The 239,671-nt window shown below is 35.8% G+C and overlaps 1 protein-coding gene and 1 long non-coding RNA gene across 10 annotated transcripts; one reads left to right on the top strand and one right to left on the bottom strand.

The window, feature by feature from the left end:
- Nucleotides 1–311: 311 nt before the first annotated feature.
- LOC143254330 (histone-lysine N-methyltransferase MECOM-like) lies at nucleotides 312–207,862 on the top strand. 9 transcript variants are annotated; one of them, XR_013030142.1, is made up of 3 exons: nucleotides 312–641; nucleotides 24,225–24,394; nucleotides 196,601–196,782. XR_013030142.1 is itself a non-coding variant. In XM_076509323.1 (2 exons), exon 2 carries the CDS (start codon nucleotides 9,919–9,921, stop codon nucleotides 11,407–11,409), a length of 1,491 nt encoding a protein of 496 aa, XP_076365438.1. In that variant the 5' UTR covers nucleotides 397–636; nucleotides 9,901–9,918; the 3' UTR covers nucleotides 11,410–16,800. The 9 variants fall into 9 exon arrangements, 2 of the variants coding, with proteins under 2 accessions (XP_076365438.1, XP_076365437.1); XR_013030140.1 differs by lacking the exon at nucleotides 196,601–196,782 and adding an exon at nucleotides 34,864–35,150 and having other exon boundaries at nucleotides 319–641; XR_013030144.1 differs by lacking the exon at nucleotides 196,601–196,782 and adding an exon at nucleotides 206,957–207,862 and having other exon boundaries at nucleotides 320–636.
- Nucleotides 139,332–142,257, bottom strand: LOC143251525 (uncharacterized). The gene is made up of 2 exons (XR_013028621.1): nucleotides 142,053–142,257; nucleotides 139,332–139,884 (listed from the first exon to the last, which is right to left on the bottom strand). It is a non-coding gene; the product is annotated as an uncharacterized LOC143251525 (long non-coding RNA).
- Nucleotides 207,863–239,671: the final 31,809 nt, after the last annotated feature.

Genomic DNA, 239,671 nt, shown 5'->3' with positions numbered 1-239,671 from the left:
CAAAGTGAAATAAGTAAAGACGAATGAGGCGAGGGTATGGAAGTGAACTCGTAAAATAATTCAGCAAATTTCTGATGACAAAAGTGTGCTTCAAATTGTAATTGCATGCTCTCTCTTAAAGAGTCTCACGGAAACAGGGGATTCAACATCATATAAACGATCGTGACAACGGGAAACCTCGGTATTCCAAGAGAGAAATGTGAGTAGGTTGCGAGTGATGCCGAAAACTGGGGCACAGCGACTTCACGCACCATCTGGAGCAATTACTGGAGCAAATACAGATACTGAAAGAGACACGCCTGCGCAGTTAGCGTTCACACGTCATTGAGCGACACTCGTAATTCGTCTTCTCCGGATAGGTTGACCCACCGACGCCCTAGGCTAAATAGAGGCCGCTGCTATCAACGCATTCGAGTTTTTAAGCAGGTTCCATGGCTAAGACGATCTACTGTTCTAGCTTTGCTTCGTCGTAAGCGAACTATCCAAGCTGTGTATGGGCGTGTGTTTCTTAAAACGCTTCTCGTAAGAATCAAAGTTTAGACGCACTATAACACTTCTGTCCCTTAATGTGCAATATGTTCAAGCCCGAGAACTAGAAAAAAAAAAGCCAACAACTCACCTTCAAGGCAATAAAAAGTAGGGTAAGTGAATTATTTACAGAATTTTATTATTATGTATTATAAACTATAACTGTTGCATTTTCGTCTGTAAAGAAAATATATAGCCTCGTGAAACCTTTAACTGCAAAGAACGGTACGCTATAGAATAACGAACTGTTGAAAGACTTAACGCCGGTAGTAGTTTACATAATGCAAAATAATAAGTTCATTTTTTTTATTTTATTTTGTGTGTATGAATGCGTCTTTGGCTGAAAACATAACAGGAAAGTTTTGCGGTTAAAAACGTGAAAGTTAAGGCATATAAACTGTTGTAGTGTAGCCTTAGCTACGGTGTGTTGTTATAAGTAAATATATATTTTATTTCCGTTCCGTGACACAACCTGTAAGGGTCCAACAGATGCACGTTTGTTTGTTTTGTCACTTCCGGAATAATTTCTCCGGTGTTGACACTAGAACAAACTTCCTACTATAGATACCGAGTGAATATAACTGAACATTGTATTTCTACACATTCGCACATGTTATGAAAATAATAGAATAAAAACAACCGTACTATTGTATTTTGTGAGGGTGCTTATCCTAATAGCCAATACGGTAGTATCTAAATACAATATGTGTTTAGATACACAAGTTTTACCAACGGTTTGTTAGAAAGTTCGCCAATCTTGGCTGTAATTTATTATCTACATTACTAACACTGTCGTATTCAATTATTTCACATTTCGTAGTATTTTTCAAATTCTCGCGTTTGAAATGTCGCTTGGCAAGACAAGTAAAGTAATAATAAAAAAGTTCTATCTACTTTGTTATTGTTAATTTTTGTGATGTTACTTTGATTGTAATGTTTCAGATAAAATAAAATAAGGCAATATATACTACTCAATACTAATATTACTTATTAAATCATTAATTTTTAGTAAATATATTTTATTAGAAATTCTGTTTGTTTTTGCTATACAAAAAGAATTGTAATGTTTACTGAAAGCTTGCCAAATTTGGTGAAAATAGGTAAATCGTATCATGACTGTACAATACGTATCGCAACAACTTTCGTATTTACAATACATTACAACATCACCTAACTTCGTACTGTGCGTGAACAACTGTTGTGAGGTTGTCGTAAAGTGTGCCAGATTTCCAAAATAAAATTCATTTTTTGTTTTTAAAAGAAAAATATTTAACACACTGAAATTTTAAGAAAGTCATAAAAAAAATCTTAGATTTGGAGAATGAAAATCGACAATAAATTACAAATTATGGCGTAACAAATGTTTTTGTAACACCATGAGATGTTATTAGCATTAATTATACTTGGGTATATATATAATTCTTATTGCCCATCATACGAAACGAAAGGTGAAAAGTATCGTAGCATTTTACGCCCTAGATATTTTTTAACTCTCCGAGCCTGCCTAACCCTTAATTTTTAGGGTGATCTCTCTTCCCCCAACCCCCTTGGGTGGGGTTAGAAACCTCAAAGTTGTTTTTGTTTGTTCAGAAAACTAATTTCTGTTAAATGGATATATATCGGTATCATTAAAACTAGAATAGTAATTATTTAAGTGGAATCGCTTAAAGTCTCAACAACTACTTTTTAGTAGTTGCAAAGAGTGAAAACGTTTGTTCACCGTTTGACTAGTTTACGTGCTGTCACTTCCGCAATTGTCACGTTATCTCACCTTCCTCACTTGCAGAACGAAGTGCAACAGTTACCATTGGTTCTCGCTTGATTTCGGCCTTGATGGAAGGAATTTCTCTAGGCTTAAATATTGAGATAATAAGCTTATGTTTTTTTTTTTTTTCTGTATTTAGGTTAGGTGGTTCATTAGTCTAAAAATTCACTTAGTTTGCATATGTAGCCTGAAAAGAAAAACGAAACATTCAGTTTTATGTACTTAAAGCAGACTAAAACAAAAGAAGGTTGCTCGGAATGGCCAAGCGCGTTAAGGCGTTCGACTCGTAATCCAAGGGTTGCGGGTTCAAATCCCAGTCGCACCAAACATGCTCGCCCTTTCAGTCGTGGGGACGTTATATTGTTACAGTCAATTCCACTATTCGTTAGTAAAAGAGTAGCCCAAGAGTTGGCGGTGGGTGGTGATGACTAGCTGCCTTCCCTTTAGTCTTATACTGCTAAATTAGGGTTATTTTACATGTCAATAACTGCATAAATAAATAACCTAAAAATTCCTTCAAGTTAGGCTTACGAATAACAATCTGTTAGCTTTATTTGTTTTTAAAATGTGGTTTGACTGCCATCTACACACGGATCCCGCATACAGTTTTACTTATTTATTAATACGTCTGTTATCAGTTAACCAAGTGTGTACATTTAAACTATACAGAATGACTATTAGCAAACTGAATAAAATATTACCTACCCCCAGTAACACAGTGGAATACCTGCGGATTTGCAAAATTTAAAAATCAGGATTCGATACTCGTGATGTTTTAGTGCACATGAAGCCCACTGTGTAAGTTTGTGCTTAATTTTAAACAAAGAAAAATAAAACAACGATATCAGTATTTGCTGTTTGTGAACACTTAATATACGACAAAATTTCTTGAAACCACAATGAAAACAAAGTATCCAGTTAACACTTATTACACTGTTTAGTGAGGTACTGCCCATATAACTCGTGTGATACTTAAACCTAAAATTTCTTATGAGATCAGTGTGGGCATACCGGTCTTCTTAAAGACTCTTTTCTATACTATTTGTGCACCAAATTGCTTGTAGGCTTTTTTACAGGTTTACTAACCATATGAATAGTATTAAAATATGGCTTAGGGGGCTAGCGTGCCGTGATGTAAAACTGAGGGTCCATGGTTCCAGTCCCATGATCGAAAAAAAAAAATCGTACTTCTTCATGTGGATCCTTTATAAAATCGACCGTGAAATCTTTACCCGATTACAGCAGTGTAAGAGTTAGCAGTGGGTGTTGTTGACCAGCTGCTTTAAGTCCAGACCATCAGTTCCAAAATAAAGAAATGCTATCACAAGTATCCGCAGCAAACACATATAAAAAAAACAAACAAACAACCCTCAAGTTTCTTGATTGAGTAATAAAGGAAGAAAACCTTGTTTCCTTGAAACGCTGTACAGTTTTGAGTGTTACAGTTGTAATAATGTTTTCATCTTCACCTATTCAAGCCGTCTAAGAAACTTTAATGTTTCATAATTTATTCCTCGTCAGTACTGTAAAACACAAATATGTAAACAAAGTTTTGTCTTGAATTTTGCGTAAAAGCTACTTGTAGGCTATTTGCGCTAACCTTAGCTAGTTATCACCACCCACCGCCAACTCTTGGGCTACTCTTTTACCAACGAATAGTGGGATTGACAGTCACATTATAACGCCCCCACGGCTGAAAGGGCGAGCATGTTGATGTGACGGGGATTCGAACCCGTAACCCACAGATTACGAATCGAGTGCCTTAACCACCTGGCCCTGTCCGGGCCGTAAACAAAGCTGCCACTGATATTCTAATTCATTATTCCTATTGGTTGCTACTGGTATCTGCGGATTTACAACACTAGAAACCGAGTTTCGATACCCGTGGTGATCGGAGCACAGATACCACATTGTGTTTTATGTTCAATTACAAACTAATTTATGCATTTTACATATAAGTAATTACCTTTGTTTTTTCTTTCGACTACGGTTGTAACGTAAAAAATCGCGAAATCAGTTACCAGAATGCAATATGCGGACATGACTTTTCGTAAGTTTTAGATTAAAACTCTATTGAAAAGAGGTTAGGAAGAAATGAACAAAATGAAAATAACTTCTTAAATATGGCTGTTTTTTTTTATCTTATTTTGAGTCGCGTTACTGTTACTAAACCCAAAGAGCAAAATAGCGAGATAATCATTGCTAATGTGTAAAGCAGACAGACTCAGGATAGGACGATACATAAAATATTTTTGGTCGGTATACCTTATCTTGCCCGGTACGACCAGGCGGTTAAGGCACTCGACTGATAATCTGAGGGTCGCGGGTTCGAATCTCCGTCACACCAAACATGCTCGCCATTCCAGCCGTGAGGGGCGTTATAACGTTACGATCAATCCCACTAGTCGTTGGCAAAAGAGTAGCCCAAGAGTTGGCGGTGGGTGGTGATGACTAGCTGCCTTCCCTCTAATCTTACACTGCAAAATTAGGGACCGCTACCGCAGAAAGCGCTCGAGTAGCTTCGCGTGAAATTCAAACCAATCCTTATCTACCTTTTTGCTATACAAGATATGCTGTTGAATCTTCAGAAGTTACTGCAGGGTGTTACAGTGTACTTAAATGTTGAACTCCATGATTTTAATGGTAAATAAGTAGTTCTTGGAATTACAAAATAAATTCTATGATATAGATCCCAGGGTTTTCGTAAACCGATAAACTAATGTACCATATTTGCTTGCGGTACAACCACTATAATGACGTCATTTATATTTGTTTTCCCGTAAAATAAAGACTAAAGTACTTTACTCTAGTACATAAGGACTGAATCGAGCAGCCAATCACAAAACTGATACACTAGGATTGTTTCACTTCCCACGGCAAGATGTCGGTAATTTTCCGTTTCACTTTTATTTCGGAAAACCACAAGTTGTATTGGTAAGCCAAAACAGTTCTGGTGTTTGTTGTTAAACACAAAGCTACACAACGAACGGGCTGTGCTCACCGAAGGTATCGAAATCAGAATTTTAATGTCTTAAATCCAGAAACTTGCCGCTGAGCCACTGAGAGGCATAAATATAACCGAAAAGAATTTGGGATAGACAACTTGGAAGTCCTAAAGTTGCCTTTAAAAAACCTAAGATATTTATATTCTTTCTGTAAGACAATATTTTCCATGTCTTGTACAGCTTTTAATATATTGTTTACCGATATGTTTATCATTACTTCGAAATAGGGAACTGTATATTCTTTCCAGACGTTTTTTTTAAAACGTATTGTTTACAAGCAAGTCATCTGGTGGAATGGATAAATTACCTTTCATAACTAAACAGAGCAGCAAAATGATAATTAGTCTACTAGACCGCGCATAATAAATTCGTAGATTTTACTTTCATTGAAAAGACATTTCAGGTCATCAAATCAAAACTGAGTGAGCCTCTTGAAGCTTTGTTGACGTCTAACCATTAAGCTTTGAAACAAAGCCTGGATTCCCATGATTCCAAAAAAAAATAAAAAAAATAATAATATGGCAGGTTTGCCAAGTCTTGTTTAGTATTACCAATTATATACCAGGTTGCCATTCCAGCCTTAACGTCCCGGTTTCAATAAAAGCGTCATACATAAATCATTACAATACACCCGTTTCGTCACACTTTGTTAAATTATGCCATACTAAATCTTTTTTTTTTTCCCTCTAAGCACTGACAATTAGGCTTAACTCTCCAAGGAACAAACAATGTTCTGATTTTGTTTAAAAATGGATTTATCGCACTCCCTCACACTTAGTTTTGAGATATTTTTTTCTTTCATTAATATTCCTACTTTACTAATATTCTTAAAGTCTGCTTTTCAACACTCAACCAGAGAGACCTTTTCATTTTTGAGAGTTCATTCCCAAACAACGTCTTCTTAATAAAGATTCGAATTCCTTGTGATACGTGAAATATTAATTGCCCAACAGCGTGACCGAATACGCAATAGTTCCTAAACTATGAGGTATTAAAAGTCGTACCTCCTCCATTCACATTTCTATACAAAACATAGTAGTGGCTACACATGTTGCGCAATACAATATCTGGTTTCTCAGACCTATAAAAACGTTTTCTACGCATGTTCACGAGTTCTATCATCGACAGAGAAAAGTTAATTTAAGCCTACTTACTACAGTAAGGAAGCAAGTTATGGTATCTGTCTGAAAATGAACAATAAACTATCTTGTGCAAGAGGGACAATATATTTCCTCCACCTCACTTATTAACACCCCATGTAGCTCATAATATTTTTTTTTTTCAAATACCAACAGCGTCGCATTAGTTTATCTATACCTAATCCACAGAAGCAACTAACAATGATTATTTATTGAAACCAAACAACCCTCAACACCAAATGATCTCTTGAATATTATCCATTATTTGTTATTTAATGCGTTTGTTTGCTAAGAGTTCGCATGCACATTAGTTTTCTGACCACTGAAGTTTCTTATCAAATAAATTACAGGTGGTTTGATGTGAGTAAATAAATATTTTAGCGCGCGCACACAAACAACACAATTTTTTTTCCATGTAGAAAAAGAATAAAGTTGTTATACCATGTGTTTGGAACAGAAAAGAACAAAAAAAACACGTAACAATCAGGTAAATTCTGTTAGTGTATGGAGTTCTTTGATTTCTTCGATGCACTAGAACAACAATCACCTAGAAAAGGATCCGAGGGAAGTTGAACGTCTTTAAGTAAATAAAATCAACTAGTTATTTCAAAATTGTCCCCCGCTGGTACAGCGGTAAGTCTTCGGATTTACAAAGCTAAAATCAGGGGTTCGATTCCCCTCGGTGGGCTCAGCAGATAGCCCAATGTGGCTTTGCTATAAGAAAAACACACACAAAACGCACATTTCCAAATCCTCTTGTTTGTGAAGAAATATCAAAATTCCTCTAAGGCAAGTTTACAAAAACACTTTAACCCAACTGTCAACGCCACGGAACGCTGAATGCTTTTAAATCTACGTTCTGAAAGTCGTGCAATAGAAAACTAATTCTTCCTTGAGTAGGTTTGCAACACTGTCAGAGACGCAATGTTCCTTAATTATACCGTACAATCCACGCTTTTTTCATGGTCTTTGTGACAAGTTGGTCATCAGTATTTATAGCATTCAATAAAGGTTTCTAGAAAAAGCTCTCTACATTGTTAAGCCTAATGCATGGTTCACTATACATTGTTAAAACGATGAATGTTTACGTAGAATAGGTATCGCAATTCTCATGAAAACGACAGTGCAAACTTCCTGGAATAAAAGTATCTCTTCTGACGTCATAGCACTACGTGTCAGACGTCTTCGTCTCAGACGAAGACGAATGAGAACCTACACGAGGTGTAAAAATACGAGCTGTTTAAATATCCGCTTTTAGGCATTGTATACCGAAATAAACATGTTTTTTTTTTATTGTTATTATTACACATCAGTATTAAATTGAAAAAGTAACCAAAAAATATCGAGAGACTTGACTAGGACACGTATGAAAACGTAAGGAACCTATTTTATGCCCCGCACCCCTAAAAATGTTTAATATGTTCTCGCACCCCTCACAGTAATTATTTATAATAATTTTTGAATATACAGGGCAGTACCCTTAATATAAACAAAAACAAACTGAAATGTTATCTTGCACCCCTGGTTGGGAACCACTGCACTGGTGCATAGAGTATGTGCAGTCTCGAGATCTCTCTGTACACGCACGCACACAGTTATGATAAAGACGTCCAAGTCGGCTATATGTGACCTTTGACTACAAAGTTTTTACAAAGCGAGAAGCAATAGATAAATCGCAAACAAAGTAAAATATTTTGTTTTGTTTTTTTAACAAAACTTGTATAAATGTGTTTAACTTGTATAACATTTGAAAAATTGTACTTTGTTAAAAATAAAATATGCGTGCAAGAGGTCGAATCTGGCTCGCTATTATGGTAACCTCCAATAAATCAATCAGGCTAATAATTATGTATTCGTTCTAACCATGTTCGTCGTGACTTCTAGTAAGAAAACTGCTGTTTAAAACACACGTGTGTATATTAGTTATGTAACTCTTAAGAATAACTGATTCACTGGCTTCCCCCCCCCATTTTTCCCCTTTTACGCTGCCAGTCCAATGAAATTCGTTTGGTGTTGTATATTTATTTCAAAATATTATACGATAGTGTGGAAATCAACCTCGTTTTTGTCACATAAATGAAATAATTACGTCCTTTCAACCTAGTTACCTCGAGCTGGACATCTGCTGTAATATTACGTGTGCTAAACGCAGATAGATAACTATCTCCGTAGAAAGGTGTATCGTTCCAGTTCATGTAATAATACTCCAGTGAGCAGGCGGCACGCCTTTATTAATGTAACGGCGCATGTCGCAGAGTGACACAAAGCCATTAAAGGTATCACAGCCTCCTTAAAACAAGAACCTGTCTTATATCACGGCTTTGTTTTTTAGAATATATCTATTTAAGCAAGTTATCCCTGAGAATTCAAACATTGAGCACGTGTAAAAGTTATTTAAAATAATCTAAACAGAACTGGTGTCAGAAGTTACGTATATAACTTAACAAGGAGGTTTGATTTGTAGCGTAAACGGGGAATTTGTGTTCGAGTTAAGTATGTAACTTAAATGAGATGATGTGCGAGTTTTATATGGGACACGCACGCAGGAATCTGCGTGTGAGAGAACCATGAACAGCACCTGATGAACGAATTCTGTAGGGAACGAGCCCGGCACGGCCAGGTGGTTAAGGCACTCGACTCGTAATCTGAGGATCGCGGGTTCGAATCCCCGTCGCACCAAACATGCTCGATGTTTCAGCCGTAGGGGCGTTATAATGTGACGGTCAATCCCACTATTCGTTGGTAAAAGAGTAGCCCAAGAGTTGGCGGTGGGTGGTGATGACTAGTTGCTTTCCATCTAGTCTTACACCCCTAAATTATGGACGGCTAGCGCAGATATCCATCGTGTAGCTTTGTACGAAATTCAAGCCAAACCTAACAAACCTGTATGAAACGGAGGGAGCTCATACGTAGAGAACATTCGTGTCAACTGATGTGTATAAAGATATTTTAGAAACTGATGATTATATGGGGGTTTCACACCATCGTTTCAAGTAGTTCAACTGAAACGTTATCATAATATACATAATTAATTATTAACAACCTACTAATTATTCTGTGAAGCATTTGTTAATCGGCTCGCGCCAAGAAAGACGATCAAAGCCTTTGATGGCATAATTAATCAAATAAATTTCATTTCGAAACGTTTGCAAATGCAATTCGTTATTCATTTAAAAAGATTCTGGGCGGTTTTAAGCTCAATACATTAATGTCCCAAGTGGTACATATGTACGACTTTAGGCTTATAACGCTTCTAAAAAAAAAACTTGCTTTCGATACCCACAGAGGGCACACCATAGACAGTCCATTTTGAAGCATTCTGCTTGACAAAAACAAAATATGGTAAAGAAAACCATTGTGTATGTTTATAATATACAGCTATAAGTATTTATAGGATATCATACTGTAAGAACAAGTTGGATAAATAACCTGATGTGTAATCAAATACCTTCTTGTATTCCAGGAAAAAAAAAAACATCTTATGGTAATCGATCTCCAGCCAGTGTCTTCTTTTGCTTCCTTTTACCATGGTTACGGACCCACCTCCTCGTTCAGTGACTGTTACCAGAATCCTCTGAAAATGTACAACCGTCATCACTTAGGGTCTCCAAAGCAGGCTACAGTGTATCCTGATCCGTTATCCGTCCTTTCTCTACCACGTTCCGTCCATTCCATTGCAATGAACCTGTCTCCCGTATTCGACCTGGGTATGCCATTTGACCTCTCCTTGCATAAGAACAAAGTTCCCATTGACGACCGATCGCAGTTTCAGTCTATTGTTCAGGAAGATAACCAAGATGAGGAACCATTAGACCTTCGAGTATCGAACAAAAAGCGGTCTTTCGTGGCACACCATGCTCCACATAAGTCGCACGTTCATGATCTCAAAAGTACGGCCTTTCTTTCTGAAACCAGAATTAGTAACTTCGGAGATGAAGCCTCGTCCTCAGGGTTACAGATGATGTATCCTCGTCCTCTCCACCCACTATTTCTAGAATCAATGTACAAAATCGAACACGACAAACCAGCTTTCCCGGTTTTCGGCCAACCCGAATATGGCTCAACGACCCTTCCCTCTCGATACCCTTTATATGACGCTCTTCTCAATAACCGAGCTTCATCTTTCGACTTCGTACGAGCACAAATCGAAAAACTCGGCAAGCCTATGCACGACGTACTGTATCCACACTCAAATAAATCAAAAGAACGTTATTCGTGCAATTTCTGTGGTAAAGTGTTCCCTCGCTCGGCCAATCTCACTCGCCATCTTCGGACCCACACGGGGGAGCAGCCGTACAAATGTAAATACTGTGAAAGATCGTTCAGTATTTCTTCGAACCTTCAACGTCACGTGCGTAACATCCACAACAAGGAAAAGCCCTTTAAGTGTTCGCTGTGCGATCGAAGTTTTGGACAGCAGACGAACCTGGATCGACACTTGAAGAAACACGAATCGGATGGACCAACTATTCTGGACGATTCTCCGAAGCAAGTCAAAATTATAGATAGAACAGACACGTATTTTGATGAAATTCGGAAATTTATCGGCAAGGTTACTGATTCTCTGCCCACCGATGTCCATAAAGCTCTGAACTCTGCCCTGGACTCCAATTTTTCTATCACTGACCAACTGGAGAGAAAACAATTCCTACTGTTGAAAAAGAAAAATGCATTGATCATTCCAAGCCCAGTTGAGGATCATGATGATGATGACAAAGTTAGCTTAGAGCACGAGGTTCCCGCCAAGATACAGAGGAAAGAAAATGATTGCGTGGAAGAGTATAACTTCACCTCTGACAGGAACAGTGACATGTCCCCAAGAGACGCAACGAACTCCGAAGGGGAAAGTCAATCCACTGATGAACAAGAATTGCCCATTTCTTATGATACTAAAACTAACGACTCTCGGAGTTCCGACGAAACTGAGGAGGAAGTAACCACTGAACACATGAATGATAATAATAAAGGTTGACAGTGCTCAACGCTTAGGACCTTCCCTGCTCACGTGTCTGGCAGCCATAGAGACTAGTCAGAATCAATTTAAACGAGAAGAGGGAAATATCTCAGTCACCGTTTTCTGTTCAAATGTGACTTTTTGTCAAGTTTCTCCGTTAGTAAATATATCTTAGAGTTCTAGTCATAGATCATTCATATCTTTATTGAAAAGCTTCAGTGTAATATTTTATAACTAATATGACACAATATAATATTTTTATCTTGTTCAAATAACTGTATATATATATATATATATATATATAGACGAAATAGAACAGGAAACTAGTATATTCTTGTTTTTAATGGTTCTACCCTATTATATAAACACCAGATTCAATTCGATGATTGTGAACCTTACATTTTTAAGTTTAATAATTTAAATTTTCCTTTCTAAAATGGCTCTAGCGTTCGATCATCGAAAAGAAACTCGTTAAATTTGTTATCTATGTTTAACTTGTGTGAGCCATACACATACAAGCAGACAAACGCAGCTAACTGCCCTGTGCGGAGAGAAACTACTGGAAGACCAAACACTCTCACCTCTATCCTTTTAAAAGTTTTTATATTTTTGAACGAACAGAAAATGGTTGTTATAAATATTTTCTTACCTCGGATCTCCAGACAGTAGTTTTAAGATGCTACCAGCCACGTAGTTCCATTCGTCAAGGAAATCAATGTTCACAAACCTTGATCAATATTTATTGTCCATATTTTGAGAGCAGGCCATGACCTAACTTTGACATTATTACCAATGTCTATGTTTTCCTGTACAGTTACCAGAAGGTGTCTTTTGAGTGGTCATTTATCTGGTTGAGGTTTACAGCTGTAACGACGTTTATGCAATGATAATCCTAAAGTGAAACTGTGTCTTCAGACTAGGATTACAAGAAGTTCTCTTTATGTATGCTTTTGTATGAAAAGGCATATGCTTAAACCATAAGACTCTGAAACAACGATTATCGTAATCGAAGTGAATCAAAAACATAAAACGACTAAAATTTCAACAATTTCATAATTGATCTGAAGAGGATAATTAAATCGCAAGGATCTTTTATAAAATATATATAAACCTAAGAAAAAATGATTTAAGTGTTTTATTCTTAAGAAAAGGAAAACCGGCAACAGTAAAAGTAAGTTTTCTTGGCCATCCTAACTTCTCCCATGAGTCTTAACAAAAACAAAACTTTACCAACAATTTGACGTCATCAAAAGCACTTCAATCATCTGCTTTACCGGCTGCTTTAATATCCCATAGAGAGAAAAAAAAACACCAAAAAACTTCAACTTTTACGTTTTCCATAGCAATTTGATCTAATATAAACTTTCCAAAATAGGGTCATTCCGCCAAGAAATAGCTTGAAACGCAAAAACATCTTCCAGTCAATAGAGACTCGTTTGTAATTGCAACGTGAGCAAAATTTGAAATTACTTCCATCCACGCCTGCGAGACCTCTTTTAGATACGTCATTTAAGTGAGAATACTTGTATCATTTATCAAATGGCTAAACTGTTATGCCGAGTGTCTTCTATACAAAGCGTTATAATAATTTTGTTATCTCTGACTGTATTAAGTTAATTATTAGGAAATGCGGAAAACTAAATCCGTCCAAGTACGAAATATATATTTTAAACAACATTTAAAGCAAGCTATTATTGATATATACTGTTCTATAAGAGTCGGTCTCCTGTACACTTGTATTGATGTATAATTGTAGATGTTTTCATAATCGGATATTTCTAGATTTTTTTTCTCTTTTTTTTTCTGCGATTATTTAGATTTAAACTTTATGGCAAGTGTGATTAAATGTCGATTGTCAGAAAAGTGTAAACATTCCACTGATCAAAAGCACACCATACTATATACAGGGGCGTAGATCCTGGGGGGGGGGATCGGTGGGATACATTCACCTTCATTTTAGGTGGGGGGTATGGTGCATACAATCATCCCCCCCTACAGTTTGGTCTGTTGAATTGTTTTATTGCATCACAGGCCTACAAATTGTGTGTTTGTTCTTGTGATTCTCGTGTTCTTACCAATCGAATTACATAATTAGGCCTAGATGTAGGCTTTTTCAGTAGCCGAAATGTACATCTTTAATATAGGCGTACTTCTAAGCTCTTCAATCTAAGCGATAGTTCGTAATTATCAGTCAGTAGGCCTAAGTATTCATGCATGTATCGTGGCAACAAGATTACTCTGTGACTGCATGTTTACAGCTTTCAGGTTCACGTAATCAGAGATTACCAATTTGTAAATTGAACAGTCCACATAAGTGGTTGCAAAAATCATCCCCACCATCGGGTGTAAAAAATCCACGCCTCTGACTATATAGGTGGGTGATTTCCCCCCTTCCCCGTTAAAGGGGTCACTACTGTTTAGTCCCACGCAGAACATGTATAGTTGAAATATTTATTTATAAATGAAACCAGAAAATTATTTATTTTCGTAAGCGGAAAACTTAGAGAATTTATGATAAACATAGAGCTAGGAAAGTGCTCAGTTCTTTATCAGTAAAATCCAAATGTTGCAAGAACACGTTGATATGCAGGGTGTCCAAAGAGTCTGTAACCATAAATATTTCAATGAACGTTAAAGAACGTGTTCCATGTAGTGTCCAACACTCGCCACTAATTCGTTGTTTCAGATGTTCGGTGCCTTGACCAGCAACCAGAAAAAGAAATTCGTAGAAGTCTCGGAGATCCATTCCTAGCAGACCACTGGTCTGTCAATCCAATGTCCTGAGAAGATGACACTGAGGTATTTGAAATTTAAGGAAAGCTATACATCACCTATGGTTCCAGACTTTTCTGACACCCTGTATTATTATTAAGCAGCGTTCGCGTGAAGTTTTATATTTTGTCATAAACGTGAATAGCATTCCTTGTTACTTTGTTTCTATAAACGTTTTGTTTTTTTTACGTGGATACTTATTCTAACCACAGAATGTTAAATATACATTTCTAAGTTCAGACACGTCTATTTTCTCGTCGAAAATTGTTTACAGCAAACGTAAAAAAAGGAAGGAAAAATGTGCTGGTTTACTACAAAATGTAGGTAATTTATTTAAACATTTCAAATATTTTTGTTTAAACAAAAATATCCTGTGGAAACTATTTTTATAAAATTAAATTATATAAAAGATTATACGAATATTATTGAATTAAATAAATATGTAACTTGTTGATAAATGCACCGCGTTACGACGGAAATTGTTATTAATTCTACAGTTTGTATTGTACAGAGAAATACTTTCAATCCATACTTTGTAAATTACAAATATGATGCAACGATGATTATCTGTAATTACAAGATAAATTTGTGATGACTATCTGTAATTCTGCAGAATATACTGTGACGAGAATTATCCATAATTTCTTAAAATACACGTGATTTGGAATAATTATTCTACAAAATATATGTAATGGCAATTATCTATAATTATGTAGAATTAGGGTTACTGACTATTAATGTGATTAGGCTTACTTAACATTCCACAGAATATGTGATGACCATCCAAATTCTTCAGAATATAGGCAATGATAATTGTCTGTAATTCTGTAGAATATAAGTGATTAGGACTATAACATTATGCAGAATGTTAAGAGAATGATTTAATTTTACAGTATATGTAATTAGGGTTTTACTTGTGCACCAACTGCTCGCACTCGGAAATTGTAAACATTATTTTTGTTATTGTTGAAAAACCCGTCAATTGTGTGTGTGTATATAAAACGTAAAGGCGATCCAGAGATAACAATAAACAATGAGTAGGACCACTGATTTTGTTTCACGTTTCTTTACGGATGAAGATTTGAGGAAAAATTTTCATCTTAATTTACAACTTGTCATCACGTGTGGCGTTCTAACGTCGTTAGCATAAATTGGGTAAAAGACATCCTGTATCAAAAATTATCTTAGAATTAGCAAGAACCTGTAACTTGGTCAAGTTGTTGATGAATAACATTTAAGTTTATTCGGGTGTAAGGAGTTAGTAACTAATTAAAGGGATAAAACATTGTTTTCATCTGTTATTGTTACTGTAGTTCATCTGGCTTGGTGAAAAACATTTTCTAATGTGAAAGAATAAAAATAATTAATGTTAACCATTCATTCCCTCATAATTATAGATTTTGACACAATTTAAAAGCAAAACAATCTGGTATTCAAGCGTCATACGTGTTGGAAGACTAACAGAAAATATAATAAAAAGTAATTAAAGGGTTTCGAACACGTTAACTACCCCTCACCCCACCTAGTGACACAGTGGTGTGGTATGGTTGCGGATCGAACGTCCATTGTATTGCTTTGTGCTTAACTTCAAACAAGCCAGATCATCTTAACCATAGAAGTTGATGTAATCTAAAAGCCAGACAATCTGGTATTCAGGCCCCAGCAAGACGAACAGAATATTTTATGTTCCTGTTAGAATTTCAATAATTAACTATTCATACTCGACTAGTTCATTAACTTAATAAATAATAAAAATTAAATAATAGTCCAATCGTTCAAAATCTCAGAGCGGTTATCTAAGAAACACTTCCATGAAACTTTCTGACAGTTAATGTATTTTATTCAGAGTAATGTTAAACATTCGATATTTGATTTTACGAAAGTCATAATATAAAATCACAACAGCATAGTGATCACTACAGTTCCCTAAAACTACTGGTGAAACAGTTTCTACAACAGAAATAACTTCCTTGAGAATTTTCAATATGGAAATCAACTGGTGGTTAAGACCTTCGACTCGCAATTTGAGGGTCGCGAGTTCGAATCCCATTCACAAACACCTCTTTTCTGTCTCGGGAGAGTTACGGTCCATCCTACTATTCGTTGGTTAAGAATGAGCCAAGAGTTGGCGATAGGTGTTGTTGGCTGGCTGTCTCTTCCTTCTAGTTTATAACCTCAGAATTATGGACGATTAGTGCAGACAACCATCAAGATGCTTTGTATAAAATTCCAAAAACATTTCTCTGATGTACACCTATACCCACTCTTTGTTAAAAAATACGAAACGAGTTACAACTAAGATCAAAGGGAGTTAGTTAACTTGGCTAGTTGAGATCAAAACTTTGTTTGTGCTTGAAGTTTCCACTAAACTACACGCTGACTATCTGCGTTAGCCGTCCCTAATTTAGCAGCGAAAGCCTAGAGAGAAAACAGATAGTCATCACCGCCAACTTTTGGGTTACTCTTTTACTAACGAATAGCGGGACTGACCGTCACATTCTAACTCCCCCACGGAAGAAAAGGTGAGCATGATTGGTGTGACAGGGATTCGATCGCACCACCCTCAGACTGCGAGTCGAGTGCCCGAGCCATGCCGGGCCGACTTTGTTAGGCAAAGTACTGGCTCACTTTGAGACAACGAATAGAGTCGGATCCTTTGCAAGCCTAACTTAGTACTCAAATATTTTAATTTTTGGAAAACCACGCACATAGGTAAATGATAAAACACTAACACAATGATAAAGCTTCTAAAAAGGCTGGATAATAAAAACATAACTGTTCGTTAAATTTGTAATAGAGCTGGGGTTGCTACGAATTTCCAGGTAACACGTCACTGAGACTCCATTGTCAACAAGACATATAAACTGTATCCTTGCACGATATAGAGCAGAAACAATTCGTGATAAAACAATTCCTGCAATACTGCAAAGGATAAGTGACAAGGTTGGTCACGAGAAGGAAAACCTTTTATTTTATGGTAACCCACTAGTACCGTGACTCGCCCCAAAACAAACAACGATAGTGAGGGATTTCGAGCCCTGCATTCATCTCCCAACGTTTTCACGAACAGGAGCAAAACAGTTTTAAAACCTATTTTTGCACACACATACGAAGGATAGGCAAATCGCGTATTTCGAGTTGCATGCAAATAAATAAAGTGTATGTGTGTTTTCTTATAGCTAAGCCACATTGGGCTATCTGCTGAGTTCACCGACGGGAATCGAGCCCCTGATTTTAGCGTTGTAAATCCGTTACCTTATCGCTGTACCAGAGGGGGACATAAATAAAGCAATAACAGTACCTAATAACTGTGTTGTATTCTAAAGATGGTTGGTGTGGGTATAAAAGCTTAATTGAAATAAAGTACAGAACGTTTTGACCTTCTCAGGTCATCTTAAGGTTAGCCAAGAGAGATTGCAACTGACCGTTGCTGGGTACGTGTCTTAGGAATAAGAGTGTAAACAGGTGCGAGATTGTAGGGGACATTATAGGCAGGTGTTAGATCATTAATTAATATAGGTATAAAGTTGTTCCTTTACATTGGCGAAACTTTGATTTCAGTTCTTATATAAGAAGAGCGTTTGTGATTAGATTTGTTTTCCTACTTAATATGTTGGTGTTTTCTATGGTTATATTGTGCTTATTTGATTTACAGTGTTCAAATAACTGGACTGTATATGCAAGATATACTGTAGATACTCAATACTTGTTGTTTTCAATTAAGCACAAAACTACACAATGGGCTATCTGTGCTCTGCCCAACACGGATACCCAATCCAACCAAAACAAATCCAATGGACATTTCATTTTATTTTTAATTTCGGTAAACATCAACAAACAAATTCACACAAAAGAAGGAAGTATGTGCATCTGAGATAAACGGTCCAAATAATCTGTTGTCCTCCCTGTGACTAGGTAGTAAGCTTTAGAAACCACTACAATGACAGGGTTCAATCCCTGGGGCAGAAACATCACAGACACACCATTATATAGCTTTGCTCTATGACAAACATCACTCTTAAACATAATAAAGTAAAATTAGAACACATACTTGAACAGATCTTGTATAGTAAGTTGGAACCTAGGCGTCATAAATAGGTAAAATAAAATAACTTATGAGATATAAGTTAAACAAATACGGAGACATATACATCTCCAGTTAAACACCTCAGCAGCTTTTCTAAGGATTTGACAAAAACTGATAAAAAATGTGATGAACCTGAATCATACTAACAAGAGGAAAAATCTGATTTAGGAATCTTGACAGGAACTGATGAAAAACGTGATGAAGAGCCTGAATCAAATAAACAAGAGGAAAGGTCTGATTTAGGAATCTTGACAGGAACTGATGAAAAACGTGATGGAGAGACTGAATCAAATAAACAAGTGGAAAGGTCTGATTTAGGAATCTTGACAGGAACTGATGAAAAACGTGATGGAGAGACTGAATCAAATAAACAAGTGGAAAGGTCTGATTTAGGAATCTTGACAGGAACTGATGAAAAACGTGATGGAGAGACTGAATCAAATAAACAAGAAAAAAGGTCTGATTTAGGAATCTTGACAGGAACTGATGAAAAATGTGATGGAGAGACTGAATCAAATAAACAAGAGAAAAGGTCTGAATCTTGACAGGAACTGATGACGTGATCTTGACAGGAAACTGATGAAACAGGAACTGATGAAAAACGTGATGAAGAGCCTGAATCAAATAAACAAGTGGAAAGGTCTGATTTAGGAATCTTGACAGGAACTGATGAAAAACGTGATGGAGAGACTGAATCAAATAAACAAGTGGAAAGGTCTGATTTAGGAATCTTAACAGGAACTGATGAAAAACGTGATAAAAAGCCTGAATCAAATAAACAAGAGGAAAGGTCTGATTTAGGAATCTTGACAGGAACTGATGAAAAACGTGATGAAGAGCCTGAATCAAATAAACAAGAGGAAAGGTCTGATTTAGGAATCTTGACAGGAACTGATGAAAAACGTGATGGAGAGACTGAATCAAATAAACAAGTGGAAAGGTCTGATTTAGGAATAACAGGAACTGATGAAAACAGAATCAAATAAACTGAAAGGTCTGATTTAGGAAACAGGAACTGATGGAGAGACTGAATCAAATATACAAGAGGAAATGTCTGATTTAGGAATCTTGACAGGAACTGATGAAAAACGTGATGGAGAGACTGAATCAAATAAACAAGTGGAAAGTCTGATTTAGGAATCTTGACAGGCACTGATGAAAAAACGTGATGGAGAGACTGAATCAAATATACAAGAGGAAAGGTCTGATTTAGGAATCTTGACAGGAACTGATGAAAAACGTGATGAAGAGCTTGAATCAAATAAACAAGTGGAAAGGTCTGATTTAGGAATCTTGACAGGAACTGATGAAAAACGTGATGAAGAGCCTGAATCAAATAAACAAGAGGAAAGGTCTGATTTAGGAATCTTGACAGGAACTGATGAAAAACGTGATGGAGAGACTGAATCAAATATACAAGAGGAAATGTCTGATTTAGGAATCTTGACAGGAACTGATGAAAAACGTGATGGAGAGACTGAATCAAATAAACAAGTGGAAAGGTCTGATTTAGGAATCTTGACAGGAACTGATGAAAAACGTGATGAAGATCCTGAATCAAATAAACAAGAGGAATGGTCTGATTTAGGAATCTTGACAGGAACTGATGAAAAATGTGATGAAGAGCCTGAATGAAATAAACAAGAGGAAAGTTCTGATTTAGGAATCTTGACAGGAACTGATGAAAAACGTGATGAAGATCCTGAATCAAATAAACAAGAGGAATGGTCTGATTCAGGAATCTTGATAGAAACTGATGAAAAACGTTGAATCAATAAGAGGAAAGGTCCGAATTAGATTCTATTGAATAATTTGATTAATAATTCGCTTAAAATAAATACATAAAGTTATAGGTCTGGTGTCGTGGTACAACGTGATCAAGAACGTGCTATTACTACGTACAGTGCGTCCTCTAAAGAACTGAATTCAAGAGTCTGCTCAGATACTGTAAACAAGACATTGTTATGTTAGCAGGAGGTACGGGTTACTTTCACGGTCTGTTAGTGTTTGTTTTCGTTCCCCTGTTGGAATGAATTTCTACAGCGTAAATTAGTTAAAAGTCGACCTCTTTTATTAGAAATAGCACAAAATTCTTTAAAGAAACTAAAATACTCGATACTACTAGGATTGAGGACAGTATCTCACTTATTTGAGAGGAAGGGGAGATTGTAGTTTCTACTAACACTGTAATCTAAATTAGCTGCCATTACAGTATTTTATTTGGGCGAAAGGTGAGACTGTGGTTTCTGGGAAGCATCTGTATTTAAAACACTTACTATTAGCATCTAGATCTCTACCCCTTGCTGTATTTAAAACACTTACTATTAGCATCTAGATCTCTACCCCTTGAGGCCCAGCATGGCCGGAAGGGTTAAGGCGTTCGATTCGTAATCTGAGAATAACGGGTTCGAATCACGGTAGCACCAAACATGCTCGGCCTTTCAGCAGTGGGGGCGTTATAATGTGACGGTCAATCCCACTATTCGTTGGTAGAAAGAGTAGCCCAAGAGTTGGCGGTGGGTAGTGCTGACAAGCTGCCTTCCCTCTCATCTTACGCTGCTTAATTAGGGACGACTAGCGCAGATAGCTCTCGAGTAGCTTTGCGCGAAATTCAAAACAAACAAACAAACAATTAACCAATCTGTAGACTACAACACGGATTGACATACGAACTTCAAAAGCAAGAACTCAAAATACTTGTTATTCTTATGTTTTGGTTTCAGTTTCTTCTCGAAACAGAAACATTTTGGGGTCCCTACGGAAGTACCTCCAGTTCTATTCTCTTCTTTTTATTCTTTGACAAAACAGTCCCTTCTTCAAAATGTATTCAGAGTATTTGAACTCTAAGCGTATAACAATAATTCCATGACATTCCACCAGTGACGGGTCGTGAGAGGGGGAAAAGCAGGATATGTCTTTAAACACTTTAAACAAATAAATTATTTCTTATATGAGTATCTTTATTTTCTAGTTTTAGTTTTAAAACTATTCCAGTACTTCTTTGCTATTCAATTAGGTGACACAGCAGAGTACTTGTGTTTCTCGTGCCATTTTAATTGTTTGTGTGTTTTCCTGTAGCAAAGCCACATCGGGCTATCTGCTGAGCCCACTGAGGGGAACCGACCCCCTGATTTTAGCGTTGTAAATCCGTAGACTTACCTCTGTACCAGCGGGGAACCGTTTTAATTGTACAATTTCTCTACTCCTACCACGAAAACAACGAAGAAACAAATGTTCATTACTCACTCTTCGACCACAGCTCGTCAGAAAACTAGGTTTAAAAGAACACAAAACCTATAACAAGATTCATTTCATTTTAAAGTTTCTAATCACGAGAAACAAGGTCAAGGTCAAGGACCTGCGATCAAGCAATGCTCTTATTTATACAAACAATTAAAAGCGAGTTTCATTAACTGAAATGGAATGACTTGATTGAATTAAAACGTGCGACAATTTACCTTAATTTGAGGATTATTTGGGACTTTAAGTTCGATTACACTATGTAACACAAGTTTTGTTCCTGGATAGTATGTGTTATTTCTTAATTGCTTATGTTGTAAAAGTACAGAAAATGGCCATTATTCCCTTCAACCTTTGCTTTTGTGACTTGGATAATGAAATTTAGAAACTAACATATTTTCTACGTAAAAACGTGTTTTCGTTATATGCTCCCATGTCACAAAAGTAAAGTTTGAAGAGAAAAATAGGTCTTTTCCATTTACTTTAGGCATAAACAATTGGGAAATAACACTTTTTGTCCAGGAACAAGAAAAAGTAAACATTTTGTTACATGATGTTATTGGTTAGGCTTTTATTGGCACGAGGATATAAACAAACCGAGGTGATTAAAAGTATGTATTTTAATGTTGTATTTTTATGGCGGGTGTTAAACTATAGCTGGTCTCTTACTCAGTATTGTTTGCGACCTATTACTGGGAATTAGTTCACAGAACCTCTTAAAATGATTCCGCAACATGTTTAACAATTTGCGCCGACACGTGGAAAGTTTGTCGTCAGACCAATTATACAAACTTCTCTACGTCTTACTTGATAAACAAGGAAATCTCTAAGGCAACTTTAGTCACAAAAAGTTAGCATTGTTTTACACTAAATGAAGGTCGTGAATGTTTAACTTGATAATATATTTGGGTAATTTGGACAACATGTTTTCCAACGGATGAAGCGAATTATAATTCGGGAAAACTTCAATCCGCAAGTTCAAGGTTTGTCTTCATTCGGACTAGAATCTTTTTGATTTGTTTGTTTATAGAATTTTCACGTAAAGCTACACGAGGGCTATCTGCTCTAGCCGTCACTAATTTAGCAGTGTAAGACAAGAGGGAAGGCAGCTAGTCATCACCACCCACCGCCAACTCTTGGCCTATTCTTTCATCAACGAATAGTGGGATTGATCATAACATTATAACGACCCAAAAGCTGAAAGGGAGAGCATGTTTGGTGTGACGGGGATTCGAACTAACGACCCTTAGATTACTGGTCAAGCGCTCTAACCACCTGGCCATGCTGAACCTTTAGAATCTTCATACCATTATGAACTTTACAAAAAGGACTGTAGTAAAATTGTACACCATTTGCGCTTGTAGGTAAATAGATCATGCTATTTTACAGAATTAACAAAGTTTTCGAAAATAAAAAAACTTATCTACCAGCGCTCGCTCTAGAGAAAGAAACTGCTACAGAAAACAAAGATAAAAATTTAGACAACAATATTATTTAATCGACAATTCAAGTTTGAAGTTACAGTTTCAAGTTTTCGTGTAAATCAACGGAGAAATTATGCTCCCAAAATATCTCTCTGACGCCCATGTGAAGGCCCTCATGTAAAAATTTAGAAAATATAACGGTAGGAGCTTATTTTGAACGATTCTTCGCATTTCGTGCCAATTTTCAGTTAAATCCACGGACTCAGTCATGACATCCTTACAAAAAAACCAACAAACTTCGATCATCAAATAGGCCCTCATATTTCAAAATGTCAAAAATTTGAATGTTTACTATTGACTCTGAACAGCTTCTTACAGTTAAGACAAATTTTTTAAATAAATTATTTCGGTCAAACCTCAGACCCTCTAAGTTTGATATCCCATTTTTGAAGCATCCATAGATCTCTTCATATTTTTTTTATTCGTTTACATTTCGTGAGGAGTCAAGCACGTATACGGGAAGAGTACAGAAATCAGTTAAACATACTTACAAAAGCAAAACAGAGAATTACCACGTACGTGTCTTTTCTAATAAAATTTACCTTTGGTAAAACCGTCAGGAAAAAATAAAAGTTTTGCCATTATTATTACGACATTAAATATACCACGCCTACTCCGTATTGTTAACCAACAGTAGTTAAAATTTCCACAGCGTGATTTTCGTTGGTAAAGACCATCTGATGATATGTCAAAACAAAAGCAAACAACGAATTACAACCAATCACGTGCTTAAGCGTCAAATTCAGTCTTAATTAACCAATACACTGTTTATAACAATTTTTCGGTAGAAAGTTTTGGGAATTAAATAATATAAGGCTATTTTACATGCATATAAAATAATAAAGGTTTTGCAACTTGAAGAAATTGGGGAAAACACAGGCCTACTTTAACAATTCCTACGAATAGTGCACGTGGTACGTTTCATCATTCTTGCGCAATAATACGAACACAGAAGAAATTATTGCCATACTTGTGAAATTTCGTATCAATATTATTCTTCAAAATATTGTTATCGCTATATTAGAAATTTACAGTTTTTATAATGAATAACATTTGTATTTTGAACAAATATGGCATTTGAATGACTGGCGCGAACCTGTAATATAACTAGTAGGTAAATAAATTCAAAATGAAACTATTAAATGATATTGTTATTTAAATGTTATTAAAAATTACAATATATATATATATATATGCCGATGATAATATTCGAAAAAATATGTATTTAGTTTGTTTTGAATTTCGCACAGAGCTTGTTAGCTGCACGAGAGCTATCTGCACAAGCCGTCCATAATTTATCAGTGAAAGACCAGAGAGAAGGCAGCTAGTCATCACCACCCATCGTCAAACTCTTGGGCTATTCTTCTACCGACGAATAGTTGGACTGATCGACAAGTTATAACGTCCCCACAGCTGAAAGGTGAGCATATTTGGTGGGACGGGGATTCGAACCCGCGACCCTCAGATTGCGAAAAAAACACCTCGCCTATGTTATTTAGTAATATGTGAAATTTAATATTAAAGAAAATAGTTCAATAAAAAAATCATTAGTTTGCTGCAGTAATACTGTTGTCAGTACTGTGGTAATACTGTTGTGAGTACTATGATAATACTGTTGTGAGTACAGTGGTAATACTGTTGTCAGTACTGTGATAATACTGTTGTCAGTACAGTGGTAATACTGTTGTAAGTACTATGGTAATACTGTTGTGAGTACTGTGGTAATACTGTTGTGAGTACTGTGGTAATACTGTTGTCAGTACAGTGGTAATACTGTTGTAAGTACTGTGGTAATACTGTTGTAAGTACTGTGGTAATACTGTTGTAAGAACTGTGGTAACACTGTTGTCAGTACTGTGATAATACTGTTGTCAGTACAGTGGTAATACTGTTGTGAGTACTGTGGTAATACTGTTATAAGAACTGTGGTAATACTGTTGTCAGTACAGTGGTAATACTGTTATAAGTACTGTGGTAATACTATTGTCAGTACAGTGGTAATACTGTTGTAAGTACTGTGGTAATACTGTTGTAAGAACTGTGGTAATACTGTTGTCAGTACAGTGGTAATACTGTTGTGAGTACTGTGATAATACTGTTGTCAGTACAGTGGTAATACTGTTGTAAGTACTGTAGTAATACTGTTGTAAGTACTGTGGTAATACTGTTATAAGTACTGTGGTAATACTATTGTCAGTACAGTGGTAATACTGTTGTGAGTACTGTGGTAATACTGTTATAAGTACTGTGGTAATACTATTGTCAGTACAGTGGTAATACTGTTGTAAGTACTGTGGTAATACTGTTGTAAGAACTGTGGTAATACTGTTGTAAGTACAGTGGTAATACTGTTGTGAGTACTGTGGTAATACTGTTGTCAGTACAGTGGTAATACTGTTGTAAGTACTATGGTAATACTGTTGTGAGTACTGTGGTAATACTGTTGTGAGTACTGTGGTAATACTTTTGTGAGTACAGTGGTAATACTGTTGTCAGTACAGTGGTAATACTGTTGTGAGTACTGTGGTAATACTGTTGTCAGCACAGTGGTAATACTGTTGTAAGAACTGTGGTAATACTGTTGTAAGTACAGTGGTAATACTGTTGTGAGTACTGTGGTAATACTGTTGTGAGTACTGTGGTAATACTGTTGTGAGTACTGTGATAATACTGTTGTGAGTACAGTGGTAATACTGTTGTAAGTACAGTGGTAATACTGTTGTGAGTACTGTGGTAATACTGTTGTCAGTACAGTGGTAATACTGTTATAAGTACTGTGGTAATACTATTGTCAGTACAGTGGTAATACTCTTGTAAGTACTGTGGTAATACTGTTGTAAGAACTGTGGTAATACTGTTGCTAAGTACAGTGGTAATACTGTTGTGAGTACTGTGGTAATACTGTTGTCAGTACAGTGGTAATACTGTTGTAAGTACTATGGTAATACTGTTGTGAGTACTGTGGTAATACTGTTGTGAGTACTGTGGTAATACTGTTGTGAGTACAGTGGTAATACTGTTGTCAGTACAGTGGTAATACTGTTGTGAGTACTGTGGTAATACTGTTGTCAGCACAGTGGTAATACTGTTGTAAGAACTGTGGTAATACTGTTGTAAGTACTGTGGTAATACTGTTGTAAGAACTGTGGTAACACTGTTGTCAGTACTGTGATAATACTGTTGTCAGTACAGTGGTAATACTGTTGTGAGTACTGTGGTAATACTGTTGTCAGCACAGTGGTAATACTGTTGTAAGTACTGTGGTAATACTGTTGTAAGTACTGTGGTAATACTGTTGTAAGAACTGTGGTAACACTGTTGTCAGTACTGTGATAATACTGTTGTCAGTACAGTGGTAATACTGTTGTGAGTACTGTGGTAATACTGTTATAAGTACTGTGGTAATAGTGTTGTGAGTACTGTGGTAATACTGTTGTCAGTACAGTGGTAATACTGTTCTAAGTACTGTGGTAATACTGTTGTCAGTACAGTGGTAATACCTTTGTAAGTACTGTGGTAATACTGTTGTGAGTACTGTGGTAATACTGTGTTGATAGTACTTTTGCTCAGAATTTCAGCATCTGACTTATTCACTAGCATTGGATAAACTACGTTGTAACGAAAACCAAAACCCTCATCTACCACACGCACGATCAGGTATCCAGCGAAATGAAACTAAAAGTTTTTACAATCACGATTACAATCGTCAGTTCAATTAAAAGCGAGCCCTAAAATGTTCCGCAGTCACGACTGAACTAAACAGGTTTGATGTGGGTTTCTGATATGCACACAAAGTTAATAAGGGCGATTTGTGCAAGCTGTCCATAATTCTGAACTGACAATACTAGAAGGAAGATATATTAGTTAACAGCATCTACCGCAAGCGTTTGGGCAGCTCCAATCGAATTGTGAGATTCGACTGTCATTCACGTAATATATCCATAGCCCCAAATTGTGGAATGGTTGTTTGGTTTTTAAATAACAATTTTAACCAACGGAGTTAGAACCATAGACTCTTGACCCGACACGTTAACCTGTAGGACTCACCCGGTCTACAGTGAAATTCTATTCAAATTACTAGCAAGTATAGAGTAAAACTGAAACTAACACCTAATACAGTTACGACCATTTAGCCAGAAAATCACAGAATCCAAATCTCTTGCAATCAGAACAACGAAGTTAGATGCTCGCCGATGGAGTAGCTCTAAAGCCTTTTGTTGTTAAAAACCGGGTTTTAATAATCGCGATGGATACAGCACAGATAGTCCACTGTGTAACAATCAAAATCGTTGTAAATAAAGACGAGTTCCGTTGTCCCAACCACCAATACAACACAAGTGACTCTAAAATCTGTCACAATCACGACGACACATCGATAAAACTGAAACCGAAACCAGTTATAATTCTGTCAAGCAGTGCACAATATTCATGAATATTAAGGATCTATAAGCTTTGTGAAATATCCTTAAACACGAGTACGTTAGATATAAATACAATTAAGGCTGTTGGCGAAGCAATAACAGAATGAACGGTCAGTCACTTCACTGTCACAAAGTTTTCGTGTATGTATTACTGCTCGTCACTCACTCGACGAGTTACCTGTTTGTTAAGTTAGGCGCATGTCTTGCAGTTGAATGTCATATTTGAAGTTAGGGCTGCGTAAGTACGTTTAGTTGCGGAGTTTATGGCGAAAATTTGTTTTCGAATTTAGGCCTACAACTTGTGTCATCGCGAATGTAGCCTGTGAAAATGTTATAGAAGAAATAAACCAATTCCTTATAGTTACCTGGACTAGAGACCCTCATTATGTTTTTAAGGGGGCCAGCATGGCCAGGTGGGTTAAGGCGTTAGACTCGTAATCTGAGGGTCGCGGGGGTCGCACCAAACATGCTTGCCCTTTCAGCCGTGGGGCGTTATAATGTGACGGTCAATCCAACTATTCGTTGGTAGAAGAGTAGTCCAAGAGTTGGCGGTGGGTGGTGATGACTAGCTGTTTACCTCCAGTCTTACACCGCTAAATTAGGAACGGCTAGCGAAGATAGCCCTCCAAAAACAAACCATTAACCTTTATTCTAATACTGTTCAGGTTCGGCATGCCCAGGTGGTTAAAGCACTCGACTCGTAATCCGAGGTTGCGAGTTCGAATTCCCGTCGCACCAAATATGTTCACCCTATCAGCCGTGGGGGCGTTATAATGTTACGGTCAATCCCACTATTCGTTGGTAAAAGTGTAGCCCAAGAGTTGGCGGTGAGTGGTGATGACTAATTGCCTTTCCTCTAGAACAACGTAAGGACTAAAATACCACAAAGTAGATACTGGTAGAGCATTGTAAAGATTTAAACACAACACAGCAGATACTGCTAAATTAGAGATGGCTAGCGCAGATAGCTCTCGAGTAGCTTTGCGTGAAATTCAAAACAAACCAAACCAAACAAAAGTAGGCGCGAATATGTTGAATGTGTGGCTTCTATTTTTATAATGTCTGTTTTCATTATTGCGTTTTACTTCACTATGTCCCCCATGCTGGTGTAGTGGTAAACTTAGGGATTTACAACGCTAAAATCAGGGGTTCAATTCTCCTCGGTGGACTCAGCAGATAGCCCGACGTGGCTTTGCTATAAGGAAACACACACACGCATTCTTCACTACACGTGTACAACTGCAATCAGACATGGTAAAACCTGTGAGGAATCTGTCACGTGCTGTTACAGATATTTCTGTAATCCTTCTTACTGACATTCCGAACAGCAACAGAGTCTCCTTTGCATATGATTTACGGGTCCAGATATTATAATACAGAAAGTCTGAAAACCCCTTGTTTATAAGTTTGTTTTTGCTTCCGATACAATTGGAATCAAAATTGATTTTTTTTCTGATTAATTAGGTAAACATATTCATTGAGTATCACAAGCAATGCTCTATTTTAGGTTATCGCTGTACAACTCGGGCCTTTTCTCGCAACAGCTTAAACAGTCTTGGTTGAATGAACGACGCCTTAAACTATATCAGAATTTTTTCGTTGTAGAACGTGCTAGAAAGCACAACAAACAAATACGAGAACTAAACAAACAACAAATAATCTGAAATAACTGGATTTATATCTCTTCAACCAATCAATCTTCGAAGATTATACTTTTAATTGCACTGTAAACCTGATACAACTTATTGTCGACGACAACGAGAAACGATAGTGTTAATTGTGGTACAAAGGCAACAGGAACTGTAAGCTAACAGAACTCTCAAATCACTATGGAAACTGAACATACAAGATTCAGACAACTCATGCTATGCACGAGTCGTAGCTTTATATAAATACGAGCTAACACTAAAAGTGGTCAAGAGAAGACAGATGTCACAAGACGAAATAAAAATTATATAGCCGGAGTACCGAGTACAAAGTTATGTTGAAGCCATAAGGGAAAGGACGAAGATGAACTTTGGTATTAGAAGTTTAAATATATACCACTACTATTCAATTAGATATCCTACACTTGAAAACTAGTACACAAGAGAAGATAACATGGATGAATAGAACAGTGGTTCTTACCTTTTAGTGTTTACCTTTCAAATCAGTAAAGGTACCTGAACTCATGGCATCCTCGCACCCCTTGGGAATCATGGTGAACTATGGTACGAGACGACAACTGTGATTCTTAAGAATTTGGTGATTGCTATACCTAGGTCATGGCCAAACGTGGCACAGAAATACGAGTGCCCCATTACAGCAGAACAAGAGTCCTCAGAGATATTCATACCCTTGTCCAGACTGCTCAAGTCTATATTAAATAACGTCAAATTTCATATTCGAAAACTCAGAAAAAAACCTTCTCAGATCCAGAATGAACAAGGATTCGAACAGTTTTCTGCAGTGCGATAAAGAGTCTCGACCTCAATGTGACCATGAAACATGGTTGAAATTTGATCCTAAAACCGCGAAACTGTCCTATCTGTCTTATTATAAAAAAAAACAACAACAAAACAACAAAAACTTCAAGGTGATCCAAAATCTGGATACAGACTAAATTTGAGGAGGGCTTTCCCATTTTGACTTCCCACTTTCCATAAACTTTTCGCATATATCGGTATGTTAGTTTTCGAGATATGCGCACAGAAACACAGACACAGACCCAACTGCTATATCGTCGCCTCCCCGATGATAGCAAAACAAATCACGCTCTGCAGTTTGGGGCCATGAGTACGTTACAAGGGTAAAGGTCAAATCCTACTATTCGGACATAACAGAGTTGCTGCTAGGTGCTATTGACTAGTTAGTTTCTTCTCTCTGTCCAGTCTATCAGTTCAAATTAAGGCCAGTCTTCAAGAATACTTGTAAACAAATCAATTATCCAAGTTAAAGTTAAAATGGATAACAATATCTCGTCCCTCTGGTGGAGCAGCGGTAAAGTTAGGGACTTACAATCCTAAAACACGGGATTCGATTCCACGTAGCGGAAAAAATGAAGATAGGTCATTTAAACTAAGAAAACAACGCCAACAGTTTATATTAAAGTATCTGTAATACAGAAGGATCTGATAGTAACACAAAACGGTTAAGTCCTGGAGTAAACAGTAGGAGCGCTAATTACCTGGATGGCCACTCTCGTGAAGAAAGCGGCCAAGTTTTATGTAAATACGTAATTGGCTAAGAAACGACAAGCGTTAATAAACTCTCAGGTACTAGCATTTTCAAGTTGGGTGGTAACCATGTGCAACATCTGGGATAAACGGCCGGTTTAAGAGACCTCAATTAGGTTCATTCAGACATGCTGACCAAAAGGAGGGCAGTCAGTCATCTCACCTACGTGGTTACTTTTAAACGAATAGTGGGACTGACTGTCACAACTATAACTGTTTCACAGCCGGAAGTGCTTAGTGCGTTCAGCAGCGACCCAGCGTAACAATTTATAAGCATTGCGCAATTATTATTACAGGTATAATTTGCACTGTCCAGTGCTGATTACTCCTGTAGCATCACTCGCTTACTTTTTATTTCAGATAATTAAAAAAACATAATTAATTAATTTAATAAAGTGGAAGCGGATTACAGTTATTCTTAGTTAAAAACAAATAAATAATCAACTGGTAAAATAAGTAAATAAAGACGTGAATTGTATCATCTTTGTATTCTGTGGCAAGATGCAAGAAGCGCTCTTTGTGGTACTAAGTAAATTTTATTTTCACAGTTATTATTTTAAAGTATACAACACTGGGATACACGAAGGAGCTAAATATACTAATACATCAACCACTACAAAATAAAGTCAAGGCTGGTGATGCTGTTTTAAAATATAAGAATTAACCTTTTAAAAAGAACAAATACATTCTAGCGTAGGGTTAAAGAATATATTACCAGATTTACATTTAAAAAATCTATGTTTATACATTGTTTAATTACACATTCCTGTCTCTCTAAAAAAACTTAATCATTACGTTAGATACCTCTTTAGAAGAGTTAACGTTCAAGGTCCTGGTATAATAAATCTGACTATTTAGCAATAATTTATATAATCCATTATCCAATACGTACGTTAGTCTTATAGGGTAATATCTCTATATCTAAATCTGTCCGATACAAGTGCATAAAAAATTAGGAAAATTACTCTCAGTAAAAGCAAGAGAATACATAAAAATTAAACCATAACCCAAAAGCTTCCATGACCTTAGGTAAACCGTGAACCCCGACCTTTATGGGTTTGTCGATGGTGCTCCTTCTCTTGCTTCGCTCTGTCACCACCACTTCTATCAAGAACTACATCGAATTTGGTTTGGTTTGAATTTCGCGCAAAGCTACATGACGGCTATCTGCGCTAGTCGTCTCTAAGTTAGCCGTGTAAAACTAGAGGGAAGGCAGCTAGTTATCACCACCCACCGCCAACTCTTGGGCTACTCTTTTACCAACAAATAGTTGGATTGACCGTCACATTATAACGCACCTACGGCTGAAAGGGCGAGCATGTTTGGTGTGACGGGGATTCAAACCCGCGACCCTCAGATTATGAGTCGAGTGCCTTAACTAGTTATTTCTCGATTTCCTCTGGTATGCTGCTCCCACAACACTCACAACTTGGCGAGAAGGAATTCTTCAAAAAAGTATAACCATTCTTCTGAAATTCGATGCACATATTTTTACTGATTGTGAGGACCTACTTATACAGTCTCCTACGGTGCATAAACGTGAGAATTACTGCATATTCATCTACTTTATACACCTAAGGTTTCAGGTGGGTTTTCGGAATTGGCCGAGGAATGCCGAGTGAGACACACGAATCTCAATTCCGAAGCTCTTCCATGATTCCATTAAATCATGTGTTTAACAGAATTATGGTTCCTATATTCAGATCCTTTACACAATCCTCACAGTTTATATATAAATACACCTAACAAACAATCCAATTAATCCCTCTACACAATCCTAATAAATAATTCATTTAACAAATACTTCTGGTTCTTTCCATTCAGAAACGTTTCACAGTGCTGTCAAATTATATTTATATCTAACAAACAACTTGGTTCAACGTTCCCTGGCCCGTCATGGCCAAGTGGTTCAGGCACTCGACTCATAATCTAAAGGCCGCGGATTTGAATCCCCGTCGCACCAAACATGCTCGCCCTTTCAATTGTAGGGACATTACAATGTGACGGTCAGTCTCACTATTCGTTGGTAATAAAGCAACCCAAGAGTTGGCGGTGATGACTAGCTGCCTTCCCTCTAGTCTTACACTACTAAATTAGGGACGGCTAGCGCAGATAGCCCTCGTGCAGCTTTGCGCGAAATTAAAAACCAGCCAAACAAAAGACAAGTAACTCCCCCAAAAAAAAAAAATTCCGTCACGATTTCGTCAAGCGGAACAACCCGCACAGAATCTAGTCCTTCCATCCACCTTTTACATACGATTCCACCCAATATTATTATTATTTTTTTACAAAAATCCTTATCTTTCATCCACTACCCACCCTCCTCACGGTCTAATTGCACAAGGAACGTGTAAACTAGTGATTCGTATCCTTCGTTTTATCCAAGGTTGTTCAATTTGGTTTCGTATTTTCTAAAGAAAAACTGTGAGCATTGCTTATACTTAAACGTGCCGACTCTTACTTCGTTCATTTGTTCACTGACCGCGCAAATATTTCCTGTTTATCCATTTGATTTTTCCCTCTTTGCTTGGAATTATTCGTGCTGGTATTTGATGACTGATCCAGTAATCATTGTACCAGATACCAGCTGTCTAGCTTGCCCCTATTTGTTTTGTTTCATCGCACTTGCACCTTTAGACCGCTGGGCCTAGAAAACAGAGTATACCGTTTCGTCATTCTCCTGACTTACGACAGGTGATGACTGCCACCTAGCGATTAAACAAAAGAGACTGAGAGAGTAAACGCTTTAAAAATTATGTTTTTTTTCTCTTTTTGCTGCTGTTGTAGATTGATTTTTTTTTTCAAAAAATTTGGCCCCCCCCAGTGGCACAGCGGAATATCTGCGGACTTACAATAGTAGAATCCGGGTTTAGATACCTGTTGTGGGGCAGAGCACACATAGCTCATTGTGTAGTTTCGTGCTTAAATTCAAAACAGCAATAACATAAAACACATTTAAAGTGGTAGGAATTATAGACACACACATGTACAGGGTGGTCCGTAAGTCCCTACCCATCAATATGTTATTATATTATATTCAATAACACTAATGATGAGTTGAAGGCAGCTGTTACCGAGACATTTGGAACAATAACCCCTGCTATGTTGAGGAAAATGTCTCACAAAACATGGCGTCGCATAATATTATGCAGCGAGAATGAGGGACAGCACACAGATACACTGGATACATAAGATGTATGGATGGGTAGGGACTTACGGGCCACCCTGTATAACAAGTCCATACAATATAAAATCTTTAATATAGGTGTATTTTTATTGTTCCATCTTACTGTTTATTAAACTATTCGTTTCGAAAGACAAACTGTTTCCAGATCATTCGTCAAGACTATTTTATAAATATTGATACCTTCAGTATAATTCACATGATGGTGTGAAAATTTTAGCGTTATCTCGAAGTCTATAAAAAAAACATTAACAAATGACAAGTTGCGTAAGTTACGTACGTTACACAACATAGACTGCCGGAAGTTAAACAAGGCTTAGTGTATTACCGATAATTTAAGAAGTTACCGACTGATTTATTGCTGTCTACCAAAGAGATAAAGACAGAGACATGCTATAGCAACTGCAAACGGTTCTATATTGGCTTGGCACGGGTAGGTCCTGTTCCCATCAAAATCGCAAATAGCTTCGCTTGAATATGTAACAACTCGTAACACAGGACGAAGTAATGTGATATTGCTCAAGGGAATATAAGAATCTGATGAGATTAGGCTAGTTAAGAAAATGAATCAGCGATATTTGCCTCGATATCTCCTTAAAGTCATAAATATTTCAAACATGGCCGTGTTTATTAGTCTAACACAGGCCTGTGCTGACAAACCACAATCTAAAATTTTCTCACGGTTTCTGTTATGACATTTTTACAAGTTAAAATCTGTCAAGAAGTAGCCTTACCTAGAAAGGACAAAGAGTCTTCACGCTTTTCTTACTTTATCGCTATAATTTTTAACAAGAGGAACATTGCAATGTGTTGAATATTAAAAATAAGTTTAATGCGGAAGCTCACAAAGAGGCTGGTTTTAGATGTATCTTTTCGATAAAAGATTTCGTTTGTTAAATGATAAAGTTTCAAATGAAATATAGCATCCCCAAGTCTCCATACCAGCTAGTACTAAGATTTATCCGTTGAGAGTGAATTTTGTATATATCAATACAGTCATGTTCTCAGAATCATTAATTAAGCAGTTGCCAATCTGTCATGCTTCTACAATCATCTTTGTTTTGTTTAGCTTTCAACTGACATACGAACGATTTCACCTGCGATGTGATAGAGAAGGTTAAAGCATCACTATAGACAGCAGTGGGATGAGAAGACAGGAGCACTTTGAAAGCAGTTACAGACATAATATTGTACTCAGCATGCTGCGCAATATCTAAAAGGTGGTTCTAAACGGTTTCTGAGTACCTCTTGTCATTTTGAGAATTCCATGTTTCTTCTGCTTGGCTGACAAGATTGTGATGAGCAGTCCCAACGCTAAAAGAGTGCAGGAAATGCCTTCTTTTTAGTCAATAAACATGTCCAAAAATTTAGTTGAAATAAAAAAAACGAATTGGATAGTTTTTTGTTTTATTTCAAAAAGAATGTTCCCCACTGGCTCGTGAGGGTTTGTTTGTTTTTTGAATTTCTCGCAAAGCTACACGAGGACTATCTGCGCTAGTTGTCTCTAATTTATGCAGTTAGTCATCACCATCCACTGCCAACTATTTTTATCAACGAATAGTGGGATTGACCGTTATAACACCACAACGCCTGCAAGGGTGATCATGTTTGGTGGGACGGGGATTCGAATCCGTGACCTTTAACTTGAAAGTTAAGCACCCTAACCACCTGGTCATGGCTCATCTAGACTCACGACGGACCTGTTAAAACAGCATGTAGATATACATCAAAGAAAATAAGACCATCCTAAATGATTCACTGTAATTTTCTTTTTTGAAATTATAAAATACTTGTTTGAAATTATGCAAAAAAAATTACACAATGGTCTATCTGTATTCTGCCCAACACCGGTAACAAACCCGGTTTCTAGCGTTGTCAGTCCGCAGTTGTGCCACTGGGGGAAGGGATGGTTCATAGAAATAAACAACACAAGTTGCGGATACAGTTGGAATAATATTTCGTTTCCTAAGAATAAAACAACAAACTGAAACCAATCTAAATTGTATTTCATTGGCAAAGCCACTGTGACACAATGATAATAAACCAAATGAAAACCGAACCTATTTATTTTTACTGTTTAGTAGGGATAACATAATAAACTAGTTGTTTCAATATATATATATATATATATATATACTACGAATATTTGGTTGCCTTAAAAAGAGCTAGCTCGAAAATGAATCACATTCCATAACACAATATGATTACAGCCCGCTGTTTAGAAGGGTACAACGTAGGCCTAACGTTCAGTCAGGTGTGTGTGTGTGTGTGTGTGTGTATAATGTTATATTAGGGACAAAAGCCGATAACATTATGAGGTACATTTGTAATCATTCCAGACCTATATTATTGTTAATGAAAGCTTTTTAACATTTTGAAAAATTACGCCAAAATTCTCATAACAATAATAATAACATTATTGTTATTATACACACAGAATATAAAGGTTAAACTATTAATTAGCGGCGGAAATTGTTCGGAATATCTGTCTCACCCGAGAAATAGATTAAAATACTGGTTTTGTTCAGCGTCATTTATTTAAACAAATAATCTATACAATAGGTATAAGTTTTTATTTTTCAGTAAAATTTGTATTTTTTCAACTTCTCAACAACTAAAACAATCTCTTTTGTATTTCTGTCTTTCCACAAAACTGCATAATGGGCTATGCTCCATGCAGGCTCGGAACCTTGAATTTTAGTATTATAAACCCTCAGGTTTACCGATGAGCTAATAGACTATGGTTGATCCGGATTAGCAGGTGTTATAGAATCAGTTCAAAGTGTCTTTCGTTACAGCAGCACGAGGTCTTACGTAGCAAGGTAATCAATTTCACACGTTCGTCAACAGCACACGTGTTAGTTGGAATGGTGGCTCGTTCCCCTTGCGAGAAAATTATGAATGCATGTTAATGTAATTGTTATTTTGAACCGACAAGTATAAGGGCCACAAACGTATCGGGTCCAAGACAATTAATTAAGTACAAGGAAGAAAACTGTTGAACAAAGAAACAGACTACAATATAATTGAAAGCGTCAACGTTCACTGCAGCATTGGTTCATCGGTTATTAAGCACTTTATTAAATTACACGACTACTGATCTACAGCTCTCGAATTATTACAAGAACAAGAATCTGTGAGTAAATGAGCGTGAGTGTTTACTTATAGCGGAGTCACACTGGGCTATCTGCTGTGTGTCCATCCCTGATTTTAGTGTTGCAAACCTAATATGTTTCGCTGTAACACTTGGGGATTCGTATGGAGAAGAACTAAAGAGTCTTGATTAGATTTTAACATAATTGGAGGGGGGGGGCAAGCCCAATTCGTTAAGTCGATTTAGTTGGCTCAAAATGTAAATGAAATGGCTTTAGTTAGTTTGTTTGTTTTGAATTTTGCGCAAAGCTACTCGAGGGCTATCGCGCTAGTCGTCCGTAAGTTAGCCGTGTAAAACTAAAGGGAAGGCAGCTAGTCATCACCACCCACCGCCAACTCTTGGGCTACTCTTTTACCAACGAATAGTGGGATTGACCGTCACATTATAACGCCCCCACGGCTGGAAGGGCGAACATGTTTGGTGCGACGGGGATACGAACTCGCGACCCTCAGATTACGAGTCGCACGCCTTAACACATTTGGCCATGCCGGGCACGGTTTTACTACACACGACATTCCTGAAACAAAATGAATGATATGCGTACAATTATTATTATTATTAAACGCATCATGATGTCTTTTCGAATCGGCCCAGTGTTGTTGTGATGTCTTATTACATCAGGCCATCCATGAGTGTTATCAATGTTGTTGTGATGTCTTATCACATCAGGCCATCCATGAGTGTTATCAATGTTGTTGTGATGTCTTATCACATCAGGCCATCCATGAGTGTTATCAATGTTGTTGTGATGTCTCATCACATCAGGCCATCCATGAAAGAAGAACTAAAGAAGAAGAGTTGTTGTTTTGAATTAAGCACAAAGCTACACAATGGGCTATCTGTGCTTTGCCCACCACGGGTATCAAAACCCGGTTTTTAGCGTTGTAAGTTCACAGATGTACCGCTGAGCCACTGGGGGGAGCAAGAAGAAGAGATGCTGTTAATCTGATTCTAAGTCTACACGTCCTCCGGTGCACCAGAGGTAAGTTTCCAGAGCAGGGGCGTCGAGAGGCAGTTCGGGCTCCAGGGACAGTTATGTCTCCGGGCCCCTTTTTAAAGTCTTTATATATTCATGGGTGTATGAAGAATATTTTTGATGGGCGGAAGTAAAATGTGTTGAGAATTCACATTTTTTAAGGCAAAGCGATTTCCCGAAGTACTGCGAATTTTCCTTACGTCTACTATGAAAATGAGAATACATTATTCTTTATCACATATTTACCCGGGCCCCTAATTAGCCTAAGGACTGTAGCTCCCCATGACCCCCCCCACCGTCTCATCAGGCCTGTTCCGGGGTTCAATTCTCCGCGGTGGAAAGACAGAGTGCAGATAACCTGTTGTGTAGCTATAAACTAAACAATAACAAGGCATATACATAATACAAGGATCTTTCCGACGTTGTGAGTGAGGCTCCAATAAAATATTCCATAAACCATAAAAGGTTCCAGTATTCGAAAAATATGGGTGGGTCTAACGAGCCAATGAAGTGAAACGGTAGAAGAAAGACAGGTCTTCAACCAGATCTGGGCCGTGCTTTACCTGCTGGGTTCCAAGGCCTTGTGTATCTACTGGTTCTAGTAGAGAACGAACGCAGAGCAAACTTTAATAAACAGCTTGCTAAGCGATCATGACTAACTGAAAACTTCGGGTATAAAAACAAGACATAAAAGTAGCAACGAAAACCAAATGTAAAATCATCTGTAACACTGTTTGTTCTTAACTCCTGAAGCTTTGTTAGTACATGTATAGCCAAAACTGCCTAGATTCGACTACTGTCCTCCATTATGTTACAATTCCCACTGGTTTCGTGTGTATTTTACGCACTTTAAAACACCTCGAGGTCATTGAGCAACCGAACGAGTCTTAAAAGAATAGTACTGTATTCAGATGCAACGCAGGTTTTGTTGGAAGGCCCATTAACCAAATTTTAATATAACATGCAGCTTTAGTAGTGTAACGTATACAGCAATATAGCGATATCTTTTCACAATCATACTGGAAAAACTCGCAGAAATCAGGTTGTTTATTTCTTAACACTATTTAAAAAAATATTAATTACTTCCCGAAAAAAAGGATGTATATTTTTTCAGAACTCAATTAAACATAAATCGATGTTTTAACGCTTCAAACATTTGTACCTGTTTAAAAAGCGATCTTATGCAAATAATATATCAAACATTTGTACGCAGGACTTTTGGTTTTTGTCACTGGTTTTGGAGTTTAGTTACGATCACCTCCGCCAGGAGAGTTCTATACTGAAATTTCATAAAATGTCTTAAAAGTGTTTCACAAACTTATGCGCAAAAAAATATATTGAAAATGTCATTAGGTTAAGGTCGAACAAACTCAAGAAGTAATTTATAACGTCTTACTGTTTACTAGGGAAAGTATTACATAAAGTGTCATATTATCCCATTAATCTGTGCGTCTATATGAGTGTTCATAAAATGTACGGTTGTTATAACTTGACAACTTGAGTTATATATGAAAAATATAACACTTACAACTTAGATCTTATACGCACAAGATTGAAAATAACAATGGTTTCGTTTGTTTTGAATTTCGCGCAAAGCTACACGAGAGTTATCTGTTTGTTTGTTTTGAATTTCGCGCAAAGCTACTCGAGGGCTATCTGCGTTAGCCGTCCCTAATTTAGCAGTGTAAGACTAGAGGTAGTGCATCTAGTCACCACCCACCGCCAACTCTTGGGCTACTCTTTTTATCAACGAATAGTGGGATTGACCGTCACATTATAACGCCCCCACGGTTGATACTGCGAGCATGTTTGGTGTGACGGAGATTCGAACCCGCGATATATATACATATGTATGTATTGTAGTCGCGTCAATTTATTATGGAACAATTTATTTGAAGTTTTTTTTTTCCCCATTACCTAAAAGTTCTTTTCCTAGTGGTGTTCTGTTAAATTGTATTGCACTGGAGCCATGCCAAAATGTGTCGGAGAAAAGACGTCACCATTAGGGTAAAGATCTCAAAGTCTAATTTCGAAGTCCATTTTAAACACTCATTACTTAACATACATATGGTTTGTTTTGGAATTTCGCACAAAGCTACTCGAGGGCTATCTGTGCTAGCCGTCCCTAATTTAGCAGTGTTAAGAGGGAAGGACTAGTGTTAAGTTAAGACTAGAGGGAAGGCAGCTAGTCATCACCACCCACCGCCAACTCTTGGGCTACTCTTTTACCAACGAATAGTGGGATTGACCGTCACATTATACACCCCCACGGCTGGGAGGGCGAGCATGTTTAGCGCGACGCGGGCGCGAACCCGCGACCCTCAGATTACGAGTCGCACGCCTTACGCGCTTGGCCATGCCAGGCCTCATACATATGGAAGTGAGAGAAGACAAGTGACTTAACAAACGCACTGACAACCTTTATTTTAAACCGAAATTTCCTTCAGAAATCTGCCTTAACAAGGTTAAATTATCACCAAAAACACGACACGAAACAAATTAAGGTGAAGGGGTAAACCTTTCGAATATGTACCGAACAATAGAATATCTCAATTTATTTTTGGTGTATAATTGTTTGGATGTAATAATGTTTCATTGTGGTTGTTGTAGATCTAACAAATGTTGATGATGTACAGTACTGTACGCAAAATGGACCAACTTAAAATATGTATCCTTGAAGTTACAGGTTTTCGCGAATAAAATAAAAACTAGCAAATAAGAAATGTTGTTCCAATTGTGTATTAACAATACTGTTATAACTTAACGAGTTTTGATCCAAACGTTTCTAGACAGTTGTATTGTTGTTTGGCTGAAGTAAAGTTGATCATGAAGTGGTAGAGATAACCTTAATGTTTGGAACTTTCTCAGAAGTTTAGGAAACACCTTATTAAGACGAGTTAGGGTGCAGCTAGTTACTGAGTCTGTTAAAGTGAGTTACTTGGCTGGGCTTATTCGGAATTTTGCGCAAAGCTACACGAGGGCTATCTGTGCTAGCCGTCCCTAATTTAGCAGTGTAAGAAATAAAGAGAAAGCAGCTAGTCATCACCACCCACCGTTAACTCTAGGGCTACTCTTTTACCAACGAAGAGCGGGATTGACCGTAACATTAAAATGCACCCCACTGCTAAAATGACGAACATGGTTGATGTGACGGGGATTCGATGATGTTTTATATTATTTATAACTGATACAAAATATTTGAGATGTAGAATTTGGGCGTAATTTGTATAACAGTATTTTACAGTTGGTCCTACAATAAATTCACTATTACTGTAGTTTTCTGACTACAATATGTGCTCCAATATTCACAAACAGAGTCAACTTGCCTTGTTTCCATAACTAATACTTATTTCGACTTTTACAGTACTGCGATCAAAGTAACCCTTTTGAGGGCAGAAACGTTAGCGCCTGTACAGTCTGTAATGGCGTATTTGCCATGGACTTAAACGCTAGGAATCAGGTTTCGATACCCATGGTAGACAGAGTACACATTAACCATTCTGTAGCTATGTTCTCAACTTCAAACGAATAAAAATATTTGAAAACATTTAAAGATATCACGTCACACTTCAGTTTCCTGCCATTTGGAGAGGCAGAACATTAAATTATTTACACTTGTCCAGTACACTGGGGCCCGGCATGGCCATATGGTTAAGGTACTCGACTCGTAATCCGAGGGTCACGGATTCGGATCCCCGTCCCACCAAACATGATCGTCCTTTCAGTCGTGGGGGCGTTATAAAGGGTGGTGAAGACTAGCTGCCTTCCCTTTAGTCTTACACTATTACAGGGACGGCTAGTGCAGATAGCCCTCTTGTAGCTTTGCGCGAAATTCAAACCAAACCAGTACATTGGTAATGTTTGTTTGTTTGTTTTTTTCTTTAGCAAAGCCACAAAGGCTATCTGCTCAGCCCACCGAGGGGAATCGAACCCCTGATTTTAGCGTTGTAAATCGGGAGACATACCGCTGTACTAGCGGGGGGCACATTGGTAATGAGATACGCCAAGCTCTTATTGTGTTCCATGTATTTGGCAATACTAGTCTTTTAAAGAAAATTAAAGGGCTATACAGGCATTTATTTTCAAGCATTTACAGATTTTGAAATAGTTTGAATTCCGCGCTAAGCTACAAAAGGGCTATCTGCGTTAGCTGTTCCTAATTTAGCAGTGACAGACTAGAGAAAAGGCAGCTAGTCAACACAATCTACTGTCAACTCCTGGGTTACTCTTTTACCAACGAATAGTTGTATTGACCAACACATTATAACGCATACACAGCTTGAAGGACGAACATGCAACAGAATACTAAAAATTGGGACTTTCGTATAAATGGAGATTCTCACTGAATCGGCAAACTACGTCATATAATTGAAGAGGAAAAAGAATTTTCCGGGGTATTCTTACAATTTAAAGATAAAAATTATATTGAAATATTTTTGTCCAAGAAGATTAAGAACAGTCGCTTAACGTCGCCATATTAAACTTATCTTGTGGAAACAAAAAAAGAAATCAAACCCCAAATCCGGTCACATAAATCGCAATAAAGGTTTGGAAGAAAAGTATAGAGGGAGTTACACGAGCTGCTAGGCTACTGTTGGTTAAATATGACATATATTGGATTATACTATTTTCAACAAAGGGAAGCACAAGGCTTGTGGCATGCGTAAAAACAAGTTTGCATATAGAGGGCAGAATTGAATGAGAATAGCTAATCTTACAAGAGGAGACAAGTACCGTATCAGAACTTTGGGTTTTAGACGTTTTTTTTTAAAGTCTATTAATAAGAGTACTATTTTTAAAAGGGACATAAAGGGAAATTAATTAGAATGTAACAAATGTTTTGTGTACATTGAAATATTTTAACAGGTTTACAAAGTTCTGGTTCATAAAAATTAACATGACCCGAATTACCACGACGTCGTTATCGGTTGAAAAGCTTTGGAAAGTTTGTTTGTTTTTTGAATTTCGCACAAAGCTACTCGAGGGCTATCTGTGCTAGGCGTCCCTAATTTAGCAGTGTAAGACCAGAGGGAAGGCAGGTAGTCATCACCATCCACCGCCAACTCTTGGGCTACTCTTTTACCAACGAATAGTGGGATTGCCGTCACTTTATAACGTCCCCACGGCTGAAAGGGCGAACAAATTTGGCGCTACGGGGGTGCGAACCCACGACCCTCAGATTACGAGTCGCACGCCTTAACACGCTTGGCCATGCCGGGCCGCTTTGGAAAGATTAATTTCTTTTTGTATATGGGCTGTAAATCATCAACGAAATCAGGTGTGTATTATTTCAAACAATAATAATTTATTATCGAAGCGCTTCTTTAATAATTGGTTTATTTATACAGACTAGCGTGCATTCTCAATAGCAGTGCAGTTGGTTTCAGGTATGTTGGTCATTACAATAGACATGTACAGGAGTCGTCAGTGGATTACCGAAAGTTAATTACTATTAGTAAGAATTGTTTTATAAGAATAGAGTAATACTGGTAGTAATCATATTACTACTATCAGACTATTACTTCGCTATTCATTTAGTTCATGACATAAGGATGTGAAATAAACGTCCCAGCTTCTTGAAAACTGTCGTGAAATATTATTAACAAAGTTAAACAAAGAGGTAATTTATAAACTGGTGTCCATTATGTTGTTGTGAGATATTCACGTAATCTTATTGAACTGTCAACGTAAGCAATACATGGATATACAAATTTGTTTATGGAATTTTATATTAAATTATCATGACTTTCGGACAGAATACAAAATAAAAGCGACCTTATCAGCTTAAGAACTGTTGAGCGAGTGATAACGTTGGAATGTTAGTAATAAGGTAGGTAAAAGGCCAGTAACCGGTCAAACATGGTCCACGCCTCCTCACAGCCTTCTTTCTTCTATTTAAATTACTGTGATTTAATAATGCAAACTTAACAATCTTGAAATATTGATTTATTCGAGGAACTATTCATGCATGCTTTTAAGTGGTTTAAACCGCTAGAGGGCTGTATTTTCAATCCATTAATGCGTGTGTTTTTCAACAAAAATTCACGTATGATCTGTTTGATGTCCCATAGCTAGCTAATTTTACTCTATTGATAAAATATCTGATACCTGTTCCATCTGTCGAGTTCTTCATGATGAACAAGTCAAAGAAAAGACTGTAGTCGTTGTTTAGTACAACTGGACAATATTTGCTTCAAGGTTTAATGTACAATTTAGTTTGTGATAAGAGTAATGTGATTGTTTTCTTGGAAAATATTTCTGGCAGTGCAAGCTTGTTCATTGTCTTATCCGAGTAGTTTGAACTCATCTGATCCGTTAAAAATCCAGAAAATAAGACATATCGATCAAATTATCTTGGCGGAAATTAGCATATGTATTAAAGTTTTGCTTCACTTGTTCATTTCTGAGGATTTTTGTAAGTAAGCAGATTTAAATGTGATCGTATGTTGTTGTTGTTGTTTTTTATTTGTACATTATGTGTTCTAAATTAAATATTACAAAGGTGTACTGGTATGTATATCATGTATGTCTGCCTTAAACAGGATCGAGCCAAGCTTGGAACATCATTTTGACCCAAACAAAGTTATTTATTTATTGTTTATTATCGATAAATCATTGTTGCTCATCAAAGTTGTGCCCTATTAGTATTATATGGGAATAAGTCCCCCTTTCTATTAACCCCTAATAGTGGATAAGCTATTTATAAACATAGCTACTACTTTCCCGCAGCTGACTCCCGTTGCCACACACATACGCTTCGAAAGTTGTGAACGTGGGTATGTTAAAGGGTGACGGTAAAATTCCACAATACGATATGAGAAGTTTAAGAATTGGCTGATCGTATAGTTGACTAGGTGCCTGTAAGTTATCAGTTCAAAACTGAGAACGGCTAGCACTGATACAGCGAATTTCCGAAACAAAGAATCACTCAACAAGTCAAGTATTTTTAGCCGCGACACAGCGGCTCATAGAATGACTGAGGGTTTTTTCCCCAAGAACAAACTTTTAGCTCATAGCTCCATCTCTTTACCGACTTGAGATCTAATTACAGCAACGGCTATTGAGAATTCCCTTCTTTTAAATACCCTATAAACTTTTAGCTCATAGCTCCATTTCTTGACCAATTTGAGATCTAATTACAGCAACGGCTACTGAGAACTCCCATCTTTCAAATACTCTATAAACTTGCATATTTCAATATCGAGACAAAGTATATTTTAAAGTGCTATACTTCTTAATTGCAAGATACTAATTAAAATCTACCCTACATTTCTTATAATTCTCAAAAAAATCCTTTGTCAAAACATTATGGATGCCTAAATTTATAACTTACTGCATTATCAAATAAATAACACATATCTTGATTAAAGTAAAGTATGTAATCCGAAGACTTTACAGAAAAGCCCTCAAACGTTTATACTCCATACACTTTTTAAAATATATTATAGAACGCCACACGTATAATTCATACTTATTACTGGAAAACTCCCTGTAGTTGTTTATTATGTTTTGCTTATTGTATGTTTGGTTGCTTTAAAGTAACACTACGCAATAGGTTATCTGCGATCTCATCACAATGGAGAATCAAGCTTAGGATTTAAGCGCTGTAATCACGTCAGCTTAAACTTGACCTGCTGGGAGGGCAGTTTATTAAGTATTCAATAAAACTCATTTCCAAATCGTAGAGGACACTCTGCTACACAGGCAACTAAATGACAGAAGTAAGACGTGGGTGCTTAAACCTACAATATTTGAAGCTTATCATGAAATTTGAAATTTTGCTCACATACTGGTGGACCCTGAGGGTGTGCATCTGGGTACTATTACTTATCCACGTGGTTGTAAATATGATAATTAGTCCAATATACCAACTGCATAGTCATGAAATTCAAACATAAGTTGTTTGTGTTAAATCTTATCCTCTCCTATAATATAATAGTAACTAATACAAACCCGAAAAATGTAATAGCACTTTAAGACCTTCCTATGTAATTCAACGTCAAACAACGTAACTTTACATCCTCCAGCTTAAAAGATAGTACACGGTTACACTACATACTATTACAATACTTTTATTACATTATTTTGTACCCCCTCCACTAGCTCAATGGTAAGTATACAGGTTTACGATGTCAAAGTTTGGGTTTCAATACCAGTGGTGCGCTTAAGCAAAATCAAAAGAAAAACAATACATTCTGTTGTCAGATAGTAGATGGGTGTGTTACGTATATAAAATAAAACAACTTCACACACGAACAGAAAATTAAGTTGTTCATTATATAAAATACTTTGGCTTTTTTAAACCTGAACGGCACTTTGTATGACACGTGAACAAAACGATCAGGTCAGAGGCCCCAACGTTAAGGGCAGTTCGTCTTTAGTACTTTAACCACTGATTGGAAGTAGAGCTATCAATCCCGCAAATATATTAACCGAATAAAGTGATTGTCACTCTTATAATCGCGGGGAACAACAAATGCAGGCTTGAAACTTGGATCTTCTGATCCGTAGCCTAGCAGCTAACTGCCAAGCCAAGCCAAGTCTGGCCGGTATAAAATTAGATTAAAAACTGACAGACAGACACACGAGTAATTAAAACTTCGATGTCCAGTCATGAAATTCAACAGTAAATTCAAGTTACATATTTTGAGAAACACAGTATCGTTCAGCAAATAAACAGAGTCTAACCCTTTACCTACATCTTAGAGTGTGGAGAAATACTCCTTATAAAGTCAGTTGGTATGGATACACGAAACGAAACAGTAATCTACAACAGTTTCGTGTGGAGAAATACTCCTTATAAAGTCAGTTGGAATGGATACACGAAACGAAACAGTAATCTACAACAGTTTCGTGTGGAGAAATACTCCTTATAAAGTCAGTTGGTATGGATACACGAAACGAAACAGTAATCTACAACAGTTTCGTGTGGAGAAATACTCCTTATAAAGTCAGTTGGTATGGATACACGAAACGAAACAGTAATCTACAACAGTTTCATATAGTTCGAAGTATTCCCATTTTGTCAGTGGCGTGTGCATTTTTCACTAAAATATTCAAAAGTCTTGCTCTTCTGGATAAGGTATTGAAAAAGTCACAGGCTGTTGTCTTTAATCTTAGTTATATTATTTGAATTCATTCTAAAATCTATGTTCTCTGAGTCTCAGCAGTAAGATGAGGGCTTATAACGCTAAAATTCGATATTTGACTTCTGAAATGGACACAATTTAGATGGTCAATGTGCTATGCGCTTTGACTAAATAAGCAAATTGTTCCGCCTATGGCAAACCTTGTTTATTGGAGATTGTTTGATGATAGAGGATGTGACGTGAATGGACTATACTATCCCATTAAAGAAGGTAAGAGACTCCAAGAAATTCAGGATATAAACAGTACGATATTCCATACAAGTCATTATCAACGACCTGAATACAGGACCTCAATTTCTAATGTTAAAAATGCCTATAAGTATCTTTGATATATTAGTATTTATTACATACAATACACAGCTGAAAGGACACAAGTAACATCAGATTTCATCAACGTTTTGCCATTTAGACTTCATCACAACTGTCGCACAAAACAACAGATGTGGCTCATTCGTGAATTCAAGCCCGGCATGGCCAGGTGGGTTAAGGCACTCGACGCGCAACTTAAGAGTCGCGGGTTCAAATCCTCGTCCCATCAAATATGTTCGCCCTTTCAACCGTTTGAGCGTTATGATGTTACAGTCAATCCTACCATTTGTTGGTAAAAGACTAGTCCATGAGTTGACGGTGGGTGATGATGACTAGCTTCATTCCCTCCATTCTTTCTCCGCTAAATTAGAAAACAGGTAGTCCCCGTGTAGCTTTGCGCGAAATTCAAAAGAAACACACAAACAATCGATTTCCAAATTACTTTTAAACGATTTAACATGAATCTTAAGTAAAAAGCAACTACGCTGTGCTGTGTGACCACAGTAAAAAAATGATAAAAGTGTGGTTTTCATTCCAAAACAGCTAAAACATAATAAGAAAAAACGCAAAAAATGACAAAAACCCTTTTGAAACAAGTAAAATATTTAATTGGATCAACCAGTGCTTTCGTTTATTGTATTTATGTTCCGTATTAAAAACATCTAACACACTTTAAGTTTGACTTTCCGTGGCCACAGTATTAATATTCACTCATTGTAGATAGAATTTGATGTGATTTAACGTAGATCTGTTCTTCATGTATGTTGCTTTCACTTTTCTGTAACATTTATTTGTCAAAATAGATATGCCATCAAAATCTCTGAATGGTAAAAAAGATGATTTTCCTACTATAAGCACTGTTTGTTTTTTGAATATAGCAGTGTAAGACTAGAGGGAAGGCAGCTAGTCATCACCGCCCGCCGACAACTCTTGGACTATTCTTTTACCAACGAATAATGGGATTGACCGTCACATTGCAACGACCCCACGGTTGAAAGGGCGAGCACGTTTGGTGCAAAGGGGATTCGAACTCGCGACCCTCGGATTACGCGCCGAACGCCTTAACCCACCTGGCCATACCGGGCCTAGTAATAAGTTCTACGTTTATTGCAATGACGTCCTATACTTACCCAGTAACAAATTATAGTTGAACGATAATGGGGTGCTAATCCAGGAGTAACGAGTTTTTACCAAGGGTATAATCATAACAGCTGACTAACGTTAATTAATTACCTACTCAATATTCTTATTTCTGATCATTAACGAATTTCACGCAAGAAACTTTTATTCGTTAGTTTTCCACGCCTGCCCAATAACAGAAGGTGAGGGAGCTTTGACCCCGGATAGACAACTTATAACCTAACCACCCCAAGATATTTTGGTGACGCAGTGATTGCTGTGGTATGGCCACTACAAGGCTACTATAATTGTATTGTTAAGTTTTAGATTGAATAGGTTGATTTATCTGCAGTTAAACACAACGCTACACAATGGGATATCCGTACTCCGTCCACCATGAATATCTAAATCCGGTTTCTAGTGCTACAAGTCCATAGACTTACCTGTTGTAACACTGGGAACAGAGGTGGGAATATTACAATGAAAATAACAAAACGTTCATCAGAATATTTGTTATGACTAGATGACACGTTCTCTGATGACTATTCGTTATTATGACTAGATGACACGTTCTCTGATGAATATTTGTTATTATAACTAGATGACACGTTCTCTGATGAATATTTGTTATTATGACTAGATGACACGTTCTCTGATGACTATTTGTTATTATTACTAGATGACACGTTCTCTGATGAATATTTGTTATTATTACTAGATGACACGTTCTCTGATGAATATTTGTTATTATGACTAGATGACACGTTCTCTGATGACTATTTCCGATGACCATGGATTTATATCCCTTGTACTCTCATTGGTGTTGTGTTGTTTTGTATGAAAAGCCACCTCGGAGTAATCGAAACCCGGATTTTGACGTTGTAAGTCCATACATTTATCATTTATCCATCGGATGACAGGTCTCACTGACACATCCACCAAAATATTATACTCGACGAACAGTAACACGCCAATAAGTGTTACAAGAACCTGTATTTTGTCAAGTATTTGTTGGCAATCTTAAATTACGACAAATATCGGTGCGACGAAGATTACGTTGTGTGTAACAACAATCTTGTGTTACACATATATAAACACTGACCTAGTGGTAGCTTAAGTTCTGATAATAGTTGTTTAAACTGCCTACTTTTTGTGTATGCATTTAGATTCGATGTTTCCTCAAATCGCGAGTTTAATCATTCTACAGTTTTCTTTTAAAATTAATATCCTGTTAATTTCGTTTTTAATGAATTCAAACAGAGTGACGGACGTGACGTTGAAATTCTGATACTTTCTCCCCCCCCCTTCATGACTTACACAGTTCACTCTCCAGTAAACGCGAAACGCGGTTACCAGCTCTTGCATAATTACCGTTTTCTCTAAGTTCGTTGGAACTGTCCAATCTTGTCAGTTTATTAAGAGTACAGCGTTCGCTCGCTGGGTGCATAACAACCATTGAAATCATTTTGTGCTCGGTTGAGGTGGTCCTTTCTCAATATCTAATGAGCTTGTTCAATCAAATACGAGATAAGAGGATAAAGAAACTGACAAAAATTAATAAAAACGCCTTTTCTTTTGCAGTTTCATCTGTCAATAATGTATTGTGCGCAAAACAAATTAATCTTTTATAATTCATCGACTTTTATCTTCATACAATTTCATTCAAATTAATTTCAATATAAATGCGTGGGCACCTGACAGCTTAAAAAGATTTACTCAGTTAACAAGAAATAGATGTTCAAGAGAATCTTTCAGTTGTCTGTGAATTAGGTGTGATTATATGTTGAAAAATTATGCGCTAAACATTATATATTTTTTACTATCCTAATTTCCACAATTATTCGAAAACTAACTTATACTAACGTGCCTTTACGAAGTACATGTATTCAACTATTGCGTTAATTCGTGTGTAACACCACACTTCAATGTTTGTAAACAAAATGAAAACAAATGGTTCAGTTACTATTAAGCAGTTTGTACTTTTCGACACAAGAGGGCACTGTAACTAGAATGTTTTGTGAACAGTTGTGATAGTGAAAGAGTTCGGTTGTTTCCTATACAACGTTGATTCACATGAAGTAATATAATAATCTCTTTCAAATGTATATATATAAATATATAATTTTGTCACTATAAATAATTATGCAAAATTTATGTGAAACAAATCTCGAATAATTTTCGAGGACTAACATCTCTAAACTTGTTTTCTCTGGAAAGAAGAAGGGTCAGAGGGGATTTATTTAAGGTACTTAATATTATTAATGGTATTGATAATATAGATACAAACTTTTTGTACTTAGCAGTGAAGACTATAGAATACGGAGCCATAGACTCAAATTAGGAAGCGTAAGAGTGGTCTGAAGATTAGACAGTATTACTTTTCAAAGAGGGTGGCTGGATTTTGCAATGAGTTCCCTTTAAGCCTCCCGCTAGTACAGCGGTATGTCTACGGATTTACAACTCTAAAATCAGGAGTTCGATTCTCCTCGGTGGGCTCAGCAGATAGCCCGATGAGGCTAAGCTATAAGAAAACGCACAGTTCCCTTTAAAGGTGGTGAATACAGGGAGTGTAACAGAGTTTAAGACTGGATGAATACACGACTATTAAGAGGTGGTTATGGTTGGGAGCTGAAAGGGACATCTTTAAGGGCTAATAGACCCCCCTTTTGCACCTTTAAGAGTGATGAACTTTGTGGATTTATGAATCAAAATACAACGTAATTTATTATAGATATTTAATGTGTGGCCAACTGTTTAGCGTACCGGAATGTGACTTCCAGGTCCCTCGATTAGAGAAGTCCACGAGTTGTCGGTTTGTTCTGTGGACTAGCTGCCGTTTCTTTAGTCTATCAGTTCAAAATTAAGGAAGGATAATAGTAGCCTTTGTAGAACGTTTCGGGAATGTTCCAACAAACTAGGTTTGACATTGAATTTGATAGGCAAAGAATCAGACATGTAAATTTGATTTTGAAATTAAAGTAGGGTTAATTCATTATCACACTATACAGTGTATGTATCAAATGATACGTCAATGATATTCTTCCTCATACTGGAAATAATATACTCTGTTATTATGGTTTGTTTGTTTGTTTTGGAATTTCGCACAAAGCTACTCGAGGGCTATCTGTGCTAGCCGTCCCTAATTTAGCAGTGTAAGACTAGAAGGAAGGCAGCTAGTCATCACCACCCACCGCCAACTCATGGGCTACTCTTTTACCAACGAATAGTGGGATTGACCGTCACATTATAACGCCCCCACGGCTGGGAGGGCGAGCATGTTTGGCGCGACTCGGGCGCGAACCCGCGACCCTCATATTACGAAGCGCACGCCTTAACGCGCTAGGCCATGCCGGACCCCTATTATTATGGAACGACAACATAGCTCCTGCGAAATAATAAACCAGTTGTAATAACCTTGAGACAGAGAACCAAAGAACCAAAAATGCAAGTTTAATTTTTGAAATTAAAGTGGTATGATTTTTTTTCAAGAAGATTACGAAACGAACATCAGAATAATTATAGTATATGTACAGGGTGGCCCGTAAGTCCCTACCAATCCATATGTTGTGTCCAAACAACGTTATAATACTAATGATGAGTTGAAGGCAGCTGTTACCACGGCATTTGGGACAATAACCCATGCTATGTTGAGGAAAAATGTCTCACAGAACATGGCGTCGCGTAATATTATGCAGCGAGGATGAGGGACAGCACACAGATACACTGGATACATAAGATATATGGATGGGTAGGGACGTACAGGCCACCCTGTACGTTATCGTAAACGTTCACTACCCTGATAAAGATAAGTTACTCCACATATAAAAGGGTGATTTTTTTTTCCCTTTTGTGACCTGTACGCAAAAAAGGTGCTCTTAATAAAATACACGATTATACGCTTTCCAATAAATATTCCTTCCATTCAATAATATAAGTTATTTAAATTGCTTCTGTACATTCATCTGGTGCAGATGTCTAGATGTCTTAATCAGATAGAATACAAAATCAGTGGCCAAGAAAAGTGCTAAGGTATATATCATACTTGTGACAAATTAATCCACCAAACAATGACAAATCATGGAAATGAGAAGTTTTTCGTTTTGTTTTTTGAATTTCACGCAAAGTTACACGAGGACTATCTGCGCTAGCCGTCCCTAATTTAGCAGCGTAAGACTAGAGGGAAGGCAGCTAGTCATCACCACCCATCGCCAACTTTTGGGCTATTCTTTTATCACCGAATAGTGGGATTGACCATCACATTATAACGACCCCACGGTTGAAAGGGCGAGCATGTTTGGTGCAACGGGGATTCGAACCCGCGACCCTCAGAATACGAGTCGAACGTCTTAACCCAACAGGCCATGTCGGGCCAAAAAGAGAAGTACCTCTTGAGTACTTTGATACGAGTATGCATCCCCACAGCACGAACACTTATGTTTCCTACTTGTCAAGGAAACCGATTCGTCCATACAGATTAAACGAATTTAAATAAGTGCTAAATACATCCAGATACTAATTAGGAACATAAGAAAACAAAACCAATGTTGTTTTTTTACTTTTCACATGTCAAATGTCTGTCTGTACACATCTAACGAAGAATCTTGAAAGATAGGTCTGAAATACTGATCGATTGTTCGGAATCAAGCACAAAGCCACACAATGGGCTATTTGTGCTCTGCCCACTACTGGTATCGAAACTCGGTTTTTAGCAGTACGAGTCCATAGACATACCGTTGTGCCACTAGGGGACAGATCTGAAATAAACAAACAAACACGTGATTCAAACAAACTGATATTAACAACTTTGCTAAAATATGAGTTGTTGTTTTCTTTTGATTTATTTTGAATTTCGTGCCAAAAAAATATTAATTAGATAAAAATCCAAAAAAAATCAAAATGCAAGTTTAATTTTGAAATTTACGTGGGATGAATTTTATTCAAGGCAATCAAAAAACGTACATCAGAATAATATGTACAATCCTGCATGACTAGAGGGAAAACAGCTAGTGAGACTGAGTGACCCTCAGATTGCGAGTCAAGCGCCCTCCTATTCACCTTGCCCTTATTAGTTCTCACTGGGTGTGAATTTGTTTTTGTGCCCGCCAACTCTTCACACGGAACGAACGTGACAGCAGATAGGTTCCGGGGCACTCACAGAGGTGTATGTACCCTTACATATATGCCATAACCCTTTCATAAAGAGGCCAAAAACTTCCAGGCATGATGGTGGCCAGAGTAGGTTTCAGGTTCTTTGAACTCGAATCTGGCACTAAATTTTGTGTTCCGGAACGCCCTGACAATCTCGGGAATGCCATGTTTGAAACCGAATTTCTACTTTTTGTTCAGCTAGCGAGCTCAAACTTGCACATACGTGCTCAGACATCACGGGCGGGTGTCTAAATGATTTTCTTTTTTGTTCGAGTACAGCCCCCCCTTCTCCAAAACATTAAAACAACTGTGAACTGTGAATAATGGGAGAGTTTAATCTGTATAGTGGGATCTTCATAAAATGAATAGTTCGTATGTGATAGGTATTTTCTGTGCATCATTACAGCTTAAGCAGTATTGTAAAATCAAAGGCACGAGCCTTGTTCGACACGTTCCAAACTTTCACCTGTGGGTGTGTTATCAAAGTGACAGTCAGTCCTATGGGCAGCTGTTGCTTCTGACAGGTTACCTTCCCTTAAGCGCTTCTAAATTAGGGATATATGTGACTGGACATTTAGAGTTTCTAACCTGGTTCGTTCAGCTCATTTGTTACAAAATACGAAGTATACCACAAGGAACATTATACGTTTCGTTGGAATAAAGGGCCAAAGTTGGTTATTTATTTGAATGAAACTGTAAACACCACAAACTTCCCTCTAGTCTTACACCGATAAATTAGGGACGGCTAGCATAGATAGCTCTTGTGTAGCTTTGCGCGAAATTCAAAATCAAACAAATAGATTACTTAAGTGGGGTATAGCTTATTTATAATATTAATAATTTTAATACGATGATTACAGGCTAATATAGAACTCCTTTATAAGTGATAACTTACTTTTCATTTTACAAATATGCCATGCTACGACTACTACTAGTAGCAATATTTTCAGTTGAAAAGAATTCTGGGAAGCTACGCTCTTATTACTACATATATTTGATTATTAATAAATCTCTCTGTATGTGGTTGTCAGAGGTTTTTGTACGTTTATTTGTTTTTGAATTTCGCGCAAAGCTACTCGAGGGCTATCTGCGCTAGTCGTCTCTAATTTAGTAGTGTAAGACTAGAGGGAAGGCTGCTAGTCATCATCAACCACCGCCAACTCTTGGGCTACTCTTTTACCAACGAATAGTGGGATTGACCGTCACATTATAACGTCCCCACGGCTGAAAGGGCAAGCATGTTTGGTGCGAACGGGATTCGAACCCACGACCCTCGGATGACGAGCCTAAACACGCTTGGCCATGCCGGGCCCAGCTTTTTGTAAACCAAAAATATTGTTACTGTGAATGAACGAATAAGCGACTTCAGTCTGCATGTTACAAATACAGATATCACGAATGAATTCACCACGTATTATACAACTGTTTTATTAACTGGTGTTAGATTAAAACTAAACGACTTACAACGAAGCTTTTCGTCAGGTTGTCGAACAGCTAATCGTGGACTGTCTGCGCTTGCCGCCCCTACGGTAGCAGTGTTAGAGGGTAGATAGCTATTGGACAACACCCAACGCCAAATTTTGGTCTACTCTTTTACCAACGAATAAATCCCATTGATCGTCACAATTTAGCGCCCCCACGGCTGAAAGGGCGAGCATGTTCGCGATTCGCGTATTGAGAGTCGAGCGCCCTAAAACCCCAGGCCATGCCGGGTTGTATTTGAATTAACTGTTAATATTATTTTCACTCGTAGTTTTTCTAATAAATGTTTAGCAATTTATTTAGTTTATCTTTGAAAGTAACATTCTTTCTTTTTACGAACACATAGAACACAAGACGACAGTTATCTTTGCGATATACTTACTTATAGAAAGCATTAACATGCAAATAAATACACAAAATACTTGCCAACCAATAGGAAACAATGTTACACTTAGTTAATTATTACTTTCCTAATGTTATACACATCCTTATTGGTTATAAGCGATCACGAGCCCCAAAACTTACAAATAACCACTGTATTCAAAATAAGGAAGATTCAAGGACTAAACACTAGCATTCTCTTTTTAAAAAGTCTTCGTTTTTCACCAGTTCTTCGGCTGCTTCATCGAGTTGGGTAATCGTTAAGTCCTCGTCTTATAGAACAGTTGAATAAATGTCCAACACTTTCAGTGTCTTTCGAAGTAAATGAACAATGACATAACTGGCGGAGTTCCAACAAACAACAGCAAGTTTGTTTTCCTTTCTTCTAAATATTATATTTGTTTTATTGGTAATCGCTACCTAGTGTTTCCTAGACCTCAAGAGAAAGACAGCGTGTAAGGTGATGCGACCTGTACTTAACTGTGCGTAGTTGAATAAGAAACCAGTATCAGTTATACCGACCACAAGGTGATCCATATCGGAAAGTGCGATCGGAACGACTAACTAAGCGAATACGCGATCTTTCAAAAACAAAATTCAAATGCTGATTGGCCAAACGACATTAGTGGTCAATTCGTTTGTTTCCTTTCACCATTATCTTTGCAGTTTGTGTGTCGGTCGTTTCTGTTAACAAAAAAAAAAAAAAAGACAGTGAAGTGCAAGTAGCAGCTGCTGTCAATTCTGGTTTGAACTTAACAGTCCCGTCTGCATTCCACTTCCTTAGCTAATAGCTATAGTTATTTGTTTGTATACACTGTAACTTGTATAATTTACTGCAAATTTTCCTGAAACTTGTTATTCAAAAGCTGTCTGAACACGAAATTGAATTTTACTCGAATATTTTTCGTTTATGTTAAATGTTGTTTCTTGGGGTTAGGCGATGGCCTAATGATCTGCGAGCTGGGATGTTGTTTAGAAGGTCCAAGGTTCGAGTCGCGATATGTAAATTTTGACTGGAAAGGTGTTAATACCTTTTTACATCAGAGGTTGTTGATTGCCGATTTTCCTTCTCAGCCAGAGTTCTACATTAAAAATGGCTAAGCTGAACCTAGAGTTTCTGAACATTCTCGTTCAACCCATGTGTCGCATGCCATTCAGGTTGAAAACACCAAACGATTGTTATTAATTTAATATTGCAATAAGAAGCCGAATAACAGTGGTATACACCACTGGGTGGACTACATTTTGCATGAGAAAAGCCAGATATTGTTGGAACCCCGCAAGTACAATAAATACTCTTGTAGTGACGTTTTAGTTTGAGTTCAATAGAGCACTTCAGTCTGCATCAAGTGTCGGTTGCTAATCAAAGATTCTTTCCCACGCTCGTTAACAACAGTTCCGGTCGTTTGGCCTTACCTGTAGAATGACTCAGGAAAATTTCAGAGTTTATGAATTTCTTAAACGATGTATATTTCAAAACTGACAGGGTAGTTCCTTGAGGATAGATATCACTTAAGCTTGTCACCCAGCACCGGAAATCATTTGTGTTTCATTCTAAAATACCTCATATAACATCTTAATGGTAAAAGACAAGGAGCAATCCTTCTAGAAGTGTTTGCATTCCACGGCAAGCAAACATTCCCATAGACGTGTTGTTATAAATATTACCTGTAATAGCCCATTAGCAAGCTTTTTCAGATTAGATTTATAAACCGGTAACCTCAGATTTCAATAAATGTGCAAGCTATCTTAATAATCTAAGAAACATAATACTATTTGCTCTTCAGTAGATCCCGGTGCCTTCAAGATAACGTATTCTCATATAAAAAGATGATCGTTTTTACACTAGCAGAGATTCCCCGTAACATCTGCAATCAAACTAGGATTTGTATTGCATCAGTAATTTGTTAAATACAGGACTTATAGAATAGCACAAAAGAATTTTAATTACAGACAACTCAATCTATAAGTCTACTTGTCTTAGGCTTAACATTAGCTAAGCCTTTATTAAATACGGCCTATATTCGATAAAGAGATGGATCAACACTGTACGTTTTTTGCTTTAAATTTAGTTAGGGCTCAAGTTTTATTTATTAATAATATTTTATTTTAACAACAGACAAAATTGAGTATTATTATAATGAATTGCTATTTTATTCCTTTAAATACAGTATTTTTACATGAATATGTCTTTGATTATATTAAATACACAACAATGTATTTAATTTTCATAATTTTGTCGCTGTCTTATTACAGTCCTTTCAATAATCAAGCCTTTTGCAGCTGCTTGGTTTGGTACGCTGCAAAACTTATTCACCAAATATCATAAAACACTTTGGAAATTATAAAAGTAGTGCGCTTGTTTATAATCAAGCACTGAACTACACCACGGGCCATCTGTGTTTTGTCCACTGTGGATATCTAAACGCAGTTTTTAACGAATCAAGAGAAAAACAAAAAAAAGCAAAACCCGAACTGCCTAAATTAAGGTGGTCTATAGAACTATAAAAAATGTCTGATAAAACAACATTCTGTTTCGGTGTTAAACCTTTTAGTTTGTTTGTAATTAAGCACAAAGCTACACAACAGGCTATCTGCGCTCTGTCCACCACAGGTATCCAAAACCCGGTTTCTGGCGTTGTAAGTCCGCAGACATTCCGTTATGCCACTGGTGGGCAACTTTTTGGTGGGGCTAAACAGAGGTTCAACTGGTTACGAAACAACAGCATTTTCTAGTTGTTCTAAGATCGAGTAATAAGAGATTAGAATCATTCTGCAACCGATAATTATGCTGCTGACCTTGGTCGAAGCTAGTTTTTTATCCTTACCTTCGAGCAGTGGTACACTGTAAATGAGGATAGCGAACTGACGGAGACGACTTATATAGCGGTATCAAAACGGAATTTGGAACTACAAATCTTTATTTGTTTAAGATGTGCGTGTACTTGAGAGCAAAGCTACACAATGAGCTATCTGTGCTTTGCCCACCACGGATACTAAAACCTGGTTTTTAGAGTTATAATTCCACAGAAACAATGATTTAACTGTAATCTGAACCATTTCAGTTGAAAACAACAGATATACGGAAGTTTAATCTAAGTATTTTATCCTGCTGCTGCACAACTTTCACAGGCGTAAACGAACCGAACCTAAAATACAAACAAATTCCCTTAATGTTCGAATTCAGTTGGTAAACCAGAATAGAAGCAAACCTCGTATTTGATGATGTCTCATTGCTTAATAATTATTCACTGTAATTAACAAACGATTCCAAACAGGAAGTGTAGTGGACAGAGCAACCGGTCAGCATTACCATCTGACTGGGGGACGCTACTGCACTCTTGTTTCAATAGTAGACTGGATCTTCGCAGAACAAACGACCTCACAGCTGAAAGTGTAAATCGGGTTCATCAGTATTTTGCAGTTCAACCTTTGCAATAAACAGTCCGGCTCGCTAACCACCATAAAACACACCCGGTCCACAGACAAGACAGTTTCGAACCAGTACCAGAATGAACATCGCTGTCTCCTACTGATACATGCTCTCTACCAGAAAATCACTTTGAAGCTGATACCTAACCAGTTCTCTAACAGCTTCGTGTCACTAATTTTGATCTTTTGAGAACAAAGATTCTTATTTATTTCGTAATTTTAACTTTCTAAAACGTCAACAGTGTATATTGCAAGATAAGATAATTAGCAGTGTTAAGCCCCGATAGTTCCTAAAAGTACTGATCACCGTCATAACTACTTAAAAACTAATATAAAGATGTTTTACGAAGTCTGTGTTTCCCATTAAAATATTATAGTTATATAACGATTATTTCTCGATTTTATTAGTATTTTGTACAATTCATAGATGGTGCTCTGATCCAAGCAGGCTACAAAATCAGGAATGTAATGACCTGCAACGGCCTGTTAGAAGTTATAATCTAATCAAAAACACCTTAAATGTAAAAAAAGGTGTGGCCAAAAACGAAGTGATCGTGCAACTTAAAGAAATTAAATCAAAATTGGTAGCCAAACAAGTAGCTGCACTCAGAGTATTGACTCGACTTTTACACGAACTATTCACCCATCAGTTAGTTATGCCACGTTTTTTGTTAACCTTGAGTACGATGGTGGGTAAAACAAAATATGCCGCTCAATTAATTAATTAATCATTATTTGCTGCAAAATTATTATCAATGCTCGAAGTTTTATTTATTTATTCATTTCTAAATTTCGCGCAAAGCTTAACGAGGGCTATCTGCGCTAGCCGTCCCTAATTTAGCAGTGTAAGACTAGAGGGAAGGCAGCTAGTCATCACCACTCATCGCTACTCTTTTACCAACGAATGGTGGGATTGAATGTTACATTTAACGTCCCTCTCGGCTGAAAGGGAAAATATGTTTGTTTTGACGGGGATTCGAACTCCCTACCCTTAGATTGCGAGTCAAGCGGCTTCACACCACCTGACCATGTCAGGCTCTTGGGCTACTCTTTTAACTAACGGATAGTGAGATTGACTGTCACGTTATAATGCCCCCATGGCTGAAATGGCGAGCATGTTTGGTGCGAAGGGGATTCAAACACACGACTCTCAGATTACGAATCGAAATGTTAGAAATATGGAAACTGGTTTTAAACCACCAATTTTAATTCCATTACTTTAATTAAGTCGCACGCTCAGTCGGTTTTTGACTGCGCCTTTTTTCACATCTGAGGTGTTTTTTTTTTTTTTTTATATCTTGGTGCTATGCCCAAAACAAACTACACGAAGTAAGAAAATGACACTGACAGTAACCAATATTAGCTTTAGGATTGCAACCGTATCATCTGGAACAGACCTATTCTCTACAGAACAAACAAGATTCTTTAAAATATGTGGTGATAGTTTTTCTTCCCTAAAACAGTGTTAATAATTTCCTTTATAGTAACGCCAAAGAATCTAGATTAACAGCTTCTTGTCATCACTCGCATGCATTCGGTTCAGCCATTTAAAGCACCATTACTTACGCTAATTGTGTAAAGTAATATCATGACGCTAAACGCTGTTTAGTAACGAAAATTTCAGAATATTTAACAAATTTGTGTTTAGCGTTGGTAATGGAAAATGAATAACAACAATCCACAAGAATGATTCTTTTGAAAATTGGGCGAGAAACTGGTATTTTAGTTTGCTCTGCCCAACCCAATACTCATGCATCTACACTTGTTTCCACCCAGTAGTTTTGCTACTCTCATATCAATTGTTATTAATCCGAATGACTAAAACTAAACACCTACTTTTAGGCGAAGTTGTAGTACAAAAATGTCAGACAGAGAGCTTATGTGAACTTAAACATTTTTTTTTTTTTAATTTCGCGCAAAGCAACTCTATTAGTCCTTCCTAAGTTAGCAGTGAAAAATTTGAGGGAAGGCAGCTAATCACCGCCACCCATTGCCACCTCTTGGGTTGTGTGTGTTTTTCTTATAGCAAAGCCATATTGGGCTATTAGCTGATGAACACAGCAAATCAAGATCCAGATAATCAATAAAGTTAAATGCGATTTGGTTGAGAGAAATTGATCAAGGTAAGTTCTAAACGTAATGGGGTCAGTTAGTGTGAAACCATAAGTACAGGGTGGCCCAAAAGTAGATAATTAATAATGTGTTTAAGTTAAAATTAAAGTATACCGCAGATAATTGATGGCCCGGCAAGGCCAGGTGGTTAAGGCACTCGCGATTCGTAATCCGAGGGTCGCGGGTTCGAATCCCCAACACATCAAACATGCTCTCCCTCTTAGCCGTGGGGGCGTTATAATATGTCAGTTCCCACTATTTGTTGGTAAGTAGTAGTCAAAAAGTTGGCGGTGGGTGGTACTTACTAGCTGCCTTCCCTCTAGTCTATAACTAATGTTTTTTTAGAAAACCACACTGTGTGATATACGATGTCCTTAACATACCCCCCAAAGAAATAAGTTTAGTGAAGGGTTGTTTGGTCACGGAATTAGTTCATCCTGCAAGTCAAACGATGGACTGAGGACGTTTTCTTGGACTGATACCATTTAAAGGGGTAATAATCCTCACTGGAGCTAAGAAACAACAACCAAATTGGTAGTGGGTGGTACTTACTAGCTACCTTCTGGTCTATAACCAATGTCTTTTTAAATAAAGTTTTGATTTTTAACGTAGGAAATCTAATCATTCTTCATGAAAGAAATGTGTGTTTATTATTACATTTCTAGAAAGAGAACTTCGAAAATCTAGTAAAAGTTAAGTTTAGTATAGAAACGTACTATAAATACTTGGGAGGCATTTTTGTCCGTCACATTTTTTTTTTTTTTACTTGACAGACAGCAGCTGGATGTATGGTGAAATCTGATATTCTGTATTGCGAATCGTGTTGTAAAATATCATTGTGTTTGTATATCTTTATAGTTAACTATCACGAAAGCGGGTGCTATTTTATGATCTTCTGGTTAGCTCAAAGCAGTCATTATACATCGCTTTACAGTTCTTAAGGACGGGCGTTGCCGGGTATCACAGAGCAAACTGAAGCGACTGACACACCGTTTGAGGCTTTTCTTACGGGAATTTTCAATAGAAACGACTCCCAAGCTAAAAACGGGCACACGCCGAGCCAACGATTCCGTGAGAAACGTTGCCGTAAGCTCTCATACCAAAGTTCATCATGACACTGTTTAGTTTAACTCGGAAATGTCAATACGAATGAAGGAGATTGGCGACCGACAAGAGGGTTGTTTTAAATAAGCACCGAATGTATAAACGTTATTTATTATGCACATCCAGAAGAGGGAAGTATTTTAACTTATCTGCAGGTGAACGGGACTATTTTCTTTGATGCCCCAATTCTGTCTCTTAGAAACACGGTTTTCTCTACATGCTAAGTAATTGTTTCGGAACTCGAGTAAAAAAAATACACTAGGTGAAAAAAATGAAAGATATTGAAACAATTAAGCTATTTTGGCCAGGTTTGTGAATTGCGAGTTCGTTAAAAAAGTAAATAGCTTTGTGTGTCTTTAACTGATCTTTATAATACAGGGTGGTCAAAATTTATCTTTAACTGATCTTTATAATACAGGGTGGTCAAAATTATCTTTAACTGATCTTTATAATACAGGATGGTCAAAAAGTATCTTTAACTGATCTTTATAATACAGGGTGGTCAAAATTTATCTTTAACTGATCTTTATAATACAGGGTGGTCAAAAATTATCTTTAACTGATCTTTATAATACAGGATGGTCAAAAAGTATCTTTAACTGATCTTTATAATACAGGGTGGTCAAAATTTATCTTTAACTGATCTTTATAATACAGGGTGGTCAAACATTATCTTTAACTGATCTTTATAATGCAGGGTGGTCAAACATTATCTTTAACTGATCTTTATAACACAGGATGGTCAAACATTATCTTTAACTGATCTTTATAACACAGGGTGGTCAAACATTATCTTTAACTGATCTTTATAACACAGGGTGGTCAAACATTATCTTTAACTGATCTTTATAACACAGGGTGGTCAAACATTATCTTTAACTGATCTTTATAATACAGGGTGGTCAAAAATTATCTTTCCTCTTTTAATATTTAATAATTAAATAACTAAACAGATATATTACCGTGCAGTTTTCGACATCTTGTAGCCCCACTCAAACAGTTTTTTTATTGAGATGTCAATAGACTTCTACTGTGTGCACTACTAAGGAAGTTTGTTTGTAATTAAACACAAAACCAAACATTAAGTCATCTGTTCTCTGCCCAATAAGAGTATCAAAATTCGGTTTCTGGTATTGCACCCTGCCGCTGAGCAATTAGGAAGCACTGCTGGTGAACTCTCAGCACGTCTAATCGATATTCGATTAGCGTCCACCATGTGTTCGCAGCAACATGTCCACAGTTACAGAGATAACAGCTTCCGTTATTCTAGTATTTAACTCTGTGATGCTTGCTGTATTTGTGTGATATACGATTACGATGTCCTTAACATACCCTCAAAGAAACAAGTCTAGTGAAGGGTTGTTAGGCGAACTCGGGTGTTATGGAACAGGCTCACCCTGCAACTCAAACGATGCATTCAGAACGTTTTCTTGGACTGTTGTCATTTAAAGAGGTAATACCCTTACTGAACTGAAAAAAACAAACAAACAACAAAACCCAACAACAATAAAAGAAATACGTGACAATAAAATATGTTAGGGTTAGCCTACAAAATGTTGAATACTGCACAGTTGTATTTCTTTAGTTATCTAATAATTAAATTTCACGATGCGAAAGATAAATTTGGATCACCCTGTATTCAATATTAGATTTTAGTCCTGAAAACACTTACTATCGATTTTAAAATACTCGTTTTTTAATAGCTAATTAAGACATCGTAAATTTGTAATGGTGATTTTAGGTAGAGCAAACGGTAATTTGATGAATAGCCCAACAGGCTACTTCTGAATACTTGCTCACGTGGTCTACTTAATAAATTTAATTTCTTTTTATTTTGGCCCTCGATGTTGGACAAGTTCGCTGACCCTGTACAACGCCACAACCAGTGTGACCAGATACGCAAACACTGAAAATTTCTGGAAAAAAAGGCTAAAAAAATGCTCTTTCAGAAAAACAGGAGACAATCTGTTCATTAACTATTAATAAGATATACAAAACAACATCACAAGCCACAACATGTATCTTGTCAGACCTGATGAAAATACACGTTTCTGGGTCAAAACGTCGTGTTGTTACCATCTCTGTTATATTTTAACACCTTGTTCCTAAAATATGCCTGTTAAATATCACCTGAAAACAAAGAACATTACACTTTTAAAAGAGCCACCTAAATGTCACGTAGGAAGTCAAATTTATTTACACCTAATGTTTTTTATTGTTAATTCCGTAAACCAAGGATGGTGAAGCAAATAAACAAAAATGCACTGACAGTATTTGGAAACATACTACAAAAATTGTTGTTTCAAACAGTTACCTGAAAATACAGCGTCAAGAAAATAACACAATGAAACGTTAAAAGCACAGTACATGGCCATAGTGAAGACAAGGCAGATAAATGCGTCCTCTCACGGTGTGGAAAATTTATGGATAATAGCTTTCTGAGAAAACGTGTAATTTTAAATATTCGTTGAAGAGAAAATCAGTTTAATGAGAGCAACATATGAATGTATGGCAAGGAATTGCAACTAAATTACGTTTTCAATAAATGCGCTTTTATTTGTTTTTGAATTTTGCGCAAAGCTGCACGATGGCGATCTGCTCCAGCCGTCCCTAAGTTAGCAGTGTAAGACTAGAGGTAAAGGCAGCTGGTAATCACCACCCACCGCCAACTCTTGAGCTACTCTTTTACCAACGGATAGTTGGACTGACCGACAAGTTATAACGTCTCCACAGCTGAAAGGTGAGCATATTTGGTGGGACGGGGATTCGAACCCGCGACCCTCAGATTACGAATAAAATACCTCGCGTATGTTATTTAGTAATACGTGAACTTTAATATTAGAGAAAATAGTTCAATAAAAAATCATTAGTTTGCTGTGGTAATTCTGTTGTCAGTACTATGGTAATACTGTTGTGAAGGTACTCTAGAGCTATCTGCGCTAGCCGTCCCTAATTTAGCAGTGTAAGACTAGAGGTAAAGGCAGCTAGTAATCACCACCCACCGCCAACTCGTGAGCTACTCTTTTACCAACGGATAGTGGGATTAACCGTAACATTATAACGCCCCCACGGCTGAAAGGGCGAGCATGTTTGGTGCGACCGGGATTCGAACCCGCGACCTTCGGATTAGGTCCAATAAATGTGCTACAAAGATTATGATATTTATTACTTTTACTATTCATATAGTTCGTCTAAATTTTGAAGAAGTATATTACACATTCGATCACTGTTACCAATGTTACCCAACAGGAATTCGTTATGAAATACAAGTATTCTAATAAAAAAGGTATGTCTTCATGAGAAACTTTCATGCAATTCTATACAGATTGTGAAAGCAAATGGGAAAAACAAAACAAAAACCAAAGACAAACAGACGCGAGATAAAGATATTATTACAGTAACCACCATAAGCATAAAATTCTTTAATATTGAATCGAACCTATATATTCAACCTTTTAGTGCTATACATTTCAAAACTGTATACATATATACAGATGTATATACACAAATGTGTGTAGTTGTGTAACTTTTAAGGCGGGGCAAATAAAGTAAAAAAAATAAATTGTAATCGATCTAAATTGAAAATGATATAGAGCAACGAGAAATAATGGAGAAACCTATTTCGGATTGATACTAATGTTACTGCATAACGCGCAGTTCAGTCATGTTTCATCTACATCCTCGACGGGGTAAACTAGGTAGGTGTGATTATCTTAGATGGATAATAAGGTGAATAATAGGATTAGACTACACCTTTCACTTTCCCACGTTGGATACAATAGATGTAGTAGGGTTGGGCTGCACGCAAGGTCTTCCAGTTTCCTGAAAAAACTGAGCATGCTCACTAAATTCAACATAATTCATGAAATATGTGAGTAACACCGTGCTAGTTCTTTTGGAAAGTTGCCAAACTTGAAGTATGAGTGGTGACGGTAAGATTTTACCAGTGACATCACAAAGAGACTGTCGCCCTCTTACGGCATCAGACGATGTAGTAAATTGAATGTGTTTAAGGTTATTTTATTTTATTTTTCCAAATAAAGCAAAACAAAAGTGTGTTTTTTTTATCATCCTGTGGAAAAGCATTTGGAAGAATGATAACGCAGAGTTTGTTTGTTTGTTTGCTTTTGAATTTCGCGCAAAGCTACCGAGGGCTATCTGCGCTAGCTGTCCCTAATTTAACAGTGTAAGACTAGAGGGAAGGCAGCTAGTCATCACCAACCACCGCCAACTCTTGGGCTACTCTTTTACCAACGAATAGTGGGATTGACCGTCACATTATAACGCCCCCACGGATGGAAGGGCGAACATGTTTGGTGCGACGGAGATGCGAACCCGCAACCCTCAGCTTACGAGTCGTACGTCTTAACATATTTGGCCATGCCGGGCCAACGCAGAGTTATTTGGAATAAATATTTTCTTTTTTTGTAAAATAACGTAAAAATGTATAATATAAATAATATAATAATAAAATAATATTTTTGCAAAAGTATACAAATATGTATAGTAAATACTTCACTGAAATTTTTAGGCGTATATGCAATAAACATACTGAAAAAGTGCTTGTTTATACAATGGGATACCTGTGCTATGTCCATCACGCGCATCAAAACCCGGTTTCTACCGTTGTCAGTCAGCAGATATACCGCTGTGACACTGGGGGATATACTGCGAGAAAATAAACAGTTGTAACAGTAAGACAATTTCAATGAAAACACTTCGACCCGTTTTGCTCACAACGTTTAAGTTTTGTTTTCTTTTTTCAGTTCTTAAGTGAAGTGTTTATTACACTATGTAACACAAATTTTGTTCCTGGATAGTATGTGTTATTTCTTAATTGCTTATGTTGTAAAAGTACAGAAAATGGCCATTATTCCCCTTAAACTTTGCTTTTGTGACCTGGATAATTAAATTTAGTAATTAACCTTTTTTCTCTGTAAAAAACGGGCAAATTTGCACATTTTCATTTACATAAGGTCCGAATAAAACAACATATGAATCAAGATTTACATGTATTTATACTAAAGTTATACAGAAATAGATAGAAGTGAGTAGTTTTTCCAGATTTGCGACTGTAATGTAAATCACTTTCACGTATCAGCCCCCAGACTTCCATCATGTTTTCGTTATACGCTTCGTGGTAGCGGGCGTTCAAAGTTCAGTATATCTTGGTGGAAGCGCTCGCCTTGCACCAATGAGGATGCTACCATGTTCTCCTTGAATTTATCAATTTGAGCGTCAAGGGATGCGGACTTTCAGGGACGTCTTGCCGTTTTTGTTCTCCAGAGTCTCAACCAACTTCACATAATTTTTGGCCTTGTGATTGCCCAAGAAGCCCCGAACCATTACGACAAAGCTGACCCAAGCCTTTTTTTTTCCTTCCTACTGAGCTTGTTGGGGAATTCTGTGCACTCTAGGATCTTCTTTATTTGTGGTCCAACGAAGACACCAGCTTTGACCTTTGTCTCAGAAAGCTTAGGGAAGAAGTCTCGAAGGAACTTGAAGGCTGCAGACTCCTTATAAAAAGCTGTAACAAATTCTTTCATAAGGTCCAATTTTATGTGTAATAGTGGGAACAACACCTTCTGAAGGTCCACTAGTGGACACTAGTGACATTGTGCCTCCCCACAGAGAACTTGGTCAGTTGTGGCCAGTGCTTCCTGTTGTAGTGCACTGCAGTGTCCCTGCTGTCCCATGGTCAAAGATAACAGGGAAACTTGGTAAAGCCTCCTTGGATAGGTCTGTGTGTTCATTTAGGCAGCTAGTACTAAACTGAAGTAGTGAGCCCCTGTACGTATATTAATATGGAAAATTCTAAGAGGTTCTTGAAAATTCTCGCAAGTTCTACAACATTCTTGAAAATTCTTACAAGTTTGAGAAAATTCTCTCTCAGCTACTCAGCTCTGAATCTACCTGGAATGTTCTGGAAAATAGATACATTTCAAAATTTCATTATCCAGGTCACAAAAGCAAAGTTCGAAGAGAAAAACAGGTCTTTTCCATTTACTTTAGGCATAAGCAATTGGGAAATAACACTTTCTGCCCAGAAACAAGAAAAAATAAAAATTTTGTTACATAGTGTTATATCTGACTAAAAACTGACATGAACATTCCACTAGAAAATACTACGAGCCACGTGGATCATTAAAGGAATTTTAGCGCTCCTCTCGTAAAAAGATGCCTCTAACACCGCGGCTATTGGTCTTTAATCGCTAAAAAAAGTTAACGTTTTCGTCTCACTCGATTATGGTTTCGTAACGCATGTTAGCAGTAACTGTTTCGAAAGTTCTGGTCTTCAATGTTAAAACGTCTCTACAACAAAGCAGCGAGAATTTGACAAAAATAATTTACTAATTTCAGACAAAGTTTGTTTTTCTGAATTTCGCGCAAAGCTACACGAGGGCTATCTGCACTAGTTGTCTCTAATTGAGCAGTGTAAGACTAAAGAAAAAGCAGCTAGTCATCACCACCCACCGCCAACTTTTGGACTACTCTTTTACCAACGAATAGTGGGGATTGACCATCACATTATAACGCCCCCGCGGCTAAAAGGGCGAGCATGTTTGGTGTGAACGGAATTCGAGCCCGCGACTCACCTGGCCATGTCGGGAAAAGAAATCGATTTAATGTTTCAATTTTTAAAGATAGGACAGTTCAAGATGAGATAGACAAAGTCGCTGAAAATAATCTTTGCATATTAACAGTGACATGTATTTATCACATTCTGTCTCAACCACTGGTACTCAGAAAGCCTTTAAAATATTTTATCCGTCTGTAGACGCATTACGGTTTCAAACAAAAATCGAGCTTAAATTTGTGCTACAGGTAAACTTTTAACAAAACAATGGAGAACATCCGAGAAACGAAGATACACCTGACATCTGTGTATCACCTTCTAAACTTGTGAAAACAAATAATTCTGAAATAAAAATCCCCCAGCGGTTCAACGGTGAAGCCGATAGCTTCTAACGTGAAGAACCATGTTTCGATATTTGAGTTGATAACACAGCAAAGATAGCTACGTAGCTTTGTGTTTGACAACACACTGAAACAAAAAGTAATTTGCTTCGACGTATTGCACTAACAATGGTTTAACAGCTATATTAACACACACATACATATATATATATATACATATATGGCAATTTATTTTTTCTTTTTCATCACTGTATTATTGTCACCATTCATATTCGACCTTTGTTTATTCTAAAAACAAACACATGCCCCCCCCCCCCAATCAGTGGCACAGTGGCATGTCTGCGAACCTATACTGCTAAAAACTGGGTTTTGATTCCCGTGTTTAATAATAAAGAAGACAAACACATTCAAGAGGAATGCACTACACAATACACGCCACCTGTTGGAAGTTGGTATAATCCGTCCTTTAGAAAATTGAATTACACAGATTTATATACAAAATGCGAATAAAATGGTTTGGTTTGAATTTCGCGCCATGCTCCTCGAGAGCTATCTGCGATAGCCGTCCCTAATTTAGCAGAGTGAGACTAGAGGGAAGGCAGCTAGTCATCACCACCCCCTGCCAACTCTTGGGCTACTCGTTTACTAAGGAATAGCGGGATTGATCGTCACATTATAACGCCCCCCACGGCTGAAAGGGCGAGCATGTGTGGTGCGACGAGAATTCGAACCCGCGACCCTCAGATTAAGAGTCGAGTACCTTAACCACTTGGCCATGCCGGGCCCAGATAATATGAACCACTCTTATTAGCACTATTTCAAACTTCACAACAAGATTAATTGTACCAGAACTATTCGGCATTTTAAAGTGATACCACTTTTAAAAACACTATCCGATACTGCAAATAAAATTGCTTTTTACCGTAAACATCTGATATCTCATAACAATTTTTTTTATCAGTGTTATATTTTACAAAATCAAAAACTAAACTTTGGGCACGAATGAGACAACTTGAAAAAGGTAGATACTAATAGAAATTCTCTTTTCATATATCAGTTCCATCACGTGGTTCTTAGAACAACATTATTTGACGTCATCATCACGATTTGTTGATTTCAACAACGTGTTTGTTTTTGAATTTCGCGTAAAGCTACCTCGAGGGCTATCTACGCTAGCCGTCCCTAATTTAGCAGTGTAAGACTAGAGGGAAGGCAGCTATTCATCACCACCCACCGCCAACTCTTGGGCTACTCTTTTACCAACGAATAGTGGGATTGACTGTCACATTATAACGCTCCCACGGCTGAAAATGCGAGCACGTTTGGTGCGACGAGAATTCGAACCCGCGACCTTTAGATTACGAATCGCACGCCTTAAACCCACCTGGCCATGTCGGGCCTACAACAATGTGATTGATATCCATTATCTCGTTTTCGTACACCTCGTGTATTCATCTCACGTAACATGAATGAAACAATGGTTAAATATACTCGCAACACAGCGTTTGTTCATTGTTATCAAATGTTGAGTTGTCAGTCTGTTTGTTTACAACTTATACGATAAAGTAGAATTTCTTTATAAGTTAGAGTGGTTTGGTATATCTATGTTTCACATCTTCTGATTATTATTATTATTATCCGCTTTTTGTTTACAGATTCTAGTAACGGGAGTCAAACTGGGGTCGCCATATTTACTTGATCGTAGAAAATGGGGATTTCAGTCCTTGAGAAATGGGTCATGTTTTATAAACATTTATTAATAAATAGATACCATTCAGAGACTCAAATTTATACCAATGTTTTCATATGTTATTCTACCTTTTTATTTAATTTTTATTTTTAAGTACACATAGTAACAGTAGCTGGAAACATGAACGACAGAATCTTCTTAAACATGTACGTGGACCATATCTAAACAGTACCACACTTTGGATCGAGGACTGGTTCTGTGGTAGAATTCTGGATTCGCAGTTAGTGAGCCAAGTTCGAATTCGTATGATACCATAAAATATACTCACACACACACACACCTTCGATTGTTGGAGCGTTATAAAACAGAAAAATCAATTTCTTAGCATGGATGGTGGGTAGTGGTGACTGGCTATCTTCCCTCTTGTCAGTAGGTCAAACTTATCGAGAGATGTAGGCAGTCTCAATAGTTCTGTTATAAAACTCACACATACACACTTTGTGATATTAACGTTTAAATTATGAAAAAAAATAGTAGAAAAAATACAAAGTTATGAAGTACACTAAATTTCCCACTGGTGTCGCTACCAGTTCACATCATCTTGAACAGATAATTTTCGAAAGACGATGCACATTCTTCCCTCAGTTATATTTACCGTTTTTGTTGAATTTCGCGCAAAGCTATCGGGACTATCTGTGCTAGCCATCCTAATTTTGAAATAACAGACTAGAAGGAAGGCAGCTAGTCAAATCACGGGCTACTCTTCAACCAATAAAGTGTAAGATCGCCTGAAACATTATAACACCCCTCCTCCCAGGCTGAAATGGACGAGTTTGTTTGGAGATGGGTTTTTACTCCAGATTCTTTAGTGTATATGCATGTAATAATTATTTATTTCACTGCAATACATAAACACAAAGTTTTAAAACGATTTAATCAAAGGAAATATAATAACGGCTTTATAATCTAATAAGAGAAAGCAATGGTGCAAATAAACATGAAATCTAATAAGAGAAAGCAATGGTGCAAATAAACACGAAATCTAATAAGAGAAAGCAATGGTGCAAATAAACATGAAAACCTATTTGGAGAATCAACACAAGATGAGACTTTTGTATCATTTTCATTAGTTGTATTTAATTCACTAACCAATGAACATCACAAAGAAGGAAGGAAAGGCTGAAAAATAGAACCTCTTTAGAATCAGGTTCCATAATAAATCAGTAGACGAAATAATAAATGTATATCGTAGCAATAAAAAATCTGATAACCTTAAAAATGCCCTATCGATTTTAAATTTGGTTTTCGTGTTTTAAAGCACGCGGAAGAGTTTTGTTGTGAACGATCAGAGAGACATGTTTAACTGATTTGAATATTACTCCGACGGTTATGTGGGGGTGGGGAATACTAACCGATAACACTTTGATTAACATTTGACTACACCATTAAAATATTCCAGGTCGTTTGACTGTTAATGACAAAATGTAATCACATGCAGGTTTAACGTTGTGTTCATAAAATCTTATTTGTTCGTGTGAAGCACCATGGGCTGTTTAAGCTGAACCTACTGAAAGGATCGATCTCAGAATTCTCTGACAGCTCGGCCACTGGGAGGCTCAGATACAAAAAGATTGTTTAACTTAAAAAAAAGCAAAAACAAACAGATAGATAAGCAACACTTGGTATCTGTGGAAACTGTAATAAAAAACGAAACAAACGGATGTGAGTGTTCGCAATGGGCATTCCCACAGGGCTATGAAGGATAAAATCTGTCAATAAATTTATACAGAAAATACGAATTTAAATCACTTGAGTCTAAACATTTTACAAAGTAACCTTTACACTTTATACACAACGATAGTTCTTTAAATAATTTTATGCTCTTAACAGACTAATAAATGTTCAACTGATTGTTATCGCCTTGTTTCCTAAATGGATGTAAATACTAGGGCAAACATGAACAGTTGCGAGAAATATATTCTTGTTTCTCCAAGTACATCTTCTCGACATAGTTAAATTACTAAGAGAAGTAAATAAAAATATTCTTGTTTGTTTTGAATTTCACGCAAAGCTACACGAGGGCTCTCTGCGCTAAGACATCCCTAATTTAGCAGTGTAAGACTAGAGGGAAGGCAGCTAATCATCACCACCCACCGCCAACTCTTGGGCTACTCTATTTACCAACGAATAGTGGGATTAACCGTCACATTATGAAGTCCTCACGGCTGAAAGGGCGAGCATGTTTGGTGTGACGGGGATTCGAACTCGCGATCCTCAGATTACAAGTCGAGTGCCTTAACCACCTGGCTGTGCTGGGCCTAAATAAATAGAGTTAACCGATTGCCATAAAGCAACTCTTCCTTCAGTAACTAATTTTTTAATTAAAAAAATTGTGAATGTGTTAATTTGCATACTTTTCCAGCTTCACATTTTCTTACTTGTTCTTCTGTCGAAGAAATAATAAAAAAAAATGAAGAGAGAAGAATGAAACGTGAAGAGCATTTTGCAACGATAGCAGTTTTATGTGATCAGTGATGTCATCATGTGTACATATTTTCACACTCTCTTAAAATTATTTTAAGTTTGGTTTGTTTTGAATTTCGCGCAAAGCTACACCAAGGCTATCTGCGCTAGCCGTCCATAATTTTGCAGTTTAAGACTAGAGGAAAGGCAGCTAGTCATCACCACCCACCGCCAACTCTTGGGCTACTCTTTTACCAACGAATAGTGGGGATTGACCGGCACATTATAACGACCCCACGGCTGAAAGGGCGAGCATGTTTGGTGTGATGGGGAATTTTATGAAGTTTGTAAATCAAATATATGTATATTTATAAATAAATATATAAACTACAGCGTTATTTAACTACATAGCTTGAGGTGTTTCTCTTAGTAGAAATGTGTTTGTGTTATGTGTGTATATAAAGCTATTATTTTTACTGTATGGCCCAGTGGTTAGCATGTCTGACTGTGGAGCTGACGTTCTGTGGTTCGAATCTTGTAACTGCAAATAACAATAATTTACGATCCGTAAGTTATTTGTTTGATTTGTTTTTGAATTTCACACAAAGCTACGCGTCCCTAACTTAGCAGTGAAAGATTAGAGGAAAGTCACCTAGCTAGTCATCACCATCCACAGGCGACTCTTTGGCTACTATTTTATCACTGAATAGCGGTATTGCACATTATATATAACGCCCCCACGGCTGAAAGGGCAAGCATGTTTGGTGGAACGGGGATTCGAACTCTCGGACCCTTACGTTGCGAGCTGAGCCATGCCGGACCATCTGAGTTATAAGAGTGACAGTGAAACTCTCAATATTCAATTCGAGACAAGTAGCCCAAGAATCGGCGGTGGGTGGTACTTTCTAATTGCCTTCGGTCTACTCTACCACTCTAAAATTAGGGGCGACTGGCGCATATTGTCGTCTTTAGTTTAGGGCGAAATTTAACAGAAAGTAACGCAAGCGGGACAAGAGCCATGGACCCTTTGATCATAGGTCCGGCATGCTAACCACGAGATCTCCATTCCTCATAACACAAAAGGCCCAAGCAATAAGAATAACTTTGTCATTTATAACTATGCACAACATTTAATGATAATCCTTCCCTTTTGAATCGCTGTACTTTGGCTTTCTGACTTTTTCATTCTTTAGTTCTTGACCTCTACGAGGTGTGGTTTCCGTATAAGTCGACTATTAGGCTAATTGATTACCAGTACAAGTACAATAAAACAATTGCATTAACGTCAACGGACCCTAATAGGTCCGACAGACCCTGAAAACAAGTGAAAGAAAAAGCCTGAGTGTAACCATAACACCCTTCTTTATACTAACTACCGCTTGACATGCGCACTCACGTCACTGTTGTATTGTGTGGCTCGTCGCGCATGTTTTGTTATTAACCTAAACGAAGAGATTTTGTTCTAGATACACAGAGGTGGTTTGAACAAGGGAAGTTGCAATATCTCTAATCTGTATTTCCTAATGTTATTATTTGCATTGTTTTACCACATTTCTCACCTGACAAAAGCTTATCTTACTGTTCAATAAGGCCTTAAATTAACGCAACAGTGCACCCAAAACATACAGAAGAAAACAATAAATACGCCTCGCAATTCATACCTTCTTCGGTGAAAACAATGGAAGTAATTCGTAGAGAAATTTCTATAATTATATGTCTAGACAGATAATTGAACAAATAACAGACAACAATCTCGCTCTAAGTCAGTTCCTTGTTTGTTGTTTTCAAGCCCTCTTCGTGTTAAAACTTTTCGACATATATTAAGTTGGGGTATATTATTTAAAACCCGTAAAAACTGTTGTCATCATCCAACCTCTGTTAGGAGATCGAATTAAAACACCCCATAAATTTGTTATTTCTCTCCTTTGAACTTTTTCAGAGTTAAATCACTTTTACACTAAATTCGAGATATCAACTTAGAAAAAAAACAAAATTGAGTCGTGTTTTATTTATAAACGACAACAAGCCTTCTGTAGCTACCACGGTGTAAATCTAAGCCTAGTTTAATTTGTTTAGGAACTTAAGTACTAGTTTCTTTACTAATGACTAATCATACTTTATAAGAATAAAGTTTCAGGTCCTACTATTTCTTCTAACGTCTTATGACCACGATTACTCACTATATTGCCCGACACCGAAATAAATAAGCACTTGTTAAGTTACCAATGCAAATCTACTGGACATTTGTGCTCTCACTTTGTTTTGAAAGCTGTGGAAGGACATCATGACGTATGTTTCAAGGTTGAACTCGCTGTATTTCGAGCGGTTCCAGTTGTTCAACCATCTTTCCCATGACAATAGCAGTTGATTTCGACTTCGTAAACTTGATATCCTTCTTTAATACCTGAAGATATACTCATCTTTATCACACGTTATGGATTCTCTCATAAGCCTATTGGAATCGCTATTTTTTTGTGTGAGGATTTCTTATTCCATGGTCTTTGGTTCTACATCATTTAACGATCCCGCTATATCAAGATCTTTCCTCAGAAACTGTCGTGAAATATTTCTTCAGTATACTTGTGGCATTTTAAAGGTTACCAATTCGTTGTGGACCAAATATATAGATGCTAAATACGTCGCCTGTAGCCCAGTACTCGAATTTTTTTATGTTTTCTTACAGCAAAGCCACATCGTGCTATCTGCCGAATCAACCGAGAGGAATCGAACCCCTGATTTTAGCGGTGTAAATCCGTAGACTTACTGCTGTACTAGCGGGGGACACTTGAACTAGTACCACTGTATAAGTAGAAGTCGTTCTTCTCGTGCATATGACGTAATACTTTTCACACGAGCTGTAAGCTAAGAATAGACGTAATTCTCCGGATATCAAGAGAAACACGAACGTTTATAAATATTGGAAGTAGTAAAAGAACTGTGATAAAGCTGGAAACTTTACAAATGTGCAAAAGCCAAATAGAAACCGTTAGACCTTAAAACAGTAGTCTTTCGTAATTACCCCAAATGGCAAAAAACAAACAAAAATACACGTTAAACAATATATTCTGTAAATCGTTTTCGATGTCTAGATTAAGGGGAAACAGGAACCCACAAACAACCCATCGGTCTTACGTAACCATAACAAAAAAAAATCATCAGAATCTATGACACATGGTGCTGATTTTGGTATAACTTGAATTTTGAACCAGTTCCAGGGCCACCAGTGGTAAAATTCCCGATTATTATTATTTTTTTTTACCCTTCCACACACAACAATGCAGTCACTAACTGTATTTAAACCAAAATCTTGGATATTTTAACTTATTTAACACATACAGCTATTTTTTATCCCATAAAAGTTGTAACTTTTGGGAACCTAGGAGTCATTTCCATAACTTCAGTAAAAGACAATTTAAAGTATATGGCTAATTAATATTACTTTCCGATCAGAACAAGCTACGTACTATTAAGCGAAGCTAAAAATCGACCTGGTAATAAACACAGGTAATTAGATATGATTTTCCTACGTTCCTATATATAAAGATTAGAACGTATTTTTTCCATCAGGTTCCGTCCACTCTCTGGGACAACGCGAAGTCTTAGGACTTGTGGCGCTAAAATCAAGTTGAATTCCAGTTGGTAGACACAGCAGACAGTAGGATGTGGCTTTGTTATAATAGAAGACAAACACACTCATCAGATACGTTTAGTGATTACAATATTTCACGAGGTTCTTACAACAATAAATTACAACATATAGTAACCACAATATCTACACATAATGGAATGTTTTCTGGCAATACCTATAAAAATTCAAGCACGAATGAAACATGTTACAAAAGTTCAAAGTAGTAACGTCGTCACAACAGTCACACGACAGTGTTTGTCACGATAACTGGGACTCGGAAAATATGGTACGGTATTAACGTTATACGATACCCACAAACACTGTACCGTTTATTATTAATAGCATTACAAGAGCTCATCCATGTCTTGCGAATTGAATGTCGTGTTTTGATTCTTCAGTGATGTGGTATTCTTCTATGAACTGATTTCTCGTACGACTCACACGTAAGCTCCGCAAAACAACACGGAATTCGATCAGTAAATGCACCGCGAAGCAATTACACATTCTTTGACTTGAACCGAGTTTGGAGAAATGAAAAAAAAACAAAAAACGATGTATAACATTGTGCAAAAATCTTTATTTAAATAACTAAAACCATTGAAAATAATGTATTCACAAAGGAAAGAACTTTTACTGAAAAATATACATATCAAAAACAAGTAATTGCATCTATTCTGGGCCCGGCATGGCCAAGTGAGTTAAGGCACTTACTTGACTCGTAATCTGAGGGTCGCAGGTTCGCATCCCCGTCGCACCAAACATGCTCGCCCTTTCAGCCGTGGGTACGTTATAATGTTACGGTCAATCCCACTATTCGTTGGTAAAAGAGTAGCCCAAGAGTTGGCGGTGGGTGGTGATGACTAGCTGCCTTCCCTCTAGTCTTGCACTGCTAAATTATGGACGGTTAGCGCAGATAGCACTCGAGTAGCTTTGCGCGAAATTAAAAACAAATAAAACAAGCATCTATTCTGACTGAGTAAGCATGGAATTATTTTCAATAAACATTAATTCTATTCTCCTCAGGGCGCATGTGCTGCCCACGTGGCTACTAATCATTCTCGAGAGAAAAAAAACTGCTGTCTACTTTCATATCGCATACACAATTTTTACAGGACACAAGTAACACCTTAGGTGAGTGATCCAGAACAGTATGTAGGTAGCTAGAGCAAAAGGAACTTGGCTACTTGCTTGACTGATGATCTATATTAAAACTACATAACTGGTATATACTAAACAAGCTGTATACTACAGTACAATTTTGTTTGTTTCAAAACGCTGTGTAAAGCTACACAAAAACCTATCCGAGCACAGATGAACTGTGATTAGACAAAATGCAGATAGTCAACAACATACACAGTCAACTTTTGGCCCCACTTTTCTCTGATCAAACACTGGGATTTGACTAACAGCATATAGCATCCCCATGACCTGAAAATGTTGAGCATATTTTTGCAATTCGAGAAACGTGAGGCCCGGCATGGCCAAGCGTGTTAAGGCGTGCGACTCGTAATCTGAGGGTCGCGAGTTCGCATCCCCGTCGCGTCAAACATGCTTGCCCTTTCAGCCGTGGGGGCGTTATAATGTGTTGGTCAATCCCACTATTCGTTGGTAAAAGAGTAACCCAAGAGTCGGCGGTGTGTGGTGATGACTACATATATTAAAATAATATATTTAAAACAACTCAAACGGTTAAATAATTATTTATGCTATAGAATATCACAACGATATTTCAAACTCTAAAAAATCCCCTTTCCTTGTCAAACGTCCAGTTAGGATGATTTAATTATTTTAGAATCCAACTGACAAGACGAACTATTTTTTATCTATTTCGTTTCTTACTGTGTCTCCTTTTGTCAAAGTACAAACAGATAAATTTAATTACTTTAAGCAAGATAAATTCTTCTTCTTATCTCTATTAAACTGTGAAACAATCTTTAATAAAATATCACTCGTTATGGCTAATCGCTCAACGCTGGCTATCTTCACTTTGTCTAACGTTTTTCTGAATGAACTTTGATTTGCACATTTTAGTTGCCTATATCTATACATTGTTCATTGAGGCGTCGAACTTTCTATAAGTTATGCGAACGATGCTATAAGATAACAATAGTCACTTATAATATGAGACGAAGACTCAATATTCTACTTTTATAGACCTGTCAACACCTCCCAAAGTTCTATTAAACTTAACTTAGATCACTTCAATACCCATACAAGTTTCTTAGATGTAAACATAACATTAAAAAATGGTGTTCCACATACCGATTTGAAACGAAAACCAATGGATAAACCACAATACTTAAATAATCAGTTATTGCCTTCCACGCACCAAATGCAATATCCAAATCAATCAAGCACTTACACTAGAAAAGATTGTTCTGACAGTAAGGACAATGACGTCACACTAATTCTTTGAAACAGACTATTATTGAAAGATATTATTAAAAAAAAACACTATTACCCAACAACTTGATAAAGTTAACAGTACATTACGTGAATCTGCCTTGAAACAGTTGTCTAAAACAAATTATTCGCGTATTCCACAGGTTATTACCTACGATCCAAAACTAAAAAAACCTACTCTGGTGACTAAAAAAAGCACTTTTTACCTCCTTCAATATTATAGATGTTAATTTTTTGATATGATTAAGTACGGTAAAGTTTAACCCTAAATAAACTAAAGCCAAACATGTACACAAGTTACTGTATTGTCTTTTTTGTATTGTCGCGGCAAACCGGCTCACAAAGTGGTTCAGAGTTGTTGTTTTTCTTCAAGTACAAACGTTTAGCTCATAGCTCCGCCATCCCTTGACCGATTTGAGATGTATTTGACCATGCCCAAGGTTTAATAGATTAATTTACTCTAATCCTGCCTAAAAGAATTTCAATTTGAAAGTAGGATGGACAAGATCCAGAGGAATCAGATCTATGCGCGCCCCACACTTGGTATTGCTAGCGCACTAAAGCATAGGCAAAATGGGGAAAATTTTTTCTCAGATTAATTTATTTTAACCCTACCTAAAATAATTTAAAGTGCAACGTTTAACGAGGATTCCCCTCTTCATATCGAGTATAGGCATTATTTAATAAAGGCTTAACTAATGCTAAGGCTTAGATGAGTGCACTTGTATATTTCGGTGTCGGCAACTTTTGAATTATACTAGTAATCGTGTATTTAAAGAAGTAATTTTGCAATAAAGATACTAAGTTGGCCGTAAATATGTTGTATGTTTCTGCTAATATCAAAATAAAATACAGATTCCACTTCACACCGTAAGATAGCGTTGTCTCGTGGATCATTTCTCATATTTGCAATATCCACCAGCTCTTTGGGAAAATTTTCAAATTTTTACTAAATGTCTCTATTTGTGTAAGTTTATAAGTAATTTTGCCTTTATTCAAACAAGCAGGCTAAAAACGTTACGGACAAGAAGACCTGAAGGTAAAATAATATTCATATCTATCCAACTGGTCGACTTGTTTATTGTTTGTTTTGAATTTCGCGCAAATCTACGCGAGGGCTATATGCCCCTAATTAACAGTGTAAGACTAGAAAGGAAGCAGCTAGTCAACACCATCCGCCACCAACTCTTGGGCTACTCTTTTACCAACACATAGTGGGCCCGAACATTATAACGCTCCAACAGTTGAAAAGACAAGCACGTTTGGTGTAAGAGGAATTGAAATTCGTGACTCTCATATTGCGAGTCAAGCGTTCTAACCACATGGCTATGCCGGGCTTCGACCTGTTCAAAAGATGTCCTTAAATAAAACAATCACAACACATTGCTATCGTACAAAGATGATGACCATCACACACACAAATATATATATGTATACAGCATTAGTTCTGATTTTAGACACCAGTAGAACTATACTGGAAGCATTATGCTGATATTCAAAATATTTAAAGACCGGTATTTAAGAAAGTACCAACAAAGACGTCTGACGCTGAACTAGTGATTTGTAAAGACATAGATGCAAGGCTGAAAATCCCTGTCACACCAAACATGCTCGCTCTTTTAGCCTTGGTGACGTTATAATGGACGGTCAATCCCACTTTCCGTTGATAAAAGAGTAGCCCAAAAGCTGGCGGTGGGTGGTGATGAATAGCTGCCTTCCATCTAGTCTTACACTATTAAATTAGGGACGACTAACTCAGATAGCCCTTGTGTAGCTTTGTGCGAAATTCAAACCAAACCAAACAAAACCAAGGCTGAAAAAGACATTGCTCATTTCAGGCATTATAGGATATGTTCCACAATGATCCCTTGTAGTTAGTATCTCTTACACAAGTAGGCGTCATGTACTGTAGAATGTGGTGGGTTGAATACAAGCCTTGAAGAGTTTCAACAAAGCTTTTCTACATGGCTTTCACAAAGAGAACTTCATAGAATACTGACTATAAGTAAGCGGAGGTGGAATACCTTTATAGCAGACGACAAAGCTAAATACTGACATCTCAAACATTAACGTGATAATTGCTATTTTTAAATACAAATAAAACTCATTTTGCCACTGGAAAATGTAAATAAAAGATAGATAAGTACAAATTATGTATACAGCACCGAACAGGGACACATATCAGGTCATCCCATAAGTAATGTCCAAAAATGTAATACAGAAAGTGAATCATTATTTCTGTCTTTGTAGAATACTTTAATGACTGAAATGTATAGTAGGACGTGTATAAAAATGTTCAGACAAATAAAAGAAACTCCAAACAAAAGAAAACCAAACTCCACTTTTTCAGATTATTAATCAAATAATCCATTACGAAGATGGATGCTTTATGAGTTTAAAAAATGCAATAGTGCAATAGAAACTACACGAAACATTCAAGGTGTTTATGGTGCGGAATCTCTCAATGATAGAAACTATCGAAGGTAGTTTAAAAAGTTCAAATCAGGTGACTACAACTTCAGTGATGGCCACGTTCAGACCATCTTGTTGAGTTTAATGATGACTTGCTGCTGGCTACACTTGATGAAGATTGTGCTGTAACAGTTGAAGAACTAGCACACAAGCTTGATTCAGCACTTTGGAAAGTGTCAAAACTTAGAAAATGGATCCCCATGATTTGACAGAAGCCAACCTTAGAGCGAGAGTGGACATTTGCACTTCCCTACACTCCTATGAACGTTACTCACTTTTTTGGACAAGTTAGTAACTGGAAATAAAAAATAGATATTTTATAAAATTGTTAAGCGCTGCAAACAATGGCTCAGTGTAGATAAGCTGGCTAAAGCACAGCCCATAATGGACCTCCACCCTAGGAACGTTTCGTTAAGCGTTTGCTTGGATATTGTTGGTGTGATCCACTTTGAGTTGCTGCCACTCAATGTAACAATCACATCAGACTTCTATTGTCAACAGTTAGAGCACTTGATTGTTGCACTGTAAGAAAAATAAACCTGCTTTGATCAATCATAAAGGTGTTGTGTTACACCATGATTAATGCACAGCCCCATAGAGCAAGGATCACATCTGTAAAGACTGAAGAGCTAGACTGAAAAACAATTCCACATCCTCCTTATTCTCCAGACTTTGCCCCGTCTGATTATCGTCTATTCCGAAGTTTGAAAAACTATCTTGATGGAAAAGAGCTTGGAACACATGAAGATGTCAAAAACTACCCTCTCTATATATTTTTACCTCCAAACCCCGAGAATTTTATAGAAGTGGCATTCAGACGCTTGAGACTCGTTCGCAGGAAGTAATTAATAATAATGGACCATACATTATTGGTTAAATAATATTAAAAGCATTTGAAATCCTTTCTCTTTTTCTGAACCTAAAATCGGACATAACTTATGGAATAACCTCATAGTTTATAACTCGCGACGATTTCTGTAACTGAAAACTTCTAAAGCAGTCAACAAGCATTCATGTCATGTTTATTTCAGAATTTTACGTAGGTAAGAAGGTCACTAACTTTTACATCCGAGGGTTCATTTCACATTCCTTTCCGCTGACTTAAGTAGTTTTAAAACTTTAGTTTTATTGCTTTTTAAAACTGACTTTAAGCAAAACTAAATTGAAGATTTTCTGGCTTAAATATATTTTACATGTCACGATTTCCCTGTGAAAAGACTGTTTTACCGAATACATTTGTATCGGTTTTGTTTTGAATTTCGCGCAAAGCCACACGAGGGCTATATGCACTAGCCGTCCCTAGTTTAGCAGTGTAAGACTAGAGGGAAGGCAACTAGTCATCACCACCCACCGCCAACTCTTGGGCTACTCTTTTACCAACGAATACTGGGATTGATCGTCACATTATAACGTTCCCACGACTGAAAGGGCGAGTAAGTTTGGTATTACAGGGATTCGAACCCGCGACTCTCGGATTACCAGTCGAGTGCCTTAACCACCTGGCCATGCCGGGCCCATTTGTTTCCGATATTCGCGCAGGGCTAAACAAGGGGTATTTACATTAACTGTCACTAATTTTGAGCTGGCAAACTTAAGAGTAGGAAGCTAGTAAACAGCACCCATCGTTAACTCTTTGGCTACACTAATCAAATAGTGATATTTGACTGTCACTTTTATAACGCAACCTTTTCCCACACTATTTTGAGAAGCCGTAAAGATACGATTGTTGTGTTAATACTGTTAATATCCTGGTAATAATAAACCTTACAGTGGCTGATCTTCTGCCTGTTATACAGAAGTAGTTTGAAATTAAGCACAAAGCTTCACAATGGGCTACCTGTGCTCTGCCCATCACGGGTATCGAAAACCAGTTTTTGGCGTTTTTTTGATACACTTACGGTGGTGAACAAGTGAAGTAGCGTACTTAGAGGATATATGTAGAATAGCAGAACCATTGTTAAGTCCACAGATATAGCGCTGTGCTACTTTGGGGCTTTTCAGAGAAACAGCGACTATGATTAATTAAAAATGACTCATGAAAAGACAAATGTTAATGGTTTCCAATAACTACACAGGGAAGTTAAAAATAACCGGTTATTAAACCTTTGTGTTTATTTTTCATCTATAATTATTGAGTAGATGAAAGGCGATGTTGTTTTTTTTTCGTGTGTTGATAAGCATATGGAATAATTGATTTCAAGTGTTCTTTGTTTAATGTTTGTAAGGTTAATAATTTCTTTCTTCATAACGCATGCGCATACGTACACCCATTCGTAATCACGTACGTATTGTTCTAATTTATACGTATACCTCATTAAAACACAATGAAAACAAAGAAACAATTACAAGCAAAATCTTAGAGCGACATATTCTTTATAGTTTTTTTACACCAGTTTGTTTTGTCACTCTCTCTCTAGAGCATTTGGATAAACAGTGGCATATACCACAGGAACGTAGCATCTTCAAATTACACTGAATTATAAGTATCTAAACACATATATATCTTTAACAGCTAAATGTCTGCTTGTTACACTCTGTATCTCATGTACGGTTAATTATAGAAAAAAAAAACCTTCTCAAAAGGAAGAAACGAGAGTGCATTATAAAATGAGTAATCAGTGAAACATTTACTCAATCGGGAAGTTGAAGATTACTCAATGACTGGTTCATACCAGTGTCAGCACTGAGAGTTATTTTTCTAGTAGTACACATTAAGGGAATGAACAAAATAATACTTAAATTCTTGTTTATTTTAAATACACCTATTTTTTAAGTTTGTAGTGAAACTTCTCCACCTGGCAAGGGTATTTCGTTAAATAAATAAATAACTTAGCGTCGTGTTTCAATATGTAATTTAAAAACTGCTTGCATATAATTTACATAAACATTAAATATTAACAAAAAAGTCAGTGTTTTTTTTCAGTGCTACTCTTCTCTGTGGCCTGGCATGGCCTAGGGCGTAAGGCGTGCGACTCGTAATCCGACGGTCGCGGGTTCGCGCCCGCGTCGCGCCAAACATGCTTGCCCTCCCAGCCGTGGGGGCGTTATAATGTCACGGTCAATCCCACTATTCGTTGGTAAAAGAGTAGCCCAAGAGTTGGCGGTGGGTGGTGATGACTAGCTGCCTTCCCTCTAGTCTTACACTGCAAAATTAGGGACGGGTAGCACAGATAGCCTCGTGTAGCTTTGCGCGAAATTCAAAAACAATAAAAAACAAACTCTTCTCTGTAAGAAATATACCCTAGATATCGGCTGTTTCTTTTATTGACGTTTTGGGTTCGCATGTTGCAGAATTCCACACAAAATTACACAATCGCCACTTGTCGTAGCTCCCAGTTTTAAACTTAGAAGACCCCAAAAAAAAGTGATTAGCCAACAGCATCAGAACTACTTAATCGTTAAAAGCTGGTGAAATATTTTGAATTTCACACTAGTCGTCCCTAATTTAGCAGTGATAGACTCTTAGATTACTCTCTTACCAACGAACAGTGGGATTGACCGTACAGTTTTGTGTCCCTCCACAGCTTAAAAGAGCGGACATGTTGGATAACGAGGATTAGAACCTGACTTGTAGAATGAGAGTGAAGAACCATAATCACCAGGCTATACCAGGAACATGCATTCTTTAATCACAAAGTCGATACTGTATGTACATACATATATATTTTGTTATAATCAAAAACAATCCTAAGCAATAATAAAAAACACTGCATTAAATGAACTGGTATATAAGGTCATTAAACAGAAAAAACACTGCACTAATTGAACTGGTATATAAGGTCATTAAACAGAAAAAATCACTGCACTAATTGAACTGGTAAATAAGGTCATTAAACAGAAAAAACAATGCACTAATCGAACTGGTAAATAAGGTCATTAAACAGCTTGGCACTACTTTAAGAAGGTGAACACCTGACCGCATATAAAGGCGCGTGTTTGCGGTTGTTTTTTTTTTATAGCAAATACAGCAGGCTATCTGCTGCATCCACTGAGGGGAATCTACGCTGCTTTTCACGTAGTAAATCCGAAGACTTACCGTGAATATAAAGGCTTGTTCAGAGTATGAAAATTGACAGGTATCGGAGACTTAATGGGTAATGGTTGGGAGTTACACTAGTTAGTTCAGATAACTGGTTTGGATCCTTCATACCAGTATAATTCGTCTTCTAAGCGACTAATTAGTGCTTTACCGCCATAATGGGGGGATGCTAACTTCAGGAGGTAAGTTTATTTAGCTTACTTACTCCTGAATGAGCTTACCTTACTTTTTTTCTTATTTTTCTTTATTTGGGAGAGCTGTCACCTTCCCACAACTGTCTGTTGACAGTGAAGGGTGACACAGACGTGGGACGTTATGGGATTGAACACCCACATATCATTATCCTAATTTCTATTTCTATCATTTTAATTTCCTTTATCTTATTTCTTTAAGCGAGATTGGCGAACGGAGGTTAAAACTGATAGACGGTGTATCCCCACCGCAATGTGGGTCCTACTTCCACACTCACCTCCAAAACCCAGGGTACATTTTATACCTCAAATTATAGCCTGTACTCTAGGGATCCTTTCAACTGATGCAGCATTATTATTTTTGTTTCGGCTTGTTTTTTTGTTATAATAAACTAATATTAGTCAGAGGTTTGGATTTACTGTTTTTAATGAGGTCCTTCATTTGGGTTTTATTTTATTTTATTTTTCAGTATTAATATTCTCTCTATACACACACACACACACACACACACTGTATCATAATATATGTAATTATTGAACAAGAGTAATTAACGTTTGTTATCTTTAAGAAGCTAAATATGAAGATGGCACGTAAACTGGCCCGGCATGGCCAAGCGTGTTAAGGCGTGCGACTCGTAATCTGAGGGTCGCGGGTTCGCATCCCCGTCGCGCCAAACATGCTCGCCCTTTCAGCTGTGGGGACGTTATAATGTAACGGTCAATCCCACTATTCATTAGTAAAAGAGTAGCCCAAGAGTTGGCGGTGGGTGGTGATGACTAGCTGCCTTCCCTCTAGTTTTACTCTGCTAAATTAGGGACGGCTAGCACAGATAGCCCTCGTGTAGCTTTGTGCGAAATTCAAAAAACAAACAAACAAACGACACATGTAAACAAATAGTGATAAAATAATCTAGTTTAAAAACTGCCTTTTGTTACATACACAGTCAAAGAACTGACAAAGAGTCTCGAGTTTTGCAAATGATCAAGTGAAGTTTTAAGATGAGAAGACTTAAGCCCAGTTGAGATACATTCAAAATAACCAGATTTTGTTTTGAAAGTATGAACGGGCTTGGCCTATTGAAGGGGGTCAGCAAACTGATGGCTCTTTAAGGAGATTCGTGGGGTTCTCGAGCTTTACTTTTACTGTTTGGAATATTTCAGGCATAATGGATCTTAAAAATTTAATCTAAACATTTGCTGAATGGAATATCATCCCTCATATGACGTTGCAAATCTGAAGACTCACCGCTGTTCCACCAGGGGACCTTTTTGTGTGCGTGCGTGTATTAGACCGTTAGGGCGTATTGCGGCTCTTGATAAGTAACATAAAAAAAAAGCTTTTCTTCTTTGAAGGGTCGCCGACCCCTGGTTTATTGGATCAACCTCGTACTGGAAAAGGAATGCTGATTTCACTTCCTAATTTATTACGTTTATCTACACAAAACGAGGCAAGCTTTTAGCAAACTATACAAGTCTGTTTGACATAAAAAAATCAGAAGTCTTAGAAAAGTATTTATACTAGAGATAGGTCGGTGAATTACTGACGTCAGTCTGATCAACACTGACAAATCGTAGTGAAGGTGGTATTCATGTGAAACATATAAATACTTTTGTAAATCAAAAATTTTGTGTGATATATTTACACAACTTTTAGAACCTCTAAAATACATGTACACAAGTTACTTTTCACAATCTTTGTACAATATTTCTCATATTTACTATTTTTTATCACGACCTGTCACTAAATCAGATTCCTTATGAGTTGGTTATTCTGGCATCATATGAGTACAGCCCAAAACATGTGTTAGAAAATGACTGATTTGAATATTTTCCAGAGTCTCGACCACGTGCAGAAACAAGGGTAAGTGTGGTTAACCTATCACGTGTTTACCTGTACTGTAAAACGCCCGTGAATTCTGTTCAATTTGAAACTGTTCTCAAATTCTATAGGTAGAGTTGACATTGTTTAGCAACAGCAGTAATGACTGCAAGAACTTGAACTTTGTCGTCAGTACATTAAAATACAGCACAGATTTCAAGATATTTTGACCAGATGTACAGATTACACTTCAACAAACAAATACGAGACGTGGACAAATGTGTGTCGCAATTCGCCCTCGCAACCGGAAACAGTTGATCGAAAACAGATTACGAATGCATGTGTTACAGGAAGTGAGTGTAAAACACGTCAGGAGGTTGGACAATTTAAATGCGACAACCAAATGGAATGAAAAGAAAAAAGCGGTACATCTCTTAAACCTGCGCTATAACGTGGGGTTCAATTCTGAGTCGATCGTCCTGTCTTCATGTTGAAAAATCTATTCAAGGTTGTCACCTCAAGGCCAAGCACCGTGGGCGTTGCCGACGAAAAACCTGATGAACATGGAAGAAGGTGCAGAGAATGAATCCATTTTTTTTTAAAGGGCTGAAGCGAACAATGAAGTGTTTCTTTATCAGGACAGAGATCAACAGTGTTCTCAACGGAGCCACAGGCACAAGGCCAACGTGGACAATCTTCGCTCGATGCTGCTCTGTCGAAAGGCCACACACTTCTACATCAAGTTAGAGGATAGCAGCAAACAATACTTACGCTTGTACAAGAAAACAAAATAAAACCTGAAGGAAGTATATATACATATATATTAAATACAATGCATATTTTAGGCACCTGTCTTTAAAAATCCTGAATATTATCAACAGGTCACGACATAATGAAAATGGCTCATGAGGAAATTTATTATTTTTTTGTTGTAGTTTCCTGGAAAGAAGAGTAACACTTCCTTCACTTTCTCACGGTTTTTTTTTTGTCAAAACAGGAAAATTGTGTCCTTTTTATTATTTTTTTTGTCGAGACAGGAAAATCGTGTCCTTTTTATTATTTTTTTGTCGAGACAGGAAAATCGTGTCCTTTTTATTATTTTTTTTGTCGAGACAGGAAAATCGTGTCCTTTTTATTCTTTTTTTTGTCAAGACAGGAAAATCGTGTCCTTTTTATTCTTTTTTTTGTCGAGACAGGAAAATCGTGTCCTTTTTATTATATTTTTTTGTCGAGACAGGAAAATCGTGTCCTTTTTATTATTTTTTTTTGTCAAGACAGGAAAATCGTGTCCTTTTTATTCTTTTTTTTTGTCGAGACAGGAAAATCGTGTCCTTTTTATTCTTTTTTTGTCGAGACAGGAAAATCGTGTCCTTTTTACTCTTTTTCTGTCAAGACAGGAAAATCGTGTCCTTTTATTATTTTTTTGTCAAGACAGGAAAATCGTGTCCTTTTTATTCTTTTTTTTTGTCAAGACAGGAAAATCGTGTCCTTTTTATTCTTTTTTTTTGTCGAGACAGGAAACTCGTGTCCTAAGATAATAGCCTGGCGCCAGGCATAAGGAAAAAATTCTCCTACCAGATCCGGTTAAAAACAATTAGAATATCAAGAGAAGCAGGAGAGAGATAGAGCAGCATGTCATAGTGTACATCATCAGGTCCAACAGATGAACTGCCAGACCAATGAAGGGCCTTTTTCAGTTCCACCAGTGTAAAGGGACGATTAAAGTCAAAGATACAGTCAGTTCGAAAGGAAAGAGGTGATCGCTCTGCCCGAGTCTTGATGGCCAAGAAGGTGGAGGAACAAGCAGAAGTGCTAGATACCCGGCAAAAGCTTTCACCTAGAGTACTGGCGATGCTCCGGACATCAGCTACATCTTGGCCATCAGAGAGTAAGATCGAGAGGGGGACAGAATTGTAGTGCTCACTGACCTTTCGAACCCTGTCCCATATGACCTTGGAACTGGTGGTAAAAGTTATGCTAGTTTTGAACTTAATCCAAGATTCCTTCTGGCTTTGACGTCTTACCCACCTAGCATGTGCCCATTAGAAAGCGATGCGGTTTGAAAGTGTGGGATATCTACAGAAAGTATCCCAGGCCCGTTTTTGAGCCTTCCGTGCCATGTGGCAGGAAGGATTCCACCATGGAAGAGGATATCGTGGGAAACGTGTCGATGTTTTTGGAATACACTGAGCAGCTGCTTGTATAATAAAAGTCAGTTACCGCTGCCACACAGTCGCCTATTGATGGCTGACTGACGACGGCAGGATCAAGTTCTGCGAGAGCATTGAAAGTGGACCAATCTGCCTGATCCAGCTTTAACCGGGGCACGCGGGTAGGGTGGCATCGACCACAGCCAGTCTCTCAAAATTATAGGAAAATGATCACTGCCTCATGGATTACTGTCAACCCTCCATGAAAAATGGGAGAATAATGAAGGGGAGCAAACTGAGAGATCAATAGCGGTAAAGGACAGACTAGGTGCATGAAACTAAGTGGAAAAACCAGTATTGAAAATAGAAAGATTGTGATTAGAGAGCATACGCTCTACAGAGCAACCCCTCCTGTCAATAACAGCTCTTCCCCAGAGGGGATGATGTCCATTCAAGTCCCCCAGAATTAGAAAGGGAGACGAAAATGTTCAACGAGAGCATCAAGGTCTGATTGATCATATGTCTCTCCAGGTGACAGGTAGAGAGAACAAACAGTGATGGTATGACCCCAGGAAACACGGATGGCTACGGCCTCCAAGGGTGTGTTGAGTGACAAAGACAGGGTGGGCACATGCTGATCAACTAATAGTGCCATCCCTCCATGTACTTTTCCATCACATAGCCTGTCATTTCGGTACAGTTTGTTTGTGTTAGAATTTTCGCACAAAGCTACTCGAGGGCTATCTGTGCTAGCCGTCCCTAATTTAGCAGTGTAAGACTAGAGGGAAGGCAGCTAGTCATCACCACCAACCGCCAACTCTTGGGCTACTCTTTTACCAACGAATAGTGGGATTGACCGTCACATTTTAACGCCCCCACGGCTGGGTAGGCAAGCATGTTTGGCGCGACGCGGATGCGAACCCGCGACCCTCAGATTACGAGTCGCACGCCTTAACGCGCTTGGCCATGCCGGGCCTATTTTTGTACAGAGAAAACTGCCGAAAGGTGACTGTATCGGTAGGTTTCAGAAATGTTTCTTGTAAGGAAAGACATACAAGATGGTAGGAAGCAATCAGTGTTTTGATGTCATCCAGGTTAGAACGTAAACCTCAACAGTTCCATTGTATCAAGGTGGCCATTTTTAATGACGGGTTGGCGAAGTGGCTGGAGAACCCTTCTGTTTACGACCACGTCTTTTTTCCTTACTGTCCTTATTCAGAGGCGGTCTATCGACCTCCATAGATCCCGACCTTGGTCGATTGGGCAGATCTTTGTTGTTGGAAGGGGATTCCAGTGACTGAGGACACGAAAGAATGATTGTTTTGCATCTTGGAGTGGGAGAAAAAGATGTATCAGAAGAAATGCCTGTATTTGAAACCAAAGGATGTGGATCTTTGGGTGTGTTGGATTTTATGGGAGGAACAGAGATGGGTGTAGAAGTTGATTCATTTGTTTTGAAAACGATTCTTTTGGAGGCACAGAGAGATCTCTCTGCACTCCCACTGTAGTCCGAGATGAAGTGGCAGACAGCAATTTCCGAGCCTCAGGATAACTAATGTTATGAGTCGTCTTCAAACGCTGCACCTCTTTTTCCTCCAACCATTTAGAGCAAGAACGAAAGTAGGAAGGGTGAGAACCATTAGAGTTGACACAATGTGGGTCCGTGTCACACTCATAGGCATCGTGGTCCTTGCCACCACAACGAGCACGTCATGGAACCACGATATGACATCTTTGAGTGGCCGAACCTCTGACATCGGAAACATCGGAGAGGGTTTGGAATGTACGGCCGTACCCTGCAATTTAGATAACCTGCCTTTATGGTGGCAGGTGCTCGAGGTGACGTAAATGTCAAAACGAGGATATATGTTGGCAGTGTAACTCCATCTTTGCGAGTGGAGATGTGCCTCACTATAGAAACTCCTTATGTGGAGAAACCAGCGAGAATCTCCGACTCTGGAATGTTCTTCAAATCCCTCTCAACGGATGAATTCAAGGTAGCATGAGGGGTAACCTCAATAGGTATATCCCTAATTGCCGTTGAATTCAAGAGAAATTCGCTGTGTTGGGTTGTGGATATTTCAACTAATATGTCTCCAGATCGAAGCTTCTTTACTGACTTTGGAGAGCCAGCAAGTCCCTCTGAATTAAAAAGGGGGACATTTGCCCTAAAGATTTTTCTGAAAGAGAATGTAATATAAGAAAATGAGGTACAACAGGTGGCACAGATATTGAAGATTGCTGCTCAGAGTCTTCAAGACGTGGTCGTTTATCTATCGAGTGTTTTTTCACTATTTTATTTAAATTTTTCGTAGGAGGATCCATAGGAAAAAAGTAAAATTTCGGTACCCATTGACCCCATCCACCATAAAGCCCTACGAGGGACGCACTACAATGTCATGCAAGGACATTATAGCAACGCCAGGATTTCGTGAGCACTATACCCAACCACCAGCATCAGACACAATGTCCACAACACCCGTTGAGAACTCCCAACACTGGTACTTGGTTGACTCTAGCCCAAGTGGACCAGCCGATTGACCCAAGGAAGGCTACCCAAAGGCCGCCCATCTGCAGAATTCAAGACCATAGTGGTGTTTTAAGATTGGACCCCTCAACCACCAGGATCCTCTCCTGCCCTTCACGGGTCGTCACGCACGGCAAACACATGGGTGGATGTTTAGATCCCAGAGGAGGTAACCAGAAAGAACAGAACCTTCCCTGGGAAGTCCCCTCATCACGTACAGGAATCCACATCAAGGGGTGTGGAGACAGGAAACTCCTAACATTTTTGTCCACACTCTATCTTTTATTTTTACTCGAAAAAGGAGAAACGTATTCTTGTCTCATTTATTCTTTTTCACGACAAGAAAACTATTTTTCTTTTGTTGTTTTTTATGGGGTGGATAGTCGTATGTTCTTCATCCGACTGCCCCCTCTCGTTTATTTTTCTTCTTGGTTTATCTTCAGAGAAAGAAGGCCATATTTTTTTCTATCTTCTTTTCTTCGAAAGAATATTCATATCCTTTTCTTTCGGAATTGGAAATCGAACGTTGTATAACACCACTCTCTCTCTCTCTTCTAATTTCGTTTAAAAAAATGAGAACCTTTTTTCCTGTGGGAAATCAGAACCATAGAGCTTTTTTTTTTTTTCTACGTTTGTTAACCCTTCGGGAAGGGAGGATCAAACCTTATTTCTTTGTTTTAAGTCTATGAAGGGGCTATCATACCATTTTTTTTCTTCTTTGTTGGAAAAATGTTCTACTTTCTGAGAAAGAGCAGGGAAATAGTAGATCATAATAACACGTAAACCGAAGCATTAACTTATTTCATGATAAGATACTAAATGTTTCCATTGAACATCTCTCGAAACCCAGTTAAAAAACAAAAGAAAAACAAAACACCCTCCAAGTTCTGTTTTTGAGTATTCTCTAGAATGTACATAGGTTGAGTAAAGTATATTGAAGTGATTCTTGAGCATTTCAACGTCTGATAGTGTTTTATTTGACAACCGAACTTCTGGACAATAACTTTGCAGCGTAGTTTCCACTGCAAAAGTCTGTCTTAAAATGTCACGTCCTAAGCGCACCATTGCTCCCCTAATACTTTTCATAAGTCAGCTAGTGGGAGTTGAAAGATCATACAGAAATGCCGACAATAAAAGAGTTGTGAGAATAACTGAAAAACGTGTCGTGCAGGAATCAGAACAGAATGTAGCTTGAAGTCTGAAGAAGCTGAAAATACAATGTCTTCTTCCAAACAAACAAGATGGACGATTCAAACAAGATGGACGATTCGACGCGATGGCTAATCCACAAGAAAGAAAAACCTTCCGAATAACAACAACATATTTGTTTACACACATCGCAGACATTTAACATGTAAAAGTAAAAATACAGTTACTACCATACAGTGCAAAATTCGTTCACTTTCAAATACTTCTCTGCGGTTTGCTTTGTATACAATACATGTACGCGAAGTTGACACCATGGGGAGTTCTTGCTAACAATAGGTTCATCTTATCGGTGATGATTTATTGAAAACAATTTAGGAAAGTTTTGCGTCTCTGACAAAGACAGATTCATTCTACAAGACATCAGGTCTCCGAAGCCATCTGTATATCTGAATGGGTAGGTGGGGTATATTTTAAAATTCAATATTCTTGGTTTAAAAATTGGTATTCTAACTGTTCAAGTGTAGTGCATTTTAAATTTTCGTAAGCACTAAACACTTTACCGAATAAAAACCACAATCTCGAATTGTTATTTGAACTTTTTTTTATATTTAAAAATATTTTTTTATGAATTGTTAGGTTTGTTACAGAGATCGCAAGATAAAGTCAGTTTCTAATTTTGAGTTAAATGAAAAAAAAAAAAAAAACAGCAACCAGAAACAACACGTGAGTTCAATAAATTTTCACCGAACAGGGTAACGTTTTTCTCCCATGAAAATAACTTCTCTCCCTCGCACGTGACGCCACGCGGTTTGCACGAGGAGATAACCCTTGAAAGGTTGTATTTTCTAGTTGTTAACGCGGAAGGCCTGATTTATATACAAAAACCAGCTAAGAAAGGTCCGGGTAACATAGTTAGTCACGATTTTAGGATAAACTGCGCATACACGTATCTTTGATTACAACCCGCCTTTCTCTTTATGCGTCTTATAAATAAGAGTGTATATAAATGTACGTATACATTTACTGTAGAACCAAAGACTGTCAACTTTCATCAAATTACAACTACAGATAAATAAACACCTCACTTGTAAAAACAATATACATTTTTAAATTGTTAACGAGTTTCGAAGAAAAATAATCACATTTCATCTGATGTCTCTGGTACTGGTGAAATGCAGCATAGCAAACTTCTAAGGTCCCACGGGTCGTTGGGTGATTATTAAGTTTGAAGTGCATTACATTTAGCGCACGTGAAGACGAAGATCTCGATTTGGTTTGATTTTGAATTTCGCACAAAGCTACAAGAAGACCATCTGCACTAGCCTTCCCTAATTTAGCAGTGTAAGACTACAGGAAAGGCAACTAGTCATCAACAACCACCGCCAACTCTTGGGTTACTCTTTTGCCAACGAATGCTGGGATTGATCGTAACATTATAACGCCCCCACGCCTGAAAGGGCGAGCATGTTTGGTGTGACGGGGATTCGAACCCGAGACCCTCAGATTATCGAAGATTTTGAGTTATTAGTTAAAATATAACATTATTAACGCTCTTACTAGAAGATAAACGTGAATAACGTTCTTAGTATTTCCTGTTAATTCGTAATATAATATACATAATTCAGGCAAAATATAATTAATATTAGCAATATTTATATTTTGTATTTTCGTATTTCCTGTGAGTGGATTCGAACCCAAGACCTCTTGTACGCTAGATAGTATTTTGCTGTATGAATTATATATATATATATATTAATCTCAAGCCTTCCCATATGCGAAATTTTTGAAGCAATAATCGAGCTGTGAGATGGGAATTGAAAGCCCTCTCTTTATGAATGTTTGTTACAAAAAATTCTTGAATTAGTTAAAAATAAATTTTCTTTTTCTATTTACTATTAAGTACAAGGCTAAACATTGGATTATATGTGCTGTGCCTACCGAGAGCTTGAGCCCTCGAATTTTATATGCCCTGAAGTTCACCGTCGAGTCACAGGAGTCTTTGGAAATACAGTGACACTTATTCAGTCAAATCCATCAAAATTATGCTCTTGTCATAACCAAAAGTCATGAGCATTATAGTTGTGTGTCAATAGCGAAGGGACTAACCAGTTCTTCTCGGTATACTCTTAGTATCTGGTAGATTGCGCTGGAGTTGGCCTGAGGAAATAGACCACAAGGCTGCTACGCCACCTGGGTGGTGTAAGTCTTAGTGCTAATTAAGTACAGAAAAAAAATACAACGGTATCTTGATACTTGCCAGACCTAAAGTAATGCAACATAAAATGTGAAACGGAAATATTGAAAATAATGAAACGTTTCGGTAATTAGATAACCATGTATTGTATTTTTGTAGTCAAGACATTCAATCTCCACTCTCAAAAACAGAGTTTATTTATTTTGAATTCTGCTCAAAGATACACAGGGATATATGCGTTAGTAGTCTCTAATTTAGCAGTAATAGACTAGCGGGAAGGCTCGACGCCAGCCACCACAAATTCGCTGACTACACTTTTACCAGTGGATTAACAGGTCATATTATAACGCCCCAAGGCTGAAAGGGCAAACATACTCGATGACGGGAATTCGAATTCGCGACCCTCAGACTGCTTGTCGAATGCCCTAATTACCTAACTGTGCCAGGCCCAAACTGTAAAGGGAACATCCATATGTTTCTCTATTACGCGTAAATTGAGTAAAATATATGTTTTGCTTTCTGTAGAAGTGACAACAATTTGCATCATTTGTGGAACACTATCTATTTAAAGTTATGTGAGAAGTTAGTTCATCAGAAGATGGTCAATAAATGGTACAGGAATTTTTTCTGAAATACTGAACTAAACTTTTTTTTTAAATTTAAAGCAAAAAGTAAAGAAGAGGCAAGTAGATAGTCAATACCACTCACCGCCAACTCATAAGCTACTCTTTTTAGACCCAGTGGTGAAATTTGACTGCTACTCTTATAATGCATCCATGATCCCAAAGTGCTTGAGCAATTTTTTCCCCTGGTAGCAACTCGCGAACTACAGAATCTCAGGTCTCCAGGGGTCACGCAATAAATTTACAGACTCACAATGATAAAATGATTTATTGATTTAGTGTTTTATGGCACAAAGCAGCTAGGATATCTGCGCCAAACGTGCGGTAAAAAGGTAAAGACAAATTAAATGTAGTAAAATACAGAAAGGAAATGAATGTAAAACAAACCAGTATTGAAAAACAGACAATGTTAAGAGAGAAAGCAGAGTAAAAGAAGTTGTAAAGTACTTATTCTATCAAAATGGTAATGATCATAACCCACCAGGAAGACTAACAGATAAGTACAAGAACCACCATCAGTCACCTGCAGTTGGTCTTTCCAGTCCTGGTTCCGGGTTATGTGTCATAGCAGCTATTATCAAAATGTAAAATAATAGAAGTTTTAAAGGACATATAGGAAAATCGTAATAATGAGTAGCCAAATGTCCAGTAAAAAGGTAAAAGTAAAGTAAATGTAGTAAAATTTGTAAAAGTAAACGAAGGTAAAAACAAAACAGCAATTAAAAACAGAAAATTGCATAAAACCAATGTTGACATCCAGTCTATAAAGTTGTAAAGGACTTCCTGTAGCAGAATGGTAATGATCATAACCCACCAGGAAGACTAACAGGCAAGTTCCAGAACTACCGTCAGTCACCTGAAGTTGGTCTTTCCAGTCCTGGTTCCGGATTATGTGTCAGTATGGCCAGTACCAAAGGGTAAAGTAAGAAAAGTTCAAAAGACATGCAGCAAAAATGGAATAACAACTTGCCAGGACGACTAACGAGTGGTTCAAACGGACAGTTCAAACAGCAGCGTCAGTCACCTGAAGTTGGCCTTTCCAGTCCTGGTGTCGAGTTATTTCATGTTCTGGCCATTTTACAATGTCAAATTGAACTAGAGAAATTGAAACTTTGAAAAGGGAACCACAATTAAAAAAGGTGTAATGAATAAATATCCAACACTTTAATGAGATTAAAAAGATTAATGACCATTAAAAAACTAAAAACTTTATCAAGGTAGACAGTGTCACCATCACCAATAACACTGTCCAATGTTACAGACAAACCCTGGGCCAGAACATGTTTAAAATAGTGCCGTCGTTGAGAATTGTAACGATGGCAGGAAAGTAAAATGTGGCTTACAGTTATTTGAGTGTTACACAAACTACACACTGGTGCAACTGTTCCAGATAAAAGAAAACGATGAGTTAAAAAACTGTGACCAATGCGTAGTCTAGTTAGAACAACTTCCTCCTTCCGAACCTTACGGAAGCTAGATGGCCAAAGTCCAATATAGGGTTTTATTTGGAAAAGCTTGTTGTCGCGTTGCTCACTCCAAGCTGACTGCCAGCTTACACGAAGCCGAGTCTTGAATACAGGACCATAGTCCATGTATGGAATAGGCACAGTGGTGCTAGTGCCAGAGCAGATAGATTTAGCTTCCGTGTCTGCAAGCTCATTCCCACAAATACCAACGTGGCCTGGTATCCAGAAAAAACTGGATAGAAGTAGATGTTAATGAGAAATGGGCCAGTCGGTTTTGAATATCAGCGAGAACAGGGTGTGAACCAACGTGTAGCGATTCCAAGGCTAGCAGAGAACTAAGCGAATCAGTATAAATAGTACAGTTGGAGTACTGCTCAGCTTCAATATGATCCAGGGCAAGAGATATGGCATACAGTTCAGCAGTGAACACAGAAGCTGTAGAGGGGATTCTGCGCGCAACCACTGAACCGCAGCAAACCATGGCAGAGCCCACTGAATTACCTGATTTCGAACCATCTGTATAAATTGGAACGGAATGATTGTTTGAAAAATGTTCATTAAATAAAAGACGGTACTTCCAATCTGGAGTATCTGCCTTTTACAGATGACTGAAAGAAAGGTCACATTTGGAGGCTGTAATAAGCCATGGTGGGATGGGCTGACCTGTGGATTCTGCAATGTTATCCAAGGACAGACCCAATTCATCCAATTGCGCCTGGATGCGAAGACCAAAAGGAGCAATGGCAGATCGTCCGTTCTGAAAACGTACGGCCCACCGAAGAAGAAAAACACATCCCCAGGTGGGATGCTTTAGTAAGGAACGAAGTTTCGAAAAATAGAGTAAAGACAGTTGCAAACAGCAAAGGTGCAGAGAAGGTTCATGAGATTCAACGTATAAGCTTTGAACTGGAGAGGTGCAGAAAGCCCCAGTGCAGAGTCGAAGTCCTTGGTGATGAATGGGGTCCAGCATCCTTAAGGCCGAGGGTCTGGCAGAGCCATAGACCATTGATCCATAGTCGAGTTTTGATCGAATAAGAGCACGATATACCTTTAACATAGAACATCGATCTGCTCCCCAACTGGCAGTAGAGAGGACACGGAGGATGTTCAGTGCTCTTGTGCATTTGACCCCTAGCCACTTTAAGTGTGGTATAAAGGTCAGCTTACGGTCAAAGATAAGCCCCAAGAACTTGGTCTCAGGGACCACTGGCAGTAAAACTTCACTGATATGAAGTTCAGGAACAGAGTGAATACCCCATTGGCAGCAAAAGTGCATGCAAACGGTTTTAGAGAGAGAAAAATTAAAGCCGTTCGCCATCGTTCACTTCAGTACACGATTGAGGGCAGTTTGTAGTTGCCGCTCAATATGTCTTATGTTCGACGACTAACACGAGATGTAAAAGTCGTCGACATACAGCCCATTCGCAACAGTGAGAGGGAGTTGTTCAGTGATGGCATTTATCTTTATACTGAAAAGTGTGACACTCAAAACACAGCCCTGAGGGACTCCAAGTTCCTGTACAAAAGAACGGAAAAGTGTCGAACCCATACGAACTTGGAATCTCCTGTCCATTAAAATTTTTTAATAAACATAAGTAAATGGCCACGTAACCCATATGTATGGAGGTCTCGCAAAACGCCATACCTCCATGTTGTGTCATAAGCCTTCTCAATGTCAAAGAATATTGATACAAGATGTTGGCGTTTGAGAAAGGCTTCTCTGATTGATGTTTCAAGTCCAATTAGGTGGTCTGTGGTGGAGTGCTGTCGTCGGAACCCACACTGGGTGGGCGAGAGGAGTTTGTTTGATTCGAGGAACCAAACAAGATGAGCATGAACCATCCTTTCTAAGGTCTTACAGAGACAGCTCGTCAAAACAATTGGACGGTAGTTTGAAGGAATCTTGGGATCTTTCCCAGGCTTAGAGAAAGGTAAGATAATAGTGCAGAGAAAACTGCCGAAAGGTGATTGTATCGATAGGTTTCAGGATGGTAGGAAGCAATCAGTGTTTTGATGTCATCCAGATTAGAATGTTAACCTCGATAGTTCCATTGTATCAAGGTGGCCATTTTTAATGACGAGTAGACGAAGTGGCTGGAGAACCCTTCTGTTTACGACCACGTCTTTTTTCCTTAATGTCCTTAGTCGGAGAAGGTCTATCAACCTACATGGATCCTGCCCTGGGTCGATTGGGCAGGTCTTTGTTATTGGAAAAGGATTCCAGTGACTGAGGATGCGAACGAATGATTGTTTTGCCTCTTGGAGTGGGAGAAAAAGATGTACCAGAAGAAATGCCTGTATCTGAAACTGAAGGATGTGGATCTTGAGGTTTGTTGGAATGTATGAGAGGAACAGAAATGGGTGTGGAAGTCGATTCATCAACCTTTTTAACCATGGAGGTCAAAAGGCTTTTCATTTGTTTAGAAAACGATTCTCTTGGAGGCACAGAGAGATCTGTCTGCACTCCCACTGTAGTTGTGGAACGAAGTGCAGCAGCATATGTCCGAGATGGAGTTGTGGACAGTAATTTCCGAGCCTCAGGATAACTAATGTTATGAGTCGTTTTCAAATGCTGCATCTCTTTTTCCTCCATCCATTTTGGGCAAGAACGAAAATAGGAAGGGTGAGAACCATTGCAGTTGACGCAATGTGGGTCCATGTCACATTCATAGGAATCGTGGTCCTTGCCACAACAACGAGCACATGTCAGGGAACAACGACATGATGTCTTTGAGTGGCCGAACCTCTGACATTGGAAACATCGGAGAGGGCTTGGAATGTATGGCCGTACCCTGCAAATTAGATAACCTGCCTTGATGGTGGCAGGTGCACGTGATGTTGTAAATGTCAAAACGAGGATATTTGTTGGCAGTGTAACTCCGTCTTTGCGAGTGGAGATGCGCCTCACTGCAGAAACTCCTTGAGTGGAAAGACCAGCGAGAATCTCTGAGTCGGGGACGTTCTTCAAACATGAGGGGCATCTTCAATTGGTATATCCCCAATTGCCGTTGAATTCAAGAGAAGTTCACTGTGTTGGGTTGTGGATAATTCAACTAATATGTCTCCAGATCGAAGCTTCTTTACTGACTTTGGAGAGCCAGCAAGACCCTCTAGTCCCTTCTGAATAAAAAAGGGGGACATTTGCCCTAAAGATTTTTCTGAAAGAGAATGTAATATAAGAAAATGGAGTACGTGTGTTACAGATGTTGAAGATTGCTGCTCAGAGTCTTCAAAACGTGGTCGTTTACCTATTGACTGTTTCTTCATTATTTTATTTAAAATTGTTAAAGGAGGATCCATAGGGAAAAAGGAAAATTTCGGTACCCACTGACCCCACCCACCATGGAACCCTACGAAGAGACGCACTACAATGTCATGCAAGGTCAATGCAGCAACGCCAGGGTTTCGTGAGCACTATACCCAAACACCAGCATCAGGCACAATGTCCACAACACCCGTTGAGAACTCCCAACACTGGTACTTGGTTGACTCTAGCCCAAGTGGACCAGCCGATTGACCCAAGGGGGCCACCCAAAGGCCTCCCGTCTACGGGAATTCAAGGCCAAAGTGGTGTGTTAGGGTTGGACCCTCAACCGCCAGGATCCTCTCCTGCCCTTCACGGGTCGTCACGCACGGCAAACACGTGGGTGGATGTTTAGATCCCAGAGAAGGTAACCAGACAGAACAGAACCTTCCCTGGGAGGTCCCCTCACCACGTACAGGAATCCACACCGAGAGGCACAATGATAAAATCCAGGGGTCGATTCCTTGCCGTGGGCAGATCGCAAATAGCCAATTGTATAGCACAGCGCTAGGCCCGGTATGGCCAAGCGCATTAAGGCGTGCGACTCGTAATCTGAGGGTCGCGAGTTCGCATCCGCGTCGCGCCAAACATGCTCGCCCCTCCCAGCCGTGGGGGCGTTATAATGTAACGGTCAATCCCACTATTCGTTGGTAAAAGAGTAGCCCAAAAGTTTGCGGCGGGTGGTGATGACTAGCTGCCTTCCCTCTAGTCTTACATTGCTAAATTAGAGACGGCTAGCACAGACAGGCCTGAGTAGTTTTGTGCGAAATTCAAAAACAAACAAACAAACAAAAAATAAGCACAGCGCTAAGACAAAACATACAATCCACCATAACCTCAGCTCCACAGTCCACTAGCCATTGGCCGGCGAGACGTATTAGCTGAAGAATGTAGCATTGTGAAAATATTTTCTAAAAATGACTTACAATGTATTTTGTTTCATATCTTAGTATTACCTTTCTCTACGAATAACCCCTAATAATGCACAACTTACCTTAACTATTCTAATAAAAACTGTGTCCTTTAATACTTGACCTACACATGACATACCAACATAAGTATATGTGGAATAAAATTTATCGTCTTTTCCTTACACTAGTTGAAAAGTTAATCGACAGTTCTAACGTTTTCTTGCAACTGAATTTTCTCATAGTTCGGATTATTGCTACTAATCTCTCGCCAACATGCCTTTTATATACAGATCTAAAATATTTCTGTATACTAAACTTCCAAACATCTACCATTAATAAAGACATTACGATGTTTATGAATGATTTAACTACTCGGTTATCAGAGAAAACTGTATAATTCCGGTTTCGTTGAGAAATCGTTTCTTTCTTGTTTAGCGGGAGCCTACACAATGGGATACTTCGTGCTCTGCTACCGCGGGTATCAAAACCTAATTGTTAGCATTATAAGTCCGCAAAATTATCGTGAACCATCGGGGGAAGGAAGAGATTATTCTGGAAAATAACGAAAATTTACCAAACAAAATGTCTATTTATAGGGTGGTTCGAAATGGCCAGGAGAATGGAGCACTCGACTCTGTGCTTGCGGGTTCAAATCCCCGTCACACCAAAACATGCTCAACCTTTCAACCATGGGGGTGTTATAAAACGGTCAATCCAATTATTCGTTGGTGAAAGAGTTGCCCTGATGTTGCCCTCTAGTCTTACACTGCTAAATAAGGGACGGCTAACGCAGAACACTCTCGTGTAGCATTGCGCGAAATTAAAAAAAACAAACAACATTTGTGGAGAATTTCCCTTGTGACCATTAAACGTATTGAGAAAACAAACTATAATTGACCAAAATGAGATTAGAGACTATAATATGGGTCACAGAAATGAGGTAAATCTTACCTAACCAGCAATTTAGTTTCTAAATTCAAAATGACTTCTTTCTCTGCACGAGTGTAGTTACTTAGGAATTGACCATGTAGAAGTTTTGACCATATTGTTGAAGTATACACAGTATTGTGATGCAAGCATACAGAATACATGAGCTGCATCATCTAACTTACAACTGTATTCGTGTGTTTTTCTTATAAAAAAGCCACATTGAGCTGTATGCCGAGTCCACCGAGGGGAATCGAACCCTTGATTTTAGCGTTGGAAATCCATTAAACTTACCGGTGTACCAGCGGGGGATACCGTATTCGTACCTAACGATTTATTTGTTTTGAATTTCGCCCAAAGCTAAGCGAGGGCTTACTGTGCAAGCCATCCTTAATTTAGAAATGTAAGACTAGAGGGATAGTATCACCCATCGCCAACTTGTTTGTTTGTTTGGTTTTTAATTTCGCACAAAGCTACACGAGGACTATCTGTGCTAGCCGTCCCTAATTTATCATTGTAAGACTAAAGGGAAGGCAGCTAGTCATCACCACCCACCGCCAACTCTTGGGCTACTCTTTTACCAACGAATAGTGGAATTGACCGTCACATTATAACACATCCACGGCTGAAAGGACGAGCATGTTTAGCGCGACGGGGATGCGAACCCGCGACCCTCAGATTACCCATTGCCAAATCTTGGGCTACTCCTTTACCAACGAATATTGGGATTGGCCATCGTATAATAACGGCCCCACGGCAGAAAGGCATATCTTGCATCTGTTAAGTAGATAGCCAGCTTAAAAGTAATAATTTTGAAAACCAATAAAAAAATAACAATAGTTTTTTCATCTTTAACCAAAAATTATGGAACTTTAATATAGTTTTAATGCTTTATTACTTTAATAGAATAACAGAATGAATTAAGAAGAGATAATCATCTTGAAACTTAGAATTGGTAGTTGCAATACTGTCAACATTTTTTTTTTGTCTGACGGGCGTCACTTGTATGTAGGTTTGTTTTCGGACATTCGCGCAAAGGTAAAAGATGGCTATCTCTGCTGACCATCCCTAATTTTAATATTTATAGGCTAGAAAAAAAAGGCAGGGGGGCCCACCGTTCTAATGCGTGGAACGCGAGTTTTTTTGTTGTTTTATTTTCGATAACATGTTGGGGCCATTACATCCCCAGCCGGCACGTTAACCACTAACCACACTCAGTCTCCGTTATCACTACTTTTAACTATAAACTAACTCCTTGATATGTAGAAAAAGCGCATGCGCAGAAATACTAGTCATTTGGTGTAACATGTTGATACATAAATTGACCTACATGGTGTTACTGTGAGTTTCCTGGTCAGGAGAGTATTGTGAGATACGCACCAGTGTTATTATTTTTATTATTTTTTTATATAATGTCTCTCAACCTTCAGCCGACTTCGCCTAGTTTATCAGTACTTTGAACAAGTTAATCTTGGCACAAAAGACCTGCCAGACCAGAAGTTGTTGGAAGATAAAAAAATAAAAATAAAAATATGCTTTCAGAAACAGAGACTCCAGTTAATTCCCAAATGACATTTTTGAGAAAAATATATAAAACTTTGTAATAACACACAGTCAATGTCTGGAAATACGTATAACAAACATATATTTATAAAATCGTCAAAAGAGGAAAACAATATCAGTTGTATAAATTATTTTTTACGTAGAGGAGCGAACAACGTTTCGACCTTCTTCGCTCATCTTCAGGTTCACAAAGAAAGGAAGAGGAACTGACCGGAAGCTGACCACATGTTTGAAAGGGGAGTGTCGTAATGTAGAGGGAGTGCTCAGATGTTTGAATATATAATTTTATATTATTTATTCTATTATTTTTAATATAGATATAAAGGTGTTCCTTTGTATTATCAATTGTATGTAAGTGTAACAGTCATGAGATAACAATATAACAGTATAAACAGTGGTCAGTTGAGTAGGATAACAAAGAGCAATTAATATAAATATTAGATGAACAAATCAAAGCAGATGGTGCAAGAAGAGCTAAAACATTTGTTTGTAATTAAGCACACAACTATACAGTGGGCTATATGTGCTCTGCCCACAACGGGTATCGAAATCTGTTTCTAGCAGTGGAAGTTGACAGAAGAGGGACCTGGCATGTCCAAGCGTGTTCAGGAGTTCGACTCATAATCCGAGGATCGCGGGGTCGAATTCCGATCGCACCCAACATGCTCACCCTTTCAGCCGTGGAGGCGTTATAATGTGACGATCAATCCCATTATTCGTTGGTAAAAGAGTAGCCCAAGAGTTGGCGGTGGGTGGTGATGGCTAGTTGCCTTCCCTCTAGTCTTACACTGCTAAATTAGGGACGACTAGCGCAGATAGCCCTCGAGGAGCTTTGCGCGAAATTCAAAAACAAAACTTGACACAAGAGTACTAAAAGCTATTTGTCCTCTTATGTTTTCTAATATTACATTTGACCTTTCCTTGTACTGTTAGTACAAGATAAGCAATAAACAAACACTTCTAAGAGTCGATGTTTAAACGAATAACGCTTTGCTAATGATGTCTTATTTTTTCCTGAAAGATGAAAACAATTGTTCCCGTCCGAGTTCTTGTTTTTTTAAAGTATCGATTTAAAAAAAATTGATTGAGGCGTTTGATGAAGTATGAAGTATCAGACGAATGCAGAAAATTAACTGTGTTTTTATAAGAATGAATGATCAGCAGGTAAGTGACATGGCACCACGAAGCACACGACTAGCGCTTATAGATTACATTCAACGGTGGATTATCGAACATTCGACATTTTATGGCTCGAAGATTTACAAAACACGTTTTCAAAGAGACCAGATTGCGAGATCAGTAAGAGAGGTGTAATCAAAGGACAACACAAAAAATTAAGTGAAGGCTTTGCACAGTTATCCATATAAGCGGGTTTAAAAACCATCACTTCTTACCAAACTCAATTTGGAGCAAAGTCTTCATCTACAAAGTAGAATGTGGTTACGAAAGAGAACCTTTCGACTCAGAAAGCTACGGTAATCAAGCTGGGAATATCATCTGGTATCGCAAAAAGTAAACACGAAGTAGAAGATGACGATGGTTTACGAATCAAACGTACCAAAGTCTGCAGTCGCACCTCGAAATCAACGAGTGTTTCTACAAAGAATGTAGCTAAAGAAACCAGAATCACACCAAACCCATTCGACTACGTACATGTGTAAAACTTTGTCAAAATATGTGGTTTAAGATCTAAACCGGTTTCTGAAGTCATCTCAAGATCAGGAGCATTATTTATTAATGTAATTAACCACAGTGAAGCCTAAAAGAGCTGACTTATGGGGAAATATCGATACATGTTTAATTTTTAGGAATTTCAATAAACACGACGAACATGAATAAGAAATTGATTCTACCTTATAATTTTCCACACGTGTTTAAAAATCAAGTTACTACGTTGAATTTATTGTAAAATTTACCATCGTCAGACTAAATTAAAACAAGTAACAAATGTACACACTGTATTTAGACCTCACAACATACAGATTTTCTTTTGAATTATCGAATTTTTTATTAATTTAATTTCGATAAATATGGACATTGTGTATCAATACACGTCAATAATTATATTGCGAGATATATGTTAATGATGCGACTACCCACATTTACTTTGTATGTGTCTTATGCATTAACTGAACTTTGTAATAGTATATATTCATAATTTAATCGAGCATACCTTTATCATGTGTAGTATATTACAACAATGTCATCAATCATGATATTAACGCTTGTAGAATCTGAGAAGTTAAAAGAGCTATGTGGCAGCCAGTTCTGCGTGTATGCGTGTTAGCTCACATGGAAACCAAATATTCCTCTACGTTAATAGCAGTGTAAAATGAACAATGTTTAACGTACTCTGTTTTATACGAGTACAAAATTAAGATGTTTATAGGATTAAAGTTAAAGATAATTACAGACACGCATACACACACATTAAGTCGTTGATTTGTCGTGGCTTATAAATAACGCAATACTATCATATTTCAATATAAATTCTATGTACTGCCTTAAGTTTATATACACTTTATATGCGATACAAGAGTTTACCCGCTATATAATATACGGCGATTCATCTCAATAGCCACTCTCACAACTTCATTCTCTTTCGATTTTCTACAGCTAACATATTACGCGGAAGAAAATACTTACAGGTTCTAGATAGTATACAGTATGATTTAAGCAAATAGAAAACATCAAATTTACAAAAAAAAAAGAAACATACGACAACAGTTTATTTTTACAGATTTTGACATTATAAGTTTAAAAAAATTATTAGTTTCCCAACTATCTCAATACAGGTGCACAACATTTTAGCTTTGTAGGCGATTACTCGCTAGGGGAATAAAGCATTACATCACTTCCGTTATTGGTCGAAGTCGATCCGTCATCATATTAACGCTAGGTAAAAAAGTTGATACCATTAAAGAAAGAAAACGAAATGAAATAACGACAGATGAGGACAGTTTTTTATTACACGTCTTGATACCTTAATTAAAAAAATAATTATTTTATAACGTTGTTCAATAAGGAGTTCAATGTGGAAAACAAAATTTCAAGATCACAGTCAAAGTTGACGGTTATCCACAAATACAAGTTACTCATGCAAAACATGTTGCATGAAGAGTTATATTTCATTCACAGTCATTCCAAGTTTTGTATATGTATTCACTTAAGATACAACTCCATATTCTGCTTAGTAGGTTTTTGTTTGATTCGTGTCCAACTACATAATACAACAATAACAGCATTTTTAAACAATTTATCCGTTTGAAACATATACCCACGCCGTTCACTTAAATATACGAGGGCTGTTCAAAAAATACGCGGACTGACGTCATAAAACAAAATGTACTTTATTTAGAAGTCACAGGTCTTGGATCCCTTCAAAGTACTCTCCTCCCCAACGCACACACTTATCCCAACGGTGTTTCCACTTGTTGAAACAGTCCTGGTACGCTTCTTTTGTAATGTCCTCCAGCTCCTTCGTCGCATTTGCCTTAATCTCGGGAATCGTCTCAAATCTTCTTCTTTTCAAGGGTCTTTTGAGTTTGGGGAACAAGAAAAAATCGCAAGGAGCAAGGTCAGGTGAGTAAAGGGAGTGGGGAAGAACAGTGATCGAGTGTTTGGCCAAAAACTCACGAGTTCTGAGGGCTGAATTTCGCAGCAACGCGGTGCATCTTCAATTTTTCGGTCAAAATCTCGTAACAAGATTCAACTGATATCCCACACTCTTCAGCAAGCTCTCTGACAGTCAGACGTCGATTTGTCCGCACCAGGGTGTTGATTTTGTCGACGTGTGGGTCGTTAGTTGGCGTGGAAGGACGTCCAGGACGCTCATCATCTTCAATGAACTGTCGACCATCCTTAAAACGTTCATGCCACTTGAAACATGCCGTACGCTTCATAGCAACATCACCGTAAGCCGTGTGAAGCACAGCAAAAGTTTCAGTCGCAGATTTTCCAAGTTTAACACAAAATTTCACAGCAAGTCGTTGCTCCTTCAGGTCATTCATTCTGAAATCCGCCAAACGAAAAAATCGCACTTCACTTAAAACCGCGTAGCTAATACACAAATGAAGATATCTGCAATCGGGAAATGGCGTCGTAATCAGCTGATCTGTGCGAACCTACCGACACCAAGCGGATTCCCCTGGAACCAACTGGAGCCACGCAATTCAAACAGTTCGCGTATTTATTGAACAGACCTCGTATATATATTAGTATATCGCTTAATAATGCTACATGTGTCAAAAAATCTCTGGGTTATGGACTCATATGGCATAACACACGCTTCGTATGACATAAAACGAGGGTTCAATCCTTTCTATATCTTTTTTTTTTAATTGAACGACATGTTTCACTGGATAAATCACTTAGTACATGTGTTGTGCACATACTACAAGTTTATGCTCTAGTATGTTAACAATTAGTATGTGTGTAATATGTAAACAGTTTAGTCAACCGTCGATGAACTGTGTGTAGCACATTAACAATTTAGTCAACCCGAAGATGAACTGTGTGTAGTATGTAAACAGTTTAGTCAACCCGTAGATGAGCTGTGTGTAGTATGTAAACAGTTTAGTCAACCCGTAGATGAACTGTGTGTAGTATGTAAACAGTTTAGTCAACCCGTAGATGAACTGTGTGTAGTATGTAAACAGTTTAGTCAACCCGTAGATGAACTGTGTGTAGTATGTAAACAGTTTAGTCAACCCGTAGATGAACTGTGTGTAGTATGTAAACAGTTTAGTCAACCCGTAGATGAACTGTGTGTAGTATGTTAACAGTTTAGTCAACCCGTAGATGAACTGTGTGTGGTATGTTAACAGTTTAGTCAACCCGTAGATGAACTGTGTGTAGTATGTTAACAGTTTAGTCAACCCGTAGATGAACTGTGTGTGGTATGTTAACAGTTTAGTCAACCCGTAGATGAACTGTGTGTAGTATGTAAACAGTTTAGTCAACCCGTAGATGAACTGTGTGTGGTATGTTAACAGTTCAGTCAACCAGTAGATGAACAGTGTGTAGCATGTAAACAGTTTAGTCAACCCGTAGATGAACTGTGTGTGGTATGTTAACAGTTTAGTCAACCGTCGATGAACTGTGTGTGGTATGTTAACAGTTTAGTCAACCCGTAGATGAACTGTGTGTAGTATGTTAACAGTTCAGTCAACCCGTAGATGAACTGTGTGTAGTACGTTAACAGTTTAGTCAACCCGTAGATGAACTGTGTGTAGTATGTTAACAGTTTAGTCAACCAGTAGATGAACTGTGTGTAGTATGTTAACAGTTCAGTCAACCCGTAGATGAACTGTGTGTAGTATGTTAACAGTTTAGTCAACCCGTAGATGAACTGTGTGTAGCATGTTAACAGTTCAGTCAACCCGTAGATGAACTGTGTGTAGTATGTTAACAGTTCAGTCAACCAGTAGATGAACTGTGTGTAGTATGTTAACAGTTCAGTCAACCAGTAGATGAACTGTGTGTAGTATGTTAACAGTTTAGTCAACCCGTAGATGAACTGTGTGTAGCATGTTAATAGTTTAGTCAACCCGTAGATGAACTGTGTGTAGTATGTTAACAGTTTAGTCAACCCGTAGATGAACTGTGTGTAGCATGTTAACAGTTTAGTCAACCCGTAGATAAACTGCGTGTAGTATATTAACAGTTTAGTCAACCCGTAGATGAACTGTGTGTAGTATGTTAACAGTTTAGTCAACCCGTAGATGAACTGTGTGTAGCATGTTAACAGTTTAGTCAACCCGTAGATGAACTGTGTGTAGTATGTTAACAGTTCAGTCAACCAGTAGATGAACAGTGTGTAGCATGTTAACAGTTTAGTCAACCCGTAGATGAACAGTGTGTAGCATGTTAACAGTTTAGTCAACCCGTAGATGAACTGTGTGTAGTATGTTAACAGTTTAGTCAACCCGTAGATGAACTGTGTGTAGTATGTTAACAGTTTAGTCAACCCGTAGATGAACTGTGTGTAGTATATTAACAGTTTAGTCAACCCGTAGATGAACTGTGTGTAGCATGTTAACAGTTTAGTCAACCCGTAGATGAACTGTGTGTAGTATGTTAACAGTTTAGTCAACCCGTAGATGAACTGTGTGTAGTATATTAACAGTTTAGTCAACCCGTAGATGAACTGTGTGTAGTATGTTAACAGTTTAGTCAACCCGTAGATGAACTGTGTGTAGTATGTTAACAGTTCAGTCAACCAGTAGATGAACAGTGTGTAGCATGTTAACAGTTTAGTCAACCCGTAGATGAACTGTGTGTAGTATGTTAACAGTTTAGTCAACCCGTAGATGAACTGTGTGTAGTATGTTAACAGTTCAGTCAACCAGTAGATGAACAGTGTGTAGCATGTTAACAGTTTAGTCAACCCGTAGATGAACTGTGTGTAGTATGTTAACAGTTTAGTCAACCCGTAGATGAACTGTGTGTAGTATGTTAACAGTTTAGTCAACCCGTAGATGAACTGTGTGTAGTATGTTAACAGTTCAGTCAACCAGTAGATGAACAGTGTGTAGCATGTTAACAGTTTAGTCAACCGTCGATGAACTGTGTGTAGTATGTTAACAACTTACTCAACCGTAGTCAAACTACACCCTTGTGCAAATTAATTGAAACAAGACGGAAAATTACGATTTTTTCAAGTTTTTGCGTTTTATTTCTGAGAATCCAAAATTACTCACAAATTAATACATGATATGACCCCCTTTGTTTTTCACAAGATCATTAATCCGCTTTGGCATCGAGTCCACGAGTTGACTACAATCTTTAGTAATTTTTTGATCGCGGTACCACACATCAATTATGACTTCAATTATCTTATCTTTCGTGGTACAGTCTTTTCCCCGAAGTCTTTTTTACAAATCGCCCAAAGATTTTCAATAGGATTTAAGTCCAGAGAGTTTCCAGGCCAGTCCAGCACCTTTATTCGCGTTGTAGTCATAAAATTCTTCACAAGTTTCGATGTGTGGCACGGAGTCAGATGTTGCTGAAAAACGCCAGATCCATCTGGAAATCTCTCTTTCAATTCTGGAACGACTCTTCTCTGCAAAACTTCAATGTACTGTGGTCCTCGCATCATACCTTCTACGATATGTAAGCCTTCGGCGCCATAGTAGCTGAAAAAGCCCCAAAACATCTTCTTCAAGGGATGTTTTACAAACTGATTGATGTGAGATTCTCGAAGTTTCTCACCTGGAGATCTGCAAACATGTAGACTTCTTTGACCCTGTACAAAGAAATGAGTCTCTTCACTGAATAACACCTTCCTCCATTGTTCTTGCGTCCAGTTCTTGTATTTCAGACCCCATTGATACCGTTTTTTCTTCATTGAGTTGGTAAGAACTTGTTTTTTGACTGGTCTCCTTGCCCTTCTAACGCAATTTCGAATGACGTAATATTTATCAAAATTTCGTCATATATCCCAAAAATAGATCGACCGTACTGCAAAACACAGGTAATGACGCCGTCTGTGTGAAAAAATGATTATTAAAGGAAATCAGCGGGTCCAGCGAGCCTACACCGGCCGCCATGCTGAAAATATTGTAAAGTGACCATTCGTTTCAATTAATTTGCACAAGGGTGTATGTGTAATCTATTAATTATAAATAATACACTAAGACTACAACGACACCTAAATGCCTGACAAACAAGTCAGGTGATCAAGTCAGAACCTAATATCTGAAATTAACTACACAGCTTTTAGATTTTTTCTTTTAAAGATGGATACACGTATAGTATACATTTATATATTCCTTTTTCATTATTAAATTAATTCCAGTTTTTTCAATAAGCCTAAATATAATGTAATGACAGGATTTAAACTGAGACACGCTGTTAAATACTATAATAGAAACAAATATTAAAGGAAGTATGTTATCGAAACCTATGGCTTAAATCAACTGAAATAAGTGCTAACATTCAGATGCAATGCGTTTTTCAAATTTAAACTGATTTTCCTTTCAACTTGTCAAGAGGTACATTTTCACGAAATGAAACTTTAAAGAAGAATATTTAAAAGTCACGAGAATCTCTCCTACTCTTCTGAAAATGTGCATTTACTTTTAATATAACTTATCACAACTAGGGGTAGGTTTCAAAACAGTTAAAGACGACGACCATTCGGAAAAGGAGACAGTGTCACCACAATCATCATTAACCTATTACACATATATTTATTTACTTATTACAGAAACCATTCATGTTTTATTCAGTCGGGTTTAAACTAACATTTACTCTCGTTTGACAAGGTAAGCACAATAAGCACAACGTTACTGATAGGATTGCATAAACAGATCGAAAGTTAATAAGACACGACTGGTTTTCCTTAGGTCGTTGAAACCAGTGGCCTCGCGAGCTCACGAGAGAGGAAGGGTATATATAACCTTCGCCACTCGGTATGGTCTTGTTGAAATGTCTGTTGAAACTGTAGTGCATACTGTGTACGAATTAAAATGTATTTACACCTGGAACGACCACAGCTGATTTGGGTGTGGAACCTGGACTTACAGACCTTGAGATGTTCGGCTCCTTTGTACTAGGTTACAAGTGATCTATGAGAAACCTGATTGGGTGATCTAGGGTTAGCTCGAGTTGTTGACATATTATAGTTTAACGCCACGACATTCCACACAGAAGTAGGACGCAGTGTAAAAAACACAAAAAACAAACTGAATTATGAATTTTGGAAACCTTGCAAAGGGGGCCAAATACTGCTTTATCACAGAACACCGCCATTTTACAAAACTAAGGTTATTTTTAATTTTAATTTAAAACATCGCCTGTAGGCATAAAAACTTGTATCTCACTTAACTCGATATTTTTCGCAACTTACTGTCTTATAGTAATAAAGGTACGTATTCCAAATTACATATCAAATGAAAATAAACCTTACATTATCAGTGTGTATAATGTTTAGGGAAATACGTGATTTAACCAACCTTACCTAAAGAAGACAGCGCCTCAGATGAGAATTGCATATGTATATATTAATATATTGTAAACCACTAGAGTCGTGATAAAAATGGAAATTTAAAAATCAGCGATTGTCTCTGCATTCTCTACATACTCAGACCTATCTTGCTGTGCTCTTAATTTAAAAGTATTGTGCAAACATTCACTCGGCGTTGCTTGCGAATTAACTTGCTATGGTTTATGCATCTCACAAAATGACAGACACGTTGATTCATACAATTTTTAACTCTCTCATGTAATATCAGTATTTCGTTTTTAGAGCAAAGCCACATTGGACTATTTGTTGCGCCCTCGGATTCTGGCGTTGAAAGTCCGTAGACTGACTGATCGTCGTCCCATCGGGGAACATCAATTTCTTTACTAAACAATTACAAGTTTTCTTTCTCTTGGGTTAATGATTTTGGTAAGCCAGATTTGTACCTCTTCAGAGTTGGTACTATACAAGTACTGACTGATTAGTGGTAAGTCATTCCACAGACTGGCACCAACTACAGCCAGAGCTCGGGGCATAGGCGGTGGCCAGTGGCTGAGATGGAAGAATGCGGGCGCTACAAAACAAAAATAAAACATGGAAGACAAAAGACAACATCGTTCAGGCTAGGTCAAAATTTATCACTAGCTGTGAGCAAAGCAGAAATCGCGTGGGCTCGAGAACAATGGCCTATAATCTTCACCGTAGCGTACGTGCAGCGGGTGTGGCAGTGGTCTGCACCCGCTGTGTTCCTCCTTGTACCACGTGCTCTTATTCGCGATATTGTTGAATGTTCATTTTTAATCAACTCTTTCCAGATTTTACCTTGCACCGCTCTTAATTATCTCATCTTCCTTGTTTTCTCAACGTAATATTTCTAAACACCGTCATTAAAATATACAACTTACTGCTAGCTCAAACTTCTTCAATCTAAATATAGCCTAAAACTTGTTATCGTACGAGCCTGGCCGTCTGAGAAGTTGTCGCGATTTATACGTAGTTGATTCCGCATTTACCTTAAAACCTAGACAGATAACAAAATTAATGACTTATGACTTATTACCATAGTTTGTTAGTATCGGTAACAGTAGTATGGTTTGTTTGGAATTTCGCGCAAAGCTACTCGAGTAGTGTACGAAACCTGCGCTAGCCGTTCCTAATTTAATAGTGTAAAATTAGAGGGAAGGCAGCTAGTCATCACCACCCACCGCCAACTCTTGGGCTACTCTTTTACCAACGAATAGTGGGATTGGCCGTCACATTATGACAAGTATATGATCATTCAAAAAGAAAATAAAAAGAAGTTTTTGATCCTTGTTAATGTAAACAGTTGTTATAAACAGAAGACGAAGCTTCAACAGAAAAATCGTAATATACCAACAATAAATATCATGAAAACACAACAAATGATTACGGTTTGCCCTGTTTTAAATTTAATAAATTAATACGCTTTTAGGATTCACGTAAAATGAAAAAAAAACAACTTATTAGATGGTACACATGGGCCCGGCATGGCCAAGTGTGTTCAGGCGTGCGAATCGTAATCTGAGGGTCGCGGGTTTGCATCCCCGTCGCGCCAAACATGCTCGCCCTTTCAGCCGTGGGGGCGTTATAAAGTGACGGTCAATCCCACTAATCGTTGGTAAAAGAGTAGCCCAAGAGTTGGCGGTGGGTGGTGATGACTAGCTGCCTTCCCTCTAGTCTTACACTGCTAAATTAGGGACGGCTAGCGCAGATAGCCCTCGAGTAGGTTTGCGCGAAATTAAAAAAAAAAGAAAAAAGATGGTACACACACATCATCATAAACAGTCGGAGAAACCACGTTTCTCACACCACGTCCTGTTTATCAAGGATCTAAGCTACAGGAAAGGGGAACATTGTCGGAAGGGAATAAAAGAACGAGTGAAAATGTTGTGTCAACAAAGTTCACAACAACCTACTGATTAGGCTTAAATTTTGACATGCTATTTGTGTCTTTGGTCTCTGCGTGCAACGAGTCTGAAACATGGAACTTCTTCAAACATAGTCATGCCTTTCTCCACGAAACCTGTTTAATTGTTCTTCGCATTTAGGTTAATTGTGGCAGTCGGCAGCTGTAGTTATTTATTTGACTATTAATATATCAAATATTATATCCTATCGTAACAGCAACAACTCACGAAATGAATTCACCATTGGCAGCAAGACATTGACCATGTATTCGCTAATTAGTTAAATATCTCGTAAAACAATTATAATTAGTTTCTGAGAACAAAAATCTTAACCACTGCACTGATGAAAGTTATCAGGTTAGGAGCAGTTTGCTTGCTTTTTCCTTCTTAGCCCTAAGTTATACAATGGGCTGTATGTGCTTTCACCATCGTAGGGGCTCGAACCCCGGAATTTAGCGCTGTTGGTACGGAAACTTTCCGATGATCTACCGGGTTAACAGAAGGTAAAAATCTGTTTATTCAGTAATTTCCATGCAAAGGGTCACTCGCACATTGAAATCTCTAGTTCTGATCCGATACGCTAGATGGAATCAGTGATCCTATATCGCCACTCTTTGTAAGACTAATCGCAGCGCTCCAAGCGATATGCCTGATAAAAAGCAGTTACTCACGCAGGTTGCTGTGAAAATACACAGCATTAATTCCAATATACTACTTTCATTACAGCTAAGAACAAACCTAACGAAACGAATGACATTATTCCAAATTTTAAGTCCATTATTTAGCAGTGAAAAACTAGACGGAAGTCTGCTAACAAGTCATCACCACCTACCGCCAACTCTCGAGCTACTCTTTTACCAAGGAATAGTGGGATTGACCGTCACATTATATCGCTCCCACGGTCCAAAGGACAAACATATTTGGTGGGATACGGATTTGATCCCACGACCCGTATACTGCGAGTCAAGCGCCTTAACCGCCTAGTCATGCTGGGCCGTGATTAGAGGTCAGCTGTTTAGATTTAATCGCTAACAGTGAACAGCACAAGTTTTGAAATACAAAAAATAAACAACCAATTAATTTAGTTTCTGTATTAGTGGGATTGAACGCCACTTTATAACGGCTGAAAGGGTGTGCATGTTTAGTGTGTCGGGGATTCGAACAAACGACCCTGAGATTACGAGTTGAGCGAGCCCTAACCACCTGGTAATGCGGGGCCATTTTCTTGTCATGTAGTTGATAGCTGTACAACAATTAAGTCAGTTGCATAAGTTAATAACATATACAAATACATATAAGCTTAAGGATAAATTTCAGATAACAAGTATGCTAAAAGTTATAGCTCATAGCTTCTGAGCATCATGATTAATATTATTTAATAGAAGTGTGTTCCTTTTATTACATCATGCAAGAAAACTTTAGCTTTATTCGTATAAACATTCCGATCAGTAAGTACTATGCACTAGTTCGGATGTATTTATCGCCTGGCACGAGAGAGCAAATTCCTACACACTCTTTAGCTCAGGCCACCTATTGGTGAAACAAAAAAATAAAAATAAATTACCATAAAATATCATTTCAAAATCTACGTGAAATTAGGAATGCATACAAATAAAATCGGCTGCGAAACGAGATTGTGGGTTTTATATTACAGGCGAAAAATTATCTTCAAACTAATGAAGAAATAAGATCAAGTTACAAAATAAAAGTATCAAAAATAGTGAAAACTAACAACAAAAAATCGCTATGGTAGAGTCTTAGTTACGTTGATAAATCTGTTGATAACTTCTAATTATGGCTCGGCATGGCCTTCCCTATAGTCTTACACTGCTAAATTAGGGACGGCTAGCGCAGATAGCCCTCGAGTAGCTTTGCGCGAAATTCAAATTCAACTTCTAATTAAAGAGCACTTCATGAAATATTAGTGTTACGTAAGGATTGTCTATTCATTAAGAAACATTGTATAAACAAATATGCACATGTTATTAACCTTATTAGTTCCTCCATAAGCGTTTCGCAACTACACATGGCTAAATCTCTTTCCTCGTTAGATTGGTGTCAAGTTTACAGACTTAGAAAGCCAAAATACGGGGTCGGCTTCTCCACGATACACTTTTCTGATAAAATTAGGTAAAGTGTGCGTGCGCATAAAGCTCACGAAGGTAGACGCAAACTGTCAGATTTTGATTCAGTTTACAATCAAGCACAAAGCAATTGTAGCTAAGTTAGAAATTAAGCAAAATGTTCATTAAAGTTGTGGTATCATAAGTAACTGGCACTATATGTTATCGATTAACTGACAACACTAGGTGTTCTATTTACGAACAAATGGCTTACGTGAAATTTCTTTATGATATTACAAACTCTGTACTATTAAACATTTTCCACGTTACGTGGTTCTGATTTCGCCTTGTATTTGAGGGCAAACTTAATAAAACCCTGAGAACTCCTTGCTGCATATGCAAACCTTCAAGTTGAAATCGTTTATCTCATTAAATAACTTTTGCCCTCCAGGTAACAAAACTTGTCAGTTTCCTGTCTGCCTTCATAGTCTGTCATATGCATGTTACAGTTTAAAAAACACAATTAAACGACCATTGTCCTGCAGGTGACAAAGCTTGTCAGTTTCCTGTCTGCCTTCATAGGCTGTCATATGCATATTACAGTTTAAAAAACACAATTAAACGACCTTTGTCCTGCAGGTGACAAAGCTTGTCAGTTTCCTGTCTGCCTTCATAGGCTGTCATATGCATATTACAGTTTAAAAAACACAATTAAACGACCTTTGTCCTGCAGGTGACAAAGCTTGTCAGTTCCTGTCTGCCTTCATAGGCTGTCATATGCATATTACAGTTTAAAAACACAATTAAACGACCTTTGTCCTGCGGGTGACAAAGCTTGTCAGTTCCTGTCTGCCTTCATAGGCTGTCATATGCATATTACAGTTTAAAAACACAATTAAACGACCTTTGTCCTGCGGGTGACAAAGCTTGTCAGTTTCCTGTCTGCCTTCATAGTCTGTCATATGCATATTACAGTTTAAAAATCACAATTAAACGACCTTTGTCCTGCGGGTGACAAAGCTTGTCAGTTTCCTGTCTGCCTTCATAGTCTGTCATATGCATATTACAGTTTAAAAATCACAATTAAACGACCTTTGTCCTGCAGATGACAAAGCTTGTCAGTTTCCTGTCTGCCTTCATAGTCTGTCATATGCATATTACAGTTTAAAAAACACAATTAAACGACCTTTGTCCTGCAGGTGACAAAGCTTGTCAGTTTCCTGTCTGCCTTCATAGGCTGTCATATGCATATTACAGTTTAAAAAAGACAATTAAACGACCTTTGTCCTGCAGGTGACAAAGCTTGTCAGTTTCCTGTCTGCCTTCATATGCTGTCATATGCATATTACAGTTTAAATAGTATTAATCCCCAACCTCACGTACCATTTTTTTTATGATATCCTAACTTTAATATATCTCTGCTTTTGATTATTTTCTAATTTCATCACCATCGTACATATTGTGTTTTCGCGTTGATAAATATGTAATAAAATAAAAACGAGACATCACGGAGCACCCACGTGGGTAAGTACGAACCAAAAACCATAACAAGAAAACGGACAAGTACAGATCTAAGTTAAGTTTAACTGTAACATTAAAATATACCTACGGGCCTTAGAAATAATGATAGTCGTGCACTTGTTTCTTTTGCGCATGCGTCATTTTAAATAAAATTTGTTCACTTTTAAATTAATAGCAAACTCCACGAAGATTCCCTTTCTCTGGCAAAAGTAAAGAACATTGCTCTTATTTTGTTGATAGATTTCATGAGATCAAATGTTATTAGATGGACTTGACAGCATTAAAAACTAACCATAATATTGAATTAGTGCACGAACTAATAGGTTTAAATGCAAATGAGAGGCACGTCTGATTGCGTTTCTATGAACCGCGGGAAAGTGTGTAACGAGGGAAGTTTTCGTGCAATAGGGAAGAAGTAACGCAAGTTAGTCCCCTTTTTGCTATCTCCGTGGGAAGTGTTTGTTTTGAATTTCGCGCAAAGCTACACGAGCGCTATCTGCACTAGCCGTCCCTAATTTAGCAGTAAGACAAGAGGGAAGGCACCTAGTCATCACCCCCTATCGCTAACTCCTGGACTACTCTTTTACTAACGAATAGTGGGTTTGATTATCACATTGTAACGTCCCCACGGCTGAAAGGACGAGCATGTTTGGTGTGACAGGGATTCGAACCCGCGACCTTCGGATTACGAGTCGAGTACCTTAACCACCTGACCATGCCAGGCCCTGTGGGAAGTGAGCGGTATTAACTTTCATCGTAGAAAACAGATATCTAAGGATATTTTCCATCAAGTACTTGTGGAATTCGAGGTTGCTAATTTCCTCAAAAAGCTCGCTCATAAATCGTTTCATTTTTTGCTTCTTTTTTAAGGAGATAACTTGGAAAGTATTTCATATATATATATTTCAATTCTGGACTTCTTCAAATTAATAAACAAGTAATTACTAGCCAGAGGTCAAGGTTGATGCTTGTACTTGTATTCGTTGTGACAAAAAACAAACATGGTTGTGACTATTATCATCTCATTAAGATCAAGTTAAGAGGACGAGCACTCGCTGGACATTAATGGTCAAGGACGTGTAAAGTCCACAGAAATCAGTAAACCACACATGATGATGTCACCGCTTGATGCTGCAGTGGTCATTATTATGAAGAACACTGTTATCGTCTATACTAAGTAAGAATCGAGGTAGAGAGGCTCGAATGTTGCAGGCTAGAGGCCAACGAATTGTACCATCCTGACTGAGGTCACGGTTTATACAATCAAAAAAACCTCAAAGAACAACGCTGGGGTTTAAATTACAGGTCATAAGCTTATGGAAAAACAAGAAAAGCGTCACATACTTATTCATAGTTTTTTGTATTTTTTTCACACAAAGCTACACGAGGGCTATCTACACTAGCCGTCCCTAATTTAGCAGTGTAAGACCAGAGGGAAGGCAGCTAGTCATAACAACTCACCGCCAACTCTTGGGCTACTCTTTTACCAATGAATAGTTGGATTGATCGTAACATCATAACGCCCAACGGCTGCAAGGGTGACAATGTTTGATATGGATTCGAACCCGCGACCCTCAGACTATAAATCGAGCGCCCTAACCACCTGGCAATGCCGGGCCACTTCTTAATAGTTAAACAATGTTCTTCAATCAGGAAAGATTCCTCTGCTGTGGAAATGTTTAATCAGTCCAAAAGCATTTTGTAAAAAGATGGCGATATACAAGAAATTTTTTTTTCTTTCTAGTTATTATGGACACAATTATTCCTTTTTATCTCTTATCTCTACAAGAAAAACAAGCGAATGGAGTTTTCTGTGTTTTAACTACAAAATAGTTTTTAATTTTGTTCTTATAAAGGTTTTTGTTACGTTATGCAAATATCCTTATGCCAATGAGATGGAATCGTGCTCTTTGTTTTGGGGCCATTTGTGTGCGTTATACGAGTGACAGTCAGATCCCACTATTCGATTAGCATAGCTCAATAGTTGGCGGTGGATGTTGTAGCTTATTCTTACCTCTAGTCTTATCGGCTAGCCACTTGGTAGCTTTTTGATAACACCTGAAATAACCAAAGTGGAAGTCTTTTTAAGATAAACATATATTTTTAACAAACTATGGATTCAAAGTTACCCTGTCCATTCACAGTCACACAACTAAAAAAAAAAAAGTTAATTCATCACATTGTATATAATTATTTTTACCAAACATAACGTGAAGTCTTGTGAAGAATAGATATAGTGTTTATTGGCACGCTTACCTACGACACGCGAACAGGTAAAAACATATTAAAATGTCTCGTGGAAAATATTTATTTGTAGGTTATTTAGTAGAAATAAATATTTTCCACGAGACATTTTAATACGTTTTTAGTATGGCTCATTAATTAATTTATTTTTCCGTTAAATCGGATTTATGAAGAATGATTGAGGTTGTTTTTTGTTGTTGTTATTAATGTTGAATAACTAGTTCTCTTGTTTAACGTCAGAGGCTATTAATATGCGATTCGTTAACGACATGCAGTCATGTGCATTAGTTAATTGTTAATGTCTACGTATCTGTGTGAACTCAGAGAGATCTCTGGTTAACATTTTTCGTGTATGATAACAGGACATGATTTGTTTCTTTTTAATCTTCAGTTACTGCAATATTTTTGCTATTTTCATGACATATGTTTTTCATGGAGCCACTAATGAACTGAGTCTCAAAAATAAGCACGAAAACGTAATTGAGAATGGATCGCTTTAAGACAGATAGGTTTTAAAGCTGCAAATCAAATGTTTTATGACAGACTGATGGCTAGATGGAAGTACCACTGTTACTCTTATTGCAAGTGCTTGTTCAATGAACCTCTCCCCCACAAATTTGAATGCTGTTTTCGTATTCTTGATATTTTTGATAAATTCTGGCTTGTAAGGCTTAAACAAAACTGTGGAAAGTCAACACCACAATGTTTACTGTCTACTCGTTAAGACTATTAGGAATCGCAAGCACATATCATGGACCATGGAACAACAACTAAAAAGTTAGTGTCCAAAAGGAGTGAATTTCATAAATCTGGATTGAAAAGGTGAAGGTTTACAGTCCATTCCCGAAATTGACAACAAGCATCAAAATCATTAGGCGTTTGTGATCTTCAAAATGAGTCAAGCTCTTGTATCTTTTACTAACAAGACAGGAATCAATTGACAAGTTCATTGCAACTGTCGTTGAACGGCTGTTTCATTGACGGTTCAACTATGGCGTTGGGTATCGATAATATAATGGACGAGCAGACAACATACAAGGGAAGCACTACTAGCTACGATACTGTAGTAACATGATAATAGAGAAGGCATTCGGGAGACATTTGGCAGGTGTATTTATACCAAACTTTGTCCAGATTCAAAATTAGGTCCGGTGTCTCGATGGACTATTATGAACAGGAATCATAAAGACCATGGAGTGGCAAGAAATAACTTCCGATTTAACTCGAACAGTAAATTACTAGGTCATCTTTATACTTTTGTGTGCCTTAACCTGTTGATTGCCAAATAGTTCAGTTGCTACAATACAACTCTAATGCTTCTTCATTTTGTAACTTTTTTTGTGACGCCATTTTGGATCGAAAGTGAAACAATTTGTAAGTAGATCAAATGCATGTATGGTGCTGACACCTAGCGTTGGAGTTAGGCATTATTGAGAACGAATTACCTCGTTTGTTTGTTTGTTTGTTTTGGAATTTCGCACAAAGCTACTCGAGGGCTATCTGTGCTAGCCGTCCCTAATTTAGCAGTGTAAGACTAGAGGGAAGGCAGCTAGTCATTACCACCCACCGCCAACTCTTGGGCTACTCTTTTACTAACGAATAGTGGGATTGACCGTAACATTATAACGCCCCCAAGGCTGGGAGGGCGAGCATGTTTGGCGCGACTCGGGCGCGAACCCGCGACCCTCAGATTACGAAGCGCACGCCTTTACGCGCTAGGCCATGCCAGGCCTAATTACCTCGTCCGTGGCACTGTGTTACCGATCGGCTTGGGCGAGTTATCTCGTCTACGGCACTGAACAAGTTAACTCTTGCACTCACCATTGCTGTTACCAAATTCAGCGTCAGTTAAATTTTTATACTTGCCTTTCTTTTATTTATTTTATGAATTAAAATTTTGTTTTGAATCTGGAACAACTGGATTCACTACAGACTGGTAAAACAGTGTATCCACACCGCAACGTGGGAACTACTTTTTCAGTAACCTCCAAAACCTAGGGTACATTTTATAATCCCACATTATAGCTTGTACCCTAAGATCTTTTCAATTAGTTCAGAGTTTTTTTTTGGCTTGTTTTTTTTTTTAAATACAAGTTATATATTTATGGTAATTTACCCCAAGCAATGGGTCAGACAATAATCTCCTGCTGATAAGACAAATCACGTAATGCAAGACAGAATCTACTACAATCTATCTACTTTATATTCAGTGTTTCACTTCAAGATTAATAGTTAAGCTTACTGCTGCATGTTATTTTTGCCCATTTTATACATATATATATATATATATATATGTACATTTATAGTTACCTACAAACATAAATGCATTTAAACCGAAGCCTATTGTCGTTTCCAAATTGATAAAAAGGCAATGACACGCTTTATGTGACGTGCTTTGCATTATAATAGTAATTAACAACTTTGTCACAGTTCGCAACTGATTCATTTAATCTATGAACTTCCTTTAACACTCATTGTCAGAGTACGAAAATAAATCGTAAACGGTTGCACTAATTGCACTTTTACACTTAAAAGTAAATGTCACAAAATATACTAATGTTCCTAAAATAATTGTTCCGTTTATTCTTCGTATAAGACCCTTAACACACAACGACTGCAGCTGAGGTAACTATTTAAAACTCATTGTGAATCTTGATTTGTGTAATTAGATTCAGCTCCGAACTCGGCAACGTATCTCCGTATCTAAGCTCCACCCTTAACCCTAATATGCATATTTTGAATTTATGTCGACCATTATTAATCAAAGGCAAAATTAAAGTGGCTCCCTCTCTTGATATATTTTTATATTTATTGAGAGCAAATGACAAATATTTCTCATTAGTTGGACAAAGCCGATCAGGAATTGGAGAAAAAAAAGAGGGAACGTACAGATATTACACAAATTAAAAAGGATATTTTTTTATAATTATTATTAGAAGTTTTTATAATCTTTTTCTTTACACGAGAAAATATCAAGGTGTGCATATAATTTCCATTATCAAAATAATATTATTCTTGGATGTTACGTTATTATCGGTGGTGTAGGAATAAGTTACAAAGTGGGAGTGTTTGGATAGACACACACACATTTTACAAGGAAAATATAAGGAAGGAACTGCTAAAACCAGCTCAGTCTAGGTGGGTCTGGCAGAATGTCCCACAGAAAAAAATAATAATTTACTGTTGGTATGCAAGTCCAAAATTCAACATGTATTTACTTATCCTGCTGTCATAATGCTGGACTATTTCGGAATAACTTTATTTCCACACAATGATATATCAGTGCCATCTAGTGATGAAATATGACATAAGTTCATCGATAGAAATACAGTTCGTAGTAAAAAGGACGTGGACACATTATGAGAAACCGAACTGTTAGGCCAAAGTAGTGGCATAAGCAATCACGTGTCCACAGACACAGTACAGACTTCAGGTTGAAATTGAAATGATATCAGTTATCAAATGGTGGTCATGTCACTTCGACTTTTGTGGAGATTCCCAACCCTGGCACAATACCACTGTGCGCCTACACTTTCCACATTCAAGTACATGTCTCCATTACTGTCAAAAGTGAAAGATACATTTTACAGAAAATTGTTTATACGTCCATACTAAAAACAACTCAATTATGGTTTGGAAAACCACAAGTACGAATGGACAGCCCTGGTTCCTTCATTCTTCAGAGAGGACCATTTGCTGCTACAATACAGTGACGTGTAATACATTGCACAAGTTTAGCAGTAGGATCCTTTGTGAGTGGAAACAGACTAGATATTTTCTTCCGTGACGAGAAACAAAGGAACACCTTTATACCTGTATTAATAAATATATCCAACATCTAAGCACGCCCTCTACATTCATACACTCAATTACACAACCGCCTTCAAATATGTGTTCACCTACCGGTCAGTAACCCTTTCTTTCTTTGTGAATTTGACGATGACCGAAGAAGGACGAAACGTTGTTCGCTCCTCTATTAGTGCCTTCTCTATCCATACCAGCCGTTTTTAAATATATAATGATGTGATATTTTCTTGTTGCAAAGAAATACGTAGTTTCTCTTGAACTACCTTGAAAAGAAATCATAGAGGCCGTGGACTGGCTACAAATACGTAAGATATTTAAACCCCCACCTTAAAACAAACAAACAAACAACACACCTCTAAGCCCAATTCTGAGTACTTTGAATTTAAAAACATACATGTTACTCCATTTGTAGCAACTAGAAAAACATTTTCAGTGGTTTGGTTGTTGTTAAACACAAAGTTATACAAAGAGATATCTGCAATCTGCCTATAATGAGTATCGAAATCCGAATTTTAGCGTCGTACGCTTCTGGATTCATTGCTGAGGCACAGAAGGGGCGGTGCATATGTTTAGTGATGTTGATTCATCAACAGTATTCAATAAGCGCATCTTAACTTCAATATCTTGGTATTTCAATTAATTATTTTAGCGTATTTTAGTCACAAATCAATAGATCTATAGCCATATGGGTGTATAAGACTGTTCTAGATGTCATCAGAGATTTTTATCCTGTACGCTAAATTGTTCGGTATTTCACTGTATTTTTGACACTGGGAACAATCCCATTTCATGATTGTTGTATGTTTGTATAGCCTTTTTATAAAAATAATTTTAATTTCGACCTATAGTTAAATCTTTCTAAAAGTTTTATATATATATATATATATATATATATATATAAAGATTACTACGGTGATTTGTTTCTTACGAAACAAAATATCCTTATACAACTATATTTCTTTATAGAAAATATTGGTACTAAACTATTATTTTAAGCCATGGCTTAACAGCTCATAGGACGGTTGAGTTGTTTTGTTTTTCAAGTACAGACTTCCGTCATCTCATGTCCCCCGGTGGGACAGTGGTAAGTCTTCGGATTTACAACGTTAAAATCAGGAATTCAATCCCTCTTGGTAGACGCAGCAGATAGTCCGATGTGACTTTCGCACAAGAAAAGAGACATACATTTATCATCTCTTGACCGACTTCAGATCTAATTTCAGTTTGGAGCACGAATTCAAACCCTATCGCTTGATGTATTTGACCATGACCAAGGTCTGATAGATTAATTTTCGTTAATCCTGCCTAAAACAATTTAAATTTCAGAGTAGCTTAGTAGAAGTATTGATGAGTAGTAAAATCGAATGGGACATACGTGCTCCAAGACTGGCACAAACATACATAGATAATAAAAACGAAAAAAAAAGTATCAGATTAATTTGCTCTAGTCCTGCCTTAAAGAACTTCAAGTGCAGCGGCTATCGAGGATTCCCTCTTGTTAACTTAAAATTAATACTTAGGGCTTTTCCTTTTAATCTAAAAATCTACAATTAAAAAAAAAGAACGTTCACTAAACCACGTTTGTTCAGAGTTAAGCACAAAGGTACGCAGTATCCTCATCACGGGTATCGAACATTGTTTTTTTAGCATTGAATTAACTTTTGAGCTCTCCAGATTTGCCAATGAGCCACTGGGAGGAGAGGGCACTTTTCTATCTAAAACTTAGAAGTTAAATATTCCTTTACAAATTAACAGTTTCAACGATATTTCACTTTACGATTGTGGTTTTGTGACAAGTAATTGTCTTTATTCTACATGACGCAACATTAATTAGTTGTCGTAAGTTGGTTCAAGACTTTTTTGATGATATCAAATATATCTTCGAGGCTATCGTGTAGACAACAATGTATTTACTTTTGTTTTTCTCTACGAGTGCTGAAAACATCGAGTGAAAGCTGTATAAAATATGATACAATAATCTTTAATTGTTATTGTTCTGATGTGGTGTCCTTCGACATAACTATACGGTTATGAGGGCTCGTGGATTTTTGTGACGTCAGATGTTCTGCTGCGTGTTATGGCTGAGCGCACTGTTTGATAAAGACAAGGTCGCTAGGGTCACGCTCATCGAAAAAAGTAAGCTTTGCGCTTTCTTGTTCCACACCCTGAAAAATACGTGGGAAACGATCGGCCTTATACATCCGTTCCGGTGTTGTTATAATGTCTTTAAAAAAAACAAAAAAACAAAAACGACCTAGTTTTATCTCTAAAGCGTTCTGATTGTATATAGCTAAATGAAGGTTTTTGATTTTTTTTTGTTTTACACGGGTACGAAACTATATGAATACAAACACGAAGGGCGGAAAATATAGATGGTCAAAATTTGGGTAAATGTAATTCTCTACATTTCGGATACTGATGTCATATTTCAGATAACTGTTTGAAGGTAAGCACAGAGTTGTATAATGGGCTATCTGTGCTCTACCCACCATGGATACTGAAACCCGGTTTCCAGATTGCAAGTTAGCATACATACTGCTGTGCCACCGGGGACAATATAATATTTCAAGGTTTTATCGTTTAACTTTTTCGTGTTTTTTTTTCTTGCCTCGTGGCACGTCTATATCAGACACGCTCAGGCGCAAAGCTACACGAGGGCTATCTGCGCTAGCCGTCCCTAATTTAGCAGTGTAAGACTAAATGGAAGGCAGATAGTCATCACCAACCACCGCCAACTCTTGGGCTACTCTTTTACCAACGAATAATGGGATTGACCGTCACATTATAACGTCCCCACGGCTGAAAGGGCGTGCATATTTGGTGTGACGGGCATTCGAATCCACAGGTTACGACTCGAACGCCTTAACCCACCTGGCCATATCAGGCCAATAATTTAATAGCTTTGAAATGTTTTATTACTAAATGTGGGGCAATTATTTTAATAATATGTATATTAACAATAAAGAAGTAAACACTCAGAGAACACTTTAATTACACAAAGACAAGTTCTACATGTTGTAGATGACAATCAAAATTCGTCAAAACCTTTCGGCTGAAAGTAAAGTATTCACTCTCGTCCGTGTTTAAACACAAAGCTTTACAATAGATTATATCCACTGTGTCCACCGAGGTAGGGGTACTGAACCACAATATTTATCTCTACAATCCCACGGAGTTATCATTGAACCAACGCGGAGTAGTGTGTTCAAAACTTGTGCGTTTTATCATGTAAAATATAAATATATTGCAGTAACTTAATGTATAGTTTATTCATTCAGTTGTACGCACATACACTTGTGTGTACGTAATATTTTAATGACTACAACGGCGTACAACCATTGTCTATACTTGTACAACATTGCCACGTACCCGAGTAGAACAGAAATGTTAATTAGGGTTAACATATTCATGTACGCCGGCTAGAACAAAGAAGACAGATGACAATCACAAAAGACAAAAAGCATGGAAACCTTATGTGACCTAGATATTGTTGTATAACTGATTTATTAAGGCTTTTGAGAGGAGGGTTGCTCAGAAGTTGCTTTGCAAGTTTCGCAGTTTTGAACACCAATATCCTAATCATGACATCACAACTCGAAAAACATGCTTTTTATGTCTACCAACAACCTTTTGTTGAAGAACTATTTATTTAAATTACTTATTCACATACATATGACATGTCTGATTAGTAAATTAATTATACAGTCATACGGTCTTAATATTAAAAACAGGACGTCTATTTTTTTCCTTCTTTTTGTATAAATCTCTCTCTTTCACTCAACGTTTTTGCCAGTTCTGTGGAGGTCAAATTGTTATAGCCAATGACTCAGGAAGAATCACCATCGATGTCTGAAATAACCGAAACAGCTTCCCATGTTCTTCACTTGAGGATCGACACCAGTGCAAAGTGAAATAAAGAATGGTATCTTGTAAGACTGACACTGAGTGAGGTGACCCGTACAGGACTTACTGATTTATGTCAGACAGCATAACCCAAGCCCAGTTCTGGGTGAATCCACCCTAGAACAAGATCTCACTGCTCTTCAGTGTTGGGTCCCCGAGAGCATCTACAGTGTTCTACCTGAGATGCAGGGGCCATTTTTGTCGGGTGATGGTTGGGAAGTTGTGAGGGGGAGAGACATGCCAATATCATGGTTCCTTATGAGCAAGGCAAGGCAAAGTACCTTGCAATCTATAAATGGTTAGAATCTGGAACAGGATGTACAATGTCCGATTCTGTTTTAGATGGTCCAACCTTAAATTCCATCAATAACTTGAATGAGGAGCGATTGTTAGGTACCAGAAGCTTGACTCAACGAAAAACAAAGCAATTACTTGGATAAATCCAAGGCGTAAAAGTTTGACCATTTGCTCACGTGGATGACCTATATAACATGCCTGACAAGAAGTACTGTGTAGTTGTCTCACTAAACATGAAGATATCCTCATTAGCAGATTTTTTATTGTGAAGGGTCATTTAATGAAATTACGCAGCTTAACCTGAGCGTCAGAGATCTTTCCATGCTTAATGAGTTAGTTTCTGTGATGATTCAGTACAAAACAATTGCTTTGAACTAGTGTGAAAGATAAGAAAAACCATGTAGTGACAGCTGCAATGACTTCTGCTCAAACAGACGACCCTACTCCAGGCACTCACATCAAACAGGTTCAAGACCAGCTGAGGATCAACAAATCACGCTGTGAAATGGGAAAACTATCCTATTATTTTCATGGTTTATATGCTACAATGTATTCTGTTAATGTCTTTGCCATGACATCATCCTAGAAGGATGGAGCAAAGTATCCACTTCGGATGTGGAATGTTGAGTCACCTTTAGATGTATTACCCATACCTTTACAAGCTGCAACGTAGATAAAGCTACAGGCTTTGAGAAACGATGTAACATGCGCTAGACAGCCAAGAGCAGAGAGTAAATATTGCTGCTACGGCTCCAGGAAACTAGATGATTTCAAGTCAGGTCTAGCCATCGATTTTGGTGAGTGCAAAACAAAGCTTATAAACAAAAAGTGTTGTTTTTGGCTCAGCTCTCTAACAGTTGAGCAGGCCTTGGTATGTGGCTATTAAGAGTACAATAATGCAATATAAATGTCTGGTTGATACAGCAGTAGCCAGAACACTGGTAGGTATTGCAGATTTGACATAAACTTCATTCTGGCAGATGGAGATAAATTAGACACGAGTGAAGAGGTCACATTCCAACCACATCTAGGATGTTTCGCTTACAAAATAAAGACATTTACCATCAACCTTAGTCCTGGTATTGGCATCTTTGTAACGGGTGTACTTTGGATTTGGAGCTCAATGGTCAGTCAAACCTGTACGATTTGTGAACTGAGGTTCTGTGGTACAGTTATACAGTGTCAGCTAGATTAACACCAGGAAGAATAGGCTGTACAAGTGTAGTGGGAGAGGAAGTCAAAGCATCCATGCATATAAAAGGAATGTTTCATGACTTTTCTATGGACAGTTTAGTACACTGACGTAGCGTAATGCAGTTATAGAATCTATACATGAAACAGCCTGTCTAAAACGCAAGAAACATTAGTTTAGACAGTTACCTGTTCCCAATGGGCAAAGTTCAGATGTTGCTTTGCAATTATGGATGATTAGTTACATAGCTGCATGCTGGGACGCTCATCGGCATGGTATGCAAAATGGAAGTAACCAATGCTAATGACAGTGATAGGGTTACATTTGTCATAATTTCCGTAAATATATGGTTACAAACATATCTGAGGTTGCCAGTTCAGGAATGTGTAGATAATCTAGACTTAACACAGCAGCACCATCTATGTAACTTGTTGGTGAAATATGTCAATTTATTTATATACAAGATCGCCAACTGAGTTTATCAACAGCTACGTTACATCACGAGTGACGCATGTTTGATTTCAAAACTTCCCTAAAGGCTTCCTCCGATTATTAGGTATGTAGCCAATGCAGAAGTACAGTAAATGGTAAATGAGATCAAATCAACGTTAGAAAGTGCTTGGCTGTCTCCTGTAGCTACTGGCAGGTAAAAGGAAGATTTTAATCAGAAGAATCCTATAACTTGCATCACTGTGAACTGGACACATTGTAAGAGGCCCATTTGTTACACACGTTTCATCGAACATCTAGATGCCAGATATTCAAACTGGGTGACGAGGACTGACATAAAACCGATTTTAGCACAAGAAAGACTTGTATAAGGCTTGCATCACCTATGTAAAGTTACCATTGGCTTTGAGTGTCTTATGGAGATTACACCACAAAGGCTGCATATGCAGACGTAACTGAACTACATCAATGACATCTCGTTTTGGTAACACGTTTAGGTCTACAGCTGAGAACATGAAAATGGCATGTGACAGTGTTTTTCCACTATGTCCTTTACCTTTGTCTCTTATTTACAATGTACTGTTTTTAAGATTATTTCCAATAACAGTATAATCTCAAGTAGAGTAGGAACAAACGTCCATTTATTTACAACTAACGCGCAACATACAAACTAACAAAGACAGATCAACTACAAGTGGTCGTCAATTTTCGGTCATTATATTGGATCTAGTAGGATTCTGATCCCTCAGATCATGTGATACTTACTGTTGAAGCTACGTTTCGCTATCCGAGTCGGATCTTATGCTTTAATAACACTGTGTAACAAAATGTTTACTTTTTATTGTTCCTGAGCAGAAAGTGTTATTTCCCACTTGCTTATGTTTAAAGTAAACGGAAAAGACCTATTGTTCTCTTCAAACTTTGCTTTTGTAACATTGGTAATGAAATTTCCAAATTTACCCATTTTCCAGAACATTCCAGGTAGATTCAGTGCTGAGTAGCTGATAGAGAATTTTCTCGAACTTACGAGAATTTTCAAGAACTTTCCATAGTAATATATATATATACAGGGGCTCACTATTCACCACTTCAGTTCAGTTCTAGCTGCCTAAGTGAACACATAAACCTATCTGATTTTATCATAGGTGGCATCAAGAAGCTGCAAGCATTCTCCAGACGCATTCTACTATGTATGTGGCCAATTTATCAAGACAAGAGTGAAAAATTACTCTGTGACAGCACCTGCTAAAACGTGTGAAGTCTACAAGGCATATTTCGGCATGCTTGTCGCGGATCAAGACAAAACCTGGACACTTCATTTTACCTGCGAGCACTGCATAAAAACTTCTAGAAGGTAAGACGGATAATTTTTGCTTGCTTGAATAGTAAGATTTTATATTACACAAATTTTAGGCTTTTAAAATTTAAATATCTTTCGGTACACCTCAAAGAGGAATACAACAGCGTGAAGACCTTGCTAGAAACCTTGAAGTTTGATGAGTATGGTTGGGAGGTTTTCGGAGACTTCAAAATGGTGGTATTCCTGATGGGTCTCTAAGGAGGCGTTACCAAGTTTCCCTGTTATCTTTGCCTTTGGGACAGCAGGGATACCGCAGCGCACTACAACGGACCGACTTCTCTGTGGGGAGGCACAATATCAAGTGTGAGCCACTAGTGGACCTCCAGAAGGTGTTGTTCCCACCACTGCATATGAAATTGGGTCTTATGAAACAATTTGTCACAACTCTTGATAAGGAGTCTGCAGCCTTCAAGTACCTTCGAGATTTCTTTCCCAAGCTGTCTGAGGCAAAGGTCAAAGCTGGTGTCTTCGTTGGACCACAAATAAAGATCCTTGAGTGCACAGAATTCCTCAAGAAGCTCAGTAGGAAGGAAAAAAACTTGGGACAGTTTTGTTGCGGTGGCTCGGGGCTTCTTGGGCAATAACAAGGCCAAAAATTATGTAGAACTGGTTGAGGATCTGGTGAAGAACTACAGCAAAATGGGATGCAGGATGTTCCTGAAAGTCCATATCCTTGACACTCATCTTGATAAGCCCCCAGTGGCACAGCGGTATGTCTGCGAACTTACAACGCTAAAATCCGGGTTTCGATACTCGTGGTGGGCAGAGCACAGATAGCCCATTGTGTAGCTTTGTGCTTAAGTCAAAAACAACAACAACTATCTTGATACATTCTAGGAAAACATGGGAGCATCCTCAGAGGAGCAGCGCAATCGCTTCCACCAAGATATACTGGACTTTGAACGCTGCTACCAAGAAGCGTATAACAAAAACATGATGGGAGACTATATTTGGAGGCTGATACGTGAAAGTGGTTTAGATTACAGTCCCAAATCTCGATAAACTACCCACTTCTAAACATTTTTTTTGTATAACTTTAGTATAAATACATGTAAATCTTGATTCATATGTTGTTTTATTCGGACCTTATGTAAATGTAAATGTGCAAATTTGCCCGTTTTTACATGGAAAATAGGTTAATTTCTAAATTTCATTATACATGTCACAAAAGTAAAGTTTGAAGGGAATAATGACCAGTTTCTGTATTTTTACAACATAAGCAATTAAGAAATAACATTTACTATCCAGGAACAAAATTTGTGTTGCAGAATGTAAGCATTTTAAAAGTACATAGTTTACTATTTATAATGGTTACGATATTGAATCATCTGTCAGGAAGATTTATATGCACAAAAGTGGAATTTTTGGATCATACTGTTAGTAGAGATGCGCATCAACTCGTTACCAATGAAAAGCCCTATCACCTTACTCAGGTGAATGTGCAAACTATTCGAAAAAATTACAACTACAGTAACTCCAATCTTGAAGAAAACAGCATGTTTGTATTTCTGAATCACAATACTAGTAGTAAAAGACAAACAGCTAACCATCTCGTTTGATAAGCTAAAAATTACCGCTGTCTATGTTATGTTTTTATCCATGTGTGTTTGTTTGTGTGTGTGTGTGTCAATAAGATATCTCGAAAACTGCAGAATGGATCTGGACAAAAGTTGGTATCCATTGGAACTGTGACCCAATTTCGAAGAAATTAGTTTTTGGAAGGTTACGCAAATCCAAAAAAAACAAGAACCCTATCTGTTTACATTGGGGCCGATTTTTTACATATTTCACCCAATAACTAAAAAATGATTGGAATTTGATGACACTTGGTTGAAATATGTGGAATATTACTCGTTGTCCTGTCAAAGATGGTCATTGTCCGTTGATAACGACGAACATAGGAAAACAAAAGCTGTGATTCAGTCTTACACAACGGATTATATCATCTTATAACCAAATAGAAACTTATTAAAAAAATCGTTTTAGTTTAAGACTATACATCATAGATAACCTTTCAAATCTTTGAAATATATGCTGGAGTTCCACACAGTTCGATGATAAGACATTTTATTAATATTCAACTTGCCATCAATGTTCTTTTCCTCAATAATCCAATTACCAGAACTGCACAGTCTTGTGGAATACACAGCTGTTTGGATTTCTTTCTGTGATCCATATATTATAACTGACAAAGTATTCTCTATTTAGTGCCCAGGATGGCGTGCTAGTCTTAACCCTAACAAAACACAGACAATCGCTTTCAATCGTCATAAGGAAAAAGTACTCAAACTCTACATTGATAGCGTTCAATCTCCAACTTCCTTTATCACAAGTCATTAAATTACCAAGATTCAAGTTTGACCACAGGCTAACTTGTTATCAGAATGTTTTGAAACTACGAAGAAAATAAACTACATAACTGTAAAAGGGGCCCGATCATGAATGGTAAACCTTTATCTATATTAAAAACATACAAGGTCTTCACTATACCTTTAATACAATATGGCTGCGTAACTGAATATTTCGTGTCAGTCCTTTTTCAAAAACAACTACATAAAAAGTTAAACTTATACAAACTGCATATTGTCTTTTACTTTACAGTCCGAACTGATATACTGAAAATCATGCAAGTTTCTTTCAATTACTCAAGAATAATCTTTTACTTCTGTTACAAAGGAGGAAAAATTCACTCACCACGCAGATTCCTGATCTGGTTGTCACATGAAGTACACAGAACATTTATGAATCTGCTTTCCACTTTATTTTTCAACAATAAAACTAATATTACGTGGAAGTAATCAGATTTCTACAATTGAAAATAAATAAATTTATAACAAAAATCACAACAATAACTACCAATTATCGCCCTTTCTTTCATACACCTTGGCTTCTGGCCAACTTGGAAACTTACATCTCACTATATATACACACGAATGAGCATGGGTCACTTATTGCTTGGCAAGAGTATATTAAAAACACTAATGACAATACAATCACAGCATCATCAGATCTCTACAGTTATATTTAAACCTTATTCATTCGCATCACTCTCTATTATACAAATTTACGTTGAGGGTGAAGAATACCCGGAAGGAATTTTAAGTCTTCAGGACTGACCTAAATACATATGCTGTTACTATTACACACCAGAAAGTCAGACAAGCAATTTAATTTCAGGCTTGTTTCCTTCAAATTTTGCCCATCATTGAATTATGGCAGGAACTTAGAAAAAGAAATCAATTTCGGCAAGGTCTACGGGATCACCTCCACTGAGAAAGAACAGGTTATATAATTATAGACTGTTATGATTTCTCTTCAAGGCTCGAGTTAAAATCGCTTCACTGATACAGATTTTAAAATAGCCCAATTTCAAATAAATCATCAGTTAGATGTCTCACCAGACTACCAGAATGACACTAATGTCAACATTTATATTTCAACCTTTGTGCACAAGCCCTATGTACCGATGTTAAATGTATCTTTCTCACGTTAGCAGAGTTCCTGAAAAGATTATCTTCTAAGCCTTCGAGTATGAAAATCTGATTTATTATCTAGCAGTTTGAAGTAAACGACATTTAATAGTTGAATAAATGTGTCACGGAAGCAACTCGCGTACATGAAACGAAAATTACTTTTACAGTTAGGAATATTTAATAATTATTTACATACTGTTGTCTGAGGCAAGTGAATAGCTTTTGCCACCAACTCTTATGTTTGTAGATTCTCATTTGCTACGAACGCGGCTGGTGTGTACGACTTTTTTTAAGTCTCTTTCTTGATGGTCATCCATAGTTGCCTTTCTTTGCCAATTTCACAGTATATAAGAAATATTCTCGTTCCGGAAATTCTGAACCCTCAATTTGAACACATTTTATGATTAATCGTATGAATACTTTGCGTCAGAGTGGATACTTGTATTCCTTTTCCAAAAGTGATAAATTTCGGATGGCATCATACTATCTACCAAACGATAAAGAACGTCAAAATATAGTTCTGATACATGTCCACCGCGATTTTATATCGAACGTTGTGTTTCTTGTGACCTGCTAATCTGCACATTCAAAATCGTTTTAATATAATGCACTCAATCGCTTTTACAACTACCAGTGGTTCAGTCACCCACAGACTGTATTAATCAAATTTAGATGACACTCAGTTTCAGAATGTCTAAAATCCAAGAGAGATATCACATGTGTCAACTGCTCAGGCAACCATACGGTATCATTCACATAAAGGATGCTTAGGTAAAAACCAAGTCGCTCTTTAGTTCGAACTCCACACAAACACACAACCCAAACAATCATATTCAGTTTGTCAAAAACATTCCAGTCATTATCTTCAAAGTTCTTCAATTACCCAAAAGAAACTTTGTTTTTTTTTTGTCTAATTCATCTTTATACTGTTTTAAAAAATCTTATAACGTATTATCCACCCATCGCTATGATGCTCTTAAATCATACTATGCTCTTATTGCTTCGAACAAATCAATTACACACTCTACAGGCAGCAAATGTTTTGTTTACGAACCCTTTGTGGCTGATGTGGTCATGATGATCTCTCAACCCGTAAGATCCTTCAGAAACAACTTGTTGTGGCAACATTTCTGTAGGTATCACATTTACATCTAGTGCCAATAAATGAAGCATCACTTTCACAATCTCGTTTCTTCTTCCCTCAATGCTTTTTTTTTTTTTTTTTACATATAGGGATGACCTTTAACCACCTTGCAAGTTAGTAAAGAATGCGGGTTTCATTTACAAAAATGTGAAATGTTTTGTCTTTGTAACCAAATAGTCTGACACCTGTAATTAAAGAAACTCTCATGAATATAAACTCTTCTTTCAGTACTCCGAAGTTTTCGTTATTCCTGCCTTTAACTACAAGACGTTTCGTTGCCCTAGTTTACTCTTCCATTTATAGTTCTCAACAAACAACATCGAATCTTCAAATGGACATATTTTACAGAATGACAGTATTAAAATTTACCAATTTTTACTTTAATTCCCTTATATTCCTCACCTAATTCCAAGCTCGATGTTAGAGATTTATAAAATATTGTCTAAAACTCGTGAAAGGACGGTACTTGGGGATTTAAATTCTAAACACACTAATTTCCATTACACTCTCTCCACACCGCATTACACTTTAAGAAAATTATAACCCAATAGCCCTCAACAACATCCATAAAAATCCTCTTATTGATGGACTTCAGAATGTTCTAGGTCCAGTTATCGTCACTCCTCAATCGAATTCTTTAACTCAAAATTTTGCAGGTCCTTCTAACAAAGGTGGTCACAACTCCATCTCTGTTTCGTGATGATGAGAAACCCACTTGAACTGAAAATGTATCTCAGGACGACTGGCATGGGTATTAACACTTTTACTAATAAAGCAGAGAACAACGTTTCGACCTTCTTAGGTCATCTTCAGGTTAACAAATATTTGTTAACCTGAAGATGAAACGTTGTTCTCTGCTTTACAAATTTTAACAAAGATTTGTTAACTTGAAGATGACCTAAGAAGACTGTTCTCTGTTTTATTAGTGAAAGTGTTAATACACATACCAGCTGTCCTGAGATCCATCTTTGTTTCTTTTAATCGTGTATGTTCGAATCAGTTGGATTGTTTTACTTATACAGAGTGGTCCAAAAGTAGGTATACAATTGCATCTGTTGAATTCGTTGAATAGTCTTGAGTTGCAAAATCTGTTGAATTGTATGTGTTGGACGTATTACATTGTTTTTGGATGATAAGAAGATAATGGCTGACGAGGGACAGAAATTAAAGGTAGACTCTAGGACTGTGAACAACGACGGGTTTGAATTTGAACACATGCAGGATTAATTTTCCCATGATTCAATGCTATGTGTAAAGTGCCGTTAAATAAATTATCATTTATCAACTGTATACGTCATTTTAATTACTTTAAATACATTATCAATTATCTTGGTTTGGTTTGAATTTCGCGCAAAGCTACACTAGGGCTATCTGCGCTAGCCGTCCTTAATTCAGCAGTGTAAGACTAGAGCTAGTCATCACCACTCACCGCCAACTCTTGAGCTACTCTCTTACTAACGAATAGTGGGATTGACCGTTACATTATAACACCCCCACAGCTAAGAGGGCGAGCATGTTTGGTGTGATGGGGATTCGAATCCGCAATCCTCGGATTACGAGTCGAGTACCTTAACCACCTGGCTATGGCGGGCCATCAATTATCTACGGTATACTTTAATTTTAATCTAAACACATTATTAATTATCTATTTTTGGGCCACCCTGTACTTGTGATTTCACATTGACTTCATCACGTTTAGAACTTCCTCTGATTAATTTCTCTCAACCAAATCACTTTTAACTTTGCTGATGATCTGCATTCTTTATACGAGCGATTTTCTTAATCCAACTTTTATAGCCATCAAATCTCAAGTCCTGTCACGAATTTTAAATCACTGGTAACTTAGTCCAGAAATTCGCAATCAGATTATAGAACACAGACACTTAAGTTGATTAATCGTTTTACATTCGATATATTTATATCAAATCTAACTTGAATAAAACTTCCGGCACAATAAAATAACACATTAAAATTCAACAAATTTTCTACACAAATAAATATTGCTCTCTTATCGAAAAAATACAACACAACTTTCAGTTGTTTGGCGGAAATTTAAAACAATTTTCCTTCTATTATTCTTTTTTTCCCATCAGTTGTTACTGCCATGAAAAAAAAAAGTACTATGTTACGAGTCGCGCGCCTTAACCCATCTGGCCATGCCGGGCCGGTAGAATGTGATGAATATTTTGTCGTCTTGTTACTGGTGTTAATAATCGTTGTGTATCCTGGAGGGAATAATGTTATTTTCCTGTCTTTTTATTTTACAATCTGGTAATCCCAAGAAATCGTATAATCTTTTTGTAAACCTTGCCACTCCAGACCACGTGGCTTCGTTTTACGTCAGAAGTACTTACATTTTTTTCCATCTGTAAATAATTAAGAAAACCTTACTTTCATAATTTTATTTCACATATTCGCTCTCATAAACACACATACACACGAATATATTTGAGTAAGAGCACACGGTACAGGCGCGCTTTAATTTTACCAAAATGCGAGCGTCTCAGCCTGTTTGGTTTAATTTAGAAGACGCGATGACCTTATAAGGATCTAGTTCTAACATTGAAACAATAGTCAGAAGGAAAAAAAACCCACAAAGAACATTGGAACGGAGGCAAAACCCTGGTAATCGTCCGGTTAACCTTGACTTCAAGAAGATTCGAAACCTGAAATTAATCGTAAAATCTGGCGTGTTGGACTGTCCCACCCTACAATTGTCTTCACCACACCTTGCTCTGCTCATCTCTTATAGTTATGAAGTTAGAAGGGAGGTGTCAGCATTTAGAGAGCAAAACTGGCTTCTTGTCTTTGCTACCAGATGGGAAAATTACAAACCAGTAATGCTTGAACAAATTATACGGTACGTTTTTATAAACTCATTTCTTGTCCAGTTATCTCCAGTTTACCTTCGTATAACGAATTCAAAACTCGTCGATTAATCTGAAAACAAGACCACATAAATTAAAGATGCCATCTTAAGTAACAGAAATTCTCAACATTTTTATGTCTTCTAAACAAACATTCTCCACTCCCTTCATTACTTTATTAAAGTCTCACTGTAGCACTGAAACACTTCTTTCCCTGAAATAAAAATAAATACATCTCCTGGCTTTCACGAACAACGAGATTTTGATAACATGTTATTCTGGTTCTTCCAGAAGATATTACTAAACGTAATTCCACAATGGTAAAGCGGAGGCCCTTGTTTGGTTTGTTTAGAATTTCGCGCAAAGCAACACGAGGGCTATCTGCGGTAGCCGTCCCTAATCTAGTAATGATATATTAGAGTTTGGTTTGGTTTATTTTGAATTTCGCGCAAAGCTACACGAGGACTATCTGCGCTAGCTGTTTCTAATTTAGTAGTGAAAGATTAGAGGGAAGTCAGCTGGTCATCATCACCCATAGCTAACTCTTGGGCTACTCTTTTACTAACGAATAGTGGGATTGACTGTCACATTATAGCCCCCCCTCACGATCAAATGGGTGAGCATGTTTGATAGGACGAGGATTCGAACCCACGCTCCTCAAATTGCGAGCCAAACGCCCTAACTTCCTGGCCATGCCGGGCAGAGGGCGTTATTAGGGAGTAACGTTTTTCACACATCTTTATATAAAAGAAACACAAAACTTTCAATTCCTTCTTCGAAATCGTAGGTGGTATTTGATATTGTAAAATCACATTTTTGTTGAAGAATGGGGCAGTCACAACAAACAGGTCTCTACTAGATCGTTTCACGTTTACACACGTAACTGGTATCACTGTTTAGTCCAAAATCACTTTCATAAGGCACTCATTCCCCTAAAGCGCGAAATATTTTACAACAACGGAACTTGAACCATAAATCCTTAAAGTCATAGTCCGTTACACTAGCCATCAAGCAACACTTTGGCTGTTCTTATTTTACCGAATAGGTGGGTTGTCATTCGAATTTTTAAGATGAATTTACAACCCTAGTTCGTTTTTGGCAGTGAGATTCGAATCTTCAACTCTCAGATACGCTGTCCGGAAGACATGCGAACGTTACTCTATGCCCAACAAATTTAAATTTGTCATTGATTATATATATATATATATATTGACAACTCGAAATGAAATTTAAATGAGGTTATACGTCTTTGCACACCTGAGACTTGTCTTTGTTATATTGGGCAATTTTGATTATTGCAAAAACATTAAAATATGCCGTTTCTGATAAAATGTAACCACAAAACACAAACATACATAATTTAGCAAACCTAAAAGCATTTTGCTATTATGCGTGATGCAGAACGTACCTATCTTGTTTGTCTAAGAATATCAAACATAATTTATATATTTGCACATGATGGTAAATCGTCAACTTCATAATCAAACTTGATATCTTGAAGGTAAATAACTTATTTTACCTGAACTATTTCAAAGTGCTGGAATCATTTATTTTAACCAATATTTTCAATATAACATTTACAAAATTAAAAATAAAAATAAAGTTAGATATAAAGAAATGCTCGAAACGTAAAAGGAGGAAAGAGAATCAGGTTAAGTTACGAAACCGGTTGTTTAAGAAGTTTTCCTTTCTTAGTTACTTTTCTGGAAAAGTCCAAGTACTTTTATAACACTACAAAACAGTAAAACATAACAGTAACTTCCAACTTACCATGAATCCTGCTTTGTTTCATAATCACGCTTAGGTTACGCCCTTCAAAGGCGAAAGGAAATTACTTTCGGCAAAGCAAAACTTAATTAGCATTTTAAGATTACGAATTATATCTGCAATGTGAAATATGTTTATCCCTAGGCCTGAATAATATTGTTGTTATTAGGTTTATGAACCCTTTTGTAAGTTCTATTTTTAAGCCTAATACTCAATCTCACTTCGTTTCTCTGTGAAACTTTGCGAACATTTAGTTGCCAGTACTATGATTATGTTCTATGCTTAGACCTTTTTTTTACTAGGTAATTTTTACCATATACTTTCCAAAGAATACCATGTTAATTGTACAAAAAGTAGAATGTTTTAAAATTAGTGTTATGACTAGAAAGAAGATTTAAAACATTTAGCCACTTAGCTTACAAATGCACGACACAACAGTACCAGTCGCTCATTATCATTGTTGTTCTTACTTACATTTAAATTATTCGAAGTTTTCAAACCTGGAAATAGCACTAATAAATAAAACAGATATTTTATAAATGATGAAATTATACTGCTAATATTTCGGTTACTGGAAAAGCATAATTTCATAAAAGCTAACTAGAGAAAGTTTGAAACTTAAACACATAAATCTAAGAATTGACGTTCATTGAACCACTTTAACAGGTTTGACGTCATGTTTTAGCCTTCTGGTGGTGTAATTCTAATTCGCAGTGAAAATATCTTTGAAATGTTCAATAAACGCGGAAATTTGCTTTAAAATGTGATTTTTATCTTGAAGCAAATAATTACAAGGACTATAAACATTTTAAAGATACATTTTTTGAGAAATATTTTAAAAATATTCAATGATTTTTACCTAAAATTTATAATTCGCATTTGGCATTCGACAAATAAATGACATTATTAGCTAATGTCATTACGTTATTTTTAAAAATGTGTTAAAACTGCTTCTGTTATATTACATTCCTCAAGATGAATATCAGATTAATTTTTCTTACATTTTTCTAAAAAAAGAGATTAAAGTTATTCTTGAAAGACTTACGGTATAAAACCAACTTGCCCACAAATTTATAACATTTGATTATATTTTGGGATTTAAATGCACTTTTTAAAAATTATGTAAATATATATTTGAGAATTATTCATACAGTTTTTAAATTTTATTCAATTGAATTTTACTCTTTTACTCAAAATAATTTGCTACGATGATATATCTTATTTTATACTTAATACAACTCATATAGGTTTAATAAATCAATACCAGTTATCGCTAGTGCATCATCAGTTTTGTTTTTTAATTTCGCGCAAAGCTACTCGAGGGCTATCTGCGATAGCCGTCCCTAATTAGGAGTGTAAGACTAGAGGGAAGGCAGCTAGTCATCAGCACCCATCGCTAACTCTTGGGTACTCTTTTACCAACGAATAGTGGGATTGATCAAACATTATAACACTTCCACGGCTGAAAGGGCGAGGATGTTTGGACGGCCGGGGATGCAAACCCGTGACTCTCAGATTACGAGTCGCATGCCTTAACCCATCTGGTCATGCCGGGCCAATGCATCAGAAGAAGAAACAATTTTAGTTGGTATACATACGATGTATATTTTTATTTAAACACATTTTGAATTTGTGCTGCCATCTAGGCAGTAGGTTGTAAAGTTTAGCATATTAAACGTAAATTTATAATATGTTTTAAAAAATAGAGGTAGAAGTTCGAGATAATAAAGAATTAAGAATTAGAAGGATATAATTACTAAACTAAAACATACCAAACAAGTATAAGCGTAGCACAGCATCTGAAGTTAGGTATCTTATGTTTTAATAGATGGCACTTATATTTTTAAAGCAATTACATTTTGCAAACTTTCGTGATGACGAGAAACCCACTTGAAGTAAAAATGTATTCTCGAGACGACTGGTATGAAATAAAATATTAAGCTGGGAACAAAGAAAATACTTTGAAAACTATATAAAATTAGGAATATTTAAACATCTGTACTGGAAGCAAAATAATTAAAAGTTGATAAAGGAAAATACAGGTTGAAAACAGAGGACTTTTGCCTGCATTCCTTATTTCAAGTAATGTTAGAAACTAAAATAAGACTACTATGAAGACAAGATACTTGAAAATTTTACTAGTGACTAACTTTGTGAAAGACCACAAAATATACAACTTATTTATGCAACTAATATAATTCACATGCTTCATAAAAACACAAAAATGTAGAAGGCAAGTAAAATGTCTTTTTTGTTTGAATTTCGTGCAAAACCACACGAGGACTAATTGTGCTAGTCGTCCCTAATTTAACAGTGAAAGATTAGAGAGAAGATAGGTAGTCGTCACCACCTATCGTCAACTCTTGAGGTACTCTTTTTACCAACAAATAATGATCATCACACTATAATACTTCCTGCTTCCATGGCTGTAAGGATGAACACGTTTGGTGAAATGGGGCTTCGAACCCCCGACCTTCAGATTGCGAGTCCATCTCCCTAAGAACTTGGCCATAAGTAAAACGGTGGGGGGGGGAAGGAGTTATAAAAAAGTAAGACAGAAAAAATACTATTTTGGATACTGTTCCCAACGAAAAGATTGGACAATGATTGTGTTTGTATCTCAGAACGGCTGGTATGGGTATTAACACTTTTATTGATAAGCAGAGAACAACGTTTCGTTAACCTGAAGATGACCTAGGAATGTCGAAACGTTGTTCTAGTCTATATCACCCACCGCCAATTCTTGGGCTACTCTTTTAGCAATGAATAATAAGATTGATCGCCATATTAGAAAACATCCACGAATGAAAGGCCTAACATATTCGGTAACAGAATTTGAACCCGCGATACTCAGGTTGCGAGTCGAGCGTCATAAACCACCAGGTCATATAATATTGCAAAGATAAAAAAACCGAAATTTAAGAACAACGAATACATACAAAAATGAAAATTCGAACAGTAGACTAAACTTCACTAGATAAAAGTCAAGGATTTCAGCTATTTAAAATATAGATAACAATCATGCAAAGGAGAAATGTTAGAATGAATGTTTCAGTTTTAGAACAGAAGTATTCTAGAAGAAACCTGACTTATAAAAATATAGAATTAAAACAGAAACGGCAAGCTTCTGATTTCCCCGGTGGAACAGTAGATAATTAAATGTCGCTATCAGGAACATATGAATGGGCAGAATTCTTTACAGTAGGTATCTGTAACTTGATGACGATAAATTTTAAAAACATATTAAAACTAATCAAACTTGTATGCAACTGTTCATTACACCTTTGGTTAGCACAGTTGCATTCAGAGCTTTGAATAATTGACAAGACAATTTGTTTCTTCTTTACAATGTTATTACAATATAATTTGTGATATGTTTACTTTAAAATTCACTACTATACGTTATTTATGGCTAAACTCATAATCATACAGTCTATACCTATCAGTTTTTATCTCACTAAACTTTCAAATTATATAATTAACTAACAATGTTTTTTTCTATCTAACCTAAACGACATTTTATACCCGTATTTGTGGAATGGCAGTGGTTTTGCTCCATGAAAGTACAAAAAGTAAAACTGATAATTTATTATTATTCACTTGTTTTTAGTTGTAGTCTAAAGTTGTCATAAAATTCAAATTTATATATATACTGGTATATATTACATATATAAATAATATTGCTATATAAATAGGCAGATCGACATGCCTATGTCCATGAAGAAGGTGACTATTTCAAATTAAATTGGTAGTAAGTCATTTTGTAAAGATGGTTATCTGTTTAGATATGTATTATATATATCTAAATATACATTATAATATATACATCTAAATACATATTATATTATCTATCTACCTAAATATACATATATATATAATATACTTAGTTTAATTTTGTAGATAAATGAAAGAAAAAGTAAACAAATAAATCGAAAATTTTTATAGTTCATTTAATGAAATATATATATATATAATTGCATGCGTTAATATATTTCATCGAACCTGTGGTCTATTATACATTAACCACCGATATCACTTGATTTACACGGAGAAACAAAACTTGTTTGTTGGTGATGTGAAACGTTATGTAACTTTCTAACGCTATTTTTATTCTAATTCATTGCTATTTGAACTTGTAAAATAGTCTTGTATTTCGTAATCAAATTTGTTTATTAACTAGATGGTAACGTTGGAGTAGAGGTCGTTGTTTTTTTCAAAATATGTGTTCGTAATATCATCGTCCGCTGATTAACTAGTTGAAACTCTGTATCAGTAAGTGGACATATGGTGGTTTCGTTTCTCTAAGAAGTAATCACAGCGGAAAGATCACGTGATTGGTGACGACGAGGTAGGAACTGAAGTTTTATGAGAAATAAACGGCGAAAATGGACAGTATAGTGAGTTCTTATTATACTAGTTATCCGTTGTAATGACAGTATAGTGAGTTCTTATTATACTAGTTATCCGTTGTAATGAGAGTATAGTGAGTTCTTATTATATTAGTTATCCGTTGTAATGAGAGTATAGTGAGTTCTTATTATACTAGTTATGCGTTTTAATGAGAGAATAGTGAGTTCTTATTATACTAGTTATGCGTTGTAATGACAGTATAGTGAGTTCTTATTATACTAGTTATCCGTTGTAATGAGAGTATAATGAGTTCTTATTATACTAGTTATGCGTTTTAATGAGAGTATAGTGAGTTCTTATTATACTAGTTATGCGTTGTAATGACAATATAGTGAGTTCTTATTATACTAGTTATGCGTTGTAATGACAATATAGTGAGTTCTTATTATACTAGTTATCCGTTGTAATGACAGTATAGTGAGTTCTTATTATACTAGTTATCCGTTGTAATGACAGTATAGTGAGTTCTTATTATACTAGTTATGCGTTGTAATGAGAGTATAGTGAGTTCTTATTATACTAGTTATCCGTTGTAATGACAGTATAGTGAGTTCTTATTATACTAGTTATGCGTTTTAATGACAGTATAGTGAGTTCTTATTATACTAGTTATGCGTTGTAATGACAGTATAGTGAGTTCTTATTATATTAGTTATCCGTTGTAATGACAGTATAGTGAGTTCTTATTATACTAGTTATCCGTTGTAATGACAGTATAGTGAGTTCTTATTATACTAGTTATGCGTTGTAATGACAGTATAGTGAGTTCTTATTATACTAGTTATGCGTTGTAATGAGAGTATAGTGAGTTCTTATTATACTAGTTATGCGTTGTAATGACAGTATAGTGAGTTCTTATTATACTAGTTATCCGTTGTAATGAGAGTATAGTGAGTTCTTATTATACTAGTTATCCGTTGTAATGACAGTATAGTGAGTTCTTATTATACTAGTTATGCGTTGTAATGACAGTATAGTGAGTTCTTATTATACTAGTTATCCGTTGTAATGACAGTATAGTGAGTTCTTATTATACTAGTTATCCGTTGTAATGACAGTATAGTGAGTTCTTATTATACTAGTTATCCGTTGTAATGACAGTATAGTGAGTTCTTATTATACTAGTTATCCGTTGTAATGAGAGTATAGTGAGTTCTTATTATACTAGTTATCCGTTGTAATGACAGTATAGTGAGTTCTTATTATACTAGTTATGCGTTGTAATGACAGTATAGTGAGTTCTTATTATACTAGTTATGCGTTGTAATGACAGTATAGTGAGTTCTTATTATACTAGTTATCCGTTGTAATGACAGTATAGTGAGTTCTTATTATACTAGTTATCCGTTGTAATGAGAGTATAGTGAGTTCTTATTATACTAGTTATCCGTTGTAATGACAGTATAGTGAGTTCTTATTATACTAGTTATCCGTTGTAATGACAGTATAGTGAGTTCTTATTATACTAGTTATGCGTTGTAATGAGAGTATAGTGAGTTCTTATTATACTAGTTATCCGTTGTAATGACAGTATAGTGAGTTCTTATTATACTAGTTATCCGTTGTAATGACAGTATAGTGAGTTCTTATTATACTAGTTATGCGTTGTAATGACAGTATAGTGAGTTCTTATTATACTAGTTATGCGTTGTAATGACAGTATAGTGAGTTCTTATTATACTAGTTATGCGTTGTAATGACAGTATAGTGAGTTCTTATTATACTAGTTATGCGTTGTAATGACAGTATAGTGAGTTCTTATTATACTAGTTATCCGTTGTAATGACAGTATAGTGAGTTCTTATTATACTAGTTATCCGTTGTAATGACAGTATAGTGAGTTCTTATTATACTAGTTATCCGTTGTAATGACAGTATAGTGAGTTCTTATTATACTAGTTATGCGTTGTAATGACAGTATAGTGAGTTCTTATTATACTAGTTATGCGTTGTAATGACAGTATAGTGAGTTCTTATTATACTAGTTATGCGTTGTAATGACAGTATAGTGAGTTCTTATTATACTAGTTATCCGTTGTAATGACAGTATAGTGAGTTCTTATTATACTAGTTATCCGTTGTAATGACAGTATAGTGAGTTCTTATTATACTAGTTATCCGTTGTAATGACAGTATAGTGAGTTCTTATTATACTAGTTATCCGTTGTAATGACAGTATAGTGAGTTCTTATTATACTAGTTATCCGTTGTAATGACAGTATAGTGAGTTCTTATTATACTAGTTATGCGTTGTAATGACAGTATAGTGAGTTCTTATTATACTAGTTATGCGTTGTAATGACAGTATAGTGAGTTCTTATTATACTAGTTATCCGTTGTAATGACAGTATAGTGAGTTCTTATTATACTAGTTATCCGTTGTAATGACAGTATAGTGAGTTCTTATTATACTAGTTATCCGTTGTAATGACAGTATAGTGAGTTCTTATTATACTAGTTATCCGTTGTAATGACAGTATAGTGAGTTCTTATTATACTAGTTATGCGTTGTAATGACAGTATAGTGAGTTCTTATTATACTAGTTATCCGTTGTAATGACAGTATAGTGAGTTCTTATTATACTAGTTATCCGTTGTAATGACAGTATAGTGAGTTCTTATTATACTAGTTATCCGTTGTAATGACAGTATAGTGAGTTCTTATTATACTAGTTATCCGTTGTAATGACAGTATAGTGAGTTCTTATTATACTAGTTATGCGTATAGTGAGTTCTTATTATACTAGTGACAGTATAGTGAGTTCTTATTATACTAGTTATCCGTTGTAATGACAGTATAGTGAGTTCTTATTATACTAGTTATGCGTTGTAATGACAGTATAGTGAGTTCTTATTATACTAGTTATCCGTTGTAATGACAGTATAGTGAGTTCTTATTATACTAGTTATGCGTTGTAATGACAGTATAGTGAGTTCTTATTATACTAGTTATCCGTTGTAATGACAGTATAGTGAGTTCTTATTATACTAGTTATGCGTTGTAATGACAGTATAGTGAGTTCTTATTATACTAGTTATCCGTTGTAATGACAGTATAGTGAGTTCTTATTATACTAGTTAGTAATGACAGTATAGTGAGTTCTTATTATACTAGTTATCCGTTGTAATGACAGTATAGTGAGTTCTTATTATACTAGTTATCCGTTGTAATGACAGTATAGTGAGTTCTTATTATACTAGTTATCCGTTGTAATGACAGTATAGTGAGTTCTTATACTAGTTTATACAGTATAGTAGTTATACCGTTGTAATGACAGTATAGTGAGTTCTTATTATACTAGTTATGCGTTGTAATGACAGTATAGTGAGTTCTTATTATACTAGTTATGCGTTGTAATGACAGTATAGTGAGTTCTTATTATACTAGTTATGCGTTGTAATGACAGTATAGTGAGTTCTTATTATACTAGTTATCCGTTGTAATGACAGTATAGTGAGTTCTTATTATACTAGTTATCCGTTGTAATGACAGTATAGTGAGTTCTTATTATACTAGTTATCCGTTGTAATGACAGTATAGTGAGTTCTTATTATACTAGTTATGCGTTGTAATGACAGTATAGTGAGTTCTTATTATACTAGTTATCCGTTGTAATGACAGTATAGTGAGTTCTTATTATACTAGTTATCCGTTGTAATGACAGTATAGTGAGTTAGTTATCGTTGTAATGACAGTATAGTGAGTTCTTATTATACCGTTGTAATGACAGTATAGTGAGTTCTTATTATACTAGTTATCCGTTGTAATGACAGTATAGTGAGTTCTTATTATACTAGTTATCCGTTGTAATGACAGTATAGTGAGTTCTTATTATACTAGTTATCCGTTGTAATGACAGTATAGTGAGTTCTTATTATACTAGTTATGCGTTGTAATGACAGTATAGTGAGTTCTTATTATACTAGTTATCCGTTGTAATGACAGTATAGTGAGTTCTTATTATACTAGTTATCCGTTGTAATGACAGTATAGTGAGTTCTTATTATACTAGTTATCCGTTGTAATGACAGTATAGTGAGTTCTTATTATACTAGTTATGCGTTGTAATGACAGTATAGTGAGTTCTTATTATACTAGTTATCCGTTGTAATGACAGTATAGTGAGTTCTTATTATACTAGTTATCCGTTGTAATGACAGTATAGTGAGTTCTTATTATACTAGTTATGCGTTGAGTAATGAGAGTATAGTGAGTTCTTATTATACTAGTTATCCGTTGTAATGACAGTATAGTGAGTTCTTATTATACTAGTTATGCGTTGTAATGACATGACAGTATAGTGAGTTCTTATTATACTAGTTATCCGTTGTAATGACAGTATAGTGAGTTCTTATTATACTAGTTATCCGTTGTAATGACAGTATAGTGAGTTCTTATTATACTAGTTATCCGTTGTAATGACTAGTTAGTATAGTGAGTTCTTATTATACTAGTTATCCGTTGTAATGACAGTATAGTGAGTTCTTATTATACTAGTTATGCGTTGTAATGACAGTATAGTGAGTTCTTATTATACTAGTTATCCGTTGTAATGACAGTATAGTGAGTTCTTATTATACTAGTTATGCGTTGTAATGACAGTATAGTGAGTTCTTATTATACTAGTTATCCGTTGTAATGACAGTATAGTGAGTTCTTATTATACTAGTTATCCGTTGTAATGACAGTATAGTGAGTTCTTATTATACTAGTTATCCGTTGTAATGACAGTATAGTGAGTTCTTATTATACTAGTTATCCGTTGTAATGACAGTATAGTGAGTTCTTATTATACTAGTTATGCGTTGTAATGACAGTATAGTGAGTTCTTATTATACTAGTTATGCGTTGTAATGACAGTATAGTGAGTTCTTATTATACTAGTTATCCGTTGTAATGACAGTATAGTGAGTTCTTATTATACTAGTTATCCGTTGTAATGACAGTATAGTGAGTTCTTATTATACTAGTTATCCGTTGTAATGAGAGTATAGTGAGTTCTTATTATACTAGTTATCCGTTGTAATGACAGTATAGTGAGTTCTTATTATACTAGTTATGCGTTTTAATGAGAGTATAGTGAGTTCTTATTATACTAGTTATCCGTTGTAATGACAGTATAGTGAGTTCTTATTATATTAGTTATCCGTTGTAATGACAGTATAGTGAGTTCTTATTATACTAGTTATCCGTTGTAATGAGAGTATAGTGAGTTCTTATTATACTAGTTATGCGTTGTAGTGACAATATAGTGAGTTCTTATTATACTAGTTATCCGTTGTAATGACAGTATAGTGAGTTCTTATTATACTAGTTATCCGTTGTAATGACAGTATAGTGAGTTCTTATTATACTAGTTATGCGTTGTAATGACAGTATAGTGAGTTCTTATTATACTAGTTATGCGTTGTAATGACAGTATAGTGAGTTCTTATTATACTAGTTATCCGTTGTAATGACAGTATAGTGAGTTCTTATTATATTAGTTATGCGTTGTAATGACAGTATAGTGAGTTCTTATTATACTAGTTATGCGTTTTAATGACAGTATAGTGAGTTCTTATTATACTAGTTATCCGTTGTAATGACAGTATAGTGAGTTCTTATTATACTAGTTATCCGTTGTAATGACAGTATAGTGAGTTCTTATTATACTAGTTATGCGTTGTAATGACAGTATAGTGAGTTCTTATTATACTAGTTATGCGTTTTAATGAGAGTATAGTGAGTTCTTATTATACTAGTTATCCGTTGTAATGACAGTATAGTGAGTTCTTATTATACTAGTTATGCGTTTTAATGAGAGTATAGTGAGTTCTTATTATACTAGTTATGCGTTGTAATGACAGTATAGTGAGTTCTTATTATATTAGTTATCCGTTGTAATGACAGTATAGTGAGTTCTTATTATACTAGTTATCCGTTGTAATGACAGTATAGTGAGTTCTTATTATACTAGTTATGCGTTGTAATGACAGTATAGTGAGTTCTTATTATACTAGTTATGCGTTGTAATGAGAGTATAGTGAGTTCTTATTATACTAGTTATGCGTTGTAATGACAGTATAGTGAGTTCTTATTATACTAGTTATGCGTTTTAATGAGAGTATAGTGAGTTCTTATTATACTAGTTATCCGTTGTAATGACAGTATAGTGAGTTCTTATTATATTAGTTATCCGTTGTAATGAGAGTATAGTGAGTTCTTATTATACTAGTTATGCGTTTTAATGAGAGTATAGTGAGTTCTTATTATACTAGTTATCCGTTGTAATGACAGTATAGTGAGTTCTTATTATATTAGTTATGCGTTGTAATGACAGTATAGTGAGTTCTTATTATACTAGTTATGCGTTGTAATGAGAGTATAGTGAGTTCTTATTGTACTAGTTATGCGTTGTAATGAGAGTATAGTGATATCTTATTATACTAGTTATGCATTTTAATGAGAGTATAGTGAGTTCTTATTATACTAGTTATCCGTTGTAATGACAGTATAGTGAGTTCTTATTATACTAGTTATCCGTTGTAATGACAGTATAGTGAGTTCTTATTATACTAGTTATCCGTTGTAATGACAGTATAGTGAGTTCTTATTATATTAGTTATCCGTTGTAATGAGAGTATAGTGAGTTCTTATTATACTAGTTATCCGTTGTAATGACAGTATAGTGAGTTCTTATTATACTAGTTATGCGTTGTAATGACAGTATAGTGAGTTCTTATTATACTAGTTATCCGTGTAATGACAGTATAGTGAGTTCTTATTATATTAGTTATGCGTTGTAATGACAGTATAGTGAGTTCTTATTATACTAGTTATCCGTTGTAATGACAGTATAGAGAGTTCTTATTATATTAGTTATCCGTTGTAATGAGAGTATAGTGAGTTCTTATTATACTAGTTATCCGTTGTAATGACAGTATAGTGAGTTCTTATTATACTAGTTATGCGTTGTAATGACAGTATAGTGAGTTCTTATTATACTAGTTATGCGTTGTAATGACAGTATAGTGAGTTCTTATTATACTAGTTATCCGTTGTAATGACAGTATAGTGAGTTCTTATTATATTAGTTATCCGTTGTAATGAGAGTATAGTGAGTTCTTATTATACTAGTTATCCGTTGTAATGACAGTATAGTGAGTTCTTATTATATTAGTTATCCGTTGTAATGAGAGTATAGTGAGTTCTTATTATACTAGTTATGCGTTTTAATGAGAGTATAGTGAGTTCTTATTATACTAGTTATCCGTTGTAATGACAGTATAGTGAGTTCTTATTATATTAGTTATGCGTTGTAATGACAGTATAGTGAGTTCTTATTATACTAGTTATGCGTTGTAATGAGAGTATAGTGAGTTCTTATTATACTAGTTATGCGTTGTAATGAGAGTATAGTGATATCTTATTATACTAGTTATGCGTTTTAATGAGAGTATAGTGAGTTCTTATTATACTAGTTATCCGTTGTAATGACAGTATAGTGAGTTCTTATTATACTAGTTATCCGTTGTAATGAGAGTATAGTGAGTTCTTATTATATTAGTTATCCGTTGTAATGACAATATAGTGAGTTCTTATTATACTAGTTATGCGTTGTAATGACAGTATAGTGAGTTCTTATTATACTAGTTATGCGTTTTAATGACAGTATAGTGAGTTCTTATTATACTAGTTATGCGTTGTAATGACAGTATAGTGAGTTCTTATTATACTAGTTATGCGTTGTAATGACAGTATAGTGAGTTCTTATTATATTAGTTATCCGTTGTAATGAGAGTATAGTGAGTTCTTATTATACTAGTTATGCGTTGTAATGACAGTATAGTGAGTTCTTATTATACTAGTTATGCGTTGTAATGAGAGTATAGTGAGTTCTTATTATACTAGTTATCCGTTGTAATGACAGTATAGTGAGTTCTTATTATACTAGTTATCCGTTGTAATGACAGTATAGTGAGTTCTTATTATACTAGTTATCCGTTGTAATGAGAGTATAGTGAGTTCTTATTATACTAGTTATCCGTTGTAATGACAGTATAGTGAGTTCTTATTATACTAGTTATGCGTTTTAATGAGAGTATAGTGAGTTCTTATTATATTAGTTATCCGTTGTAATGACAGTATAGTGAGTTCTTATTATATTAGTTATCCGTTGTAATGACAGTATAGTGAGTTCTTATTATACTAGTTATCCGTTGTAATGAGAGTATAGTGAGTTCTTATTATACTAGTTATGCGTTGTAGTGACAATATAGTGAGTTCTTATTATACTAGTTATCCGTTGTAATGAGAGTATAGTGAGTTCTTATTATACTAGTTATCCGTTGTAATGACAGTATAGTGAGTTCTTATTATACTAGTTATGCGTTGTAATGACAGTATAGTGAGTTCTTATTATACTAGTTATGCGTTGTAATGACAGTATAGTGAGTTCTTATTATACTAGTTATCCGTTGTAATGACAGTATAGTGAGTTCTTATTATATTAGTTATGCGTTGTAATGACAGTATAGTGAGTTCTTATTATACTAGTTATCCGTTGTAATGACAGTATAGTGAGTTCTTATTATACTAGTTATCCGTTGTAATGACAGTATAGTGAGTTCTTATTATACTAGTTATCCGTTGTAATGACAGTATAGTGAGTTCTTATTATACTAGTTATGCGTTGTAATGACAGTATAGTGAGTTCTTATTATACTAGTTATGCGTTTTAATGAGAGTATAGTGAGTTCTTATTATACTAGTTATCCGTTGTAATGACAGTATAGTGAGTTCTTATTATACTAGTTATGCGTTGTAATGAGAGTATAGTGAGTTCTTATTATACTAGTTATGCGTTGTAATGACAGTATAGTGAGTTCTTATTATACTAGTTATCCGTTGTAATGACAGTATAGTGAGTTCTTATTATACTAGTTATGCGTTGTAATGAGAGTATAGTGAGTTCTTATTATACTAGTTATCCGTTGTAATGACAGTATAGTGAGTTCTTATTATACTAGTTATCCGTTGTAATGAGAGTATAGTGAGTTCTTATTATACTAGTTATGCGTTGTAATGACAGTATAGTGAGTTCTTATTATACTAGTTATCCGTTGTAATGACAGTATAGTGAGTTCTTATTATACTAGTTATCCGTTGTAATGACAGTATAGTGAGTTCTTATTATACTAGTTATGCGTTGTAATGACAGTATAGTGAGTTCTTATTATACTAGTTATGCGTTGTAATGACAGTATAGTGAGTTCTTATTATACTAGTTATCCGTTGTAATGACAGTATAGTGAGTTCTTATTATATTAGTTATCCGTTGTAATGACAGTATAGTGAGTTCTTATTATACTAGTTATGCGTTGTAATGAGAGTATAGTGAGTTATCCGTTGTAATGACAGTATTGAGTTCTTATTATACTAGTTATCCGTTGTAATGACAGTATAGTGAGTTCTTATTATACTAGTTATCCGTTGTAATGACAGTATAGTGAGTTCTTATTATACTAGTTATGCGTTGTAATGACAGTATAGTGAGTTCTTATTATACTAGTTATGCGTTGTAATGACAGTATAGTGAGTTCTTATTATACTAGTTATCCGTTGTAATGACAGTATAGTGAGTTCTTATTATACTAGTTATGCGTTGTAATGACAGTATAGTGAGTTCTTATTATACTAGTTATGCGTTGTAATGACAGTATAGTGAGTTCTTATTATACTAGTTATCCGTTGTAATGACAGTATAGTGAGTTCTTATTATACTAGTTATCCGTTGTAATGACAGTATAGTGAGTTCTTATTATACTAGTTATGCGTTGTAATGACAGTATAGTGAGTTCTTATTATACTAGTTATGCGTTGTAATGACAGTATAGTGAGTTCTTATTATACTAGTTATGCGTTGTAATGACAGTATAGTGAGTTCTTATTATACTAGTTATCCGTTGTAATGAGAGTATAGTGAGTTCTTATTATACTAGTTATCCGTTGTAATGACGTTGTAATGAGTATAGTGAGTTCTTATTATACTAGTTATCCGTTGTAATGACAGTATAGTGAGTTCTTATTATACTAGTTATGCGTTGTAATGACAGTATAGTGAGTTCTTATTATACTAGTTATCCGTTGTAATGACAGTATAGTGAGTTCTTATTATACTAGTTATGCGTTGTAATGACAGTATAGTGAGTTCTTATTATACTAGTTATGCGTTGTAATGACAGTATAGTGAGTTCTTATTATACTAGTTATCCGTTGTAATGACAGTATAGTGAGTTCTTATTATACTAGTTATGCGTTGTAATGACAGTATAGTGAGTTCTTATTATACTAGTTATCCGTTGTAATGACAGTATAGTGAGTTCTTATTATACTAGTTATCCGTTGTAATGACAGTATAGTGAGTTCTTATTATACTAGTTATCCGTTGTAATGACAGTATAGTGAGTTCTTATTATACTAGTTATGCGTTGTAATGACAGTATAGTGAGTTCTTATTATACTAGTTATGCGTTGTAATGACAGTATAGTGAGTTCTTATTATACTAGTTATCCGTTGTAATGACAGTATAGTGAGTTCTTATTATACTAGTTATGCGTTGTAATGAGAGTATAGTGAGTTCTTATTATACTAGTTATGCGTTGTAATGACAGTATAGTGAGTTCTTATTATACTAGTTATCCGTTGTAATGACAGTATAGTGAGTTCTTATTATACTAGTTATCCGTTGTAATGACAGTATAGTGAGTTCTTATTATACTAGTTATGCGTTGTAATGACAGTATAGTGAGTTCTTATTATACTAGTTATGCGTTGTAATGAGAGTATAGTGAGTTCTTATTATACTAGTTATGCGTTGTAATGACAGTATAGTGAGTTCTTATTATACTAGTTATGCGTTTTAATGAGAGTATAGTGAGTTCTTATTATACTAGTTATCCGTTGTAATGACAGTATAGTGAGTTCTTATTATATTAGTTATCCGTTGTAATGAGAGTATAGTGAGTTCTTATTATACTAGTTATGCGTTTTAATGAGAGTATAGTGAGTTCTTATTATACTAGTTATCCGTTGTAATGACAGTATAGTGAGTTCTTATTATACTAGTTATGCGTTGTAATGACAGTATAGTGAGTTCTTATTATACTAGTTATGCGTTGTAATGAGAGTATAGTGAGTTCTTATTATACTAGTTATGCGTTGTAATGAGAGTATAGTGAGTTCTTATTATACTAGTTATGCGTTGTAATGAGAGTATAGTGAGTTCTTATTATACTAGTTATCCGTTGTAATGACAGTATAGTGAGTTCTTATTATACTAGTTATCCGTTGTAATGACAGTATAGTGAGTTCTTATTATACTAGTTATCCGTTGTAATGACAGTATAGTGAGTTCTTATTATACTAGTTATCCGTTGTAATGAGAGTATAGTGAGTTCTTATTATACTAGTTATCCGTTGTAATGACAGTATAGTGAGTTCTTATTATACTAGTTATCCGTTGTAATGACAGTATAGTGAGTTCTTATTATACTAGTTATGCGTTGTAATGACAGTATAGTGAGTTCTTATTATACTAGTTATCCGTTGTAATGACAGTATAGTGAGTTCTTATTATACTAGTTATCCGTTGTAATGACAGTATAGTGAGTTCTTATTATACTAGTTATCCGTTGTAATGACAGTATAGTGAGTTCTTATTATACTAGTTATCCGTTGTAATGATGACAGTATAGTGAGTTCTTATTATACTAGTTATCCGTTGTAATGACAGTATAGTGAGTTCTTATTATACTAGTTATGCGTTGTAATGACAGTATAGTGAGTTCTTATTATACTAGTTATCCGTTGTAATGACAGTATAGTGAGTTCTTATTATACTAGTTATCCGTTGTAATGACAGTATAGTGAGTTCTTATTATACTAGTTATCCGTTGTAATGACAGTATAGTGAGTTCTTATTATACTAGTTATCCGTTGTAATGACAGTATAGTGAGTTCTTATTATACTAGTTATCCGTTGTAATGACAGTATAGTGAGTTCTTATTATACTAGTTATCCGTTGTAATGACAGTATAGTGAGTTCTTATTATACTAGTTATGCGTTGTAATGACAGTATAGTGAGTTCTTATTATACTAGTTATCCGTTGTAATGACAGTATAGTGAGTTCTTATTTATACTAGTATATAGTTATGCGTTGTAATGACAGTATAGTGAGTTCTTATTATACTAGTTATGCGTTGTAATGACAGTATAGTGAGTTCTTATTATACTAGTTATGCGTTGTAATGACAGTATAGTGAGTTCTTATTATACTAGTTATCCGTTGTAATGACAGTATAGTGAGTTCTTATTATACTAGTTATCCGTTGTAATGACAGTATAGTGAGTTCTTATTATACTAGTTATCCGTTGTAATGACAGTATAGTGAGTTCTTATTATACTAGTTATCCGTTGTAATGACAGTATAGTGAGTTCTTATTATACTAGTTATGCGTTGTAATGACAGTATAGTGAGTTCTTATTATACTAGTTATGCGTTGTAATGACAGTATAGTGAGTTCTTATTATACTAGTTATCCGTTGTAATGACAGTATAGTGAGTTCTTATTATACTAGTTATCCGTTGTAATGACAGTATAGTGAGTTCTTATTATACTAGTTATCCGTTGTAATGACAGTATAGTGAGTTCTTATTATACTAGTTATGAGTTCGTTGTAATGACAGTATAGTGAGTTCTTATTATACTAGTTATCCGTTGTAATGACAGTATAGTGAGTTCTTATTATACTAGTTATCCGTTGTAATGACAGTATAGTGAGTTCTTATTATACTAGTTATCCGTTGTAATGACAGTATAGTGAGTTCTTATTATACTAGTTATCCGTTGTAATGACAGTATAGTGAGTTCTTATTATACTAGTTATCCGTTGTAATGACAGTATAGTGAGTTCTTATTATACTAGTTATCCGTTGTAATGACAGTATAGTGAGTTCTTATTATACTAGTTATGCGTTGTAATGACAGTATAGTGAGTTCTTATTATACTAGTTATGCGTTGTAATGACAGTATAGTGAGTTCTTATTATACTAGTTATCCGTTGTAATGACAGTATAGTGAGTTCTTATTATACTAGTTATCCGTTGTAATGACAGTATAGTGAGTTCTTATTATACTAGTTATCCGTTGTAATGACAGTATAGTGAGTTCTTATTATACTAGTTATGCGTTGTAATGACAGTATAGTGAGTTCTTATTATACTAGTTATGCGTTGTAATGACAGTATAGTGAGTTCTTATTATACTAGTTATCCGTTGTAATGACAGTATAGTGAGTTCTTATTATAGTTAGTTATCCGTTGTAATGACAGTATAGTGAGTTCTTATTATACTAGTTATCCGTTGTAATGACAGTATAGTGAGTTCTTATTATACTAGTTATGCGTATTGAGTTCTTATTATACTAATGACAGTATAGTGAGTTCTTATTATACTAGTTATCCGTTGTAATGACAGTATAGTGAGTTCTTATTATACTAGTTATCCGTTGTAATGACAGTATAGTGAGTTCTTATTATACTAGTTATGCGTTGTAATGACAGTATAGTGAGTTCTTATTATACTAGTTATCCGTTGTAATGACAGTATAGTGAGTTCTTATTATACTAGTTATGCGTTGTAATGACAGTATAGTGAGTTCTTATTATACTAGTTATCCGTTGTAATGACAGTATAGTGAGTTCTTATTATACTAGTTATCCGTTGTAATGACAGTATAGTGAGTTCTTATTATACTAGTTATCCGTTGTAATGACAGTATAGTGAGTTCTTATTATACTAGTTATCCGTTGTAATGACAGTATAGTGAGTTCTTATTATACTAGTTATGCGTTGTAATGACAGTATAGTGAGTTCTTATTATACTAGTTATCCGTTGTAATGACAGTATAGTGAGTTCTTATTATACTAGTTATCCGTTGTAATGACAGTATAGTGAGTTCTTATTATACTAGTTATCCGTTGTAATGACAGTATAGTGAGTTCTTATTATACTAGTTATCCGTTGTAATGACAGTATAGTGAGTTCTTATTATATTAGTTATGCGTTGTAATGACAGTATAGTGAGTTCTTATTATACTAGTTATGCGTTGTAATGAGAGTATAGTGAGTTCTTATTATACTAGTTATCCGTTGTAATGACAGTATAGTGAGTTCTTATTATACTAGTTATCCGTTGTAATGACAGTATAGTGAGTTCTTATTATACTAGTTATGCGTTGTAATGACAGTATAGTGAGTTCTTATTATACTAGTTATCCGTTGTAATGACAGTATAGTGAGTTCTTATTATACTAGTTATGCGTTGTAATGAGAGTATAGTGAGTTCTTATTATACTAGTTATCCGTTGTAATGACAGTATAGTGAGTTCTTATTATACTAGTTATCCGTTGTAATGACAGTATAGTGAGTTCTTATTATACTAGTTATCCGTTGTAATGAGAGTATAGTGAGTTCTTATTATACTAGTTATCCGTTGTAATGACAGTATAGTGAGTTCTTATTATACTAGTTATGCGTTGTAATGACAGTATAGTGAGTTCTTATTATACTAGTTATGCGTTGTAATGACAGTATAGTGAGTTCTTATTATACTAGTTATCCGTTGTAATGACAGTATAGTGAGTTCTTATTATACTAGTTATGCGTTGTAATGACAGTATAGTGAGTTCTTATTATACTAGTTATCCGTTGTAATGAGAGTATAGTGAGTTCTTATTATACTAGTTATCCGTTGTAATGACAGTATAGTGAGTTCTTATTATACTAGTTATCCGTTGTAATGAGAGTATAGTGAGTTCTTATTATACTAGTTATCCGTTGTAATGACAGTATAGTGAGTTCTTATTATACTAGTTATGCGTTGTAATGACAGTATAGTGAGTTCTTATTATACTAGTTATCCGTTGTAATGAGACAGTATAGTGAGTTCTTATTATACTAGTTATCCGTTGTAATGACAGTATAGTGAGTTCTTATTATACTAGTTATCCGTTGTAATGACAGTATAGTGAGTTCTTATTATACTAGTTATCCGTTGTAATGACAGTATAGTGAGTTCTTATTATACTAGTTATCCGTTGTAATGACAGTATAGTGAGTTCTTATTATACTAGTTATGCGTTGTAATGACAGTATAGTGAGTTCTTATTATACTAGTTATGCGTTGTAATGACAGTATAGTGAGTTCTTATTATACTAGTTATCCGTTGTAATGACAGTATAGTGAGTTCTTATTATACTAGTTATCCGTTGTAATGACAGTATAGTGAGTTCTTATTATACTAGTTATCCGTTGTAATGACAGTATAGTGAGTTCTTATTATACTAGTTATCCGTATAGTGAGTTCTTATTATACTAGACAGTATAGTGAGTTCTTATTATACTAGTTATGCGTTGTAATGACAGTATAGTGAGTTCTTATTATACTAGTTATCCGTTGTAATGACAGTATAGTGAGTTCTTATTATACTAGTTATCCGTTGTAATGACAGTATAGTGAGTTCTTATTATACTAGTTATCCGTTGTAATGACAGTATAGTGAGTTCTTATTATACTAGTTATCCGTTGTAATGACAGTATAGTGAGTTCTTATTATACTAGTTATGCGTTGTAATGAGAGTATAGTGAGTTCTTATTATACTAGTTATCCGTTGTAATGACAGTATAGTGAGTTCTTATTATACTAGTTATCCGTTGTAATGACAGTATAGTGAGTTCTTATTATACTAGTTATGCGTTGTAATGACAGTATAGTGAGTTCTTATTATACTAGTTATGCGTTGTAATGACAGTATAGTGAGTTCTTATTATACTAGTTATCCGTTGTAATGACAGTATAGTGAGTTCTTATTATACTAGTTATCCGTTGTAATGACAGTATAGTGAGTTCTTATTATACTAGTTATCCGTTGTAATGACAGTATAGTGAGTTCTTATTATACTAGTTATGCGTTGTAATGACAGTATAGTGAGTTCTTATTATACTAGTTATGCGTTGTAATGACAGTATAGTGAGTTCTTATTATACTAGTTATGCGTTGTAATGACAGTATAGTGAGTTCTTATTATACTAGTTATGCGTTGTAATGACAGTATAGTGAGTTCTTATTATACTAGTTATGCGTTGTAATGACAGTATAGTGAGTTCTTATTATACTAGTTATCCGTTGTATATGACAGTATAGTGAGTTCTTATTATACTAGTTATCCGTTGTAATGACAGTATAGTGAGTTCTTATTATACTAGTTATCCGTTGTAATGACAGTATAGTGAGTTCTTATTATACTAGTTATCCGTTGTAATGACAGTATAGTGAGTTCTTATTATACTAGTTATGCGTTGTAATGACAGTATAGTGAGTTCTTATTATACTAGTTATGACGTAGTGAGTTCTTATTAATAGTTATCCGACAGTATAGTGAGTTCTTATTATACTAGTTATCCGTTGTAATGACAGTATAGTGAGTTCTTATTATACTAGTTATCCGTTGTAATGACAGTATAGTGAGTTCTTATTATACTAGTTATGCGTTGTAATGACAGTATAGTGAGTTCTTATTATACTAGTTATCCGTTGTAATGACAGTATAGTGAGTTCTTATTATACTAGTTATCCGTTGTAATGACAGTATAGTGAGTTCTTATTATACTAGTTATGCGTTGTAATGACAGTATAGTGAGTTCTTATTATACTAGTTATGCGTTGTAATGACAGTATAGTGAGTTCTTATTATACTAGTTATGCGTTGTAATGAGTATAGTATAGTGAGTTCTTATTATACTAGTTATCCGTTGTAATGACAGTATAGTGAGTTCTTATTATACTAGTTATGCGTTGTAATGACAGTATAGTGAGTTCTTATTATACTAGTTATGCGTTTTAATGACAGTATAGTGAGTTCTTATTATATTAGTTATGCGTTGTAATGACAGTATAGTGAGTTCTTATTATACTAGTTATGCGTTGTAATGAGAGTATAGTGAGTTCTTATTATACTAGTTATGCGTTGTAATGACAGTATAGTGAGTTCTTATTATACTAGTTATCCGTTGTCATGACATTATAGTGAGTTCTTATTATACTAGTTATCCGTTGTAATGACAGTATAGTGAGTTCTTATTATACTAGTTATCCGTTGTAATGACAGTATAGTGAGTTCTTATTATACTAGTTATCCGTTGTAATGACAGTATAGTGAGTTCTTATTATACTAGTTATGCGTTGTAATGACAGTATAGTGAGTTCTTATTATACTAGTTATGCGTTGTAATGACAGTATAGTGAGTTCTTATTATACTAGTTATCCGTTGTAATGACAGTATAGTGAGTTCTTATTATACTAGTTATCCGTTGTAATGACAGTATAGTGAGTTCTTATTATACTAGTTATGCGTTGTAATGACAGTATAGTGAGTTCTTATTATACTAGTTATCCGTTGTAATGACAGTATAGTGAGTTCTTATTATACTAGTTATGCGTTGTAATGACAGTATAGTGAGTTCTTATTATACTAGTTATGCGTTGTAATGACAGTATAGTGAGTTCTTATTATACTAGTTATGCGTTGTAATGACAGTATAGTGAGTTCTTATTATACTAGTTATGCGTTGTAATGACAGTATAGTGAGTTCTTATTATACTAGTTATCCGTTGTAATGACAGTATAGTGAGTTCTTATTATACTAGTTATGCGTTGTAATGACAGTATAGTGAGTTCTTATTATACTAGTTATGCGTTGTAATGACAGTATAGTGAGTTCTTATTATACTAGTTATGCGTTGTAATGACAGTATAGTGAGTTCTTATTATACTAGTTATCCGTTGTAATGACAGTATAGTGAGTTCTTATTATACTAGTTATCCGTTGTAATGACAGTATATAGTGAGTTCTTATTATACTAGTTATCCGTTGTAATGACAGTATAGTGAGTTCTTATTATACTAGTTATCCGTTGTAATGACAGTATAGTGAGTTCTTATTATACTAGTTATCCGTTGTAATGACAGTATAGTGAGTTCTTATTATACTAGTTATCCGTTGTAATGACAGTATAGTGAGTTCTTATTATACTAGTTATGCGTTGTAATGACAGTATAGTGAGTTCTTATTATACTAGTTATCCGTTGTAATGACAGTATAGTGAGTTCTTATTATACTAGTTATCCGTTGTAATGACAGTATAGTGAGTTCTTATTATACTAGTTATGCGTTGTAATGACAGTATAGTGAGTTCTTATTATACTAGTTATCCGTTGTAATGACAGTATAGTGAGTTCTTATTATACTAGTTATCCGTTGTAATGACAGTATAGTGAGTTCTTATTATACTAGTTATCCGTTGTAATGACAGTATAGTGAGTTCTTATTATACTAGTTATCCGTTGTAATGACAGTATAGTGAGTTCTTATTATACTAGTTATGCGTTGTAATGACAGTATAGTGAGTTCTTATTATACTAGTTATGCGTTGTAATGAGAGTATAGTGAGTTCTTATTATACTAGTTATCCGTTGTAATGACAGTATAGTGAGTTCTTATTATACTAGTTATCCGTTGTAATGACAGTATAGTGAGTTCTTATTATACTAGTTATCCGTTGTAATGACAGTATAGTGAGTTCTTATTATACTAGTTATGCGTTGTAATGACAGTATAGTGAGTTCTTATTATACTAGTTATCCGTTGTAATGACAGTATAGTGAGTTCTTATTATACTAGTTATCCGTTGTAATGACAGTATAGTGAGTTCTTATTATACTAGTTATCCGTTGTAATGACAGTATAGTGAGTTCTTATTATACTAGTTATCCGTTGTAATGACAGTATAGTGAGTTCTTATTATACTAGTTATCCGTTGTAATGACAGTATAGTGAGTTCTTATTATACTAGTTATGCGTTGTAATGACAGTATAGTGAGTTCTTATTATACTAGTTATCCGTTGTAATGACAGTATAGTGAGTTCTTATTATACTAGTTATCCGTTGTAATGACAGTATAGTGAGTTCTTATTATACTAGTTATCCGTTGTAATGACAGTATAGTGAGTTCTTATTATACTAGTTATCCGTTGTAATGACAGTATAGTGAGTTCTTATTATACTAGTTATCCGTTGTAATGACAGTATAGTGAGTTCTTATTATACTAGTTATCCGTTGTAATGACAGTATAGTGAGTTCTTATTATACTAGTTATCCGTTGTAATGACAGTATAGTGAGTTCTTATTATACTAGTTATCCGTTGTAATGACAGTATAGTGAGTTCTTATTATACTAGTTATGCGTTGTAATGACAGTATAGTGAGTTCTTATTATACTAGTTATCCGTTGTAATGACAGTATAGTGAGTTCTTATTATACTAGTTATCCGTTGTAATGACAGTATAGTGAGTTCTTATTATACTAGTTATCCGTTGTAATGACAGTATAGTGAGTTCTTATTATACTAGTTATCCGTTGTAATGACAGTATAGTGAGTTCTTATTATACTAGTTATCCGTTGTAATGAGAGTATAGTGAGTTCTTATTATACTAGTTATCCGTTGTAATGACAGTATAGTGAGTTCTTATTATACTAGTTATCCGTTGTAATGAGAGTATAGTGAGTTCTTATTATACTAGTTATCCGTTGTAATGACAGTATAGTGAGTTCTTATTATACTAGTTATCCGTTGTAATGACAGTATAGTGAGTTCTTATTATACTAGTTATCCGTTGTAATGACAGTATAGTGAGTTCTTATTATACTAGTTATCCGTTGTAATGACAGTATAGTGAGTTCTTATTATACTAGTTATCCGTTGTAATGACAGTATAGTGAGTTCTTATTATACTAGTTATCCGTTGTAATGACAGTATAGTGAGTTCTTATTATACTAGTTATGCGTTGTAATGACAGTATAGTGAGTTCTTATTATACTAGTTATCCGTTGTAATGACAGTATAGTGAGTTCTTATTATACTAGTTATGCGTTGTAATGACAGTATAGTGAGTTCTTATTATACTAGTTATGCGTTGTAATGACAGTATAGTGAGTTCTTATTATACTAGTTATCCGTTGTAATGACAGTATAGTGAGTTCTTATTATACTAGTTATCCGTTGTAATGACAGTATAGTGAGTTCTTATTATACTAGTTATCCGTTGTAATGACAGTATAGTGAGTTCTTATTATACTAGTTATGCGTTGTAATGACAGTATAGTGAGTTCTTATTATACTAGTTATCCGTTGTAATGACAGTATAGTGAGTTCTTATTATACTAGTTATCCGTTGTAATGACAGTATAGTGAGTTCTTATTATACTAGTTATGCGTTGTAATGACAGTATAGTGAGTTCTTATTATACTAGTTATGCGTTGTAATGACAGTATAGTGAGTTCTTATTATACTAGTTATCCGTTGTAATGACAGTATAGTGAGTTCTTATTATACTAGTTATCCGTTGTAATGACAGTATAGTGAGTTCTTATTATACTAGTTATCCGTTGTAATGACAGTATAGTGAGTTCTTATTATACTAGTTATCCGTTGTAATGACAGTATAGTGAGTTCTTATTATACTAGTTATCCGTTGTAATGACAGTATAGTGAGTTCTTATTATACTAGTTATCCGTTGTAATGACAGTATAGTGAGTTCTTATTATACTAGTTATGCGTTGTAATGACAGTATAGTGAGTTCTTATTATACTAGTTATGCGTTGTAATGACAGTATAGTGAGTTCTTATTATACTAGTTATGCGTTGTAATGACAGTATAGTGAGTTCTTATTATACTAGTTATCCGTTGTAATGACAGTATAGTGAGTTCTTATTATACTAGTTATCCGTTGTAATGACAGTATAGTGAGTTCTTATTATACTAGTTATGCGTTGTAATGACAGTATAGTGAGTTCTTATTATACTAGTTATGCGTTGTAATGACAGTATAGTGAGTTCTTATTATACTAGTTATCCGTTGTAATGACAGTATAGTGAGTTCTTATTATACTAGTTATGCGTTGTAATGACAGTATAGTGAGTTCTTATTATACTAGTTATGAGCGTTGTAATGACAGTATAGTGAGTTCTTATTATACTAGTTATCCGTTGTAATGACAGTATAGTGAGTTCTTATTATACTAGTTATCCGTTGTAATGACAGTATAGTGAGTTCTTATTATACTAGTTATCCGTTGTAATGACAGTATAGTGAGTTCTTATTATACTAGTTATGCGTTGTAATGACAGTATAGTGAGTTCTTATTATACTAGTTATCCGTTGTAATGACAGTATAGTGAGTTCTTATTATACTAGTTATCCGTTGTAATGACAGTATAGTGAGTTCTTATTATACTAGTTATGCGTTGTAATGACAGTATAGTGAGTTCTTATTATACTAGTTATCCGTTGTAATGACAGTATAGTGAGTTCTTATTATACTAGTTATCCGTTGTAATGACAGTATAGTGAGTTCTTATTATACTAGTTATCCGTTGTAATGACAGTATAGTGAGTTCTTATTATACTAGTTATCCGTTGTAATGACAGTATAGTGAGTTCTTATTATACTAGTTATCCGTTGTAATGACAGTATAGTGAGTTCTTATTATACTAGTTATGCGTTGTAATGACAGTATAGTGAGTTCTTATTATACTAGTTATCCGTTGTAATGACAGTATAGTGAGTTCTTATTATACTAGTTATCCGTTGTAATGACAGTATAGTGAGTTCTTATTATACTAGTTATGCGTTGTAATGACAGTATAGTGAGTTCTTATTATACTAGTTATGCGTTGTAATGACAGTATAGTGAGTTCTTATTATACTAGTTATCCGTTGTAATGACAGTATAGTGAGTTCTTATTATACTAGTTATCCGTTGTAATGATGAGTATAGTGAGTTCTTATTATACTAGTTATCCGTTGTAATGACAGTATAGTGAGTTCTTATTATACTAGTTATCCGTTGTAATGACAGTATAGTGAGTTCTTATTATACTAGTTATCCGTTGTAATGACAGTATAGTGAGTTCTTATTATACTAGTTATCCGTTGTAATGACAGTATAGTGAGTTCTTATTATACTAGTTATGCGTTTTAATGACAGTATAGTGAGTTCTTATTATACTAGTTATCCGTTGTAATGAGAGTATAGTGAGTTCTTATTATACTAGTTATGCGTTGTAATGACAGTATAGTGAGTTCTTATTATACTAGTTATCCGTTGTAATGACAGTATAGTGAGTTCTTATTATACTAGTTATCCGTTGTAATGACAGTATAGTGAGTTCTTATTATACTAGTTATCCGTTGTAATGACAGTATAGTGAGTTCTTATTATACTAGTTATGCGTTGTAATGACAGTATAGTGAGTTCTTATTATACTAGTTATCCGTTGTAATGACAGTATAGTGAGTTCTTATTATACTAGTTATGCGTTGTAATGACAGTATAGTGAGTTCTTATTATACTAGTTATCCGTTGTAATGACAGTATAGTGAGTTCTATATTATACTAGTTATCCGTTGTAATGACAGTATAGTGAGTTCTTATTATACTAGTTATCCGTTGTAATGACAGTATAGTGAGTTCTTATTATACTAGTTATCCGTTGTAATGACAGTATAGTGAGTTCTTATTATACTAGTTATGCGTTGTAATGACAGTATAGTGAGTTCTTATTATACTAGTTATGCGTTGTAATGACAGTATAGTGAGTTCTTATTATACTAGTTATGCGTTGTAATGACAGTATAGTGAGTTCTTATTATACTAGTTATCCGTTGTAATGACAGTATAGTGAGTTCTTATTATACTAGTTATCCGTTGTAATGACAGTATAGTGAGTTCTTATTATACTAGTTATCCGTTGTAATGAGAGTATAGTGAGTTCTTATTATACTAGTTATCCGTTGTAATGACAGTATAGTGAGTTCTTATTATACTAGTTATGCGTTGTAATGAGAGTATAGTGAGTTCTTATTATACTAGTTATCCGTTGTAATGACAGTATAGTGAGTTCTTATTATATTAGTTATCCGTTGTAATGACAGTATAGTGAGTTCTTATTATACTAGTTATGCGTTGTAATGAGAGTATAGTGAGTTCTTATTATACTAGTTATCCGTTGTAATGAGAGTATAGTGAGTTCTTATTATACTAGTTATGCGTTGTAATGAGAGTATAGTGAGTTCTTATTATACTAGTTATCCGTTGTAATGACAGTATAGTGAGTTCTTATTATACTAGTTATGCGTTGTAATGACAGTATAGTGAGTTCTTTTTATACTAGTTATGCGTTGTAATGACAGTATAGTGAGTTCTTATTATACTAGTTATGTGTTGTAATGATAATTTCAACTTAATCTATTCTTTCTTCTTCTCTTTCATCTTACTATCAAGTTTGCTGACCAGTTTATTATACATTTGCTGTATTCTAGAAAGTGTTCCTCGCTGCCTTATGCTTAGCTTTAATGATTCATTTCCGGTTCCGGCTTTTAATCCTGTTATCGTTTCCTGCTACCATGAAAAAAAAAATCGTAAGAAGATTAGACTGACATTTACTACCTATAGAAATCACTCGTTTAATGAAGATTTTAAATTAGAATTCACTCTAATCCCAGCCTTTAAGTTTATAATGTTCTTATCGTATGCTCAAAATATCTAACATTACCTCTAAATAACTTATAAACAAACAACTTGATCATTAAATGGAAAGAAATAATTAATCCTTCATACTGGTTTAAAAATGCATTACAACGCAACGAGTGGATAAAACCTATGACGTAGTCCTCTTAATTATTTCTTAACCGTAAGTTATGTACCCATATATGGTAAAATGTATTTGTTCTTAAGCACAAAGCTAAACAACCAGATGTACTTTTGGAGGGTCCCCCAAAAGGAGTCCTGTTCCAAGAGTAATTGAAATCGAAATTAAGAGTAATAATTATTTTCATTTCTTGCTTTTGAAATTCATATGTCTAACAGAGTGCATAATTATTCTCGCGATAATCGAGATCACAGTTAATTAATGGGCCAGGCCAGTATAATTTGCAACGTTTACAACACCTCGAGTGTTGCGAACCCAATTTTTCGTATTGTAAGCCCTTAAACCAGAGTTGTATATAGTAAAGTATTCTGTTTTCAGATAACTACCAATTTCATAAAACTCGTTGCGTTTTGTTATTTTCTAATGTGTGTGTGTGTGTTTTTTTATAGCTAAGCCAGATCGGGCTATCTGCTGAGCACACCGGAGGGAATCCAGCCCCTGATTTTAGCGTTGTAAATCCGAAGACATAGCGCTGTACTAGCGGGGAGCGTTTTCTCATGACTTTATCAATAATTTTCAGTGAAAACCATTTTATAAAATATATTTTAATATTTTCAAATTTACTTAACATAAGATAATTTACTATAAATTTTAAATGCCCTATGAGCTAGAATTTTAGTCAAATTTTCCTTGTATAAATCTGGAATGAAACTTTTGTAACAGAAATACAGACCAATAGTTGTAGTTACGTGAGAATTATTTTTTAATTGCGCGTATTCAAATATCTAAGACTGCCATGGCCAGACGGTTAGGGAACTCAACTCGCAAGCTGAGGATCACGGGATCGAATCACCATCACATTAAACATGCTCATCCTTTCAGTCGTGGAAGCGTTATAAAGGGACGGTCAATCCAAATATTCATTAGTAAAAATGTAGCACAAGAGTTGGAGGTAGGTGATGATGACCAGCTGCATTCCCCTTTTATTGAAGATATACAAGAAACTCTTCATAGTTTCGAATTTAGTGTTGGTTTCAATCTTCTAAATGCAATTGAACTTTCGTTCTAAAATTGGAATTTCAGGCTTTAGGCTAGCTATAAATATCTCTAATAGTGTACTTCAAATAAAAAGAACAGATTACATGCTATTATTGTTTTGGTTAGGATTACTTAGATTATCATTGCCAAGCCTGAAAAACTAACTTTAACTTTTTTAATATAAGGAAACAAGCGTCTGTTTACTTTAAAATTATGTGGCTTGTCAACAAACATCCTCAGAACCTAATCTTTTTTTTATATCTAAAAATATATCATATCAGCTCATAAGAGAGAACAAAAACCAGTACCATATCCAACTAAGTACTATACTTTCTAACTACATCGCTTTCGTCTCTGACGAGGGCAAAAATGGCGCTTCCATGTTGCTGTAACCAGATAATGTTGTTTAGTGATTTTTCTTTTTTTAGCGCACCCTCCCCCCTTTATATTATATTTGTTTGTTAATGTTTTGAAACAAGATGCTGATAAAAGTTGTGTGAAGCTCACACGTTCTACAGTTGACACACTTTTGGAGATATTTATTCATTTCAAAAATAATCTGTTTATTACTAAGCCATATTTTTCTACCGTAGGAAACCGGTTTCATGTTAGTTTCTTGAAACTTTAAGGCAACGCATAAATATGCGTAACTTTAGATGTTAAAGTAAAAGGCTTAACAAATACTTAGTAATTACGAACTTCTGGGCGTAGGTAAACAAGAGAGTATATAAAAACATTCTAACAACACTACGCCTGCTACATCTAGAATATACAAGCTGTCCCGTTTAATACTAGACCTCTTCAGAGCTGCTGGGAGTCGACAGATACAGTAATGGTTGAGACGATACTTATATTAGCGAAGACTTTGACAACAACTGTTAGGATGTGAAATGAATTAAGTTGGTGAAGTGTAATCCTTCAATAGCCATACACTTATGCCACAACTCATTATAATTAGAAAATTAGAATAAGGACTTATCCAAGCAACACACGTTTTTTAAAACGTTTCTATCTTCAATTAAAAAACAGTTCATTAAAAAAAAGCAGGTTGAGTTCCTCGTGAAAACCAGACTGTAAATGGGAGAAATGGTTACCATTTTTATTGCCAAGAATATTAGAAGGACATAGTATGACTTTCTGGTAAACAAAGCAAACACTAAATTGAAGATAACTGACCAGTTAAACTATTTGTTCTTAAACTTAAACCTACACTGTGCTCACCAGAGATATTGAAATCCTGTTTTTCAGAGTTATGCGTCTTCAGACTTACTGTCTCGTTAGTGGGGGATGACCGGTTGATAAACTGCTCAATATTTTATTGAGAACAACTTTAGCTTAGAAACATCAAATTTTGAAAAGAAACATAGTTTGACTTCCTGGCAAGTTAGCACAGCCAGTTAAAAACTGCTCAACATTCTGATGGAATCAACTTCACTTTAAGAGATTGACTTCCCTGTAAAATATCAGACTACAAGAGAAGTTAACAGTCAAAGAGTTCTCAACATTTTGTTGATAATAAATTCAAATTTCACTTGATAAAAGAACACGGTTTGACTTCCTGGTAAAGACGAGGAAAAGGTTACCATTGGAAAATAAATTTCGTTGGGACAATGCAAAAGTGAAGAAAGATTGTAGTTCAGATTTCTGTCAGTAATTACTTATATGTTGTTATACAGCAAGAATAATTACAAATATTTTTTTGAAAGTCTAAGACCTAGTGTTAGGACAGTCTATCTGATGGTTACTGGTTTAATTCCCTGTCACAAATATGTTCCCTTTTAATGTCGTTGAAACATTATAATATCACGGTCAATTCTTCTATTCGTTGGTGGAGAGTGGGTCTATCTATCACTTCAAAACTTAGGACTGCTAACACGCTCAATTCTTAAGCAGCTTTGCTCGAAATAATTGTTATTGTTGTTTTGAATTAAGCACAAAGCTACACAATGAGCTATCTGTGTTCTGCCTACCACGTGTATGGAAACCCAGTTTTTAGCGTTGTGAGTCAAAAGACATTCTGCTGTGCCACTGGGGTCTACCAAAATAAATAAAACTGATTATAAAGCTGTCCCTTTCCAGTTCTCGATACCCATGATTAGATGACTCCTATTGTAGTTTTGTGCTTAAGAACCAACCGAAAGAAAACGTCTTTTTTGTGTATTCATATATTGGCTGGCTTATTGGAGCAGTTGCTATAACGTTAATCCAGTAAGTGTCTTCGAGAAATCGGTCAGTATTTAATTAAGTCAAAAACCAACTGATGGAGATTGCAAGTGATTCTCAAAATTGAATATTTTCAGTTGTAGAAAAACTACATTACTTAAATGACCAGCCCACGTGACGCATATTTCATGAGACTTCAGCGTGACAACTTGTGAAAAAAGAAACAAAAAACAAAAATGAAAATGTGGATTAAATTGTTAAAAAAATGCAATGAACCATTCGTGTTCTATTTTCAGCGTGGAACAAAACACCCAATTTGAGCGATATAAAATTTTCGCATTTACCTCCGACCCACCGAAGTCTCTGTTTAAATATATATATATAACAAGATGACCAAGCTGTACAGCTGACGTTTTACTTTTTAATCAAAACAGTTTTAATTTTTCCTTAAATTTTTCATTGTCACTTCAGGTCCCCGCTGGTACAGTGGTAAGTTGACAGATTTATAACGCTGAAATCAGGGATTCGATTCCGTTCAGTAGACTCAGCTGGTAACCTGCTGTCTCTTTGTTATAAGAAAACACACACACACACACATAAGTTCAGGAATAATTTTTTGTATAATTCTCCACGTTTTATTTCTTTCACTGGGTCGTTCAAGTTCAAAGTCTTGAGTTCTGTTTCTTCATCTGAAGTAATATTAACTCAGTAAAAAGCAAAAACACACTTCCTTTGCTGAGTAGCCTTATAAAAAGACGAAATACTTTTTCGGGACGTTGGAAAATAATTTTGTAGAATCATAAACCAGTAATATATATAATGTTGTGTTGTATCAGTGATGGAATTTTATTACTATCTTATGCTTTCCCCTTTGACGATGGTGCTGCCATCCCTCGTATAGTTTTGGGATTGTATAAAAGTATTTAAGTCAAACTAGAAAAACAAACAAACACAAAAAAAACCAAAGAAGCAAGGATTAGATTTGAGCAATTTCTCGATGCGAGCAAGTGAAATTTAAGGATTTTTTTGGGATTTTCAAGTTTTTCATTAAAATTTCAGTGAAATAAATACGAAAAAAAATCTGTTTTAAATGTTTTATTACTTATTTTCTAACCACCTAGTGAAATAATAGTCATTACACCTTTGAACATATTCTGAGTGCTAAACAGAGTCGGACAGCACTTGAAATTTATTTTCCTGGCAGCTGTTTAAATTATTGCAGTTAGGACAAAACTGACTGAAATAATAACAATAATTTAAGTAATTATGACACCTCTAGGTGTCGCTTTCTGCCAACAATGATATATTAGCACGTGAACGTACAACTTCATTTGCTAATAAACACACCGTGAAGCCAAGGCATCACGACTAAAAAAAAACAACAACACAATGTACAGCGTTAAAATCTAGTAACAACGAAACTTGGATGCAGATGGAGGGGATTCTGTTCTCCATCCGTGTTCCCTAAACGCATAGGAGATTGCGTGAGATAACGACCATTTGTCTTTCTCAACAAACCCGAAAAGGCCTTCTGCCCTTGGGAACGAAGATAAAATTACACGCAGCTATAAACGCTACTGGAGCCACTAGAGAGAGATGGTACTTTAGGGGCGAAGTGCTCTGAAAAGCTGTTTCTTTCTTTAGTCTGTTCATTTCAATCACTTACTATTTTGTTCTCAAACTGAAAACCTTTAGATTATTTCGTGGCTCCGATTGGTAACGTATCTAAAACTTTCGTACAATATAAAAACAACAACGAGTAAGAATTTAGAAAACCTTTATTCTATCTGTTGTGAAACAACAGAACGTACTATTTTGCATAAAATAATTCAAAACGTAAAACTTTACAGGTTTATTGTAGACTTTTCAAACTCTACTGTCACATTTTGCGTTTCCTGTTAAATTCTAAAGATTTGTGTTATACAGGGTTAGTGTGTAGCAATAATAACGACATCTATCGTAAAGATTATGACAATAAGTATAATTACGGCGCCAGTGTTTACCTACAATGATATGGCCCGGCATGGCTAGGTGGGTTAAAGCTTGCGACTCGTAATTTGAGGATCGCGGGTTCGCATCCCTGTCGCACCAAACATGCTCGCCCTTTCAGCCGTGTGGGCTTTATAATGTTACGGTCAATCCCACTATTCGTTGGTAAAAGAGTAGCCTAAGAGTTGGCGGTGGTTGGTGATGATTAGCTGCCTTCCCTCTAGTCTTACACTGCTAAATTAGGGACGACTAGAGCAGATAGCCCTAGAGTAGCTTTGCACGAAATTAAAAAACAAACAAACCTACAATGATGATATTAGCAAGTGAATGTACAGTTCCATGCGTCTTGTGTGAACGATATGGGTTTTTATGAGTTATAACAGGATCGTTGGCAGAAATTAATAAATGGACATGCTACGTTTCGATTTTTTTTAAGGGAAATGAATGGTAAAGAAGGGCAGAGGATATCCTTTTCGGTAAAACTTTTCCAAAGTGGTGGTATATATACAGATGTGGATGACTTTTAGGGGTTGCAGCTAAAATCCTTGGACCTTCCTCTACATCTTCACTAATAACAAAACACTTCATTTATGCTTGAGTCTCTGAGCCAGAAATTTGCCAGGATCCGCTGTACTTTCACCTCCCGCCTACACCTACGCTAATAGTTTGTTTTGTTTTTTGAATTTCGCGCAAAGCTACGCGAGAGCTATCTGCGCTAGCCGTCCCTAATTTAACAGTGTAAGACTAGAGGCAAAGCAGCTAGTTATCACTACCCACCGCCAGCTCTTGGGCTACTCTTTTACCAACGAATAGTGGGATTGACCATCACATTATTACGCCCCCGCAGCTGAAAGGGTGAGCAGGTTTGGTGCGACGGGGGTCCGAACACGCGACCCTAGGATTACGAGTCGAATGCCTTAACCCATATGGCCATGCCGGGCCTCTCTACACTAATAACAAAACACTTCAGTTCAGTTATGCTTGAGTTTATGACTCAACAATTCGCCAGGATCCACTAAAAGCAAAACTCAATGTCAGTTAAGGTTCAGGTTTATCAATTTGTAATTTTCTACGTTTCACTAATATCAAAATAAAAGTCAATTCTTGTTCAGTTTAACCATATTTTATTTTTTTTTCGAGGAGCTACTAATAAATGCTGAAACCAACGTCAGTTCTGGTTTAGTTTAACCAGTTAGTATTTTTTTTTTATTTGGGATCCACTAATAAATACTAAAACCAATGTCAGTTTTGGTTCAGTTTAACCAACTTGCATTTTTGTTCGGGATCCACTAATAAATACTAGAAACGTCGGTTCTGATTTAGTTTAATCACTTTGTATTTCTTTCTGGATTCACTGGTAAATACTAAAACCAATGTCAGTCTTATGTCAGAAAGGATAGTCTGTACGCGTAGAATTAGGCCTAGAAAGCTTACAATAAACTTCACTTTATCTACAGTTTACCTTTCGACCTTGAATACGATTATATTTCTTCAGATCTATGAGTAATAAATACTTATATGCATCTGTGAACAGTAAGTAGAACGCGTCTTACAACAATACATCTATTAATTAAACGTATTATGCTCGAATCAATGTCTGTCTGTTACTGTTATTGTTGAGTCCATCGATCTTATTTTAAAATATTTTTCTTTAATATTGATTTTTTTCCCTTCCATTAAACGGGGGGAGAAAGAAACAATATTATAATATGTTAATTAAAAACTTTTTGGGTGTTGGAAAAAAGGAGACTAAGCCTAATTCTAGTGTGAAAGAATTGTATAAAATGTTGCAAGCAATAGAAAATTGTCCACATATTTTTTTACATCGATATTACTAAAAATACAACACGTTTATTACGTGTACGAAAGGCGTAAATTTGAGCTATACGTGAGTGTATTAATAGTGCTGTATCGATTTGAAATCAAGTAGCGATTGAAGTTTTATTTTGTAACGCTGAATTTCGCAGCATCAGTGCAAGGTACAAATACATTTCAAATACCAGTTAAGTAAACAAATTATTGTTGTGTATTTAGTGAAAAAAACAAAGTTGCCAATGATTGGATGAATTTTGTGCTGAATTTAGTCAAAACTGTACTTCAATCTTCTGATTTATGAGTAAAATTCACTTCAATAAATGGATATAAAGAATCTCATGAGAGTGACTGCTTCATACTAGTATATGGAAATGTTTTCCAATTTCCAACGCATGTAAAATATGTGAACGTAAAAAAACTTCAACTGATTTTTTCCAACTGCCTAGATTGTAACGTATATAAAGAGGTATTAGATTAAAGTTTCCAATGATAGAAATCCTACTCATATACGACCTATACAATAATATACTACTACAATAAATAGATACCAAATTAAATAGTATATATATAAGTCACTAGGTGGCACTATAATCTTATACACATGATTGTGAGAGAAGGTTTGTCGGTTGTTTTTTTTTGTAGGTTCTGTTTTTGTTTGTTTGTTTGTTTTGAATTTCACGCAAAGCTACACGCAAAGGGCTATTTGCGCTATCCGTCCCTAATTTAGCAGTGTAGGACTAGAGTGAATGTGTGCCACTTTGAAATAAGTTTTTTTTTATGTTTTCATTGTTTTTTTTATTCTTGTACGGCAATTGTTGATGATAAAAATGTGGTGATCGAATTATAATCACAGTCACGCCATAAAATGTTACTTACTGATTAATAATAATTAAACTTAATAAAAATAAAATAGTTGTTGTATAATAATTAGAATTAGGTGATAGTATAGGCAACTAATCACGAAAACGAATATTAATCCTAAATTCTATAAATAATTTACTAATCTTAAAACAGTTAAAATGTATTGATATTTAAGGATAAGCTTTTGACCTTAAAGACAATGGGAAGCTTTTGTTTAGTCCTAAAACTCATGAAACATCTGTAACAATAATTCCTATAATTCATTTATGAGCGAAAGCAAAGAATAAAGCCCCGCATGAGGGTCGCGGGTTCGAATCCGCGTCGCACCAAACATGCTCACCTTTACAGCCGTGGGGGCATAATAATGTGACGATCAATCCCACTATTCGTTGGTAAAAGAGTAGTCTAAGAGCTGTCGATGGGTGTTGATGACTAGCTGCTTTTCCTCTAGTCTTTTACACTGCTTAATTAGGGACGGGCTAGCGCAGATAGCCTTCGTGTAGTTTTGCGCGAAATTAAAAACAAATTAACAAACAAACAAATAACAATATATAAATCACACTGTATCTGCTGACGAGGCTTCTTGTCCAATATCAAGGCCCATTAGACTGTCATGGACAGGACAGACGCCTTAATAATAGTTAAGACGCTTTTTGTAGCATAGTAAATAACTGTTATATTGTGAACCAGATTAAATAGGTGATTTGTAACTATTGTCAGTAATCTAATAATATTAAATTCTTCTTTGAATATGTTAATACTACATTTTAACGGTAACAGAATAACCTAAAACTCACTTCCGAATATCAGAAACGTCTACGTACATCCAAGTGTACTGTGCATATCAAATATCATGCCAATATAAGATTTTGTGTCCTACTGATAAAAAAGAATTAGATATATTAGTTATTTGTTCATAGCACGTCTGTATAATAATACAGTACGTATTTCAGCTATTTTTTAAAACAAACGAACCAAGAGGGCAGGCCTAGCTATTTAATAATAAATAGTGTATCGAAACAATCGTTTCGAAGTGCTCTTTAATTAGAAGTTGAATTTGAATTTCGTACAAAGCTCCTAAGGGGCTATCTGCACTAGCCGTCCCTAATTAAGCAGTGTAAGACTAGAGGGAAGGCAGCTAATCATCACCACTCACTTCCAACTCTTGGGCTACTCTTTTTCCAACGAACAGTGGGATTGACCGTTACATTATAACGCCCCCACGGCGATCGGGATTCAAACCCGCGACCCTCAGATTACGAGTCGAACGCCTTAACATACTTGGCTATGCCGGGTCGAACTTTTTTAATGAATAACAGTACCTTAGGAAATTAAGTTAAGTTAAGCCCAATTAGTCATTATTTTCACCTATTGTATTAATATACATGTGAGTATGTGTGGAAAGCTGTCGTGCTTAATTCTGTTAAGATAATTTTACTATATATTTTTTGAGATAAAAAAGCTGATTTACAAACACCTTCTAGTCCTTATTAGATGTTCCTTGCAACCCTTATTACCGTTCCCCAGAACCCTCTGTTAATAGTTGTATGAGAACTGATCAACACAAAGGTTTTTCTTATGGTTAACCAGTAAATGCGTGAAATCTCTCAGTTTTGTTTGTTTCTGAATTTCGCGCAAAGCTACACGAGGGCTGTCTGCGCTAGCCGTCCTTAATTTTGCAATGTAAGACTAGAGGGAGAGCAGCTATCCATCATCATCCACCGCTAACTCTTGGGCTACTCTTTTACCAACGAATAGTGGGATTGAGCGTCACATTATGACGCACCCACGGCTGAGAGGGCGAGCATGTTTGGTGATGTGACGGGGATTCGAACCCGCGACTCTCATATTACGATTCGAGGGCCTTAACCACTTGGTTATGCCAGGCCATCGTTTTGTGACTTGGCAGTAATTCCAAAGGCTCATATTACGAAAATCCTAGTTTTGATAACCGTGGATGGTACAGCACAGATAACCTATTGTACAGTTTTTGTGTTGAACTGCAAATAAAAATATAGCAAGCACGGATTTTAATCAGGTGATAACACGTAATGTGTAACAAATCTGTGAAGTTCCATTTCCTTCTTGATCTTCATTATTAAACACATCTGTTCTTCATATCGTGACTGACTCACGTGTTTAGGGTGTTGAGGGTCCATGGTTCGCGTCCCTCGTTGCAAAATCTAGCTCCACATTTGAGAGCTGGTGGTTTTGTTTCAAGACACACGATCAAGAGATGGTGATTGATGGTGGCTGTTGATCATCAGGTTAAAAGTAGGGACATTTAGCGCACGTGATCCTCGTGTAGCTATGCAAGAATATACAAACAAAAGAAACCCTACTGTCTCAGGCCTTCAGTTTTCTGATGATTGCAGTTAAACAGCATTCGAAAGTAAATAATTGGTGGCCACTGGAATACGCTCTCAGTAGAGTAAATGTAAAAGGTGAACACGAGGTACTGTATGTCCTTTATTCTATTGAATAACTGAAGACCAGTGAATGATCTTATTAATAAACAAAGGGATATCTGTGCTCTGTCCACTACGGGTATTGACACCCGGTTTCTAACAGTATAGTACTTCAGACCTACTACGCTGTGCCACTGGGGGAGAATCAGATCAGTGGAATACACTACACGTATAGTAAATATCTACATTTCTGTCCTATATGTGCAATACTGCGTGTGTGTATTTTAACCAAAGTTCCTTATGTATTGCTAGTTGTCCTATAAAGGTCAAGGAAGTTTTACTGTTGGTATTAGAGTTCAGGAGTTTAAAGTACTGACGTTTGTTTCTTTGTTTCAGTGGGGGATTTGGGTTGTAATCTCAGAGAAATGTCAACCTAACTTTTGCTCATTTCGATTTTCTGCATCAAGACAGTTAACGGACGATAATTTTGAAATTAATTAAATAATTAATAATTATTTTAATTTGTAATCAAGGAAACAAAATCTCGATCGCTCCCTTCTTTACCTACACGTGTTTATATTTTTGTTCGGAGGGGTATCTGAGTTAGCATACTAATTTATAGTGAAAGACTAGAGAGTTGGAAGCTACTTGTTATCACCCACCGCCACCTCTTGGGTTACCCTTTTACTAACGAATATTAGGATTGACCGTCAGGTAATAATGCCTCCACGGCTGAAAGAGGTAGCATACTGTGGAGAAGGGATGGGGACGCGAGTTAAGTGCCCTAACCATCCGGCCATATGTCTGTATTCACTATATTGGTGCTCAAACATGCAGAAAAACTTAGATATAACATGGACACACAGTTCTCATAAAGTTTCTCAGGATGTTCGAACACCAATATACTGAACGTTAACTGTCACGAAGCAATAATGATGAACACGAATTTTGTTGTCATCAAAAATGGCCTCCAGAGGACACTGTCTGCGCAGTTTGGCCACCACTGATGTACGTTTATCATGATCGTGAAGATAGTAGGTGCTATAGATTCCTGTGGCCAAACACACTGTATTAAGTGCTCATTCAGCTGTGTATTACGTCATCCCAGAGACCACAGTGACCATGTTGAGCGCCCTCTGGGGAGAGTTTCAAGTAACCATATTTTTTGTTTATTATAGGCCTCATAAGTGTATCTACCAAGCATTACTACTCTTTGATGAATAGTATTAGTTTAGTTGATATTGGACAAAGCAAAACTACCAATAATCCTATATCTGTGTGTATATATATATACTTAATATAAATTAGTTTTATTTGAAATTGATGTATATGTTACTCTAACAATAAAAACGAACTGACGAGAAAATGAAACAGACAACAAAGTGAAACGAAAGCTGTTGATACAATATTTTAATAAACCGAGTTGTAATTGATTTTTATCGGTCATCCATTCACTCCAAGTCTACAAAGAAATAGAGTTAGTAAAAAGCGTATATTATGCTGGCTAGAATCAACGAACTTTTAATCTAAACATTCACATTTTGATAAAACTTTAATCCTGTTAGGACTTGTTTGGGTCATCGATCGGTCTTCACAGAAACAGTGCAGTGTACACGGAAGTAAAGAATGTTATAACTGTTCTGTTGTTCCAATACTCAAGATTAAATCACGCAACTGTTGGTGCGGTTGTTGGATTAAAACAAAGCCACATAAGGTTCAACTAACTTCCCGGTCTGGCTTGTTTGTGTTTTCAAATCGTGGTTGTTAACCAGTCTAAGTGGATTCCAAGTGTATGTACCCAAATATTGTAAATCACAGAATATATTCGAATAATTTCCGATTACGTCAGATTTTATCGTATTAAAACACTGGGCAACACTCAACAAATAACCATGTTTATGTTGTTTGTTTTTTGTATATATTGTATCTATTGTTCTGACCATTCATTGTACCATCTTCATCTAAAAGCTTTTTTCTATCACCACTAAAATATAATTTGCAAAGATGGTAGAATATGGTAACAGGCAAATCATTCTTGAATGTGGGAAAGTATAACACGCGTATAATCACACATTCAAAAATGTAAAATGTAACATGAAAATAATAACGTTAAAGTGTAAACACGACACAACAGTATGGCCATAATAAAGTATAAATAAAACACAACAACATGATCATAATACAGTATAAATATAACACAACAACATGATTATAATACAGTATAAATAAAACACAACAACATGATCATAATAAAGTATAAATACAACACACAACATGATCATAATACAGTATAAATACAACACAACAACATGATTATAATACAGTATAAATACAACACAACAACATGATCATAATAAAGTGTAAATACAGCACAACAACATTATCATAATAAAGTATGAATACAGCACAACAACATGATTATAATACAGTATAAATAAAACACAACAACATGATCATAATAAAGTGTAAATACAGCACAACAACATTATCATAATAAAGTATAAATACAGCACAACAACATGATTATAATAAATTGTAAGTATGACACAACAACATGATTATAATGAAGTGTAAGTATGACACAACAACATGATTATAATAAAGTGTAAGTATGACACAACAACATGATTATAATAAAGTGTAAGTATGACACAACAACATAATTATAATGAAGTGTAAGTATGACACAACAACATGATTATAATAAAGTGTAAGTATGACACAACAACATAATTATAATGAAGTGTAAGTATGACACAACAACATGATTATAATAAAGTGTAAGTATGACACAACTACATAATTATAATGAAGTGTAAGTATGACACAACAACATGATTATAATGAAGTGTAAGTATGACACAACTACATGATTATAATAAAGTGTAAGTATGACACAACAACATGATCATAATGAAGTGTAAGTATGACACAACAACATGATTATAATAAAGTGTAAGTATGACACAACAACATGATTATAATGAAGTGTAAGTATGACACAACAACATGATTATAATAAAGTGTAAGTATGACACAACAACATAATTATAATAAAGTGTAAGTATGACACAACTACATAATTATAATGAAGTGTAAGTATGACACAACAACATGATTATAATGAAGTGTAAGTACGACACAACTACATAATTATAATGAAGTGTAAGTATGACACAACAACATGATTATAATAAAGTGTAAGTATGACACAACTACATAATTATAATGAAGTGTAAGTATGACACAACAACATGATTATAATGAAGTGTAAGTATGACACAACAACATGATTATAATAAAGTGTAAGTATGACACAACAACATGATTATAATGAAGTGTAAGTATGACACAACAACATAATTATAATGAAGTGTAAGTATGACACAACAACATGATTATAATAAAGTGTAAATACAGCACAACAACATTATCATAATTTAGTGTAAGTATGACACAACAACATGATTATAATAAAGTGTAAGTATGACACAACAACATGATTATAATAAAGTGTAAGTATGACACAACAACATAATTATAATAAAGTGTAAGTATGACACAACAACATGATTATAATAAAGTGTAAGTATGACACAACTACATAATTATAATGAAGTGTAAGTATGACACAACAACATGATTATAATGAAGTGTAAGTATGACACAACAACATGATTATAATAAAGTGTAAATACAGCACAACAACATTATCATAATTTAGTGTAAGTATGACACAACAACATGATTATAATAAAGTGTAAGTATGACACAACAACATGATTATAATGAAGTGTAAGTATGACACAACAACATGATTATAATAAAATGTAAGTATGACACAACAACATGATCATAATGAAGTGTAAGTATGACACAACAACATGATTATAATAAAGTGTAAGTATGACACAACAACATGATTATAATAAAGTGTAAGTATGACACAACAACATGATTATAATAAAGTGTAAGTATGACACAACTACATAATTATAATGAAATGTAAGTATGACACAACAACATGATTATAATGAAGTGTAAGTATGACACAACTACATGATTATAATAAAGTGTAAGTATGACACAACAACATGATCATAATGAAGTGTAAGTATGACACAACAACATGATTATAATAAAGTGTAAGTATGACACAACAACATGATTATAATGAAGTGTAAGTACGACACAACTACATAATTATAATGAAGTGTAAGTATGACACAACAACATGATTATAATAAAGTGTAAGTATGACACAACTACATAATTATAATGAAGTGTAAGTATGACACAACAACATGATTATAATGAAGTGTAAGTATGACACAACAACATGATTACAATAAAGTGTAAGTATGACACAACAACATGATTATAATGAAGTGTAAGTATGACACAACAACATAATTATAATGAAGTGTAAGTATGACACAACAACATGATTATAATAAAGTGTAAATACAGCACAACAACATTATCATAATTTAGTGTAAGTATGACACAACAACATGATTATAATAAAGTGTAAGTATGACACAACAACATGATTATAATGAAGTGTAAGTATGACACAACAACATAATTATAATAAAGTGTAAGTATGACACAACTACATAATTATAATGAAGTGTAAGTATGACACAACAACATGATTATAATGAAGTGTAAGTACGACACAACCACATAATTATAATGAAGTGTAAGTATGACACAACAACATGATTATAATAAAGTGTAAGTATGACACAACTACATAATTATAATGAAGTGTAAGTATGACACAACAACATGATTATAATGAAGTGTAAGTATGACACAACAACATGATTATAATAAAGTGTAAGTATGACACAACAACATGATTATAATGAAGTGTAAGTATGACACAACAACATAATTATAATGAAGTGTAAGTATGACACAACAACATGATTATAATAAAGTGTAAATACAGCACAACAACATTATCATAATTTAGTGTAAGTATGACACAACAACATGATTATAATAAAGTGTAAGTATGACACAACAACATGATTATAATAAAGTGTAAGTATGACACAACAACATAATTATAATAAAGTGTAAGTATGACACAACAACATGATTATAATAAAGTGTAAGTATGACACAACTACATAATTATAATGAAGTGTAAGTATGACACAACAACATGATTATAATGAAGTGTAAGTATGACACAACAACATGATTATAATAAAGTGTAAATACAGCACAACAACATTATCATAATTTAGTGTAAGTATGACACAACAACATGATTATAATAAAGTGTAAGTATGACACAACAACATGATTATAATGAAGTGTAAGTATGACACAACAAACATGATTATAATAAAATGTAAGTATGACACAACAACATGATCATAATGAAGTGTAAGTATGACACAACAACATGATTATAATAAAGTGTAAGTATGACACAACAACATGATTATAATAAAGTGTAAGTATGACACAACAACATGATTATAATAAAGTGTAAGTATGACACAACTACATAATTATAATGAAGTGTAAGTATGACACAACAACATGATTATAATGAAGTGTAAGTATGACACAACTACATGATTATAATAAAGTGTAAGTATGACACAACAACATGATCATAATGAAGTGTAAGTATGACACAACAACATGATTATAATAAAGTGTAAGTATGACACAACAACATGATTATAATGAAGTGTAAGTACGACACAACTACATAATTATAATGAAGTGTAAGTATGACACAACAACATGATTATAATAAAGTGTAAGTATGACACAACTACATAATTATAATGAAGTGTAAGTATGACACAACAACATGATTATAATGAAGTGTAAGTATGACACAACAACATGATTATAATAAAGTGTAAGTATGACACAACAACATGATTATAATGAAGTGTAAGTATGACACAACAACATAATTATAATGAAGTGTAAGTATGACACAACAACATGATTATAATAAAGTGTAAATACAGCACAACAACATTATCATAATTTAGTGTAAGTATGACACAACAACATGATTATAATAAAGTGTAAGTATGACACAACAACATGATTATAATGAAGTGTAAGTATGACACAACAACATGATTATAATAAAATGTAAGTATGACACAACAACATGATCATAATGAAGTGTAAGTATGACACAACAACATGATTATAATAAAGTGTAAGTATGACACAACAACATAATTATAATAAAGTGTAAGTATGACACAACAACATGATTATAATAAAGTGTAAGTATGACACAACTACATAATTATAATGAAGTGTAAGTATGACACAACAACATGATTATAATGAAGTGTAAGTATGACACAACAACATGATTATAATAAAGTGTAAATACAGCACAACAACATTATCATAATTTAGTGTAAGTATGACACAACAACATGATTATAATAAAGTGTAAGTATGACACAACAACATGATTATAATGAAGTGTAAGTATGACACAACAACATGATTATAATAAAATGTAAGTATGACACAACAACATGATCATAATGAAGTGTAAGTATGACACAACAACATGATTATAATAAAGTGTAAGTATGACACAACAACATGATTATAATAAAGTGTAAGTATGACACAACAACATGATTATAATAAAGTGTAAGTATGACACAACTACATAATTATAATGAAGTGTAAGTATGACACAACAACATGATTATAATGAAGTGTAAGTATGACACAACTACATGATTATAATAAAGTGTAAGTATGACACAACAACATGATCATAATGAAGTGTAAGTATGACACAACAACATGATTATAATAAAGTGTAAGTATGACACAACAACATGATTATAATGAAGTGTAAGTATGACACAACAACATGATTATAATAAAGTGTAAGTATGACACAACAACATAATTATAATAAAGTGTAAGTATGACACAACCACATAATTATAATGAAGTGTAAGTATGACACAACAACATGATTATAATGAAGTGTAAATTACGACACAACTACATAATTATAATGAAGTGTAAGTATGACACAACAACATGATTATAATAAAGTGTAAGTATGACACAACTACATAATTATAATGAAGTGTAAGTATGACACAACAACATGATTATAATGAAGTGTAAGTATGACACAACAACATGATTATAATAAAGTGTAAGTATGACACAACAACATGATTATAATGAAGTGTAAGTATGACACAACAACATAATTATAATGAAGTGTAAGTATGACACAACAACATGATTATAATAAAGTGTAAATACAGCACAACAACATTATCATAATTTAGTGTAAGTATGACACAACAACATGATTATAATAAAGTGTAAGTATGACACAACAACATGATTATAATGAAGTGTAAGTATGACACAACAACATGATTATAATAAAATGTAAGTATGACACAACAACATGATCATAATGAAGTGTAAGTATGACACAACAACATGATTATAATAAAGTGTAAGTATGACACAACAACATGATTATAATAAAGTGTAAGTATGACACAACAACATGATTATAATAAAGTGTAAGTATGACACAACAACATGATTATAATAAAGTGTAAGTATGACACAACAACATAATTATAATCAAGTGTAAGTATGATACAACATGATTATAATAAAGTGTAAGTATGACACAACAACATGATTATAATAAAGTGTAAGTATGACACAACAACATAATTATAATAAAGTGTAAGTATGACACAACTACATAATTATAATGAAGTGTAAGTATGACACAACAACATGATTATAATGAAGTGTAAGTATGACACAACTACATAATTATAATGAAGTGTAAGTATGACACAACAACATGATTATAATAAAGTGTAAGTATGACACAACTACATAATTATAATGAAGTGTAAGTATGACACAACAACATGATTATAATGAAGTGTAAGTATGACACAACAACATGATTATAATAAAGTGTAAGTATGACACAACAACATGATTATAATGAAGTGTAAGTATGACACAACAACATAATTATAATGAAGTGTAAGTATGACACAACAACATGATTATAATAAAGTGTAAATACAGCACAACAACATTATCATAATTTAGTGTAAGTATGACACAACAACATGATTATAATAAAGTGTAAGTATGACACAACAACATGATTATAATAAAGTGTAAGTATGACACAACAACATAATTATAATAAAGTGTAAGTATGACACAACAACATGATTATATAATAAAGTGTAAGTATGACACAACTACATAATTATAATGAAGTGTAAGTATGACACAACAACATGATTATAATGAAGTGTAAGTATGACACAACAACATGATTATAATAAAGTGTAAATACAGCACAACAACATTATCATAATTTAGTGTAAGTATGACACAACAACATGATTATAATAAAGTGTAAGTATGACACAACAACATGATTATAATGAAGTGTAAGTATGACACAACAACATGATTATAATAAAATGTAAGTATGACACAACAACATGATCATAATGAAGTGTAAGTATGACACAACAACATGATTATAATAAAGTGTAAGTATGACACAACAACATGATTATAATAAAGTGTAAGTATGACACAACAACATGATTATAATAAAGTGTAAGTATGACACAACTACATAATTATAATGAAGTGTAAGTATGACACAACAACATGATTATAATGAAGTGTAAGTATGACACAACTACATGATTATAATAAAGTGTAAGTATGACACAACAACATGATCATAATGAAGTGTAAGTATGACACAACAACATGATTATAATAAAGTGTAAGTATGACACAACAACATGATTATAATGAAGTGTAAGCAACGACACAACTACATAATTATAATGAAGTGTAAGTATGACACAACAACATGATTATAATAAAGTGTAAGTATGACACAACTACATAATTATAATGAAGTGTAAGTATGACACAACAACATGATTATAATGAAGTGTAAGTATGACACAACAACATGATTATAATAAAGTGTAAGTATGACACAACAACATGATTATAATGAAGTGTAAGTATGACACAACAACATAATTATAATGAAGTGTAAGTATGACACAACAACATGATTATAATAAAGTGTAAATACAGCACAACAACATTATCATAATTTAGTGTAAGTATGACACAACAACATGATTATAATAAAGTGTAAGTATGACACAACAACATGATTATAATGAAGTGTAAGTATGACACAACAACATGATTATAATAAAATGTAAGTATGACACAACAACATGATCATAATGAAGTGTAAGTATGACACAACAACATGATTATAATAAAGTGTAAGTATGACACAACAACATAATTATAATAAAGTGTAAGTATGACACAACAACATGATTATAATAAAGTGTAAGTATGACACAACTACATAATTATAATGAAGTGTAAGTATGACACAACAACATGATTATAATGAAGTGTAAGTATGACACAACAACATGATTATAATAAAGTGTAAATACAGCACAACAACATTATCATAATTTAGTGTAAGTATGACACAACAACATGATTATAATAAAGTGTAAGTATGACACAACAACATGATTATAATGAAGTGTAAGTATGACACAACAACATGATTATAATAAAATGTAAGTATGACACAACAACATGATCATAATGAAGTGTAAGTATGACACAACAACATGATTATAATAAAGTGTAAGTATGACACAACAACATGATTATAATAAAGTGTAAGTATGACACAACAACATGATTATAATAAAGTGTAAGTATGACACAACAACATAATTATAATGAAGTGTAAGTATGACACAACAACATGATTATAATGAAGTGTATAAGTATGACACAACTACATGATTATAATAAAGTGTAAAGTATGACACAACAACATGATCATAATGAAGTGTAAGTATGACACAACAACATGATTATAATAAAGTGTAAGTATGACACAACAACATGATTATAATGAAGTGTAAGTATGACACAACAACATGATTATAATAAAGTGTAAGTATGACACAACAACATAATTATAATAAAGTGTAAGTATGACACAACAACATAATTATAATGAAGTGTAAGTATGACACAACAACATGATTATAATGAAGTGTAAGTATGACACAACAACATAATTATAATGAAGTGTAAGTATGACACAACAACATGATTATAATAAAGTGTAAGTATGACACAACAACATAATTATAATGAAGTGTAAGTATGACACAACAACATGATTATAATGAAGTGTAAGTATGACACAACAACATGATTATAATAAAGTGTAAGTATGACACAACAACATGATTATAATGAAGTGTAAGTATGACACAACAACATAATTATAATGAAGTGTAAGTATGACACAACAACATGATTATAATAAAGTGTAAATACAGCACAACAACATTATCATAATTTAGTGTAAGTATGACACAACAACATGATTATAATAAAGTGTAAGTATGACACAACAACATGATTATAATGAAGTGTAAGTATGACACAACAACATGATTATAATAAAATGTAAGTATGACACAACAACATGATCATAATGAAGTGTAAGTATGACACAACAACATGATTATAATAAAGTGTAAGTATGACACAACAACATGATTATAATAAAGTGTAAGTATGACACAACAACATGATTATAATAAAGTGTAAGTATGACACAACAACATGATTATAATAAAGTGTAAGTATGACACAACAACATAATTATAATCAAGTGTAAGTATGATACAACATGATTATAATAAAGTGTAAGTATGACACAACAACATGATTATAATAAAGTGTAAGTATGACACAACAACATGATTATAATAAAGTGTAAGTATGACACAACAACATGATTATAATAAAGTGTAAGTATGACACAACAACATGATTATTATAAAGTGTAAGTATGACACAACAACATGATTATAATGAAGTGTAAGCAAACAAAAAGAAGTGACTGCATCTTAAAACGCATTTTATAGTCACGTTTAATAATACGAAACAACAATGTGGTTTCACTGCATAAGCACACTGTGAAAGAATGCCAGAAGAAAGCTGATTTGTGTTGGTGAAACCGGTTCTTTGTGGACACTGTTACCAAATTTTTAGTACTGAAATTTTAAACCTGGAGAGTATTTTGTACAAATGTGGGTAAGGTCCGTCACCTCGAGGATCTTGACATATGGAATGGTCATCTGTAATTTAGAGCTGTTGAGCAGAAGGAAGGCAAACAGCTAGAAGTAAGGCTTTGTCCAGATTTGTGAACCTAGTAACGAAACTAATTGTCCTGAACCATACTAGCTTCCCTCCACAGCTGCTAATAATGTCCAGCACAAAAATACACGAATATTTGTATAAGCTACCGCGGTATATATTAATCATTCATGTAAATATGCCTTCATATTGATTAGTGCATTCACACATATGTATTAGATAGTATTTTGTTTACGATATATATATATATATGACTTTTAGTTACATTTCGTCGTATATTATTTAAGCCTAATACTAATGAATAATAACAAGTAAATCAGTTATATTCATGCTTTGCCAAGTTGAAAAATGCATTCATACCATAACAGCTGTTGTTGTAACAACTGACTTATATAAATACCGTCCCGATCACTAATGTGTTTGTTGGTTTCAACCGGCTTCATGAGCACTGGGTTGAGCGACAAGTAACGTAGACCATGGATATGGCGAACATAGTGTGGTTGCAATACTAATATTATACACTCTCCTAACTATCGAAAATCCCTAATGCGACTAGATATAAAAAGTAGTGTAAAAATATATAATAGGCCTAATACCAATGTATTATGACAAAGTGATATATATTAGAATAGACACAAACATATTCCGCGTGTCTGTTTTCTTAAGGAAACACAGATATCAGAAAACACACGTACGGAAAAGACAACTAGCTATTAGATGCGAACGATGGGCTGACACTGAAATATAATTCTACGTTTGAAACTCAGTTGAATTTTTATCGCTATCAACTCTGAAACTTCCCACTGAAACATCGAAGAAGGAAGGGGTGTCAAGTTATTCGAAATGAAATAGATGGACAGTTTTGAGAAAACTAAGTGGGCGAATAACAAAAGCTTTATAAGTGTTAGTGGGCTCGGCATGGCCAAGCATGTTAAGGCATTCGACTTGTAATCCGAGGGTCGCGGGTTCGAATCCCGGTCGCACCAAACATGCTCGCCCTTTCAGCCGTGGGGGCGTTATAATATAACGGTCAATCCCAACAGTTGGCAGTGGGTGGTGATGACTATCTACCTTCCCTCTAGTCTTATACTGCTAAATTAAGGACGGCTCGCGCAGATAGTCCTCGAGTAGCTTTGCGCGAAATTAAAAAAACAAACAAACAATAAGTGTTAACTCTACCAATTTAAACTATACAGTTAAGTTAATGTTCACAGTGTCATTAATATATATATATATAAATGTTAAATAGCGCTACTTGCATTTGTTTTGGCTATTGTGCCTAAAATCTATTCTTCATTTCTTAATTATTCATGCTGTTACTTATTGTCGGTTTCACTTCTTTAACATAAGAAATTGAAAATAAGAAAGAACTAAAAAATTTGACTATGTGTATCTAGATGAAAACATGATTCTAGTTCCTCTTTTTATTAAAGGATTATCTTAATAAAGCTCAAAGTTATAGTTGATTAGAAGGAAAAAAAAATGGCTTACTGTGTTTCGTAATATCAGTTTGCATATATTATACTTGCACGTGCTTAATAAATATTTAGCTTGCAGCAAATTCCTGGTTATTTAACACATGAAAAAATTTAATAAGAGATATAAAGAACCTTTTCAAAGAGAAATATCCATATAGTTTTGATACTACGTAGATACAAAATACACATTATTTCGAAGAAAATACCCTTCGGTGTTTTTCCACTAGTAAAACAGTGCATTTAGGATAGGAACAAGCTCCAGACGACACTCTAACCAATTAAGGATCAGTACCCTCATAATTGGTTACGAAAAAGAATCATCTGGCTCCAAAAAAAAAAACATAACAATTAAGCTAAGCATATTTTCTCGTATCTTCATAAACAAGGATTTAAACTTGAACGAGGCTCACGCGTCAAATTTTCAAACATTTACAGTCAAACCGTGAAAACAACAAGATGAAAATGGTTTGGTTTGTTCTGAATTTCGCACAAAACTATACGAGAGCCATCTGCGCTAACGCTAATTGACCCTAATGTAGCAGTTTAAGACTAGAGGGAAGTCAGCTGGTCATCACCACCACCGCCAACTCTTTTACCAATGAATAGTGGGATTGCCCGTAACATTATAACGCCCCAACGTCTGAAAGGGCGAGAATGTTTGGTGTGACGGGGATTCGAACCAGCAACACTCGGATTACGAGTCGAGTGCCTTAACCACCTGGCCATGCCGGACCATTAAAAATGGATTTGACCACTTACACGTCAAGTCATTGATGCAGCTCCAATGAACTTTTTAATATTAGAGAAAAGGCACCCCGCTAGTACAGCGGTAAGTCTATGGACTTACAACGCTAAAATCAGGGGTTCGATTCCTCTCGGTGGGCTCAGCAAATAGTCCAATGTGGCTTCGTTGTAAGAAAAACACACACAGAGAGGGGTATGTGGAAATCTCGCCAAGATGTGTGATAAAAGATCGAATTCACTGATTTACATACTTAATACAATGTTTGGTTTGTTTTAAATTTCGCGCAAAGCTATTCGAGGGCTATCTGTGCTAGCCTTCCTAATTTAGCGGTGTAAGACTAGAGGGAAGGCAGCTAGTCATCACCACCCAATGCCGACTCTTGAGCTACTTTTTTACCAACGAATAGTGGGATTGACCGCACTTTATACCTCCCATGGCTGAAAGGGCGAGCATGTTTGATGTGACGGGATTCGAACCCGCGACCCTCGGATTATGAGTCTAATGTCTTAACCACATGGTCATGCTGGACCCCTGATTTATGAAGCAACATTTTTTTCTGAAATTTAAATGCTTATATGACTCCCGTTTTATGGTATCATTTGAAAAATATAAAAAAAAATATATATTTTGTTTGACATCTTTTGGGGCCCCAAGAGTGTCCTTTTTCAAGAATAAATAAAGCCAACATTGAGGGTAACAGATGTTTTTATTTCTTGCTTTTGAAGTTCATATGTCACGCTATGTTTAGCCTACAGAGAGTATAATTCTTCTCGCGATTCATGGAATACGCACGTTTACCTGACGTCACGACAGTATAAGTTGCAACATTAAGCGTCCCTTATGTGACGTCATTTTTGTGTCTACTGACTGACAAATAACCCATCATATAATGGGGCAACGAGTAAAACAAGTAACCCCCTCAGACGGTTATCGGTCTCTTTTTGGAGAAATAACATTATTGCTGCAAAACTAGAAAATGCGAGCAGAAAGTCATTCGTTGAGTGGGCGCCATTAATCGCTACATTAATTAATAAAGACATTTAACACTTTGGCCTACGGTTTCATCGACAATTTTCCTTTGAGCCAGGTTAATTTAAAGCATTGAATTTAATTACGTAATATAGCACTACTTCGGAAATACACTACATTGGCAAAAGTATGTGGACATCCGACCATCACACCCATTTGTGCTTGTTAAACGTCTCATTCCAAAACCATGGGCGTTAATACGGAGTTGGTCCCCTCTTTGCTGTTATAACAGCCTCCATTTTTCTGGGAAGGCTTTTCACTAGATTTTGGAACATGGCTGCGAAGATTTGCTCCTATTCAGCCACAAGAGCATTAGTGAGGTCGGGCGAGAAGGCCTGGCTTGCATTCAGCGTTCCAATTCATCCCAAAGGCGTTCGATAGGGTTGAGGTCAGGGCTCTGTGCAGGCCAGTAAAATTCTCCCATACCAACCTCAGCAAACCATGTCTTTATGGACCTCACTCTGTGCACGGGGTCATTGTCATGCTGAAACAAAAAAAGAGCCTTTCCCAAATTGTTGCCACAAAGTTGTAAGCACACAATTCACTAGAATGTAATAGTATGCTGTAGCATTAAGATTTACCTTTACTGGAACTAATGAGCTTAACTCAAACCATGAAAAAACAGCCCCAGACCATTATTCCTCCTCTAGAACACTTTACATTTGGCATTATTCAATTAGGCAGATAGTGTTTTCCTGGGATCTGCCAAACCTAGATTGTCCGTCAGGCTGCCAGATAGTGAAGCGTAATTCATCACTTCAGAGAACGTGTTTCTACTGCTCCAGAGTCCAAAGGTGGTGTGCTTTACACCACTCCAGTTGACGCTTGGCATTGCGCATAGTTATCCTAGGCTCGTGTGCGGCTGCTCGGCCATATAAATCCATTTCATGAAGCTTCCGATGAACAGTTCTTATAATGACGTTGCTTCCAGAGGCAGTTTGGAACTCGGTAGTGAGTGTTGCAACCGTGGACAGACGATTTTTACGCATTACGCGCTTCAGCACTCAGAGGTCCCGTTTGTGAGTTTGTGTGGCCTACCGCTTCGTGGCTGAGCTGTTGTTTCTCCTAGATGTTTCCACTTTACAATAAGAGCACTTACAATTAACTGGGACAGCTCTAGAAGAGCAGAAATTTGACGAACTGATTGTTGGAAAAGTGGCATCCTATGACAGCGTCACGTTGAAAGTCACTTAGCTCTTCACTACGACGCATTCTACTGCCAGTGTTTGTCTATAGAGATTGCATGGCTGTATGTTTGATTTTATGCACCTGTTAGCAATGGGTGTGGCTGAAATAGCCGAACCCAATAATTAGAATGGGTGTCCACATACTTTTGGCCATGCGGTGTAACTTCGAATATGTAAGTTGGGTGATGTGTACAGTATTAAAACAATTGAATAGTTAATTTTCCATTCGAAGGTTTGTTGCATTGTCAGATATAGATGTAAAGTAATTTGAAGAGAAATAAATTGTATATTACCAAACAAACTCCATTAGTTGTTGTTGTAGTTTTGAATTGAGCACAAAGCTACACAATGGGCTATCAGTGCTCTGCCCTCAGTGCAACCTCATTAGTACAGTATAAAAATAAAGAAATAAAAAGTAAAAATAATATGTTAATATCAAAAGTAAGAGAACAAATGAACTTACTAAAACTAACAGAAAACTTGATATACTGTATAATACCTATTACGAAACTTTAAACGAAAAACAAATCTAAGCATATATATATGGCGATAGAAGAGGCGTGGTTATGGATTTCAGTTTTGTTAAGACGTTTCTGGTTTATGTTAACATCATTACTGTTTTATATTGCTGATTTTAATCGCCTATGAACAGTTAATCTATTGGATAGCGTTGTACATATTTATTTATGTATTTATATGTAAATACATATGTACAAGTTTGCAAACGCATATAATACACGTGCCATTTTTAATTGTCCTTTGTTCTCTGTTAACAGGTATGCGAAGAACAATAATTTACCCCGTGCTGTTAAATGGGCGTGGCGTTAGAAGAACAGTCTATTCTTGGATGTACCACACGTTACGTTGTCTTCAAATACACACGTGCTTCTGTTAAGCTTTAAATAATACACACTGACCATACATACGAAATGTAAATCACAGCTATGCAAGATTCTCTTAAAATGTAGATAATATACACCAACTATATATAAGAAATAGAAATCACTGCTATACAATAAAGCTGGTTCAAGTCTTTGAATTTACCTTAAGGGCTATTAATAAAGCGAGGAATTTTTAAAATCGATAAAGTTCAGTGACGTGGGGCAAATCCAAGAAAATATTTGGTCTGTATATTAATTACCACCTAATTTATTATATAAAAAAATTAAGTTGGCGTCATCAAGAGTATGAAACACAAAACGAATTTATACAGTCGACCCATTAACTGGTAATGATGATAAAAAATATGTTAATATGATATTACTGTTTGTTTGTGTCTTTTTTGAATTTCGCACAAAGCTACACGAGGGCTATCTGTGCTAGCCGTTCCTAATTTAGCAGTGTAAGACTAGAGGGAAGGCAGCTAGTCATCACCAACCACCGCCAACTCTTGGGCTACTCTTTTACCAACGAATAGTGGGATTGACCGTCAGGTTATAACGCCCCACGGCTGAAAGGGCGAGCATGTTTGGCGCGTGATAATACTGTAGAAACTCACTTCTATTTTCCACCAGCTATTACTTACTGAAGCGATGAAACAACAAGAAGAAACGAAGCCAATAAGCACGTGCAGACTGAAAATGGGATGCACAATTTACAAGGGTGAGAATAGAGGGAAGACTGAGATAATTTCCGGCTGGGCAAGAGAGAGAGATTAGTGAGACATTGGGTGTAGGCAATAACGTGTTATCGTAGTGCTAAAATGGAAGTGTTCTCATTTTAAATGATCTGTTATGACTAGAGGTCAAAGTTAACAAAATCTTTTACCATTGTTTTAAAGACGGACAATATTTCATTCTTGATTTTGTAAAAAAAAACAAATAGAGGTAACAGAAAGTAAAGTGTTCCACTTTCTGGTTTTTAATATAAATTTTAAAATTTATCAAAAATTGATTAATATATAGCCCCTTCCAAAAAATAAGAAAAGAAATAGTAAGCCCATCATATTTCTCTCTAGCCAGGAATGATTAAGTCCCGTAGTTTAAAAAGTTATTTTTTAACTCTACAGAATCCACACGTTTTACACAAAGAACTTAAAATCTGAGAACATAAATTTATCGCTGTCCTATTGGGTTGGGGGTGGGGACAACTTGAGTCACAATCCGCAGGGCGTGGGTTCGAATTCTTGTCCCATCTAACATACTCACCCTACAACCGTGGGGCGTTATAAAGTTGCCACCTTTCCCGTAGTCTTTCGCTTCACTACTAAATTAGGGACACCTAGTGCAGATAGCTTTCGTGTTTCTTTGCGCGAAATTCATAACAAACAAACTTACAGGGAGACTTTTTTAAGTTGTTAGCTGTCGGTGTGCGTGAAGAATAGTATATTTTTATTCAGAATGTAGTCGTCCTTCAAACGTAAAGTAGCAGATTTGACACTGTTTAAGTGACGAAAGTAGACCCTCACCGGGGCCCGGAATGGCCAAGCGTATTAAGGCGTGCGACTCGTAATCTGAGGATCGCGGGTTCGCATCCCCATTGCGCCAAAACATGCTCGCCATTTAAGCCGTGGGGACGTTATAATGTTACGGTCAATCTCACTATTCGTTGGTAAAAGAGTAGCCCAAGAGTTGGCGGTGGGTGGTGATGACTAGCTGCCTTCCCTCTAGTCTTACACTGCTAAATTAGGGACGACTAGCACAGATAGCTCTCGAGTAGCTTTGTGCGAAATTAAAAAACAATCAGACCCTCACCGATTGTCATTGTTTAGTGTTCTAGGTTTTTGAGCTATTCTAAAACGTTTTCTTCCCTAGTGGTGCAGTTATAATAACCTGCTTTATTTGGTAGTGTTTCTTCTTAAATAAAATACAATAAAAAATAATTCATAAACTTGCAAGTTGATACGTCTATTACTATAACTTATATCACGATAATATGTATTCAAGAGGCGATTCTCACGCGCTGGCAAGTCAACCACATTGTCACCGCGTGCGCCTCTGATGAGCCTCTCTCTGATAGGGATGGTAACGGAATCGTTGGACGAGAACAACCAATCCAAGTTGCCGAAGACAGGACTAATGTAAATTTGCTGTATCCATTAAAACCAGTCACGGTGGCTGCGCTATAGGACCTTGCAAAAGTGACAGGCGCATTTCGCTGTTGTTATGGGTAGTAGTGATTTATCATCGCACAATATTCCAGACTGTTAGTCGGTGAATAACACTTATTCACTAGCAGATCTCTGTTTGTGTAACTACGACGTAAATTATTTTCATCAACTTAATAAAACGCCACGTTCGAAACACTAACGTAGAAGTGTCACTTTTTCATCTGCATCTCCGCTATACGGTTTAAAACAATCCCCAGGCTACAGAATAATGTTTTAGACCACGTGATTCTCCCATAGCCTGAGATGTCAAGTCGTAATAGCTTGGAGTGCGTACATTTCCTAACGTAACTCGTGAACCATCTCTACGATATGCTTTGTTAAACTTGTACTTCCATTCGTTGTATTTGGTTTAACTTTTGTTTTATTCTTACAAGTAAAAGGAATACAAATAAATTGTGAGAGGCTCCCAGTGGCACAATGGTATGTCTGCGGACTCACATCGCTAAAATCAAGGTTTCGATACCCGTGCTGGGCAGAGAACAGGTAGCCCATTGTGCTTAATTCCAAAGAAACAAAGTGGTGAGAGACGCACTCGAATTTGTATTCATTCGTGACTTTCAACTGTACACTCTAAAAGACGAAGTGGTGGTTTATAGAACCATTGAGAATGCTGTTGACGCTTCATATTTTGCCGGCATTTCGACTCGTATTCAGAGAGTCGAAGATTTGAATACCCGTCGCACCAAATATGTTTGCCTTTTCAGCCGTGGGGACGTTATAAGTGATGGTAAATTCCACTATTCGTTGGTAAAGGAGTTGCCCAAGAGTTGGCGGTGGGTGGTGATGACTAGCTGCCTTCCCTCTAGTCTTACACTGCTAAATTAGGGACGGCTAGCACAGATAGCCCTCGAGTAGCTTTGTGCGAAATCCAAAACAAACAAACAACTTTCCTTTTGATCATTGGTTAATCATAAAACACATATTGAGCGATTTTATTTAAGGAACCCTTTCGAAGGTTCAGGAAAGAGAAGTCCAAAAAGGGTTCTACATGGAACCAATACATTGTTCCTTATAAAACTACGGATTATAAAATGACAGTTCGGTATGTAACCATACTACAAAACAAACAGCACCATAGATGGACCTATATTAAAGCCATCGGGTTCCATGAGGAACCTTATAAGGTTCTGCATTGTACACTGGTTGCTTTTATACCACCACCATAATGGTTCGACTTGGAATCTTTCATGTTTCAGTTTTGACCATTCAAGGGTTTAGTTAAAATATCTGGTTATTCAAAATGGAAGCATCGATATTTCCATATGTAACTTTAACTGGTTTATTACTATTCCGTTAAACAGTTCCATAATGAAACTTTGACTGTTCTCTGTTCGACTTATAGAACAGCTTTAATACTCTATGAATCCCACTAAAATAAAATAATCTTACTGCTGCTATTTGTTTGGCGAATATATTTATTTATATTTATTTCTATAGTAATTATAATAATTACACATAGAAATATTTGATTAACCTAGATAAAACGATGTTTAAAAATATTAAGAAATAAACATTAATGGTTAGGAGTTAATTAATAGTGTATTTTCTCTTATTTATATACTTTGAAGTGACTTACAGAAAATTCATAAATATAAAGCAACCTACTGTTTCAGTCTTCTAAATGTATGGCGTAAGCACAAGAGTTATTTCAAATATCTTAAATAATTGTACTGAAAATAAATTCCTTTCAGTTTAAAATCATTCCTTTAGTATTTCGATTCATAAACAGGAATGCTTCAAAATACTTCTCACGAAAATATAAATTTTAGTAACTTTTAGACGAAAGTTTGCTCAACCCTTTTAAAAGAACATCCTCTAGGTAAACAATCGAACCATTTTAAAAGAACATCCTCTAGGTAAACAATCAAACCCTTTTAAAAGAACATCCTCTAGGTAAACAATCGAACCATTTTAAAAGAACATCCTCTAGGTAAACAATCAAACCCTTTTAAAAGAACATCCTCTAGGTAAACAATCGAACCATTTTAAAAGAACATCCTCTAGGTAAACAATCAAACCATTTTAAAAGAACATCCTCTAGGTAAACAATCGAACCATTTTAAAAGAACATCCTCTAGGTAAACAATCAAACCCTTTTAAAAGAACATCCTCTAGGTAAACAATCGAACCATTTTAAAAGAACATCCTCTAGGTAAACAATCAAACCCTTTTAAAAGAACATCCTCTAGGTAAACAATCGAACCATTTTAAAAGAACATCCTCTAGGTAAACAATCAAACCATTTTAAAAGAACATCCTCTAGGTAAACATTCAAACCATTTTAAAAGAACATCCTCTAGGTAAACAATCAAACCCTTTTAAAAGAACATCCTCTAGGTAAACAATCGAACCATTTTAAAAGAACATCCTCTAGGTAAACAATCAAACCATTTTAAAAGAACATCCTCTGGGTAAACAATCAAACCATTTTAAAAGAACATCCTCTCGGTATACCATCGAATTATTTTAAAAGAACATCCTCTAGGTAAACCATCGAATCCTTTTAAAAGAACATCCTGTAGATAAACCATTGAACCATTTTAAAAGAACATCCTCTGGATAAACCACATTTTCTCTTCTCATATTTTACAGTCATTTCCAATATCTTAAAATAAAACGTGCCGTGAACGATATTGACTCAACAATAACATACGAGAGCTTAATATATTTCGACATCATTATATGAAAGTGATGAGGACATGGGATTTTACCGTTGTATTTTGACTGATTAGTATTTTCTGAAAATGAATGTGTTCATTGTCATTTGTTTATTGTGAAAAGTTGAAAACAGAAAGTATTAACGGCAGTAAATAGTGTGAAAAGAGTGTGTTCATGCGATTATGGTTATTATGATAAACAGAAGGTGATAGAAATGAACGAATATTTAGTATGAAAACAGAGGGTTCGTATGATTATGGCTATTGTGAAAAGGTGAAACAATAGGTATGAACGATTGTATCTAGTAGGAAGGCAAGGTGTTCGTTTGGTTATGGCTATTGTGGAAGACATTTCAAAGGATTTTGCGTTTTGTGTGACGAGAACAGAATTATTAGACCATTTTTAAGAGTGAAAACAATGGATTTAGATTACCGTGTTTTGTGAAACGTGAATAGGTTCCTTTGACCATTTTTAAGAGTGAAAACAATGGATTTAAAATATCACGTTTTGTGACATGAGTCGATTCGTTTGGCCAGAATGAAAATGTGTTTCAATAAACGTGTCTTGTGTAAAGTTACGGGGTCATACGACCGTGTCCAGTTCTGAATAAACGGGCTGGTATGAAGACATTTATTAAAATGACTGTTTGTGAATATAGCATATTTCAATGTGAAATTATATGGTTTAGTGGAGTGTGTTCCGTTGAAGTTAAATGAATTAAATTACTTCGTTTAAAACAAATGACTATTCAGGTAAAGTTATTGGTCCTCTTTTATCAACTGTGATATTGTTTACAGGGGTTAGTTGCAGGTCTCATGACAGGAATAATGCTGTTATACAAACTGTAGAGTATAAGGCATTTTAAAACATATCTTACTGTACGGCATTAATATTTTGTGTATATCGCCTGGTTAGATTACTCTTGGATGATACAAGTTCCTGTAAGCACCTAGAAGCAAATGAAATACTGGCTCATTTTCCAATGTGATCCTTTTATTTCCTAGTATGTCTGTAGACTTACACCACTGGAAAACGGATTCCAAAACCCGTGGTGGGCAGAACACAGATTGCCCACTGTGTAGCTTTGTGTTTAATTTCAGACAAACAAACGAAAGCTTCTATTTCATGTTTTGTATCAGCTATAAACAGGAAAAAATTAAGCTTTTTCGGATATTTAACACTAGCTGTCATCTAGTGTTTATAATTCACATTGTAAAATATCCTTTATTACCTTCGGAGAAATGTAAGCAGAAAGAGGAGAACCTACCCTAGTCTGTATGCTAATTTAACGTAACTTGTTGCAGCATTCAAATCATGGTCCATTAGGCCTAACCGTCTTCGTGTTTAGATCTCATAGAGGGTTAACAGCCGTGACGTTCGTCTTCTGTAGCTTGTTCTTATTTCCTGTGTGTTTGTTCACACTGACTCTAATCATGCCCAACGGTACTCTGACTCCGACGCTTCGCCCCATTGACTCCCAATGCCAGAAGAGCTCTGCAAATATAGTGGCCAGAATCGCTTTCAATTAGCATGGACAAGCCTAATGTTTCGTAAACGATGCTGTTGGCAGTTAGGACTAGGGGTCGTTAAAACATTTTCTGAGATGATTTCAGTATTATGCCAAGTTCGTATTTTCGGGATAGAACCTCTGAAAGATTTCGATAAACACGTTGTAAAAACCATTCCGTAATACGACGAGAAAAGTTTGGAGAGGCTCACTGGGACAGCTTGTGCTTAGCGTTGTTACTGGGAGTGAACCGTCCCTCTATATTGCATGACAGCCGCCAGCTTGTAGGTTTTCACGGCAAAGCTGTTATCTCACTGATTACATCACTTGACTTGAACCAAGTGATTTTTCAAACAGATGGATACCGTGAAGCAAGGCCAATAACGAGTGAGACTTGGCTTCTCAAAAAACACGCGGATATTGTAACGCTGAGATAAGCACGCGGTTGTGTTATTGCTAAAGTTTGTAAACTAATCACATGCCAGAAATGGTACGTGGAATGTGGTATTTAACGTTGCTCGGCAACAATGAGTTTATACACAATACGAGTTCTTTCGTGTCATGGTGAACACAATACGACATTTTTAAAGACTGTAATTTTAATTACGAAAAGAAAATAGCCGTAGGAAACATAGTTAACAGTGTTGATAAACATTCACTTAAAGTTTATCGCAAATTGCTTTTCAATTTGTTGGAATAGTGATGATATATCTATTTAAAACATTCGTAGGAATCACACGTTCTTACGGACGCAGTAACCAACACATTCGCAGATCTACAAACAATGTAGTGTATAAATACACTGGCTTGTTTGATTGTTTTTGAATTTCGCGCAAAGCTACACTAGAACTATCTGCGCTAGCCGTCCCTAATTTAGCAGTATAAGACTAGAGGGAAAACAGCTATTTATCACCACCCACAGCCAACTCTTGGGCTACTCTTTTATAAACGAATAATGGGATTGACCGTCACTTTGTACCGCCCCCACGGCTGAAAGAGCGAGCATGTTTGGTGTGATGATGATTGGAATCCGTGATCTTCAAAGTAAGAGTTGAGTGCCTTAACCACCTGGCCGTGCCGGGCCTGTTTCAATGCTGGACATCCGAAACTGGAGAAGAAAAGACCAAGTAGGAAGACTTTCTATCAATTGCTGGACTGTGTGTGCGTGTATGTGTTCTTACAGCAAAGCCACATCGGGCTATCTGCTGAGTTCACCGAGGGAATCGAACCCCTGAATTTAGCGTTGTAAATCCGTATACCTACCGTTGTACTCAATTGCTCGAATATAGTGTGATTAGCATAGGAAACACTATACTGGGTTCGGCATGTCCAGATGGTTAAGGCATTCGACTCGTAATCCGAGGGTCGCGAGTTCGAATCCCTGTCGCACCAAACATGCTTGCCCTTTCAGCCATGGGGCGTTATAAAGTGAAGGTCAATCCCATTATTCGTTGGTAAAAGAGTAGCCCGAGAATTGGCGGTAAGTGATGATTACTAACTACCTTCCCTCTAGTCTCACACTGCTAAATTAGTGATGGCTAGCACTGGTAGCTCTCATGTAGCTTTTTGCGAAATTCACAAACAAGCAAAGAAAAACATTAAGCTAGTTTTGTTGGAACAAGTATGTAATGTAGGATAAAGCTGACATAGTATCCGTTGCAGCTGAAATAGACAAAGCAGTATTAAAGTTTTATGTTGTCAACTCTTAACCATGTAACATGCACAGGGGACCCAAGTAATAATTAGTCGAATTAACTGTGCCTTGAAAAAAATGTTGTTTACATTTTTATGTATGACTCGTGTGCTCTTAAGAGCCCTGTATCCGTCAAAGTCATGGGTTCACAAGTTTGGTTTGTTTGGAATTTCGCGCTATCCTACACGAGGGTTATCTGCGCTAACCGTCTCTAATTTAGCAGTGTAAGACAAGAGGGAAGGCAGCTATTCATCATCACCCACCGTCAACTCTTGAGCTACTCTTTTACCAACGAATAGTGGGATTGACCGTCTCATTTATAACGTCCCCACGGCTGAAAGGGCGAGCATGTTTGGTGAGACGGGGTCCACAAGTAATTTGGTTCATAAATAATTGAGGAAAATTAGTTTAAAAAAACTGCACTTCATTGAGTAATCTTGGCTTAAAATTATGACTCCAGTTTAAAATGAGTAACTGAAGGTTTTTTGGTTGACCATAATGGTACGTCTGCGGAATTATACCACTAGAAACCGGGTTTTGATACCCATTGTGAGTAAAACACTGTTATTCCCTTTTAACTATAGGTCATGGTTTTTCCAAAATTCGCGGTTAACGGACAAGATCTACTGTGCAGTAAAAACATAAAGCGATACATTTTGAATTTAATATCTGGTGTGTCACATTATTGTATCAAAGTTTTTCACTTTTATTCTCTAATTACATAAAACATTAAAGTCATTATTCAATGCTTCACCCATATTGTTTAGGAAAATAAGCAATGTTTCAAAACCGTGTGGTTGTTTTTACGTTTCATTAAAATTTCACCAGATGACGCTAGTAAAAATGACGTTAGATTTTCAAGTCTTATTTTTTTTTTTTTTTCCCGTATAGCACCTTATCGCGTTCTTTGGAATGAAATTACAAGAAGATAGTTAATAAGGGAATTAGCGACAAGTTTGTACAGAGACAAACACTCACGTAAAAATTAAGGAGTTATCAAAAATGTCCAAAGATCAAAACACCAAAGTAAACACATTTAGCAGCGATACGAGCTCTGAAGAAGAACGCTGGTTATTCACAAGAAGTTTGTTTGTATTCCGATACAAACACGTGCCTTAGGTACACTCTGGACATATGTTCTTCTCAACAGGATCGAGAGACGTTTGTGGGGAGAGCAGGAAGTCTGTTACTAGTTACGAATGTGTAATAAACCACTCGATCTTCGTGTTACTCAAGACAGGCTTGTGCTAAAATCAATGGCCTCTCTGCTACTAATACAATATACTTTTGATATAGTGTCTGTAAGTTTGTTGCCGAGTCATGGAAAATAGTTTTATTTTACTTTGTAACTTCAGTTTATTAGTTTTAATTAAAAATAGTTATGGTTTTTGATACTTTTTGTTTGTCTTTAACCGCAAAGCTTTACAATAGCTTATCTGTATTCCGTCCATAACAACTATCGAAATTCGATTTTTGACCTTATAATTTCTCAAACTCATCGCCCTGGTTTATGTCTTTTTCTCTCTTTTAAATCATAATCTCACAATATGTTATATGTGTTTCGTTACACGAGCACAAGGTGTTTATTAATGCCTATTATAAAATACTGATAAAACGTTGAGTGCTTCTAAAGATAATTATTGTCCTCCGCTGTTACAGCGGTTTGGTTTCTTTTGAATTTCGCGCAAAGCTACACGAGGACTATCTGCGCTAGCCGTCCCTAATTTATCTGTGTAAGACTAGAGGGAAGGCAGCTAGTCATCACCACTCACCGCCAACTCTTGGGCTATTTTGTTACCAAAGAATAGTGGGATTGACCGTCACATAATAACGCCTCCATGGCTGAAAGGGCGAACATGCTTGGTGTGACGGGGATTCGAACCCGCGACCCTCAGATTACGAGTCGAGTGCCATATGCATCTGGCCATGCCGGGTCCTGTACAGCGGTAAGTCTACAGATTTACAACGCTAAAATCAGGGGTTCGATTCCTCTCAGTGATCTCAGCATATAGCCCGATGTGGCTTTGCGGTAAGAAAACACACACTAAAGATAATTAATGAATGATTTTGCAATTAGTTGTAGCTATCTACCTGTGAATTTATGTTTACTTATTGCTGTTGTCGTTTCCTATTTGTATATTTAACAAAGGTGTTTGTTTTTCTAGAACCTCCAGGATGACTGAAAAGAAGATGTCGTTGTTCTATATCCTGCTTTTAAAAAGAGTCAAGCGTCGTTGTGGCGACATCTAGCGTGAGACTTTCTTTTGTCGAAATAAAAATATCACTGTGGTAAAGAAGTTCACTTTCATCTGTGGTTCTATCATTGTTACTTTGCCACACGAACACCTCCCTGTTACTTATATTTGTGTTCCTTTTCTTTCTTCAAAGTTTCTTCTATTCGACTCAAATCTCCTATTTTTCTAGGTATATTCACAATTTAGCCGTCTTTGCTCCTTATTGATATCTACCCACCAAAAGGGAACCCATAAATCACATCACACTGTTGGAACTTTCCCTAGCGTTAAAACTCTTTTCAGTTGAAACCGATAAACGTTTCTTTTTCCTTCAAAATCTCTTGGAAGGATTAATCGTGCCGAAGCTTTGTTCAGAATTAAACTTCACTTTTCCGTCCGTACCGACACAAAAGGTGCCCTCACCGTCTTTGGACTTACTTATAATATAACAACAGCATAAATGTTTTGAAAGTTTCGGGTACTGTTTGTTATAAGAACAGAGCTGCTGTTGAAACGTTCACCTCTCACATTCGTCTTTTAACTTCCTCTTCTAGAAATTCGGTCCACGGGCTTTTTACTTTCTTGTGAATTCAGGTTACTTGGTGACAAAACTGTGAACCTAATATTGGAAATTCGGAAAATTTTAGCTCAAACAAGTCTTAAAAATCACATTGCCATAACCTATGGCTACTTTAACCACTCTTTGAGACGCCTAATAACCACATGCATTCGGTACGACGCCAGAAAGTGTACTCTTTTTTCAATTGGACATTATGATAGGATACTTTTAACTTACACAGTATCTGAAATCTCACTTACAAAGAGTATACGAATTGTTATGAATCTATAAAAAAAATTGATTGTTGTTCCAGTTCAATAAAGTTAAAATGCATTTTTGATTTTAAATCTTACATGGTTCAAATACTTCTTACGACCATATACCATGTTGCTATATCATGATGGTAGATAAACACTTAAGGTGAAATGAAAAAAAAAAAGGCAAAAATATAAAACCCTATAACCAAAGTGCTTTCGAAGTATCATACTATCTAAAGCACTTGAATTATAGGTTTTTATATATTTTTTTTCTACGTTGGAAAGCTTGATTAATTAAAAATATGAGAGAATTTACTCTACCCCTTATATCCCACGTTGTTCAGGTACCGTGATCAATTATTTATAGTAGGAAGACTTTTCTCGCCTTATAATTCACGTGACATTTTGGTCTATTATTTGTTTTGCTTTAAATAATATCTTTCTAACTTGAAGAGTAAACCTAGATTAATTGACTCATTTCAATACATTTGCATCAAGACAAAGATATGATATTTAAACACAATACATTGCGTAGACAGCCAGTGGACCAATAGAGATCGAATCAAGACAAAAACACAATATTTAAACAGAATATATTAGGTTAGCAACCAGTAGACTAATAGTGATTAAACTGACACCAGCTGGTGTGTAACAAATTAATACCATCTGATCATCTGTAAGGTGGCCCAGCATGGCCAGGTGCGTTAAGGCGTTGACTCGTAATCTGAGGGTCGCGGGCTCGAATCCCCATCGCACCAAATATGCTCATCCTCTCACCCGGGGGGGCATTATAATGTGACCGTTAGTCCCACTATTCGTTGGTAAAAGAGTAGCTCAAAAGTTGGCGGTGGGTGGTGATGACTAGCTGCCTTTCCTCTACTCTTACACTACTAAATTAGGGACGGCTAGCGCAGAGAGCCCTCGTGAAGCTTTGCGCGAAACTTTAAAAAACAAACAAACAAATCGATGAGGTTTATTATGTATAGTAAGTTAGTAGTTGAATAAGTTTCTCAAGATGAGCAGTTTGAAACTAATTTAAGCAGTATTAATCACTTAGCAATCATTGTAAGCAAATTAAATTCTGATTTCTTAGCAACCAGTTGGTAAAATGATATCTAGTCACTTCTCAGCATTGTGAACAATAATGTTTTTTCCATCAAATATTATTAACGAATACTGAGTGAAAACAGTGTTACATTGTTTCAACGATTTTCAAATATCACTTGTTGCATGTCTATCAGTACAGAAGAGTACTTCGTGACGAGGTCTACTTGTGGTAAACTAAAAACATTATTATTTTTTGTTTCCAAGGTTTGTTTCCTGTGACAATCATGCAGATGGGTGTTACAATAGAAAATGCTGTTAATTGTGCACTTGTCGAAACACCCCAGGATGCGTTAACACCTGATTAACAGTTTGCACTTGTGAATATCTAACTTCCCCTAGTGGTACGAAGAAGAAACTTGTAACTTGATTATCTGAACGCTTTTTCTTTAATTAGATATTTATTTGTTATATGCTGAGTAGGTTCTGGACTAGTCCTAGTTCAAAGTAAGGATTAAGAATATTTACTTAAAATTATATGCTAAGTAGAATAAAGTATCATTCTGGATGGCTTTGAAGCGTTCCCGGTTTGTTTGGTTTGTTTCTGAATTTCGCTCAAAGCTACACGAGGGCTATCTGCGCTAGCCGTCCCTAATTTAGCAGTGTAAGACTAGAGGGAAGGCAGCTAGTCATTACCACCCACCGCCAACTCTTGGGCTACTCTTTTACTAACGAATAGTGGGTTGACCATCTCATTATAACGTCCCCACGGCTGAAAGGGTAAGCATGTTTGATGGGAAGGCGATTCAAACCCGTGACCCACAGATTACAAGTCGAGCGCTTAACCACCTGGCCAAGCCGGACCCGGTTTGATTGAAATCAATTCAACTCTTGCGCAGGCGCATTACGACAGAAAGCGATATAATTAGATTTTTGCGAAAATTTTAAGATTATTGTGTGGGTTTTTGTTTCCAGACAATATTAACTGTTTTGTGCTGTCACGTGGCTTTGTGAGATACAAGAACAACGTTTTCTTTAGTTACAACCGAATCATTATTTTAGCCTAAACAAATTAATACGGTCAGAATTAAATACAAAACTGAGATGGCGCCCCGCACCATATCTCACGCTTACGAACTGCTTACTCTTTACTTTATGACATTCGTGACATATTAGTAGTTTAATCTGTCTGTTGTTCTGATAACGTGCTGCTCAGCTTTAAACATAAATTACGTCAATTACAATAAATTTTCAGATTTTTTATTCTATTAACTCATTATTATGGATTTTGTTGACTCGGACTGTGTGTGAGTAGCCTTCAATCAGTGTACTAACTCTAAGCCTATTTATCGTAGAGCTTCGAACTTATTTCCTGCAACAATCTTGCTTAACAATTTGCTTTTCTCGATTAAAGCACATTCACATTTTACTTTGGCGTAACTACAATGACCATACATGGCCTAATAAATCTTTGATCCTACTTATGAGTCGTTTAAAACAATGATGTGAATGCAATACAAAAATAACAGTTTGGTAATTTTTTGCGACATTGTGCCTATACAGCTAATTCAGGGATTCCCTGGGGTTTAGGAATAATCATTCTTGATATGAACTGCTGACTAGAGTGAGAGCGGCCACTAAGCCTAATCCATCGTCTTTAAACCGAATAATGGGATTGAATGCCACTCTTATAACGCATCCTCGGCGGCGTCGCGACCCGAACCTTAAACTTTCGAAAAGAAATCAGTTGCGGTAAACGCTAAGCAATATCGATCACCCTAGGTTTGAAACAGATTATAGTAACTTACAACTATGTTGTGTCTCTCGATGTGTTTTTGTTTTTTGTAACATGTGACGTCATGACTCAATTTTCACTCACAACTTGACGACTATTTTGCTAGATTTCGCAAACATCTAGTGCTCGCTATGAATTTTAGATGTGATAAAATCGTATTCAAACTATCATTTTCTGAAGATAAATAAATTATATGATGGTTGTTGCAACCGGCTTTGAAAACCAAACAAAAAAGCGTTGTTTTTCTAACACCAAGAATGGAGTTTAGCGAGTGCTAATTTCTGGTATCCCTACTTTATTAAGTATTTCTTTCAGTTTAACTACCATAAAATAGAAACAAACATTTAATATTAACTTACATTATATAAATTTGTTATGAATTGTGTTTATTCCTTCTGGGATTATGATAGGTTACAATGGAGAAGAAATTCGGTCAAAGTGTAGAAATACCGTGAGGTCAGAAGTAATACATTTACGTAGACCCTTGTACTCTTATGAACCACATAACAATACTTCATTTACACCACAAGTTCCTTTAATTAATCACAATGTAACATTTGATAGCAAGCTGTTTTTACAAACGTACGCGCTAAAAAGAGTATAATATGTGATTTATATCTATTTTTATTGCTTAACAAATAGCACCAAATGACTGTTGGACTTCAAAACGTTACACACAATTTTTTTCACAGCGTTCAACTCAAGTGACCCATTACTCGATGATATAGAACTGGTTTCACATTTCCTTTAGCCCAATCTACTTGACTTTCAACCCCTCAGTTATCACTTTTTACATCTTCGGTAAGCCTACTGAGAGATATACGTGGATACATAGATAAACGAATATGTAATCAGTTATATAAACTGATAAATTGAAATAAGATTAGAGAAAGAGATTGATTTATATTCTAGACAGACAAATAGTTAGCAACCACACAAAAATATATAAACAAAGTTAAATAACGCAAAACGTGTATATTTCTTGCTCTGAAAAGGTACGTTAGGGTTACTTTTCTCACTAGAAAATCGTATTATTTAAAAAGAAATTTGAAAAAAAAAACCCAACAAAACTTAATAGTTTTCATGTTCTATCAATTTTAACAAAACAGCAGATTTCAGCTTATCACATATGTGAACGTGTGTATACAGAAAAAAATATTCATTTTATGTAATTAGTCATATTATTATTATTCGTTTATAAAATGTCCCCATTTATCAACAGATGGGGCAAGTCACGAGTCATATTATTGTTACTCGTTTATAAAATATCCCCATTTATCAACAGATGGGGCAAGTCATTAGTCATACAAATATTATTCGTTTATAGAATGTCCCCATTTATCAACAGATGGGGCAAGTCACTAGTCTTACTATTATCACTCGTTTATAAAATGTCCCCATTTATCAACAGATGGGGCAAGTCATTAGTCATACTATTATTATTCGTTTATAGAATGTCCCCATTTATCAACAGATGGGGCAAGTCACTAGTCTTACTATTATCACTCGTTTATAAACTGACACCATTTGTTAACAGATGAAGAAAGTCACTAGTCATACAGAAAGATATGTCCGTGGACTATTAGAAATCGGGTTTCGATACCCGTGGTGGGCAGAGTATAGACAGCCCACTGATAACAACAACTTCTCAAGTGACTTTTTAATTAACTTATTTTTGTACTTACTGTTTATTTGCTATTTAAAAAAAAAAAAATAAGACGACAATAAATGTCGTATTCTACTCTTATGTCATATCCAATACATCGTGGTAATCATGTGACGACAGTCACCTTTCGAATCAATATTTGAAAGAACAAACAATAGTCAATTACAGAATGAAACGAATGTGACTGACCCTTTAAAACAAAGTCCCCAATGCTCCTAGCTTTATATTCGACGACATATTGCCTTCATTTTTGTATAGTTCATTTTGTTAATCAGCAAATAACTATATTTATATATAAGATTAAATATATTCCCTGCAAGACTTGCATATATATTTCAGACAATTATACTATACGTCATAAAGAAGAAAAGTACGTTCTAACCTACAAGTAGTACATCATATAATACCACGAACAGTATTCTTAGCTTTTCCATGCCTATTGTACGACTTTCGTAACTGAGTCAGCATTTTCCTCATTGTCTTCCAGAAAACGTGACAGTGGCCAGAACGTTCTGGTGTTTCTGGCCCACGTAACAGTTGCTAAAGGAGATGTCAAGGAACCACAGTAATAAATCTTGTATTGGGTATTCAACAAAATATTCTGTCTGCACACTTCTCATAACACCCCGTCCATTGTTGTACAGTTTCTTTCTCGCACACAAACATAGTCACTTTAGAAAGAAATGCACACATGAGTTGTAGCCACTTGCATGGTTTACTGTCAGCTTGTTATCGACCAAGATGCACAAGATTGAATCAAAGGTGAATCTTAATAAAGCAGCAGGGTTCACAAAGACAGAACCTGACCATGACCGAAGAAGGTCGAAACGTTGTTCGCTCCTTTACGTAAAAAAATTTCTCAACCCAAACGAGCCGTTTCTACATATATATCTTCCTTATAATATTTTAAACTCCTAAGATGTTGTCTTTCGTATAATGTTCTAAATTCCAATTTTAACCTACGAATTTCTCATCTCAAATGTGACTACTAAACCTAAACACATTATAACACAACCAAGTAAACCTAAACACATTATAACACAACCAAGTAAATGATCTATATTTATATGGCTACAACAAAAACTCAATGATACTTAAAAAGTAACTAATTAGTCGTCAAAATATTGGAAACTTATAGGTCTAAATATTTCTATAGAACCATTCTCCTTAATTTGTCCATTGCGACTCTAAATCAGGGTATGTTTAAAAGACATTTAGAGCCATAACAGACAAATTAGAATGGATGAGGAACAAACAAACAAAAACATGAAACTTGTACTCATTGAATAATTACAACACATGTACAGAAAACACGTTTCATCTATACCTTCTATGAACAACAATTAAAACAAATTCAACTCCTTTTACCTTCTATATAATACGAAACAGTTAAATCATTAAATATCACATTTTGTGTTTCTATGCAATAGACCTAAAGGACAATTACAAATGAAAACTTTTTAATTCACATTTCCTTGTTTTTATTGTTGTTCACAGCGACTTAATTGGATATTATGTTTTAATTGTTGTTCATAGTGGCTTAACTGGATATTATATTTTTATTGTTGTTCACAGCAGCTTAACTTGATATTATGTTTTATTGTTGTTCATAGCGGCATAGCTGGATATTATATTTTTATTGTTGTTTACAGCAGCTTAACTGCATATTTGATTTTATTATTGTTTACATAACTGGATATTATGTTTTTATTATTGTTCACATAACTGGATATTATGTTTTTAGTGTTGTTTACAGCAGCTTAACTGGATATTATATTTTTATTGTTGTTCACAGCGGCTTAACTGGATATTATGTTTTTATTATCGTTCACATAACTGGATATTATGTTTTTATTATTGTTCATATAACTGGATATTATGTTTTTAGTGTTGTTCACAGCGGCTTAACTGAATATTATGTTTTTATTGTTGTTCATAGTGGCTTAACTAGATATTATGTTTTTATTGTAGTTCACAGCGACTTAACTGGATATTATGTTTTTATTATTGTTCACATAACTGGATATTATGTTTTTAGTGTTGTTCATAGTGGCTTAACTATATATTATGTTTTTATTGTTGTTCACAGCGGTTTAACTAGATATTATTTTTTTATTATTGTTCACCTAACTGGATATCATGTTTTTATTGTTGTTCACAGTAGCTTAACTGGATATTATGTTTTTATTGTTGTTCACAGTAGCTTAACTGGATATTATGTTTTTATTGTTTTTGATAGTGGCTTAACTGGATATTATGTTTTTATTGTTGTTCATAGTGGCTTAACTGGATATTATATTTTTATTGTTGTTCACAGCGGCTTAACTGGATATTCTGTTTTTATTGTTGTTCACAGCGACTTAATTGGATATTATGTTTTTATTGTTGTTCATAGTGGCTTAACTGAATATTATGTTTTTATTGTTGTTCACAGTAGCTTAACTGGATATTATGTTTTTATTGTTGTTGATAGTGGCTTAACTGGATATTATGTTTTTATTGTTGTTCATAGAGGCTTAACTGGATATTATGGTTTTATTGTTGTTGATAGTGGCTTAACTGGATATTATGTTTTTATTGTTGTTCATAGTGGCTTAACTGGATATTATGTTTTTATTGTTGTTCATAGTGGCTTAACTGGATATTATATTTTTATTGTTGTTCACAGCGGCTTAACTGGATATTCTGTTTTTATTGTTGTTCACAGCGGCTTAACTGGATATTCTGTTTTTATTGTTGTTCACAGCGACTTAATTGGATATTATGTTTTTATTGTTGTTCATAGTGGCTTAACTGGATATTATGTTTTTATTGTTGTTCATAGTGGCTTAACTGGATATTATATTTTTATTATTGTTCACAGCGGCTTAACTGGATATTATGTTTTTATTGTTGTTCATAGTGGCTTAACTGGATATTATATTTTTATTATTGTTCACAGCGGCTTAACTGGATATTATGTTTTATTATTGTTTACATAACTGGATATTATGTTTTTATTATTGTTCACATAACTGGATATTATGTTTTTAGTGTTGTTTACAGCAGCTTAACTGGATATTATATTTTTATTGTTGTTCACAGCGGCTTAACTGGATATTATGTTTTTATTATCGTTCACATAACTGGATATTATGTTTTTATTATTGTTCATATAACTGGATATTATGTTTTTAGTGTTGTTCACAGCGGCTCAACTGAATATTATGTTTTTATTGTTGTTCATAGTGGCTTAACTAGATATTATGTTTTTATTGTAGTTCACAGCGACTTAACTGGATATTATGTTTTTATTATTGTTCACATAACTGGATATTATGTTTTTAGTGTTGTTCATAGTGGCTTAACTATATATTATGTTTTTATTGTTGTTCACAGCGGTTTAACTAGATATTATTTTTTTATTATTGTTCACCTAACTGGATATCATGTTTTTATTGTTGTTCACAGTAGCTTAACTGGATATTATGTTTTTATTGTTTTTGATAGTGGCTTAACTGGATATTATGTTTTTATTGTTGTTCATAGTGGCTTAACTGGATATTATATTTTTATTGTTGTTCACAGCGGCTTAACTGGATATTCTGTTTTTATTGTTGTTCACAGCGACTTAATTGGATATTATGTTTTTATTGTTGTTCATAGTGGCTTAACTGGATATTATGTTTTTATTGTTGTTCACAGTAGCTTAACTGGATATTATGTTTTTATTGTTGTTGATAGTGGCTTAACTGGATATTATGGTTTTATTGTTGTTCATAGTGGCTTAACTGGATATTATGGTTTTATTGTTGTTCATAGTGGGTTAACTGGATATTATATTTTTATTGTTGTTCACAGCGGCTTAACTGGATATTCTGTTTTTATTGTTGTTCATTATGGCTTAACTGGATATTATGTTTTTATTGTTGTTCATAGTGACTTAACTGGATATTATATTTTTATTATTGTTCACAGCGGCTTAACTGGATATTATGTTTTATTATTGTTTACATAACTGGATATTATGTTTTTATTATTGTTCACATAACTGGATATTATGTTTTTAGTGTTATTCACAGTGGCTTAACTGGATATTATGTTTTTAGTGTTGTTTACTGCGGCTTAACTGGATATTCTGTTTTTATTGTTGTTCATAGTGGCTTAACTGGATATTATATTTTTAGTGTTGTTCACAGCGGCTTAACTGGATATTATGTTTTTATTGTTGTTGACAGTGGCTTAACCGGATATTAGTTTTTTCTGTTTAATTTCTTTACCAAACATGACATAGTCTAAGAGTCGTAGGTTCGAATTCCCGTCGCACAAACATGCTCACCCTTTCAGCCGCAGGTGCGCTATAAAGTGACAGTCAATCCCACTATTCATTGGTAAAAGAGTAGCCCTAGAGTTGGAGGTGGGTGGTGATAACTAGCTGCCTTCCCTCTAGTCTTACACTGCTAAATTAGGGACGGCCATCGCAGATAGCTCTCGAGTAGGTTTGCGCGAAATTCAAAACAAACAAAATCCAACACATGAACTTTAATGGCCTAATCCTTTATTTGATTCCTTCGATAATTCTGCTGCAGTACTTTAATCTTGTTGAAGTAACAGCTTATATAAAAGGAAGTTTTATTTAGTGGTGTAACACAAGCAAACTTAAGGACGATTGTACACAAGTTGTATGTTATGTTGCTAAAGATTTACAATTAATTGTATTCATATAATTGAAAGACAAGTATTGGAAATCCTGAATTTTATTCAATAAATAACCATTTGATCAGTTTTCGTACTGTGCTATTTAGTTTTCCGTCCCACCTAACTTTTGCTTGTTTAATTTTCGGTAACAATAAATCGTCAATAATTAAATAACATTAGGCCGTGTCGACAGCATGGAATCAAATCCCGGATTTAGCATTGTAATTTCTTAGACTAACCGCTGTCTTACCGGAGGACAGCTAAATAGGAAACTTGGGACTGAAATTTTCTGTTGCGAGATCTTATTATCATTGAATTCTTTCACCCGGTCTTGTTTTTGTTCAACGATGTCCATTATGACAAGAATTTACATTAGATAAAAGAAAGTTATGGAAACCTCAGGAAAGGAATTTCCTTGGTCATACTTGTGTGTGTGGTCGGATTGATAATGTCGAGGGAAGGAGCAGAAGTTCATGTGGACTTTCTTTTTAATTTGTATTTCATGTAATTCGATAACATATATTGTAATCTGGCTTCTGGTATGCCTCAACAACTTTTCGGTTTTGCTCAAAACCTGTCAAGAAAATTTCCAGAAGACAACAGCTGCGAGCGACCTCTCTTTTTTCATAGTTTGTATTTTTAATACAGTTATTTCTACAGCTAGTATAGGCCAATTACGCTCATAATTTTTAAATTTGGACTGCGAAAATAAAAAGGTGCAGTTAACAGACATCTTTGAGATTTCTTAGTTTTCCACGTCTAATTATTATGCCTTCCACACCAAAACTGTTTTAATCTGGCCATCTTTCTAAATGAATCGCATCACGGTATAATTACTGCTGCTTATACTGGGTCGTTCATCACCGGCCAACAGGTCACCCAGAGCATGAGCAGTGATGAGATCGGAGCCTCTCTACCCAATAACTGCACGAAAATTACATAGAAAAAAAACAAAGAGGATTGACACGTGAAATGGTAAACAGATGGTTACATTAATGGGAAGACGTATCTATATAATGTCATAACGGATGAAGTCTTGTTAAAAGTTAATTGTCAGACATGTAAGAACGAGTAGTATTGTGGTTCTTTGTTTAGGTTCGTTAGCTAAGAATAACTCAGGGTAGGCTTAATTATTTATATATATACTTCAAAGTAGGCTTAATTATCTCTATATATACTTCAAGGTAGGCTTACTTATATATATATATAAGTACATATATATATACTTCCGGTTAGGCTTGATTATCTCTATGTGTGCTTAAGTGTAGGCTTAATTATCTCTCTATACACTTCGAGGTCTGCTTAATTATCTGTGTATGTACTTCAGTGTAGGCTTAATTAGCTCTCTATGTACTTAAGGGTAGGCTTAATTAGCTCTCTATGTACTTCAAGGTAGGCTTAATTAACTCTCTATATACTTAAGGGTAGGCTTAATTATCTCTTTATATACTTAAGGGTAGGCTTAATTATCTCTATATATACTTCAGAGTTGGCTTAACTATCTCTATATATACTTAAGGGTAGGCTTAATTATCTCTATATATACTTCAAAGTTGGCTTAACTATCTCTATATATACTTAAGGGTAGGCTTAATTATCTCTATATATACTTCAGAGAAGGCTTAATTATTTTTATATATACTTCAGCTTATTGTAATGGTGGTACAGTTCGTCTCTGAAGATAAACCAATTTGCCTAGAGGACTTGAGTGTTATGAAACCAGATTTCTTGAACAGAGCTTGTCACAATGTCTCTGGCTGTATTTACACATTTCAATTTATCATAATGACGTCACTGAACTAGAACCATCTCTCACAAAGAACTTAGGTATTGTGAAACAAGGGATTCGTATGAAACAGTCTAGTCGTGATTTTCTTTTTCGTAAATCTTTGCGTAAATGATCCTCAGAAGCAGTTTGGCTACGCAAATATTTCAGAACATCATGATGGTGGTTTTATCTTGTTGCTTGCGAACCAACTTTTTGAAAATTGCGAACCCATGGTTGGTATGGTGATATTGCTACAATGTTGTTACTGATTCGGTTTTGATAGCGTATTTGACTGACATTCCTAACCCTCAGTTATATGCTCTATCTCTTTGTCTGTCATAGCTTGTTTTGGGATAAAATCACTCACATTAGGACCACAAGATGTCGTTCTTTTGAACAGTAATAACTGCCTCTCACTAACATACACCAGTCTGGAGTCTGAAGGGAATTCGATATCAAAGTACATCTTAATTTGTGTGTTGCTGTTTTTTAATCTGTTACCAAATACAACGCTTTTCTTGTATGCTAATATCAATCAAACCAGAATGCTTTGCGCTACATCCGTGATATCCAATTCTTTCTCCAGATATAGCAAGTCTGCTCGTGGTCGCTCGAGCTTTTATCAAAAACTGAAGTGTACGTGAGGGGCGGTGCCTTATGAACAAAGCTATCTTTTCAACAGAACAAATGATCAGTTACCGACTTACAACAATGAAAAAATAACACAAGTTGTTCTTATGTTCCATAGTGCGATCTGTTGACCTTTAAATATGTCCTTTTATTATCAAGACCTACGTTATTTGTTCTGTATTGTGATTCAGGTTATTTTTGTATTGTGATTCAGGTTATTTCTGTGTTGTGATTCAGGTTATTTCTATATTGTGATTAAGGTTATTTCTGTATTGTGATTCAGGTTATTTCTATATTGTGATTCAGGTTATTTCTATATTGTGATTATGGTTAGTTCTGTATTACGATTCAGGTTATTTCTGTATTACGATTCAGGTTATTTCTGTATTGTAATTCAGGTTATTTCTATATTGTGATTCGAGTTATTTCTATATTGTGATTCAGGTTATTTCTGTATTGCGATTCAGGTCATTTCTGTATTGTGATTCATGTTATCTCTATATTGTGATTCAGGTTATTTCTATATTGTGATTAAGGTTAGTTCTGTATTACGATTCAGGTTATTTCTGTATTGTAATTCAGGTTATTTCTATATTGTGATTCAGGTTATTTGTATATTGTGATTCAGGTTATTTCTATTTTGTGATTCAGGTTATTTCTGTATTGCGATTCAGGTTATTTCTGTATTGTGATTCATGTTATCTCTATATTGTGATTCAGATTATTTCTATATTGTGATTCAGGTTATTTCTATATTTTGATTAAGGTTATTTATGTATTGTAATTCAGGTTATTTCTTTACAATAGCTATTCTACCCCTTTTTTTAAACATCGTGTGTCAATTTCGTTTCTTCTAAACACTTCAGAGGTCATTTCGTCTGTCAAAGCGATGGACGCCATCAGTGTTGAACTAATAATCGTCGTGTGGATTTTATCATGGGTCAGGGTCGAGTATAAGAAAATTCCTGTTTGCTAAGCATATTTGTTTGTATACATAAAGATCCATATTGCATAAACAACCAGGGTTGCGGGTTCGAATCCCCGTCGCACCAAACATGCTCGCCCTTTCAGCCGTGGGGGCGTTATAATGTGACGGTTAATCCCACTATTCGTTGGTAAAAGAGTATTCCAAGAGTTGGCGGTGCTGCCTTCCCTCTAGTCTTACACAACTAAATTAGGGACGAATAGTGCAGATAGCCCTCGAGTAGCTTTTCGCAAAATTCAAAAACAAAACAAAGAAACAAACATAAACAGCCGCATAGTTTCATAAGGTTTAAAATACGTTTCGTGTTTGTCATTGAAATATGAACAAGAAACTTAACGTGTTAACAATAAGACGGTCTGAGTTTGAAAAGTTAAGACATTGTTATGTTGTCATAAATTTTCATAAAATATATTGGATTTTAGAATAGTTTGGTGCAGGCGTGGTCTGGTGGTTAGCATGGCAACCTGTAGATTCAAACGCTCATTGTTCTCGTCTCGTACAGTATTCACAAAAAGAAAAGAAGAAAAACCGCCCTCTGCGCTTTGTGACCGTAAGAGCGTTATAATGATCAGTTGTAGAATCCCACTATTTGATTACAGTAGCTTAAAAATTGCAAGCTGTCGCCCATATAGTCTATCAGTTCCCAATTAAGGACGGCGAGTGTTCATAGTTAGCGTTTTGAATTGTGAAACAAACAATCGAACAAAATGGCTTGAGCAATGGTGCAATTAATATTAGCTTTCGATCATGAAAAGATATATAGATAGATTTGTTCCAAGGAACATGTAGAATATTCACGCTAGTAATAGCTATGCCTAATTAGATGTGGTTTTCTTTCATTCTTATTTATAAAGCTTCTCTGTTTATCTTAATAAAATAGATCTATGACCAGTTTGCTATAATAACTGTCAAAGTAAAAAACAAACAAGTAAATACATAGAATGTAAATTTCTGTTTTTTTCTTGTTGGAAACAAAGCTTTGTAATGGGCTTCATGAGCCATGCTCACCGCAGCGGTCAAAACTCGAACACATATTATTGTTGTAAGTCTTCAAATGTACCCCTGAGCCACCAAATGACATCGAGAGAAACCTCAATGTATTAGCTTAGAAGTGTATTTAAGTGACATTACGAGAACCTTACGTTTGTTAACCTAAATGTAAAAAGAGGTGACATCGCAATAGCCCCTGTGGAGTTCTGTTTAGAGATATTGCGAGAACCTCGACCTTATTAACTTTGAGGTTTATTGAGGTGAAACCCTCAGAAGCATGAGGTGTGTTTTTAACTTGGGGTTGAAATGAGCTGACATTGTGAGAACGTTTAATTTGTTAATTTTGGAAGAAGAGAGGTAGCCAAGTGAAACTGTAAGAACCCTGAGCTTGATAACTTTAATTGTGGATCGAGGTGACATTGCAAAACCCTAGATTTTCTTACCTAAGGATTCACTGAGGGGGCATCGCGAGAATCCTGAGCTTGCGAATTGTGAAATGGTTAATACACTGAGTGAAAGTTGCCAGTTAGGCAACTATTATTGAATGTATTCCGACAATTTCCTGTTTTGGTCCAAAGGTTTTTAACACCACGTACTCGTCGTGTTCTTGGTTCTTCCCGTCATTGTTACCTGGAAACGAAAGCTCAGTAAATATTGCCAAAGAGAGATTTAGAATGTTTAGAAACTGCATACAAAGGTGTAGGTTGAGTGAACATAAATGAACTTTGACAACAGTGTAAAAACTGACAATGGATACTATCACGCTACTTCCTTCTATTTCTTCACCTTCTACCCTCTGAAGTCCACTTCCTCTATCACAGCGATAAGAACCAGTTTCTTTATAACAAAAAGGAAGTTAACACTAACTAATAGGCAAAACAAAACAAAAATTCATTTACAACTGAAAATTCTCGGAGATGTATTGGATTTACAGGCGGCATGTGTTAAAGACTGGATTAACTGGTACGATACAGTCTTTACGAGCTAAGTAAGAGAGACCAGCTCTAGTACGTACTCTCTTATAATATTTATGTAAGTGTGTGGATTTATAATACAAGAAAGTGAGTTTCGATACTCATGGTGGACACAACACAGATAGCTTTGTGTTTAATTACAAACAAACAGGCAAACTTAACCTCTCATTTCTTTGGAAGAAATACTCTATTATACCATCTATGCCCTGTTACTTTTCCTAACCTCTCATTTCGCTGGAATAAATAATTCAGTATTCCAACTAATGGAATGTAAATTATTCAGACACAGACAGACACGTTCGAAGAAATCACAAGGAAACCATAATTGGTTTTTAAGTACTTTCTCGTCAATGTTTTTTTTTTTTTTTGAGAAAAGCTTTTCCACTCATCTGTTACGTAGCTATGTTTGAGTGGTTGTTGTTTTTATATGAAATATGGGACACAGTGTCACGTGCTGTAACACGTGCAAGCACAATGGATAAACATACCTTAATATCAGTTAATACATGAATCATATAGCTTGTAGCTAGCTGTAAAATATATTCCTAAGATTGAATCGGGAGTCACGTGACAGCGATAGGAAGATACTTACAATAGACACTACAGAACAACTCACACTTAAAATTGCGTCACAGCGACAGAAGAAAGCAGAGCATTATTCAGAATAAAACCGTACATAGCTAACATATCGAAGTCGCCATTGAACAAGTGGTCTACTGTGATTTTTTTCTCCTTATTCTGATATCTTTATATTATATATTGCCCCAAATTTATCCATTTATTCCTCATATACTTAGGCTTATTCTGTAGAATCCACTCTTCTGGATTAGACGATTCTATAAGAACACCATCCGTCCTTTCTAAGTAACTCTGAGTAAATAATAAAGTAAAAATAAAACAACAACAAAAAACACGTAACAAGGCTTAACATCTTTCGTCTCATTTGTTGCAAACACACGTGGCTTTCATTTGGAAGAGAAATAATAACATATTCCTTAACTTTCTTTTTTTTCACTAAAACTAATTCAAAACTGTTTAAAATATTGTCTTATGCAAGCCTAAATATTTATTACATTTAGAAGTATCGATTAGTAACTCCATTTCCTGTTTTTATTTTTACTAAGAACAAAAGACAACCTTATGTAGGCTCAGGTTAAGTATGGAGGTCATCCTTCACGATTGTGACTTAAATTTCTCTTAATGTAGACCTGGAGGGGAGATCTGTAATAAGCTCCAGAAAAATACAGTTTTCACAAGGACAACATCAAACGTTTTACATGCTTCTAGAAAAATCTTCTACTGTAAACACAAAAATACACTTCTGATGAAGACAAGAACTTTTTGTCAATAAAAATTTTTTGTGGGTTTCTCATTAAGATAGGTGGGGTGAGCATAGATAGGATAGTCCAGAAAGCATTTTAATTTTCTTTGGATTTGTATTATCTAAACTATGGCTTAAAAGCGTCGAAATATTTGATATTAAGCACTTTTCAAAAGTTATGGGCATTTTGGTGCACACAAGGTCGTTACGTATATAACGATGACCCTCAGTGGGTCATCAATGTGTTGGCATATTTACAGCGTTAAAATCCCAGATGGAATTTCTCACAATGGATAGAGGCGTATGGCGTGTTGTGTAAGTTTCGTTTTAAAACAGCAATAACATTGTTTAAGTTAGTACTCTTTATTAATTCAAAACTTTCACTATTTTTTTTATACGATGCCAACCTGAGGTCTTACACTTACTTGTTCAGTGCTAAATAAGCTACGTAGTTTGGGAAGTTTGGCTTGTTTTTGAATTTCGCGCAAAGCTACACGAGGGCTATCTGCGCTAGCCGTCCCTACCCGTCATCGCCACCTACCATCAACATTTGAGCTACTTTGTACCAGCGAATAGTGAGATTGACCGTCACTTTATGACGCTCCCACGGCTGAAACTGAAGTTCGAACCTACGACACTCAAATTGCCTGTCGAGCGCGCCCAAACTGCCTGGCCATGCCGGGTCTATCCTAAAGAGAGAAAGTGTGAAAAGTGTAGCATTCTTTGTCCGTGCTAGATTTATAGATAAGATCGTTGGTAGGTATTAAAAAAACAGTTATAAGAATTAGGGTTATAAACTAAATAAATGAACGAAACTTGACATATTACATCGACCAGGAAGACGTGGTGAGGCTAGTACAGCCAAAAGAAGATATGTAATATATATCTGCTTTTCCTGTTCCCTTTCAGACAAAAGCTTTCCATGCATAGATAAGAGGGTGGAGTTCGGAAACGAAACTGTCCACCCGTCCACCCTCTTCTAAATCACTGGGATTGTTGTCATGATTCTAGCTTGTAAGCCATAGGCTTAACTCACACAATCATACCTTACTCACAATAACTCTTAAAAATTAATGATCGATGTTTATTCTGTGAAAAGCTATTCGCGATATAGACTTAACTCGATATGCTTATCAATTATTCTATTCAATATTGTAGAGTTACTGATCACGTATATGAATACGAAACTCTTAAGTAACAATATACCCTGGATTTACCAAACACTCGACAGTTCTCATTGAGAGGGTAAACTACATATTAAGTATAATGTGATCTATTTCGTCACCACCATGCTATAGATCCCATAAGAAGCTTATATGATACCATATATCTTCCAAAAAATGTCACTCGTTGTCACGTGCTTGGGATGACACTTCCCTTTTTACTGAGGCTCGGTATGGCCACGTGGGTTAAGGCGTTCGACTCGTAATCTGAGGGTGGCGGGTTCGAATCCACGTCGCATCAAACATGCTCGCCCTTTGAGCCGTTATAATGTGACGGTCAATCCCACTATTCGTTGGTAAAAGAGTAGCCCAAAAGTTGGAGGTTGATGGTGATGACTAGCTGCCTTCCCTGTAGTCTTGCACTGCTATATTAGGGACGGCTAGCACAGATAGCCCTCGTGTAGCTTTGCGCGAAATTCAAAAACAAACTAATTAAATTTAGCCACGACTAGCCACGTTATTTCATATATCTTCTTTGGCTGCTTGAGATTACATGTGTATATATATACATATATAAATTACACATGCCCTTTCAATCACCAAGGAATATACAGATGAATTACCGGACTAGTGGATCCTTGAATGGATGGTATATAGAACGGAAGACAGACAGCTAGATGGAGAGAGAGGTATATATAAATATAGTTAGGTAACTAGATAGGTAGATATATAAATGAACGAATATTATTCCTATAGTATGTACCTCAGGATTTTTTCTTTTAATACGCAATATTTTTTTCACGATAAAAAACGTTTGTAATTTATGTGTATTTCCCATCTAGATAGTCTATCCATATCTCTACGTTTCAACTCTAGTAGACTATACTGAAAACTGTTGTGTGTGATCCTTGGCTTTCATCTAAATGCTTGAGTAATTTTTCATTAATATTGTGAACAGAAGAATATTTCAGGGAATATACCTTACAGGGGTAACTAAATATAAGCAGTATCGTACGCAGAAATTATTCTGCCCCTAGTGTTTAAAGAAGAAATTAAAGCGATATTTTTTTTTTCTTACAGCAAAGCCACATAGGGCTATCTGCTCAGCCCACCGAGGGGAATCGAACCCCTGATTTTAGCGTTGTAAATCCGGAGACATACCGCTGTACTAGCGGGGGGCAAAGCGATATTAAAATCAGGCTTTGTGTATAATGTTCCAATACAGCAACACGTAACTAGTATATGCGCGTGGATACTGGTAATCCCAAGAAGGACTTCAAATAAGCACGAACAGGCGTGGCACTCTTTTGATATTTTAATATGTGGCTACCACGGGCGTGGCACAAACAACAAGAGATTACGTTAAAGACATGAGTTTCTATGCGGGAACGCCCTTAAGAAAATAACTCTTAAAAGCAAGACGTAAAGTGTTACAACTGCGTTAATCGTGGGTCAATGAATGAACAATGGTATTTTGGGATACGAAGGGTTATCCTATGACGATTGCAAAAAATAAAAGATAAAATTCTTTCAAGTGGTTCGTGCCTTCGAGTATGCGGTATGATATTCGTGAATTTACGTTTTGAAATAATAAATAAAAGTCCGTGTAAATGCCAAGATACGAAAACAAAAAGCAATACAATGTTCAAACTTAGAATTCTAACCAATTAATCATAGGGCAGAAATACAAACATTAAGAAAATACAGATGTCCTGTACGACAACTTCCTGGTTATCTGAAACTTCTGCCATACATGTTTCAGTTTAAAGAACCCTTGTGTTCAACAACCCACTCTCTCTTATCTAATAAGTGTACTTTTATGGCCGGAGAAAATAAAATAATTTTTTCCAACCTGGCAACAAAAATTTACACTTATGGAAAATATGTTTGTTTGTTTGTTTGAATTTTCTCGCAAAACTACAGGAGGACTATTTGAGCTAACTGTTTCTAGTTTAGTAGTGTAATACTAGAGGGGAGGCAGCTAGTCATCACCACCCAACGCCAACTCTTAGCCTACTATTTTACCAACGAATAGTGGGATTGGTCGTAACATTATAACGCCCCCACGGCTGAAAGGGCAAGCATGTTTGGTGTGATGGAGATTTGAACCCGCGACCCTCAAATTACGTGTCGAATGCCTTAACCACCTTGTCATGCTGGGCCTTAGAAAATATGACGACTTACAGAATATTCTGACAAATATGAACTTTTCAGGAAAAAGGTTTGTTTGTTTGTTTGGTGCGATCAGGATTCAAACCCGCGACCCTCCGATTACGAGTTGAGCCTACCTGGCCATGACGGGCAGTTTGTCTGTAATTGAGCACAAAACTACACAAAGAGCTATCTGTGGTCTGGTCAACACGGATGTCGAAACTCAGTTTCCAGCATTTTAAGTCCGAAGACATAACTCTGTGCCACTGGGGGTGTACCTGAAATTAAAATAGAAAAGAAACGTTCAATCTAGCAATCACTGTTTCCTTCAATGTTTGAAAAAAACAAACAACAACAACGGCTTGACGTTCCAGCGTCATAAATAGAATCGTTTTCAATGGTTCCAAGCATATGTACAGTTATTAAGTCTGTTTTTGGTAGAACGTCTGGAAGTTTAACTGATCTCAAGGTAGAAAATCGTTTTCAAGTTGTTATGAACGATATTTATCGGCCTCTAAAACTTGTAAAGATTCAGCTTAAAGATAATCGTTGCTTCAAGCACAATACGTTGCCAACACGATCTGCAGCTTCTCGATCAAAGAGTTGGGTATTTGTTAAACTGCCTTTCTGAAATGTGACACCCGTTCGTTTCAAAAACCGATACCACTCAGGGATGTTTTAGCGTCTCTCCGTAACAACAGTTAATTAAGTTGTAATTTACAGTTTGGTTCCTGCGTAGCGCGTGAAAACCAACAAACAGGTGACGAGGTCAACACGAGCTCTTCAATTCTCACGGAGACAGTGGCTTGCGTCCGTGAACTTCAGCACGTGGAGCAGCCGAACAACTTCCGGTGCTGGACAGTGCAAAGAAGGAGCGCCGTTGATGGAGCGTGGTTGGTGGCTCACTTGACCGTTAACTGGTCTAATTAAGATTGGAGTCTCCGACAGATGGCTAATAGTATATTGAGGATGAAAATCCTATAACTTGCCTCAAATTTTTGTGTGAGAGACTTTTAGTGCTTGTTAGCTCTTTGACCCTGGGTTGAGCCTATCCTACACTTGGTTGAAGTTCTCGCCCCTGGGTTAAAAGTGTATCGATGCCTCTGTGGCAATGCATTTCAATCCCCGGCGCAGTTATTTGACATGTGTATGAGGCAAAACGTTTTACTAGTCTCCAAACCATTTCATGTTCTCCCTAACTCTATACCAAAACCAACTATAGTCGTGGTTCTAATGTCTTTCTTCCTGTCTGAGGTTAAGATTAATGTCCACAGATGCAACTAACAAATTTCTTATTTTCGCAATAACGGGGTCAAAGTTTAATGCCCATAGATTGTGGTTGGAGTCGGTTATATATATTTAGGTTGACCATCGACATATGGAGTTCAGTCTCTATTTTAAATTTGTTTTGTTTTTCGTATAAAATAATTTTTGCTTTTAAAATTTTCTCACTGTAATACCATAACGTTTTTTGGAACACAAGACGTGAAATACAATACATGGTTGAAACACAATAGTAGGGGGCGCTTTAGACGCTCAGGTGATGACTGCGTGATGGATGAGTACAAGGGTAACTCGTTCAAATCTGTGCACTTTGGATACTTTCGTGGGAGGTCGTGCGAATTCCTCAACATTTGGTTTCTGAAAGTATCATGGACCATTTATTTTTAATTATCGTTTAAAACGGTCTACATTTAGAACTTCCCACGAGTAGTTAGTTATGAGTGGTTCTGTTGCTTCATAGTACACTTAATCTTCCTTAGCGTTTTTCTTATTACAAAGCACCACCAACTTGCATTATTTTTTCAGTACGGAATATAAATCCAATCCCATTTCAGATTGTACTGCAATTGTCATGCAATTTAATAATTAATATTTGACAAATAAAAATATGTTGTGGAACCGCACAAACAGTGCAGTTTATTCTTTCAGATTTGAAAATCTTTCGAGAACATCTTTTTAGTTTGTTTTGTTTTTGAATATCGCGTAAAACTACACGAGGGCTATTTACGCTAGCCGTCCCTAATTTAGCAGTGTAAGATAAGAGTGAAGGCAAGTAGTCCTCACCACCAACCGCCAACTCTTGGGCTACTCTTTTACCAACGAATAGTGGGATTGACCGTACCATTATAACGCTCCCACGACTGAAAGGGCGAGTATGTTTGGTGCGACGGGGATTTGGACCTGCGACCCCCAGATTACGAGTTGAGCGCCTTAACCACCTGGCCATGCAGGCCCCCATCTGTTTAGTAAATATTCACATTGAAATTCATGCTGCAAAATTTCATTTCATCCAGAGCAAAATATGTTATTATTGGTAAGTGAGTAAGCTTTGTGCAAATCGGAAAAAAAGTAATTCGTTCCTTTCTTTTCTCCAAGCGCCCCTAGTGGCGTGTCTGCCTACTTGTAGAAACCATAGAAACAGGGTTCGATAATTATGATGGGTAGAGCATAGATAACCCTTTGTGTAGCCTTATGCTTAATAAAACACAACAGTCTTCTCTGAGCAGTGTCGGTGGATCATTTAAAATAAACAATAAACAATATTTAAGCCTATTAATGAAATAAAATGAAACTCCAACATTATAAACAAGGAAAATGTTCATTTGTTTGACACATTTCAGTTAGAACAAACATTTTTTTTCAAATTATGATTTTAATACATATTTATATTTGGAGTACAATGACTAAACAAATTCATAGTGTTTAAATTAACGTTTTCAACTTCGTATGGTTCCTTGATGGCGGTAAGTTTGAAGAAGGCTTAAAACGTTGACAATTGGGTTTCGATACAAGCGGTGGATACAACACAGATGGTCTTAGTGTGGCTTTAGACTTAACAACAAACAAACAACTTAGTAGGTGTAACATTGACATTGACATATATATTTAAAAGTAATTGTTAAGTAAAGCATTGACAGGTGACGTTACAACGCGCATGCACTTTAATGTGTTTTTGTGTGTGTGTTTTCTTACAGCAAAGTCACATCAGGCTATCTGCTGAGTCCACCGAGGGGAATCAAACCCTTGATTTTAGCATTGTAAATCCATAGGAGTACCGCTGTACCAGTGGCGGACTTTTTGCGACAAAATAGAAAAATGAAAAAAAAAAAAGACGTAAGACTAAAATCAAGGGGAAGACATATCTTGGATACTTATAATTATATGTTGGTAGTTGGTATCATGAGGAAGACATATCTCGGATACTTATAATTATATGTTGGTAGTTGGTGTAACGAGGAAGACGTATCTCGGATACTTATAATTATATGTTGGTAGTTGGTGTAACGAGGAAGACATATCTCGGATACTTATAATTATATGTTGGTAGTTGGTATCATGAGGAAGACATATCTCGGATACTTATAATTATATGTTGGTAGTTGGTATCATGAGGAAGACATATCTCGGATACTTATAATTATATGTTGGTAGTTGGTATCACGAGGAAGACATATCTCGGATACTTATAATTATATGTTGGTAGTTGGTATCACGGGGAAGACATATCTCGGATACTTATAATTATATGTTGGTAGTTGGTATCACGGATACTTATAATTATATGTTTGGTATCACGGATACTTATAATTATATGTTGGTAGTTGGTATCACGGGGAAGACATATCTCGGATACTTATAATTATATGTTGGTAGTTGGTATCACGAAAAAGACATATCTCGGATACTTATAATTATATGTTAAAATATCTCTCGATCTTGTCTTGTTTAAGTTTTCTTATCCCACTTTGAGTAATATCATACTAAAGCGAAATGTTTAGCTAATTTAACTGTATACACAGCACAAACTATGCAGTGTTTTTCTAGTGGCTAAAATATAAACATTACCATAGATTTGTCAGAATAATATAGTATAGTGTTTTGTTTGTTTCAAGCTCACTTTAATTTTCCTATTTCAGAAACTAAAGCATATTTATGTTGTTTTCTGTCACCATGGTTAAAATGAATATTTGGGCAATTTTCTTGTACGAGTTCAAGCTCCGTCAGAATGTAGAAACAGCATCTCGTAAGATCAATCATGTATTTAGTGACGGCACAGCTAATGAGCACACAGTGTTGGTTTAGAACATTTCGCTCTGGGGACACAAGCCTTGAGGCCACACTCAGACACAACTCTAAAATCAGTGCAAAATATTGTGTTTAGGTTTTCGTATTAGATCAACACACATCAGTAAAAAAAACAGTAAAAATTCATAGAAAAGAAATTTTATTTATCAAATGTAAATATAATTCTACCGTGTATATTATTAGCAAAAGCATTGTTACCTGATCTCAAACTTTTTTATTTCGAAAGGTCAGACCCTAATTTACTGATCAGTTTCTAGTACCTAAGTTCAATCACTGAAAGTATAAAAGCCATCCTTACATTTTCAACCAGAGATGTAAAATTACTAATGTAATTTCAACCACAGACGTAAATGAAGAGCCACACACACTTCAGCACGGATGTTAATAAACAGCCACACACACCCAACCACAGATGTCAATGAACAGCCACACAACCTTCAACTACAGATGTTAATGAGCAGCCACACAGCCTTCAACCACAAATATTAATCAACAGTTGTGCACATTTTAACTACAGATATTAATGAGCAGCCACACAGCCTTCAACCACAAATATTAATCAACAGTTGTGCACATTTTAACTACAGATGTTAATGAGCAGCCACACAGCCTTCAACCACAAATATTAATCAACAGTTGTGCACATTTTAACTACAGATGTTAATGAGCAGCCACACAGCCTTTAACCACAAATATTAATCAACAGTTGTGCACATTTTAACTACAGATGTTAATGAGCAGCCACACAGCCTTCAACCACAAATATTAATCAACAGTTGTGCACATTTTAACTACAGATGTTAATGAGCAGCCACACAGCCTTCAACCACAAATATTAATCAACAGTTGTGCACATTTTAACTACAGATGTTAATGAGCAGCCACACAGCCTTCAACCACAAATATTAATCAACAGTTGTGCACATTTTAACTACAGATGTTAATGAGCAGCCACACAGCCTTCAACCACAAATATTAATCAACAGTTGTGCACATTTTAACTACAGATGTTAATGAGCAGCCACACAGCCTTTAACCACAAATATTAATCAACAGTTGTGCACATTTTAACTACAGATGTTAATGAGCAGCCACACAGCCTTTAACCACAAATATTAATCAACAGTTGTGCACATTTTAACTACAGATGTTAATGAGCAGTCACACAGCCTTCAACCACAAATATTAATCAACAGTTGTGCACATTTTAACTGCAGATGTCAAATGACCAAGCCATATATTCTTCAACCCGAGATGTCAAGGTACCAGTTATATATTTTTCAACCAGGGTTGTAAAATGGTTTAACGATACATTTTTCAACCTATCAAAACGAAGAGTACTTGTAACTAACTGTTCACAGTTTACCATGGTACAAACTGTTTTTGTTTCAATATTTGAATTCATTTGCAGACCTGTATCGAGTTTATTTTTTTATATGATGAATCATAATTTTATTACGTATACAATGTTATTATTCATAAAAAACAATTAGTAGAAAACAAAATTACAGTACCATGTAATAGTGTTGAGTTTGGAATAATTACTAAATAAGATGTCAGATTATCCATATACTTTCAAATTAAGTAATTCATGTAAGATGTTACTTTATCCATATACTTTCATCTTAAGTAATTAGAGAGGAACACAACTTTATAAACCTAAATTCTGAGTTTAAATGCTACTTCACTCATCATGACATTTCTTTTATCAAATCTGGTACAGTTTTGTGGCTACGTCTTAACTGTTTTCACCTTTCATTTATTTGTTTGCTATTTTTGTATCAAACGAACGATTTATCTTCTCACACCACCCAGATTCCCCTTATCAACTGTAGCTATTTTATACTTTGACAGATCCTGTATCTTCTCCCTGTTTAGTGTAATGAACTTTGCTTCTACATTTAGTATTAGGTTCACTACACATACTTGCATAGCATTAGCGCCGTATACAAGTTTCTCATTGAGATATAGCTTGATACCAAGATGTTTCACAATGAGCAAATAAGTTTGTTGGTAAAAGTGACAGCAGTAAATGTTCTGTACGTTCATAAAAACTTATAGATCATACGATAAAACTGTGCAGAACTTTTACACACGCACACTTATCTTCGGTAATATCAATCGTAAGCAATTTCGAAATGAAAATAGAAGATCATGCAAACACTGAGTAAACTTAATTTTGTGGCCCCGGCATGGCCAGGTGGTTAAGGCAATCGACTCGTAATCCGAGTGTCGCGGGTTCGAATCCACGTCACACCAAACATGCTCGCGCTTTCAGCCGTAGGGGCGTTATAAGTGCGACGGGTAATCCCACTATTTGTTGGTAAAAGTGTAGGCCAAGAGTTGGCGGTGGGTGGTGACGACTAGCTGCCTTTCCTCTAGTCTTGCACTGCTAAATTAGGGACGGCTAGCGCAGATAGCCCTCGAGTAGCTTTGCACGAAATTCAAAACAAACAAACCAAACCTTAACTTTGTATTACATACGCCATATCCTCTGGAACTTAACGTCATGAGAGGTCCAAACAGTGAACAGTAATACGTTTCTTCTTCCATTCGTTAATGTCTCTCAATAGCTAAGTTTAGATATTCACAACAAAGAACCCACTTTAATAGTATTGAGGATCAGAGATGGCTTCAATGAGTAACGAAGAAAACTATTGTAGGTTTAACGTAGTAACTATTATAGAACATCGTCAAATCTCTATGGATAAGTCGTTGTACAGTCGTTATTGTGCTGAATTTCTAAAGAACTTGCTCTTGTTGCGCGTTGAAGTTTCTCTGAACTTTCATAGATAGGTTTTGTTAATTTTTTAAGAGAAACAAGTGATTGGCCAGAAGACAAGTATGAAGTTGGAATATAAAAAGTTTAATGAGTTGTTGTAACTCTTGAGGAAAGGAATATTAAGTTGATAGATATTTGTGTTTTTAATTTGAATAATATGTTATTTGATATATGAGCTGAAATGGCCTAGTCAGAGGCTCCACATAGGGGGTACAATGGCCACATTAGATGCTACTTATATTGGGTAAAACGGCCACGTTAGAGGCCCTTCAAGTTCAGGTGTAGACATTCCTAAGTTAGTAAAAAACTACTGATCAAAAGAGAGGACAGCTATTCAGCAACACCTGCCACGTCATGGTTACACTTAACTGAATAGAAGGATTAACTGTCATAATTGTAGCGTCCCTGTAATTGAAAGAACATAATATCGCAGGCCTAACCTAGCCTTCCACCAAGCAATCTGCACGCTAGTTACTGGAAGGAACAGAGTTTGTTTTTGTTTGTTTTTCACCTCAGTTTGTAACAGCACAAAGCGTTTTTGGTCATCTGTACTGGATAATGATTTGTGACATAAACGATAAAAGGTAGGAATATAAGTAACGTATACGTGCCATAAATAAACAAATACGAAATATTTGTAACTACAGAGGGTTACACAGATAACTTAGAGCAAGAGAATAATAAATATAATAACTCTAGCTGTATTTCAACATTTTTGTTTACTCGGAAGTTTTAGGAGTGATATTTTGTAACTTTAATATTCATTAAATGTAATTAGTAAAGAAAAATCGAAAAAGATGCAAACTTGTTTGTTTGTTTTGAATTTCGCGCAAAGCTACACGAGATCTATCTGCGCTATCCGTCCTTAATTTAGCAGTGTAAGATAAGAGTGAAGGTAAGTAGTCCTCACCACCAACCGCCAACTCTTGGGCTACTCTTTTACCAACGAATAGTGGCATTGACCGTACCATTATAACGCTCCCACGACTGAAAGGGCGAGTATGTTTGGTGCGACGGGGATTTGGACCTGCGACCCCCAGATTACGAGTTGAGCGCCTTAACCACCTGGCCATGCAGGCCCCCATCTGTTTAGTAAATATTCACATTGAAATTCATGCTGCAAAATTTCATTTCATCCAGAGCAAAATATGTTATTATTGGTAAGTGAGTAAGCTTTGTGCAAATCGGAAAAAAAGTAATTCGTTCCTTTCTTTTCTCCAAGCGCCCCTAGTGGCGTGTCTGCCTACTTGTAGAAACCATAGAAACAGGGTTCGATAATTATGATGGGTAGAGCATAGATAACCCTTTGTGTAGCCTTATGCTTAATAAAACACAACAGTCTTCTCTGAGCAGTGTCGGTGGATCATTTAAAATAAACAATAAACAATATTTAAGCCTATTAATGAAATAAAATGAAACTCCAACATTATAAACAAGGAAAATGTTCATTTGTTTGACACATTTCAGTTAGAACAAACATTTTTTTTCAAATTATGATTTTAATACATATTTATATTTGGAGTACAATGACTAAACAAATTCATAGTGTTTAAATTAACGTTTTCAACTTCGTATGGTTCCTTGATGGCGGTAAGTTTGAAGAAGGCTTAAAACGTTGACAATTGGGTTTCGATACAAGCGGTGGATACAACACAGATGGTCTTAGTGTGGCTTTAGACTTAACAACAAACAAACAACTTAGTAGGTGTAACATTGACATTGACATATATATTTAAAAGTAATTGTTAAGTAAAGCATTGACAGGTGACGTTACAACGCGCATGCACTTTAATGTGTTTTTGTGTGTGTGTTTTCTTACAGCAAAGTCACATCAGGCTATCTGCTGAGTCCACCGAGGGGAATCAAACCCTTGATTTTAGCATTGTAAATCCATAGGAGTACCGCTGTACCAGTGGCGGACTTTTTGCGACAAAATAGAAAAATGAAAAAAAAAAAAAGACGTAAGACTAAAATCAAGGGGAAGACATATCTTGGATACTTATAATTATATGTTGGTAGTTGGTATCATGAGGAAGACATATCTCGGATACTTATAATTATATGTTGGTAGTTGGTGTAACGAGGAAGACGTATCTCGGATACTTTAACGAGTTGGGAAGACATATCTCGGATACTTATAATTATATGTTGGTAGTTGGTATCATGAGGAAGACATATCTCGGATACTTATAATTATATGTTGGTAGTTGGTATCATGAGGAAGACATATCTCGGATACTTATAATTATATGTTGGTAGTTGGTATCACGAGGAAGACATATCTCGGATACTTATAATTATATGTTGGTAGTTGGTATCACGGGGAAGACATATCTCGGATACTTATAATTATATGTTGGTAGTTGGTATCACGAAAAAGACATATCTCGGATACTTATAATTATATGTTAAAATATCTCTCGATCTTGTCTTGTTTAAGTTTTCTTATCCCACTTTGAGTAATATCATACTAAAGCGAAATGTTTAGCTAATTTAACTGTATACACAGCACAAACTATGCAGTGTTTTTCTAGTGGCTAAAATATAAACATTACCATAGATTTGTCAGAATAATATAGTATAGTGTTTTGTTTGTTTCAAGCTCACTTTAATTTTCCTATTTCAGAAACTAAAGCATATTTATGTTGTTTTCTGTCACCATGGTTAAAATGAATATTTGGGCAATTTTCTTGTACGAGTTCAAGCTCCGTCAGAATGTAGAAACAGCATCTCGTAAGATCAATCATGTATTTAGTGACGGCACAGCTAATGAGCACACAGTGTTGGTTTAGAACATTTCGCTCTGGGGACACAAGCCTTGAGGCCACACTCAGACAGCCATTAATGAGTAAAACCTGAAGGCCTTAGTTTAATCAGATACCTGCTAAACCATGAGAGAACATACTAACATCTTCCGACATCTTGAAGCAATTTGTAGGGTGAAAAAAATTCGATAAATGGATACCTCACGAATCGACTGAAAACCATCAAATAATAGTTTTCATTTGTCCTGCATTCCTCACTCGCAACAAAAACAACCAGTTTCTTTATATAATTGTTATTTGTTATAAAAATGGATTCTTTACGACAATCGACAACGACCCAGACAATGGGTCAGCTACGAAGAAGCACCGAAACATATGCCAAAGTTAGGTCTTCACCCCAAGAAACTTATGGTCAGAGTTAGGTGGCTGTTAACAGGTGTGATCCATTATTCATTCTTAAATCCAGAAGAAACAATCCCAGCAAAGAGATATTATTGTGAACTTGGAATTATGCACCAAACGTTGTCACGAAAATATCCAGTAATAGTCGGCTCCAGTGGACCCACTCCGCTTCATGACAGTGCTCGACCTCATGTCTCGCGCGATTCTGTCCAAAAACTAAACGAACTACAGTATACAATTTTTTCTCGTCCACCATATTCGCCAGATCTCTACCCCTACAGATTATCACTTTTTAAACATTTGAACCAAAGGTCTCGCCCGCTAGTACAGCGGTATGTCTACGGATTTACAACTCTAAAATCAGCAGGTTCGATTTCCCTCGGCGGGCTCATCAGATAGCCCCATGTGGCTTTGCTATAAGAAAACACAAACACTTGAACCAAAGGTTAATTGAAAGTACCTTCGAAATCTTTCTTGCATTAAAAGAAGTATAATTCTTTAAATACGGTATTTGTAAATTTACAACTCGTTGGCAAAATTGTATTGTGTCTAAAAGCTTATTTTGATTAAATAAATTAAACAACAAAAAACATGTACCTGTTTCATATTTTCTTTAAAAAATACGACATTTCATGTACGACAGCTTTATGCTTCTTACTTTCTTGGAGTACCTCACTCTTCCACTTTACGGTTAAGGTTCATCCTTGGTACAAATTGACCAGCACAAAGCTACACAATGGGCTATCTGTGCTCTGCTCGCCACGGGTATTGAAACCCGGTTTTATCGTTGTTAGTCCGCAGACATACCACTGAGCCATTGGGGTGCATTTCTTTTGGTCTAAGTGGCTCAGCGAGTTGCATTTGCTATAGATAATTAAATATAACCTAATTTAGATTTATATTCTCAGGAAATTCTTCTCGTAAAAAACAAAACAAAACGTGTTTTTATTTTATTGTTAAGCACAAATCTACAGGGTTTTAACGATATGTGCTCCGCTGGTACTGTGGTAAGTCTACAGATTTACAACTCTAAAACCAGGCGTTCGATTCAGCATATATACCGATGTGGCTTTGCTATAAAAAAAACACACATTTAATGATATAATTCTTCAAAGTTTCAGCTGTACCACTAGGGAATATAAAAAACATAAGCTGAGCTGCTTCATATTAGTTATCTTACTATAAAAGTGTTGCCACTATAAATAAACATGACCAAGTAAATTATTGAGATAAATTTAGCCAAGTCATTCTTTAACCGCTTTGACATTAAAATACGCTTACAGAGTAATTATCACCGTGTTTTCGAAATACAATAAATTTTACACAAAACAAAACTATTGCAAGTAGTAAGACGTGTAATTACTTTGAGAATAACTATTTGCTTTCTTGTACATATATACTTGTTTGTTGAGTTTCACTCAAAGTTACACATACAAGGGCAAAATGCACCTATCGTCCCTAACTTTTAGGTGGAGACAAACAGTCAACACTATCCTTAAACAACTCTTGGGCTACGCTTATCGAATATGGGGTATTTGATTGTAACGCTTATAAAATATCCTCAATGCCAAAGGGCAAATTAGGATATTGTAGCAAAGAGATGCAATTCATTGACAGTCGAATTCACAGTCTGGCATGTTACGGACTTCTACTAAAAAAATATTAGGTATTTCTGCTAAGTATTGGTAACAGAGACATAAACAGGAATAAGACTTAGAAACTAAGGACATGTAGCCATTTTCAGTGGCACGACAGGAATAAAACTTAGAAACTAAGGACGTGTAGCCATCTTCAGTGGCACAACAGGAATATAACTTAGAAACTAAAAACGTGTAGCCATCCTCAGTGGCACAACAGGAATAAAACTTAGAAACTAAGAACGTGTAGCCATCCTCAGTGGCACAACAAGAATAAAACTTAGAAACTAAGGACGTGTAGCCATCTTCAGTGGCACAACAGGAATAAAACTTAGAAACTAAGGACGTGTAGCCATCTTCAGTGGCACAACAGGAATAAAACTTAGAAACTAAGAACGTGTAGCCATCCTCAGTGGCACAACAAGAATAAAACTTAGAAACTAAGGACGTGTAGCCATCTTCAGTGGCACAACAGGAATAAAACTTAGAAACTAAGGACGTGTAGCCATCCTCAGTGGCACAACAGTACATTTACCGAATTATAACGCTATAAATATGGTTTCGATATTCATGGTGGGCACAGCCCAGATAGCCCATTATGTAGCTTTGTGCTTGATTGCAAACAAGCAAGAACATATATGTTTAATGGCACTTTATTATCTTACTACTAAACCTTGCCAGGTTAGCACGTTAGACATGAAATATGGGGCTCACGGGTTCGAGTCCCTTGTCATACCAAAGATGCTCGACCTTTCAGTCGAGGGACTTTATAATATCACGGTCAATACCACTATTCGTTGGTAAAAGAGTAGCCGAAGAGTTGGTGGTGGGTGGTGATGACTAGCTGCCTTCCCTCTAGTCTTACACTGCTAAATTAGTCACGGCTAGCACAGATAACCCTCGTGTAGCGTTCTGCGCAATTCAAATCAAACAACCTTGCTACTATATAAATAATAGAGATATCTACTGAACACAATACTAACATCAAAAG

Source organism: Tachypleus tridentatus, chromosome 6 (assembly GCF_004210375.1).
Source record: "Tachypleus tridentatus isolate NWPU-2018 chromosome 6, ASM421037v1, whole genome shotgun sequence".
Taxonomy (NCBI): domain Eukaryota; kingdom Metazoa; phylum Arthropoda; class Merostomata; order Xiphosura; family Limulidae; genus Tachypleus; species Tachypleus tridentatus.
Note: the sequence above shows the minus strand (reverse complement) of the source record. Positions and strands in the feature narration are given on the sequence as shown.

What these genes read in the sequence shown, in the direction of transcription:
- LOC143254330 (XM_076509323.1), top strand. Translation starts at nt 9,919, where the DNA reads ATGGTAATCGATCTCCAGCCAGTGTCTTCTTTTGCTTCCTTTTACCAT.